At 30.1% G+C, this 288358-nt stretch overlaps 5 protein-coding genes across 7 annotated transcripts; 2 read left to right on the top strand and 3 right to left on the bottom strand.

Annotated features, from left to right (window-relative positions):
* Positions 1 to 96983: 96983 nt before the first annotated feature.
* Positions 96984 to 97337, bottom strand: LOC129985011 (uncharacterized). The gene has a single exon (XM_056094941.1). The coding sequence runs from the start codon at positions 97335 to 97337 to the stop codon at positions 96984 to 96986; it is 354 nt and encodes a 117-aa protein (XP_055950916.1).
* A 6115-nt stretch (positions 97338 to 103452) lies between these two features.
* LOC129984810 (KAT8 regulatory NSL complex subunit 3-like) lies at positions 103453 to 132272 on the top strand. Its single transcript, XM_056094773.1, has 12 exons — positions 103453 to 103852; positions 106450 to 106602; positions 112380 to 112554; positions 116342 to 116443; positions 116517 to 116639; positions 117670 to 117891; positions 119309 to 119380; positions 120121 to 120195; positions 120935 to 121156; positions 124093 to 124314; positions 126633 to 126726; positions 127719 to 132272. Exons 1-12 carry the CDS (start codon positions 103659 to 103661, stop codon positions 129029 to 129031), a joined length of 2967 nt encoding a protein of 988 aa, XP_055950748.1. The 5' UTR covers positions 103453 to 103658; the 3' UTR covers positions 129032 to 132272.
* Positions 132273 to 136203: 3931 nt separating this feature from the next.
* On the top strand, positions 136204 to 235839 carry LOC129984809 (uncharacterized). Of its 3 annotated transcripts, none has more exons than XM_056094772.1 (26): positions 136204 to 136360; positions 157569 to 157858; positions 162538 to 162664; positions 162774 to 162988; positions 164368 to 164538; positions 165642 to 166001; positions 168589 to 168743; positions 172039 to 172453; positions 187502 to 187685; positions 191870 to 192039; positions 199397 to 199508; positions 199625 to 199686; positions 201585 to 201692; positions 203097 to 203235; positions 210953 to 211138; positions 213201 to 213295; positions 216376 to 216549; positions 217779 to 217952; positions 218988 to 219194; positions 222422 to 222553; positions 222668 to 222958; positions 225090 to 225372; positions 227469 to 227638; positions 230525 to 230633; positions 233332 to 233494; positions 235365 to 235839. In XM_056094772.1, exons 2-26 carry the CDS (start codon positions 157810 to 157812, stop codon positions 235539 to 235541), a joined length of 4428 nt encoding a protein of 1475 aa, XP_055950747.1. In that variant the 5' UTR covers positions 136204 to 136360; positions 157569 to 157809; the 3' UTR covers positions 235542 to 235839. The 3 variants fall into 3 exon arrangements, with proteins under 3 accessions (XP_055950747.1, XP_055950746.1, XP_055950745.1); XM_056094771.1 differs by lacking the exon at positions 136204 to 136360 and adding an exon at positions 137236 to 137436; XM_056094770.1 differs by lacking the exon at positions 136204 to 136360 and adding an exon at positions 149626 to 149833.
* A 350-nt stretch (positions 235840 to 236189) lies between these two features.
* LOC129984812 (protein MAK16 homolog A-like) lies at positions 236190 to 247822 on the bottom strand. Its single transcript, XM_056094774.1, has 8 exons — positions 247697 to 247822; positions 244840 to 244886; positions 243553 to 243662; positions 240733 to 240949; positions 239490 to 239619; positions 238582 to 238683; positions 237035 to 237097; positions 236190 to 236367 (listed from the first exon to the last, which is right to left on the bottom strand). Exons 1-8 carry the CDS (start codon positions 247712 to 247714, stop codon positions 236224 to 236226), a joined length of 831 nt encoding a protein of 276 aa, XP_055950749.1. The 5' UTR covers positions 247715 to 247822; the 3' UTR covers positions 236190 to 236223.
* A 5857-nt stretch (positions 247823 to 253679) lies between these two features.
* Positions 253680 to 285749, bottom strand: LOC129984392 (alcohol dehydrogenase [acceptor]-like). Its single transcript, XM_056094271.1, has 12 exons — positions 285605 to 285749; positions 281649 to 281759; positions 279336 to 279538; positions 275089 to 275284; positions 272756 to 272908; positions 271228 to 271331; positions 270209 to 270382; positions 262620 to 262773; positions 261132 to 261280; positions 258972 to 259155; positions 255839 to 256067; positions 253680 to 254050 (listed from the first exon to the last, which is right to left on the bottom strand). The coding sequence occupies exons 1-12, from the start codon at positions 285624 to 285626 to the stop codon at positions 253879 to 253881; spliced, it is 1851 nt and encodes a 616-aa protein (XP_055950246.1). The 5' UTR covers positions 285627 to 285749; the 3' UTR covers positions 253680 to 253878.
* Between the last annotated feature and the right edge of the window lie 2609 nt (positions 285750 to 288358).

The following is a 288358-nucleotide window of genomic DNA, read 5'->3' as shown; positions in this document are numbered from 1 at the left end:
ACAATCTGCTCTAAAATGCACAATGCTAAGAATAGGAATGAATTCTGCGCATGTGCGTGAAATTGACTCTCAAAATTTCGATTAAATATAGGAATATTTTGGAATTAAATTTTATTTTTGAAGTACATGATTTAGAATAATTCATAGTAACTGTAGGAATAATTTAGGAAAAACTTCTTAAAAAAATTAAAAAATAAAGAATAAAATATATAAATGTTAGTCGTTTTCAAGACTCGAACTGAAGACCTGCAAAAATCAGTGACACACCCTGCCGACCTAGCTACCAAGCACCGTACACGGAGAGCATCTGAATGGTCTAAAAATCTTATTACGACTACCTAATTCAATTTATAAACACGGTGACAATCTGGTCTAAAATGCACAATGCTAAGAATAGGAATGAATTCTGCGCATGTGCGTGAAATTGACTCTCAAAATTTCAATTAAATATAGGAATATCTTGGAATTAAATTTTATTTTTGAAGTACATGATTTAGAATAAATCATAGTAACTGTAGGAATAAATTAGGAAAAACTTCTTAAAAAAAATTAAAAAATAAAGAATAAAATATATAAATGTTAGTCGTTTTCAAGACTCGAACTGAAGACCTGCAAAAATCAGTGACACACCCTTCCGACCTCGCCACCAAGCACCGTACACGGAGAGCATCTGAATGGTCTAAAATTCTTATTACGACTACCTAATTCAATTTATAAACACGGTGACAATCTGGTCTAAAATGCACAATGCTAAGAATAGGAATGAATTCTGCGCATGTGCGTGAAATTGACTCTCAAAATTTCGATTAAATATAGGAATATTTTGGAATTAAATTTTATTTTTGAAGTACATGATTTAGAATAATTCATAGTAACTGTAGGGATTATTTAGTAAAAACTTCTTAAAAAAATTAAAAAATAAAGAATAAAATATATAAATGTTTTTCGTTTTCAAGACTCGAACTGAAGACCTGCAAAAATCAGTGACTCACCTTGCCGACCTAGCCACCAAGCACCGTACACGGAGAGCATCTGAATGGTCTAAAATTCTTATTACGACTACCTAATTCAATTTATAAACACGGTGACAATCTGGTCTAAAATGCACAATGCTAAGAATAGGAATGAATTCTGCGCATGTGCGTGAAATTGACTCTCAAAATTTCGATTAAATATAGGAATATTTTGGAATTAAATTTTATTTTTGAAGTACATGATTTATAATAATTCATAGTAACTGTAGGAATATTTTAGGAAAACTTCTTAAAAAAAATTAAAAAATAAAGAATAAAATATATAAATGTTAGTCGTTTTCAAGACTCGAACTGAAGACCTGCAAAAATCAGTAACACACCCTGCCGACCTAGCCACCAAGCACCGTACACGGAGAGCATCTGAATGGTCTAAAAATCTTATTACGACTACCTAATTCAATTTATAAACACGGTGACAATCTGGTCTAAAATGCACAATGCTAAGAATAGGAATGAATTCTGCGCATGTGCGTGAAATTGACTCTCAAAATTTCGATTAAATATAGGAATATTTTGGAATTAAATTTTATTTTTGAAGTACATGATTTAGAATAATTCATAGTAACTGTAGGAATAATTTAGGAAAACCTTCTTAAAAAAAATTTAAAAAAAAAGAATAAAATATATAAATGTTAGTCGTTTTCAAGACTCGAACTGAAGACCTGCAAAAATCAGTGACACACCCTGCCGACCTAGCCACCAAGCACCGCACACGGAGAGCATCTGAATGGTCTAAAATTCTTATTACGACTACCTAATTCAATTTATAAACACGGTGACAATCTGGTCTAAAATGCACAATGCTAAGAATAGGAATGAATTCTGCGCATGTGCGTGAAATTGACTCTCAAAATTTCGATTAAATATAGGAATATTTGGAATTAAATTTTATTTTTGAAGTACATGATTTAGAATAATTCATAGTAACTATAGGAATAATTTAGAAATCTTCTTAAATAAAATTAAAAAATAAAGAATAAAATGTATAAATGTTAGTCGTTTTCCAGACTCGAACTGAAGACCTGCAAAAATCAGTGACACACCCTGCGGACCTAGCCACCAAGCACCGCACACGGAGAGCATCTGAATGGTCTAAAATTCTTATTACGACTACCTAATTCAATTTATAAACACGGTGACAATCTGGTCTAAAATGCACAATGCAAAGAATATTAATGAATTCTGCGCATGTGCGTAAATTTGACTCTCAAAATTTCGATTAAATATAGGAATATTTTGGAATTAAATTTTATTTTTGAAGTACATGATTTAGAATAATTCATAGTAACTATAGGAATAACTTAGAAAAAACTTCTTAAATAAAATTAAAAAATAAAGAATAAAATGTATAAATGTTAGTCGTTTTCCAGACTCGAACTGAAGACCTGCAAAAATCAGGGACACACCCTGCCGACCTAGCCACCAAGCACCGTACACGGAGAGCATCTGAATGGTCTAAAATTCTTATTACGACTACCTAATTCAATTTATAAACACGGTGACAATCTGGTCTAAAATGGACAATGCTAAGAATAGGAATGAATTCTGCGCATGTGCGTGAAATTGACTCTCAAAATTTCGATTAAATATAGGAATATTATGAATTAAATTTTATTTTTGAAGTACAAGATTTAGAACAATTCATAGTAACTATAGGAATAATTTAGAATAACAGCTTAGTAAAACTAAAAAAAAATAATAATAAATATAAATATTTGTCGTTTTTCAGACTCGAACTGAAGACCTGCAAAAATCAGTGACACACCATGCCGACCTAGCCACCAAGCACCGCACACTGAGAGCATCTGAATGGCCTAAAATTCTTATTACGACTGTCTAATTGAATTTTTAAACACGGTGACAATCTGGTCTAAAATGCACAATGCTAAGAATAGGAATGAATTCTGCGCATGTGCGTGAAATTGACTCTCAAAATTTCGATTAAATATAGGAATATTATGAATTAAATTTTATTTTTGAAGTACAAGATTTAGAAAAATTCATAGTAACTATAGGAATAATTTAGAATAACAGCTTAGTAAAACTAAAAAATAATAATAATAAGTATAAATATTTGTCGTTTTCCAGACTCGAACTGAAGACCTGCAAAAATCAGTGACACACCATGCCGACCTAGCCACCAAGCACCGTACACGGATAGCATCTGAATGGTCTAAAATTCTTATTACCACTACCTAATTCAATTTATAAACACGGTGAAAATCTGGTCTAAAATGCACAATGCTAAGAATAGGAATGAATTCTGCGCATGTGCGTGAAATTGACTCTCAAAATTTCAATTAAATATAGGAATATTTGGAATTAAATTTTATTTTTGAAGTACATGATTTAGAATAATTCATAGTAACTATAGGAATAATTTAGAAATCTTCTTAAATAAAATTAAAAAATAAAGAATAAAATGTATAAATGTTAGTCGTTTTCCAGACTCGAACTGAAGACCTGCAAAAATCAGTGACACACCCTGCCGACCTAGCCACCAAGCACCGCACACGGAGAGCATCTGAATGGTCTAAAATTCTTATTACGACTACCTAATTCAATTTATAAACACGGTGACAATCTGGTCTAAAATGCACAATGCAAAGAATATTAATGAATTCTGCGCATGTGCGTAAATTTGACTCTCAAAATTTCGATTAAATATAGGAATATTTTGGAATTAAATTTTATTTTTGAAGTACATGATTTAGAATAATTCATAGTAACTATAGGAATAACTTAGAAAAAACTTCTTAAATAAAATTAAAAAATAAAGAATAAAATGTATAAATGTTAGTCGTTTTCCAGACTCGAACTGAAGACCTGCAAAAATCAGGGACACACCCTGCCGACCTAGCCACCAAGCACCGTACACGGAGAGCATCTGAATGGTCTAAAATTCTTATTACGACTACCTAATTCAATTTATAAACACGGTGACAATCTGGTCTAAAATGGACAATGCTAAGAATAGGAATGAATTCTGCGCATGTGCGTGAAATTGACTCTCAAAATTTCGATTAAATATAGGAATATTATGAATTAAATTTTATTTTTGAAGTACAAGATTTAGAACAATTCATAGTAACTATAGGAATAATTTAGAATAACAGCTTAGTAAAACTAAAAAAAAATAATAATAAATATAAATATTTGTCGTTTTTCAGACTCGAACTGAAGACCTGCAAAAATCAGTGACACACCATGCCGACCTAGCCACCAAGCACCGCACACTGAGAGCATCTGAATGGCCTAAAATTCTTATTACGACTGTCTAATTGAATTTTTAAACACGGTGACAATCTGGTCTAAAATGCACAATGCTAAGAATAGGAATGAATTCTGCGCATGTGCGTGAAATTGACTCTCAAAATTTCGATTAAATATAGGAATATTATGAATTAAATTTTATTTTTGAAGTACAAGATTTAGAAAAATTCATAGTAACTATAGGAATAATTTAGAATAACAGCTTAGTAAAACTAAAAAATAATAATAATAAGTATAAATATTTGTCGTTTTCCAGACTCGAACTGAAGACCTGCAAAAATCAGTGACACACCATGCCGACCTAGCCACCAAGCACCGTACACGGATAGCATCTGAATGGTCTAAAATTCTTATTACCACTACCTAATTCAATTTATAAACACGGTGAAAATCTGGTCTAAAATGCACAATGCTAAGAATAGGAATGAATTCTGCGCATGTGCGTGAAATTGACTCTCAAAATTTCAATTAAATATAGGAATATTTTGGAATTAAATTTTATTTTTGAAGTACTTGATTTTGAATAATTCATAGTAACTGTAGGAATAATTTAGGAAAATTTTCTTTAAAAAAATTAAAAAATAAAGAATAAAATATATAAATGTTAGTCGTTTTCAAGACTCGAACTGAAGACCTGCAAAAATCAGTGACACACCTTGCCGACCTAGCCACCAAGCACAGTACAAGGAGAGCATCTGAATGGTCTAAAATTCTTATTACGACTACCTAATTCAATTTATAAACACGGTGACAATCTGGTCTAAAATGCCCAATGCTAAGAATAGGAATGAATTCTGCGCATGTGCGAGAAATTGACTCTCAAAATTTCGATTAAATATAGGAATATTTTGGAATTAAAGTTTATTTTTGAAGTACATGATTTAGAATAATTCATAGTAACTGTAGGAATAATTTAGGAAAATCTTCTTAAAAAAAATTAAAAAATATAGAATAAAATATATAATTGTTAGTCGTTTTCAAGACTCGAACTGAAGACCTGCAAAAATCAGTGACACACCCTGCCGACCTAGCCACCAAGCACCGTGCACGGAGAGCATCTGAATGGTCTAAAATTCTTATTACAACTACCTAATTCAATTTATAAACACGGTGACAATCTGGTCTAAAATGCACAATGCTAAGAATAGGAATGATTTCTGCGCATGTGCGTGAAATTGACTCTCAAAATTTCGATTAAATATAGGAATATTTTGGAATTAAATTTTATTTTTGAAGTACATGATTTTGAATAATTCATAGTAACTGTAGGAATAATTTAGGAAAATTTTCTTAAAAAAAATTAAAAAATAAAGAATAAAATATATAAATGTTAGTCGTTTTCAAGACTCGAACTGAAGACCTGCAAAAATCAGTGACACACCTTGCCGACCTAGCCACCAAGCACCGTACACGGAGAGCATCTGAATGGTCTAAAATTCTTATTACGACTACCTAATTCAATTTATAAACACGGTGACAATCTGGTCTAAAATGCACAATGCTAAGAATAGGAATGAATTCTGCGCATGTGCGAGAAATTGACTCTCAAAATTTCGATTAAATATAGGAATATTTTAGAATTAAAGTTTATTTTTGAAGTACATGATTTAGAATAATTCATAGTAACTGTAGGAATAATTTAGGAAAAACTTCTTAAAAAAAATTAAAAAATATAGAATAAAATATATAAATGTTAGTCGTTTTCAAGACTCGAACTGAAGACCTGCAAAAATCAGTGACACACCCTGCCGACCTAGCCACCAAGCACCGTACACGGAGAGCATCTGAATGGTCTAAAATTCTTCTTACGACTACCTAATTCAATTTATAAACACGGTGACAATCTGGTCTAAAATGCACAATGCTAAGAATAGGAATGAATTCTGCGCATGTGCGTGAAATTGACTCTCAAAATTTCGATTAAATATAGGAATATTTTGGAATTAAATTTTATTTTTGAAGTACATGATTTAGAATAATTCATAGTAACTGTAGGAATAATTTAGGAAAAACTTCTTTAAAAAATTTTAAAAAAAAGGCTAAAATATATAAATGTTAGTCGTTTTCAAGACTCGAACTGAAGACCTGCAAAAATCAGTGACACACCATGCCGATATAGCCACCAAGCACCGTGCACGGAGAGCATCTGAATGGTTTAAAATTCTTATTACGTCTGTCTAATTGAATTTTTAAATACCGTGTCAATCTGGTCAATAAAGCACAATGCTAAGAATATAAATGAATTCTGCGCATGTGCATGAACTTGACTCTCCAAATTTCGACTAAATATAGGAATATTTTGGAATTAAATTTTATTTTTGAAGTACATGATTTTGAATAATTCATAGTAACTGTAGGAATAATTTAGGAAAATTTTCTTTAAAAAAATTAAAAAATAAAGAATAAAATATATAAATGTTAGTCGTTTTCAAGACTCGAACTGAAGACCTGCAAAAATCAGTGACACACCTTGCCGACCTAGCCACCAAGCACCGTACACGGAGAGCATCAGAATGGTCTAAAATTCTTATTACGACTACCTAATTCAATTTATAAACACGGTGACAATCTGGTCTAAAATGCACAATGCTAAGAATAGGAATGAATTCTGCGCATGTGCGAGAAATTGACAATCAAAACTTCGATTAAATATAGGAATATTTTGGAATTAAAGTTTATTTTTGAAGTACATGATTTAGAATAATTCATAGTAACTGTAGGAATAATTTAGGAAAAACTTCTTAAAAAAAATTAAAAAATATAGAATAAAATATATAAATGTTAGTCGTTTTCAAGACTCGAACTGAAGACCTGCAAAAATCAGTGACACACCCTGCCGACCTAGCCACCAAGCACCGTACACGGAGAGCATCTGAATGGTCTAAAATTCTTCTTACGACTACCTAATTCAATTTATAAACACGGTGACAATCTGGTCTAAAATGCACAATGCTAAGAATAGGAATGAATTCTGCGCATGTGCGTGAAATTGACTCTCAAAATTTCGATTAAATATAGGAATATTTTGGAATTAAATTTTATTTTTGAAGTACATGATTTTGAATAATTCATAGTAACTGTAGGAATAATTTAGGAAAATTTTCTTTAAAAAAATTAAAAAATAAAGAATAAAATATATAAATGTCAGTCGTTTTCAAGACTCGAACTGAAGACCTGCAAAAATCAGTGACACACCTTGCCGACCTAGCCACCAAGCACCGTACACGGAGAGCATCTGAATGGTCTAAAATTCTTATTACGACTACCTAATTCAATTTATAAACACGGTGACAATCTGGTCTAAAATGCACAATGCTAAGAATAGGAATGAATTCTGCGCATGTGCGAGAAATTGACAATCAAAATTTCGATTAAATATAGGAATATTTTGGAATTAAAGTTTATTTTTGAAGTACATGATTTAGAATAATTCATAGTAACTGTAGGAATAATTTAGGAAAAACTTCTTAAAAAAAATTAAAAAATATAGAATAAAATATATAAATGTTAGTCGTTTTCAAGACTCGAACTGAAGACCTGCAAAAATCAGTGACACACCCTGCCGACCTAGCCACCAAGCACCGTACACGGAGAGCATCTGAATGGTCTAAAATTCTTCTTACGACTACCTAATTCAATTTATAAACACGGTGACAATCTGGTCTAAAATGCACAATGCTAAGAATAGGAATGAATTCTGCGCATGTGCGTGAAATTGACTCTCAAAATTTCGATTAAATATAGGAATATTTTGGAATTAAATTTTATTTTTGAAGTACATGATTTAGAATAATTCATAGTAACTGTAGGAATAATTTAGGAAAAACTTCTTTAAAAAATTTAAAAAAAAAGGCTAAAATATATAAATGTTAGTCGTTTTCAAGACTCGAACTGAAGACCTGCAAAAATCAGTGACACACCATGCCGATATAGCCACCAAGCACCGTGCACGGAGAGCATCTGAATGGTTTAAAATTCTTATTACGTCTGTCTAATTGAATTTTTAAATACCGTGTCAATCTGGTCAATAAAGCACAATGCTAAGAATATAAATGAATTCTGCGCATGTGCATGAACTTGACTATCCAAATTTCGACTAAATATAGGAATATTTTGGAATTAAATTTTATTTTTGAAGTGCATGATTTAGAATAATTCATAGTAACTGTAGGAATAATTTAGGAAAATTTTCTTTAAAAAAATTAAAAAATAAAGAATAAAATATATAAATGTTAGTCGTTTTCAAGACTCGAACCGAAGACCTGCAAAAATCAGTGACACACCTTGCCGACCTAGCCACCAAGCACAGTACAAGGAGAGCATCTGAATGGTCTAAAATTCTTATTACGACTACTTAATTCAATTTATAAACACGGTGACAATCTGGTCTAAAATGCCCAATGCTAAGAATAGGAATGAATTCTGCGCATGTGCGAGAAATTGACTCTCAAAATTTCGATTAAATATAGGAATATTTTGGAATTAAAGTTTATTTTTGAAGTACATGATTTAGAATAATTCATAGTAACTGTAGGAATAATTTAGGAAAAACTTCTTAAAAAAAATTAAAAAATATAGAATAAAATATATAATTGTTAGTCGTTTTCAAGACTCGAACTGAAGACCTGCAAAAATCAGTGACACACCCTGCCGACCTAGCCACCAAGCACCGTGCACGGAGAGCATCTGAATGGTCTAAAATTCTTATTACGACTACCTAATTCAATTTATAAACACGGTGACAATCTGGTCTAAAATGCACAATGCTAAGAATAGGAATGAATTCTGCGCATGTGCGTGAAATTGACTCTCAAAATTTCGATTAAATATAGGAATATTTTGGAATTAAATTTTATTTTTGAAGTACATGATTTTGAATAATTCATAGTAACTGTAGGAATAATTTAGGAAAATTTTCTTTAAAAAAATTAAAAAATAAAGAATAAAATATATAAATGTTAGTCGTTTTCAAGACTCGAACTGAAGACCTGCAAAAATCAGTGACACACCTTGCCGACCTAGCCACCAAGCACCGTACACGGAGAGCATCAGAATGGTCTAAAATTCTTATTACGACTACCTAATTCAATTTATAAACACGGTGACAATCTGGTCTAAAATGCACAATGCTAAGAATAGGAATGAATTCTGCGCATGTGCGAGAAATTGACAATCAAAACTTCGATTAAATAAAGGAATATTTTGGAATTAAAGTTTATTTTTGAAGTACATGATTTAGAATAATTCATAGTAACTGTAGGAATAATTTAGGAAAAACTTCTTAAAAAAAATTAAAAAATATAGAATAAAATATATAAATGTTAGTCGTTTTCAAGACTCGAACTGAAGACCTGCAAAAATCAGTGACACACCCTGCCGACCTAGCCACCAAGCACCGTACACGGAGAGCATCTGAATGGTCTAAAATTCTTCTTACGACTACCTAATTCAATTTATAAACACGGTGACAATCTGGTCTAAAATGCACAATGCTAAGAATAGGAATGAATTCTGCGCATGTGCGTGAAATTGACTCTCAAAATTTCGATTAAATATAGGAATATTTTGGAATTAAATTTTATTTTTGAAGTACATGATTTTGAATAATTCATAGTAACTGTAGGAATAATTTAGGAAAATTTTCTTTAAAAAAATTAAAAAATAAAGAATAAAATATATAAATGTCAGTCGTTTTCAAGACTCGAACTGAAGACCTGCAAAAATCAGTGACACACCTTGCCGACCTAGCCACCAAGCACCGTACACGGAGAGCATCTGAATGGTCTAAAATTCTTATTACGACTACCTAATTCAATTTATAAACACGGTGACAATCTGGTCTAAAATGCACAATGCTAAGAATAGGAATGAATTCTGCGCATGTGCGAGAAATTGACAATCAAAATTTCGATTAAATATAGGAATATTTTGGAATTAAAGTTTATTTTTGAAGTACATGATTTAGAATAATTCATAGTAACTGTAGGAATAATTTAGGAAAAACTTCTTAAAAAAAATTAAAAAATATAGAATAAAATATATAAATGTTAGTCGTTTTCAAGACTCGAACTGAAGACCTGCAAAAATCAGTGACACACCCTGCCGACCTAGCCACCAAGCACCGTACACGGAGAGCATCTGAATGGTCTAAAATTCTTCTTACGACTACCTAATTCAATTTATAAACACGGTGACAATCTGGTCTAAAATGCACAATGCTAAGAATAGGAATGAATTCTGCGCATGTGCGTGAAATTGACTCTCAAAATTTCGATTAAATATAGGAATATTTTGGAATTAAATTTTATTTTTGAAGTACATGATTTAGAATAATTCATAGTAACTGTAGGAATAATTTAGGAAAAACTTCTTTAAAAAATTAAAAAAAAAAAAGAATAAAATATATAAATGTTAGTCGTTTTCAAGACTCGAACTGAAGACCTGCAAAAATCAGTGACACACCATGCCGATATAGCCACCAAGCACCGTGCACGGAGAGCATCTGAATGGTTTAAAATTCTTATTACGTCTGTCTAATTGAATTTTTAAATACCGTGTCAATCTGGTCAATAAAGCACAATGCTAAGAATATAAATGAATTCTGCGCATGTGCGTGAACTTGACTCTCCAAATTTCGACTAAATATAGGAATATTTTGGAATTAAATTTTATTTTTGAAGTGCATGATTTAGAATAATTCATAGTAACTGTAGGAATAATTTAGGAAAATTTTCTTTAAAAAAATTAAAAAATAAAGGATAAAATATATAAATGTTAGTCGTTTTCAAGACTCGAACTAAAGACCTGCAAAAATCAGTGACACACCTTGCCGACCTAGCCACCAAGCACAGTACAAGGAGAGCATCTGAATGGTCTAAAATTCTTATTACGACTACCTAATTCAATTTATAAACACGGTGACAATCTGGTCTAAAATGCCCAATGCTAAGAATAGGAATGAATTCTGCGCATGTGCGAGAAATTGACTCTCAAAATTTCGATTAAATATAGGAATATTTTGGAATTAAAGTTTATTTTTGAAGTACATGATTTAGAATAATTCATAGTAACTGTAGGAATAATTTAGGAAAAACTTCTTAAAAAAAATTAAAAAATATAGAATAAAATATATAATTGTTAGTCGTTTTCAAGACTCGAACTGAAGACCTGCAAAAATCAGTGACACACCCTGCCGACCTAGCCACCAAGCACCGTGCACGGAGAGCATCTGAATGGTCTAAAATTCTTATTACGACTACCTAATTCAATTTATAAACACGGTGACAATCTGGTCTAAAATGCACAATGCTAAGAATAGGAATGAATTCTGCGCATGTGCGTGAAATTGACTCTCAAAATTTCGATTAAATATAGGAATATTTTGGAATTAAATTTTATTTTTGAAGTACATGATTTTGAATAATTCATAGTAACTGTAGGAATAATTTAGGAAAATTTTCTTAAAAAAATTAAAAAATAAAGAATAAAATATATAAATGTTAGTCGTTTTCAAGACTCGAACTGAAGACCTGCAAAAATCAGTGACACACCTTGCCGACCTAGCCACCAAGCACCGTACACGGAGAGCATCTGAATGGTCTAAAATTCTTATTACGACTACCTAATTCAATTTATAAACACGGTGACAATCTGGTCTAAAATGCACAATGCTAAGAATAGGAATGAATTCTGCGCATGTGCGAGAAATTGACTCTCCAAATTTCGATTAAATATAGGAATATTTTGGAATTAAAGTTTATTTTTGATGTACATGATTTAGAATAATTCATAGTAACTGTAGGAATAATTTAGGAAAAACTTCTTAAAAAAAATTAAAAAATATAGAATAAAATATATAAATGTTAGTCGTTTTCAAGACTCGAACTGAAGACCTGCAAAAATCAGTGACACACCCTGCCGATCTAGCCACCAAGCACCGTACACGGAGAGCATCTGAATGGTCTAAAATTCTTCTTACGACTACCTAATTCAATTTATAAACACGTTGACAATCTGGTCTAAAATGCACAATGCTAAGAATAGGAATGAATTCTGCGCATGTGCGTGAAATTGACTCTCAAAATTTCGATTAAATATAGGAATATTTTGGAATTAAATTTTATTTTTGAAGTACATGATTTAGAATAATTCATAGTAACTGTAGGAATAATTTAGGAAAAACTTCTTTAAAAAATTTTAAAAAAAAAGAATAAAATATATAAATGTTAGTCGTTTTCAAGACTCGAACTGAAGACCTGCAAAAATCAGTGACACACCATGCCGATATAGCCACCAAGCACCGTGCACGGAGAGCATCTGAATGGTTTAAAATTCTTATTACGTCTGTCTAATTGAATTTTTAAATACCGTGTCAATCTGGTCAATAAAGCACAATGCTAAGAATATAAATGAATTCTGCGCATGTGCGTGAACTTGACTCTCCAAAATTCGACTAAATATAGGAATATTTTGGAATTAAATTTTATTTTTGAAGTGCATGATTTAGAATAATTCATAGTAACTGTAGGAATAATTTAGGAAAAACTTCTTAAAAAAATTAAAAAATAAAGAATAAAATATATAAATGTTAGTCGTTTTCAAGACTCGAACTGAAGACCTGCAAAAATCAGTGACGCACCCTGCCGACCTAGCCACCAAGCACCGTACACGGAGAGCATCTGAATGGCTTAAAATTCTTATTACGACTGTCTAATTGAATTTTTAAATACGGTGTCAATCTGGTAAAAAAGCGCAATGCTAAGAATAGGAATGAATTCTGGGCATGTGCGTGAAATTGACTCTCAAAAATTTGATTAAATATAGGAATATTTTGGAATTAAATTTTATTTTTTAAGTACAAGATTTAGAACAATTTATAGTAACTATAGGAATAATTTAGAAAAACAGCTTAGTAAAACTAAAAAAAATAATAATGAATATAAATATTTGTCGTTTTCCAGACTCGAACTGAAGACCTGCAAAAATCAGTGACACACCCTGCCGACCTAGCCACCAAGCACCGTACACGGAGAGCATCTGAATGGTCTAAAATTCTTATTACGACTACCTAATTCAATTTATAAACACGGTGACAATCTGGTCTAAAATGCACAATGCTAAGAATAGGAATGAATTCTGCGCATGTGCGTGAAATTGACTCTCAAAATTTCGATTAAATATAGGAATATTTTGGAATTAAATTTTATTTTTGAAGTACATGATTTAGAATAATTCATAGTAACTGTAGGAATAATTTAGGAAAAACTTCTTAAAAAAATTAAAAAAAAAAGAATAAAATATATAAATGTTAGTCGTTTTCAAGACTCGAACTGAAGACCTGCAAAAATCAGTGACACACCATGCCGATACAGCCACCAAGCACCGTGCACGGAGAGCATCTGAATGGTTTAAAATTCTTATTACGTCTGTCTAATTGAATTTTTAAATACCGTGTCAATCTGGTCAATAAAGCACAATGCTAAGAATATAAATGAATTCTGCGCATGTGCGTGAAATTGACTCTCAAAAATTCAATTAAATATAGGAATATTTTGGAATTAAATTTTATTTTTTAAGTACAAGATTTAGAACAATTTATAGTAACTATAGGAATAATTTAGAAAAACAGCTTAGTAAAACTAAAAAAAAATTATAATAAATATAAATATTTGTCGTTTTCCAGACTCGAACTGAAGACCTGCAAAAATCAGTGACACACCATGCCGACCTAGCCACCAAGCACCGTACACGGATAGCATCTGAATGGTCTAAAATTCTTATTACCACTACCTAATTCAATTTATAAACACGGTGACAATCTGGTCTAAAATGCACAATGCTAAGAATAGGAATGAATTCTGCGCATGTGCGTGAAATTGACTCTCAAAATTTCGATTAAATATAGGAATATTTTGGAATTAAATTTTATTTTTGAAGTACATGATTTAGAATAATTCATAGTAACTGTAGGAATAATTTAGGAAAATTTTCTTAAAAAAAATTAAAAAATAAAGAATAAAATATATAAATGTTAGTCGTTTTCAAGACTCGAACTGAAGACCTGCAAAAATCAGTGACACACCTTGCCGACCTAGCCACCAAACACCGTACACGGAGAGCATCTGAATGGTCTAAAATTCTTATTACGACTACCTAATTCAATTTATAAACACGGTGACAATCTGGTCTAAAATGCACAATGCTAAGAATAGGAATGAATTCTGCGCATGTGCGAGAAATTGACTCTCAAAATTTCGATTAAATATAGGAATATTTTGGAATTAAATTTTATTTTTGAAGTACATGATTTAGAATAATTCATAGTAACTGTAGGAATAATTTAGGAAAAACTTCTTAAAAAAAATTAAAAAATAAAGAATAAAATATATAAATGTTAGTCGTTTTCAAGACTCGAACTGAAGACCTGCAAAAATCAGTGACACACCCTGCCGACCTAGCCACCAAGCACCGTACACGGAGAGCATCTGAATGGTCTAAAATTCTTATTACGACTACCTAATTCAATTTATAAACACGGTGACAATCTGGTCTAAAATGCACAATGCTAAGAATAGGAATGAATTCTGCGCATGTGCGTGAAATTGACTCTCAAAATTTCGATTAAATATAGGAATATTTTGGAATTAAATTTTATTTTTGAAGTACATGATTTAGAATAATTCATAGTAACTGTAGGAATAATTTAGGAAAAACTTCTTAAAAAAATTAAAAAAAAAGAATAAAATATATAAATGTTAGTCGTTTTCAAGACTCGAACTGAAGACCTGCAAAAATCAGTGACACACCATGCCGATATAGCCACCAAGCACCGTGCACGGAGAGCATCTGAATGGTTTAAAATTCTTATTACGTCTGTCTAATTGAATTTTTAAATACCGTGTCAATCTGGTCAATAAAGCACAATGCTAAGAATATAAATGAATTCTGCGCATGTGCGTGAAATTGACTCTCAAAAATTCAATTAAATATAGGAATATTTTGGAATTAAATTTTATTTTTTAAGTACAAGATTTAGAACAATTTATAGTAACTATAGGAATAATTTAGAAAAACAGCTTAGTAAAACTAAAAAAAAATTATAATAAATATAAATATTTGTCGTTTTCCAGACTCGAACTGAAGACCTGCAAAAATCAGTGACACACCATGCCGACCTAGCCACCAAGCACCGTACACGGATAGCATCTGAATGGTCTAAAATTCTTATTACCACTACCTAATTCAATTTATAAACACGGTGACAATCTGGTCTAAAATGCACAATGCTAAGAATAGGAATGAATTCTGCGCATGTGCGTGAAATTGACTCTCAAAATTTCGATTAAATATACGAATATTTTGGAATTAAATTTTATTTTTGAAGTACATGATTTAGAATAATTCATAGTAACTGTAGGAATAATTTAGGAAAATTTTCTTAAAAAAAATTAAAAAATAAAGAATAAAATATATAAATGTTAGTCGTTTTCAAGACTCGAACTGAAGACCTGCAAAAATCAGTGACACACCTTGCCGACCTAGCCACCAAGCACCGTACACGGAGAGCATCTGAATGGCCTAAAATTCTTATTACGACTGTCTAATTGAATTTTTAAATACGGTGTCAATCTGGTCAAAAAAGCGCAATGCTAAGAATAGGAATGAATTCTGGGCATGTGCGTGAAATTGACTCTCAAAAATTCGATTAAATATAGGAATATTTTGGAATTAAATTTTATTTTTTAAGTACAAGATTTAGAACAATTTATAGTAACTATAGGAATAATTTAGAAAAACCGCTTAGTAAAACTAAAAAAAAATTATAATAAATATAAATATTTGTCGTTTTCCAGACTCGAACTGAAGACCTGCAAAAATCAGTGACACACCATGCCGACCTAGCCACCAAGCACCGTACACGGATAGCATCGGAATGGTCTAAAATTCTTATTACCACTACCTAATTCAATTTACAAACACGGTGACAATCTGGTCTAAAATGCACAATGCTAAGAATAGGAATGAATTCTGCGCATGTGCGTGAAATTGACTCTCAAAATTTCGATTAAATATAGGAATATTTTGGAATTAAATTTTATTTTTGAAGTACATGATTTAGAATAATTCATAGTAACTGTAGGAATAATTTAGGAAAATTTTCTTAAAAAAAATTAAAAAATAAAGAATGAAATATATAAATGTTAGTCGTTTTCAAGACTCGATCTGAAGACCTGCAAAAATCAGTGACACACCTTGCCGACCTAGCCACCAAGCACCGTGCACGGAGAGCATCTGAATGGTCTAAAATTCTTATTACGACTACCTAATTCAATTTATAAACACGGTGACAATCTGGTCTAAAATGCACAATGCTAAGAATAGGAATGAATTCTGCGCATGTGCGTGAAATTGACTCTCCAAATTTCGACTAAATATAGGAATATTTTGGAATTAAATTTTATTTTTGAAGTGCATGATTTAGAATAATTCATAGTAACTGTAGGAATAATTTAGGAAAAACTTCTTAAAAAAATTAAAAAATAAAGAATAAAATATATAAATTTTAGTCGTTTTCAAGACTCGATCTGAAGACCTGCAAAAATCAGTGACACACCTTGCCGACCTAGCCACCAAACACCGTACACGGAGAGCATCTGAATGGTCTAAAATTCTTATTACGACTACCTAATTCAATTTATAAACACGGTGACAATCTGGTCTAAAATGCACAATGCTAAGAATAGGAATGAATTCTGCGCATGTGCGAGAAATTGACTCTCAAAATTTCGATTAAATATAGGAATATTTTGGAATTAAATTTTATTTTTGAAGTACATGATTTAGAATAATTCATAGTAACTGTAGGAATAATTTAGGAAAAACTTCTTAAAAAAAATTAAAAAATAAAGAATAAAATATATAAATGTTAGTCGTTTTCAAGACTCAAACTGAAGACCTGCAAAAATCAGTGACACACCCTGCCGACCTAGCCACCAAGCACCGTACACGGAGAGCATCTGAATGGTCTAAAATTCTTATTACGACTACCTAATTCAATTTATAAACACGGTGACAATCTGGTCTAAAATGCACAATGCTAAGAATAGGAATGAATTCTGCGCATGTGCGTGAAATTGACTCTCAAAATTTCGATTAAATATAGGAATATTTTGGAATTAAATTTTATTTTTGAAGTACATGATTTAGAATAATTCATAGTAACTGTAGGAATAATTTAGGAAAAACTTCTTAAAAAAATTTAAAAAAAAGAATAAAATATATAAATGTTAGTCGTTTTCAAGACTCGAACTGAAGACCTGCAAAAATCAGTGACACACCCTGCCGAACTAGCCACCAAGCACCGTACACGAAGAGCATCTGAATGGCCTAAAATTCTTATTACGACTGTCTAATTGAATTTTTAAATACGGTGTCAATCTGGTCAAAAAAGCGCAATGCTAAGAATAGGAATGAATTCTGCGCATGTGCGTGAAATTGACTCTAAAAATTCGATTAAATATAGGAATATTTTGGAATTAAATTTTATTTTTGAAGTACATGATTTAGAATAATTCATAGTAACTCTAGGAATAATTTAGGAAAAACTTCTTAAAAAAATTAAAAAAAAAAAGAATAAAATATATAAATGTTAGTCGTTTTCAAGACTCGAACTGAAGACCTGCAAAAATCAGTGACACACCATGCCGATATAGCCACCAAGCACCGTGCACGGAGAGCATCTGAATGGTTTAAAATTCTTATTACGTCTGTCTAATTGAATTTTTAAATACCGTGTCAATCTGGTCAATAAAGCACAATGCTAAGAATATAAATGAATTCTGCGCATGTGCGTGAAATTGACTCTCAAAAATTCAATTAAATATAGGAATATTTTGGAATTAAATTTTATTTTTTAAGTACAAGATTTAGAACAATTTATAGTAACTATAGGAATAATTTAGAAAAACAGCTTAGTAAAACTAAAAAAAAATTATAATAAATATAAATATTTGTCGTTTTCCAGACTCGAACTGAAGACCTGCAAAAATCAGTGACACACCATGCCGACCTAGCCACCAAGCACCGTACACGGATAGCATCTGAATGGTCTAAAATTCTTATTACCACTACCTAATTCAATTTATAAACACGGTGACAATCTGGTCTAAAATGCACAATGCTAAGAATAGGAATGAATTCTGCGCATGTGCGTGAAATTGACTCTCAAAATTTCGATTAAATATAGGAATATTTTGGAATTAAATTTTATTTTTGAAGTACATGATTTAGAATAATTCATAGTAACTGTAGGAATAATTTAGGAAAATTTTCTTAAAAAAAATTAAAAAATAAAGAATAAAATATATAAATGTTAGTCGTTTTCAAGACTCGAACTGAAGACCTGCAAAAATCAGTGACACACCTTGCCGACCTAGCCACCAAACACCGTACACGGAGAGCATCTGAATGGTCTAAAATTCTTATTACGACTACCTAATTCAATTTATAAACACGGTGACAATCTGGTCTAAAATGCACAATGCTAAGAATAGGAATGAATTCTGCGCATGTGCGAGAAATTGACTCTCAAAATTTCGATTAAATATAGGAATATTTTGGAATTAAATTTTATTTTTGAAGTACATGATTTAGAATAATTCATAGTAACTGTAGGAATAATTTAGGAAAAACTTCTTAAAAAAAATTAAAAAATAAAGAATAAAATATATAAATGTTAGTCGTTTTCAAGACTCGAACTGAAGACCTGCAAAAATCAGTGACACACCCTGCCGACCTATCCACCAAGCACCGTACACGGAGAGCATCTGAATGGTCTAAAATTCTTATTACGACTACCTAATTCAATTTATAAACACGGTGACAATCTGGTCTAAAATGCACAATGCTAAGAATAGGAATGAATTCTGCGCATGTGCGTGAAATTGACTCTCAAAAATTCGATTAAATATAGGAATATTTTGGAATTAAATTTTATTTTTGAAGTACATGATTTAGAATAATTCATAGTAACTGTAGGAATAATTTAGGAAAATTTTCTTAAAAAAAATTAAAAAATAAAGAATAAAATATATAAATGTTAGTCGTTTTCAAGACTCGATCTGAAGACCTGCAAAAATCAGTGACACACCTTGCCGACCTAGCCACCAAGCACCGTGCACGGAGAGCATCTGAATGGTCTAAAATTCTTATTGCGACTACCTAATTCAATTTATAAACACGGTGACAATCTGGTCTAAAATGCACAATGCTAAGAATAGGAATGAATTCTGCGCATGTGCGTGAAATTGACTCTCCAAATTTCGACTAAATATAGGAATATTTTGGAATTAAATTTTATTTTTGAAGTGCATGATTTAGAATAATTCATAGTAACTGTAGGAATAATTTAGGAAAAACTTCTTAAAAAAATTAAAAAATAAAGAATAAAATATATAAATTTTAGTCGTTTTCAAGACTCGAACTGAAGACCTGCAAAAATCAGTGACACACCTTGCCGACCTAGCCACCAAACACCGTACACGGAGAGCATCTGAATGGTCTAAAATTCTTATTACGACTACCTAATTCAATTTATAAACACGGTGACAATCTGGTCTAAAATGCACAATGCTAAGAATAGGAATGAATTCTGCGCATGTGCGAGAAATTGACTCTCAAAATTTCGATTAAATATAGGAATATTTTGGAATTAAATTTTATTTTTGAAGTACATGATTTAGAATAATTCATAGTAACTGTAGGAATAATTTAGGAAAAACTTCTTAAAAAAAATTAAAAAATAAAGAATAAAATATATAAATGTTAGTCGTTTTCAAGACTCAAACTGAAGACCTGCAAAAATCAGTGACACACCCTGCCGACCTAGCCACCAAGCACCGTACACGGAGAGCATCTGAATGGTCTAAAATTCTTATTACGACTACCTAATTCAATTTATAAACACGGTGACAATCTGGTCTAAAATGCACAATGCTAAGAATAGGAATGAATTCTGCGCATGTGCGTGAAATTGACTCTCAAAATTTCGATTAAATATAGGAATATTTTGGAATTAAATTTTATTTTTGAAGTACATGATTTAGAATAATTCATAGTAACTGTAGGAATAATTTAGGAAAATTTTCTTAAAAAAAATTAAAAAATAAAGAATAAAATATATAAATGTTAGTCGTTTTCAAGACTCGAACTGAAGACCTGCAAAAATCAGTGACACACCATGCCGATACAGCCACCAAGCACCGTGCACGGAGAGCATCTGAATGGTTTAAAATTCTTATTACGTCTGTCTAATTGAATTTTTAAATACCGTGTCAATCTGGTCAATAAAGCACAATGCTAAGAATATAAATGAATTCTGCGCATGTGCGTGAACTTGACTCTCCAAATTTCGACTAAATATAGGAATATTTTGGAATTAAATTTTATTTTTGAAGTGCATGATTTAGAATAATTCATAGTAACTGTAGGAATAATTTAGGAAAAACTTCTTAAAAAAATTAAAAAATAAAGAATAAAATATATAAATGTTAGTCGTTTTCAAGACTCGAACTGAAGACCTGCAAAAATCAGTGACGCACCCTGCCGACCTAGCCACCAAGCACCGTACACGGAGAGCATCTGAATGGCCTAAAATTCTTATTACGACTGTCTAATTGAATTTTTAAATACGGTGTCAATCTGGTCAAAAAAGCGCAATGCTAAGAATAGGAATGAATTCTGCGCATGTGCGTGAAATTGACTCTAAAAATTCGATTAAATATAGGAATATTTTGGAATTAAATTTTATTTTTGAAGTACATGATTTAGAATAATTCATAGTAACTCTAGGAATAATTTAGGAAAAACTTCTTAAAAAAATTAAAAAAAAAAAAGAATAAAATATATAAATGTTAGTCGTTTTCAAGACTCGAACTGAAGACCTGCAAAAATCAGTGACACACCATGCCGATATAGCCACCAAGCACCGTGCACGGAGAGCATCTGAATGGTTTAAAATTCTTATTACGTCTGTCTAATTGAATTTTTAAATACCGTGTCAATCTGGTCAATAAAGCACAATGCTAAGAATATAAATGAATTCTGCGCATGTGCGTGAAATTGACTCTCAAAAATTCAATTAAATATAGGAATATTTTGGAATTAAATTTTATTTTTTAAGTACAAGATTTAGAACAATTTATAGTAACTATAGGAATAATTTAGAAAAACAGCTTAGTAAAACTAAAAAAAAATTATAATAAATATAAATATTTGTCGTTTTCCAGACTCGAACTGAAGACCTGCAAAAATCAGTGACACACCATGCCGACCTAGCCACCAAGCACCGTACACGGATAGCATCTGAATGGTCTAAAATTCTTATTACCACTACCTAATTCAATTTATAAACACGGTGACAATCTGGTCTAAAATGCACAATGCTAAGAATAGGAATGAATTCTGCGCATGTGCGTGAAATTGACTCTCAAAATTTCGATTAAATATAGGAATATTTTGGAATTAAATTTTATTTTTGAAGTACATGATTTAGAATAATTCATAGTAACTGTAGGAATAATTTAGGAAAATTTTCTTAAAAAAAATTAAAAAATAAAGAATAAAATATATAAATGTTAGTCGTTTTCAAGACTCGAACTGAAGACCTGCAAAAATCAGTGACACACCTTGCCGACCTAGCCACCAAGCACCGTACACGGAGAGCATCTGAATGGCCTAAAATTCTTATTACGACTGTCTAATTGAATTTTTAAATACGGTGTCAATCTGGTCAAAAAAGCGCAATGCTAAGAATAGGAATGAATTCTGCGCATGTGCGAGAAATTGACTCTCAAAATTTCGATTAAATATAGGAATATTTTGGAATTAAATTTTATTTTTGAAGTACATGATTTAGAATAATTCATAGTAACTGTAGGAATAATTTAGGAAAAACTTCTTAAAAAAAATTAAAAAATAAAGAATAAAATATATAAATGTTAGTCGTTTTCAAGACTCGAACTGAAGACCTGCAAAAATCAGTGACACACCCTGCCGACCTAGCCACCAAGCACCGTACACGGAGAGCATCTGAATGGTCTAAAATTCTTATTACGACTACCTAATTCAATTTATAAACACGGTGACAATCTGGTCTAAAATGCACAATGCTAAGAATAGGAATGAATTCTGCGCATGTGCGAGAAATTGACTCTCAAAATTTCGATTAAATATAGGAATATTTTGGAATTAAATTTTATTTTTGAAGTACATGATTTAGAACAATTCATAGTAACTATAGGAATAATTTAGAAAAACAGCTTAGTAAAACTAAAAAATAATAATAATAAATATAAATATTTGTCGTTTTCCAGACTCGAACTGAAGACCTGCAAAAATCAGTGACACACCATGCCGACCTAGCCTCCAAGCACCGTACACGGAGAGCATCTGAATGGTCTAAAATTCTTATTACGACTACCTAATTCAATTTATAAACACGGTGACAATCTGGTCTAAAATGCACAATGCTAAGAATAGGAATGAATTCTGCGCATGTGCGTGAAATTGACTCTCAAAATTTCGATTAAATATAGGAATATTTTGGAATTAAATTTTATTTTTGAAGTACATGATTTAGAATAATTCATACTAACTGTAGGAATAATTTAGGAAAATTTTCTTAAAAAAAATTAAAAAATAAAGAATAAAATATATAAATGTTAGTCGTTTTCAAGACTCGAACTGAAGACCTGCAAAAATCAGTGACACACCCTGCCGACCTAGCCACCAAGCACCGTACACGGAGAGCATCTGAATGGTCTAAAAATCTTATTACGACTACCTAATTCAATTTATAAACACGGTGACAATCTGGTCTAAAATGCACAATGCTAAAAGTAGGAATGAATTCTGCGCATGTGCGTGAAATTGACTCTCAAAATTTCGATTAAATATAGGAATATTTTGGAATTAAATTTTATTTTTGAAGTATATGATTTAGAATAATTCATAGTAACTGTAGGGATTATTTAGTAAAAACTTCTTAAAAAAATTAAAAAATAAAGAATAAAATATATAAATGTTTTTCGTTTTCAAGAGTCGAACTGAAGACCTGCAAAAATCAGTGACACACCTTGCCGACCTAGCCACCAAGCACCGTACACGGAGAGCATCTGAATGGTCTAAAATTCTTATTACGACTACCTAATTCAATTTATAAACACGGTGACAATCTGGTCTAAAATGCACAATGCTAAGAATAGGAATGAATTCTGCGCATGTGCGTGAAATTGACTCTCAAAATTTCGATTAAATATAGGAATATTTTGGAATTAAATTTTATTTTTGAAATACACGATTTATAATAATTCATAGTAACTGTAGGAATAATTTAGGAAAACTTCTTAAAAAAAATTAAAAAATAAAGAATAAAATATATAAATGTTAGTCGTTTTCAAGACTCGAACTGAAGACCTGCAAAAATCAGTGACACACCCTGCCGACCTAGCCACCAAGCACCGTACACGGAGAGCATCTGAATGGTCTAAAAATCTTATTACGACTACCTAATTCAATTTATAAACACGGTGACAATCTGGTCTAAAATGCACAATGCTAAGAATAGGAATGAATTCTGCGCATGTGCGTGAAATTGACTCTCAAAATTTCGATTAAATATAGGAATATTTTGGAATTAAATTTTATTTTTGAAGTACATGATTTAGAATAATTCATAGTAACTCTAGGAATAATTTAGGAAAAACTTCTTAAAAAAATTTAAAAAAAAAGAATAAAATATATAAATGTTAGTCGTTTTCAAGACTCGAACTGAAGACCTGCAAAAATCAGTGACACACCCTGCCGACCTAGCCACCAAGCACCGTACATGGAGAGCATCTGAATGGTCTAAAATTCTTATTACGACTACCTAATTCAATTTATAAACACGGTGACAATCTGGTCTAAAATGCACAATGCTAAGAATAGGAATGAATTCTGCGCATGTGCGTGAAATTGACTCTCAAAATTTCGATTAAATATAGGAATATTTGGAATTAAATTTTATTTTTGAAGTACATGATTTAGAATAATTCATAGTAACTATAGGAATAATTTAGAAATCTTCTTAAATAAAATTAAAAAATAAAGAATAAAATGTATAAATGTTAGTCGTTTTCCAGACTCGAACTGAAGACCTGCAAAAATCAGTGACACACCCTGCCGACCTAGCCTCCAAGCACCGCACACGGAGAGCATCTGAATGGTCTAAAATTCTTATTACGACTACCTAATTCAATTTATAAACACGGTGACAATCTGGTCTAAAATGCACAATGCAAAGAATATTAATGAATTCTGCGCATGTGCGTGAACTTGACTCTCAAAATTTCGATTAAATATAGGAATATTTTGGAATTAAATTTTATTTTTGAAGTACATGATTTAGAATAATTCATAGTAACTATAGGAATAACTTAGAAAAAATTTCTTAAATAAAATTAAAAAATAAAGAATAAAATGTATAAATGTTAGTCGTTTTCCAGACTCGAACTGAAGACCTGCAAAAATCAGGGACACACCCTGCCAACCTAGCCACCAAGCACCGTACACGGAGAGCATCTGAATGGTCTAAAATTCTTATTACGACTACCTAATTCAATTTATAAACACGGTGACAATCTGGTCTAAAATGGACAATGCTAAGAATAGGAATGAATTCTGCGCATGTGCGTGAAATTGACTCTCAAAATTTCGATTAAATATAGGAATATTATGAATTAAATTTTATTTTTGAAGTACAAGATTTAGAACAATTCATAGTAACTATAGGAATAATTTAGAAAAACAGCTTAGTAAAACTAAAAAATAATAATAATAAATATAAATATTTGTCGTTTTCCAGACTCGAACTGAAGACCTGCAAAAATCAGTGACACACCATGCCGACCTAGCCTCCAAGCACCGTACACGGAGAGCATCTGAATGGTCTAAAATTCTTATTACGACTACCTAATTCAATTTATAAACACGGTGACAATCTGGTCTAAAATGCACAATGCTAAGAATAGGAATGAATTCTGCGCATGTGCGTGAAATTGACTCTCAAAATTTCGATTAAATATAGGAATATTTTGGAATTAAATTTTATTTTTGAAGTACATGATTTAGAATAATTCATACTAACTGTAGGAATAATTTAGGAAAATTTTCTTAAAAAAAATTAAAAAATAAAGAATAAAATATATAAATGTTAGTCGTTTTCAAGACTCGAACTGAAGACCTGCAAAAATCAGTGACACACCTTGCCGACCTAGCCACCAAGCACCGTACACGGAGAGCATCTGAATGGTCTAAAATTCTTATTACGACTACCTAATTCAATTTATAAACACGGTGACAATCTGGTCTAAAATGCACAATGCTAAGAATAGGAATGAATTCTGCGCATGTGCGTGAAATTGACTCTCAAAATTTCGATTAAATATAGGAATATTTCGGAATTAAATTTTATTTTTGAAGTACATGATTTAGAATAATTCATAGTAACTGTAGGAATAATTTAGGAAAATTTTCTTAAAAAAATTAAAAAATAAAGAATAAAATATATAAATGTTAGTCGTTTTCAAGACTCGAACTGAAGACCTGCAAAAATCAGTGACACACCCTGCCGACCTAGCCACCAAGCACCGTACACGGAGAGCATCTGAATGGTCTAAAAATCTTATTACGACTACCTAATTCAATTTATAAACACGGTGACAATCTGGTCTAAAATGCACAATGCTAAGAATAGGAATGAATTCTGCGCATGTGCGTGAAATTGACTCTCAAAATTTCAATTAAATATAGGAATAATTTGGAATTAAATTTTATTTTTGAAGTACATGATTTAGAATAATTCATAGTAACTGTAGGAATAAATTAGGAAAAACTTCTTAAAAAAAATTAAAAAATAAAGAATAAAATATATAAATGTTAGTCGTTTTCAAGACTCGAACTGAAGACCTGCAAAAATCAGTGACACACCCTTCCGACCTCGCCACCAAGCACCGTACACGGAGAGCATCTGAATGGTCTAAAATTCTTATTACGACTACCTAATTCAATTTATAAACACGGTGACAATCTGGTCTAAAATGCACAATGCTAAGAATAGGAATGAATTCTGCGCATGTGCGTGAAATTGACTCTCAAAATTTCGATTAAATATAGGAATATTTTGGAATTAAATTTTATTTTTGAAGTACATGATTTAGAATAATTCATAGTAACTGTAGGGATTATTTAGTAAAAACTTCTTAAAAAAATTAAAAAATAAAGAATAAAATATATAAATGTTTTTCGTTTTCAAGACTCGAACTGAAGACCTGCAAAAATCAGTGACACACCTTGCCGACCTAGCCACCAAGCACCGTACACGGAGAGCATCTGAATGGTCTAAAATTCTTATTACGACTACCTAATTCAATTTATAAACACGGTGACAATCTGGTCTAAAATGCACAATGCTAAGAATAGGAATGAATTCTGCGCATGTGCGTGAAATTGACTCTCAAAATTTCGATTAAATATAGGAATATTTTGGAATTAAATTTTATTTTTTAAGTACACGATTTATAATAATTCATAGTAACTGTAGGAATAATTTAGGAAAACTTCTTAAAAAAAATTAAAAAATAAAGAATAAAATATATAAATGTTAGTCGTTTTCAAGACTCGAACTGAAGACCTGCAAAAATCAGTGACACACCCTGCCGACCTAGCCACCAAGCACCGTACACGGAGAGCATCTGAATGGTCTAAAAATCTTATTACGACTACCTAATTCAATTTATAAACACGGTGACAATCTGGTCTAAAATGCACAATGCTAAGAATAGGAATGAATTCTGCGCATGTGCGTGAAATTGACTCTCAAAATTTCGATTAAATATAGGAATATTTTGGAATTAAATTTTATTTTTGAAGTACATGATTTAGAATAATTCATAGTAACTGTAGGAATAATTTAGGAAAAACTTCTTAAAAAAAATTTAAAAAAAAAGAATAAAATATATAAATGTTAGTCGTTTTCAAGACTCGAACTGAAGACCTGCAAAAATCAGTGACACACCCTGCCGACCTAGCCACCAAGCACCGTACATGGAGAGCATCTGAATGGTCTAAAATTCTTATTACGACTACCTAATTCAATTTATAAACACGGTGACAATCTGGTCTAAAATGCACAATGCTAAGAATAGGAATGAATTCTGCGCATGTGCGTGAAATTGACTCTCAAAATTTCGATTAAATATAGGAATATTTGGAATTAAATTTTATTTTTGAAGTACATGATTTAGAATAATTCATAGTAACTATAGGAATAATTTAGAAATCTTCTTAAATAAAATTAAAAAATAAAGAATAAAATGTATAAATGTTAGTCGTTTTCCAGACTCGAACTGAAGACCTGCAAAAATCAGTGACACACCCTGCCGACCTAGCCTCCAAGCACCGCACACGGAGAGCATCTGAATGGTCTAAAATTCTTATTACGACTACCTAATTCAATTTATAAACACGGTGACAATCTGGTCTAAAATGCACAATGCAAAGAATATTAATGAATTCTGCGCATGTGCGTGAACTTGGCTCTCAAAATTTCGATTAAATATAGGAATATTTTGGAATTAAATTTTATTTTTGAAGTACATGATTTAGAATAATTCATAGTAACTATAGGAATAACTTAGAAAAAACTTCTTAAATAAAATTAAAAAATAAAGAATAAAATGTATAAATGTTAGTCGTTTTCCAGACTCGAACTGAAGACCTGCAAAAATCAGGGACACACCCTGCCAACCTAGCCACCAAGCACCGTACACGGAGAGCATCTGAATGGTCTAAAATTCTTATTACGACTACCTAATTCAATTTATAAACACGGTGACAATCTGGTCTAAAATGGACAATGCTAAGAATAGGAATGAATTCTGCGCATGTGCGTGAAATTGACTCTCAAAATTTCGATTAAATATAGGAATATTATGAATTAAATTTTATTTTTGAAGTACAAGATTTAGAACAATTCATAGTAACTATAGGAATAATTTAGAATAACAGCTTAGTAAAACTAAAAAAAAATAATAATAAGTATAAATATTTGTCGTTTTCCAGACTCGAACTGAAGACCTGCAAAAATCAGTGACACACCCTGCCGACCTAGCCACCAAGCACAGTACAAGGAGAGCATCTGAATGGTCTAAAATTCTTATTACGACTACCTAATTCAATTTATAAACACGGTGACAATCTGGTCTAAAATGCCCAATGCTAAGAATAGGAATGAATTCTGCGCATGTGCGTGAAATTGACTCTCAAAATTTCGATTAAATATAGGAATATTTTGGAATTAAATTTTATTTTTGAAGTACATGATTTTGAATAATTCATAGTAACTGTAGGAATAATTTAGGAAAATTTTCTTAAAAAAAATTAAAAAATAAAGAATAAAATATATAAATGTTAGTCGTTTTCAAGACTCGAACTGAAGACCTGCAAAAATCAGTGACACACCTTGCCGACCTAGCCACCAAGCACCGTACACGGAGAGCATCTGAATGGTCTAAAATTCTTATTACGACTACCTAATTCAATTTATAAACACGGTGACAATCTGGTCTAAAATGCACAATGCTAAGAATAGGAATGAATTCTGCGCATGTGCGAGAAATTGACTCTCAAAATTTCGATTAAATATAGGAATATTTTGGAATTAAAGTTTATTTTTGAAGTACATGATTTAGAATAATTCATAGTAACTGTAGGAATAATTTAGGAAAAACTTCTTAAAAAAAATTAAAAAATATAGAATAAAATATATAAATGTTAGTCGTTTTCAAGACTCGAACTGAAGACCTGCAAAAATCAGTGACACACCCTGCCGACCTAGCCACCAAGCACCGTACACGGAGAGCATCTGAATGGTCTAAAATTCTTCTTACGACTACCTAATTCAATTTATAAACACGGTGACAATCTGGTCTAAAATGCACAATGCTAAGAATAGGAATGAATTCTGCGCATGTGCGTGAAATTGACTCTCAAAATTTCGATTAAATATAGGAATATTTTGGAATTAAATTTTATTTTTGAAGTACATGATTTAGAATAATTCATAGTAACTGTAGGAATAATTTAGGAAAAACTTCTTTAAAAAATTTTTTAAAAAAAGAATAAAATATATAAATGTGGTAAATTAACTCCACGAGAGGGCACTCTGAGTTCATCCGGTGATAGCCAGCAGTCGGAGGGCAGAGTTCAGAGTTCACTAGACGAGGGGAGAGAACGGACGTCCACCGAGAAGGGTGCGAACGGAAATCGAGAAGCCGTGATACTCTGAGAAAGGGCCGAAACTGGAATTCTTGCGTTGAAGGATTCCTCTGAAAATGCCAGTGAACCACCCGCAGGTGGGAAAGATCCTTTAAACAACATCAACTGTCCATCTTCATGTAATATAAATTCCTTCATCATTGAATTATCATTTGTAAAATTCATCAGAATCATCATTTGTTAATCAAGAATAAAAAGATTAAGCTAATTCAAGTGGACTGATGCATTAAAACCCATCACACCCACAACCATGGGGGCTCGGAGCCGGTGAACAACAAATTTTAAAAGGTACTGTGCTACTTCTGTTTTATATTTATTCTGCCATATTTCTGAAAATGAGTATCTTAAATAATTTAAAGAAGTGTGATTTAAAAATACTTGCCGAAGAACTCGGTGAAACTGTGTCAGAAAATGCTAAAATTTTGGAACTTAAGAAATTAATTGAGAATTCTGATGTTTTTAAAACGGATCAAGAATTTGTCCGTGGCGTCATCAAATCGATCGTTGAGGATCGTACGGCTAAGGCAGTTACTGAACAATCCAAGTTAGAGATTGAAAGAATAAAATTGGCCCGACTCGAGAAGGAGATTGAGCTAGAAAAACTGAAAAAACAAACATTGCCTGGTGAGCACACAAACGTGTCCTTTAGTGTTGAAAGTTTAATAAAAAGTGTTAAAACACTAACAATTTCTGTTCCTGAGAAAGCCGAGGCATTGCATTTGTTTTTTACTTCCTTAGAAAAGGCATTTATTACTAAAGAAGTTCCTAAAGACTTACAAGCTGAGATATTAATTAATTTGCTAGGGGTTAAAGCTAATAATGTATTAACGTATGCAACTGAGCAGGATTTGTCGGATTATGAAAAATTAAAAGAGTTATTTTTAGCTGAATTTCAGCCGACACCTCGAGAATGTCTTAGTAATTTTAAAAATGCTCAACGTTTACCAAGTGAATCGCATGTACAATTTGCATCGCGATTAACGGAAATATTTGATTACTATTGTCAGGTAAGAGAAGTAAAAAGCGATTTTAAAAAATTATTTGATCTAATTGTTGCTGATAAATTGTTCGAAACTTTGGATTTCCGAACTAAAGAATACATAGGTATTCGCGAAGGAAAAACATGCTTTCCGCCAACTCAGTTAGGTCGCGAATGTGATTTATTTTTTTCATCTCGGGGTAAATCGTTATCTGAAGTCAGTAATTCTAATGTACATAGTAGTGAAACGAAAGCATCAAGGTTTCAAAAACAGGCAATGGAAAGTGAATCGTTCCGTCGAAACAAATATCAAAATGTTAAACCGGAAAGGATTTGTTATGTATGCGGGGAAAAGGGGGAAAGCTTTCATTTCGCTCGTAACTGTCCAAAACGATTTGAAAAATCTACAAATGAAAGTGAGACAGAAAACAAATTTGTTATATCGGGAATTGGAACTAAGCCAAAAAATATGCTAGAATATATTGATATTTTTGTGGATGGGAAAAAAATAAAATTTCTAAAAGATTCAGGAAGTGAACTTATAATTGTGAACAAATCATTTTTTCCTATCAAAAAAATAACGGGAAATATAAAAATTAAAACTTGTTTCGGAAATGAAGTTTCTGCTCAAACTGCAACCTTTTCATTTGCTTTTAATGAGGAATGTAAACCCGTTGAGATTGAGGCAGTTATAAGTGATCAATTAGTAATGGAGAGAATTTTCCCGCCAAAATGTCTGAGTCTTATCCAGAATAATGAATTGGTAAGCACCGAAAATAAACAGGTAGATGCATTGAGCAGAAATGCAGTGTGCATGGTCACCCGTTCCCAAAGCAAACTTACATCTAAGATCGCAACTGCACAAGAAGCTGACGGACCTTTGCAATTGCTGAAAACTCTGGTCGAGAAAGAACTCAAAGATGATTACCATATAAAAGAAGATGTCTTGTACGTACAGGTGGATGGACGTGAACTCATCGTTGTACCGGAAACGATGGAACTAGAGGTCATTCGCGGGACAGGTGTGAAGATGCGAAACAAAACGGACCTAAGAATTAAAGAAATCCTAGATCAAGAATTCTTGCACTCCATGATTCAAGAAAAAGAAACAATTCGTGAGGAGGCCAAAGCAAATATCTTCAAAATTAAAGAAGAGAACCGACGGCAATATAACAAACATCGTAGAATTGCCCCACTCTATAAAATAAACGACTTGGTAGCAATTAAAAGAACCCAGCTAGGAGAAGGTCTGAAGCTAAGACCCAAGTTTCTTGGACCTTACAAAGTGGTCAAGATAAAGCCACATGATCGTTACGACGTAGCAAAAGTAGGATCTCATGAAGGGCCTGAGGCAACTTCCACTTCAGCTGATCACATGAAGCCCTGGACTGATGCAGTTGCAACTTGAGATCAATACATTTCTTTTTTCATCATCACTCTTTTTTGTTTTTTTATTTCTATCCTTTGTCTTCAATGTCCTCTCTCTTTTTTTTTCTCCTTCATTTGTGTGTTTCAGAGTTCGGAGGACCTCACATGTCGATGGCCGAGCGATGTGGTAAATTAACTCCACGAGAGGGCATTCTGAGTTCATCCGGTGATAGCCAGCAGTCGGAGGGCAGAGTTCAGAGTTCACTAGACGAGGGGAGAGAACGGACGTCCACCGAGAAGGGTGCGAACGGAAATCGAGAAGCCATGATACTCTGAGAAAGGGCCGAAACTGGAATTCTTGCGTTGAAGGATTCCTCTGAAAATGCCAGTGAACCACCCGCAGGTGGGAAAGATCCTTTAAACAACATCAACTGTCCATCTTCATGTAATATAAATTCCTTCATCATTGAATTATCATTTGTAAAATTCATCAGAATCATCATTTGTTAATCAAGAATAAAAAGATTAAGCTAATTCAAGTGGACTGATGCATTAAAACCCATCACACCCACATAAATGTTAGTCGTTTTCAAGACTCGAACTGAAGACCTGCAAAAATCAGTGACACACCATGCCGATATAGCCACCAAGCACCGTGCACGGAGAGCATCTGAATGGTTTAAAATTCTTATTACGTCTGTCTAATTGAATTTTTAAATACCGTGTCAATCTGGTCAATAAAGCACAATGCTAAGAATATAAATGAATTCTGCGCATGTGCGTGAACTTGACTCTCCAAATTTCGATTAAATATAGGAATATTTTGGAATTAAATTTTATTTTTGAAGTACATGATTTTGAATAATTCATAGTAACTGTAGGAATAATTTAGGAAAATTTTCTTAAAAAAAATTAAAAAATAAAGAATAAAATATATAAATGTTAGTCGTTTTCAAGACTCGAACTGAAGACCTGCAAAAATCAGTGACACACCTTGCCGACCTAGCCACCAAGCACCGTACACGGAGAGCATCTGAATGGTCTAAAATTCTTATTACGACTACCTAATTCAATTTATAAACACGGTGACAATCTGGTCTAAAATGCACAATGCTAAGAATAGGAATGAATTCTGCGCATGTGCGAGAAATTGACTCTCAAAATTTCGATTAAATATAGGAATATTTTGGAATTAAAGTTTATTTTTGAAGTACATGATTTAGAATAATTCATAGTAACTGTAGGAATAATTTAGGAAAAACTTCTTAAAAAAAATTAAAAAATATAGAATAAAATATATAAATGTTAGTCGTTTTCAAGACTCGAACTGAAGACCTGCAAAAATCAGTGACACACCCTGCCGACCTAGCCACCAAGCACCGTACACGGAGAGCATCTGAATGGTCTAAAATTCTTCTTACGACTACCTAATTCAATTTATAAACACGGTGACAATCTGGTCTAAAATGCACAATGCTAAGAATAGGAATGAATTCTGCGCATGTGCGTGAAATTGACTCTCAAAATTTCGATTAAATATAGGAATATTTTGGAATTAAATTTTATTTTTGAAGTACATGATTTAGAATAATTCATAGTAACTGTAGGAATAATTTAGGAAAAACTTCTTTAAAAAATTTTTTAAAAAAAGAATAAAATATATAAATGTGGTAAATTAACTCCACGAGAGGGCACTCTGAGTTCATCCGGTGATAGCCAGCAGTCGGAGGGCAGAGTTCAGAGTTCACTAGACGAGGGGAGAGAACGGACGTCCACCGAGAAGGGTGCGAACGGAAATCGAGAAGCCGTGATACTCTGAGAAAGGGCCGAAACTGGAATTCTTGCGTTGAAGGATTCCTCTGAAAATGCCAGTGAACCACCCGCAGGTGGGAAAGATCCTTTAAACAACATCAACTGTCCATCTTCATGTAATATAAATTCCTTCATCATTGAATTATCATTTGTAAAATTCATCAGAATCATCATTTGTTAATCAAGAATAAAAAGATTAAGCTAATTCAAGTGGACTGATGCATTAAAACCCATCACACCCACAACCATGGGGGCTCGGAGCCGGTGAACAACAAATTTTAAAAGGTACTGTGCTACTTCTGTTTTATATTTATTCTGCCATATTTCTGAAAATGAGTATCTTAAATAATTTAAAGAAGTGTGATTTAAAAATACTTGCCGAAGAACTCGGTGAAACTGTGTCAGAAAATGCTAAAATTTTGGAACTTAAGAAATTAATTGAGAATTCTGATGTTTTTAAAACGGATCAAGAATTTGTCCGTGGCGTCATCAAATCGATCGTTGAGGATCGTACGGCTAAGGCAGTTACTGAACAATCCAAGTTAGAGATTGAAAGAATAAAATTGGCCCGACTCGAGAAGGAGATTGAGCTAGAAAAACTGAAAAAACAAACATTGCCTGGTGAGCACACAAACGTGTCCTTTAGTGTTGAAAGTTTAATAAAAAGTGTTAAAACACTAACAATTTCTGTTCCTGAGAAAGCCGAGGCATTGCATTTGTTTTTTACTTCCTTAGAAAAGGCATTTATTACTAAAGAAGTTCCTAAAGACTTACAAGCTGAGATATTAATTAATTTGCTAGGGGTTAAAGCTAATAATGTATTAACGTATGCAACTGAGCAGGATTTGTCGGATTATGAAAAATTAAAAGAGTTATTTTTAGCTGAATTTCAGCCGACACCTCGAGAATGTCTTAGTAATTTTAAAAATGCTCAACGTTTACCAAGTGAATCGCATGTACAATTTGCATCGCGATTAACGGAAATATTTGATTACTATTGTCAGGTAAGAGAAGTAAAAAGCGATTTTAAAAAATTATTTGATCTAATTGTTGCTGATAAATTGTTCGAAACTTTGGATTTCCGAACTAAAGAATACATAGGTATTCGCGAAGGAAAAACATGCTTTCCGCCAACTCAGTTAGGTCGCGAATGTGATTTATTTTTTTCATCTCGGGGTAAATCGTTATCTGAAGTCAGTAATTCTAATGTACATAGTAGTGAAACGAAAGCATCAAGGTTTCAAAAACAGGCAATGGAAAGTGAATCGTTCCGTCGAAACAAATATCAAAATGTTAAACCGGAAAGGATTTGTTATGTATGCGGGGAAAAGGGGGAAAGCTTTCATTTCGCTCGTAACTGTCCAAAACGATTTGAAAAATCTACAAATGAAAGTGAGACAGAAAACAAATTTGTTATATCGGGAATTGGAACTAAGCCAAAAAATATGCTAGAATATATTGATATTTTTGTGGATGGGAAAAAAATAAAATTTCTAAAAGATTCAGGAAGTGAACTTATAATTGTGAACAAATCATTTTTTCCTATCAAAAAAATAACGGGAAATATAAAAATTAAAACTTGTTTCGGAAATGAAGTTTCTGCTCAAACTGCAACCTTTTCATTTGCTTTTAATGAGGAATGTAAACCCGTTGAGATTGAGGCAGTTATAAGTGATCAATTAGTAATGGAGAGAATTTTCCCGCCAAAATGTCTGAGTCTTATCCAGAATAATGAATTGGTAAGCACCGAAAATAAACAGGTAGATGCATTGAGCAGAAATGCAGTGTGCATGGTCACCCGTTCCCAAAGCAAACTTACATCTAAGATCGCAACTGCACAAGAAGCTGACGGACCTTTGCAATTGCTGAAAACTCTGGTCGAGAAAGAACTCAAAGATGATTACCATATAAAAGAAGATGTCTTGTACGTACAGGTGGATGGACGTGAACTCATCGTTGTACCGGAAACGATGGAACTAGAGGTCATTCGCGGGACAGGTGTGAAGATGCGAAACAAAACGGACCTAAGAATTAAAGAAATCCTAGATCAAGAATTCTTGCACTCCATGATTCAAGAAAAAGAAACAATTCGTGAGGAGGCCAAAGCAAATATCTTCAAAATTAAAGAAGAGAACCGACGGCAATATAACAAACATCGTAGAATTGCCCCACTCTATAAAATAAACGACTTGGTAGCAATTAAAAGAACCCAGCTAGGAGAAGGTCTGAAGCTAAGACCCAAGTTTCTTGGACCTTACAAAGTGGTCAAGATAAAGCCACATGATCGTTACGACGTAGCAAAAGTAGGATCTCATGAAGGGCCTGAGGCAACTTCCACTTCAGCTGATCACATGAAGCCCTGGACTGATGCAGTTGCAACTTGAGATCAATACATTTCTTTTTTCATCATCACTCTTTTTTGTTTTTTTATTTCTATCCTTTGTCTTCAATGTCCTCTCTCTTTTTTTTTCTCCTTCATTTGTGTGTTTCAGAGTTCGGAGGACCTCACATGTCGATGGCCGAGCGATGTGGTAAATTAACTCCACGAGAGGGCATTCTGAGTTCATCCGGTGATAGCCAGCAGTCGGAGGGCAGAGTTCAGAGTTCACTAGACGAGGGGAGAGAACGGACGTCCACCGAGAAGGGTGCGAACGGAAATCGAGAAGCCATGATACTCTGAGAAAGGGCCGAAACTGGAATTCTTGCGTTGAAGGATTCCTCTGAAAATGCCAGTGAACCACCCGCAGGTGGGAAAGATCCTTTAAACAACATCAACTGTCCATCTTCATGTAATATAAATTCCTTCATCATTGAATTATCATTTGTAAAATTCATCAGAATCATCATTTGTTAATCAAGAATAAAAAGATTAAGCTAATTCAAGTGGACTGATGCATTAAAACCCATCACACCCACATAAATGTTAGTCGTTTTCAAGACTCGAACTGAAGACCTGCAAAAATCAGTGACACACCATGCCGATATAGCCACCAAGCACCGTGCACGGAGAGCATCTGAATGGTTTAAAATTCTTATTACGTCTGTCTAATTGAATTTTTAAATACCGTGTCAATCTGGTCAATAAAGCACAATGCTAAGAATATAAATGAATTCTGCGCATGTGCGTGAACTTGACTCTCCAAATTTCGACTAAATATAGGAATATTTTGGAATTAAATTTTATTTTTGAAGTGCATGATTTAGAATAATTCATAGTAACTGTAGGAATAATTTAGGAAAAACTTCTTAAAAAAATTAAAAAATAAAGAATAAAATATATAAATGTTAGTCGTTTTCAAGACTCGAACTGAAGACCTGCAAAAATCAGTGACGCACCCTGCCGACCTAACCACCAAGCACCGTACACGGAGAGCATCTGAATGGCCTAAAATTCTTATTACGACTGTCTAATTGAATTTTTAAATACGGTGTCAATCTGGTAAAAAAGCGCAATGCTAAGAATAGGAATGAATTCTGCGCATGTGCGAGAAATTGACTCTCAAAATTTCGATTAAATATAGGAATATTTTGGAATTAAATTTTATTTTTGAAGTACATGATTTAGAATAATTCATAGTAACTGTAGGAATAATTTAGGAAAAACTTCTTAAAAAAAATTAAAAAATAAAGAATAAAATATATAAATGTTAGTCGTTTTCAAGACTCGAACTGAAGACCTGCAAAAATCAGTGACACACCCTGCCGACCTAGCCACCAAGCACCGTACACGGAGAGCATCTGAATGGTCTAAAATTCTTATTACGACTACCTAATTCAATTTATAAACACGGTGACAATCTGGTCTAAAATGCACAATGCTAAGAATAGGAATGAATTCTGCGCATGTGCGAGAAATTGACTCTCAAAATTTCGATTAAATATAGGAATATTTTGGAATTAAATTTTATTTTTGAAGTACATGATTTAGAATAATTCATAGTAACTGTAGGAATAATTTAGGAAAAACTTCTTAAAAAAAATTAAAAAATAAAGAATAAAATATATAAATGTTAGTCGTTTTCAAGACTCGAACTGAAGACCTGCAAAAATCAGTGACACACCCTGCCGACCTAGCCACCAAGCACCGTACACGGAGAGCATCTGAATGGTCTAAAATTCTTATTACGACTACCTAATTCAATTTATAAACACGGTGACAATCTGGTCTAAAATGCACAATGCTAAGAATAGGAATGAATTCTGCGCATGTGCGTGAAATTGACTCTCAAAATTTCGATTAAATATAGGAATATTTTGGAATTAAATTTTATTTTTGAAGTACATGATTTAGAATAATTCATAGTAACTGTAGGAATAATTTAGGAAAAACTTCTTAAAAAAAATTAAAAAATAAAGAATAAAATATAAAATGTTACTCGTTTTCAAGACTCGAACTGAAGACCTGCAAAAGTCAGTGACACACCCTGCCGACCTAGCCACCAAGACCCGTACACGGAGAGCATCTGAATGGTCTAAAATTCTTATTACGACTACCTAATTCAATTTATAAACACGGTGACAATCTGGTCTAAAATGGACAATGCTAAGAATAGGAATGAATTCTGCGCATGTGCGTGAAATTGACTCTCAAAATTTCGATTAAATATAGGAATATTTTGGAATTAAATTTTATTTTTGAAGTACATGATTTAGAATAATTCATAGTAACTGTAGGAATAATTTAGTAAAAACATCTTAAAAAAATTTAAAAAAAAAGAATAAAATATATAAATGTTTGTCGTTTTCAAGACTCGAACTGAAGACCTGCAAAAATCAGTGACACACCCTGCCGACCTAGCCACCAAGCACCGTACACGGAGAGCATCTGAATGGTCTAAAATTCTTATTACGACTACCTAATTCAATTTATAAACACGGTGACAATCTGGTCTAAAATGCACAATGCTAAGAATAGGAATGAATTCTGCGCATGTGCGTGAAATTGACTCTCAAAATTTCGATTAAATATAGGAATATTTTGGAATTAAATTTTATTTTTGAAGCACAAGATTTAGAACAATTCATAGTAACTATAGGAATAATTTAGAAAAACAGCTTAGTAAAACTAAAAAAAAATAATAATAAATATAAATATTTGTCGTTTTCCAGACTCGAACTGAAGACCTGCAAAAATCAGTGACACACCATGCCGACCTAGCCACCAAGCACCGCACACTGAGAGCATCTGAATGGCCTAAAATTCTTATTACGACTGTCTAATTGAATTTTTAAACACGGTGACAATCTGGTCTAAAATGCACAATGCTAAGAATAGGAATGAATTCTGCGCATGTGCGTGAAATTGACTCTCAAAATTTCGATTAAATATAGGAATATTATGAATTAAATTTCATTTTTGAAGTACAAGATTTAGAACAATTCATAGTAACTATAGGAATAATTTAGAATAACAGCTTAGTAAAACTAAAAAAAAATAATAATAAATATAAATATTTGTCGTTTTCCAGACTCGAACTGAAGACCTGCAAAAATCAGTGACACACCCTGCCGACCTAGCCACCAAGCACCGTACACGGAGAGCATCTGAATGGTCTAAAATTCTTATTACGACTGTCTAATTGAATTTTTAAATACGGTGTCAATCTGGTCAAAAAAGCGCAATGCTAAGAATAGGAATGAATTCTGCGCATGTGCGTGAAATTGACTCTCAAAAATTCGATTAAATATAGGAATATTTTGGAATTAAATTTTATTTTTTAAGTACAAGATTTAGAACAATTTATAGTAACTATAGGAATAATTTAGAAAAACAGCTTAGTAAAACTAAAAAAAAAATAATAATAAATATAAATATTTGTCGTTTTCCAGACTCGAACTGAAGACCTGCAAAAATCAGTGACACACCATGCCGACCTAGCCACCAAGCACCGTACACGGAGAGCATCTGAATGGTCTAAAATTCTTATTACGACTGTCTAATTGAATTTTTAAATACGGTGTCAATCTGGTCAAAAAAGCGCAATGCTAAGAATAGGAATGAATTCTGCGCATGTGCGTGAAATTGACTCTCAAAAATTCGATTAAATATAGGAATATTTTGGAATTAAATTTTATTTTTTAAGTACAAGATTTAGAACAATTTATAGTAACTATAGGAATAATTTAGAAAAACAGCTTAGTAAAACTAAAAAAAAAAATAATAATAAATATAAATATTTGTCGTTTTCCAGACTCGAACTGAAGACCTGCAAAAATCAGTGACACACCATGCCGACCTAGCCACCAAGCACCGTACACGGATAGCATCTGAATGGTCTAAAATTCTTATTACCACTACCTAATTCAATTTATAAACACGGTGACAATCTGGTCTAAAATGCACAATGCTAAGAATAGGAATGAATTCTGCGCATGTGCGTGAAATTGACTCTCAAAATTTCGATTAAATATAGGAATATTTTGGAATTAAATTTTATTTTTGAAGTACATGATTTTGAATAATTCATAGTAACTGTAGGAATAATTTAGGAAAATTTTCTTTAAAAAAATTAAAAAATAAAGAATAAAATATATAAATGTTAGTCGTTTTCAAGACTCGAACTGAAGACCTGCAAAAATCAGTGACACACCTTGCCGACCTAGCCACCAAGCACCGTACACGGAGAGCATCTGAATGGTCTAAAATTCTTATTACGACTACCTAATTCAATTTATAAACACGGTGACAATCTGGTCTAAAATGCACAATGCTAAGAATAGGAATGAATTCTGCGCATGTGCGAGAAATTGACTCTCAAAATTTCGATTAAATATAGGAATATTTTGGAATTAAATTTTATTTTTGAAGTACATGATTTAGAATAATTCATAGTAACTGTAGGAATAATTTAGGAAAAACTTCTTAAAAAAAATTAAAAAATAAAGAATAAAATATATAAATGTTAGTCGTTTTCAAGACTCGAACTGAAGACCTGCAAAAATCAGTGACACACCCTGCCGACCTAGCCACCAAGCACCGTACACGGAGAGCATCTGAATGGTCTAAAATTCTTATTACGACTACCTAATTCAATTTATAAACACGGTGACAATCTGGTCTAAAATGCACAATGCTAAGAATAGGAATGAATTCTGCGCATGTGCGTGAAATTGACTCTCAAAATTTCGATTAAATATAGGAATATTTTGGAATTAAATTTTATTTTTGAAGTACATGATTTAGAATAATTCATAGTAACTGTAGGAATAATTTAGGAAAAACTTCTTAAAAAAATTAAAAAAAAAAGAATAAAATATATAAATGTTAGTCGTTTTCAAGACCCGAACTGAAGACCTGCAAAAATCAGTGACACACCATGCCGACTTAGCCACCAAGCACCGTGCACGGAGAGCATCTGAATGGCCTGAAATTCTTATTACGACTGTCTAATTGAATTTTTAAATACGGTGTCAATCTGGTCAAAAAAGCGCAATGCTAAGAATATAAATGAATTCTGCGCATGTGCGTGAAATTGACTCTAAAAATTACGATTAAATATAGGAATATTTGGAATTAAATTTTATTTTTGAAGTACATGATTTAGAATAATTCATAGTAACTATAGGAATAATTTAGAAAAACTTCTTAAATAAAATTAAAAAATAAAGAATAAAATGTATAAATGTTAGTCGTTTTCCAGACTCGAACTGAAGACCTGCAAAAATCAGTGACACACCATGCCGACCTAGCCACCAAGCACCGTACACGGAGAGCATCTGAATGGCCTGAAATTCTTATTACGACTGTCTAATTGAATTTTTAAATACGGTGTCAATCTGGTCAAAAAAGCGCAATGCTAAGAATATAAATGAATTCTGCGCATGTGCGTGAACTTGACTCTAAAAATTACGATTAAATATAGGAATATTTGGAATTAAATTTTATTTTTGAAGTACATGATTTAGAATAATTCATAGTAACTATAGGAATAATTTAGAAAAACTTCTTAAATAAAATTAAAAAATAAAGAATAAAATGTATAAATGTTAGTCGTTTTCCAGACTCGAACTGAAGACCTGCAAAAATCAGTGACACACCCTGCCGACCTAGCCACCAAGCACCGTACACGGAGAGCATCTGAATGGTCTAAAATTCTTATTACGACTGTCTAATTGAATTTTTAAATACGGTGTCAATCTGGTCAAAAAAGCGCAATGCTAAGTATAGGAATGAATTCTGCGCATGTGCGTGAAATTGACTCTCAAAAATTCGATTAAATATAGGAATATTTTGGAATTAAATTTTATTTTTTAAGTACAAGATTTAGAACAATTTATAGTAACTATAGGAATAATTTAGAAAAACAGCTTAGTAAAACTAAAAAAAAAATAATAATAAATATAAATATTTGTCGTTTTCCAGACTCGAACTGAAGACCTGCAAAAATCAGTGACACACCATGCCGACCTAGCCACCAAGCACCGTACACGGAGAGCATCTGAATGGTCTAAAATTCTTATTACGACTGTCTAATTGAATTTTTAAATACGGTGTCAATCTGGTCAAAAAAGCGCAATGCTAAGAATAGGAATGAATTCTGCGCATGTGCGTGAAATTGACTCTCAAAAATTCGATTAAATATAGGAATATTTTGGAATTAAATTTTATTTTTTAAGTACAAGATTTAGAACAATTTATAGTAACTATAGGAATAATTTAGAAAAACAGCTTAGTAAAACTAAAAAAAAAAATAATAATAAATATAAATATTTGTCGTTTTCCAGACTCGAACTGAAGACCTGCAAAAATCAGTGACACACCATGCCGACCTAGCCACCAAGCACCGTACACGGATAGCATCTGAATGGTCTAAAATTCTTATTACCACTACCTAATTCAATTTATAAACACGGTGACAATCTGGTCTAAAATGCACAATGCTAAGAATAGGAATGAATTCTGCGCATGTGCGTGAAATTGACTCTCAAAATTTCGATTAAATATAGGAATATTTTGGAATTAAATTTTATTTTTGAAGTACATGATTTTGAATAATTCATAGTAACTGTAGGAATAATTTAGGAAAATTTTCTTAAAAAAAATTAAAAAATAAAGAATAAAATATATAAATGTTAGTCGTTTTCAAGACTCGAACTGAAGACCTGCAAAAATCAGTGACACACCTTGCCGACCTAGCCACCAAGCACCGTACACGGAGAGCATCTGAATTGTCTAAAATTCTTATTACGACTACCTAATTCAATTTATAAACACGGTGACAATCTGGTCTAAAATGCACAATGCTAAGAATAGGAATGAATTCTGCGCATGTGCGAGAAATTGACTCTCAAAATTTCGATTAAATATAGGAATATTTTGGAATTAAAGTTTATTTTTGAAGTACATGATTTAGAATAATTCATAGTAACTGTAGGAATAATTTAGGAAAAACTTCTTAAAAAAAATTAAAAAATATAGAATAAAATATATAAATGTTAGTCGTTTTCAAGACTCGAACTGAAGACCTGCAAAAATCAGTGACACACCATGCCGATATAGCCACCAAGCACCGTGCACGGAGAGCATCTGAATGGTTTAAAATTCTTATTACGTCTGTCTAATTCAATTTTTAAATACCGTGTCAATCTGGTCAATAAAGCACAATGCTAAGAATATAAATGAATTCTGCGCATGTGCGTGAATTTGACTCTCCAAATTTCGACTAAATATAGGAATATTTTGGAATTAAATTTTATTTTTGAAGTGCATGATTTAGAATAATTCATAGTAACTGTAGGAATAATTTAGGAAAAACTTCTTAAAAAAATTAAAAAATAAAGAATAAAATATATAAATGTTAGTCGTTTTCAAGACTCGAACTGAAGACCTGCAAAAATCAGTGACGCACTCTGCCGACCTAGCCACCAAGCACCGTACACGGAGAGCATCTGAATGGCCTAAAATTCTTATTACGACTGTCTAATTGAATTTTTAAATACGGTGTCAATCTGGTAAAAAAGCGCAATGCTAAGAATAGGAATGAATTCTGGGCATGTGCGTGAAATTGACTCTCAAAAATTCGATTAAATATAGGAATATTTTGGAATTAAATTTTATTTTTTAAGTACAAGATTTAGAACAATTTATAGTAACTATAGGAATAATTTAGAAAAACAGCTTAGTAAAACTAAAAAAAAATAATAATAAATATAAATATTTGTCGTTTTCCAGACTCGAACTGAAGACCTGCAAAAATCAGTGACACACCCTGCCGACCTAGCCACCAAGCACCGTACACGGAGAGCATCTGAATGGTCTAAAATTCTTATTACGACTACCTAATTCAATTTATAAACACGGTGACAATCTGGTCTAAAATGCACAATGCTAAGAATAGGAATGAATTCTGCGCATGTGCGAGAAATTGACTCTCAAAATTTCGATTAAATATAGGAATATTTTGGAATTAAATTTTATTTTTGAAGTACATGATTTAGAATAATTCATAGTAACTGTAGGAATAAATTAGGAAAAACTTCTTAAAAAAATTTTAAAAAAAAGAATAAAATATATAAATGTTAGTCGTTTTCAAGACTCGAACTGAAGACCTGCAAAAATCAGTGACACACCATGCCGATATAGCCACCAAACACCGTGCACGGAGAGCATCTGAATGGTTTAAAATTCTTATTACGTCTGTCTAATTGAGTTTTTAAATACCGTGTCAATCTGGTCAATAAAGCACAATGCTAAGAATATAAATGAATTCTGCGCATGTGCGAGAAATTGACTCTCAAAATTTCGATTAAATATAGGAATATTTTGGAATTAAATTTTATTTTTGAAGTACATGATTTAGAATAATTCATAGTAACTGTAGGAATAATTTAGGAAAAACTTCTTAAAAAAAATTAAAAAATAAAGAATAAAATATATAAATGTTAGTCGTTTTCAAGACTCGAACTGAAGACCTGCAAAAATCAGTGACACACCCTGCCGACCTAGCCACCAAGCACCGTACACGGAGAGCATCTGAATGGTCTAAAATTCTTATTACGACTACCTAATTCAATTTATAAACACGGTGACAATCTGGTCTAAAATGCACAATGCTAAGAATAGGAATGAATTCTGCGCATGTGCGAGAAATTGACTCTCAAAATTTCGATTAAATATAGGAATATTTTGGAATTAAATTTTATTTTTGAAGTACATGATTTAGAATAATTCATAGTAACTGTAGGAATAATTTAGGAAAAACTTCTTAAAAAAAATTAAAAAATAAAGAATAAAATATATAAATGTTAGTCGTTTTCAAGACTCGAACTGAAGACCTGCAAAAATCAGTGACACACCCTGCCGACCTAGCCACCAAGCACCGTACACGGAGAGCATCTGAATGGTCTAAAATTCTTATTACGACTACCTAATTCAATTTATAAACACGGTGACAATCTGGTCTAAAATGCACAATGCTAAGAATAGGAATGAATTCTGCGCATGTGCGTGAAATTGACTCTCAAATTTTCGATTAAATATAGGAATATTTTGGAATTAAATTTTATTTTTGAAGTACATGATTTAGAATAATTCATAGTAACTGTAGGAATAATTTAGGAAAAACTTCTTAAAAAAATTAAAAAAAAAAAGAATAAAATATATAAATGTTAGTCGTTTTCAAGACCCGAACTGAAGACCTGCAAAAATCAGTGACACACCATGCCGACCTAGCCACCAAGCACCGTGCACGGAGAGCATCTGAATGGCCTGAAATTCTTATTACGACTGTCTAATTGAATTTTTAAATACGGTGTCAATCTGGTCAAAAAAGCGCAATGCTAAGAATATAAATGAATTCTGCGCATGTGCGTGAAATTGACTCTAAAAATTACGATTAAATATAGGAATATTTGGAATTAAATTTTATTTTTGAAGTACATGATTTAGAATAATTCATAGTAACTATAGGAATAATTTAGAAAAACTTCTTAAATAAAATTAAAAAATAAAGAATAAAATGTATAAATGTTAGTCGTTTTCCAGACTCGAACTGAAGACCTGCAAAAATCAGTGACACACCATGCCGACCTAGCCACCAAGCACCGTACACGGAGAGCATCTGAATGGCCTGAAATTCTTATTACGACTGTCTAATTGAATTTTTAAATACGGTGTCAATCTGGTCAAAAAAGCGCAATGCTAAGAATATAAATGAATTCTGCGCATGTGCGTGAACTTGACTCTAAAAATTACGATTAAATATAGGAATATTTGGAATTAAATTTTATTTTTGAAGTACATGATTTAGAATAATTCATAGTAACTATAGGAATAATTTAGAAAAACTTCTTAAATAAAATTAAAAAATAAAGAATAAAATGTATAAATGTTAGTCGTTTTCCAGACTCGAACTGAAGACCTGCAAAAATCAGTGACACACCCTGCCGACCTAGCCACCAAGACCCGTACACGGAGAGCATCTGAATGGTCTAAAATTCTTATTACGACTACCTAATTCAATTTATAAACACGGTGACAATCTGGTTTAAAATGCACAATGCTAAGAATAGGAATGAATTCTGCGCATGTGCGAGAAATTGACTCTCAAAATTTCGATTAAATATAGGAATATTTTGGAATTAAATTTTATTTTTGAAGTACATGATTTAGAATAATTCATAGTAACTGTAGGAATAATTTAGGAAAAACTTCTTAAATAAAATTAAAAAATAAAGAATAAAATATATAAATGTTTGTCGTTTTCAAGACTCGAACTGAAAACCTGCAAAAATCAGTGACACACCCTGCCGACCTAGCCACCAAGCACCGTACACGGAGAGCATCTGAATGGTCTAAAATTCTTATTACGACTACCTAATTCAATTTATAAACACGGTGACAATCTGGTCTAAAATGCACAATGCTAAGAATAGGAATGAATTCTGCGCATGTGCGTGAAATTGACTCTCAAAATTTCGATTAAATATAGGAATATTTTGGAATTAAATTTTATTTTTGAAGTACAAAATTTAGAACAATTCATAGTAACTATAGGAATAATTTAGAAAAACAGCTTAGTAAAACTAAAAAAAAATAATAATAAATATAAATATTTGTCGTTTTCCAGACTCGAACTGAAGACCTGCAAAAATCAGTGACACACCATGCCGACCTAGCCACCAAGCACCGTACACGGAGAGCATCTGAATGGTCTAAAATTCTTATTACGACTACCTAATTCAATTTATAAACACGGTGACAATCTGGTCTAAAATGCACAATGCTAAGAATAGGAATGAATTCTGCGCATGTGCATGAAATTGACTCTCAAAATTTCGATTAAATATAGAAATATTTTGGAATTAAATTTTATTTTTGATGTACATGATTTAGAATAATTCATATTAACTGTAGGAATAATTTAGGGAAAACTTCTTAAAAAAATTAAAAAATAAAGAATAAAATATATAAATGTTAGTCGTTATCAAGACTCGAACTGAAGACCTGCAAAAATCAGTGAAACACCCTGCCGACCTAGCCACCAAGCACCGTACACGGAGAGCATCTGAATGGTCTAAAATTCTTATTACGACTACCTAATTCAATTTATAAACACGGTGACAATCTGGTCTAAAATGCACAATGCTAAGAATAGGAATGAATTCTGCGCATGTGCATGAAATTGACTCTCAAAATTTCGATTAAATATAGGAATATTTTGGAATTAAATTTTATTTTTGAAGTACATGATTTAGAATAATTCATAGTAACTGTAGGAATAATTTAGGAAAAACTTCTTAAAAAAATTAAAAAATAAAGAATAAAATATATAAATGTTAGTCGTTTTCAAGACTCGAACTGAAGACCTGCAAAAATCAGTGACACACCCTGCCGACCTAGCCACCAAGCACCGTACACGGAGAGCATCTGAATGGTCTAAAATTCTTATTACGACTACCTAATTCAATTTATAAACACGGTGACAATCTGGTCTAAAATGCACAATGCTAAGAATAGGAATGAATTCTGCGCATGTGCATGAAATTGACTCTCAAAATTTCGATTAAATATAGAAATATTTTGGAATTAAATTTTATTTTTGATGTACATGATTTAGAATAATTCATATTAACTGTAGGAATAATTTAGGGAAAACTTCTTAAAAAAATTAAAAAATAAAGAATAAAATATATAAATGTTAGTCGTTATCAAGACTCGAACTGAAGACCTGCAAAAATCAGTGAAACACCCTGCCGACCTAGCCACCAAGCACCGTACACGGAGAGCATCTGAATGGTCTAAAATTCTTATTACGACTACCTAATTCAATTTATAAACACGGTGACAATCTGGTCTAAAATGCACAATGCTAAGAATAGGAATGAATTCTGCGCATGTGCATGAAATTGACTCTCAAAATTTCGATTAAATATAGGAATATTTTGGAATTAAATTTTATTTTTGAAGTACATGATTTAGAATAATTCATAGTAACTGTAGGAATAATTTAGGAAAAACTTCTTAAAAAAAATTAAAAAATAAAGAATAAAATATATAAATGTTAGTCGTTTTCAAGACTCGAACTGAAGACCTGCAAAAATCAGTGACACACCCTGCCGACCTAGCCACCAAGCACCGTACACGGAGAGCATCTGAATGCTCTAAAATTCTTATTACGACTACCTAATTCAATTTATAAACACGGTGACAATCTGGTCTAAAATGCACAATGCTAAGAATAGGAATGAATTCTGCGCATGTGCATGAAATTGACTCTCAAAATTTCGATTAAATATAGGAATATTTTGGAATTAAATTTTATTTTTGAAGTACATGATTTAGAATAATTCATAGTAACTGTAGGAATAATTTAGGAAAAACTTCTTAAAAAAAATTAAAAAATAAAGAATAAAATATATAAATGTTAGTCGTTTTCAAGACTCGAACTGAAGACCTGCAAAAATCAGTGACACACCCTGCCGACCTAGCCACCAAGCACCGTACACGGAGAGCATTTGAATGGTCTAAAATTCTTATTACGACTACCTAATTCAATTTATAAACACGGTGACAATCTGGTCTAAAATGCACAATGCTAAGAATAGGAATGAATTCTGCGCATGTGCATGAAATTGACTCTCAAAAATTCGATTAAATATAGGAATATTTTGGAATTAAATTTTATTTTTGAATTACAAGATTTAGAACAATTCATAGTAACTATAGGAATAATTTAGAAAAACAGCTTAGTAAAACTAAAAAAAAATAATAATAAATATAAATATTTGTCGTTTTCCAGACTCGAACTGAAGACCTGCAAAAATCAGTGACACCCCATGCCGACCTAGCCACCAAGCACAGTGCACGGAGAGCATCTGAATGGCCTAAAATTCTTATTACGACTGTCTAATTGAATTTTTAAATACGGTGTCAATCTGGTCAAAAAAGCGCAATGCTAAGAATATAAATGAATTCTGCGCATGTGCGTGAAATTGACTCTCAAAAATTCGATTAAATATAGCAATATTTTGGAATTAAATTTTATTTTTTAAGTACAAGATTTAGAACAATTCATAGTAACTATAGGAATAATTTAGGAAAAACTTCTTAAAAAAAATTAAAAAATAAAGAATAAAATATATAAATGTTAGTCTTTTTCAAGACTCGAACTGAAGACCTGCAAAAAATCAGTGACACACAATGCCGACCTAGCCACCAAGCACCGTACGCGGAGAGCATCTGAATGGTCTAAAATTCTTATTAGGACTACCTAATTCAATTTATAAACACGGTGACAATCTGGTCTAAAATGCACAATGCTAAGAATAGGAATGAATTCTGCGCATGTGCATGAAATTGACTCTCAAAATTTCGATTAAATATAGGAATATTTTGGAATTAAATTTTATTTTTGATGTACATGATTTAGAATAATTCATAGTAACTGTAGGAATAATTTAGGGAAAACTTCTTAAAAAAATTAAAAAATAAAGAATAAAATATATAAATGTTAGTCGTTTTCAAGACTCGAACTGAAGACCTGCAAAAATCAGTGAAACACCCTGCCGACCTAGCCACCAAGCACAGTACACGGAGAGCATCTGAATGGTCTAAAATTCTTATTACGACTACCTAATTCAATTTATAAACACGGTGACAATCTGGTCTAAAATGTACAAGGCTAAGAATAGGAATGAATTCTGCGCATGTGCATGAAATTGACTCTCAAAATTTCGATTAAATATAGGAATATTTTGGAATTAAATTTTATTTTTGAAGTACATGATTTAGAATAATTCATAGTAACTGTAGGAATAATTTAGGAAAAACTTCTTGAAAAAAATTAAAAAATAAAGAATAAAATATATAAATGTTAGTCGTTTTCAAGACTCGAACTGAAGACCTGCAAAAATCAGTGACACACCTTGCCGACCTAGCCACCAAGCACTATACACGTAGAGCATCTGAATGGTCTAAAATTCTTATTACGACTACCTAATTCAATTTATAAACACTATGACAATCTGGTCTAAAATGCACAATGCTAAGAATAGGAATGAATTCTGCGCATGTGCATGAAATTGACTCTCAAAATTTCGATTAAATATAGGAATATTTTGGAATTAAATTTTATTTTTGAAGTACATGATTTAGAATAATTCATAGTAACTGTAGGAATAATTTAGGAAAAACTTCTTAAAAAAAATTAAAAAATAAAGAATAAAATATATAAATGTTAGTCGTTTTCAAGACTCGAACTGAAGACCTGCAAAAATCAGTGACACACCCTGCCGACCTAGCCACCAAGCACCGTACACGGAGAGCATCTGAATGGTCTAAAATTCTTATTACGACTACCTAATTCAATTTATAAACACGGTGACAATCTGGTCTAAAATGCACAATGCTAAGAATAGGAATGAATTCTGCGCATGTGCATGAAATTGACTCTCAAAATTTCGATTAAATATAGGAATATTTTGGAATTAAATTTTATTTTTGAAGTACATGATTTAGAATAATTCATAGTAACTGTAGGAATAATTTAGGAAAAACTTCTTAAAAAAAATTAAAAAATAAAGAATAAAATATATAAATGTTAGTCGTTTTCAAGACTCGAACTGAAGACCTGCAAAAATCAGTGACACACCCTGCCGACCTAGCCACCAAGCACCGTACACGGAGAGCATCTGAATGCTCTAAAATTCTTATTACGACTACCTAATTCAATTTATAAACACGGTGACAATCTGGTCTAAAATGCACAATGCGAAGAATAGGAATGAATTCTGCGCATGTGCATGAAATTGACTCTCAAAATTTCGATTAAATATAGGAATATTTTGGAATTAAATTTTATTTTTGAAGTACATGATTTAGAATAATTCATAGTAACTGTAGGAATAATTTAGGGAAAACTTCTTAAAAAAATTAAAAAATAAAGAATAAAATATATAAATGCTAGTCGTTTTCAAGACTCGAAATGAAGACCTGCAAAAATCAGTGACACACCCTGCCGACCTAGCCACCAAGCACCGTACACGGAGAGCATCTGAATGGTCTAAAATTCTTATTACGACTACCTAATTCAATTTATAAACACGGTGACAATCTGGTCTAAAATGCACAATGCTAAGAATAGGAATGAATTCTGCGCATGTGCATGAAATTGACTCTCAAAATTTCGATTAAATATAGGAATATTTTGGAATTAAATTTTATTTTTGAAGTACATGATTTAGAATAATTCATAGTAACTGTAGGAATAATTTAGGAAAAACTTCTTAAAAAAAATTAAAAAATAAAGAATAAAATATATAAATGTTAGTCGTTTTCAAGACTCGAACTGAAGACCTGCAAAAATCAGTGACACACCCTGCCGACCTAGCCACCAAGCACCGTACACGGAGAGCATCTAAATGCTCTAAAATTCTTATTACGACTACCTAATTCAATTTATAAACACGGTGACAATCTGGTCTAAAATGCACAATGCTAAGAATAGGAATGAATTCTGCGCATGTGCATGAAATTGACTCTCAAAATTTCGATTAAATATAGGAATATTTTGGAATTAAATTTTATTTTTGAAGTACATGATTTAGAATAATTCATAGTAACTGTAGGAATAAATTAGGAAAAACTTCTTAAAAAAAATTAAAAAATAAAGAATAAAATATATAAATGTTAGTCGTTTTCAAGACTCGAACTGAAGACCTGCAAAAATCAGTGACACACCCTGCCGACCTAGCCACCAAGCACCGTACACGGAGAGCATCTGAATGGTCTAAAATTCTTATTACGACTACCTAATTCAATTTATAAACACGGTGACAATCTGGTCTAAAATGCACAATGCTAAGAATAGGAATGAATTCTGCGCATGTGCATGAAATTGACTCTCAAAATTTCGATTAAATATAGGAATATTTTGGAATTAAATTTTATTTTTGAAGTACATGATTTAGAATAATTCATAGTAACTGTAGGAATAATTTAGGAAAAACTTCTTAAAAAAAATTAAAAAATAAAGAATAAAATATATAAATGTTAGTCGTTTTCAAGACTCGAACTGAAGACCTGCAAAAATCAGTGACACACCCTGCCGACCTAGCCACCAAGCACCGTACACGGAGAGCATCTGAATGGTCTAAAATTCTTATTACGACTACCTAATTCAATTTATAAACACGGTGACAATCTGGTCTAAAATGCACAATGCTAAGAATAGGAATGAATTCTGCGCATGTGCATGAAATTGACTCTCAAAATTTCGATTAAATATAGGAATATTTTGGAATTAAATTTTATTTTTGAAGTACATGATTTAGAATAATTCATAGTAACTGTAGGAATAATTTACTGAAAACTTCTTAAAAAAAATTAAAAAATAAAGAATAAAATATATAAATGTTAGTCGTTTTCAAGACTCGAACTGAAGACCTGCAAAAATCAGTGACACACCCTGCCGAAATAGCCACCAAGCACCGTACACGGCGAGCATCTGAATGGTCTAAAATTCTTATTACGACTACCTAATTCAATTTATAAACACGGTGACAATCTGGTCTAAAATGCACAATGCTAAGAATAGGAATGAATTCTGCGCATGTGCATGAAATTGACTCTCAAAATTTCGATTAAATATAGGAATATTTTGGAATTAAATTTTATTTTTGAAGTACATGATTTAGAATAATTCATAGTAACTGTAGGAATAATTTAGGAAAAACTTCTTAAAAAAAATTAAAAAATAAAGAATAAAATATATAAATGTTAGTCGTTTTCAAGACTCGAACTGAAGACCTGCAAAAATCAGTGACACACCCTGCCGACCTAGCCACCAAGCACCGTACACGGGGAGCATCTGAATGGTCTAAAATTCTTATTACGACTACCTAATTCAATTTATAAACACGGTGACAATCTGGTCTAAAATGCACAATGCTAAAAAAAGGAATGAATTCTGCGCATGTGCATGAAATTGACTCTCAAAATTTCGATTAAATATAGGAATATTTTGGAATTAAATTTTATTTTTGAAGTACATGATTTAGAATAATTCATAGTAACTGTAGGAATAATTTAGGAAAAACTTCTTAAAAAAAATTAAAAAATAAAGAATAAAATATATAAATGTTAGTCGTTTTCAAGACTCGAACTGAAGACCTGCAAAAATCAGTGACACACCCTGCCGACCTAGCCACCAAGCACCGTACACGGAGAGCATCTGAATGGTCTAAAATTCTTATTACGACTACCTAATTCAATTTATAAACACGGTGACAATCTGGTCTAAAATGCACAATGCTAAGAATAGGAATGAATTCTGCGCATGTGCATGAAATTGACTCTCAAAATTTCGATTAAATATAGGAATATTTTGGAATTAAATTTTATTTTTGAAGTACATGATTTAGAATAATTCATAGTAACTGTAGGAATAATTTAGGAAAAACTTCTTAAAAAAAATTAAAAAATAAAGAATAAAATATATAAATGTTAGTCGTTTTCAAGACTCGAACTGAAGACCTGCAAAAATCAGTGACACACCCTGCCGACCTAGCCACCAAGCACCGTACACGGAGAGCATCTGAATGGTCTAAAATTCTTATTACGACTACCTAATTCAATTTATAAACACGGTGACAATCTGGTCTAAAATGCACAATGCTAAGAATAGGAATGAATTCTGCGCATGTGCATGAAATTGACTCTCAAAATTTCGATTAAATATAGGAATATTTTGGAATTAAATTTTATTTTTGAAGTACATGATTTAGAATAATTCATAGTAACTGTAGGAATAATTTAGGAAAAACTTCTTAAAAAAATTAAAAAATAAAGAATAAAATATATAAATGTTAGTCGTTTTCAAGACTCGAACTGAAGACCTGCAAAAATCAGTGACACACCCTGCCGACCTAGCCACCAAGCACCGTACACGGAGAGCATCTGAATGGTCTAAAATTCTTATTACGACTACCTAATTCAATTTATAAACACGGTGACAATCTGGTCTAAAATGCACAATGCTAAGAATAGGAATGAATTCTGCGCATGTGCATGAAATTGACTCTCAAAATTTCGATTAAATATAGGAATATTTTGGAATTAAATTTTATTTTTGAAGTACATGATTTAGAATAATTCATAGTAACTGTAGGAATAATTTAGGAAAAACTTCTTAAAAAAAATTAAAAAATAAAGAATAAAATATATAAATGTTAGTCGTTTTCAAGACTCGAACTGAAGACCTGCAAAAATCAGTGACACACCCTGCCGACCTAGCCACCAAACACCGTACACGGAGAGCATCTGAATGGTCTAAAATTCTTATTACGACTACCTAATTCAATTTATAAACACGGTGACAATCTGGTCTTAAATGCACAATGCTAAGAATAGGAATGAATTCTGCGCATGTGCATGAAATTGACTCTCAAAATTTCGATTAAATATAGGAATATTTTGGAATTAAATTTTATTTTTGAAGTACATGATTTAGAATAATTCATAGTAACTGTAGGAATAATTTAGGAAAAACTTCTTAAAAAAAATTAAAAAATAAAGAATAAAATATATAAATGTTAGTCGTTTTCAAGACTCGAACTGAAGACCTGCAAAAATCAGTGACACACCCTGCCGACCTAGCCACCAAGCACCGTACACGGAGAGCATCTGAATGGTCTAAAATTCTTATTACGACTACCTAATTCAATTTATAAACACGGTGACAATCTGGTCTAAAATGCACAATGCTAAGAATAGGAATGAATTCTGCGCATGTGCATGAAATTGACTCTCAAAATTTCGATTAAATATAGGAATATTTTGGAATTAAATTTTATTTTTGAAGTACATGATTTAGAATAATTCATAGTAACTGTAGGAATAATTTAGGAAAAACTTCTTAAAAAAAATTAAAAAATAAAGAATAAAATATATAAATGTTAGTCGTTTTCAATACTCGAACTGAAGACCTGCAAAAATCAGTGACACACCCTGCCGACCTAGCCACCAAGCACCGTACACGGAGAGCATCTGAATGGTCTAAAATTCTTATTACGACTACCTAATTCGATTTATAAACACGGTGACAATCTGGTCTAAAATGCACAATGCTAAGAATAGGAATGAATTCTGCGCATGTGCATGAAATTGACTCTCAAAATTTCGATTAAATATAGGAATATTTTGGAATTAAATTTTATTTTTGAAGTACATGATTTAGAATAATTCATAGTAACTGTAGGAATAATTTAGGGAAAACTTCTTAAAAAAAATTAAAAAATAAAGAATAAAATATATAAATGTTAGTCGTTTTCAAGACTCGAACTGAAGACCTGCAAAAATCAGTGACACACCCTGCCGACCTAGCCACCAAGCACCGTACACGGAGAGCATCTGAATGGTCTAAAATTCTTATTACGACTACCTAATTCAATTTATAAACACGGTGACTATCTGGTCTAAAATGCACAATGCTAAGAATAGGAAAGAATTCTGCGCATGTGCATGAAATTGACTCTCAAAATTTCGATTAAATATAGGAATATTTTGGAATTAAATTTTATTTTTGAAGTACATGATTTAGAATAATTCATAGTAACTGTAGGAATAATTTAGGAAAAACTTCTTAAAAAAAATTAAAAAATAAAGAATAAAATATATAAATGTTAGTCGTTTTCAAGACTCGAAATGAAGACCTGCAAAAATCAGTGACACACCCTGCCGACCTAGCCACCAAGCACCGTACACGGAGAGCATCTGAATGGTCTAAAATTCTTATTACGACTACCTAATTCAATTTATAAACACGGTGACAATCTGGTCTAAAATGCACAATGCTAAGAATAGGAATGAATTCTGCGCATGTGCATGAAATTGACTCTCAAAATTTCGATTAAATATAGGAATATTTTGGAATAAAATTTTATTTTTGAAGTACATGATTTAGAATAATTCATAGTAACTGTAGGAATAATTTAGGAAAAACTTCTTAAAAAAATTAAAAAATAAAGAATAAAATATATAAATGTTAGTCGTTTTCAAGACTCGAACTGAAGACCTGCAAATATCAGTGACACACCCTGCCGACCTAGCCACCAAGCACCGTACACGGAGAGCATCTGAATGGTCTAAAATTCTTATTACGACTACCTAATTCAATTTATAAACACGGTGACTATCTCGTCTAAAATGCACAATGCTAAGAACAGGAATGAATTCTGCGCATGTGCATGAAATTGACTCTCAAAATTTCGATTAAATATAGGAATATTTTGGAATTAAATTTTATTTTTGAAGTACATGATTTAGAATAATTCATAGTAACTGTAGGAATAATTTAGGGAAAACTTCTTAAAAAAATTAAAAAATAAAGAATAAAATATAAAATGTTAGTCGTTTTCAAGACTCGAACTGAAGACCTGCAAAAATCAGTGACGCACCCTGCCGACCTAGCCACCAAGCACCGTACACGGAGAGCATCTGAATGGTCTAAAATTCTTATTACGACTGTCTAATTGAATTTTTAAACACGGTGACAATCTGGTCTAAAATGCACAATGCTAAGAATAGGAATGAATTTTGCGCATGTGCGTGAAATTGACTCTCAAAATTTCGATTAAATATAGGAATATTTTGGAATTAAATTTTATTTTTGAAGTACAAGATTTAGAACAATTCATAGTAACTATAGGAATAATTTAGAAAAACAGCTTAGTAAAACTAAAAAAAAATAATAATAAATATAAATATTTGTCGTTTAACAGACTCGAACTGAAGACCTGCAAAAATCAGTGACACACCATGCCGACCTAGCCACCAAGCACCGCACACTGAGAGCATCTGAATGGCCTAAAATTCTTATTACGACTGTCTAATATAATTTTTAAACACGGTGACAATCTGGTCTAAAATGCACAATGCTAAGAATAGGAATGAATTCTGCGCATGTGCGTGAAATTGACTCTCAAAATTTCGATTAAATATAGGAATATCATGAATTAAATTTTATTTTTGAAGTACAAGATTTAGAACAATTCATAGTAACTATAGGAATAATTTAGAATAACAGCTTAGTAAAACTAAAAAAAAATAATAATAAATATAAATATTTGTCGTTTTCCAGACTCGAACTGAAGACCTGCAAAAATCAGTGACACACCCTGCCGACCTAGCCACCAAGCACCGTACACGGAGAGCATCTGAATGGCCTAAAAATTCTTATTACGACTGTCTGATTGAATTTTTAAATACGGTGTAAATCTGGTCAAAAAAGCACAATGCTAAGAATATAAATGAATTCTGCGCATGTGCGTGAACTTGACTCTCAAAATTTCGATTAAATATAGGAATATTTGGAATTAAATTTTATTTTTGAAGTACATGATTTAGAATAATTCATAGTAACTATAGGAATAATTTAGAAAAACTTCCTAAATAAAATTAAAAAATAAAGAATAAAATGTATAAATGTTAGTCGTTTTCCAGACTCGAACTGAAGACCTGGAAAACTCAGTGACACACCCTCCGACATAGCCACCACGCACCACAGACGGAGAGCATCTGAATGGTCTAAAATTCTTATTACGACTACCTAATTCAATTTATAAACACGGTGACAATCTGGTCTAAAATGCACAATGCTAAGAATATGAATGAATTCTGCGCATGTGCGTGAAATTGACTCTCAAAATTTCGATTAAATATAGGAATATTTTGGAATTAAATTTCATTTTTGAAGTACATGGTTTAGAATAATTCATAGTAACTGTAGGAATAATTTAGGAAAAACTTCTTAAAAAAAATTAAAAAATAAAGAATAAAATATATAAATGTTAGTCGTTTTCAAGACTCGAACTGAAGACCTGCAAAAAGCAGTGACACACCCTGCCGACATAGCCACCAAGCACCTTACACGGAGAGCATCTGAATGGTCTAAAATTCTTATTACGACTACCTAATTCAATTTATAAACACGGTGACAATCTGGTCTAAAATGCACAATGCTAAGAATAGGAATGAATTCTGCGCATGTGCATGAAATTGACTCTCAAAATTTCGATTAAATATAGGAATATTTTGGAATTAAATTTTATTTTTGAAGTACATGATTTAGAATAATTCATAGTAACTGTAGGAATAATTTAGGGAAAACTTCTTAAAAAAATTAAAAAATAAAGAATAAAATATAAAATGTTAGTCGTTTTCAAGACTCGAACTGAAGACCTGCAAAAGTCAGTGACGCACCCTTCCGACCTAGCCACCAAGCACCGTACACGGAGAGCATCTGAATGGTCTAAAATTCTTATTACGACTGTCTAATTGAATTTTTAAACACGGTGACAATCTGGTCTAAAATGCACAATGCTAAGAATAGGAATGAATTTTGCGCATGTGCGTGAAATTGACTCTCAAAATTTCGATTAAATATAGGAATATTTGGAATTAAATTTCATTTTTGAAGTACAAGATTTAGATCAATTCATAGTAACTATAGGAATAATTTAGAAAAACAGCTTAGTAAAACTAAAAAAAAATAATAATAAATATAAATATTTGTCATTTTCCAGACTCGAACTGAAGACCTGCAAAAATCAGTGACACACCCTGCCGACCTAGCCACCATGCACCGTACACGGAGAGCATCTGAATGGTCTAAAATTCTTATTACGACTACCTAATTGAATTTATAAACACTGTGACAATCTGGTCTAAAATGCACAATGCTAAGAATAGGAATGAATTCTGCGCATGTGCATGAAATTGACTCTCAAAATTTCGATTAAATATAGGAATATTTTGGAATTAAATTTTATTTTTGAAGTACATGATTTAGAATAATTCATAGTAACTGTAGGAATAATTTAGGAAAAACTTCTTAAAAAAAATTAAAAAATAAAGAATAAAATATATAAATGTTAGTCGTTTTCAAGACTCGAACTGAAGACCTGCAAAAATCAGTGACACACCCTGCCGACCTAGCCACCAAGCACCGTACACGGAGAGCATCTGAATGGTCTAAAATTCTTATTACGACTACCTAATTCAATTTATAAACACGGTGACAATCTGGTCTAAAATGCACAATGCTAAGAATAGGAATGAATTCTGCGCATGTGCATGAAATTGTCTCTCAAAATTTCGATTAAATATAGGAATATTTTGGAATTAAATTTTATTTTTGAAGTACATGATTTAGAATAATTCATAGTAACTGTAGGAATAATTTAGGAAAAACTTCTTAAAAAAAATTAAAAAATAAAGAATAAAATATATAAATGTTAGTCGTTTTCAAGACTCGAACTGAAGACCTGCAAAAATCAGTGACACACCCTGCCGACCTAGCCACCAAGCACCGCACACGGAGAGCATCTGAATGGTCTAAAATTCTTATTACGACTACCTAATTCAATTTATAAACACGGTGACAATCTGGTCTAAAATGCACAATGCTAAGAATAGGAATGAATTCTGCGCATGTGCATGAAATTGACTCTCAAAATTTCGATTAAATATAGGAATATTTTGGAATTAAATTTTATTTTTGAAGTACAAGATTTAGAACAATTCATAGTAACTATAGGAATAATTTAGAAAAACAGCTTAGTAAAACTAAAAAAAATAATAATAAATATAAATATTTGTCGTTTAACAGACTCGAACTGAAGACCTGCAAAAATCAGTGACACACCATGCCGACCTAGCCACCAAGCACCGCACACTGAGAGCATCTGAATGGCCTAAAATTCTTATTACGACTGTCTAATTGAATTTTTAAACACGGTGACAATCTGGTCTAAAATGCACAATGCTAAGAATAGGAATGAATTCTGCGCATGTGCGTGAAATTGACTCTCAAAATTTCGATTAAATATAGGAATATTATGAATTAAATTTTATTTTTGAAGTACAAGATTTAGAACATTTCATAGTAACTATAGGAATAATTTAGAATAACAGCTTAGTAAAACTAAAAAAAAATAATAATAAATATAAATATTTGTCGTTTTCCAGACTCGAACTGAAGACCTGCAAAAATCAGTGACACACCCTGCCGACCTAGCCACCAAGCACCGCACACGGAGAGCATCTGAATGGTCTAAAATTCTTATTACGACTACGTAATTCAATTTATAAACACGGTGACAATCTGGTCTAAAATGCACAATGCTAAGAATAGGAATGAATTCTGCGCATGTGCGTGAAATTGACTCTCAAAATTTCGATTAAATATAGGAATATTTGGAATTAAATTTTATTTTTGAAGTGCATGATTTAGAATAATTCATAGTAACTATAGGAATAATTTAGAAAAACTTATTAAATAAATGAAAAAAATAAAGAATAAAATGTATAAATGTTAGTCGTTTTCCAGACTCGAACTGAAGACCTGGAAAAATCAGTGACACACCCTCCGACCTAGCCACCACGCACCGCAGACGGAGAGCATCTGAATGGTCTAAAATTCTTATTACGACTATCTAATTCAATTTATAAACACGGTGACAATCTGGTCTAAAATTCACAATGCTAAGAATATGAATGAATTCTGCGCATGTGCGTGAAATTGACTCTCAAAATTTCGATTAAATATAGGAATATTTTGGAATTAAATTTTATTTTTGAAGTACATGGTTTAGAATAATTCATAGTAACTGTAGGAATAATTTAGGAAAAACTTCTTTAAAAAAATTAAAAAATAAAGAATAAAATTTATAAATGTTTGTCGTTTTCAAGACTCGAACTGAAGACCTGCAAAAGGCAGTGACACACCCTGCCGACCTAGCCACCAAGCACCGCTCACGGAGAGCATCTGAATGGTCTAAAATTCTTATTACGACTACCTAATTCAATTTATAAACAGGGTGACAATCTGGTCTAAAATGAACAATGCTAAGAATAGGAATGAATTCTGCGCATGTGCGTGAAATTGACTCTCAAAATTTCGATTAAATATAGGAATATTTTGGAATTAAATTTTATTTTTGAAGTACATGATTTAGAATAATTCATAGTAACTGTAGGAATAATTTAGGAAAAACTTCTTAAAAAAAATTAAAAAATAAAGAATAAAATATATAAATGTTAGTCGTTTTCCAGACTTGAACTGAAGACCTGCAAAAATCAGGGACACACCCTGCCGACCTAGCCACCAAGCACCGTGCACGGAGAGCATCTGAATGGCCTAAAATTCTTATTACGACTGTCTAATTGAATTTTTAAATACGGTGTCAATCTGGTCAAAAATGCGCAATGCTAAGAATATAAATGAATTCTGCGCATGTGCGTGAACTTGACTCTCCAAATTTCGATTAAATATAGGAATATTTGGAATTAAATTTTATTTTTGAAGTACATGATTTAGAATAATTCATAGTATTTATAGGAATAATTTAGAAAAACTTCTTAAATAAAATTAAAAAATAAAGAATAAAATGTATAAATGTTAGTCGTTTTCCAGACTCGAACTGAAGACCTGGAAAAATCAGTGACACACCCTGCCGACCTAGCCACCAAGCACCGCAGACGGAGAGCATCTGAATGGTCTAAAATTCTTATTACGACTACCTAATTCAATTTATAAACAAGGTGACAATCTGGTCTAAAATGCACAATGCTAAGAATATTAATGAATTCTGCGCATGCGCGTGAACTTGACTCTCAAAACTTCGATTAAATATAGGAATATTTTGGAATTAAATTTTATTTTTGAAGTACCTGATTTAGAATAATTCATAGTAACTGTAGGAATAATTTAGGAAAAACTTCTTAAAAAAAATTAAAAAATAAAGAATAAAATATATAAATGTTAGTCGTTTTCAAGACTCGAACTGAAGACCTGCAAAAATCAGTGACACACCCTGACGACCTAGCCACCACGCACCGCAGACGGAGAGCATCTGAATGGTCTAAAATTCTTATTACGACTATCTAATTCAATTTATAAACACGGTGACAATCTGGTCTAAAATTCACAATGCTAAGAATATGAATGAATTCTGCGCATGTGCGTGAAATTGACTCTCAAAATTTCGATTAAATATAGGAATATTTTGGAATTAAATTTTATTTTTGAAGTACATGGTTTAGAATAATTCATAGTAACTGTAGGAATAATTTAGGAAAAACTTCTTTCAAAAAAATAAAAAATAAAGAATAAAATATATAAATGTTAGTCGTTTTCAAGACTCGAACTGAAGACCTGCAAAAGGCAGTGACACACCCTGCCGACATAGCCACCAAGCACCGCTCACGGAGAGCATCTGAATGGTCTAAAATTCTTATTACGACTACCTAATTCAATTTATAAACAGGGTGACAATCTGGTCTAAAATGAACAATGCTAAGAATATAAATGAATTCTGCGCATGTGCGTGAACTTGACTCTCAAAATTTCGATTAAATATAGGAATATTTTGGAATTAAATTTTATTTTTGAAGTACATGATTTAGAATAATTCATAGTAACTATAGGAATAACTTAGAAAAAACTTCTTAAATAAAATTAAAAAATAAAGAATAAAATGTATAAATGTTAGTCGTTTTCCAGACTCGAACTGAAGACCTTCAAAAATCAGTGACACACCATGCCGACCTAGCCACCAAGCACCGTACACGGAGAGCATCTGAATGGCCTAAAATTCTTATTACGACTGTCTAATTGAATTTTTAAATACGGTGTCAATCTGGTCAAAAAAGTGCAATGCTAAGAATAGGAATGAATTCTGCGCATGTGCGTGAAATTGACTCTTAAAATTTCGATTAAATATAGGAATATTTTGGAATTAAATTTTATTTTTGAAGTACATGATTTAGAATAATTCATAGTAACTATAGGAATAATTTAGAAAAACAGCTTAAACAAAACTAAAAAAAAGAAAGAATAATAAATATAAATATTTGTCGTTTTCCAGACTAGAACTGAAGACCTGCAAAAATCTGTGACACACCCTGCCGACCTAGCCACCAAGCACCGTACACGGAGAGCATCTGAATGGTCTAAAATTCTTATTACGACTACCTAATTCAATTTATAAACACGGTGACAATCTGGTCTAAAATGCACAATGCTAAGAATAGGAATGAATTCTGCGCATGAGCGTGAAATTGACTCTCAAAATTTCGATTAAATATAGGAATATTATGAATTAAATTTTATTTTTGAAGTACAAGATTTAAAACATTTCATAGTAACTATAGGAATAATTTAGAATAACAGCTTAGTAAAACTAAAAAAAAATAATAATAAATATAAATATTTGTCGTTTTCCAGACTCGAACTGAAGACCTGCAAAAATCAGTGACACACCCTGCCGACCTAGCCACCAAGCACCGCACACGGAGAGCATCTGAATGGTCTAAAATTCTTATTACGACTACCTAATTCAATTTATAAACACGGTGACAATCTGGTCTAAAATGCACAATGCTAAGAACAGGAATGAATTCTGCGCATGTGCGTGAAATTGACTCTCAAAATTTCGATTAAATATAGGAATATTTGGAATTAAATTTTATTTTTGAAGTACATGATTTAGAATAATTCATAGTAACTATAGGAATAATTTAGAAAAACTTATTAAATAAATAAAAAAAATAAAGAATAAAATGTATAAATGTTAGTCGTTTTCCAGACTCGAACTGAAGACCTGGAAAAATCAGTGACACACCCTCCGACCTAGCCACCACGCACCGCAGACGGAGAGCATCTGAATGGTCTAAAATTCTTATTACGACTATCTAATTCAATTTATAAACACGGTGACAATCTGGTCTAAAATTCACAATGCTAAGAATATGAATGAATTCTGCGCATGTGCGTGAAATTGACTCTCAAAATTTCGATTAAATATAGCAATATTTTGGAATTAAATTTTATTTTTGAAGTACATGATTTAGAATAATTCATAGTAACTGTAGGAATAATTTAGGAAAAACTTCTTTCAAAAAAATTAAAAAATAAAGAATAAAATATATAAATGTTTGTCGTTTTCAAGACTCGAACTGAAGACCTGCAAAAGGCAGTGACACACCCTGCCGACCTAGCCACCAAGCACCGCTCACGGAGAGCATCTGAATGGTCTAAAATTCTTATTACGACTACCTAATTCAATTTATAAACAGGGTGACAATCTGGTCTAAAATGAACAATGCTAAGAATAGGAATGAATTCTGCGCATGTGCGTGAAATTGACTCTCAAAATTTCGATTAAATATAGGAATATTTTGGAATTAAATTTTATTTTTGAAGTACATGTTTTAGAATAATTCATAGTAACTGTAGGAATAATTTAGGAAAAACTTCTTAAAAAAAATTAAAAAATAAAGAATAAAATATATAAATGTTAGTCGTTTTCCAGACTTGAACTGAAGACCTGCAAAAATCAGGGACACACCCTGCCGACCTAGCCACCAAGCACCGTGCACGGAGAGCATCTGAATGGCCTAAAATTCTTATTACGACTGTCTAATTGAATTTTTAAATACGGTGTCAATCTGGTCAAAAATGCGCAATGCTAAGAATATAAATGAATTCTGCGCATGTGCGTGAACTTGACTCTCCAAATTTCGATTAAATATAGGAATATTTGGAATTAAATTTTATTTTTGAAGTACATGATTTAGAATAATTCATAGTATTTATAGGAATAATTTAGAAAAACTTCTTAAATAAAATTAAAAAATAAAGAATAAAATGTATAAATGTTAGTCGTTTTCCAGACTCGAACTGAAGACCTGGAAAAATCAGTGACACACCCTGCCGACCTAGCCACCAAGCACCGCAGACGGAGAGCATCTGAATGGTCTAAAATTCTTATTACGACTACCTAATTCAATTTATAAACAAGGTGACAATCTGGTCTAAAATGCACAATGCTAAGAATATTAATGAATTCTGCGCATGCGCGTGAACTTGACTCTCAAAACTTCGATTAAATATAGGAATATTTTGGAATTAAATTTTATTTTTGAAGTACCTGATTTAGAATAATTCATAGTAACTGTAGGAATAATTTAGGAAAAACTTCTTAAAAAAAATTAAAAAATAAAGAATAAAATATATAAATGTTAGTCGTTTTCAAGACTCGAACTGAAGACCTACAAAAATCAGTGACACACCCTGACGACCTAGCCACCACGCACCGCAGACGGAGAGCATCTGAATGGTCTAAAATTCTTATTACGACTATCTAATTCAATTTATAAACACGGTGACAATCTGGTCTAAAATTCACAATGCTAAGAATATGAATGAATTCTGCGCATGTGCGTGAAATTGACTCTCAAAATTTCGATTAAATATAGGAATATTTTGGAATTAAATTTTATTTTTGAAGTACATGGTTTAGAATAATTCATAGTAACTGTAGGAATAATTTAGGAAAAACTTCTTTCAAAAAAATAAAAAATAAAGAATAAAATATATAAATGTTAGACGTTTTCAAGACTCGAACTGAAGACCTGCAAAAGGCAGTGACACACCCTGCCGACCTAGCCACCAAGCACCGTACACGGAGAGCATCTGAATGGCCTAAAATTCTTATTACGACTGTCTAATTGAATTTTTAAATACGGTGTCAATCTGGTCAAAAAAGTGCAATGCTAAGAATAGGAATGAATTCTGCGCATGTGCGTGAAATTGACTCTTAAAATTTCGATTAAATATAGGAATATTTTGGAATTAAATTTTATTTTTGAAGTACATGATTTAGAATAATTCATAGTAACTATAGGAATAATTTAGAAAAACAGCTTAAACAAAACTAAAAAAAAGAAAGAATAATAAATATAAATATTTGTCGTTTTCCAGACTAGAACTGAAGACCTGCAAAAATCAGTGACACACCCTGCCGACCTAGCCACCAAGCACCGTACACGGAGAGCATCTGAATGGTCTAAAATTCTTATTACGACTACCTAATTCAATTTATAAACACGGTGACAATCTGGTCTAAAATGCACAATGCTAAGAATAGGAATGAATTCTGCGCATGTGCATGAAATTGACTCTCAAAATTTCGATTAAATATAGGAATATTTTGGAATTAAATTTTATTTTTGAAGTACAAGATTTAGAACAATTCATAGTAACTATAGGAATAATTTAGAAAAACAGCTTAGTAAAACTAAAAAAAAATAATAATAAATATAAATATTTGTCGTTTAACAGACTCGAACTGAAGACCTGCAAAAATCAGTTACACACCATGCCGACCTAGCCACCAAGCACCGCACACTGAGAGCATCTGAATGGCCTAAAATTATTATTACGACTGTCTAATTGAATTTTTAAACACGGTGACAATCTGGTCTAAAATGCACAATGCTAAGAATAGGAATGAATTCTGCGCATGTGCGTGAAATTGACTCTCAAAATTTCGATTAAATATAGGAATATTATGAATTAAATTTTATTTTTGAAGTACAAGATTTAAAACATTTCATAGTAACTATAGGAATAATTCAGAATAACAGCTTAGTAAAACTTAAAAAAAATAATAATAAATATAAATATTTGTCGTTTTCCAGACTCGAACTGAAGACCTGCAAAAATCAGTGACACACCCTGCCGACCTAGCCACCAAGCACCGCACACGGAGAGCATCTGAATGGTCTAAAATTCTTATTACGACTACCTAATTCAATTTATAAACACGGTGACAATCTGGTCTAAAATGCACAATGCTAAGAACAGGAATGAATTCTGCGCATGTGCGTGAAATTGACTCTCAAAATTTCGATTAAATATAGGAATATTTGGAATTAAATTTTATTTTTGAAGTACATGATTTAGAATAATTCATAGTAACTATAGGAATAATTTAGAAAAACTTATTAAATAAATAAAAAAAATAAAGAATAAAATGTATAAATGTTAGTCGTTTTCCAGACTCGAACTGAAGACCTGGAAAAATCAGTGACACACCCTCCGACCTAGCCACCACGCACCGCAGACGGAGAGCATCTGAATGGTCTAAAATTCTTATTACGACTATCTAATTCAATTTATAAACACGGTGACAATCTGGTCTAAAATTCACAATGCTAAGAATATGAATGAATTCTGCGCATGTGCGTGAAATTGACTCTCAAAATTTCGATTAAATATAGGAATATTTTGGAATTAAATTTTATTTTTGAAGTACATGATTTAGAATAATTCATAGTAACTGTAGGAATAATTTAGGAAAAACTTCTTAAAAAAAATTAAAAAATAAAGAATAAAATATATAAATGTTAGTCGTTTTCAAGACTCGAACTGAAGACCTGCAAAAATCAGTGACACACCCTGCCGACCTAGCCACCAAGCACCGTACACGGAGAGCATCTGAATGGCCTAAAATTCTTATTACGACTGTCTAATTGAATTTTTAAATACGGTGTCAATCTGGTCTAAAATGAACAATGCTAAGAATAGGAATGAATTCTGCGCATGTGCGTGAAATTGACTCTCAAAATTTCGATTAAATATAGGAATATTTTGGAATTAAATTTTATTTTTGAAGTACATGATTTAGAATAATTCATAGTAACTGTAGGAATAATTTAGGAAAAAGTTCTTAAAAAAATTAAAAAATAAAGAATAAAATATATAAATGTTAGTCGTTTTCCAGACTCGAACTGAAGACCTGCAAAAATCAGGGACACACCCTGCCGACCTAGCCACCAAGCACCGTGCACGGAGAGCATCTGAATGGCCTAAAATTCTTATTACGACTGTCTAATTGAATTTTTATATACGGTGTCAATCTGGTCAAAAATGCGCAATGCTAAGAATATAAATGAATTCTGCGCATGTGCGTGAACTTGACTCTCCAAATTTCGATTAAATATAGGAATATTTGGAATTAAATTTTATTTTTGAAGTACATGATTTAGAATAATTCATAGTATTTATAGGAATAATTTAGAAAAACTTCTTAAATAAAATTAAAAAATAAAGAATAAAATGTATAAATGTTAGTCGTTTTCCAGACTCGAACTGAAGACCTGGAAAAATCAGTGACACACCCTCCGACCTAGCCACCACGCACCGCAGACGGAGAGCATCTGAATGGTCTAAAATTCTTATTACGACTATCTAATTCAATTTATAAACACGGTGACAATCTGGTCTAAAATTCACAATGCTAAGAATATGAATGAATTCTGCGCATGTGCGTGAAATTGACTCTCAAAATTTCGATTAAATATAGCAATATTTTGGAATTAAATTTTATTTTTGAAGTACATGGTTTAGAATAATTCATAGTAACTGTAGGAATAATTTAGGAAAAACTTCTTTAAAAAAATTAAAAAATAAAGAATAAAATATATAAATGTTAGTCGTTTTCAAGACTCGAACTGAAGACCTGCAAAAGGCAGTGACACACCCTGCCGACCTAGCCACCAAGCACCGCTGACGGAGAGCATCTGAATGGTCTAAAATTCTTATTACGACTACCTAATTCAATTTATAAACACGGTGACAATCTGGTCTAAAATGCACAATGCTAAGAATAGGAATGAATTCTGCGCATGTGCATGAAATTGACTCTCAAAATTTCGATTAAATATAGGAATATTTTGGAATTAAATTTTATTTTTGAAGTACAAGATTTAGAACAATTCATAGTAACTATAGGAATAATTTAGAAAAACAGCTTAGTAAAACTAAAAAAAATAATAATAAATATAAATATTTGTCGTTTAACAGACTCGAACTGAAGACCTGCAAAAATCAGTGACACACCATGCCGACCTAGCCACCAAGCACCGCACACTGAGAGCATCTGAATGGCCTAAAATTCTTATTACGACTGTCTAATTGAATTTTTAAACACGGTGACAATCTGGTCTAAAATGCACAATGCTAAGAATAGGAATGAATTCTGCGCATGTGCGTGAAATTGACTCTCAAAATTTCGATTAAATATAGGAATATTATGAATTAAATTTTATTTTTGAAGTACAAGATTTAGAACATTTCATAGTAACTATAGGAATAATTTAGAATAACAGCTTAGTAAAACTAAAAAAAAATAATAATAAATATAAATATTTGTCGTTTTCCAGACTCGAACTGAAGACCTGCAAAAATCAGTGACACACCCTGCCGACCTAGCCACCAAGCACCGCACACGGAGAGCATCTGAATGGTCTAAAATTCTTATTACGACTACGTAATTCAATTTATAAACACGGTGACAATCTGGTCTAAAATGCACAATGCTAAGAATAGGAATGAATTCTGCGCATGTGCGTGAAATTGACTCTCAAAATTTCGATTAAATATAGGAATATTTGGAATTAAATTTTATTTTTGAAGTGCATGATTTAGAATAATTCATAGTAACTATAGGAATAATTTAGAAAAACTTATTAAATAAATGAAAAAAATAAAGAATAAAATGTATAAATGTTAGTCGTTTTCCAGACTCGAACTGAAGACCTGGAAAAATCAGTGACACACCCTCCGACCTAGCCACCACGCACCGCAGACGGAGAGCATCTGAATGGTCTAAAATTCTTATTACGACTATCTAATTCAATTTATAAACACGGTGACAATCTGGTCTAAAATTCACAATGCTAAGAATATGAATGAATTCTGCGCATGTGCGTGAAATTGACTCTCAAAATTTCGATTAAATATAGGAATATTTTGGAATTAAATTTTATTTTTGAAGTACATGGTTTAGAATAATTCATAGTAACTGTAGGAATAATTTAGGAAAAACTTCTTTAAAAAAATTAAAAAATAAAGAATAAAATTTATAAATGTTTGTCGTTTTCAAGACTCGAACTGAAGACCTGCAAAAGGCAGTGACACACCCTGCCGACCTAGCCACCAAGCACCGCTCACGGAGAGCATCTGAATGGTCTAAAATTCTTATTACGACTACCTAATTCAATTTATAAACAGGGTGACAATCTGGTCTAAAATGAACAATGCTAAGAATAGGAATGAATTCTGCGCATGTGCGTGAAATTGACTCTCAAAATTTCGATTAAATATAGGAATATTTTGGAATTAAATTTTATTTTTGAAGTACATGATTTAGAATAATTCATAGTAACTGTAGGAATAATTTAGGAAAAACTTCTTAAAAAAAATTAAAAAATAAAGAATAAAATATATAAATGTTAGTCGTTTTCCAGACTTGAACTGAAGACCTGCAAAAATCAGGGACACACCCTGCCGACCTAGCCACCAAGCACCGTGCACGGAGAGCATCTGAATGGCCTAAAATTCTTATTACGACTGTCTAATTGAATTTTTAAATACGGTGTCAATCTGGTCAAAAATGCGCAATGCTAAGAATATAAATGAATTCTGCGCATGTGCGTGAACTTGACTCTCCAAATTTCGATTAAATATAGGAATATTTGGAATTAAATTTTATTTTTGAAGTACATGATTTAGAATAATTCATAGTATTTATAGGAATAATTTAGAAAAACTTCTTAAATAAAATTAAAAAATAAAGAATAAAATGTATAAATGTTAGTCGTTTTCCAGACTCGAACTGAAGACCTGGAAAAATCAGTGACACACCCTGCCGACCTAGCCACCAAGCACCGCAGACGGAGAGCATCTGAATGGTCTAAAATTCTTATTACGACTACCTAATTCAATTTATAAACAAGGTGACAATCTGGTCTAAAATGCACAATGCTAAGAATATTAATGAATTCTGCGCATGCGCGTGAACTTGACTCTCAAAACTTCGATTAAATATAGGAATATTTTGGAATTAAATTTTATTTTTGAAGTACCTGATTTAGAATAATTCATAGTAACTGTAGGAATAATTTAGGAAAAACTTCTTAAAAAAAATTAAAAAATAAAGAATAAAATATATAAATGTTAGTCGTTTTCAAGACTCGAACTGAAGACCTGCAAAAATCAGTGACACACCCTGACGACCTAGCCACCACGCACCGCAGACGGAGAGCATCTGAATGGTCTAAAATTCTTATTACGACTATCTAATTCAATTTATAAACACGGTGACAATCTGGTCTAAAATTCACAATGCTAAGAATATGAATGAATTCTGCGCATGTGCGTGAAATTGACTCTCAAAATTTCGATTAAATATAGGAATATTTTGGAATTAAATTTTATTTTTGAAGTACATGGTTTAGAATAATTCATAGTAACTGTAGGAATAATTTAGGAAAAACTTCTTTCAAAAAAATAAAAAATAAAGAATAAAATATATAAATGTTAGTCGTTTTCAAGACTCGAACTGAAGACCTGCAAAAGGCAGTGACACACCCTGCCGACCTAGCCACCAAGCACCGCTCACGGAGAGCATCTGAATGGTCTAAAATTCTTATTACGACTACCTAATTCAATTTATAAACAGGGTGACAATCTGGTCTAAAATGAACAATGCTAAGAATATAAATGAATTCTGCGCATGTGCGTGAACTTGACTCTCAAAATTTCGATTAAATATAGGAATATTTTGGAATTAAATTTTATTTTTGAAGTACATGATTTAGAATAATTCATAGTAACTATAGGAATAACTTAGAAAAAACTTCTTAAATAAAATTAAAAAATAAAGAATAAAATGTATAAATGTTAGTCGTTTTCCAGACTCGAACTGAAGACCTTCAAAAATCAGTGACACACCATGCCGACCTAGCCACCAAGCACCGTACACGGAGAGCATCTGAATGGCCTAAAATTCTTATTACGACTGTCTAATTGAATTTTTAAATACGGTGTCAATCTGGTCAAAAAAGTGCAATGCTAAGAATAGGAATGAATTCTGCGCATGTGCGTGAAATTGACTCTTAAAATTTCGATTAAATATAGGAATATTTTGGAATTAAATTTTATTTTTGAAGTACATGATTTAGAATAATTCATAGTAACTATAGGAATAATTTAGAAAAACAGCTTAAACAAAACTAAAAAAAAGAAAGAATAATAAATATAAATATTTGTCGTTTTCCAGACTAGAACTGAAGACCTGCAAAAATCAGTGACACACCCTGCCGACCTAGCCACCAAGCACCGTACACGGAGAGCATCTGAATGGTCTAAAATTCTTATTACGACTACCTAATTCAATTTATAAACACGGTGACAATCTGGTCTAAAATGCACAATGCTAAGAATAGGAATGAATTCTGCGCATGTGCATGAAATTGACTCTCAAAATTTCGATAAAATATAGGAATATTTTGGAATTAAATTTTATATTTGAAGTACAAGATTTAGAACAATTCATAGTAACTATAGGAATAATTTAGAAAAACAGCTTAGTAAAACTAAAAAAAAATAATAATAAATATAAATATTTGTCGTTTAACAGACTCGAACTGAAGACCTGCAAAAATCAGTGACACACCATGCCGACCTAGCCACCAAGCACCGCACACTGAGAGCATCTGAATGGCCTAAAATTATTATTACGACTGTCTAATTGAATTTTTAAACACGGTGACAATCTGGTCTAAAATGCACAATGCTAAGAATAGGAATGAATTCTGCGCATGTGCGTGAAATTGACTCTCAAAATTTCGATTAAATATAGGAATATTATGAATTAAATTTTATTTTTGAAGTACAAGATTTAAAACATTTCATAGTAACTATAGGAATAATTTAGAATAACAGCTTAGTAAAACTAAAAAAAAATAATAATAAATATAAATATTTGTCGTTTTCCAGACTCGAACTGAAGACCTGCAAAAATCAGTGACACACCCTGCCGACCTAGCCACCAAGCACCGCACACGGAGAGCATCTGAATGGTCTAAAATTCTTATTACGACTACCTAATTCAATTTATAAACACGGTGACAATCTGGTCTAAAATGCACAATGCTAAGAACAGGAATGAATTCTGCGCATGTGCGTGAAATTGACTCTCAAAATTTCGATTAAATATAGGAATATTTGGAATTAAATTTTATTTTTGAAGTACATGATTTAGAATAATTCATAGTAACTATAGGAATAATTTAGAAAAACTTATTAAATAAATAAAAAAAATAAAGAATAAAATGTATAAATGTTAGTCGTTTTCCAGACTCGAACTGAAGACCTGGAAAAATCAGTGACACACCCTCCGACCTAGCCACCACGCACCGCAGACGGAGAGCATCTGAATGGTCTAAAATTCTTATTACGACTATCTAATTCAATTTATAAACACGGTGACAATCTGGTCTAAAATTCACAATGCTAAGAATATGAATGAATTCTGCGCATGTGCGTGAAATTGACTCTCAAAATTTCGATTAAATATAGCAATATTTTGGAATTAAATTTTATTTTTGAAGTACATGATTTAGAATAATTCATAGTAACTGTAGGAATAATTTAGGAAAAACTTCTTTCAAAAAAATTAAAAAATAAAGAATAAAATATATAAATGTTTGTCGTTTTCAAGACTCGAACTGAAGACCTGCAAAAGGCAGTGACACACCCTGCCGACCTAGCCACCAAGCACCGCTCACGGAGAGCATCTGAATGGTCTAAAATTCTTATTACGACTACCTAATTCAATTTATAAACAGGGTGACAATCTGGTCTAAAATGAACAATGCTAAGAATAGGAATGAATTCTGCGCATGTGCGTGAAATTGACTCTCAAAATTTCGATTAAATATAGGAATATTTTGGAATTAAATTTTATTTTTGAAGTACATGTTTTAGAATAATTCATAGTAACTGTAGGAATAATTTAGGAAAAACTTCTTAAAAAAAATTAAAAAATAAAGAATAAAATATATAAATGTTAGTCGTTTTCCAGACTTGAACTGAAGACCTGCAAAAATCAGGGACACACCCTGCCGACCTAGCCACCAAGCACCGTGCACGGAGAGCATCTGAATGGCCTAAAATTCTTATTACGACTGTCTAATTGAATTTTTAAATACGGTGTCAATCTGGTCAAAAATGCGCAATGCTAAGAATATAAATGAATTCTGCGCATGTGCGTGAACTTGACTCTCCAAATTTCGATTAAATATAGGAATATTTGGAATTAAATTTTATTTTTGAAGTACATGATTTAGAATAATTCATAGTATTTATAGGAATAATTTAGAAAAACTTCTTAAATAAAATTAAAAAATAAAGAATAAAATGTATAAATGTTAGTCGTTTTCCAGACTCGAACTGAAGACCTGGAAAAATCAGTGACACACCCTGCCGACCTAGCCACCAAGCACCGCAGACGGAGAGCATCTGAATGGTCTAAAATTCTTATTACGACTACCTAATTCAATTTATAAACAAGGTGACAATCTGGTCTAAAATGCACAATGCTAAGAATATTAATGAATTCTGCGCATGCGCGTGAACTTGACTCTCAAAACTTCGATTAAATATAGGAATATTTTGGAATTAAATTTTATTTTTGAAGTACCTGATTTAGAATAATTCATAGTAACTGTAGGAATAATTTAGGAAAAACTTCTTAAAAAAAATTAAAAAATAAAGAATAAAATATATAAATGTTAGTCGTTTTCAAGACTCGAACTGAAGACCTACAAAAATCAGTGACACACCCTGACGACCTAGCCACCACGCACCGCAGACGGAGAGCATCTGAATGGTCTAAAATTCTTATTACGACTATCTAATTCAATTTATAAACACGGTGACAATCTGGTCTAAAATTCACAATGCTAAGAATATGAATGAATTCTGCGCATGTGCGTGAAATTGACTCTCAAAATTTCGATTAAATATAGGAATATTTTGGAATTAAATTTTATTTTTGAAGTACATGGTTTAGAATAATTCATAGTAACTGTAGGAATAATTTAGGAAAAACTTCTTTCAAAAAAATAAAAAATAAAGAATAAAATATATAAATGTTAGACGTTTTCAAGACTCGAACTGAAGACCTGCAAAAGGCAGTGACACACCCTGCCGACCTAGCCACCAAGCACCGTACACGGAGAGCATCTGAATGGCCTAAAATTCTTATTACGACTGTCTAATTGAATTTTTAAATACGGTGTCAATCTGGTCAAAAAAGTGCAATGCTAAGAATAGGAATGAATTCTGCGCATGTGCGTGAAATTGACTCTTAAAATTTCGATTAAATATAGGAATATTTTGGAATTAAATTTTATTTTTGAAGTACATGATTTAGAATAATTCATAGTAACTATAGGAATAATTTAGAAAAACAGCTTAAACAAAACTAAAAAAAAGAAAGAATAATAAATATAAATATTTGTCGTTTTCCAGACTAGAACTGAAGACCTGCAAAAATCAGTGACACACCCTGCCGACCTAGCCACCAAGCACCGTACACGGAGAGCATCTGAATGGTCTAAAATTCTTATTACGACTACCTAATTCAATTTATAAACACGGTGACAATCTGGTCTAAAATGCACAATGCTAAGAATAGGAATGAATTCTGCGCATGTGCATGAAATTGACTCTCAAAATTTCGATTAAATATAGGAATATTTTGGAATTAAATTTTATTTTTGAAGTACAAGATTTAGAACAATTCATAGTAACTATAGGAATAATTTAGAAAAACAGCTTAGTAAAACTAAAAAAAAATAATAATAAATATAAATATTTGTCGTTTAACAGACTCGAACTGAAGACCTGCAAAAATCAGTGACACACCATGCCGACCTAGCCACCAAGCACCGCACACTGAGAGCATCTGAATGGCCTAAAATTATTATTACGACTGTCTAATTGAATTTTTAAACACGGTGACAATCTGGTCTAAAATGCACAATGCTAAGAATAGGAATGAATTCTGCGCATGTGCGTGAAATTGACTCTCAAAATTTCGATTAAATATAGGAATATTATGAATTAAATTTTATTTTTGAAGTACAAGATTTAAAACATTTCATAGTAACTATAGGAATAATTCAGAATAACAGCTTAGTAAAACTTAAAAAAAATAATAATAAATATAAATATTTGTCGTTTTCCAGACTCGAACTGAAGACCTGCAAAAATCAGTGACACACCCTGCCGACCTAGCCACCAAGCACCGCACACGGAGAGCATCTGAATGGTCTAAAATTCTTATTACGACTACCTAATTCAATTTATAAACACGGTGACAATCTGGTCTAAAATGCACAATGCTAAGAACAGGAATGAATTCTGCGCATGTGCGTGAAATTGACTCTCAAAATTTCGATTAAATATAGGAATATTTGGAATTAAATTTTATTTTTGAAGTACATGATTTAGAATAATTCATAGTAACTATAGGAATAATTTAGAAAAACTTATTAAATAAATAAAAAAAATAAAGAATAAAATGTATAAATGTTAGTCGTTTTCCAGACTCGAACTGAAGACCTGGAAAAATCAGTGACACACCCTCCGACCTAGCCACCACGCACCGCAGACGGAGAGCATCTGAATGGTCTAAAATTCTTATTACGACTATCTAATTCAATTTATAAACACGGTGACAATCTGGTCTAAAATTCACAATGCTAAGAATATGAATGAATTCTGCGCATGTGCGTGAAATTGACTCTCAAAATTTCGATTAAATATAGCAATATTTTGGAATTAAATTTTATTTTTGAAGTACATGGTTTAGAATAATTCATAGTAACTGTAGGAATAATTTAGGAAAAACTTCTTTAAAAAAATTAAAAAATAAAGAATAAAATATATAAATGTTAGTCGTTTTCAAGACTCGAACTGAAGACCTGCAAAAGGCAGTGACACACCCTGCCGACCTAGCCACCAAGCACCGCTCACGGAGAGCATCTGAATGGTCTAAAATTCTTATTACGACTACCTAATTCAATTTATAAACAGGGTGACAATCTGGTCTAAAATGAACAATGCTAAGAATAGGAATGAATTCTGCGCATGTGCGTGAAATTGACTCTCAAAATTTCGATTAAATATAGGAATATTTTGGAATTAAATTTTATTTTTGAAGTACATGATTTAGAATAATTCATAGTAACTGTAGGAATAATTTAGGAAAAACTTCTTAAAAAAAATTAAAAAATAAAGAATAAAATATATAAATGTTAGTCGTTTTCAAGACTCGAACTGAAGACCTGCAAAAATCAGTGACACACCCTGCCGACCTAGCCACCAAGCACCGTACACGGAGAGCATCTGAATGGCCTAAAATTCTTATTACGACTGTCTAATTGAATTTTTAAATACGGTGTCAATCTGGTCTAAAATGAACAATGCTAAGAATAGGAATGAATTCTGCGCATGTGCGTGAAATTGACTCTCAAAATTTCGATTAAATATAGGAATATTTTGGAATTAAATTTTATTTTTGAAGTACATGATTTAGAATAATTCATAGTAACTGTAGGAATAATTTAGGAAAAAGTTCTTAAAAAAATTAAAAAATAAAGAATAAAATATATAAATGTTAGTCGTTTTCCAGACTCGAACTGAAGACCTGCAAAAATCAGGGACACACCCTGCCGACCTAGCCACCAAGCACCGTGCACGGAGAGCATCTGAATGGCCTAAAATTCTTATTACGACTGTCTAATTGAATTTTTATATACGGTGTCAATCTGGTCAAAAATGCGCAATGCTAAGAATATAAATGAATTCTGCGCATGTGCGTGAACTTGACTCTCCAAATTTCGATTAAATATAGGAATATTTGGAATTAAATTTTATTTTTGAAGTACATGATTTAGAATAATTCATAGTATTTATAGGAATAATTTAGAAAAACTTCTTAAATAAAATTAAAAAATAAAGAATAAAATGTATAAATGTTAGTCGTTTTCCAGACTCGAACTGAAGACCTGGAAAAATCAGTGACACACCCTCCGACCTAGCCACCACGCACCGCAGACGGAGAGCATCTGAATGGTCTAAAATTCTTATTACGACTATCTAATTCAATTTATAAACACGGTGACAATCTGGTCTAAAATTCACAATGCTAAGAATATGAATGAATTCTGCGCATGTGCGTGAAATTGACTCTCAAAATTTCGATTAAATATAGCAATATTTTGGAATTAAATTTTATTTTTGAAGTACATGGTTTAGAATAATTCATAGTAACTGTAGGAATAATTTAGGAAAAACTTCTTTAAAAAAATTAAAAAATAAAGAATAAAATATATAAATGTTAGTCGTTTTCAAGACTCGAACTGAAGACCTGCAAAAGGCAGTGACACACCCTGCCGACCTAGCCACCAAGCACCGCTGACGGAGAGCATCTGAATGGTCTAAAATTCTTATTACGACTACCTAATTCAATTTATAAACAGGGTGACAATCTGGTCTAAAATGAACAATGCTAAGAATAGGAATGAATTCTGCGCATGTGCGTGAAATTGACTCTCAAAATTTCGATTAAATATAGGAATATTTTGGAATTAAATTTTATTTTTGAAGTACATGATTTAGAATAATTCATAGTAACTGTAGGAATAATTTAGGAAAAACTTCTTAAAAAAAATTAAAAAATAAAGAATAAAATATATAAATGTTAGTCGTTTTCAAGACTCGAACTGAAGACCTGCAAAAATCAGTGACACACCCTGCCGACCTAGCCACCAAGCACCGTACACGGAGAGCATCTGAATGGCCTAAAATTCTTATTACGACTGTCTAATTGAATTTTTAAATACGGTGTCAATCTGGTCTAAAATGAACAATGCTAAGAATAGGAATGAATTCTGCGCATGTGCGTGAAATTGACTCTCAAAATTTCGATTAAATATAGGAATATTTTGGAATTAAATTTTATTTTTGAAGTACATGATTTAGAATAATTCATAGTAACTGTAGGAATAATTTAGGAAAAAGTTCTTAAAAAAATTAAAAAATAAAGAATAAAATATATAAATGTTAGTCGTTTTCCAGACTCGAACTGAAGACCTGCAAAAATCAGGGACACACCCTGCCGACCTAGCCACCAAGCACCGTGCACGGAGAGCATCTGAATGGCCTAAAATTCTTATTACGACTGTCTAATTGAATTTTTATATACGGTGTCAATCTGGTCAAAAATGCGCAATGCTAAGAATATAAATGAATTCTGCGCATGTGCGTGAACTTGACTCTCCAAATTTCGATTAAATATAGGAATATTTGGAATTAAATTTTATTTTTGAAGTACATGATTTAGAATAATTCATAGTATTTATAGGAATAATTTAGAAAAACTTCTTAAATAAAATTAAAAAATAAAGAATAAAATGTATAAATGTTAGTCGTTTTCCAGACTCGAACTGAAGACCTGGAAAAATCAGTGACACACCCTGCCGACCTAGCCACCAAGCACCGCAGACGGAGAGCATCTGAATGGTCTAAAATTCTTATTACGACTACCTAATTCAATTTATAAACAAGGTGACAATCTGGTCTAAAATGCACAATGCTAAGAATATTAATGAATTCTGCGCATGCGCGTGAACTTGACTCTCAAAACTTCGATTAAATATAGGAATATTTTGGAATTAAATTTTATTTTTGAAGTACATGATTTAGAATAATTCATAGTAACTGTAGGAATAATTTAGGAAAAACTTCTTAAAAAAAATTAAAAAATAAAGAATAAAATATATAAATGTTAGTCGTTTTCAAGACTCGAACTGAAGACCTGCAAAAATCAGTGACACACCCTGCCGACCTAGCCACCAAGCACCGTACAAGGAGAGCATCTGAATGGCCTAAAATTCTTATTACGACTGTCTAATTGAATTTTTAAATACGGTGTCAATCTGGTCAAAAAAAGCACAATGCTAAGAATATAAATGAATTCTGCGCATGTGCGTGAACTTGACTCTCAAAATTTCGATTAAATATAGGAATATTTTGGAATTAAATTTTATTTTTGAAGTACATGATTTAGAATAATTCATAGTAACTATAGGAATAACTTAGAAAAAACTTCTTAAATAAAATTAAAAAATAAAGAATAAAATGTATAAATGTTAGTCGTTTTCCAGACTCGAACTGAAGACCTGCAAAAATCAGTGACACACCATGCCGACCTAGCCACCAAGCACCGTACACGGAGAGCATCTGAATGGCCTAAAATTCTTATTACGACTGTCTAATTGAATTTTTAAATACGGTGTCAATCTGGTCAAAAAAGTGCAATGCTAAGAATAGGAATGAATTCTGCGCATGTGCGTGAAATTGACTCTTAAAATTTCGATTAAATATAGGAATATTTTGGAATTAAATTTTATTTTTGAAGTACATGATTTAGAATAATTCATAGTAACTATAGGAATAATTTAGAAAAACAGCTTAAACAAAACTAAAAAAAAGAAAGAATAATAAATATAAATATTTGTCGTTTTCCAGACTAGAACTGAAGACCTGCAAAAATCAGTGACACACCATGCCGACCTAGCCACCAAGCACCGTACACGGAAAGCATCTGAATGGCCTAAAATTCTTATTACGACTGTCTAATTGAATTTTTAAATACGGTGTCAATCTGGTATAAAATGCACAATGCTAAGAATAGAAATGAATTCTGCGCATGTGCGTGAACTTGACTCTCAAAATTTATATTAAATATAGGAATATTTTGGAATTAAATTTTATTTTTGAAGTACATGATTTAGAATAATTCATAGTAACTATAGGAATAATTGAGAAAAAAAGCTTAAATAAAACTAAAAAAAAAAAAAGAATAATAAATATAAATATTTGTCGTTTTAAAGACTCGAACTGAAGACCTGCAAAAATCAGTGACACACCCTGCCGACCTAACCACCAAGCACCGTACACGGAGAGCATCTGAATGGTCTAAAATTCTTATTACGACTACCTAATTCAATTTATAAATACGGTGACAATCTGGTCTAAAATGCACAATGCTAAGAATAGAAATGAATTCTGCGCATGTGCGTGAACTTGACTCTCAAAATTTATATTAAATATAGGAATATTTTGGAATTAAATTTTATTTTTGAAGTACATGATTTAGAATAATTCATAGTAACTATAGGAATAATTTATAAAAAACTTCTTAAAAAAATTAAAAAATAAAGAATAAAATATATAAATGTTAGTCGATTTCCAGACTCGAACTGAAAACGTGCAAAAATCAGTGACGCACCCTGCTGACCTAGCCACCAAGCACCGTACACGGTGAGCATCTGAATGGCCTAAAATTCTTATTACGACTGTCTAATTGAATGTTTAAATACGGTGTCAATCTGGTCAAAAAAGCACAATGCTAAGAATATAAATGAATTCTGCGCATGTGCGTGAACTTGACTTTCAAAATTTGGATTAAATATAGGAATATTTTGGAATTAAATATTGCAATGAATTCAATCCTGAAACGAGTGCACATGAAATTGATATTTTGTGCTGAACAATGAAGCTTATTTTCATTTTGCTCACTCTGGAAGAAATACATCATTTGTAGGAAATGCGTAGCGGGAAGATAATATATCGTTGTGAGAAGCTATCATTCCATTTCTATAAAAAGCATAAGCACTGGAAAATTGAAGGAAAAATTTTAAACCTACACTATATTGTGTTCTTTTAGGCTTAAAGGTTTTTCCTACATGCTTGATAAAAATGTCATGATTAAAATATGAAATTTCTTATTTCATAGAATGTGATTAGTTACTTCGTGAAATTACGAAAAATAAAACTACTTATAAATATAACTACTTATTCTATGAAATAACTGAATTATATATATATGTGTGTGTGTGTAATGATATCTCTTAATTTAATTTAAATCTTAATTAATTTTCTAATTTTTATCTTAAATTAACCCATGTTAACTTCATTCTAAAATATTCTTTTATACTATGACTGAAATCCCGCTTATTTAGTTAATTATTTCTAATATGTTCCATAAAAATATTGCCGACTCCGTTGTTTCTCATGCCGTAATCCAAGGAATCCTTAAAACCCACGCATTTAATTCAAAGATACCTAAGATTTTCTTTTCTAATCCGACAATTATCAAAAAAATTGCTATCAGAATCTCAAAGTAAAATCACTGAAGGGAAAAATTTCTGTCATTTTGCTCTTGTGCTCTGGTGCGAACATCAGCGTTCCGCCTTTATATCCTATTCACAAGTCATGAATCACTTGGGAAATTAAATTTCAAATGTATCTTCTTTTTGATCTTGTTACTATCAAAGTTTTGCTATATCTATACTTATAATAAAGCTCAATGTGTGTGTGTGTGTGTTGGCGCTCTACAGGCCAGGTCATTTGACATATAGCTATCAAATTTGGTACATGTATACCTTAGAGGTCGGGAATGTGCACCTGGGGTCCCTTTTTTTGAAATTTTAATTAGAATTTTAATTATTAATTAAAAACTAACTTTCCCGCCAAAAAAATCTTCCATTTTCCCCACCGCCAACTTTTCAGCCAAAAAATCTTCCATTTTCCCCACCGCCAAATGATAAAGGCTTTAGTTTTTTTTTTTCTCCCAACAGTAATAAGGCTAGGGTTAACATTTTTAATAACACAGAATTAAAATAACACAGAATAAAGGAAATTAAAAATGTATAATCTGCATATCGTTACCCCAAATGGCGTAGAAAAATTCACGCATTTGCGTTAACGTAACTGGCGAAGGAAATTCACGCATGCGCACTGTGTTCTGATTGTTGACATGACAACCAACGGATGGTTTGAATTATTTTTAGGTTAGTTGCATGCTTTTGTAAGTAAATTGTATTTATGATAGTTATATATTTTTTGTATATGCTTATAGTTTTAAGTACATCGTTTTATAAGTAGTTTTTTTTAACCTGTTTTCAATGATTTAAATTATTTTTAGGCTAATTGCATGCTTTTGTAATTAAATTGTATTTATGTTAGTTACATATTATTTTGTATATGCTTATAGTTTTAAGTACATCGTTTTTTAAGTAGTTTTTTTAAACCTGTTTTCGACCGATTATTTTAAACGATTCATTTTATTTTCTTAGTGTTTGATGCATTTAAAATTAAACATTGTTAATGAATCGATCTGTTCATGATGAATCTGAGAAATTTTTGTTGACAAATTCTTGAGATATACATAAATTAAGAAAGATATTCTTTAGTGCCCATAAAGTTTAAACGCTCAGTGACTCTATTATCAATAATCATATTATTAAAAAAAATGCTTTGTTTCAGTAAAAAATATTATTATATTAATTGCAGATTAACATTTACACTTTAATTTAAAGCATAATTTCCAAGAGGGGTAACAGAAAATTAGAGAGATACATATCACGCTATGACTGAAGGCCTTTATAATATTATGAGTGATTTATATGACTATCAAAATTTGAAGTTTTAAAATATTTTGCTGAAGAATCTATTAAAGTTGGAATTGCGTAAAATATTTAATGGTACAACCGGAGTCTAACCCCCTGCTTGGCGAAATTTTTAAAAATCGCCAACAATGGCCTTGCGAAATGTTCAAAAGCAAAGGAGCAGATGTTCAATTATAGTGCATAGTAAAGATTGCCTGCTCTGGCACGTTATCGCAACTTGGCGAAGAAGGGGGTTAAACTCCGGTTCAACCTATTTAATTATTAAAATTTAAATGAACATTAAGATTGTCGAACCAGCTGGTCGCCAAAGGCGGCTAGTAATATAATATAATTTTGGCAGTTGCGTGACCGAGAGGAAGAGACTTTTTGAATGAACTACAATTTATTTTACCATGAGAAGGATAATTTTTACACAGGAACAAAGACTCGAAAGCTTGGCTCACCAGAAGACAACAGCGAAAGTGACAGAATTTTTCCCTTAAGTGGTCTTAGTACGAGTTTCCGAAAGGGATTTATTTGAAACGTGTCCATTTAAGAAAGGGAATCTCATATATCTTTGAAACATATGTGTAAGCGTCGGGGACTTTTTTTTCTTTGCTCGTGGCGTGAGAAACAAAGAAAGAGGAATTTCTTTTAAAGCTCGTGTTACAATAATTAAATAAGAAAAGTGAGATTTGGAGCAGAAAATAAGAGAAAAATTTCAGAACAAAGTAGCCTGGAATAATTAAAGATTTAAAAAAAAAAGAAAATTAAATAGGATTTAAATTAATTAAGAAATTACATATAAATATATAAATGGGTGTCCCAAAATTAATGCAAGATTTGAATTTGCCACCCTTCGTGCGGTAAAGTGTTGGGAACCCTATTAAAAGAATCATTTCAAAGCTGATAGTTTAGGGGTAGTAAAAATAAAGCATTAAATGAAGCGATAGAACAAAGTGCTTTTATTGTTCCAAAATATTTCAAAAATAATGAAAGCCTGACGGCTATAGTTCAAAAATTGAGATTTGTCCTCCTAGATCGCGTGATTTAACACCATTAGATTTCTTTTTATAGGGTTACTTGAAATCAAAGGTTCATGCCAACAAGTCCACGGGTGCATTGAAGGAGGAAATTCAACACCGCACCAACGAAATTCAATCACATTTATGCAAAATGTTCACGGAAAATTTCGACAAAAGAGTGCGTATGAGCCAGAAAAGCCGTGGGGGTCATTTGCCTAATGTGTTATTTCATACACAACCCTATCCTGTATTATTTACTATTCAATAAAAATATAATAATTTAAAGAAAAAAATGTTTTTTTTTTATTTATTTATTTAATTTAAATCTTGCATTAACACGTTGCTCTATCGTGTAACGCTCAATCTTTAATAACCTTAAACTGACAAATGATTGTTTATGAATTTTTATTATTTTCTATGTATACGATTCTATTTATTTATTTCTAATCTCCAAACAAAATATTTTAATCTACTATATGTAAAACTAAAAAGTAATAAGAATTGAAAAAAAAAAAAAATACACGCAGTTTAGGTTATACTTATTCTAATAAGATTGAAATACAGAATAATTATACTGCAATTACAAAACTATATTATATAAACCAAACAAAGGTTGTGTATCTATTAAAAAATGAGAAAATATTAAAAAATTTAAAACAGGGTAAAAAAACAATTATTTGAGATCAAACAAAAAAAAAATTGCTCATAATTTCTTGTAATACAATGCGCGATAGATTACAGATTTGGAATGATAATGCAATTTCAACGCGCTTTCACAGTTGTAAGTAGGGTTTGACGGTTTTTTAAACCCAGTTTTTAAAATAAATTTATCACATTCGAAAACCGGTTTTTAAAGGAAGAAAACCGGTTTTCCAAAACGCCTAGATATTCCAATTCTTAAAAAAAAAAAAAAAAAAAAAAAAAAAATGAATTTTATCGGTTGGGACTGATTTGTCTAGCAGCTGAAGGCTTAAGATGCGAATTTATTAACAAATGAAGGTATATTTGAATTTCTGTTAAATGAACTAAGAAATTTGAACACTGAAATAAGTTTGAAATTATTATATTCTTTTAAAGAACGAATTCAAAAAGGATGACAAGTAGAGTTAGCAACTATTTTGCTGTATTTGCAAAATCCACAAAACATTTCTAGTTCAGCGAAGAAATCTAGTGTACTTTCTTTAGCTCCAAAAACCAAAATTATTAAGTTATCTGGAAAGATATTGTCTAGAATATTTTTCCAAATTCTTATATGGAAACCGATTTTGATGAAGAGCAAATAGAAGAAACTTATCAACAGAGTATTGCTTTTTTAAAAGAAGCCATGGAAAAATCAGTTCATAAGTTTCTTGAAGACCCTGAAGAAAAACTTACAAATCCAAAGACACTGAAAGCTAACTTTCCATTATTTGAGTCAACGAATAAAACGAAAATCTTAGATTTGTTCTTTGATGCCATGAAAACTATAAAATCAAGCTCAGAAGCTGGTGAGCGAGTATTTTCAATTTCAGGCAATATTGTATATATATATATATACACATACACATTGATATTGATTTTTTTTTTTTTTTTTTTTTTTTTGTTATTTTATATAACTTAGAGAAAATATTTTTCCCTATTCTATTTTTTGACAAAAATTCGAAAACCGTCTAAAACCGGTTTTTAAAAGAGTCGGGTTTTGTATAAACCCTAGTTGTAAATGCTTCCGGAATCAACACTATGGTTCATATTGTTATAGTTCCTTTTTCAATTTTATTAATAGATTTTTTTAAGTAATAAAAGTTTTTTTCATAGAAAATTGTTATAAACTCTCATTTTCACTTTCTTCTATAAGAAGTACAGAGGAAGTATTGCAATCTTCAAAAATTTCGAACTCGAGATTTTGACGAATCTCTACGTTTTAAAAATTTCCTGAATTCGGAAAACGCATTTTTGGCATTAAGTCTGTCTGTAAGTACAATAATTCAACAATGCTTTGAGTTAGACGGTTGAAATATGATACTTGGACTTCCTACCCAATTTTTAGATTTCTGTCTAATTTTGAACGAAATTCATTCGCATGTTTTTCTATATAGTTGTTCTAATAAAATAAACTTGATAACTACAAAGGCAAAGAACTAGATAGGCAAAATTCAGTGTAGAGGTTTAGTATCTAAAATATAGATACTTATAAATTTTTGAATTAAATTTGTCAAAACGGTTCAGTGAACTGTACTTTCGCATGTAAATGAAATAATGAAATTAAATGCAATGAATTGACTAAAAATAATGAAATTCGGTATGTTCTCTTATGACTACAGTTGCAGTTAAATTTTGGTGTCAATCGGCGAGTAAAAAGGCAACTAAAATATATATTATCACGATAGATTCAGTAAAAATAATAGATTCACGTCAAAGATCTTATTTTGCAACTATTAACAGTGCTATCCATGCAAGGCGTTTATGAAAGGGAAAACGGAAAAGATGTTTGTTGCAGAGATGCGAGAAAGTTTCGGAGAGACCACTCCCACTGGTTTTAGTTAAAATTGTCTTTGCCGGGCAATCTCCCATAGTTTCACTAAAGCATAAAGTTCATTCAATATTTGACACTCCTGTCATGGTTGTCATGATTTTGGCGAATGTTTTTGTTGCCAGAAAAAACAGATCACACTTCCACAGCCCTGAAGAGAAGCCACTAATCTTAATTTTCTCGAAAATGCCAAGAGTCCAAATAGGTGTTAAAAATTTCTTCAACAATTTTACAATGATTAGAAATTGGTACTAATTATTCCTATGATTTCAAAATTTTACCAAGCCAGATCAGGAATTGTTGTTGTTATTTATGGCACTTGTCATAGACAAGCCCTCTGACGAAGTCAGCGATTTAAGCCGAGTTTGTGCAGTAGCTTCTGAAGATAAAGGCCCCTGAGCACCAGAGGGTAAAGATCTGAATTTATGCTCATATGAAGATGACACTCGCTCTCACAAACAGTTTTACAGGAGGGCTCTTGCACACATCTCACAGATAGAACACTAGAGAAAGAACAACTATGCCCGAACCAGAACTCGTACCCGAGACGCCCAGATCACGGAGATGACGCCCTACATCTACGCCAGGACGCCGGCTTAGGATTTGTTGTGCCTAGTTGCCATAACAAAAGCAAAGGCAAACACTTCTGAGCTCATACAAACCGTAATTCAATGATAAACAATGAAATTTGAGCAAAAGTACAAAACTGAAAGAAATTTGAATACAACTTATGATGTGTTGTTACCTTAATTAATACAGCTTTGAATTTGTTTTCAGTGATTAGTCGGATATTTATGGTAAGGACTAAGATTAATCCCTTTATATGGTAGAGGGGGATTGTAATATTATAAATTTACATTGCTCATAAAACAATTGCAATTTTATTAATTTACCAATTAATTTATAAAATTAAGGGTGACAGTTTTCTTATCAGAGTTCATACTAACCGAAATGGTAGGCCTTTTCCCTGAATATTAACCTTTTATATATGTACCGTGATATTTTTAAATCGCCCAAAGGGATAAATAAGTAAGAGGGGGATATATTGAAGTGCTTGCCCCAATAGTTTTCTGTGGTTACATTCATATGTTAGTGCAATTTTTTTCCATATTCACTGTATTTTTATATGGTCAACTTAATCCTAATGGGACAAGTGTCCCATTTAAAAAGATAACTGAGACACACATGTCACACCTCCAAAATTGCACTTATAGTTAATTTTTGCTTTTATTTGGCAGAATATAACTATTTATACTTTATTTGACCCATTAGAACCCTAAATTGTCTTAATTTTGTAAAAGAAATAACTGGTATTGAAAGGGTCAAGGATAACCAGAGGGAGCTAGCTATCTTTATCGTTTGCTCTCAAACGAAAAAGCCAGTCCAATCTTTGAAATGTGATCAATACACAAGTACAAAGCCGCATGTTGCGTTGGAAACCTTTTTTTCTCGACTGATTGACACCAAAATTTGACATAGAACTGCAATTATAGTTGCTAGATTACATACCAAATTTCATTTATTTAAATACTTGCAATTTCGAATTATCGAATTTGCATGTCAAAATACAGACTGAAAGATGGTTAAAGATTTGATGTATTTATTTCAAAATATGATATATGTCTGCTCATTAGATGTTGAATCTGTGTATCAAATTTTTTATACCTAGCTCTCTTCGTTTTATAGTTATCGTAGTAACTTACATTCAAACATCTAGACATGTATACTTCTTCTACATGCATTTCGTTCAAAATTTGATAGAAATTTACAAATCTAGAATGGAGACCATATACCAAATTTCATGTGTTTAATTGAACGCGATTTGAAGTTATAGAGTTCAAAAACAATCAGACATAGTTCCAAAAAAGTGTTTTTTCGGACTCCAGAAGGTTTGAAACATTGAGATTCGTCAAATATAGAGTTCGAATTTTTGAAGACTACATTATTTTCTCTTGAAGAGATTTAAATATTACTTACCAACTTGTATCAATGCACAAAGAAGGATTCCAAACAAAGATTCAGATGTGTCAAAAAAAAGTTCCGTTATTTCTAAGTGGACTCCTTCGCTTCCTTATATACAATAAATAATCTCTGGTTTATGATGCAACGCCTTCCTCTTAAAATACGAACTGAAACTAACTAACACACTTCTTAACTTTAGCTAACCATTGACGTCATTCGTAAAGAAAAAGGGAGACATCCTTCGTATCGTTGTTTGAGTTATCTTAATTTTCTTCTCCTATCGAATTTCTTGTATACTTCCGCCTAAGAAAGTTATTTATAAACCTGTGGTCAAAACTCACTGTTCCTAGAAATCCGGCAACCAAGCTCTTCAGTCTAGACCGTTTGATCTATAATTACAAAATTTCGCTCAAATATTCCTTGGAAGGTGGAATTGTGCAGATCGGAGTGATTTGGGGGGGGGGATTTTAATAATAATTTTAATTAAAAATTAACGAAATTTTGGCGTTTCCCCACAATAACTTCTATAAATATTATTGCACAAAAATAAGTTTTACACCATTTATAATTTTTTTTTCAATTATAGTTATTTAAAAGTCTTAGAGATTTTTTTTCCTGAATTTTGGCTTTTTGTAATTGTTGTTTCAGAAAAGATTACATTGTTGCCCTGAAATTCAGAGCGTTTTTGTTTCATCGGCAAATATTTAATCGCGACATTTTCTTTTATTGTCGAACAGCTGAAGAAGGATTTTGTTTAATATCGTTTAAAACATGAATAAAAAAAATGTTACAATATCGTGAAATTTCAAAAACTAATTTTGAATAACGATATTATTCGACAGGTCTCACTTGAGAGGCTCACGTAAACAATGAACAGAATATATGTAAAACAGTTGATATAAACACGCCTGACAGTTTTGGCGTGTTATGTTGGCAAATGATATATGGTGCCTGACAGTCTTGGCGGAATCAAGAAAGTAAAGTTATATCTAAATGAATTAAATATAATATAATAAATAATTAATCTCCGGAGAACAGGCTAGTCGCCAAAGACGACTAAATATACATAAAATTGTATCGAATTGCATTGTATAAATAGCACAGAGGCTTACAGAGTTTAAAATTTGTAACAGACCTGCAATTTTTTTGTAGAGACCAGAAAATTTCATACACTAAGTAATAATAATAAACCCCCCAGGGGGCACCCCGAAATGAGGATGAGATGCTTCCGGCATGCTGGTTGGATCTCGCCACCCTGGAGGTTACACTAATAGGTGGGGGATCTGACTCCTCCCATCGATGACGGGGCGTACTTCCTTCGGGGAGGGTTGTACCGTGGCCGGTGTTGGCCCTTAGGATTCAACCACAGTTATTGCCAGTGTTGCTGTTGCGGCGGCCTTATGGTTTAAATTCGTGTGCCTTCGTGTCGGGTCGGAGAGTTAGATGGCTGACTTACACTAAGTAATAGTGGTCATGTGTACACACAAGTATAATTCCTAAATGTCTTTTTTTTCTGACGTATGCTGATATGTAGAATAGCAGAATGTCTAGGTGGAACTATTTGATGTTTATAAAAACACTTTACATATTTCGCATTTGTATATGTTAAATAAAGTGGAATAGTAGAGACTTTAAATTAATATAAGATTCTACGATTCAGTAAAGAGTTCGAATACAAAATCCTATGCAGTAATGATCGGATTCTAATAAAATAATGAAACAAATATAAATATAAAGTAATATGTTGACGCAAAAAAAAAAAATTAATCCATAAATATTAATTAAAGACTTTATTTTCTGTTATTGGCTTGTATGCCACAATTCGAATGCTTCGTTTCTTTAAACATTTATTAGTAAATTAAAATATAAATAGAACCGGCTAATCATAGAAGTAACTGAGTAGATGTCCCAAGACATGGAAATGATTTTTGCGATATTCTTCACGCTAATCTAATTTTATGCTTTCACTTTATTTACAAGGCCCAAATACTTGAACATATTCAAATCAAAATTATTTATAGGATAACCTTCAAAACATTACTCTTAGGATTTTTATCTGAATTTTCAAATTAGTCTAGAGATAAAGATATTTTTTTCTCCCAATTAGCTGATTGGTTCAGAAGTCACAGACCTGGCACACTTTTTATTTGAGTATTCAGAATTCATTAAATAATTTTTGTTGAATGTATAAGATTAAAGTAATATGTGTCTCCCACACCAGATGGCGCAATTTTTTATTACAGTTGTTTTCTTTTTTTGTATCTATAGTAAAAAGGAAATAAATAGTATCTCTCCTGCTTTATAAGGGTGCGGTAGTGTCCATTTCTTTCTCTTCTTTATGTAGCATTACTTCCCTTGAATCAGGGGTCGGGCCATTTAGAAAGTCAGTCTGTGTATATAGTACTCTGTTCTCCCACTTTGCTATGTACATTTAAATTTAAATAAAAGCAAAAAAAAAAAAAATTATATTAATATTCCTGTATGCAAACCACAGTTAAATGTTTTGTGATTTTAGTTTGTCAAAATATTTTTTTACTTTAAAAAACTGTTTATATAGTCATCAACAAAAAATATTTAATTCTTCGAATTTGAAAAGGAAAAGAGACCTCCAAGCTAACAAGTCTAGGAATTTCCAGAGTGCTTAATCTAACCTTAAATGTAATATGTCATTGATTTCAGTTTCCTGATTGTGTTTCTATAGGCACATCACGCTCCATTTCAGATGCTAGTAGGTTATAATTGTTATGTTTCAGGTGAGGATTATCACTTTCAATATCACTACAATAAAAAGCTTGTTTTTCCTATTTCACTTATTTATCGTTAATTAAAGTACTTTCAATTTATATAGTTTGATTGTTGATTATTTTATGTTTTCTCTTCGATTTAAAAATAAAAATATAAGAATTTACAAAAATATAAGAGCTCAGAGCAATTTTGTTCCACAAATTTACGCATTCATATAAGCTTCCCCATTTATATTTCAATCCGCATTCAAGCAAGCTACGGATTTCGGAGGAAATTTGAATGTTATATACCATAATAAGATTTCGAAGATGTCCAGATGGTTAAAACCGAGCATTTCCGCAGTTGGCTGAAGGTCGTTAATTCGAATTATATTTTATTTATTTATTTTCCAGTGTTAATTTAGTCGTCTCCTCTGAGGTATCTTTAACCAATTTTGATTCAATAGTATAGCACTATTCAATAGTATTAGAATATACTATTGAATATAAAAAATCTTATTAAGAAATGAAATATCGCAATTCTTCAGGATTATGAAAATAGGCGAAAGTTTATTGCTTACTAAAATTAAAACACGTTTGAGAATCGATAATATTCAAATTTGATTCTACAGTCGAAAAAATAAGCCCCACTATTAGAACTGATGAAATCAAAATTGTTGTTGTTACTTATAGCGTTTATCATAGACAAGCCTGCTGACAAAGTCAGCGATTTTAAGCAGAATTTTAGCGTCTCTTGTTTCAGTAGTGCCATCTAGGGTCAAAAGTACGTATTAGTTACTCATGCGTCACAACTCTTTTTACGGGTGGACTTCATTCATACATTTCATTCACTCAACCACAGATCATAATTTAGACCTGAATCCGAGAACAATCACCTCTGAACCAGTACCTTCAGTGATATTGTCTCGACTAGGAGGATTTTGTGGCTAGGACCGATTTATACGCACACCAGCCACCATGTACACGGAGAGTCTTCGGCCGGCGGGGTTCACAACCCAAGGGATGCGAATCCAACGAACTATCAACAAGGCTATTCCAACCTAAGTCAAAAATTTTTTACATTGCTGTCATTACATAAAAAAACATTTTTTAAAAATAAAATATACCAAAACGAATTCTTTGTTGGAAAGTTATATAGCTCAGACTCGCAGATCGATTGCTTTCGAAGATTTCTTTAATCTTTACTTTCGGATGATTTCTCTCCTGCACCATTCTAAATGGCGCATCATTTTGATATTACAATAGGAGGTGAAAAAAACAAAAGACTAGAGTTTGCATAGACATTGCAGTTTAATTTACCAGTCAGCATCTTTAAGTTATAAAATAAGTTAAATGCAAGTTTAAATATATATATAAATTTAAACTTACATTTAATTTATTTGCAAGTTAATTCATTGGATTATAAATAAATTATTAATCCAATTTATTTATCGTACAGATTAAATTTATTGGCATGACATACACGGAATTTCGTTTCAGAATGTACCTGCCGAACAAGAACTCGTCTTGCTGGACAAAACTCCTTTGCACCGCGCTGGGTTTCGGCTGGCACAGTAAACTTTTTGCAGGAAGATGGAAAATCAATATCGGTGCGTCAGACATTTGAAACACGTGGCCTTCCCCACGAGGCACAGTCTATAGTCCAAAGGAAAACAGTTGTTTTACAATGAGCATATTGTCCAGTTTAAAACTTCTCCTTTTGTCAGAATTTTTCTTTCGTGGGTCGTGGGGTCTCTCGTGGGCTCAGTTTCAGCTTCCTGGCCACGCGAGACCATTTGACATTGGGGTAAAAAAAAAATTCACGCGCTTGCACTCCATAACAGTCCTCTTGAAGTTGTCCACGTGCAACGAATTTAAAATCCAATCCTTGACCTGATGATGGAATATTTGGTGGGTCGAATATTCCATAAACGAAATGAAGGCAATTATCCTGCCTTGTAACATGAGGGCTTCAAACGGTCCCCATTTTCAGGGTGCGACACTGCCACAAGACTATCAGATCTTTTCTTTGGAAAGGCATCCATTCTTTGCAAAAATAGTTGAGAGCACACAGGGAGAGTTGAGAGAGGTCTTGACAGTCGAGCTACTGAAACTCAAAATTGTTTCATAAACAATTTTGCGGTATCTGGAAAGACACAGTTGGAGGTTGATGCTAATCGTAGGAGGTAAGAAACAGATCAATATTATATTTAAAAAAAGCTATGTATTTTATCCAGAAAATATCGCTCGAATCGTAATAAAGAGATACACAAAATGAACATTCGATTTTCATACCTAATAATGTTCAGGCCTGAGTCTGAACTTCTTACTCTTTTAGAATATTAAGATACAAAAACAATTAGATAATTCGCTCGTTTGATAAATGTCTCACCCCAAATCAACCCTTAAAAGGAGTAAAGGTTTGTTGAGTAGTACCAAGAATATTTATGCTTGTTTCAATTTTTAATACATACAATAAAATAATGGAGAAAGAGGGAGGTTTATTTACGAGAATTATGTTTATAAATTTTATCGAAGATAGGCATTCTATTTTTATCCAACATCCTGAATAAAATCTTGTCACACCTTAACTGTAGATTTCCTATTCTAAGAAGTGATTCACAGATAGGAACATCGAAATAAAGGTTTTGTTTTTGTTTTTTATCAATAGGGAATTTATAGTATTGTTTAAATTACTTAAACTTATCCTTCCTTGAAAGTAATAGTTTGGTGAATATTATCTTCATAATTTTAGGGTCGATTAATTTTACCATGTTTTTAGTTTGTAAAGTGGGAATTAAATTAAATGTCATTCAATCTAATTTTTATATGTATCTAAATGGTTTATTTTAGCCAGAAATAGACAGGTGCAATAATTCCTCCTAATAAAGTTTTTAGTTGGCCATGAAGGACAACATTTATGGCAAATTTCATGAAAATAGCTCCCAACTTTTTGGGTATGAAGCTAAAGCAAATATATGTGCATGAAACACAAATTTATTTTTGCAGGATATTTAGCAATATATATTGCACCTGACATCTTTCCTGTAATAACATAAGGCCATCAAACTCAGCTCAACAAATGAAATGCTACGAATTTCATAATAATTTAATATATTTCACATGTTGAAGTTTCAACATATCTTCAAATTTTGCTAAATAACAACATTCTGAAATTGTTAAATTCAACATTCTGAAATCTCAATTTCCTATCAATCTTCATACTAGATTGTTTTGTAAAAAAAAAAAAAAAAAAAAAAATGGATTATTTTTCTTTTGAAAATGAATTGTGGTCTTTTTTATTCTTTAAAAAAAAGGGGGGGAATTAAATATTAGTATGAATTTTTAACATAATATTTTCTATTTTTATCATTCATACTTTATAATATTTAATACAATTTTTTTTTTTTTTTTTTTTTTGCTTTATGATTTAAGGAATAACATATAGAAAATATTTAATATTTATTTAATAATGAAACCTAAAGTAATTTTACTAAAATGCCAATTATATTTTTATGCCACATCTATAAATATAACTACAGTTTTACATATTGCTAGAACCTATAAATTTTTCAACTTCCTTGAATTAGTAAATTTACAAACTCATTGCAGGTATTTCAAAATATTTTGAGAAATTCGCCAAATTCAATATCAATTTGACAAATATTGTGAAATAAATTGTAATCTTAACAAAAGATTTTAGGTTAGAAATTGGGGGGTGGGGGGCACTTTTAAATAAAGTGAGTTCCAGACATTTTATAAAACTTTGGCTTTTTCACCCCTCCCACCTTCTTTCATTTTTCAGTGAATATATTCTAATACACGACTTTAGATATATGACAATATTAATTTTTGTTTATTTTTTGCAGCTTAAAACTTTAAAAAAAATGTTACATAAATATAATATAGTTGCTACAGTGACAGAGGAAGTAAATGAGGTATAATTTGATTGCACCCTCCCCCCATCTTCCAGGAACTTGGCAAATATAAATGCCACAGCAAATATAGTTTCTGTTCTTTCTACCTTCTTATCCTATTTGACATTTTAAAATGATATAAGTACCCTAATGATCAGTTTCCATAACATTCCTCAAGACAGGCATTCAAGGCTTTTATTTCATTTTCTCCCCGTCATTACTAAATTGCTACTTTATAAATTTTCAAAGTGTTTCACATTGTTTACATAAAATGGAATTTGATATTGGTGCAAAAGAGAGGTAAATATTCAATGCATTAATTTGATGAAATTTATTAACTAAACTAATAAAGAATATATTCCAGTTTCCTTTTTCATTTCTATTATTTCAAATTATAAGTTTGAGAATAACTAGATATTTAAATTTTGGACTAATTGATAAAACAGTTATAAAAAGTTCTTAAATTTCAGTATGTAAAACATTAACTCAATTTTTTATATTTTTATAAAGATTAAATATAACTAGCTCAACAATATCATATCTAAAACAGTAAACTAAAAAAAAAATTATGTCAAATGATTTTAAAATCTTATCCTTAAAATAAATATTATATGGTCATGATACTTTAAATCTGATTTTGTAATCCTTTGTGTAAAATTTTAAAAAATTAGATGGAAATATAACAACATTGTTATTTAACAATCAATCATTGACAGTCACAAATTTTTTAAAAAAATCAGAAAGAGGAAAATAAAGCAACATTCCTGTTGTATAATATTTTCAATTGCTTTTTTTAATTTATTTATTCTGAAATGATTTGTGAATATATCTGGAACAACTTTGGCTTTCATGGTTCATTAGAGGCATTTCTACCATTTAACATCTGATCAATTCTTACTACAGAATTCATATATTAATCAAATATTTTTGAGTTAACTAAATGTTATTGGCTAACTTTAACTACAACTGCATGCCATTGTAAAGATAGTGAACTTTTAGCTACAATTAACATGAATCTTTAGCAATTAATTGCTGGCTCAATTTCATCATTGTTGATTAATCATTAGCATGTAATTAATACAGAAGTACCCCTAAGGATTATGATGAAATAGTTAAGATACATATAAAAGAAGCAAATAAGAACAATAAAAATAAAAAATTCATAATTGTGCTGCTTACTTTTTTTTAAAAACTAATATTGTATTGAAAACAGTATAATAAAAACCAAATTTACGTGCAAAATAATTAAAGTTTCTAGTATGCAGAAGTAGGCTGTTACAAAGAAGACTTCCAAATTTGATTATAGCCATGAAAAATGAAAGAAAATAATGATATTTATTTCAATAAGAACCGCTAATATATTGTCAGTTCACGATCAATTTTACTTGAAACTACATGGAGGGATGGTAGCACATGGTGTCCACAATGACACTTGAATCCACTCACAAAGTCAAATGATCCGATTCGACTAGAACAAGTAGGGCAGAATAATTTTCCTCGCATCCAGTCCCCAGTCTCCACTTGTTCTTTCATCCAAGGAAGAAATTCATCTTCTTTGATATAACACACTTCTGCACTTTGTTTACAAGTTTCTAAAAACTTTGCTTCATTTGGTTGCACAGAAAACGATATTCCGTGAGCATTACAGGCCTCTTTCTCGGAGAAGAGAATATGACGACATTTACGACACTTGTAATTAGTTTTCATGTTAAATTTTCGTAATATAGTTTTCAGCAACTTTTAAGTAAATCAAAACAATCTCGCTCTTATTTTGATTTTCACTAGCTACGTTACAATACTATTATGTATAGAAACAAAGGCTGTTATCCTGTTTTTGAAATGCAAACACAATAAGTACTAAGTTTTAACGAATTTGAAGTGCAATGTTTATTACTGTGGTGATTTAACCCACATCATTGTTTCCAAAATTTTAAAATAAAAACAGAGGTTTGAAGAGGAAATTGGAGCCGCTCCAATTAGATTTCCATCCACATGGCTTGAGGATAAATTGATTGATTGATTCAACGAAATGTAGTGATATTTTTGTAAGAACCAATAAAGAGTTTTTCTATATTAGCTAGTTTCGAAACTTTTACTTTAGACAAATTTTATACAAGAATCTGTTAAAACAGCGACTGTCCGAGTATGACTGAAATGTAATGATTTCCATATAAGTGCTTTAAATTTTTACTATGTGTCGTGGCAATGGATTTATTCCACCTCATGTTGCGCAATTAGATGGCAAAGAAAAATGGCAACACTGTAATGATTTGTTTGTATTTACTGCGACAGCGCGCCCTTCATAAAATTATTTATCGGTTTACATTTGTTGAGATTCGAGGGAAGGAAGGTAGAAGGTTGTGTTTTTCCGGCTCTACTTTCTGTATTAATTTTTGGTGCGTGGAAGGAAGGCAGCTAGAAGTGAAGGCTGTTCTTGTTTCGAGTGTTTGTTTTTGCCATTGGTTTGTTCGCAGCTTTTGATTTTTGTTTTCTCTAAACAAATCCATTATGGTGTTTCTGTTGGGGGTGGTTCCCTAGCTTGCTTTTCAGTTTTTGCGTTGACTTCAGCTGAAGTTTTTCTCTTTATTTTTGGGGTGCCAAGGTGGCTGGCACTGGATTCTGGAAAATAAAGGTAGGATTTTTCTAGTTTTTCCTTTTAATTGTTTCGTTTTCTACTAGTTTTGATTCTGGCTGCATCGTATTAGATTCTTCGTCAGTAATGACGAAGAGGAAACCAGAAGACTTTGAGTCAGAGGGGAAATATAAGGATAGGAAACTAAATTATATTCTTACAAATGAGTTCTCGGAGAGGGACAAAGCAAACATTGCAATTCAAAGGGGTTGCCCCAAAATAAAATTGTGCATTGATAGTAATAATGGCCCGTCGCCATGGATTAAACCCAAATCAATCAATGCCACGTTCGGACCACTGACCCACAAAGAAGACACTTTTTCCCTAAACAAATACAAAAAATTGGTTCTAGTTACTCGGCACTTAAGCTCAGTGGAGAAAGTAACTGATTTTGTAAAGAGTGTTCCGGAAGCAAGGATTCGTATCATTGATACGAATATTGTAACAAAATACATCATCCGTGATGTTGACACGGATTACAGCATAGTGGAAATTAATGAAGAACTATCTTCACAGGATATCATCGCAACAAAAATAGTTAGATTTAAAAAGAAAGGGACGGCAGAACCTATCCCAATTGTTCTTATTGAAGAAATTGGGAAAACTAATCGATCCGAAATAAAGATCGGCAGACTTATCTTTAAAGTGTCCAAATTTATTGAAAACCCTAAAGTTTGTTATAAATGCTTAAGATTTGGTCATACACAACTCCGGTGTCAACAAGATAAGAGGTGTAAAAATTGTGGGGGCTCACATGCCGAGGATTGTAAGGTACCCACTAAATGTTTTAGATGCGAAGAGACTCACGACGCTCTCGACAAAAAATGTAGGTTTTACAATCTAGAAAAAGAGATTATAAACCTGGTTAGAGAAAAAGACATATCATTTCAGGAAGCAAGGAGGATAGCGAAATCGCAATCTTTTGCACAAAAGGTTAAGGGCGATCAGCCGGTCCAGTGTACCGAAATCCCCAAAAAACAAATAACGGACCTCTACTCGGCTTTACAAGACTTAACAAAACTAATTTCTGCTCTAATACCCCAAGGGAATGAACTCGTAAAACTCCAAGAAGTCAACAGACAGTGCATTGCACGTATTGGGGAGACTCAAGGAAATTTAGAGAAACAAGTAGAAGAGAATAGTACTCTCCGGAAACAAATCGAGACTCAAAGGGCAACGATTGACTCGCTACAATCTAAAATTGCCCTTCTGGAATCCAATCTTGAATATAGTCACGTTCTGAGCCCAGGCGTTGTGCACGATCAACGGTCCCTCGCTGAAATAAATCATTTCAGTGTTGCGGAGGATTTCTCGGGTATCGGATAATTAAAAAAAAAAAAAAGGGAAAAATTAAAAGTTTTTACTTTTTTTTATAATTTTTTTAATTTTATTTTTTTTTTTATTTTTTTTCCATGAGGTTTATTCAGTGGAATGTTAGGGGGATCAAAAATAAGATCCCTTGGCTGCAGGCCCCCCCTTTTTCGGCGGCCCAGTGTTTAATTTTGCAGGAAACATGGCTCAATGAGTCTGCATCCTTTTCTCTTAAAAACAAAAAAATCTTTCGAGCTGAAAGACAAAATTCTACTAGAGGTGGATTGTTAATTGCAGTAGAACAGAATATTCCTGCCCAGATTTTGTCACACTCACTTCCTCCGTCAACAGTGGAGGTCTTAGCGGTTAAAATATGGATTGGACCAAATTCAGAATTCCCACTAACGGTTATCAATCTTTACTCTCCTGGAGGTAAATTTGATGACAACTGGTTGGAATCCTTGTACTCGCAAATCTCTTCTCCTTTCGTTTTACTGGGGGATTTTAATATACACCATCCAGCACTTGGGAGCGATCATTTATCTTCCGATGCAAACCGGGTCCTGGATTGGATTAGCACAAAACATATGTGCTTGCTTAACACGAAACAATATACCAGATACCAGGGGACTCAAGCCCCTTCGTTATTAGATTTGTCCATCTGCTCCGCAGATATTATTAATAAGATTAATATTGAGATCTCGCATGATATGTATGACAGCGATCACTGTCCCATTTTTATTTCCTTTTGCAATTTAGATGCAAAGTCTATCTATACTCGAAAATACATCAATTGGGGCCAATTCTCAAAGAAGGTCAATGCTCTTCTTCAAGGTAATGGGGATGTCTCTTCCCTTGATAGACTTACCAATATCTTCCAGGTAAGCGCAAACTCATCATCGTACTCGTTTTCTAAATCAACACACTCGCACTGTCCTTGGTGGGACGCTAGATGTAACTACCTTAAGGCCCTCAAAAGGAAATTGTTAAGAAAGGCGAAATCATATCCCTCCATCTTAAACTGGACTGCATACAAAGAAATGGCGGCAGCTCTCAGAAAATATGTTAAGTATAAAAAACGCAGTTTTTGGGAGAAAACTTGTCAGGAGGTAGCTTCTTCCCATCAGGCTTTTAGCATCGTTAAAGCCCTACTAAACAAAGATGAGTCTCCCTGTAAATCCAATCTTGTTCTCTCTTCGGGTACTACTCTGATAGCGCCGACTGCTCAAGCAAATGCAATTGCAGCTAACTTAATTAAGAGAGCACCAAATGTGCGTATTCCTTTAGATTTCTCAGTAGATGATCCAGAAAATTATGATGAAATGAGTTTGAACCGTCCGTTTTCCTTTAGGGAATTCCAAAACGCATTAAAAAAAACAAAAAACAAATCCCCTGGCATGGACAAGATAAATAAGAAAATGTTGTCTTGTCTTTCCGATGAAAATAAATTTAAAATTCTCGATTTATTCAATAACTTATGGGCGAACACGATTGTTCCAGAAAGCTGGAGAATAGCGAAGATTATTCCTATTTTAAAACCCAAGAAAAATGCAGCAGAGATCACATCCTACAGACCCATCGCGTTAACATCAGTATTGGGAAAGATTTTTGAACGGATTATTCTGGACAGGCTTTTGCGGTATTATTTGGAAAAAAGATTTTTCTCTCCTTTTCATGCTGGTTTCCTCCCGTACAAAGGCTGTGACAGCCTCTCTGCAGCCCTGTTCAATAAAATTTTAACAGCCAGAGCTAATAAGAAACTTGTGTATGGTATGTCTTTTGATCTAAAGTCTGCGTATGACAACGTATGGCATGACGGCTTGATGCTAAAAATTTTACAATCGGGGATTAAGGGTAAGATTGCCCTGTGGATCTCACAGTTCTTACATGAAAGGAAAGCATTTGTTTCATGGAGAGGAGTGTCTTCCTCACTTTTTAAGCATGAAAGGGGCGTTCCGCAAGGAAGTGTTCTTTCTCCGTTGCTCTTCACAATTTTTATGAATGACATATATAGCATTTTACCCAATGATGTTTTTTGCTTTATATATGCAGATGACGTTTTTATATTAGTTGAAGAAAACAATATCGAAGCGATCAAAAATAAGATGCGGTTCTGTGTTACTAAACTGGAAAGCTGGTGCGACGAATGGCATATGGATATTGCTCCCCAGAAAAGTAATATTATAAACCTCTCATCTCGTAAATCGCCAGTGGGGTTTGGAGTCCTTTTTCACGGCTGTAGTATCCCTTGGTCTAATAACGTTCGCTATCTAGGCATTCAGTTTGCTTCAACCTTGTCTTTCCGTTCGCATATCGACCAGATCAGAACTAAAGCCTTTAAAAAGTTAAATGTGATCAAAAGTTTGGCTGCTCCCAGATGGGGTGCAAACGCATCTAATTTGATAAACATTTGCAATGCGTGCATTACACAATCCATGGAATTTGGAGCACATACGGTTGGCATGATGAATAAAGCTGGTTTTGCAGCTTTACAAACGATTCAAAACAACATCCTTCGTTTTGCTCTTGGACTCCCACGATGGACACCTATCCCAATTTTATTTAAAATATCAAATGAAATAAATATGAGACTTAGGTTTGAAAAGAAAAACGTGTTATTCTTTGTTAATCAGTTCTCAGCCCGCGAATACACTGAAGTTTCGAGATCAATTTCCGAGGTGAAGTCTGTAATCTCTAACCGCATTTTCCAAAGACTTCCCTGCGCAGGCACTTTAGAAGAATATTGCCATCAAAAAAACCTGTCCCTGGACCAAATAATCCCGATTATGGTCCCGGTTAGTTGGGATGATTGTGAACATTTTACCATTAAAACCCATGACTTCGGCTTCCAACAAAAGAGCTTGGATTCGACTACAATTAAACGTTTGTTCGCCGAGTTCAAATCACAGCTATCCCCAAATCAAATTATACTGGCCACAGACGCATCCAAGAATGAGAATTCTACTGCGGTGGCGGCTATAAACTGCTCCTCGAAGGAAGTCATTAAGGGAACGGTTCACAACATTAACTCTGTGTTTTCAGGGGAGGGTTTTGCCATAGCTCTGGCTGTAATGAACTTTGTCAAAGAACATAAAGATTATATTTTATTGACTGACAGTTTATCTAATTTGACAGCCCTGAGATGCCTAAATTTCCATTCTCCCAAAAGTGCCCTTTTTGTGGCCCGCGTTATATTTGATGCCTTAAAGACATGTTCCTCGTTAGAACTGATATACACTCCTGCCCACGTTGGAATTGCAGAAAATGAACGGGCTGATGATTTAGCTAAGCAAGCGTTAACTTCTTCAAATATTTGTGACTGGATCTCGCCCGAAGACACTTGTTCAGTTTATACTAAAATCGTACGACATAAACAAGATTTAGAATGGGAAAATTCTAAATACTATGAAAAATACAAATGGCTTGTTTCTTTCAATCTTAAAAAACTTAAGTTATCTAGACGTAATGAGGTTTTAATATTACGATTAATATCTAGGACTCTTCCAGTAAATGCAGTTCTTCATAAATGTAGGCTCATTGAATCACCAAATTGTGCCCATTGCCAGATTCCAGAAACTTGTGAACATTTTGTTCTTTCTTGCAGTAGATACGAGTCAGCGAGAAATTCTCTCCGTGCTAAGTTGGGTTGTGTTCCACTCTCTTTTGACTGGATTTGTGATTTCTCCGTACAGGGTCGTGATAAAGTGAAGGCTATGTTGGCTTTCTTTGTGGCTTCTGACAGATTTTAAAAAAAAATTTTGTGATATTCGAGTTTTGATTTTTGTGAACCCGGCACAAGCTAAGAATCCGTTCAGGAGCATACGCCGGAAAACAAACCTCATTCCTTCCTTCCTTCCTTCCTTCATAAAATTATGAATTTGACTTATTCTAATTTGTTTCGTTCGAATCTGTTTTCTATAAATTTAAAATTCACCCACTTTTTGCCGTTTTCTGGCTGAGTAAATAAGATATGATGCTTATAATCATATTTGTTGAAAGAAAATTTGAAAGTGTTCGACGCTTTGGCTTTAAATCTGTATGTTAAGCTGTTTCTGAAGATTTTATTCTATTTATAAATATTGATCATGTTATTTGAAAATAAATTCATGACGGTGGAACAGTATCTACGGAAATTGTCTGGATTAGACAAAGAAGTCGTTCTTGTGGATCATAATTATGTTAAAGCATGGAATGCACATCCTGATTCCAATCGAGCAAAACCCGCACGTTTGCTTTTTATGAAAGGATTACAGCGATATCCTCTACTTTCCGATGCCAGGTATTTGGTTGATTTGTACGGTGAAATTTGTAATATTTTTGTTAAGATATTTTAATTTAAAATACTACAAATACTTTTGTTTGCTTTGATATTTAGTGGTTGTTATATGTTTTGAGATTTTTATTATTCGCGAATTGTTCAATGCGCATTTAATATATTTCTATCAATTCTTTTGAATTGCCCTGCGTATACCACTTATATAAACGATCTATTTTAAAAAATACTAGTTATATTTTGTAATGATGTTCTGGAGAAATGTTCAAAATCAGTTATTTTTAAAGACATGATTTATAAACTTTCAAACTTTTTTTATAAACTTTTTTACTCTTTAGTTATTTTTTATATGCTAAATTTTCGGTTCAGGAAGAGAAAAAAAATATATTTCCATAAGCTTGACAGCATTGCCTGTAATATAGCGGCTAGACTGTCTTCAGGAAGTTCCAAGACATCGCCACTTTAAATTTTTTTTTTTATATTGACTGTTATGTATCTGTTCTATGATTCAGAGGACTATTGTTTCAAAGCATTGGTTCGCACCAATATAATCATTTTCAAAATTATAAATTCCGTGCTTATCTAATTTGTTTAAAGGCGGAAAGGGAATCATTTATTTACAGTCAATCATTCAATTGTTTGTATTTTGCCAAAAAGTATTTAGCATTTTAAGCTCCATTATCAATCAACAATTTTCCTTCTTAGATGCTACCAATTGTCATTTTAAAGCAATACTGTATTCTTTCTGGTTTCATGTCTTATCATGATTCTACTAATTGCCCTTATAATCAATAGTCATTCTTATATATTTAGCCATATATTTTTAGCATATAAAAAGTATGCTAAAAATGCCTTTTTAATAATCTATATATGTTATTATATGTATGTCAAATGCTATTCTGACTTTTTTAGTTCTTAGATAGTATATATATATATGCTGGTTAAATTATCATTATCAGAATCATACATATTGATAAAGGGCTCGTTTTTTCTACTATATATGTATTATTAATATATTTATGCTGAAGCAATACTTGCAAATTAATCTTATGCCAACAGTCATTTGAAAAAAAAAAAAAAAAAAGATTTCTTACTAATAGGTTTTTTTGTAATTAAAAAGTGATTATGTTTATTAAAAGATTGTTATAAATACCAAACTTTGCCAATGATATATGGCTTATATTACTGAAGCTTCTAGTTCTATATATTTGCTTTTAGTTTTACAACTATTCCTTTAAGATCTGTTTCTAAGATTGAAAGTTATTTTTGGGTTTTATTATATTTTAATTACATTTTTTTTTTTTTTCATAGACACATATGAAATGTGTGTTTGTAATCCTAGTTAATGCCTCTTATTAATTATCATATTTCTTAATGACGGTATTTTCTTTTTAAATTAGCATTCATTATTTAAATTGCTTCTAAATTTTAGGGTTTTTTTTAAAATCAAAAATTGTTTTGCAATGTAATATTAATTTTTTGGCAGTATCATCTAAACAAATTGTGGTACTTATTATTAATTGCATGACATTAGTGAATATATTCAATCAAATTTTAATTGTTTTAACAGGACATCTTTCACAGCTTTTTTTCATGGTTATTTATTGCTGTCTGTGATAAATCTTGCATATTTATTGATTTTTTTAGACGATTAATTGCTAGCATGCAATTAATAGATCAAATTTGCTTCTATCACCCACAAAATACTATATATTTTTATAACTGAGTTATCAGGATTATATTTAAAATTAATTCTTGCCAAAATTTAAAAATCCAGATATCATTATTAAATTTTAGAATTAATTTGAATTTTTAATGTATATAAGAAAGAATATATTATCATTTGCTGATGCTGTAATACTAATAATTTTGGTTTGTAAAACTATACTAGGATAATGCCTTCATTATAATGTGCCTGACTTTCGAAAAAAGTTTTTAGTTGTCTGTAAAGACAACTACTTAGCTTATTTAGCATTCTATATTAGTTTTGAATGCAGTTACCAAATTCTCAAAGATATAGTTTCTTATTCCTTTAGGTTAACAATTTTTATTTTTCTTCATAAAAGGAAAAAATAGTTTTTCCTGTTTTCATTTAGAACATGTAAAGTAAAATATTTTCAGCGGTATACTATACTTCTGCTCTTTTAGAAGCCAGAGAAAAACAATTGCCCTTTAACGTTTTCTCATGATCTTCAATTTTCTATTTATGCTGTGTTTAATGTTTTAAAGTATAGAATTCCTAAGATCACATTAATTTCTGCAGCCCTATGAAATGAAAATGGTCATGCGTATAAGCTCATTAGAATCAGTGACGAAATTTTAATATTTATGTTTTTCAACTTTGTTTATGTTAAATTTGCAGAATTTGTCACTTTTTGTTTGTTGTTATACTAGCAGAAAAGGACCTAAAGAAACATATTTTTTGAAATTTAAATTTGTGATATTAAATCACATTGATATGATACTGTTGTGCCCTACTAATATATTTCATTTTAAGCATTACTAATATAATAATTTATTTGCATTGTGCAATTTTTAATTAAAATTAAATATTTGTTTCAATTTTATATTAGCTTATTGCATTTTTGATATAATTTTTGCAGCAATATTTATGATGTTGATATTGAAGTGTGTGACGAACCTTTGGCATCGCCATTCGATAATTCAAAAATAAAAGCTTTAACAAATGAATGTGAACGAAGCTTGAAGAATAACCATTTGTTTAAAGACAGAGAACATGATGAAGAAATCGATTTGTGAGTATTTCTAGAATTTTTGTGTAAACTTATATCAAATTTAAACTATATTTCTTTCAAAATTATTATTTGTAGATTTCATTGTAAAATTATTCCTGTATCAAGCATCATTATGCTCATTATCACTTGTAAGTTTCTCGTCTTAAATATCCTTTAAGATGAGTTAAAATATCTGAATATTTCTGATTTCTTTCTCAACTTTATATTAAAAATTTTATTATTTACTGCTTTAATATTTATAGAATGCATAAATTATTAAACTATAATGGGAAAAAAAATTTGAATCTCCTAATCATAAAGAATATTGAGTATTTTAAAGAGATATGTATATACAAACATATTGAAAAAAGTTTTCCCTTTAAAAATTTAATTTAAAAGGAGCAGAATTAAAAGAAGGTTTGTGGTGCAAAGGCTGAAGGACAACAACAACTTGTATAAAAGTGGACTGTAAAATTCATTGAAATGCTGGATAAACTAACTTAAAATCATATAAAATCTAATTATAAAAAGATAAATAGTTCCTTACAGTAATAAAAACTGTTTTATTGTATCCTGGTAAATCAGTTAAGATATATGAGTAAAAACTAATATACTTCGAAATTGAATTTAGATGGATAAATCACAAATAGTGCCAACATTTTGTTAAACACAACATTAAAAAAGGGTATCAACTATTTAATTTTTCAAAAAAACTCATTTTTATTGCCATGTTTAAAGTTTATCAGAACAGTTTAGATATAAGAATAAAGACTATACATCTTAAATACACAATTAAATATGGGTATGGAATGTTGTGATGAGTGACTGCCGGAGAGATGGAAGACATCTGAAAATGATTGTCTGTGCACAGTAAGAACATTCTTCAAGATATTGTTTGAAAAAATTCTGCACTTCCATGTAGAGTAGGAAAAAAGCAGCTTTCATCATCAATAGAAAGTGGTTGATTTGAAAATCCAGTCTGACAGCAACCTTTTGTGTTTCTTTTGTATGAATAGGGAAAGGTCTAAAGTCTATATCCTAGACTTATAAAATTGCTTATTTTTCTGGCTTATTGATAATTACATTTTGACGATGTTTAACTAATAATGCATGTCTTTGCTTTCATTTGAAATAAATTTTTACTGGTGGAAAAATTTTCTTTTTGTCATAAACTGTGTTATGAAAATTTTATTGAGTCAATTACTAAAATTATAAGAAATCCTTTATTTCATAGAATAAAGTTCCCATGATCCTTCAAAATTTCTTGGAATTTTATTTTGCTGCACTTAAAGAGTCCTTAAAAATTCGTTTTCTTTTTCATGGGCCTGTTAAAAAAATTTTGAAAAATAAATGAAATGTGCAGCCATTACTTTTTAAGAGGGAAAAGAAAGCTACTTTGTGGCCTGGTTTTGTTGTAATAGTTTTCCTAGAAGAAAAAGATATGATATGGGAACATTTTCAATCACTGGTTTTCTTTCTAAATATAATTTAGAAGAAAGAGAACAGGCAGAATTACCATCATAAATATAAAGGACTCTACAACAGATAAATTACTTTATGTGGTCCTTTAGTACCTCTTAAAAATGCAATATTTTTCTTCTTTATTGTGTTTTCACAGTGTTTAGGTGCAAAATTGAAATGTTCATTGAAATATGTGGATAGTTATTGCTTTTCAAGTATATGGAAAGTTCATATAACTCCTGAAGAGATTGCATACTTATTTCAAGAAATATTTTTTTTGCTAAAAAGTTCACTTGTGGGCTGACAAAAATGCATTGTGCATTGCCCTATTATTTCTAGTGTGTTTGGTTGATTTTAATGTATATATTCCAATATTTGGCAAATCTTGGTACAAATTTTTTGCAAAGAACTTAATTACACATCTGTGCTTTTAAAATGAAGATGGAGGAGCAGAAACTGAAGTGAAAATTAAATACATGGATTCAACCTTTATGACTGCTACACACAGGTTTCCAGAGCCATAAATAATTTATGAGAATTTTATGTTTCTTTGGAAGAATTGGGTTTGAAAAAAGTTTTATCAATGTCAGTGGTTAGTCAGTTAGTATTTTTTTAATTCTTTTTTTAATGAAAGATGAAATGCAAAATTGAATGTTCAATATTGTTAATGAAAATGGCAATTGTAGCCTACAGGTTGTCAATGAATTATTTAAGTATGACAATAATACTTTCTTATGAAATATTGACCTCTTTTTGTCTTATATGTATTATTTATCAACAAGAAGGAAAAACAATTAGAATAGAGAAATAATTTTTAGAGAGTAGGAGACTTTCCAAACATTTCTTGCAGAATTAAATGAATAGAAAATTTGCTGCTCCTGAATGAGCATTCGAAATGTTGATTTATTTGATATGCCCCACATTGAGATATATTCGTGTATATTCCATATTGAGTAAAAACTAGACTGAGTATTCCAGCAGTAACTATTCTGTCAGTTTTGACAATTTTTATTTCCAATGGAAGTGTATGATTCTTAATTGTATTACCAATGGCGGTCTGCTTTTTCACACACTCACTCGTCTCCATTTTTAAAAATGTCACAAAAGCATCAATAACTGAACCTATTTTGTTGTGAACTAATTCCCTACTTAAGATAATTGATTGCATTGCTTTCTCTTTATTTTGTTGGTGTAATAACAAATAAAGCCTTTGTTACAATAAAATCCAATTCATCAAAGTTAACTCAGTTATGTATTTGCAAGGTATTTGTGTTGATTAGATTCAAGATGAATGCAATTTTGAAAGAAATGATGAAAATAATACTAAAAAAGAAATACATTTCAGATTAGTAGAATAACTTAAAGCAAAAAGTGAGAAACTGAAGTGCCTGCATAGCGTAATGAAATAGTTTTAAAAATTGACTCTTCAAGATAATAGTTTAAAATGCAAATTCAAAATATTGAAATTTAAAACATTTATACAGTGGTGTTTGTGCTCCGGGGAAACCCCGGAATTCCGGGGATTTTGAACTTTGATTCCCGGAAATTCCGGGGATCGTTGTTCAAAAGGAAGTAGGAATAATAATGAATTATTTATTTTGATCTGGGTAATTTTGTTTGCTTTGAAAGCAGAAAATGCAAGGTCAGTGTGTGTGGTGAAAACTTTTCCTTTCTTTCTCCAAAGGCAGTGATAATGCGTGAAAAGGGGGAAAAAACTTCTTTTTTGTTCTTTCCTTATTGCGAGTTATGACTCATTCACCCGGTTCTCGGACATTCTCTTCTGGATTCTTTTCGGCAAGTAGACGCGGCAGAAAAAAAAGGGAGAGACTTCGTTCGACCAGATGTGCGATCACGTGACCTGGGTTCAAAGGTCTTAATTTTGCAAAAAAAGTAATTCATTGAACTTTTATAATTAGGTCATTCAATACTTCATAATTGTAATTTTTCATTTCCCCCCCCCCCTTCTCGAAACTCCAAAATGTCGGTAGTAAGTCCGTAAAAGTCTCAGGGGATTTTTTGGGGTCCCACAAACACCCCTGATTTATATAAGTAATGGCACTGTCATCAGTTTGTATATAAAAAGGTTTATTAATTTATAATTGTCATGATAATTTTATCTTTCATTTTGCTAAGCTCTGTTTAGAAATTAAATTAAAAATTCTTAGAGAATAATATTATTTTGCTTATTTTTAGAAAATTTAAAATGTGAATTTATTTATGAATTTAATATCTAGTAGTAGCCATGTACTAGTTAATAGTAAGGGTGTTTATGATCTCAAAACTGCAAGTTTTATTCTATTAACTGATAGAAGAAAATAAATTTATCATCATAACATGTATTCTTCGTCTACAAATAATGAACAAGAAAGAATGTAATGGTGTATTTGAATGCTTATGATGAAAATATTTGATTTAAATTTAATATTTGTAATTTTATCTTTAAAATATATAATTACATGTTCCTTATTTATTTATTTTTTTTTATTTTTTTTTTTTAAATCTTGAGGTTTTTATTTGCAATGTATGGAAAGTACAAAAAAATGCTCTTGACTAAATTAATTTTCATACTGCAAAATTTCAAGCATTGTATTGTATTAAACTTATATATTCTAAATTTAAGGCAATACAGTTAATATAAATGTTTTATTATTCCAAAAATATGAATATTTTCTTTTTTAAATTTAATATCAACATTAAAAATGTTTTTATTGCTAATTTATTAACTCAAAAGGATTTTTAGAAGTAACTTTGAATCAAATTTTTAGTATTAATATATATATATATATATATATATATATATATATATATATATATATATTTGTTTAAAACTATATAAAAAAATGTACAAAGTTTTGTGATTATTTGAATAATGCAATTAGAAAGTATTTGTAAATGTAATTAAATAACCACATTCAGCAGACATTTATTTCAGTAAATATTTGAATATTTGAGTTGAGGTCTGTAACAAATTCAAAGAATGTATAGTTAAAATGTGCAAAGATGTTGCTCAAAATTTTCTGTAATTAAAAAGGCATTTAAATTCATATTTGAATTCATGTCTATGTGAAATTCAAATAACGTGTAATTAAAATGTACAAAGATGTTGCTCAAATATTTTGTGAGCTGTGATGTAATGTGTGTTCATGAAACTTGAAGCCAGAATTGTGACCGAAAAGATCCTATCTAAAATTGACTGAAGGCAAAATTCCCTGCTTGTGAATTAAAATTACTTGTAAACATGGTTGAATTTGGTTGCAATAAGTGAATGAAGGACCATTCCAATATGTTTGAGAGAGACCATTAAAAAAAAAAAAAAACAGTGATGAATCTAAGGGATCAAAATCCTTTTAACCATCTTTCTTGGTGTTTTGTTTTTACCTTTTTGTTCTTATTTTCCTTTAAAAAAATGTAGCAATATTACTTTCTGATTTGACCGGATCAAAATTTGTTCTGCTTTTGAAATCATTCCACTCATATTTACAGCAATGAAATTATCAAGCATTTTTTTAGCCAATGCATTGCATTTTTATTAGACTATCAGTAATATTCTAGCATTCTTTGTGATTTTTATTATCAGGTGAGGTAAAATCTGAATTCAGTCTTGGTTTGTGAAACAAATGGTGCTGCAACTATCAAGAAAAAACAATTCTGTCTTGGGTATTTTTAACCAAAAGCAGGCAAAAATTATTTAACATTTTTGTGTGTATATGCTTTATGTCTCTTGTTTTTACAATAGTACAAAATATTTCAATCAATTATAAAAACTTGAAAGATCTGGCTCTGGAATAAAATATCTTGAGCCCCCCCCCCCCCTGCAAGATGACAGCAACAAAATTTGCAAAGCTGGATATATATATATATATATATATATATATATATATATATATATATATATATATATATATATATATATATATATATATATATATATATATATATATATATATGGCTGGTTTGATAAATACTCACACACCTTGACTGGCCTGCAAAATCACCTAAATTCAGCCTTATAGAAAAGCCTTTTAGAACAACATGCAAAATACTGAAATCAGCATTTCTTACAATTAGGTGAATTAGCGTGAAATATATCATCAATCGGTGGCCTAAATTTAATGAAACTTTTGCACTCCCTTCTCAATCAATTTCAAATGGTGGTCAAAGACCAAATTATATGGTATTAACATGATTTGTTGAAGGACGTCTAATTTTTTGTCCAGTGAATTGAATACAGTCTGGCAAGCAAGCTCCCGAAGATAACTAGTATCTAACAATGTGTATGGTACTTCAGTATCTTGTAAAAGTATGTGGCAATCTTAGTAATTTATTTTTGGTTTCAGATCTAGTTTGTCTCCTTCTCAAAGAAAATTGTATCAGCAAGTTTTGAATGTGCTCCGTGAGGATGAGCTATCAAAGCTATGCTACAATGGGAGTCCCAATGAGCCTTTGAAGAGGAGACTTTCTCTTGATAAGGCTGCAAGGCAGATTAGACAGATATTTGGTTTAATATTTTGGGTGGGTTTCCGAATTTATTGTTCATTAATTTTGGCATTCCTTGATTAATGTGTTTAGTAATCCATGCATGGGAAAAATTGTAATGAATCTCACAGAACAGGCCTTCTTAAACTTTTTCAACTAGCAACCCCTTTTTGAGTAAATGTTATTATACTCTTTAAATGATTTTTTAAAAATATTTTCTCCTTATAATTATTGAATTAGAATGCATAGTTATGAAAATCTTCATGATCTAAATATTATTATTTTACATAACCTGACTTGGAGTTGCTACCAACAGTTTAAGAATCCCTGTTGTAAAATTTATTACAATGTGCATAGCTTTTTTTTAATAAAAAATATGTATATGATTCTCGTTTCTATTCAATTTACATATTATCATGCTAATGAGTTCTAAAAATGTAATCAATTTGATAGTGATTGTGGAAGATAATAGAGGTTGGTTTTAAATAATATGTTGAAACACTTAGCATGTGATTGTTTGCATTTGCTATCTGTGAACTGATGTTGCTGGTGACTTATCTTGGAATATATCTCATAACACATCTTTTAGGTTTAATTTGATTTCTTATCATTATTTTTTCAAAATTTTTTTAATTTTCTCCTGCATGTCTGGTATGATGCTCTAGCAAGCTTATGGACAAAACTGTGTTAGTTTAAATTGTGTATATAAACTAATTTTATCAATCTACTACTGTCTGTATCTGTCTACATGCGAAGACAAATTTTTGAAAAAACTGTTCAATTTTCATTTTTAGTTTATTTTTTTAGGTCATTGCAATTCAAAACAATGAATAATACCATTTAAAAAGTTTTATGTAATTTGCAACTCAGTCAAATGGGGAAATTTTGGTAAAAAACTGTGAAAATTGGTGTAAAATGCAAAACATCCTAACAAGAATTATAATCTAAATTTTAAATTCTTTTTCTACAAAATATAATTACAGCTTTAGTGAAGGCAATGAACTAGGACCTAAGAAATATTTGCATTTATAAGAAAGTTATAGCAGTTCGAGTATTTCCTAACTGAAAATTTATCAAAATTCTTATGCATAAACAACATTAAGAAGCTCTAAATAAAAAACTATTCATCTCAGAACTATAATCCTAGTTCATTGCCTTTAGGATAGTATAAATAACATACATACAAAATTTCATTAAAAAATATTCATAATATTTTGAGACATCATGTTTTGCGTATCAAAATTTTTACAAAATTAAAGTTCCTCAAAAAATGCATTTAAAGTTTTTAATTGTGTTTTATAAAAAATATCTCTCTATATATTTTTTTAGTGTTTAGCCACATTTGTATGATACACCTTCTTTGTTAACAATTTTATCTGTTTTCTTCTTTTTAATAGCTCTTAATTTTTTCCTGGCAACTTTTGTTGTACTTAATGACTGCCTTTTTGACGTGGTGATTCTTTCTTTATCGAGAGAAAGGAAGTGTCTCAGGGTATAATCCCCAGGAGTTATTCCCAGTTCAAAAAAAAAAAAAAAAAAAAAAAATCCCAAGAGACCATAAAATCCATCATTAAAAATTATTGCAGTTATTGATGCTCCCAAACGTAAAGTCTGTAGCTCCACAAATGTGTTTTTGGGAATTATTGTCCACAAACGATTATTAAAGCTTACATTGGCATTTTGAGTCTTACTGTGTAAGCATTTTTTCAATAAGTTTTGATCGCATAGCTGCATGTATGTTGGTTTAATGATTTTAATAATGTTCTTTGGAAGACCTGCATTTGTTTCTTTGAATTTTTTTCCACAGGAAATTGTACGTTTATATTTACACCAACTGTCCTTTCCTGTTGGGCACTGTCCATGCATGGGATGTTTATTACTAGAACATGTGTAAGCAAATGCAGCAATGGTTGCACTCTGCATTTGCAATAAATCCCCTGCATTAGCTCTAATTGCTATCCCATAGTAATTTTGCAACTTATTTATGAAGGAGTCTGTTAATTTCCTTTTGCCACCAAGAGATTTATTCGATGATTTTAATTTTCTCAAATGAGTGCCTACTCGCTTCTGAATATGGCCAATGCATTCCAATTTTGAAACAGAATCTTTCCCATAAATGTCTTTAACTGTATCATAGCCCTTAGAGTCACCATCTCCATAGTATTGTGAATAAATGAGTTTACGACAACTCTTGGAAGGCTCAAATATTCTGTAAGCACCAAGCACTTCCATACTTCCAGATGAACCCTTATGATTTGCACACTGATGTTTTGATGCACATGATAAATTCAACTTTTTCGTGTGACACCATTGGCAAAACTGGGACATCACTTCAATATCCAGCACTTTACCACATGTCACAGAGATTGCACTCACTACTCCATTCAGTGATGAAAACCCTCTCCTTTGCCATGTTCCATCAACTGATACACCACATTAAGTAATAGCTACAGGGTTTTTATTTTCTTTTATCTCAGTAGTAGCAATATTCATTGAATTTTCTGCAACAGAACGAGCAGCTAGAAGAAGCTTCAGTTCCTGCATTCTGAATGCTTGTTTGGAAAGAAAAGATGAAAAATTGAGGGTAGCAAAAAATTTCTTGCCAGCCGTATAACCCTTTCCAATGATTCTAAGTGCACACACAAGCCAACTGTTTATTTCTTTGCGTGTGTTTTGCTTTTTAGATGAAGAAAAACCTTTGTAAAAGGAGCAATTCTTGCATTTGAGGCAGAAATTCGAACACAATCCAAAGGTAGAATCGGCTATCAAACACAAGTTGCTTTTGAAGCATAAAGGACAACATAAAAGAGTAAAAACACTTATTAATACCTTGATATCCATAATTCGAAATCCAGAAAGGTTATTCGTTTTCAAATCAGGAACATTATCTTCACATAACTGCGAATGCAGCAGTTTCTTTTCGCTGCAAGTCTTTTGTTTTGAATCTGATGCACCAACAGAGGCTGCAGCTTGCATGGAAGAAGAATGCCTAGTCCCATGAAACTTTCGTTTCTTACTTCTGTTAATGCTTTTTCCACCCATTTAAAACACTTTTTAAACAAAAAGCAATAAATATTCAAGTCAAACTAAGCTGTATTCACTCGAAAAAGCAAAGTAAATAAACATATAACACAAGGCGAGCACATGTTTTCAAACGTAAACAATGTTCGAGAAGCAGCTGTTGCCAATCTTTTCAGTATATAAAGAGCTGAAAATTAATTCAAATTTAGGTGGCTTGCAAATAGTTTTGTATAAATTTAAAAAATTAATTAATTTAGGGTTTTAGGAGCGTATATTTGATGAAACGACGAAAAACATTCAACTTCAGGTTTCGTTTTCGACTCGTTTGAATTACATAAATCTTCATATCTCCATTTCTATCAATCGTAGGAGAAAAATAAACACAGATTTAGGAAGCTAAATAAATGTACTTTAAAGTAAAAAAAAATGTGAATTTTGACCAAAAGTGGCCTTTTAGACGTAGACAAAGTTTTCATGACAATCCAGAATTTGTAATATGTCGCAGGTATTGAAAAATTCATTTTAACTTTTTATATCTATTTATTTTGTTGTAAAAAGTTTTAAATGATTGTTCAGTTTTAAATAAACTGCAAAAAATTTTATATGGTTCTTTTGTAGCAATTTTTCTCTGCATATGCAATATATTATGGAAGCTATTAATTCAATTTAAAATCTTTCATTATATGTGAAAGTAGAATTATATGTATCATGCACTTTTTCCCACTGCAATAGCATAATTTGTGAAATGAAATCCATTATATGCTTTTTCCTATTTATTGTTAATTTTTCTGATATTTTATAGGATATGAAAGAAATTTCATGGATTCATAGAACTATAGTTAATTACTGTGATATTTCAACAGTTTCATCATACATTGATGTGTTGCAAACTTTGAAAGTGAAGGTAAACAATTTCCTTAATTTTATTAAATTTTAAATTAAATATATATATATAATTAACAATTCATTTATTTCAGATACCCACTCTGATTGAAAGAGTGCTCCAGTCATATGCAGGGACACCGATTGGAGATGCTATAATTCAATTAATAAAAAAGCCATGGGACCCTATTCAACCTGTTTTGAACCAAAATAAGCCTGTTAGTTTTCTTTAAGTTTTAAACATTTTAACATATGAGTTCTAACAATTTTAACTTATATTTGATAATAATTATTAAAGCTTTATAAATAATCTAATAATTTAATCATCTATTGATGCTATTAATAGATGTGAAATTGTATTCTTTTCGTATACTTCATATTTTGAAAATAATTTTTTTCTTATAGATTTTTATATATATAGATTTCTATAGATGTCTGTTGAATTATTAATTTCTGATATGCATTTTATGTATATTTTGCCAAAGATATGTAATTTGTCCCTAAATCCTCTAATGTGGTTAATCCCATTTATATGTTTTTTTTTTTTTTTTTTTTGAATTTTTAATTGAGGCAGATTTATTGTTTGGCTTTTGTTGAGCGAGGGCCAATTTCACCTAATTCTTGTTTTCAAATTTTCACCAATGAAATGGTTTATATGTTTTGAATTTCTTCAATTTAGCATACTTACAGATTATTTTGTTAAAATAATCATTATAAATCAAGATGTGTGAAGCAAGAAATCAAGACCTGTGTAGTGTTTTATTTGAAATTTATGAATAACTTTAAATCCTTTTTGTATTGGAAATTTAAATTGCTGAAATAAAATGAGAATTGTAGAGAACTTTCAGTTATGAATATCATCTTTTGATATACTTCAGATTTTGTATGTGTATTTTTTGATTAATTAGCTACAAAATAATAAGCTAAATAGTTTAAAATCTTGAATATCTATCATCTAAGCAGTTTTGTAAAGCATGTGTGTGTGTGTGTTAAGCAATGCAATACTTTAAAGAAACAAGGAAAAAATTGAGATATTATATTAATGCTTCGTAATACTGTATCTCTTTTAATTCAGCAGATCATCATCATATTTCCTTTTATTGACATGAATTGGTATGTTTTAAAGTTGACAAATTTTTGAATCAATCATTATATATATATATACAAATGATCTTAACTTTCATTTTGCTTTATTTCAATAATAAACATACTAGTGAAGCTATTTCTTATGTTCTTTTATGTTTTCAGAAAAGGCTTCCAGGGAATCCTATCATATTAATATGTCCCAGTGCCCCAAATCAGAATGTGATGAATACTCATTCTCCTAGATTGCGATTTTGGCATAATAACCTATGTTCAATGTGTAAGGTTTTGAATGTTCCTATGTACTCGGAAGAGAGAAAAGACACTTCCACCATAGAAGAATGCCTAGACCAAATTATATTGAGCATAAGGAACAAAGTGACTGAAGTAATGAAAACATTTTCTTGAACTTATTCAACTGAAAATTTTATTTAAATAAATGAATAATTTAAATTGACTTCATCAGCTGTTCATTTATACTGTTATCTTGAGATAAAGAATTCATGAAATATTTAAATAGAATAAAAAAATGTTTATATTGAATATGATGGAGCTGTAAGCTGTATATATTGTTTAATTTATTTAAATAACATTAAATATGAAAATTAATAAATATTTTTACGGCCTTTTTGATTGATATTGTCATAATTGCAAGCTGTCACTAGTTTGGTTCTTAGTGATTTGCAACTTGGCTTTCGCTATTTGAAAATTACCAAATATACTTGAAAATGCAATTATTTTGACATCTTATGAATAATGAGGCATAGTAATCTTTTAAACAATAATTTAAAAATTTTCTAGTAAACCCATTTTTTTTGGTGTAATCTGAAAATCTTTCATGCTCTGAGGCATATATTAAAAAATGTTTTTTTTTTCCCTCTTTTATCAGGGTCAAATCAAATTTCATTGCACTTAATCTTTAACAATGGGGATGGGAGAACTCTTTGAAATGAGACATCTTTATTATAGAGAATGTAAATTATATATATTTCAAATAAGATTATTTTTAAATGGATCTGCTACTTTCAGAGTTTCAATAAGATCATTTCAGGACTATTTTATTAAGCAGAATGTGTAGTCTTTTCAATATTACCAAGTTAATGTATCTTGGGATATAGAAAAATTTTATGAAGTTATAATAATATTTTTTTAAATCAATTAATTTCTAATGTGATGACATTCTTTAGATTTTTTCCCCCTCTCAAGACTTTATCTAGTATGTAAGAATAAGTTCAAATTAATTATAATTTAAAAAAAAAGAATTTTTTAAGAGAACTTTTTTTATTATTATTATTATTAGAATAACTTACTATATACTTAGACTATACTTACCATTAGTTGCAACAAAAATAATTTCCTGCTTCACCTTTATATTATATATAAAACCATATAATTTTGGAATAACATCAGAAGAAACTTGGCCTTTCATATTTTAAAAATAATTTAGTTCAGATTTACTTTTAATTTACAGAATAGGATGTTTTCAATTAGACAGGAAAAGTTTTTGAACTCTGTTCCCAATCCATGAAAAATATGCGAAATTCCCAATTCATTTTTCTATGTGCTGCAAGCATCTACATTTCATGTAAAAACATCTACTTGAAGTAGATGCTAAAACCTCCTTGAGCTCTAGTATGTTGAAAATATTTTTCAACTTTTATTGCACTTTTTTTTTAGATATGAAACACATTCTAGAAAAATTTCTATATTTTCTTAATGGTATATTAACTTATTTGCTTGGAAAATTTTACCTTCATTATGCAATAATCTTAATATTTAAAGTAAGAACATTTTATTTTTTCAGTTGAAAAACCATTATCCTAACAGGCCTTTAATATTACTGGGGTGGACAATTGGTGCTCTGATTGCTTGTCATGTAAGTTTATCATTTTATAAATTTTCGTAGATAATTTGTTGTTAAATTTTAACTGAATCTATACAGATCATTGCTTACATGTTCTAAACCTCCTAAAAACAACATTTTAAGAGTTAACGTCTTCGAATATGAAATTTTTAATTTTCTTCTTATTGTATAAAATATATACATCTATATATTTAATCTAGATCAATAATTTTCTAATACTGAAATTATTTTATAAATGAATTTATTGATTCTTTAAAATAAATTTCTTATTTATATTTGATGATTAATTTGGATTGATTTTGGCAAATGCTGAATTTTATTCTAAATAATAAAATATTCTAATGCAATTATTTGATAAACAAAACCTTTGTAATACTGAATGCAAATTGTGCAAATAATCCATTTCATTTTAATTATGATAGCATGATTCTTGCCATAAATTCTGTATCATTTCATTTTTTTAGTATATTTTACTCCCATAACATCATAGTGACTGTTTAAAAGCAGTTTATCAGTTAAAAAAATCATCTTGTACCTGGAGAAAAGAAATTAGACAACATTAATAATATATGGTTTTGTTATAGAATTTCAACTTAATTTTTATTAATGTATTTTTACTTAAATTTATTTTGTTTCTGGTGCTTTTAACTCCCTAAAAACCTTTTCCTCTTTTTTTTTTTTTTTTTGTCATGAAAGCATAAATGTATTGTTATAAGAAGTTATATATGAGTTTCAATTTTTCATGTCTTTAGATTGCTCTTCAAGAACCAGTTGATGGGATTATTTGCATAGGTTTTCCTCTTACTGGTGTAAATGGATCAAGAGGTGTAAGAATACTTTTATTAATTTATATTATTGAACACATTTAATGAAGTAAATAACATGAAGAAAGCCACTGACAAATTTCTTTTCAGTTACCTAAGTATTGTTTGTTTTAAGGTATTTTAAATCTTGATTTATTTCTTTTTTTAGTGTGGGTGGATTAAATTTCAAAACGAGAGTTCTGTTGAAGAAATAAGCCAGCACTTTTTTACAATTTAAATTAATGGAAATGAAAGATATATGGTTTATTTAGAACAGTTGTGGGATTGTGTATTTTAAACGTATTGACTATTGATTCAAGAATAACTTTAGGTGTTATAAATTAAGAAGAGGATGTAACATTTTCTGTCAAAATTAGAAAACATCCAAATTATTCTTACAGAGGTAATATAATAGCAGAACTAAATTCATATGTTGTCAGCTGGACTAAGTAGCATATTTAGACTTTAAAAAGAAATTTTTAAATTTATTTGGGTGAAAAAAAGTTTAAAAAAATTTATGTTATGTGTGAATTATAGGTGACTGATTTTTAAAATTTTATTTTATAATATTGCTATTGTAATTGATAATTTTTTTTTAATTATTACTGAACTTTTTAAAGCTTTGTTTTTATTAATTATTATCATCAATATATAATTATTGTTGTATACTATATGAAAGAAATTTCTTTTCTTGAATATGGAAAAATATAATATTGCTTCTGTATTGGTGCACATCAACACTAAACAATTAAATATTTTGCAGGATTTAAATGATCCATTGTTGGAAAACAAAGTTCCGACATTGTTTATTGTAGGCCAGAATGCTCGAATGTGTTCAACTGATGATGTTGAAGACTTCAGATCCCGAATGAGAGCTGAAACTGGGTTAGTTATTGTTGGAGGTTGTGATGATTTGCTAAGGATGTGTCCTTCAAAAATGAAGCTTGAAAATGCTACTCAAGCAATAGTTGATCGCTGTCTTATAGTAAGTTTCATTTAAGTAATATTTTAAAACTTACTTATTGTTGAACTAAACTTTACTAATAATTATCAAAGAAAAAGTTAAATTCTACATTGATACTTTTTCCTTTACTGAATCTTAGCAGGAGGGAGAAATTCCTCCCTAATGATTGTCAGACCTTAGGTATGATATTCTTAGTGATAAATTTTGGTGCAAAAGCAGATTAACAACTTGATAAAGACTCCTTAAATAGAAAAATACTTGAACTGATGTTGTGACACTAGCCTAAAAACAGACAGTTGCAGTTCAAAGCCCTATTCCATTAAAAAAAAATATGTGGTTCTGATGAATTTTGAATCTAACATTAAGGGTGAAACATCCTTCTGTAATTATGGTTTGAAAATTTGGAAAAAAAGATGATGTTCTGGCCAAAATTATGAGATCTCTCTCAAAACAGCCCTCATTCTACTTTAACATGGAGTGATAATGTAATTAAGTGAAATCATTCTTGTTTCATACAAGTTCAACATTGTTTTAAATATTAGAAAAGGGAATGGATATTGTTATCAATTCTAAAAGTGTTTGAGTGCCAAAGTTTGTATTTGATTTTGTTAAGTAGAGGAAATGTAAAATACATTACTAAATAAACTCTTAAAATAAATACACATTTATATTATTTTAAAACTTAATTTAACTGTAAGGTTTTTTTTTTTTTTTTTTTTTTTTTTTTTTTTTTTTTGCTTTATTGTTGTTATTATTAGAAGCTAAATTTGAATTTTGACTTCATTCTATTCTGAACTGTTTACAAATTACCTTGAATATATGCAAAAATAACGCATTTCTACAGGAACATGGATTTCACCATTTTCTGAGTTTAATTTTACATTCTTTAGATTGAGTAATTTTTCTTATGTGTTATAATTCTACAATTTTTTTTAATAACTCATTTTATTGTATAAATTTATTCATTTAATTGTTATATTATGTACACGCATTTTACTTCTCAGGGTTTATGTTTAATACAATCCATTATTTTATGAAATTCAGCTTTTTTGTTCCAAGTCTTTGTCAATTCTGTATATGGTTATTAAATTTAGCCCTTATATCATTTCTAAATTAAACAAAAAGATTATTTCTGTGCCCTTTTCAGTTTATAAAAAAAAAAATTCAACATTAAAGAGATTTTTAAAAAAGAAAATAGAATCTATAAATGTTATTTCAAATACAACATTTATAGATGTTGTATTTGAAATAGACCAGATGGTTGTGTTAGATAACTGAAAGTTTATTTTTTTTAAATGTATTTTAATATTAAGACTTATATTTATTATATAAAATAAAAGAATTTTATATAATAAATATAAAATTTATAATAAAAATTTGATGATAACAATTTGTAATAAATATTACAAAATTAGATGTAGCCATCTAGATGGACTGTTATCATTTTGATACTCTCTGAGATCTGATTAGATGTTTCTTGACTTTGGCTTACTCTCCAATGTGTAATTATCTCTTACTAATCTTTATTTCCTTGATTTGACTAAAATTTGATAGAAATAAATAACCATCCACTTATGGGGAATTGTAAAATTAAAAATATATATTCAAAGGAAATATTAATATTAGCTTCCAGCTGGATCGTGAAATAAGAAAGTAATGAATCAGCATGAATATAAAATAATAAAAGTTGCAGATTTCAGACCTTTGCTACAATCCAGCATTAAAACCTGTAAATAAAATATAAAGTTTACAATCCAATAATTAATTTTCATTTCATTAATGAAAATTAGTTATAGATGTTCCCACAAGTTTTATGGGAACATCAGTAAATCTGTGAGTTTAAATATCTATATAAAATGCTGAGATGCATGTCATACAAATCATTTTTATTATTCATTGTTGAATGGTAAATGTAAGGCAGTTTTACAAGCTGTTGTACTAATGTTTCAAATTGCTGCATTGAACATCTTTACAACTGTATATAATTAATATGGCTGCAAAGTCTTATTAAAAACCAACTGATCATTTGCAAAACAGATTGTAAATTGATGTAGATTGTCAATCATTAACTATTCATCAAACATTTAAACTATCTGTTAATAAAATCTCCTGTAATTTCCTAATTGCAAAATTGAAAATTTTTTATTAGAAAGATATTTTTGTAGTTACATATCATAGATTTTTTTTTCTACTTTCTCATAAGCATATATAAATTATAGAAATCAAAATCATCAAAAAAAATCGAGTACGAGATTTTTTCATATTTTAGACTTCCTTGAGTTCGAAAAACTTATTGTTGGAAGATATCTATCTGTGACAAAGATAATTAAAAAATGCTTTGATGGATGAAATGTAGTACATGATCTTTAGACCAAATTTGTAGATTTTATCAGATTTTGAGAAAACTGTTCAGAGGAAAGAAGTCTGTTTGATTATTTATATAAGTTGTGTTAATTACAAAATGAGGAGAGATGGATGGATAAAATTTGACACACAGATTTAACATCTATAGTGTAGATACTTGAGCCAAAGCCAACTACAGGTTGACTGGTCTATTGAACATTTCAGAAATATGGAGATGTCATTATTCAAAAAAGTAAAGACATAAATGTATCAAATTTGATATGTGGTTTTGTCGTTATAAATGTAATTCTGTGTCAATTTTTTTTTGTTTTAATCAATTGAGAAAAACACTTCTGAAACATAAATTCGATTTTCATATGCTATCAACCAATAACCAGGGATTAATCGTCAAAGATCACGTGGTAGTAATACTTCTCTGATGCTTTGCTGAAAATTATGGGAAAATTATATTAATAAAAGCCTATTCTAATACAAATGATATGTGTGATTATTTATAGAATAATTTTGCAAATAATAGTATAATTTATAAAAATTATTTTTATTCCTGAATTTTATTTTATTCTTAAATTATTATATCTGTATTTACATTTCAGGATGAAATTGCTGATTTTTTGATGACCGTTGTTATTAAAGTACCTTCTGCAAATGCTTTAGCTAATGCTAAAGCTTGCACTCCAATTAAAGAAGAATCTGAAGTGCCTGCGGAAACTTGGAAGCCCGAAGAAGAAGGGAAGCGGAGACGAAGAAAACCGAGAGAATATTCACCAGAGCTCTCTCCAGTTCGAAAACGTGCCAGACATCACATTCAAAGACAGGTTTGCTTGGACTTAATAACACATCAAATATTGTCATTTGAATAAGTTATTCAACAGTCAGTTTGATTTATATTTATCATGTTATTTATTTAAAGTTTTAATAAAGGCTATTTGTTTTTTCATTGTTATCTTTTCTAATAGTGCTTTTTATTTAATTTTTGTACTTTCTGTTGTTGTTTTTAAAATTTTTAAATTAGCAATGTGCTGAAACTATTATACATTCTTTATATAAAAAAAATGTTAACTTCAACTGCATACTTATGCCAAATAGGCTAACTGTGTAGAATATATATCATTTGGTATAATCTAGACCTCATAATTAAATATTTTGATAGATTCTTAAAAAACCAAATATTTAAACTTTCTTTTGTGCTTGCTTGAAACAATATATTTTCTGAGATAATTTTCAGATTCATGTTGTGATATTTAAATTATTCTTCAATTTCAACGACAATCATTAAAAACTGTATGGTTCACATTATTAAAATGCAGCTGTAAGAAATACTTTTATAGAATTATCTTCTTGGCTAATCTGAAGTTTGGGTTTCTAAAGAAGACTTATGAATTAGCTTTTATTGGAATAATATCATAAGTAGGATGAATTATTTTGCTTTTAACTGTGTTTAAAACTCTTAAAACATTTTTTTGTATTGAATTAGTTTCTCCCTCATAGAAATTAATTTTTTTTAAATATGATCACTTTACTTAGTAAAATCATTTCTAAATAAATCATTATCATGAACACTTACTTCAAAGAAGTATAAATTGCTGTGAAATATTCATTTCAAACAAAATCGACTTCTTTATCATTAAGCAGATTTTTTAAAGTGATATTCAGAAACTTTCGAATAATTGTATTTACTTTCAGTAAATGTGAAATGTCTTTATGAGGAATCATATATGACATATTTGATAAAGACAGTTCTTCATAATGAAGTTGATTGATCAACTGTACTTAAAGTTAATTTGTCCTAACTTTTTTCCTCCCCCCCCCCCCCCTGAATACATAAAATTGCTTGATGATTGCATTAAAACCTAAATTAATATGCCATCTTTTCATATTTTCAATACAAAACATTTAATTTTAAATTTATAATAAAATTTTGTACTGAATCATCCTTTGCAATTAGTAATAGGAATGTAAAGTTTTATTTTTACATATAGAGTAAGAAAGAATTTGAAGTCATGTGAATCTGTTAGATTAGCTAATTTTCAGTACTCCTGAATGACTGTGTACCAGCAATATTGATTACATTTTTCAATTATGACTTAATTACAAATTCTATGTGGAAGATTAGTTGTATCCTGCATCTGACTTACAATAATTTTTTTTTTTTTTTTTGACTTAAAGAAACCTACATATATATATATATTGATGGTTGATCTTTATAATTTCAACATTTGACATAGTTTGCAATATTCATCAACCAATTTCTAGAAGCTTTCAGTCTAATTTTAGGAACTGAAAAGTTGCAACAATTCATTATATATTGAGATTTTTTTTTTTTTTTTTGCTTGAATACTTTTATTTAAATTTTTAATTGGAGAAATATGTTTGCAACTTTATATATTTCTTATACATATAGGACAAATTTTTTGCCAATTTTCTTAAAATTGAATATAGAATGATAGAAATTGTAGTGTGTTTAAAACAGAGTATAAATATAAAGTAGTAGACCTTCTTATCATTTGCTACTTTTGCATTATTAAATGTTCTGAAATGTTAAAAGAAATTTAATCTTACATATGCTAAATTAGCATATTGAATTTATGCTGTGAAAATGTAATGAGTTGTTGATTTAAGTTGTAATTCCTGTGGAAAAAAAAAATATTTAAAAGAATCAAATTGTTTAAAATATGTTATATAAATATATATTTATTTAATTTTATATAAAATTAAAAATAATTTTGATAATAAAGTAATAGTGAACATGTTGAGGGGTATTAGAGCAAATGGATGTATTTCAATAATGCATTATTGATATAGTAAGAAAAATGGAATTAAGTGTAACATTAGCTTTATCATATACACTTCATTTTCTGTCCCCCCCCCCCACCTTTAATATGAACCAAGTGCTTTTTTGACTCTTTTATGTTAAAATATTAAAAAAAATTTGTAGAATACCCTATGTTGAAAAAAAAAAATACCTATTTAATATTGAGTTCTTACAAGGCTTCAGTTATTATTATTATTTTTTAAAGAAGCATATAAATTTTAAACTTATATGATAACAATTAACAGTGAAAGAATTTTTAATGAGTTTCAGAATTTAAATTTTGTATTTAAGCTAGAAATATTGACAAAATTTATTTTCTAGTCTTCCAGTTCAAAGGCCAGGCTATCCCCTTCCAGCTCAGAAACTTCTAGTTCAGGCTCACTTGTTAATGAGGCAACAGCTGTCTCTAAATCAGGTAAAATTATTATTTTATTATACAGTTTTATTTTCATCTCTAATTATGCCTAATTTAAATTTTAATTTCAGTATGTAAAACCTTTTTTTAAATAATTTTAGATACTACATACATAAAATATTATATTTTTACTTCTAAGCATTAAAACTGATGAACAGTTTGCCTAAAACACTAAAACTGTTCAATTTTTCTATAAAGTAAATTTAACCTATAATGAAAATATGTATGGTTGTGAAAATATTTGATGGTTGCAAATTTTTAAAATATTTATTTGTTTATTTTTTCTTTTTGTAAGATTTGCAATAAATGCTACTTTTAAAAAATTAGATATACTGAAAGAAAAGTGAAATATACAATTAAAAAAAAAGCAAAGCTTAGTAAAATATTTATTAACTTTATGTCTACAAAATCATTAACTGTAAATCTTTATTATTTTTTTTCCTCCTAAATTATTTTAAGTCTGTAACGAAATATTCAAAAGTATACTTATAAATATATTCATCACTTACAGCAAGCATGATTAACATGTTGATTGTCAATTCTGTTTTGAAGGAATCCATCAATCAGATGCCATCTTATTGTTAGTAGTCATCATGTTAAAATGGAAGACAAATTTCGTTGCCTCTAAAATAGTAGGTTTCAGAATCAGATTAAGACAATAACTACTGCAGATTCCTCTAATAAAAGAGTATCTACTGCCGAGATATTTGTTCCTCTAATAACAGACGTGTCTAAGCTATCTTTAAATGATTTAACAGCAACTCTGTTAACATTATTACTTTGAGTTCACAAGAATGTATTATTTGAAAATTCAGATCTAGGAGGTTTAGATTAGGATCAATAATTTTTTGTTTAAATATATTTTTGAATAAAATAAAGAACTTATAATTTATTTTGTAGAAATCTATCTCTCCTGGCGATAAATTTAGTTTCTTTAAATTGTTTAATCTCTACAAATGGGTATATTTAGATTGTATTTTTTTACATTTCAGTTAAGAAACATCCTGAGAAAAGAATTGGGAGACCCACTGCTGGAACCTGGCGTAAAAGAACTCCTTCAAAGTCTATGGAAACTCAGTCGCCTGAAATTTCTCCAAAGAAGATTCTTAGAATGGAGGAAATGTCTTCACCACCTAAAACTTCTATGCCAACTGAACCGAAATTACCTTTCTCCAAAAATATACTTCCAAAGAAAAATGATCCTGTTGATGTTGAAAAAGCTTTTGGAAAAGACAGTAGTTTCCTTCCCCGTCCTTTGACACCCCCTGAACCAGAAGATACTGTTTCTGCGGAAGAGACAGAAAAAGCATTGGCAGAATTGGAGGCTATGTCAAATGCAACACCTGATTCACAATTAAATAAGAATACAAGTGCAACTACTACAAGTTTATTGGGTGATATACTTAGTAGTGACAGGGCATTTTTACCTATATCAGATCTTGAGAGTGAAACAAAAAAATTGGATACTGCCCCAGCATCTCATATTGAAACTGTTCCAACAGCAGTGCCATCAACTGAAAATAAAACAACTGTATCTGTGTCTTTAGCTTTATCTCCTAGCTTACAAAGTATGCTTTCGCAAGGTAAGCAAATATCACCAGGCTCTTTACAAGCATTAAAGACAAGTGGCATTAGTTTACTTGCAAACAGTTCTGTAAATTCATCTAGTCCAAAGTCCACTATCATTACAGTACCGTCTGCTAGTGCGGCCACTATTTTGGTTTCAAGTCCTGCACTGAGATCCCAACCAGGCAAAATGATCCAGTTACTTGCTAAAAGTAATTCATCATTGACTGTCAAAAGTCCTGGAAGCTCTGGTAAAGAATCTTCCGAGCAGCAATCTTGTAATCTCTCTCTTCTTTCGGATGTAGCTGGCATGACTGAGCATATGAGCAATTCCTCTAAAATGGCCGATGTCTCCTCACAACCTGCAGCAACCTTAGTGAAGCTTGCTGCTTCAGATAACAAGGGACCTTTTCAAACTATGAAGTGCTTGAAAGTTATCAAGACTGTAAAACCGCCATCTCCTCCAACCAGGATTGAAACTGCTGAAGAACTGGTAGAGAAGCAGTTGGCAATCCAGTCTCTCAATAAGAGCATTGGCATAGAATCCCAAAGTAATCTTGTGAAAGAATCTGGTTATTCAATTTGCTATGCTAAAGCAGATGGATCTATTGTATCGCGTTCTGTTACAAGACCAAATTTTACTGGTTATGTGACTGTACCGCCTATACAAGGTCAAAATAGAGGAAGGGGTAGAGCTCGTTCTGTATTTAATAAGCAGATAAGATTTGGAAATATGTAACAGAGGATTTTAAATGGCATGTGTAGTCAGTTTGAAAATGGTTTTAATGCCTTTTTAATATAAATACTGCTTTAAATTTTTATTTATAACAATTCAGTACTTTTTCGTAGGCTAACATAAGGATCAGGTTATTTAATAATATGCAATATGATATTTCTAAAATCCTTCATTTTTTTAACTAGGGCAGTTTCATATATGTAGTCAGCATATATTTTAAGGGATTCGGTTATTTTTTGCTTGATTGGAAACAAACTTAGTTAGCTTTCAAAGTAATATTGAATTTTCTTTGCATTATATATACCGTAATTTCGCAGTATAGTCCGCAGACGCGATTTTATATTTAAAAAAATTCAAAAATCGTCAGATAATCCGCACCACCGGGTAGTCCGCGGACTATACGTCCGAAATTACGTTATTTTAATACGGCAATATTAATGTATTTTAGAAACAAAGAACTAAGTATAAATAGAAAAAAAGTACTTACTTACTAATATACCTTCAGAAATAAAACGCTAAATACAAATAAAAAACATTGCTTATTAATTAATCATATATTAATTAATCACACATTCTACTACATTAACGAAAACCTTCAAAGTCCGATTCACCGGTATCAGAACAAAACAGTTCTAATATATTTTCGGGAAGAGTGTCCGAAAGTTCATTTTCAGCATCACTATCTTCACTAACAATCCCGGCTTTTATGAATCCCGATCGGATGGTTGACACTTTAACACTTTTCCAGGATTTATCGATCCATTCGGCAACTTCAGTGTATGAAGCGCGTCTCATATTTCCTCCTTTTGTGAAAGTATGTAAACTTTCCGACATCCAGTTCTCCCAGCAAGCACGTACGTGGGACTTGAAACTTTTGTTCACGCTAATATCCAGAGGTTGCAGGATTTTTGTTAAACCTCCTGGAATAACGCTAAGTTCAGCACCGAAGTTGTTTTTTTTTTTTTTTTTTTTTTTTAGCTTCCGCCTTTACACTGTCTTTTATGTGTGCCCTCATGGAATCCATAATTAGTACTCCTTTGGAATTGAAAAAAGCACCTTCTCTTTTCTTCCAAGCCAAGAGAAACCAATCGAGCATAATGTCCTCGTTGCACCAATCCTTTTCATTGCACTGTATTACGACGCTTCGAGGAAAATTTTCCTTGGGAATTGTTTTTCTCTTAAAGATTAAGAGCGGCTTCAACTTTGTGCCGTCAGCACAGCAGGCGAGCATCACTGTGAAATGGGTCTTTTCTTGACCAGTTGTTGTTACTGATACTGTTTTCATTCCACAAGTATCGACGGTGCGATTCGGTGGGCAATCAAATGTTAATGGAACTTCGTCCATATTTATAATATTTTTCAGGGAATACTTCCCTTCTGCAATAACTTTCCTTGTAACCTGAAGGAAAGAAGCTTTTTTTTTTTTTTCATCTACGTCGTCCGGAACAGCCTGACACATTGTCGTTCTGCTGCGAATTCTCAAGTTTTTACGACGTATGAAGCGGTAAACCCAATTTATTTCTCCCTTGAAATCCGTTATCTGCATCTCGTCTGCCATGGACTTCGCTCGGAGACGGATTTTAACTGTTGAAATGGAGCGTCGGGCATTTCTTTGGTCGAGAACCCATCTCAGTAAATTTTCCTCTAAAGCTGGCCATTTTACTTTTCCGTGCCGATTGGATAGCTTTCTTCCCATGCTTTTTAACACATCCTTTTGTTTGCGCCAATTTCTCACCGCTTTCTCCTCCACTTCAAAATAACGGCCCGCTTCTCTATTTCCATCTTTTTCAGCTTTCTCAACTACTTTGAGTTTAAACTCAGCAGTAAAACTCCGGCGATGTTTCATCAACGTTATCGAAGATGAAAGACAAAATACGAAAACTAAATACTGTGCAACGTGCTATCCTCGTGATAAGTGGTAATGAAATGTGACCTTCGACCCCACTCACTCGGTGTTGCCAAACCACGCTATAAGTAAATGAATCACGCTTTCCTAAAAACCGAGCTGGACGCATCAACTACTTTCCCCCCTCTCGGCAGTTGCGCTAAAGCAGTGCGAAGGATACTGGGATACAAGACTCTGGTTGCGCTAAGTGAGTGCTCATATCCCGGCATCGCTTGATGCGCCAGCCTGGATTTTAGGAGCTCTACTTGCTACTACTCATTCGTTCTGCACTATGCTCTATGGTTTACTATCGATACGATACATACGAATGTTTTCTTGGAATCTCGCGCTTTTTTTATATTTGATCATCGGCAGTTCACGACAACGTGTTTTTTAAATTTCAACGATTTTAACCGTGAACAACCAGCGTATTATCCGCACTGGTTGATAGTCCGCAGCTTCAAAAATTCGTATTTTAAACACAGATAGTCCGCGGACTATACGCGCGAAATTGCGGTATATTATTCAAGCTCTTGTCTAAATTACATTTTGTAATGTTACTGCTAAAAAATAATTAGTAAACTCATTGATAATGTGTTCATTATTCTAATGACCAAAATGCTAGCTTGCTAAGTTGTAAGTTCGATCTCTGTTACAATTTATGCATCCCCCCCCTCTCATTCTCTTAAAATTGTAAAATATTTACTTAAATTGTAAAAACTCTTGTTTTAGGAAAGGTTGATTTAGCTGTAAATAAGCTAAAATATTTCTTGAATGAAATTAATTATCCCGAAGATAATTACTGATTTTCTGTCTTTATAAAGTACTGTTTGATTATTTTTTTTTTTTTTTTCGTCTGCTTATCATTGTCGCCCTATGCCAAACATAAATGCTTGTGTGAGATGTTGCTATTCTATTAGCTTTGTCAAGTATAGTCATCTAATGCTGTATGAAAATGTATGTTTTATACATCAACTTTGCGGCAAAAGATTATTATGCCCGATTTTTATTTATTTATGCTGTGTTTTCTTAATTAACAGTCTTCCTAGATATTAGTTAGTTATATTGATCTTCATGTGGTACAGAATATTATTTTTTCATTTAATGACATATTTTTAACCTTCCTTTGTTTTTGACTTTGGGATTGTATATATGTATATACAAAAACAAATAATACTTATAGTTTTTAAAATTTAAATACTAATTGGTGGTATTTAGTGCTTCCGTTATGAAAATATTAAGCTCAAACAAAATATTAACAAATCTGTAAAATCTTTTGTTAATAAATATTTTTTATTAAAAAATAAAAACAAAGTTTTTAGATTATAAACCTCTTGTAAAATATATATTCCTTTGTGATAATGGCTATAAAAGTTTCTGAAAGTGTTTTGGACACTGTAAATGACATACCTGTCTAATGCTTTCAATAAAAACTTTTTTTATATATATTTTGTTTTCTTAGTTTACTATTCAATTAAATTCTGTATCTAAATCTTAGAACTCAGAATATGATAACGTTTTCACTATTCAGTAAGAAAAAAAGTGCCTTTTAATCAGTTATTGGTTATGAACTTTTTCTCATTAGGTGATAAAGATACCATATTTGCAGAAATTTTAGCTTTGATCAAGAGCTGATGCACCTGCTGTAGCGGTAAATGGTTCAGACTTTGAATTTTTTTTTAATTAACTAATTTATCTCTGCTTTAATCATTTGAATGGTAATTGTTTTTCTTATTTTGTTCAATCAGTCAATGTGAAACAATTAATTGTTAATATTGGAACGCATGAATAGTAGCAATAAGTGTTGAAGGAAAATGATCAATGTTATCTTCCAGTTACTTTACACTTTCAACGCTACCGACGAGATATCTCGTCTTTCAGATACTTCCAATTATAGGTTTCTGTGGGCTAAAATTTGTCTCTTATGCCAGTTTAGATAGGAGAAAGTTCTTCTTATCTAAACTGACATAAGAGAAAAATTTTAGCCCACAGAAACCTATAATTAGATGTATCTGAAAGACGAGATATCTCGCCGGTAGCGTCAAAAGTGTTAGAAAAAGAGAAACACTTCTGTTTCTTCTTTAATATCTTGATTGCAAGACAATATTTGATATTATTTAACAGCTGTTAATTTAAAGATTATTGCACGGAAATAGGCTTTTATTTTTGTTGTGATATAAATGCAGTATATTAAAAAAAATGAAGAAGGAATGCTTTGAAATTTACCCAGCATATAATATATATTACTGATTTTGCAAGGAGAGTAACTAAATGTATGCAGATATTATATAGAAAAGTAAGAACTTCAATTTTATAATTAATATAGAAATAAAGATTATTCCAGAATTAGGAAATAGAGTATTGATCTGTACTTATAAAGTTTAAAAAATCAAGAATGAAAGAAATATTACTAATGCAAATAATCATGTTTTATTATTATACGATATTACTTTCAATATAATGTTTTCTTCCCTTTTTTTAAACAGAAATAATTATGTGGGGAAGAACTTTTCCTGTTAAAAATTTCTTTATGCTGAAAAAAATTGTGTTTTCTAAGCATAGGACTTGAGTGAAATATTCAAAACATTATTTAACTCCAAATCTTTTTATCAGCTTTAAAATATATTTTTCACTTAATATTTTCATGAAGGTGATATTTTAAAATCTGCTTTCATAAAAATTTTAAATTATGTTCAAATTCTCTACAGGAAAAGTTCTTTCATTATTATTATTAATTGATTACTGATTAAACTATATTAACTGATTAAAAATCAATTTGTTTTGCACTTGCCAAAAAACATAGTTCAATAATAGGTTTTTTTCTGAAGTAAAATTAATTAAAATATCTATTCCGTTCTAGTATCTTAAATTAGAAATCAAGCTTTAAATAAATTGCCAGTGGAACAGAAATTTTGAATGAAAAATCTTCAAGAGATTAAACCTTGGTATTTTAACGATACTCCTCATCCAACTCTTTCTGGACCCGAAAAACAAATTTTTGAAATTATATGTGATATGATGACTTAAAAACACTTTGAGCTAGATGGGCAATATTCTGCAGGTTCTCTTTACATTAAATTTATAGATTTCTGTCAAATTTTTAGTGAAATCCTTAAGCAGGAAGTTTGTCTAGAGCAAGTCAACTCGATAGCTATGAAATACAAAGGATTACATGTATAAAATTTAGTGCACAGTTTTGGCATCTAAAAATGTAGATTCGTATCAAAGTTTGAAGCCAATTCGCCAAATTGTCAAACGTTTCTGGATCTGTACGTTCTATGATAATAACACAAAAAAGAAACAATTTAAACAGATAAATTTTAGTTAGTGATCTTTTTACTAAAATTGCAGTTCTTTACCGAATTTAAATCAATAGGTCGAAAAGCATACTCGATTCCCCCCCCCCCTCTATTCTATGAATATATATAAATGTTTATGCTCTGAATCCTGAAAGCAAAATTCTAAGCACTCGTCCCATTTTCTGCCTTGTCTGAGATTTAGAATTTCAAGCAGGGGAGGGGGACCTTTATTAGAAAATAAATAAGAATTGGTTTTTAGCTGCTTAATTTTTCAAATGTGTTTTGTTGGTTGTAAAACAAAATATACCAATATTATATTTATTTACATTGCTTTCAAAACGTCAAAAATTTGTTTGTATTTCTTATTGATTGAAATGAGCGCAGCAACAGGAAAAATAGACAATTGTTAATATCCAAAAAGTAGAAAGAAAACGTTTGTATACAAAAGAATATTAGTCTGCCAGAATGAGAGGTACCACCCCCTCTACAAGGCAGCTGCGTTCGTAATTCCGCGGTATAGCGGAAGTAGGACCATCAGTGTTGTAACAGATGCTAAAACACAATACAACGAATAAATGTAAAAGCTTTGAAGCATTTCTTTGTTATGGAATATAGTCAAAGATTAATTCTTTTCCGTTACTTGCGATATATACAAATAAAAAAAAAAATAGGAACTGTGAACTTTTTATAATTTAAGACTACAGATTATGCTTTTCCTTTTCTTTGCAATGAATTAGATTTTAATATTTATTTCTTCATTTCATATTTTTGCTTCCTAATAATCATTAGTTTAAAATCGATAGTTACAGTTAAAAACATTTCTTGTTTTCTTTACTTAAAAAAAGAAATTTAAAAATTACTGAAGAGGGTTGTAGCTGGTATGTCTACTTTTTTGGAAGCATCATGTATAGAACTTGAGTTCTTCTTTTTGTTAAGAATTGTATTAGCATACAGAAAATTAAAGATTCAAATGGAATTTAGGAGCACATTATTGCTGAAGCTTCATTAGATTAATTTCATTCATATATAATATTACCGAATTGAGGAAAGGGTCGCGAAGTTCGTGAATACGAAGTTTCTACCTCTGGACTTAGAAAAGGAATAAAGTAGCAACCTGAAAATGATCATATACAATACGGCTTGTGCGTCGAATTTCAGAATTTTGTTATTTATATCTGGAATTAAGTTAATTCCAGATATAAGTTAATTTAATATAAAAGGAAGAAATTCACTTGGAACACACCTTCGGATTTTTAGAGTACTTCGAGTTCTTATATGGATTGAAATAACTAAACATCTAAAATATGAATCGTCATCTAAAAGGATTAATAGATTCAATGGTACAATCTTTGGAGATGCATAACGCGATTCTGAACTGTAGTCAGATAATTAGAATGGTTTAGTTATATTAATGCCACAGTTTAAAGCACCATAAAGACTATTTCAGAATGCATCTCATACTTTCGAATTGGTCAAACTTTGCAACTTTTTGCAGCATCAACTCCACTTACACGACGGTTTTTGGTTGAAGCGGGTTCAAACACGAAACCCTCCAAACCTAGACCATAAAACAAGGGCAGCGCAGCGCTAGATTGGCATTATCTTTTCAAACATCCACTCTACACTAAAGATAGGAAGTCTGAACCCAACGGGTTTAATTAACAGGACATAGTGGTTTATTACAATATTAAAAATTTCTCAACCAATGATTTCCGAGCTAAGCAAATAACGATTCAGATTCTTTTGAGTAATATTTTCATTTTCTGTAATTTGAATGGATTTATTAATTAAATAAAACGCATTATTCTAAAAAAGTGCGATTAATTTCAAATACATACACAGACTACATGTCTGTCATGTTTATCATTATTATAAATTAGAGTTTCCATATCTATTTGTATATTTTCCGTCACCTCACGTTCGTGAAGATGAAAGGCTGCGGTGGCAAAGCATAGGATCCTCAAGTTCGAAATCCATTTACACCGAAAAGCTGCAGGATTCGTGGTTCTAGCGAACGTTAAATATGACGTCGTAAAAATCTTCCAACGAAAACTGAAATGAATGGAGTACTTGATATTTTGAAATCTGGAGTGCAACATCATTAAACAACTTTTTGAGCTTTTGGAGAAAAATTTAGATATCCCTGAGGTAAGTATAGTTTCACATTTTTTTATGTGAAAAAAACAGTTGATGTAACCCAGTTTGGTAAATATTATTAAGATTCTTAAATCTCAAAATGATCGCATTAAAAGACAGCTATTGTAAAATGTTCTGTTTTTAAGGTTACACATAGATATTCGGTTGAAACAAATTAAATAGTATTTTTCGGATGCATCAAATTCCGTTTTATTTATATGTCAACGAGTTAAAAATGTTTTTTATTCACTTTATTTCAGATTTTTTTTTTTTATGCGAGAGATTTTAAAGTTAAACTATGCTGAAGATGACTGCAAATAAAATCATTTCTTATTCAATTTATCTTAATATTTGTTGGTTAAGAATTGCTGATAAAAAGATCAAATTAATATAAATAATAAAAATATATCTGATTTTTAAAATTTGGAAGAAAAAAAAGTTAAGGAACTTGAATTGTCTAAAGGCATCTGCTGAACTTAATCCTGCCTTCTATATGAAATGCAATTAAATATCTATAAAATAATCGAATTTTTTGTTAAATTTTTTTCTAACACACATCTGCCACTCTGTTTTATAATCGCAATTTATGTGAGGAGTTTTCTCACAATTGTTTCACCTAATTAAAGCCAAAGTCTCTTTTCTTTCATACCTTAAAAAACATTTATTTGACTTTAAAATCGGATATCAATCAAGGTCGAATTAAAACAAACGGCGAGCACCCTTTCCTTTCAAATAAGCCAGTAATATTTCATTCACTCCGGACTTACGATTCTGTGAGTGGGTAATTCGTCACGACCCGCATAAACCAATGTCCATCCTCAGTTAGTTCGAAGTCACGATTCTCGAAGTTCTCGGCGACCCAACAATAGATTTGTTTCTCGACTTCCGACACTTGAATTGGGGACAAGAGCGATTCGAACACGATGCGCTGCGCGATTAAAAGACAGGCATGTAGTTAGAACCTAATTGTATGTATATTCTTAGCCTTCTTTGCTTAAACGAAATGGACACGATGTGCTCTAAAATTCGCACATTTGGTGCGAAGTGCTGTTGTGCTGGCTTTGGGAGACGGAAATGGACTGGAACTGGTAAGTAAATATGTAGAGAAATTTTGCAGACGATTTCTTTTTACGATTCGTCGGTTTATTATCGAAAGTCGAAAGAAAAAAAAAATGGATCAATATGCTCTTGTTGTTTTAAAATGTCACCTCTTTAAATGAAAGTTTTGCAATCAATGGAGGTTTTTTTTGCATATGTGTTTGAGGCAATCGCCTCGTGCCTTGAGATCTAAGGGGGCCTCATAACCTAAATAAATTGAGACACCTTAAAGTGATTTTTGCGAAAATTTTAATTTTCTACATTGCAAGTAGCTTTATTCATTGAAAATTTTCATTCCTTACTTTTTTTTAAAAGAAAAGACAGAAAAAGAATGAAACGAACAAAATGATACGTAGGAGGAAATAAGCATTAAAAATTAAATTAATAAATAATTTCAAAAGAATGGTATTCGGAAACTCTTTAGGAAATAAAAATGATTAAAAAATTCGATTTTTGCATCAATGTCTTTTAAGCTAAACTAATCAGAAGAATTTTTATTAGTCTCTTATTTATTCAATGAAAGGAATAGTTAAAAGCAAGAAAAATATTTTAGTATTTTGATACCTCTCAATACTTGTTTCTATATTTGCAAAATCTTTCTTCCATTTTCTGATTTTTATTTCTTTTATTACCATTTCTAAAGGATCATTTTAATACTAATTTTATACACTTATGCCGCATCTAAGATTTAATCTATTTTCGCTATTTTTTTTTTTTTTTTTTTTTTTTTTAGCTTTTTAAATTCTATCATTGTTGCTCAAAAATGCCTTTTCCTTTTTTAATTTCATTTTCTTCATCAGAAAATATGTCAATGGACTGAATTTATGATACCAATACACTTTATGATGTATTTCTGTTTAAACATATTAGAAGAAAATGAATGACTCACTGTTAAACCATATAATTTATACTAGCCGCCTTTGGCGGCCAGCTTGTTCGCTCAGATTATTGATTTTTTTAGCTGTTTAATGATTAATACGTAATGAATTTTTAAAAAATTCATCTTAGTATTTCAGATTGATTCATTAGATGATTAATGCGGAATGAACTTTTAAAAAATTCATCTTAGTATTTCAGATTGATTCATTAGATGATTAATGCGGAATGAACTTTTAAAAAATTCATCTTGGTATTTTACATGACTGAAAAACGTAAAATCATTTTAATGCAAAGGAGAAAGATTAAGAAATTAATAATAGTATAAATTAAGAAATGAAAGTCCTACTATGGAGATATTAATTGACAAAAGCACGCGATTAAATATTTTAATGGATGAGTGTGAATTCCCTCATATAATACCATACACGGTGAAGCATAATCAAGAATGGTTTTTGCTCCACAAAACTCCACTAAATCAAATCGAATTCCATCATAATTTTTAAAAATATTGTGTATTAAATAAATTAAAAATATTAAAACATTGTACGGAAATTGAATGGATACCATTAAAAAAGTAATTCTTTAAATATTATGATAATACTATGATTATTTTTGTAAAAAGTGTTTTGGGATATATAAATATCAATATTCATAAGTAAATCGTAGCGACTACCCATCTGGCCACTGTTGAATCTATTTTCATGCTCTATTCAATTTTTTTGTTTGAAATTCATTTCTTGATTTCTTCTATATCTTCTTCCCTATGATTGAATGGATTTTTTGGTGATAGGCGAACCATTAACCGAACATTTGTAATCATATTTTGCATCTCAATTAATTAGCTAAGCAACGCATTGAATATAGAAACGTTAAAGAAACAATCTAAAATTCTTACGCTGGTTTGTTTACATTTAACTGTTGCCGTTCTACGATAAGTAATAAGAATGATTTCTGTTCCGCGTTAGTTACCATTATATATAAATGGAGATAGATTATGTAATCACTTTATTTTATACTATTAGTAGGTATCTATTAGTATTTGAGTGATTGGAAGACACAACAAACTTGGCCTTTTAATGGTTGTTTAACTTGTTTCTTTAATCGGGAGTTTGATTAATCGTAAATTAAATCTAAATTCCTAGCTATTATTTATTTTGTAATAAATTCTGAGAAAAGCAACTGCGATTCAAAATAGTGTCGAATTTCCAACCAGATAGCTATCTAAGGAAGATGGTTTGAGTGAGAGGGGTGTGGGAAGAACGATTTATAAATGCTGTTAACCTAATTATGTAATAAATTTGTAAAAAATACAAATACTACTAATTATAAACTATTTATTTTTTATAAAGTGTTTTTCGTTCCGGTTCCTATATACTTCATTATCTATGCTTTGTTATCACAATTTTTACAGGCACAAAGCGTCTGCTTAGATAAAATTGTGTACAGACATAAATGCCGCAAAGCCGTGATATATAAAAGCGTATATATTTCTAGAAATTTACTAAAATAATAAAAATTATTATAAAATAAACATTTACACATAAATGAAGTTATATATGAGTCGTAATCATTAAATAAATTGACCAATTAACACTTTCTAGGGCCGTGGGAAGTATGCTTCCCACCAAATTTATCAATCTTTGTATGAAATTATGTAGGTTGGCATCAGTTTTGACAATTTTTTTTTACAAAGACAGAAACTTAGATGCTTCAGTTCTTTATCTTACACAAAATGATGTGTCTTGATTTGTTACTTAATTATTAATTAACCAAATTAATTAATTTAAATTTATCTAATAAGCAAAATGAATCCCTTTTCTTATTCTAATTTCAAGCCTAAAAATATTTTAACATAATATGACTAGAAAAAAATGGCCCTTTAAAGGGTTAAGAAAAGAAGGGCCATATGTACAACGCCTAGAACCTAAATCCAAAATTTATGTAAAAATAATAGGGGTGGTTCAAAACAAAATTCATTTTACTGCTTAGTGTTTATTAGAATTTCCCTTCAAGGACGTCAATCACTATTTTAACCACAAAGTATGCTTGGTCATTATTGAGAGCTTCGAATTTCTAACACATAAATTATATATATAAAAAAATCAGCATCTTTTAATACATTGAGTGACATGACACCCATATTTAGCTGACAGCAAGTTGTTATTCAGTATAGAATTTAGTGAGACTAGCGCACGTTATGTTTAGTTCATATCTCCTTGTTTTATCCCATTGTTCACCGTGTGAATTCCCTGTGATTCAGCACCTAATATCTAATTAGATATTCTCTACTACAATTAAGAAATAGTGAAGAAGTAAGCATCTTATTAGATAGTGGCCCGAATTACAGGCAGGATTCATGGCAATCAATGAATCAACAAGTTATGTCAAGTTTCTAAGAAGTTCTGCACCGAGTATCATTACTTTCTCGTATGCATAAAGGAATGGAATGTAATCATCTACGAATTGTACTTCGAGATTTTATGTTTCAGATCATCCCCTGTTAGAAAAAAAAAAAATGTGAGTTCAAGGCTGTATTTCTAACAAATTATAAACCAAATTGCTTGTAATATCAGTGTATCATCTTTATTCAATATATATTGCTCTAATATTAGTATGCGCAATTTTTTGTTATTGAGATGATATTTTAAAATAAAAATAACACGTTAATTCGTTTGTCTTTCTTTTACTGGTCACTTTCAGCAGTATACCGATGAAATATCAGTTTCACATAAAGTAAAAATAATTATTATCCAGGTGCAGTCCAAATTCTGGATTTCTTACTCTCTGAATCGATAAATATAAATCTAATTCCCAAATTCCACTTTAGAAAAAAAAAATTCATTCAGAAATTAATTATATCGGCGATATTATAGCAGATAGTAGAGCATTGTCGAACATTTATAATGGGATTATGTATTATTAGTAAAAACCAATGGGAGTGGTTTCTACAAAACTTTCTCGCCTACTCTAAGGTACGGTAATAAAGTTGTTATCCAGAAAAACGATTTGCATGGCATTTACGTACAATAATTAGGAAATATTAACCTTTAGTTGGATGTAAGCATTTTTACTGAATCTATCTTGTGAACCTGGGTGAGCATTTTAGGCAATTAAACCCTGGCATGAGTAGCCGAAATGCCCACAGTATCTGAAAGTGTTAAATCAAATCTCAAAATTTGATAGGTGCCTGCACTATAAATGTTAAATATGTGTACCGAATTTTATCCATCTAGCTCTCTTCGTTTTGTAGTTATCGTGTAATTTAGATTCAAAGGGACGGACAGACAGATTTCCTCAGAATAGATTTTGCTCAAAATTTGATAGAAATCTACACATTTAGTGCAAAGACCGTATACCAAATTTCATCCGTTTAGATCAAAACGTTTTTGAGTTATCTTGATAGACGGACGAATAAATAGGCAGGCGTAGTAACAAAAATAGGGTTTTCGAATTCAGAGAGATCTAAAACGTGGAGATTCGTTAACATTTTCAAGTTCGAATTTTTTGATGACTGCAATATTTTCTCTATACTTCATATACGAGAGTAAAATTATTGAAATTTTTGGATAAGAATAATTCTCGTAAGACAGCATCGGTAAAATTGTTGAACAGAATTTATTGAATAGATGCACAACTTGTAGAAATTCTTTATATTCCATACGCAATTCTCTTACTAAAATTATTCATTACCTATTTATAAATAGAATTTTTGTTCTAATCTTTTAACAAAAGAATGACTTTCGAGAAAATTTATTATATTTGTACATTGTTTTTATTGATCAAGCTGAACTTTCAGTTCTTATGAATACGAATATTTTTAATTCGTAGAGAATAAAGCCTTTAAAAAAATTTACGCACTTTTGTTTCATTTGACTTCTTTTATCGATATAAAAATAAAATTTCTTATTCGATTTTTATTCATTTCCTGATGTGTTAGAAATGTTTTCTATTTGTACTTTTTTTTAAGACAATAAATTATTTTGATATTTTCAGGATTTAATTATCAATAATATATTAAATTTATTTTTGGTTCCTCACGATTGGCGTCATCTGTTAGTGAATTTGAGAACTTCATTTCAAGATTCCATGATTTACTATAATGAATTAAAATTGAAAGATGAAAATGTAGAAGATAATTGTAAAAATTACTATTTCTTGCTAATTATAAAATTAATAATAAAAATGTATTTTAAAAATCAGTTTTATTTAAAAATTGAATTTAGCTTGCTTAGAGGACATCGTGCTTTATGAATTGCAATGTTTCTATTTGCCTGTTGTGAACGGAAACAAATAATTTTGTGGACTCCTGTAGTGAAACCATAAATTCCTTTTTAGCAGATTTTTGAGAAGTTATATATATATATATTTGCCTTGTTAATGCTACTATTTCAAAATCTGAATACGCTCTCGTGCATAAATGTGTGTTAATATTCTTAATTATTTGGAATTATGTCAGATTTTTTTCCACTTTATTTTCAAGAATTTTCAAATGAAATAGAAATTACTTTTAAAAACTGGTGTTATTAATATAACATATGAGAAAATCGGAACTTAGCAAGTTCAATGTTTATATTAATTTCAAAAAATTTCTTTCGGAAACCGGAAGCTATTCTCAGTTTTAATTATTTTAATTTCAAAATTCAATTAAATTTAAACCTGATTGTTTGAATCCAAGAAATTGTCATTTTATATTTATATTAGCGCTTTAGGTTTTTTTCCTATTTATAATTAGAAAGGAGTTTCTATTCCCTTAGTGGCAATGATTGTTTCTTATATAGGTTACGTACATATAAAGAAATCTTTGGAATTCTATTTTAGTTTAATATTTTTTTACATACGTTTCTATTTATCATACTTTGACTGTAAATAAAATGCTACTATTTTTGCTTATCTTAAGTTAAAATGTTTTTGTTTCCTAAAGATTTATTTATGATTACAAACAAGTTAAGTTTTTAAAGTTTTTTTTTTTTTATATTATTATTTTAAGGTTTTTATTTACTTACATTAGGTTATTTTTTTTTTTTCGAATTGTAGACATAGACAATTATATGATTTTAGTAAAACTGCAGTAACTATACAATAATATGTTTATACTTACAAATAATAAATGACCCAACTGCCAATGACGACCAACTAATTCACCGGAAATTTTGGCTGTGTTAATTTTACTTAAAATTCTAATGCATAACTCGATGTTCACGATTCCCTCAACAAAATATTTTTTAGCACTTTTTGTGACAAATTTGGGCAGTGCCATTTTAATAGCCTTAAAATTGCTTCCATTTAACGTATTAACTTCCTAACGGATTCAAGCTCTATGACATCATAATACCATTAAAAACGCAGCTATTCTATTTTCATCTAGCATTTAGATGAAAATAGATAGCATTTTAAATAGCATCTAGATAGCATTTTATCTTGTGACTTTCTTATTCGTAATGCAAATTGTATAAGTAATAAATAGAATCATTCTTTCTTTCTTCCACCAATGGGAAAAATCATGGAATTAAATATTTGCCGAGCCAATGGAAACGATTTGTTTTCACTGTTCATTTGAAGCTCATTTCATTTCCACTTGAATTCCATTGCGAAAATGGAACGCATTATTGAAATTATGCAAAATTTAGTGAACAGATGAAAATTGCTGGCTCAGGTGTCGTTCTAGTCATCTGACTGTGTTTCAACATTACGAAGTCCATCCCAAAATAACCTTAGTGTTGCTTTAAACGGGACGTTAATATAGCTAAACTAAACTTGAAATATTCAATAAAAAATTATTATTACGTCGTAGTAAGTATTTATATTGCACTTGATAGTGAAATAGTGACAAAAAAAAAAGGAAAAGTAAGGTTTTAATTAGTACCAAATGATTTTAAACACTATTATTTGTTAATTCTAAGCTTAGACAAACCGTTTATGGCAACACTAATGAATAGTGCCGGCGTCCTAGCATAGGGGCAGCGCGTCTTCGCCGTGTTCTGGGCGTCCTGGGTTCGAGTCCCGGTACGAGCATGGTTGTTCTTCCTCCGTTCTATCTGTGAGATGTGTGAATGTGCCCCCCTGTAAAAAGGGGTTGTGCAAGCGAATGAGATGTGTGAGTAGCTAAGACGTACTCTTGGCCCTAGTTGGCGCTACTAAAACAAGAGACGCTCCCTTGGCTTAAAATCGCTGACTTCGTCAGCGAGCTTGTGCATGGCAAGTGCCATTATAAACAACAACAACTAATGAGTAGTAGCGCGATTTGCTTGCTTTATATGAGTAACGGAAATTTTTCTGTCTGCTAGCAATCATCTGCATATTTAAGCAATACACATGTTAATACTGCATTGTTTTTAAAATGGTACTGGGATTTCCAGTCATATCAGATAAAGAAAGACTAAGCGAAAATCTGCCAATTTGAAAAGAAAAGCTACTGTCGGCTAAACGTGAAAAATTGACTCAATATTTAGATATTATAGATATGAACAAAGCATGTTCACATCGCGGGGATTTGAGTTTTGAATCGGAAGTAGGCTGATCGGTAACTGTATAATGAATTGAAATTAAAAAAGAAAACCCTTCAAAGTGCACGTTCTCATCCTTTAAAGCTTATTTAGACCAAATTCTATATTCAAGGACCAGTAGTTTGCTCTGCTATGCTCCAACACTTATATAATGGCATCCTCTTTTATCAGTAGTAGAGATATATCAAACAACGAATGTAAAAGCTGTCTGAGTTAATTTTTATTTCACAATAGTTATGCTATTATGATGTTAATCAAAGAAGATGCGCCAATCCGATTTTGTAATTCGTTAACATATCTTGAAGAGTAAAAAAAAAAGGATTCATGTCACAGAGCTTTAAGTTTTTTTTTTTTTTTTGAAAGAAATGCAAGCAATGAAGGAGATGTTATTTATCTTTCGACTACGATACTTCAACTATAAAAAAATGCCATTATTTTGTCGATAAAGTTTATATATAAAGTGTACACTTTACAATGGTATAGTAGCCAATTGCTTCAGAAATGTCTATTTATAGTACTTGTATTTAAAATAATTAAATTTGAATTTTAAGAATTTTTCTCCAATTAGTTTTAATTGGATACTCAGTATATTACCTTAGTTAATAGATAATTCAAGACAACTTACTAATTGTTCTTATTTTTTTCAAATTATTTAAATTTTATGCTAAATATTTTCCGGGTTTATGTATTTTGAGACTAAAGCGTCTTGCAATTAGATTTTTTTTCTTAAAATAGTTTAGCCTTAATGTATTCTAAAATAAAGCGCTTTTGTTAACTAGAGGGAAAATCGTCTGACAATTAACTTCCTTAAGAGGAAATGAAACATAAGAATGTTTTTATGATGCATTGAAGCAAGTTTCCTTTCGTAGAACTTTTAATTGGTTTGTTTTAAAGAACAATTTGTCCAAGTTTGGAGAATAGTGATATATTTACCAAATAAAATTGATCGTTTATAATTCTTACTGAAAAGAATTACCTAATAAGAAAGAAATTCGATTATTTGTTTAAAAATACGACAGGATAATAACGAGCTGGAAATACGAACAATTACTAAATAAAAATATCGTTTGGCCTGAACATTCACAGACAAAAATAATTTCTATAGAACAAAATAAACGAATTTTGCGATAATACGTGATCGCTTTAGTGTTCGAAGGTAAAAATAATTCGCATTTTGTTCCATTGTTTCAACGGGTTCTATTTTCATATGAGGACGATAACCCTGAAAGATTTTCTTGTACAGTTAAGAAAAAGTGTTCAGGCTGCCTGAGCTCATAAAACTTTTTTAACTGGGTGAAATGGAAATAACATTCTCGCATCAGTTCCCTTCTCCATCTTGTTATCTGAAGCTAACTGAAATGAATCTTCACTGATGTGTGAAGCAGTAAAATGAGATTTATAAAGTAAGGGTTATGTAAGAAAGTGGAGTCATCCTGTCAGAGAAAAAGAAATTTCATTTCATTCGTGACATACATTTAGGGACTTGCGGTTTGAAATGTGCGAGTCTTTCGTACGCTAACATTGCAAAAGCATTTTTATTTAATAGTAAACGCGTTGCTGCCGAAGAAGAAATAATTTTGGAAATATCGTTTGAAATTTGAAATAGTTATCTTTTTTAAGTAGCAATGATAGAAAGAATATTTATTTCCTTGCGACAGTGAACAAATTCATTAAAACTGAATAATATATAAAGGTGAAGTATAAACAATATTTATTCTATTTTTTTTAAACTTTAGATATAATAATTGTACAATTCCTATAACCATCGCGCAAGTGCAAGCAATAATTTGGCAAAGTCTAATTGTAATTGGATGAATAGTACGGCATTGCATAAAATACGAACAAACGAAAATTCATTTTTATATATTAGATTTGCATTTTTTGTACAAAATAATTACAGACATATTATCCTTCTCTGGATGAAACTGAATATACATTTTACCTTCAATATCTTGCATGAATTGAACTTTTTTATTTTCAATTTCAAGATTTTGATATTTCTCTGATCTGAAAAATAAATGCTATAATTGAATATAAAAATTACATATAAATACTACATAAAAACTGTTATCCTGATGATTCATAATTTCATCAAAAAGGCAGCATATATCTGAAACCGAAAGTGGCATCTAATAAGATCATTAAAAGGGGAAACATTTAAACGGGTAATATGTAATTTACATGACGAAGACTATTCCTTTCAAAATTAAGAAATCTATGAACTAAATTTAATTTACAAAAAATAGTAGAAATAAAAATTAGAAGGATATGAAAGTTTTCAAATCTTTGTACGCAGTGGAGTAAATTTACTTGACGTCACAGGCCATCATCTACATGTCCCTATGCGCAATGAGCTTTAGAATTCAATAAGTGGAGCGCAGTTTATGTGTATCATGTGATCAATGATTCTGTATTTACCTGTGCAAAAGAAAAGTTTTTCTTAGTTGTTTTATCATTTTTGATATTTACAAACAATGAAAAAAAGAAAAATAATTGTAATTATTTTTTAAAAACGCAAAGAAGTTGGGTGGAGAAATTTTTAGAACCTTTTTAGTACTAAAAAAAGTTTTTGTTCTATATTAATAATAAAACCAAGAAAATAAAGATAAGATAATAACCAGAGGGAGTGGTCTCTATAAAACTTTCTCGCATGCACTCTAATAAATTTATTACGTCATAGAATGCCTTGCATGGCATTGGTACACAATAGTTGAAAAATATTAACTTTAAGAAAAACTTTTTTTACTGAATCTATTGCGTCACCCTTGGCAAGTTATTTGGCGATTAACTCCTGGTTAATAGTATCCAAAAATCGAATTTTAGACACGCTTTTCTCAACAGATGGAAACTAAAATTTGACAAAACTGCATTTGTAGTCATAAAATCCCATACCAAATTTGATATATTTGAGTCACTCCGTTTTTGAGTTAACGTATTTACATGTTTCTAAAGGTACAGATGGCCAGACAGTCAACCTTTTGTTAAATTTTGCTCAACTGCTTTTTTTTTTTTTTTTTTTTTTTCCTTAGTTGAATTTTGCTTTTGGAATCATCGCATTTTCTTGTCGCTCAGATTACAAGCTGACAGACAGCCAACTCTTAATTGCATTTGGTTCAAAATTTGTCAGGTGTCTTCGCTATAAATATTAAATCTGTGTACCGAATTTTATCTACATAGCTCTCTTCGTTTTATAGTTACGGTGTTAACTTATATTCGAACAGCCGGGCAGATGGGACTTCCTCTGAGTAGATTTTACTTAAAATTTGATATAAATCTACAAATTTGGTGTGAAGATCGTATACCAAATTTCAACCATCTAGCTCAAAGCGTTTTTATCTTTGTCACTAACAGATGGATATTTTCCAAAAATGTGTCGCATTTTTTTTTTTTTTTTAATTCGAGGAGGTCTAATACGTGAAGTTTCGTCAAAATCTAAAGTTCGAATTTTTGATTATTATTTTTACTTTCTCTATATTACTTATACGAGAAAGTAAAAATAATTATCTTCCTTTGAAATAATTATATTCCCATTAATTTCCATGAGTTCTAAAAACAATTCTTAAGCCTCATCTATTTCAAACATTATTCTGCAATTTTTTTAAATAATTCAAAGATATTTTTCCCCATAAATATTTTTATTATCAAACTTTATCAACTGGTACAAATTTGCAATGCAAACTACATACGTGCAGTTTACAATCGTAATCTCAAAATTTATAAAGCTTTTGCAGATTCCAGTTGCACAACATAATTGCATCAAATTATTCTTTAAAGCTTCAGTAAATTTTCCTGTCGATTTAAATTAAATTAGTGTTTTTGGTGCACGTAGGGGAGTAAATTTACCTGATGTTATAGTTCAACATCTACAGGCATTTTTTCGCAATGAGTTTAAGAATTCAATAAGTGGAACACATTTAATGTGTATTTTATGATCAAGGATTCAATTTTTACTTGTGCAAAAGAAAAGACTAGATACTAAAAATATAACGGCGAAACATAAACCTTATAATCATTTACAGATATCTCCATAGTAGAAACAAAAGAATATTTTAGAATTTCTTTTTTTATATATATTTTATAAAATCGTAATAAAATAGAAAAATGCTTTATGATACTTGAGTTATTTTTAATCCCTACTGATACAGAAAATCCCTTTATATTTGAAAATTCTTCCATGAAAAATAAACAATATATGCTTGACTTCCATTGTCAGTGTCTTTTTCTGGGATATTGTATAAAAAAGACAATTTTTAACCTCGGACTTGCCCTTAGTTTGACATTGATTCGAATGCAACTGCTGCAGCATTTTTAACATTTTTTTCCTGCAAAATACGTGAAGTTTCCGCTCCAAATTCTTAACTGGAGACTGAAACAACTGACTTACAACAAGAATGATACGGCAAATCATGTGTCAGAGTCGCCAAATTCTCACTAGAAGCATTGTCTCAACAAGCCAAAGACAGCGCCTCATGCTATCCATATAATTTATAGCCCATAACTCCTTTCTAAAGCATTCAAATGCATTCGCTCAATCGACGTTGGCAAGTATTTTATTGTTTTCTCACGCGCTTTCGATGCAGGTCTTCCCCTTTCTTTTATAAACCGAGTCAACTGAGAAATTGAAATCTTCTTGTTTTGTGTCTGTTTTCTTTTAATAATATTTTCTACGCAACAATCGCTGGGTCAGTGGGTTACTGAACTTGTCTATTTACAGCAGCGCCCCCTAACGGGCCGGCTCTTTTTTTTCCCACATGGAAGATGCAAAACGGCGATTCCTCTGATAAGAATGATCTGTTGGGAAAGCATTCTTTTTTCTTTCCTGGGCACGTTCTTTAACCCTATTGACACGCGAGTGCGCTCTTTTTTTCCCGTTCAGGAGATGCTCTTGGTTTGGAGAGTGGACTGAGCTTTGATTAACTTGAATGAGATACTCGAAGTAGTCAATGCATTCAATTGGAAATTTTTGAGACATGCGGTGCGGGATTTTTAGTCACAAACAGATCAGGTGAGATGTTCTTTTTAAAAAAATGTTGTTCAAAACAGTAAATTTCAGATTTTTAGCTTTTATTATATACAAGATAAAGTTGTCTTTTTACAAATTTCGATTATTATTTTTGTTTTGTTTAATATTTCTAAATATTGATAACTTATTTTGTTTATAAAAAAATGTTCTGCATTTAAATAGAATTTAAGGCGAATATTAATATTGATATAACACAAGGCGAATATTAATATTAATTTAAATACAATACAAGGTGAATAGAAAATATTAATTTTTTTTTTTTAAATCTGAATAATTCAAAATTTACCGAATACGTTTTTTTCGAATTCAGATTCATTTATTTAATCGTTATCTACATTTAATAAAAAGTTAAAACTTCTCTGCTTATATGTCGCCTTTTTCCATGTTTTTACAAAACTGTTTATTTCATTCGAATTAAATTATTCCCAATATTTAGAAAAAGAAAAAAACATACTAATTACATAATTGATTTGATTCCGATATATTAATTTTATTTTGAATTTATTTTGTGCAATTTCTATATAGATTCTATAAATGAATATTTCAAAAAAGAACTTTGCTTAATTTTTTTTTATCTTAGATTATTTTGGATTTTTTTTTATTTACAAACGTAGCAATGTAACCGAGAGAAAAAAGAATAAGAATAAAAGTAAAGAAGAGTAAGAATAAGTATAAAAGTATAAGAACAAAAAAAAAAAATTGATTTTTAAGAAAATGAATAAAAATAAATCCTTATTTAAAAACTTTAAATATTCATTTGATAAACTAAAGTATATTTATAAACTGCATTTGATATAATTTCAATTTATCTCCTTAAATAAAAATAAGATAACACACTGAATTATAAATTATTTGAATGGAATAATTTTTTTAAAAAAATTGTCTATATAGTTCCGGCAATATGTTTTCGCTTCTTGCATTGTCATCAAACGATTTCTTTCGAAAATATATTTTCTGAATAATATTGGAATGCCAGTCCTTTAAAATATTTCCTTTATAATTCCTATAATTTATACTTCCTATGTAATTTCCTTTTAAATATTTGTATTTATTATTGTTTGTTATTTACTCTTTAATATCAATGGAGGAAAATTTGTTTTGAAATTAAAGAATAAAATAAATTAATGCATTTTATTCAGAATATCATAAAACTAATTAACTTTCATTTTCTTTTTCATGAATAGTACCATACTCTTAGTTATAATTAAAAAACTCGTATCTTTTGCAATTTCTTAACTGACGAAATGTTTAAAAATTATCTGGAAAAAAACTTAAGTATGCTTTGCAAGAATTAGAATAATTTTATCTTTGCAGTTTGACCTGAAATTCCAAAATGTCAGCGATTTCAAAAGATGGAAAATATTTAGTAGTTAAAAGGCAAATGCTACTTGAATTAAAAATTTCGAATTAAAAAAAATTGACTTTGAATTAACCACCCATGTCCTATTTTAAAATTTTTATTCATTTTTTAAAATTTATTTTTTAAGTTTCCTGCATCAGATTTCAAAGTGAAAATAACTCAATGGTAAATTAACTAATAACTGATGGTAATAACTTTCCAGCTCATTTTGTAACTGTTTTGAAATTTTTAATATTGACTGAAAAATAAGTCTTTACTTTTATAAAATGCTAACATAAAGCAAATTATTCAAGTTTTAAATTATTCCTTATTATAATGAAAATGAATATGGGTTTCACAGAATAGATTTTATCTCTAGGTTAATTTTTTTTCTTCATAATGGATAGGTTATAATAATGTAAAACACGAATTTTAAATTCCTTTCTTGTTTAATATTATAATTAAAATACAATAAGCGTTCAATAAAAACGAGATATTGCTTAAAACTGATGTATATACAAAAAAGCCAAAATGGCACGAGAAGTATCAAATAAATTTTGATTCACTTTAAGAATTGTAAAAGTTTTAGTTATTGACCATAAGAAATTTGTCAACACTTTTATTTTTGATTTTAAATTTTATTTTCTTCATTTCATTTTTGTCATAATATTTCACTTCGAATTCATGTATAAAATTGAATAAAATAATAAGTAATCTATTCTCCACAGAATTTCTGTATTCAAAGGATACTGATATTTCATAAAATTTTATAAAAAATATTAGAAATATTTTAATTAAGTGATTGAAAATATTTTATCTCAATCACTAAACTAGCCCGATGGCGTTCAAACAGCTAATGAAGATCAAACATCAATTTCGGTTGATTTTTCAAGAATTTTACTGTAAATATTTGAGACAAAATCTACCCTGGAAATCTACCCCAATAACGAATCTTAATTTTTAAATTATACTAGCTGCCTTTGGTGACCAGCTGGTTCATCGGGAATATTTGTCTTGTTTTCTTCAATTAATATCATATGTTTAACTTGAAGTTCAGGATTTCTTCAACAACGATCTTCTAACCATCAAATTGTTATATATATTAAAGCTAAAACTATAAAGATTCTAATAGCCTTATCCCTGTTTTATTTATTTGAGCGTAGGAACTATCTAAATGGAGTCAAATCTCATGACATCGTATACTATTGAAAACATAACTATTATATTCTATTGTCTTCTAACATTCGTGATACGTTATTTTTACTTCCCTGTTTTTTATGAAACTACACTGATATTTACAGAATATGTACCTCTACTTTTAACAAAAGAGCCAAACGATTAAATATTACATAAAACAATGAAAAGAATTTGAGTTTCAGCACAACGCTCAAAACTATTGTTGAAAAATATGCAAAAAATATTCAAAAAATTCCCAAAATTTATAAAAAGTTGCATGGCAATTAATTTAGTATAACTAAACATATTTTTTTATTGAGATTTTAAAATGACATAAGTCATTTTTGTGCTGTAACATTTTCCGAAATTCTCTCGGAAATCAGTCAAGATCTCGAATAATATCCAATTAATTAAAATTCTAATTTTTTTTTTTGAAAAGATGACTTTATGGGGAATATTTTTACTCTTAAAAGTGTATATGTGCTAAATATTGTAAATAAAGCCCTGGACAGTTAGGTCTAAGCAGATAGTCATTCATAGACAAGCATTCTCTTCTATTATTAGTGGAGACTGTGATTCCATAATATCTAGAAATTCTATATTAACAAATTCTATATATCTAGAAATATCTAAATTCTATAATAATAAATTCTTGACAAACAGTATCAATGCCTTGTTAACTTATATTAAATCGCCATTTTGATATAGCTTAGAATGTTCTTTATTATATTTTCTTGTACATTATTTGGAATTTAAATTTATCACAGTTTCAAACATTTTAGTTGCTGCAATTACAAAATTACTTCAAAAACGTTCATTTTTTTAAAGTTGGATAATAATTATAAAAATTAACACAATTTTGGAAAATATTTTTATTTTTGAAATAAATTTTATAAAAGAGTTAGCTCGTGACTGTGATGTCATAGTCATCTGACAAATGTAATTATGCATTCTATCTAACACCTAATTACACATTGCCTGTCATTATATTCATACTTATTTGACTCTTGCGAGATAGGCAATGGATTTCCAAATTAAATTATCGAGATCAACTTGATATATAGTATATGATCAAGAATTATCTTTAATATTTGCATTCAAATAAAAATGAATTAAAAAAATTTTAAAATGATTTTTTTTACCAATATCTTTGTTCTCGATTTTTTCTTTTTTGTTGATTATGTTTGAGAATATATAAATAAATAAAAGCGCTCTTACTTTCAGTTTGTACGAAACAGTAGGATTTTAGCTTTAGCATAGCCCATGAAAAAAAAAAAAAAGATAAAAATTTACATACCCTTTTGTCAAACTTTTTAAATATATAATGTTAAAGTGATCTCTTTATAATATAAGATGTTTTAATTAATTTTGCAAGAATATTGGCATCGAAAATTTTAATAATTTGAAATTATAATTAGCAGCACAATAGCTTTCATAAAGTAGAAATTTCTTTTTATAAACTAAATAATTACTCAAAAATGTGTTTCACAAAAATTGATTAAATTATATGAAGTCTATTTTACTCCTCTTCTTTTCAGCATGAAGTCTTCTTACTTCTTTTTTAATTAAAATTCTACTTTTATTCGAATCTTGCGTGTCATTATAAATTATCCCGCCTTTTCATTAAATGAAAGCATTTTAGGAAAGAAATATGAAAAATCTTTAACCGCATGCATACATAGCAGATTGTGAGGAAATATCGTGTGCGTTTTCAGGTCAACTACTTTAAATTAATTTTATCGTCTGTCATTAAGGATAATTACTAGATATATGTCATCATAAAGAATAATGAGCTTAATTTGCTTTATAAGACTCCGTTGTATTCAAAAAGGAAATTAATTGTTTGTCAAATAAGTTGGTTTAATTATTTAATGTGTGCATCATTTATGTCGTATTACAAAATTGAAAATGGGTTTCAGTCTAGGATATGTAGTGCAGAACTCTCGAATATAATTTATTTAAATTTGTCGAAAGTTAAATAATTCTTGCTTAGAAATCATAAGTCCTGTCGAAAAGGTCACAATGTTGGTGAACGAAATCTGAATGATCTGAATATGATTAAAACTAATGTAAATAAAATTGAAAATTCTCAACAGTTTTATTTTAATTCTCAGATTTTAGCTCACCTTCTTTTTACTTTTTTGTATACCTAACATAAAGAAAATACAGTAATCGTCAAAAAATTATATTCTTCATACAACGAAATATCACATGGGGTGAGATCAGGGAAAGTGGATTATTGTGGGAAATCTGATGTTTTGACTGGTAATATGAACTGTGAACAGGCGTACTCTAATCATAGAATAACCAATACTTAGCCTTCTAAAGATTGATCCCTTCGGCGAATTTTGCAAACATATAAGAGTTTCAACTTTTTCTTCTTTAATGATTATACGAAATTGTTGAAAAAATTCGTTACGAGCAATTGAATGAAATCTGACATCTTTTCCTTCATAGAGGAAATTTTTAATGCCTGTGCCAAAATGACTATCTAGGTAATGCATATTTATGAATTCATTCTCAAAAAATTGGAAGTTGTACAGTTTTATTTATTTGTAATTAGTCAGCAAAACGATTTTGGAAAAAAAAAATACCTAATTGAAAATTTTATTGAACACTGAAGAGTTTTACAATTCTATTTAATGCATTTAATAATGTTTTTAATTTATAATCAAAACGCTTTAAAGATTTTATAATTTTTTTATTTTAAACTAAATTTTTAACAAAATTATGATTTTGTTATTAAAATGACATTTTTTATTCTCAATTTTTTTAAAACGATTATTTCGCTTTCGTCATTCGAAAGATATTTTCTCTTTTTGGATTTTTAAAAGGACCATTTTTATTCATTACTGTAATATTTCTTTTTTTTTTTTCAATGATTCCTTTACTTTTTAAGAAATTGTTTCTTCCTAAACTTTTCCATTTAAATGAAAAACTAAGAAATTTTTAAAAAATGGTTTATAATGTACGAAAAAATCATACTTGGGGAACAAAAAAAAAATTCTTATGCAGAAATTCTGATGTTGAAATTCTTCAAAGGAAATTGCAATTAAATCTTTGCAAAATACAAGTTGCGGTGCATAAAATCATCATCTAAATTCAAGTAAGTGAGTAGACAAACTGATATGAACTAAATGATAAAACACAGCTTCATTTGATGAAGGTAAAAACGTAAAATGATCCCTGTCAATCGAAATTTGAAGAATATTGTTTACCGTGTAATGAGTGATCAACGCATTATAATTAATTTCATTTCTGTTTATAACTATTGCTTATTTACTGTATAAAAGTTTCTTTGTTAATTTAATTTTTCTCTTGCATTAGAAATTTATTTTATATATTTTTATTAAATTCATAATTTCTTTTCTATTTTGTTGAATATCGTTTTCTTTTCCAATAAAATTATTTGAATTCGTTAGAATTAATAAAAGATTAGAGTAAGTCAAAGTTAAGTTGTGCTGAAATGTTTTTGAATTTCTAGTCTTTTTATTAGTTTTATTTTATTTATTAAATTATTTTCGATTTTTAGAAGATAGTTAAGGTGGGTTTTTTGAAAAATTATGATTTTTTTTTGTTTACTATTCTTAATGTTTGAATAAGTTTCTTTATAAATCAGTTAGAATTTTGTTTCTAAGATTATTGATTGGGAAGTTACACTGATTTTTTTATTTCCATTTATATGTATTTTAAGGCTATTTTACATTTTTAAATGTTATTTTCTTATTCTAATCTTTGACAGAATTTTCTTTCGAAAAATCTCTTTAAATTAAAATCGAATGCAGATTTTTTGATGAAATTGGGCATTATAATTTCTCAATATATTCTTCAATTTCTGAATTTTGGAATAAATAATCTATTCATTTAGAAATATTTTGGAGTTGTTTTAGTGCTTGACAATGTGAAAAAAAATGAAAATTTTGTGTTATTTATCAATCGAACTCCGATATTTAAACAGTGGATAAGAATACATCTTAGTTTTTAGTTCAGCAACTACATAATATATTTCTTAAACTGTCTTCAAATTTTATGCTAATTATTTAATAAATCTCTAAACTAGAAGATTTTTGCTTCATACCACTTTTTAGCCAAAAAAAGTCCTTTTTTTTCCCAATTTTTTTAAAAAAAACTTTTGCCATTTAAATGGTATATTTTGGTTTCATAGATGTTTCTTCAGTCTTTTTTGTCCAAATATTCAAAAAATATAACTATTTTTGGGCATTTTTCAAAAACTTCATCCTAAACTTAGTAAAACACCTTAATAAATAAAATTAATTTTTTTACTGAAATTCTTTTGAGTTCGTAATGCTTTTAAATATTTCTATTTTATATTTATATAATTCTATATTTAAAATAATTAGAAAAAATAATGAACCAATCACCTAGTCTCAACCATTGGTCCGATTTCGACAATTTTGTTTAGTATGAAAGCTCATGACTTCTAAATCTATCATCAAAGGTCGTTTGCTCTCCTTCACTTTCAATTTCCAAAAGAAGTAAAACAAACTTTGTTGCGCATTTTCTATAGAGAAAAGCCGCAATTAAATTCCCTAGTCATGAGCTGATTTAGATAATTTTTATTTCATATGAAAACGCACGAGACATCGCAGAGGATTACTTGCTCTCTGCCACTTTTCATTTTCTCCATTTCGAGAAATATTGAAAAAAAAATCCTGCCAAAATAACAATTCTTAAAAATCGGACTAGTTCATCAATTTTCGGAACCAGTTAATTTTGCAACTTTGAAGTGTAACTGACAATCAGAATGCTGTATCATTACTGTGCAAATTCATTTTAAAATAATGCCTTTGTTACTTTTACTTATATTATTTTAATTATACTTTCATTATGTGTAATTCATCCAAATTGATTAATATGACTAAATTAGCAATTTCAATGACCTTATTAACTGTAATCTAGTCTATCAGTTTTGATGAACTTTGAAATAACGATTTGAGCGAAATGAAAGAGAGTCTATTTTAAATTGCAATAGCATAAAATTTATAGAGCATTCCAAATAGTTTTAAGTGTCGAACTTGGCTGGCACATCAAAAAAGGGAAATCCGTCCTTATTAAGGGATTAACTTATATGTTGACTTAAGTTTGCGAAAAAGAAACTCATTTTGAAATGTTTTAATATACTTTGATTATGATATTTTTACTTACTAAATAACAGTTAAATTGTTCATTATGTCTTTTCAGGTGGCATGCTTTTAATTTCATTTTAGTCATTATCATTATCGCAGCTGATCTAAGCTCTTCAAATAGAAACCTAACCAATGTTGGAAGATTTCAGCGTGGAAATCAGCCGAGACGCTACAGAAGGCAAGTCTTCTTCAATGGCATCGGGAACGGCAAACCAGTCACCCCATCGCACCGCATATCGAGGATACCTCGAATTTCATCAGCAGAACTGGAAAAATTCGTCAACAGATCGGTAGCGATGGTCGAAAGGAGATTGGGCTTGTTAGAACAAAGTATATATGCAAATGGTAAATATGATATACCTATAAAAATATATCTTATTGTGTTCTAGCAGCCTTTAATGACCAGCTGGTGCAGCTTGGTAATGGTTTATTTCAATCAAATCTCTTAGTATAGTTTTTATGATTGTCTCTTCAAAGGTTTTATTATGCATCAAATTAGATAGATATCAAGCCATGTTATTTTAACCTTCTTGACCCGACATTTGCATGATTAAAAATTTGAATTTTATGTAAAAATGGAATTTAAAATTTCTTTCTATGATAACCCATGTGAAAATGGGATTTATTTACCGAATAGGGAATGAAATATGGTTTCCAGGACATGCATTCCCATTAGGACAGAAAGGTTTACTTCTGGAACGAAGACATCCGATCGAAATAACTATTTGTAATGAATTCTTTTTTACTTGCAGAAGAACAAGAACAATTACTAAAAACAAGTTGAATTGTTATTTCAGTTTGAAAAGAAATAGTTTCTGTATAGGCGCCCGCAATTTTTAAGATTTTAAAATCAAATCTATTCATTGCTTTTGTATGTTTTTCTAATATTGTACAGCTGTTTAATGAATTTTTTTTTTTTTTTGAATAATATGTATCTCTGCTTTTATTTATGTTTTCAACATTCTCTCATATTTTTCAGTCCGGCATCAGAAATTAATAATTTAATTGTATAAAATTAGTGAACTGCGCATCTCAAGTTGAGAATCTCTCATGTACTTTCCCATTCCTCTTTCACATATTCTTAAAATTGCCGTTACTTATTGTATATCTGGAACTAATTTAAATTCTTCCCATTCCATTTCATTCAACAAAAAATGATATCACATTGTTTTACATTTATTTTTGGCAATATATTGATTCCTTTCTTCCGAATAAAATATTATATAATCTAAATGGAAATTGGGACCACAGTAACTTGGTGATGTTAAGATCTCAGTTTTGGAAACAGGGGAGATATCTACTTCAAAATTAGATTAAACTTATATTGTGTATACACGTTTAATGTGACTTTGAGAGTAAAAGTCCTCTTTATGTTGCTGCTTGGAAATTCGGAACGAAGAATGTCTGGTTGAAACATTTTTTTTTCATCTGATTAATGTTGGAAATTATAAGGTTCATTCCTTAATAGCCTCTTTTGTTACTTTAAAAGGGATTTTAATATAATTAAATCAAACAAACCAATCTAAAATTTAATTGTAAATATAAATGAAATCTGTTTTAAAAAACTGAGCCTCAATTCATTGACATCTACGCAAACATATGTAAGTGATATGATGAATTCAAAATTGTTTTCCTCATTTTCTACTTAAAAATATAAATTCAAAATATGTATAAAATACGCGTGAGGCTTTGACAAACATGCAGATTACAATACTGAAACATGTCTAGAAGAATTGGTATGTAGTATTTCTTCGAATAGAATTTTCATGTTTTTTACCAATGAAACATTTAAGCATTAATTAAATTTAATTAAAACCTTAGATCAAAATTTATAAGAAGTTTTAACACTGCATTACGTGCAAAATAAAGTAAGAACCTGTTTAACATTGACATTCAACGAAACCACTATGCCACTGTAAAAAAATAACTTAAAAAAAGTTAATATAAAAATGTTTTTTATATAAAATATTAGTGAGATAAAATCTTTTTATTGTCCACAGTTTTATTTTTAATACATAAACATTAGAAGTCTTTCAAAAACATTCCTAAAAAATAAATTATTTTTAAAAATAAAGAAACAAAGATTTAAAACTCTACCATTACTTAACAACAACGAACCAATAAATATATTTATTTCAAATCATCTGCATCTATTAAATTACCGAATAAATTTTATAAAGTTATAGAAATTGATGAGATGATGACATGGAAATGAAATTAGTATCATCTGAAAAGTAAAATATAGAATTTTTAAATGGCATTTAAATATTCCTTATGGAATAAATTGTACCGAAGTTACCGAAATAAAAGGACAAAATTACAATTAATTTTTTTTTACAAATTGAATGAATGAATTAGCTTTTATCAAGTTAAAAGTATTCTTTTTTCTTGTTCTTAAATAATAAGTTGTAAAGTTTGATTGAATTCGGCCCAGTGGTTTAGAATGAAATATGGAACATGTATATATAGATTCAAATTTACTAACTTACATATTACTGCATAGTCACAATTATTTTTAGTCATATATTAACATAAATTTATAATTTCTTTGATAAGCAATATATTTAAAAAAAAGCTCGAGTTAGAAAATTAGATTATTAAATTCGCACTTCATTTACATGATTCAAGGGAATTATAAAAAGGTGGGGTTTTTAAAGTGGCAGTTTCATTTTATTGAAGTGGTGAGTATATGAGTCTTGAGAAGTAAAACTAAACAATTTTCGGTTTTGCAGTGAATTAAATGAGCTGTAGATTATATGACAGTTTCGAAGATTTATGATGTGTTAGAAAAACAATGAATATGTGGGTTCTATTCATTCTAGCAGAGTGAATCAATCACAGAAAGACAAACTCAGTCGTCGTTATTTGAAAATAAAATCAGTAAAGATACATTCTATTATTTAGAAGGTAACTAAAGATTATTTTTAGCAGATTCATAATACCTAATTAGAGAAAATTCTTGCTTGATTATCCTATATGGAATTCTTGATTTGATTGTTAAAAAAGAAAAAGAAAAAGGTCAGGATTTCCATTTGCATCAAAAACTCTTCAAACGCTGCCATAAAAAGACAATAGAAGAAAAATGAGAACAACTTTAATCTATTTGTGATTGCTTCCGTCATTAACAAAAGCAGACTGCTTTCATTTTATTGAAAGTTCCATGGAATGTTAACTGATTAAGATGAGAGGAAGATACGGTTATGAAAGAACAAGAAGAATGGAGAGTAGGAATTCTTGTCAGACATGAAATGAACAATACAACAAGAAAATGGCAATGCTGTTCTCAATGTATCGTGTCTCTAAATCTTTTCCGTATTTAAAAAAAAAAAAATTCAAAGTTATTTTTACAAACAGGCTTTGGAAAACAAAGTAAACTTTTATAGTATTCATAATTAAGTAATAGATATCTTCCTTTTGATAGGAATTCTACTAAAAATAAATAGATATTAATCAAAAAATACTTTCAGTTATAAATAACGCATTAGATAATGAATATAACTAAAAATAACTAGATATTAATCAAAGGATACTGTATCTTTAGTTATAAATAACGCATAAGATGATGGATTTCTTTTTTTTTTTCACGAGAATCTGCATATGTTTTTTATCATATTTTACCACAGAAATATTTTTATAGAACATTTTTCCGCAAAAGATAATCTTTATTTTCAAAATTTCTTGCTTTATGCACAAATATTTTAATTCAATTACAATTTCAGTAGAAAAAACGATGAAATAAGTTGTGACAAAGAAAAATAATATCACAAAAAATCCTAACTATAAATATGATTATAAATTATAACTACCACAAGCATGATGTCATGATAAAAATTGAAAAATATAATTATTTAACAATTTTCTTAATCGATAAATCTGTGACAATTGATGTATAATTATTCAGCCTATTGAAGCATTCTTAAAAAATAATACATTTTAATTCATAGAATTTTTTTTAAATTCTCATCTGTATTAAAAAAATTTCCTTTCTGTAGGATGAAGATTACTAACTCAAATTTGTGTATATATTTAGGACTTTGTTTCGATTCGATTAAATACGAATCGAATTCATACTTATTACGTTCGTTTTCTTAACTTATTCGAACATTCAAAGATTACTTATTACGACACATTGCTCTTAGTAGGGAGACCAAACTTCGCTCGGCAGTTTTTGTAAAATTTTAGTTCTTTTTTCGGAATATTTAGATACGAATCGCATACTGATTACATATGAATATTTTTCAATCTTGCCTCATCTTACATCCATCAGCGCCATCTCACAAAATTTTGGGATACCAGTAAGTTATCATCCCATGGCAACAATGCAATCACCACAAAAATCTGAAATCGTGCTTTATGATATTGTCAGCATGAGACAGATAGAAAAAAGTTCTAATAGTTACAAAAAACTTTGTGTGTGTGTGTGTGTGTGTGTGTGTGTGTGTGTGTGTGTGTGTGTGTGTGTGTGTGTGTGTGTGTGTGTGTGTGTGTGTGTGTGTGTGTGTGTAAAATAACGGTATTCAGGAAAGACACCTGATATAGATAAACTTTAAAAGCAAAACCTATCTAAATATATAATTGTTTCAAATCCTTAGAATCGTTTCCGAAATACACGAAATAAATTTTTATATATACAAGAATTGTTCTTTCAAAGTTATAATATACTGCAGATTCTATTCTGTTGATTATCGTAGAATGCTGCCTTTCGCTTTTGATACGTCTAAATATCAGAGAGAATTCGCTAGCTTAAATTCGCCCTTGGTCCAATAAGTCGCCAATATCCCTATTGGCGATCTTAAGAAGTGAAATTTGTGATCTCTCTTCATTCTAATTGAATTGATTTTCAAGAAGGAATGCAGTGAATGACATTAGTTAGATTTTAGTGCTTGAGGATAGAAAAATCTCGATGTTATTTAGATTGTATGTGTAATTAGTTACATGAATTGTATGATTGTAACATTACACAGAATGTCACCAAGGAGAGATGGTGAAAAAAATTCTCATTAATAACATTCTTCTATCCTTAGGAATTGTTTTGGATCCCGGTAGCCCGTCTTGGTTTGCAGCTGCTTCTGCGAAAACTAAAGTCGTGGCAAAGAACATCTCAAAAATGGCTCTTGTTGCAGAAGAAACTACTAGATTGCTGGCCAATCAGTAAGTATTAAGTGCTCTTTATCTGTATTGAATTTTTCAGGCAATTTTATGCTATATTCTCATATGAAGCATCATAATTTCATTACTCAGAATTTACATTTCATTCCAGGTACAAATTTAATAAAGACCAGATTCTTCATGCCCTGCCCACTGTCGATGTTCGTGGGACTGTGTTGGAGAGGGATTGTCCGTTAACAGTGGACTTCCCATGCCGGCCTAAGAAATATAGAGCTTATAGTGGTTACTGCAACAACGTCCAGAATCCTAGATGGGGCAATGCAAATACCGCTTATGTGCGCTATCTAAGTCCAGATTATTCTAACCGTAAGTTTGGTTATTGTGATAGCTTTTTGATTTAAAAGATGTTTTAATATTTGGAAGGGAAATTCAAAATTATAAGAATCGGGTAAAAATGATGTGATATCGCATCAAAAGACTTATAGTGATTTAATTATATTAGTATAACATTTACATCCCATATTATTACCTTTTCTTGCTTTTAATACTTCTTTAAAACTTATAAACAAACCATTTGTAAATATACAATCTATTTACATTTGACAATTATTTCTCTTTTTTTCTTGGATAACATTTTCTCTAAAATATCCCCTAGAAGTTCAAAACTGTTAAAATTTGTATGCCTTTCTACAGGAAACCAGCTTTGAGTTTTTGTTTGATAAAGAAGCACGATATTATCATATATTTCCATGAACTTTATGTAGTGGAATCGTAAAACTTCTGTTTTTATCCAATGTTATTTCCCATGTTTTGAAAATATATATTTGCAACTTCGCATCTTCTAAGCACCCAACAAATATCGAAACAGAATGTAACAGTAACTGTTCATTAATATTTTCATTTAGCAATCTGCTGCTTATAGTACAATCCTACTGCGCTGTCTGCTGCTCTGCACGGAGTTAAAGATATCCCTTGCCTATTTAGTGCCCGAAGTATGAAACCCAACCTTTGTTCAGGTGCCAAGAGAATTGGTCAATTTTTTTATGTGTAAATTAACTGATTTGTTTATATAAGCATAAATCTAAGCATAGATAAATAAAAATAAATAATTGTGGACTCGTAAACTTCCCATTTTATTTGCATATTTTATGCTGACTTTTACAAAGGTTGATGAGCGGAGATCTACAGTTTTTATTATTTTATATTTATGCTGATTCATTATATTCTCCCTTCAAGGCCAATTAAAAATTATTTTTCAGGTTTTCTTTTTCGGCATTTTTTTTCACTTTGTATTTGGCAATCGTCTTTTTATGTTAGATTTATCATTATTTATATCATTTCAGTTTTAATGCTTAATATAGAGAAATATTCAAGCGTTTTAATAAATATTATGCATAGAGAAAACACCACGGCAAGGAAACAACAGATTAGCAAAAGGAATAAAAAAAATAAATGACGGAGATCGAGGCAATGCCAAGTGGCATTTATCAGATCTGATATATTTTTAATAGGATAATAGCCCGTTTAATGTCATCTGATATTTTTACCATAATTTTTTATCCATCTATGCGGTTTTTCTTATTCCTTTTCTAAAATCTTGTTATAAATTTTTTTCAGTGCAATCTACGATATTAATTATTTCTTTTCTTTGAATTACAAGCCTTCAACATTGCGCATTCATTCTCTGGAAACTTTCCGTAAATCACATTGAAATTTTTATATTATAATCTTTTTTTATTTCACAGATGTGAACAGTCCTCGACAATCGGCAGCCGGTGGACCATTACCAGGAGCACGACATGTCAGCGCCGTTGTCCATTCTGATTCCGAAAGACCGCATCCTCATTTAACTGTTTTCCTCGCCATTTTTGCAGAATTCGTTTTCCATGACATCTTCCATACTTCTCAAAGTGCAGGTATCTGTTTTGATATTATTACTTTAATTCTTATTATAATCCTTGTATTTTCTTTTTAAAATTAATTAGTAAATTGAAAAAGAAACAACTGGTCCTATTTAACATTGCATGTCATTGCTGAAAGAATTTATATCATTTGATATTTCAAAATTTTATTTTTCATTCGAAATATTTCTTAGGAGTAAAAGATTGAATATCTAGTCAGAGAAAATTTCAAATTTCATAATCTAAAAGCTTTTTCGGTATTTTCTAGAAAAATAATTTTTGGCCTTATCTGAATTTTTGCTTCATTCGAACATGCACTTGACCGAATTTAAAGTTAAATTCTATTTCATCGCATTTTATGGGTCTCTGCCAAATTATTTATAAAGAATGAATATTAGCAATTGTGCATTCCTAATTAAAACCGAGCTTTGTGGTTTTTCAATAATTTTAATACATTTAAAAGAAATTAAATATTTTTTAAATAAATGCAATTAAAAATCCAGTAAAATGTTGTTTATCATAAGTATGAAGTATTAATTGATTTCTGAAAATGTGCATAGATTGGTAAAATGCTTTTAGAAAATACATCATCTTTAGCTTAAATCATTCTTTTTTTAAAACCCATTCAAAACAATTATCCTTAAAAAAAATCTTTAAAAAAATTCATCAAAATTATTCTTTTTTTTGAATCCGATATTGCTGGATATTTTCGTGCGTGGTCTCAAATCAATTAATTCGTATCGAACTAGTATATATTTTAGTTATTTGCGGTTGGCAACATCAAAAATGTTAATAAAGTAGCATTTTTAAATTCAACCGCAGTGGGAAATTAAACACTTAATTTGAACTGGTTCTAGATCAGAATATAAAATGTATCTATAACTATTTTTTCATTTTTTTTAAATAAAAAGTTATTTTGTTATCAAATACACTTAGTGATGGCATATTAAAAAAATTCTCATTCAATTGATCCTACTTTTAGAATAAAGAATTTTTTCAAACATAATTCGTAATTCTAGTAAAAGCAAAAAAAAAAAAAAAACCTATTAAGTAATCTATACGAATAGAATGCTTTACGAATGATCTACAAAAATGTTTTTTATGTTTTCATTACTTAGGTTACAGAGGGCACAGAATCCGATGTTGTGGAGTACCAAAAAATTTCCTGCATCCCGAATGCTATCCAATAATTGACGATGACATTACAAGCAAACAAAGCTTTTGCGTGAATTATGTCAGGTCCTCTAATGTACCTAGGGCCGGATGCACCCTGGGCCCTCGAGAACAAATTAATCAAGTAACTTCCTTTCTGGACGGTTCCGCTGTATACGGTTCTTCCGAAGAAGAGGTGAAGCGTCTGAGAACGTACAAGAACGGTCTCATGAAAACTCAGGAGGGACTGGAACTTTTACCACCGGACATTTCAAATCCTCATGACTGTAGAGCATCTGCTTTGAATCATAAATGCTTTTTAGCCGGTTAGTGTCTGATATTTTATTTGTTTAACAAGAATAAAGTCGAGATAATTTTGTTCTTATTAATTTCTACTTAATGATTCAATATAATTTTTTAAGAGTTTGCATTTGAACATTCAAAGTGTGGTTAGAATTGATGCTATTTAATGTGAAAAATGCCAAGATTTATTAAAATCAGTTAGTAAGACAACTCATTCGAAGTCATTATCTTTCTCTTATATACAGTCGCTATAAGCCGAACTCGGACACCATAGGAAAAAAACTTGCTCTGCCAAAATATTTTAACTAAAACTAATTGGAAAAAACGCTAAAAGGCTCTTTTTTTTGTCAGTGAATTTATTGCATTACTAAAAATAAAACCAAATAATGCCAATTCATAAATTATAATTAAAAATTGAGTCATAAAAGTGAAATTTGTGAAAAGGAGATCATAAGCCACACTCGGTCATCTCACAATTTAGCACCAAATAATTGCAATCCAGGGAAAAATTACTGCCACCTTTATGGTTAACGTTATAATTGTTCAGGGGGATTTCCCATTTAAAATGCAGAGACCAAACGAGCATTGTGTTAAGAACACTGGTTATTAAGCATGCGGTAGATGGCAAGTAGTGCCAGAAATATCGAGATTGCCTACGGAAGTCATGCAACGTTTAATGACATCATAAAACTATTTAAAATCAATAATCAGGTGGGAAATACGCCTATGACAACCCACAATAAGATTTTCAAAGAAGTAGATGATCGATATTCAATCAGAAAATTAAAAAATCGTTCCTTAGTGCAACAAACTTATCTATTATAGCTGAAAAGGAATTAGGAAAAAAAAATTTAGCCAATCAACAATAAAAAAAAAATGTGTATCATAAGGCAAATCTCAATAGAAGAAAAACCAGACAAAAGCTTTTCATAAGTAAGAGAAATCAGACTAAGACTTAAATTCGCAAAATAAGGACTTAAATTCGCAAGGAAAGTGCAAACAAGGATTTTTCTTATTGGAAAAATGTCTTACTTACTGATGAGAACAAATTCTACATTTTTGGTTCCGATGGTAAGCTTTACATCTGGAGAATATCAAATGAGGAATTTCGCACAAAAAAAATTGAAAGCAACTGTGAGACATGGTGGTGGATCAGTAATGGTCTGGGGCTTATTTTCAGCTACTGGTCTAAGAACCTTGCATTTTATTGAAGGGAGAATGAATCAAAATGTATACTTCGAGATTTTAAAGAACAACTTGCAACAATGTGTGCTGAAACGTTCTCATGTCTACAATTGGTGATATTATCAGGATAATGATATGAAACATAAAGCTTTTCGAGTGCGTTCCTGGCTTCTATATAATTGTTTTCACGTCATAGACAGTCCACCCCAAAGCCCCGATATAAATTCCATCGAAAATTTATTGGAATACCTTTAAAAAAATGTCCGGGAACACACCATTTCCTGTAAAGTTGAATTGAAAAGAATATTGTTGCTGGAATAAGAAAATTCTGAATTTAATTTTTGTGAAAAATTTGTGCAATCTATGCCAAAAACATGACTTCCATCAACGCGTGTGTTATTAATGACTAGCGAAAGCAATTGTTGAATTTTAATGGCCACTCCTGACCCTGCTGCTGCCATTTCTGTCCCAGCATTTGGCATTCATAAGAATGCACTGAGAATATTATAGAAAACTAACTGCCTTTGGCGACCAGCTTGTTTGCCCAGATTATCGGCATTTTAGGCTGTTAAATACAAATGTGGAACCCATAATTTTTTTTACAAATTTCACTTTAAAAACATGAATTTAACTGTATAAGCGAAACAAATTGTAACACGTGTAAATTGAAAAGTGTATGAACTACGAAATAAAAGCGGTGGTAAAAGTCCAACTTCAGAGTTAATGTTGAAAGAAATTATTTCTTTATCTTAATTTTTACCAATGACGAAAGCACGCGATTGAATAGTTTAATGGATGAGTTTTATAACAATAATTAAGTATTGGAAATCGTACATTACAATAAAAAATAATAAAGACAATTTACAAAAATGAAATTGATATTATTGAATAAGTAATTTTTTTGAGTTTTTATATAATGCAAAAATATTTTTGTGAGATAATAGTTTTGAAAGATATGGTCTTCAATTTCCATTGGAAAGATATAGCGATTATTTGTCTGACAGCTTTTAAAAATTTTGAGCCTCGATGAAACTTTGAACTCATTCTTAGTTGCTTTTACATCTTCTTTCCTGTGAATGAATATCATTATTTGGCTAGCGTTATTCAGAATATTTCTAATAAAGCTTTGCACGTTCAATCAATAGCGAAGTGCTGAATTAAGCGCAGTTGTAAAAACATTCAGTAAATCAATCCGAAACGTTCGTATGGCGATTAGTTTACATTTGACTGTTGCCATTCGAAAATATATAATAAAAGTTGTTACTGTGCCACGCACGTTATTGTTTTATATAATAAACTATGCTTTATCAAGTTTGTTCTTCTGTGTTTAAAATAAAAAACAATTATCAGCAAATAAAGTTATTCATATTTGTTAATTATGTGCAGATATTTTTCAGATCATTTGACTGCTTTTTTTGTATGCAGGCGACGTTAGAGTGAATGAAAATGTTGGTTTAATGGTAATGCATACTTTATGGGTGAGAGAACATAACAGGATTGCTAGGGAATTGCTAAAGATCAATCCACATTGGACTGATGACCATTTATTTGAAGAAACCAGGAGGATTATAGGAGCTGAGGTAATCTATTATGATTTATTTTTAACTTTTTAAAGCACTTTCTTAATAATTTTCAACATACATTTTATTTTTGGATTTGTTTTTAAATTTTTGTCAATCCTACTATAAACAAAGAAACTAGCGGTGATTATGAAAAACACTAACTGAAATTTAAATTTGTATTTTTTTTTCTTGAGATTATTAATATTTATATAAATGTGATAATTGTTTAAGTTTGGCTGTCAATAATTTTCATGATAACATATATAATGCGACAAGTATTGCATGGTAGACCTTTAACTTAGAACAGTGGTCGGCAAACTCATTAATCAACAAAGACAATTATCAACCGTTCAAAGATTAAAATCTCTTTTGAGAACCACATTTTTTTTACTTAAATTATATAGGTAGGTATATTGTAATTCATTTAATTAGGGCACTCTTACTCTAGCTTTTACTAAACGCGTCCTCAATCTTATCAATTTACATTCTACATTCGATATTACCCGAGCCACGAGGATTTGTCGACCTCTGACTTAGAACTATCAATTCAGAAGGTAGCAATTTCTTGTAATAGGTACTCAGAAAGAAATGGGTTTTCGAATTTTTAATTAGAATTTTCATTGAAAAAAATTAAATGAAATTTTATAGGGTTTTATTCTCTCCTTGACTGCAAAGCATATTACGCAAAAACTATCTTTACATCATTTTAAAATTTATTAAAAAAAAAGAATTATTTTCAGTGATATCAGTTCCATTTCGTTACAATTTTTCTCTACTTTTAATAAATTAAAAAAAATTATTTTTAAGTATATTTTTATTGTTTTCAGTAACTAAATTCTTAGTCATTTGTGCAACGATATCAAATGCATTTTTTTATGAACATGTTATTGCAACAAATAATTAAAAGAAAATTTTAAAAGTGTAATAATTATGAAGGTGTCAAACCTAGAATATCAGTATCAATGTATTTCGCACAAAATAAAAATAAACTTTAATCTGCAAGAGCACGTCAATGGGAAAAAATTAGCTTTTATCAATCTGTTGCCATCACATTGACAGAAGTTCAAATTTAAAAAAAAATCAACTATTATTGTAAATTAAATATATAAAAGCGTAAATTTCAGCAAGTGTCTTTGTGAAGCGAAAAAATTTGAAATATATTTTCTAAAAAGTAAATGGAGGAAAAGATTTCTATGACCTTTTACAATATATATTGTATTAATTAAATCAAACAATTAAATTTAAGGCAAACATGATTTAATATATCTATTGAAAAATCAATGTAATCCGCGCCCATCAGTTAATTTTAATCAGGGGCACGCATCTATTAACAAAATGGTCTAAATGAACTAAACAATTACATTTTATGTTACTTGAGTCAATACCGATCAATTAAGAATTTTAAATTTTTACATAGGTTCTTTACTTTGCATTGGTTACATTTCTTTTACATAGGTTTTAAATTCTTACATAGGTTTTCCTTTGTAATCATTTTACATGTTTACCCTTTTACATTAACTTTTGAATCTTATTTAACAAATTTTTTTGAGACATCAATATTTTAACACTTAGCACTTCGATCTCTCCTCTCAGGAACCATTCAAGGCAGTGCATCATTATGGCGTTTTATTTAATTATTTTATTAAATTTTGACTGGTAAAAATACTTTAGAGTTGTAAAAATATGTAGATTAATTTTTTGGGAAAATTTATATATATTAATTTTTCGGAGCAATGAACAAGTTCTCTTATTCGGCAAATATTTATGCATCTAATTACTTTTCGGAGAGCTAAGGGTTAAATAAAAATCTTTGAACTTCAATTAACTAAATCATTCATTAAAACTAAATAATTTATGAAATTTGAATATCACTCTTCTATATTTTAGAACACTTCAGAATCCATTTCAAAGAAGATACCATTCTTTTACCAGGATTTCTGAACAGTGATTGGCTTATGATTATGAAAATATTGATTGTTCTAATATTGATATGTAAAAACTGACAGATTTGATCGCAGAAGAAAATTTATTAATTGAACTTGAGTTAATAGTTGAAGTGCCAAGAGTATTTCGCAGAATATGACTCCTTAGGACAAAAGGACTGTGTAAAATTTAAACTTCATAATTTTTTCATAAGAACATTTATTGACTGAAGTCAAATAAAATATTTTCATTTGCATCATTTAAATGTTTTGAAAGTAAAAATAATAACTGAATTTTACGATGAATTAGAGAAATTTTTGTTGAGTAATTCTTTAAGATATTGTATAAACTACAAAAATTATTCTGCATTGCATATACAACTTCAATGCAATCTACATTCAATTTTCATATTCAAAAAAAGATGTGTTTGGTTTCAGTAAAAAATGTTTTAATATTAATCGCAGTTTAACATGTCCACTCTAATTTAATGTGCAAATTTTATGAACTCTGGCAGAAATTAGTAAGTAATACAATGAACAGAACTGTTTAAGGCCTACATAATAGAATGGCTGAATTATATAATTATCAAAATCTGAAACTTTGATAGCTAAATATTTTGCAGAAAAAGCTATTAAGAGAAAATATAAATATAAATTATAAAGCTATAAGATTACATAAAATATATTTGAAAATTTTGGAGATCTTTTACACTGGCGAACTGCTGGTCACCAAAGGCGGCTAGTTTCTTAATAAAGATATTGCTAAGTGAACTATTGTAATATATATACATACACATACATTTCCCCCTTTTATGAGTATAGATAATAGCGATTTTCAAGAAAATTCATTCAGAAATATGAGGTTTAAATATTAGTAAATAAAACAGCTATAAATTCTCTTATATCTTACTTCTTTTTAAATGCATTTAATTCCACTATTTATTTTTCTGATAAAAACAGTCTTACTTTTCTATTAATAATAGAATTAATTATCATTTATTGCAAGATATATGAATAAGATAAATAAATGTATGTACAAGATCTCATAAATACAAGATCAAATAAAATTTTTACAAAAATTATCACTATTCCATTATCACCAATTAGCTCGACTGGAAATGCAGCTATGCAAAACTAAAAACCGTCACCCCTCTAGATACGCGCCAAGTTTTCTTGCCAAAGGTCCAAATCCCAGTAAACCTAAAATGCAACAGGGGTAGGGAATAATTTATTGAGCGCAAATGCCCCATTCCCGGCTGTACACAAGAAGAAATCTTCCATCAGTACATAGATAAGAAGAGAAATTTGCAATACTTATATTTAAGAAAAACTTTTTAAATTTTTAATTATTTTTTCCGCACCCTTTTAAATTATATTTATATTTTTAACAGCTCCAGCATGTGACTTATTCAGAGCTCCTTCCAGCTTTGCTTGGAAATCAGGTACTCCGGCAGTTTGATCTCCACCCTCAAGAAGACTCGTCCTTTTACCATGGTTACGACATCAATCTCAATCCGGGTACTTCAAATGCTTTCGCGGCCTCTGTCGGTGCCTCTTTTTACTCCATGATGCCATCCCACTTCTTTCTGTACTCACAATCTTCGGCTCTCAAGGACAGGACGGTGCCAAAACCCGACACGGTTGGATCCATGCAAATCAGCGAAACTCACTTCTATCCTGAACCGCTATACAAAGAAGGTACACTAGAGCAAGTTTTGTTAGGAATGACCAATCAAAATGCGCAGTCAATGGACGAGTTCATTACGAGGGAAATGAACAACAATTTGCTTGAGGATACGGAAGAAAGTAAGTGTCCTTTTAAAAATTTTAAACTGGCTATGCCCTAATTTGAATCGTTCCTCTGAAATATATTGGTTTAAACTTCATTGTCTATTTCACTTTTTCCTGCTTTGTAACAGAGTTCCTCAACCACTTAACTGTTTCGACCTCTTCGGAAAACACGTATCTAAATTGATTGTATCGCAAAAATTCAGCGATACTGGTCAAACACAGAGCATGTGTAATATGAAATTATGTTGTAATGAAATGTCTTTTAATTTTTTATTCACATAAATTAACATATATTTTTTGTGTCTGAACAAAAAGAAACAAAAAAAATTAATTCATCATTTTAATTTTCTGCTAGAGAATGATATTGAACAAAACATAATAATAGAATATGGCCAGATAATAAAATATATAAAAATGTACAGGGAAATGTATTGGTAAGTAGTCCACAGCTCATTTTGGAATAATCACGCACACGAGTCATATAAAAAATGCCGCCTCTTGAAAACATGCAAAAAGGATACAAATGGATTCTCATCTCGATTTTTATTACCAGGAGCGCACTTATTGAATAGTCTAAAACAATTTATGGTTGCCTAATTGCTTTTGGGATGACTAATACAACACAGCGATACATTAAAAAAAACAGTTTATATTACATGTGGGGTTTCTTTGATAATAATTATTAATAATCTTTCATTTGTTTCTTTGATTTAGACTTAGCCTCAAGATATTTTAAACATCTTGAAATTTACGAATATGTTTTGAGTTTTTACTAAAATGGTAATTGAAACTGGAAATTATCACTACTTATTACTCCTGATGAATAAACTCTAATACATATTATATATAATAGCGTTGTTTAATGGCTAATTATATTATATAATATAATTAGCCATTAAACAACGTTATTTGTCTAATAGTTCCTTCAACTATTAATTGTCTTAGCAAAATCGCAAAATGTTTTTTAATCGATCCTACAGAATCCACCCATAGAGATAATGCTAAAACTGAAACATTAAGTTGAGATGTCTAATTGGATATTATCAAGCATAAGCAAGAATGAAAAAAAAGAACATTTATAAACTGAAATATACAATCCTTTTTTGAAATTATTTAAGAACTTTCTCTCTTGATCTAACAATGAGTCATATTTTCCAAGCGTATTCAATGAAATCTGATTTTTAAAACAGATTCGGTTCATTCAGAATAATATTTGCCCTTCCAAAAGAAATGTAGAACTTTAAATCCAAAAATACTTTTTCGTCTAGTAAGATTTCGATTAGAATTGTTCTGATTCGTTTTTGTGTTTTTCTGGCGGAAGAGAAATTCTTGGCCAAACTACGCCAAACTTTCGTTCCAATTAGCAAGTATTGAGAAAAATCTGTGCCAAATTCACTTCAAGGGCTTCTTACTGTAAGATATGATCCACATTATCTAGTTTCATTATGATACCAATACACACTAAACGAAAATTTCGTTAAGATATGTTTAAACTTACAATAAATAGGCCATTTAGATTAAGGTCATGTCGATTCTGATTCATAAATTCCTTTCTGGTAGTAATCTTAATATATATAAATTACGTGTCACGTTGTTTGTCCGCGATGGACTCCTAAACTACGTAACCGATTTTAATCAAATTTGCACACCGTGTGCAGTTTGATCTAACTTAAAAGATAGGATAGCCCTTTTTTTGAATTTTTAATTAGAATTTTAATTATTAATAAAAAACTAACTTTCCCGCCAAAAAAATCTTCAAATCGCCAAATGAGTACGGCATCAATTTTTTTTCCCAACAGTCATGAGGCTAGGCTTAAGATTTTTCGGCTGATTATTTGAAACGATTCTATTTATTTTCTTAATGTTTGATGCATTTAAAATTAAACATTGTTAATGAATCGATCTTTCAGATTCATTCTTAAGTACTTTTGAAATAAAATAAAACAGAATAAAGGAAATTAAAAATTTCTAATCTGCATAGCGTTACCCCAACTGGCGTAGAAAAAATCACGCATTTGCGTTACGTTTCGAATCCGAATGTTCGAATTATTTATGATCCTATCCGAAACCGTTTCTCAGGAATAAGATATCATTTTCCACAATTATATTTAATGCATACAATAAATTTGATACGTTGCAACGGATAAAGTATCACGATCTTATGTTTGAATTTTGTATTACTGTGCACGGTGGCAATTCTCAGAAATAAGATATTCTATTGAAAATGATTAATTACAAACGTTTTAACGGATCACTGATTAATATAACATACTAAAATTCTGCTTTTTTTAATTATAAAGAAGTTTGGATAAATACTTGGAGGTGCACACGGATAATTATTACGTTTCGTTTTGAATGAATTCCGATTCTTTATCTGACTGTTTACTAAGAAAAATGTTGTTGTGTTGAAAATTCAATGAAGCAATAACATTTGTTACCTTCATTGAATTTTCAATTAAATGATTTTATTTCTTTTGTTAAGGATATCGTAAAAAAGGTAAGTGAACGAGTCAATAATAAGTTCCTCTAATCGGATAATAAAAAACTCATTTGTATGCTAAATGAAATTTAATCTTTTTTTATATAAATTATTGAAGATATGATAATAAAAAATGGTTACAATAATCGTTTCAGTTTTTCATTTCTTTATTAATAAACTGCATGTACGTATCAAGTTATGTCAGCTATTATTCACTTCAGCTACAATGCTTATCATTATTTAATAAATGTTTCTGAAACTGATTTCATTTTGTAAATGAATTTTGAATTATTGCAACAGACAAATGTATCAATGACGGAATAAATCTCATGGCAACTTCATGTGTGGAATATAGAACTTTTTAAAAAAAAATCTTTCCTTTAAGCTGAGGAAGCCAGAATCTGTATCACTGAAGTTAGAGGATTTATTATACATCATAAAGGGTATATACTAAGAAGGAAGGTATTAAGAAGAAACAAATTATCTGTTCATTATTTGACAGTCACAATTATCTGTTAGCTCCAAGTGATTCTAACAGATGACGGTACCTGTTGACTGGATTGAGAGTAAGTATTCTAACAGATGGGCTGTGTTAAAAGTACCAACGTTTCACATAAGCTACAATTTAATGGCATAACCACCACGTGTTGCTGAGGCTAAAGTATAAGTAGAATTTATTTCGTAGTAAACGCAATACAATGAAATTCAATTGTTCTTACTTTTTCAATTTTTGGTATTAGCATAGCCGACCACGTGTTATTTAGACTGAAGTATAAATTGAATTCATATTATAGTAAAAGTAATACAGTGAAATTCTTGCTTTTTAATTATTAGTGCTTCATTGTTCAACAATCTTTAATTAAAATGTATGTTTAAAACAATCATTCTTATGGCGAAGTGTTGAAACACTTCGATTGGCCATAAACATGCGCGTACAATTGCAAAAGGATCCATCAGCACAAATATTTTCTGAACAATTACTAGATATTGGGAACGGTAAAATAGAACTGCAACCAAATACGCAATGCATTAAACTGCCAGACAATTTCTGCACTGTTCTTCAGGGAAAAAATGAATTGATTTAGAGTATTTTTCCGGATATACAGAGTAATTACTTGAATCATAACTGGCTCAGTGATCGGGCTATTTTGGCAGCCAAAAATGTTGATGTTGACGAAATTAACTTCCAAATACAACAGTTGTTACCAGGCGATCTGATGTCTTTTAAATCAATCGATACTGTTGTTGATGAAAATGATAGTGTAAATTTTCCAATTGAATTTTTAAATTCACTAGATATACCTGGAATGCCACCACATAACCTTCGATTAAAGATTGGTTCACCTATTATTCTCCTGCGTAATTTGAATCCACCTCGATTATGCAACGGTACGCGTTTGGTCATCAAAAAGATCACCGGAAATATACTTGAAGCTACCATTTTAACTGGGAAGTTTAAAGAAGTGGTCCTGTTGCCACGTATTCCGATGATACCATCAGAATCTACGATACCCTTTAAAAGGTTACAGTTTCCAATTTGTTTAGCTTTTGCCATGTCTATAAATAAGTCTCAAGGCCAAACAATGTCCATTTGTGGTTTAGATTTGGAAAATCCATGTTTTTCTCATGGGCAACTATATGTTGCATGTTCACGTGTAGGAAAACCGTCAAATCTATTTGTGTTAGCTAAAGACAGGTTAACCAAAAATATTGTGCACCGATTAGTGCTAAATTAAATTGAAATTAAAAGTATTTATAATTCAAAATGATAAACATTATTGTCAAAGATTTAAAACTATCTGCCCTATATACCTCATTTATAAGTTTAAGTGTTACGTGTTTTTTACTAACAACTTTGTAACGTACTCATTTGTTACAAACTTGAATACAAAAAATTAAGAAATTAAAATTTTTTTTTGTATTAATTTTTGCTCAATATCAACGGTAGTAGAAAATCAATCATGGAGGTCCCCATGTTTTTTTACAAATGGCATCTGTGTAAAAAAGCATGGTGGTCCCCATGACTGGTGTTCTCCTACCGCTTTCCTTGAATAGTTTACTACTATGTAATATAACAAAAACCTTAGCCACAGCAACGAGTGGCCGGGTCTGCTAGTAAGATATAAAAATTAAAACAAGTAAAAAACAAAGCATGTGCAATGGTATACGCGATTTTCATCAATAAAAATTTGAAAAACTATAACCTAATTGTAATTTTTTGAGGTTAGCGTTCTTCTTATTTCGGTTTTGGGAAGTAGGTGAAATTTTATTTAAAAGGAAGCGCTTATGAACTTCATTGTAAATTATTGACCTTTCTACATTTAAAATTATGTATCTGAAACTAAGATCTTGTTGTTTATTTTAAATTTATCCTATTCGTATTTTTTTTTAAAATTCTTTTTTATATTTTAAGAGACATGAGAAATCTAAGAAACTAGAAATAATAAATTAACCCTTTAAAGGGCCATTTTTTTCTAGTCATATTATATTAAAATATTTTTAGGCTTGAAATTAGAATAAGAAAAGGGATTCATTTAGCTTATTAGATAAATTTAATTTGATTAATTAATAATTAAGTAACAAATCAAGACACATCATTTTGTCTGAGATAAAAAACTGAAGCATCTGAGTTTCTGACTTACTAAAAAAATTTGTCAGAACTTATGCCAACCTACATAATTTCATACAAAGATTGATAAATTTGGGAAACATACTTCTCACGGCCCTAGAAAGGGTTAATGAATGTTAAACGCCAAGTTCGTAAACGATTAGTCTTATAAAATATGACTTAACTATTATAAAATAACCAAGATTATACAATGAAATTATTTTAAAAATTATACCTTTTACTTCATTTAAAGTCATATATATATATATATATATATATATATATATATATATATATATATATATATATATATATATATATATATATATATACACAAAAGTATTAGAATCAAGTTAATAGGAAAAACAAAAAATCAAATAAAAATTAAACCAAAAAAATTGTTAAAAAAATATAAAAAAAGAATCCGGCCTGAAGACTTTTTCAAGGGTCACCCTCAGGCAGGGATTCAAAGAAAGGGATTTTTTCTGTGAGGACATACAGACATTGTCTAATAATGATTCCTCGTGACCCGAAAATCCCCTGTATGTATATATATATATATATATATATATATATATATATATATATATATACACATCTTGAATAATTTTCGATGTTTTTTAAAATATATTATTGATAATTGATAATAATATTTTGATAATAATTATTAATATTGATTAATAATATTTTTGATAATTTATTCAAAAATTTCTTTAAAATGTTCTTTTTTTAGATTCTCACTCTATACTATTTTCCTAATCGAATAAAAACTTCAAAAATAAAGTATCTTTAGTTATATATTATACTTGTATTCTCTATATTCCACAAAATTATTCATTCATTTTATTTCTAATACAATTTACTATTTAATTTCAAATATTGTAGTGAATCTCAAATGCATCGATCTTTTGAAAACCGCCCATTTCTGAAGTGAAAGTTGAAGTTTCTTATCCTTTATAGAAATTTTTTGCATTACTTAATTTTGATGGTTATTATGTCACAGAAAAATCATTCTATGCTCTTCAACAGCTTCAGTTTCAAGCAAAATTTGCGAGTAAAACCCCAAAATGTAAACATCTTATATATTGGCATCTTATGCATTCTAGAGCCAGGCGATTTTGGCGTAATCTAATAATTACCAATTAAACTCATTATCTTAGTGATCTTGGCGTAATCTGAAAGTCGCCAAGTAAACCAGAGGGCCATAAAAATTAAACGAGTATCAAAAAACATAAATTTTTATGTATATCAAGTGATTATAGATAAACATATTACCATTTATAATATGCAAACAACTTTTATTGAATATCTCTTAGAAATTCATTCTTATTCAAAACTATTGTCTTAATGCTTACGATCGGTTAACTAACATAACTTATTGTTCTTTTCTCACGTTTTACTTTTTTTTTCCCGCTGTGTTATATTCTGCGCACAGAAGTTTCATCTATTTTTTCTTCTTATTCCTTAAATCATGTTATTTTATTTGCAAACATCATGGGATTAATATTTATTTAAGCAATTTCAAGAATTCATCATCCTAGAAGGTATACAAGACGAACGAATCGAGTAATTTTCTTTAAATAGACCCAAAATGTATACCATATTGCTAAAACCATATAGCCAGAAAAGGCTTCTATAACAATAGATTGAGAATTTCTTAAAAATTTAGATACAAAACGCATAATGTAAATCAATTGTTCAAGAAGATCGTCTTGTTCCATCGGTGGCGTACTTGAAAATTGCTCTGTTACGCAAACAATATCACCTTTGAATGAAGTGATAGCATGGCATTTGATGAACATAGCAAAGTCTATTTTATCGTTGAGTAAATGTAAAGGTGTCCAAGATGCATTGGCACTGCATAAGTGGGAATTCACTAAAAACGCTGAAAAAAGGAAGAAAATTCATGTTATATAATGTGATGCCAACATATAATCAATGTATTTCGTTTTAATTCTATTTAGATAAATCTCTGAATTAAATTTTAGATTAAGGTTTCTTGAATTGTTCGTTACAGAAATTTTCATTAGATTCTACAACATTTTCAAACCAGAACAGTCATAAAATAATCTTGACTTGAAAGGTTCTTTTAAAATATACTAAAGACCATTTTTAATAGAATTTTGTCTGCCGCAGTGACCTGGTGGTAAGATCTCGTCTTCGGGGTCCCAATTCCTGGAAGGTTCGAGACCCAATTCCTTCGAAGAACCATCGTATAAGCGAGTCTGATGCATGTTAAATCTGTCGGGATCAAATGTCCTCCCGTTGGTGTTGTGTGGAAGTTTGGAAAGGGACTGCCAGCTCAGGTGTCTCCTCGTCATCTGGCTACGGTTCAAAATGACGAGGTCCGCCCCCAATTAGTCCTTGTGTTGCTTTAAAACTGAGTTTTATAACTATTTATAACTAATATAACTAGTTGCTTTATAACTAAACGAAACAAATAGAATTTTAAGTTATTTATAGTTAATTAATAATTCCTTCTCTTATTTATTTTCCAACTATGGAACAATGAAAAAATTATTCTGCGAAGACGAGGCTGTTAACCGAAAAATGTTAAGACATATTGAATCAGATGCATATGAATATTAAGTTGATACAAATGCTGTTCTAACATTTATCAGACTTGTGCAGGAGAAAATGACTTCTACAAATGCCAGTATACCGAATCAAAAAGAATCACTTCTCTCACCGAGGAAATCTAATGGACGGTGACTCTAATCACTACGCAGATAATTTCATTCCCTTATGCTATTGCATATTCTCAGTAAACTAAATAAAATTATTGTTAATATTGGTAAAAAGTAGTAAATTTCATTCATTACCTAAGAAATCATAGATTTTAAATTAGAATATCTTGAAAAGTACGATTTACTCATTGATTTAATGGGCCTCGCGGCACCAGATTGAACAAAAATGCACCAAATTAAGGAAATAAACAAACAAAACGCTTAAAAATTTAAGAATTAATTTAAAGTTACGATTTAAAATTCAAATATAAAATATATTGCATAAAAGCAAAAAATTAACTTGAAAAAATAGTTTTAAATAGTTATCATAACGTCAGAATAATTACCGAAACCAATATGGATAAGAAAGTAAAAAATAATCGTAAAATCAACGGTAGATATCATCGCGCTTCTTTGTACATTTCATGGGATTTATTTGGGAGTTAGTTTGATAGGCAGATTGCCTAAAATTTGATTCTAATTCATCTTTTTGAATTATATATTATGTAACCATCATCTGTGCTCGTAACAATATGCACTGAATGAGATTTAATGGCTTTGCATGGAACAATCTTTTACAACTCAAATTTTTGCCCCTAGTTTGTTCAAAGGGGGGGGGAGATCTTTCCTCCCTCCTTCAAATCCTCTATTTTGAAAGGATAGTTGGCAGTTCGATTAATTATAATCTAAAAAGCAATAGTATCCCAAGATTTTTCTATATGGTTGATCACTGATCATTTCATTGGCGAAAACTTATATGATTGGCTGTTGATCAATTCACAAACATTTAGATGATAAAGGGGAACTTTTTGTCATAAAACCATCAGTTTTTGTAATATATCTCTTCTTTTGTCATATATTTGTAAAAGTCCCAACAGTAAATGTAATTTATCTCTGAGCAAAAAAAAAATTATCTACATTTTAAAGCACAAGAGGGTTATATTTAAACTTCCCTGTTAAGAACATCCTACAGATGAGATCGGTCAGCAGATTGATATAAGAATTGGTATATGGTTATATTAATTAATAAAATGAGTATATAAAAAAATGCATACTATAAGTCACCATGCAGTGCATTAGAAGAAATCCAATATAGGGAATATAATAAAAATATTAATTTTAATGTTTACAAACACAATTGATGAGTTTAAATCTGAGAAAAATATGTGATGTTCATTGCTTCGGGAATTTTAAAAAATCACATGTTGGCATATATATATAAAAAAAGAAGGGGGGGGGGGTATTCCAAAACACTTTCCCCTATAAAACGTTAAAAAAATATCAGGATAAAACTTTAAAATGAGTAACAATTTCACTTGTTGCTTTCTTGTCTACCTTAGTTAATCTCTTTGTACAAACTCAGCTGTTTTGAGATTTAATTTCATGAAAACATGAAAATTGTTAAAAAAAATAAAAATAATCCTCAGATTGCGACGAATGTCCACATTTCAGACCTCCCAAACTCCGAAAAACATGTTTGGAATTGGGCCTGTATGTGAATATGATAACTCAAAATTTCTTAAAGCTGTACAGATGAAATTTGGTTGGTGACTCTTACACCCAATTCGTAGATTTCTTTCTAATTTTCAACGAAATCCATTTACAGGAACCTTGCAATCTGTATGTCTCTGTGTCCGAGTGCAGGAGAACATGATAATTGCAAAACTGTGTTTTTTTTAAACTAGATAAATCAAATTTGGTACGCAGTTTAGCATTAAAAAAAAAAGAATTGGGCTATCAAATTTGGATGGAAGTCTGTTCCCCTAGATGATCATCTATATGGGATCGTCCGTCGATTTTTAAATCCATACGCATCTAATCGTCCATTGATGCAGGTTGTTGCTTTAAAATGCGATGGCTTAGATAAATAAAATTTGAAAAAATAACTTCCCAAAATACGTACTCATTATTTTCATTATACAATGATGAATAAAATATTCTTGTGTGTGATTCGCAAACTGAAAATTTGAGTACTCATGGCGTTCAGGGCCCTAACCATGTCAACATTTTTTTGCCGACAAGGGAGTGGATATAACATCTTTCGTTTTCGTTCGTACGCAAAAAAAAATTCTGGAAAGTCACTCACCCTGACTTTTCCTGCAGTTATGAATCTACTGATATTGTCCTTTATAATGGAATAGGAAATAAAACCACCACCTGATCTTCATTTGTAATGGTCTGATTGTGAATTGAGCGAAAACTATCCAATAAATGTTGAAATTATTATTGTTATTTTATGCTCGTCATTTCCTATGCTGAATCTTCTCAATAGTACTGTGCATTGCTTTCTAATATACATTTCTAAATAATTTATTTATTTATTGACATTCTTTCAGCACAGCTGGTAAATAGTTCATTTATCAACTTTGTTGTGAATCTATTGACCGTTTGCAGCTTTAAGATGCATTAAATATGGCAAAAATAATTATTAATCAAGTTGAATATGCGTCTTTATTTCTCCTTTTTGGATAAGTCAGCCATCTGACTCTCCGACCCGCCACGAAGGCGCACGGATTTAAACCATAAAACTGAATAACCGGGCCGCCGCAACAGCAACACTGGCGGGAACTGTGGTTGTGTCCTAAGGGCCAACCTTCCCCGAAGGAAGTGCATCCCGTCATCGATGGGAGGAGTCAGATCCATCACCTATTTGTGTAACCTCCAGGGTGGCGAGATCCAACCACCATTCACCTCCTTTTTGGATAACAAGTTCGTGCCATTAACAATTCTCATGGTTAAGAAAGAAGATCCTCTAAATAGATGACTTTGAAAGTGAAACACAAAAATTCTGCCATTGAATGGATCATCTTTGAATACTTCGAGCTTTGGTACGAAAGATGGCATCTACTCTCTGTACACACACAAAAAAAATCAATAAATAACATCTGTTACTTTAACACTTAATTACTTTTCTAATATTTTAAAAATCTCGGTGGTTAGATTTTGAATAGAAAAAATTTGGAAGTGAAAAAGTATTTTGTTTTGGAAAAATATTCCTTGTAAAATTATGAAAGAACCATGCAGATTTACAATGAAGTCGATTCTGGTTCATCTGATCCACATCTTGTACATGTTGCCAATTATAGTTTTGAGTTCAGAGTCATCCGATGTACAATGAATATTATAAACATTACAATTTCGTTCATCATATGGCAGTGATTCCAAGTGAATTCACTTAATTGTTCTCAAGAATAATTAACTCTTTGCACTCAGATGGTGCCTCTCACTCACCATTCGAGACGTTGCATCATTTTAACAGTTTATTTGTTTATTTTCAATTTTTATTATTAAAAATGCCTACAGAATGATAAAACGATGTAGATTAATTTTTCAGGGAGATTCAACTGAAAATAATTATATATATTTATTTTTCGGAACAATAAACAAGCCCTTGTATTAGGCGAATAATTATGCATCAGATCACTTTTCCAAGTTCAGAGTTAATATACCCCAGGGTTAATTTTTTGCTGGTTTCGTTAACTATGGTGAATTTAGTCAGTACAGAATCGTCTATTAGGCATCTACTTTATTTACCAGTATTGTACAGATTACATCTTTATTTTTTACTTACTTGCATCCATTTCTGAGGTTGAGTTCTTCTGACTAATGACCATATAGTTCTTTAATAGTGGAAGCATCATAAACCAAGAAATAAATTTCATAGCAAACTAATTCTTACACGCGCAGAAGTGAGCAACTTGTAATATTTCATCGAAACACATTGTTAATGCAATAAAAGAAAAATATATCTATTTAAACTTTTGGAAAAATCCATACTACAATATGCTAAAAAGAAGAAAATTTTAAACAATAGAGATCCTTTTATCGTGTTGATTCAGTTTCCTTTTATTTAATTATTGTAAACTTTAAAGTGTTTTATTGTTTTTCTTTGTGATTGTTTCGAAAGATGAACAATGAGAGAAAATACCACACTACTGATATCAAGATAATGAGAAATGACTGTTCAAAAGCAATTGTAAATTTAATTGCTGTACTTCCAAACCAGACATTAATAAGTGTTTAAATGCACACTAGAACCAATACAAAATTGAATGATCTTATTTGTCATTTTACCTTTGGTATTACTATTTCCATCGCAATGGGAAAAAATATTTAATATTTTATTCGTTGTGAATTTCCATTAATCGGAAGATAGCCATATAGAACAGTCTGCCCTAGACTTTCTCGTATTTTACGAATAAAGGTGATCGTCCACCCCGCATGAGAGTTTTAGTGTATATGTGGTGAAAGCTGACAAGCCAGTTAACAGCTACGCTACCCGAGCAATTGCTTTTGTATTGTGGTCATGTTACTGGCCTGCGAAACACAAGGGTCCAGGTTCTATCCTCGCTCATAATAATCCGTTACATTGGTGACATCGGACGATGATCCTTCAACCTTCGTACAGCTGTTGTGGCGCCATTTACCCACAGCAAACCAAAGTCATCAGATTCATTTGACGCAGCAACACAAAATCGTCAGACTTACTTGGCGCAACAGCATCAGCAACTACTCACCCACACGCTCACCATAACGCTTGGCGCAACTCAAATGGGTACAGGCGCATTAAATTCAACAGCCACGATACATCACCACTCAATAGCCATATCGTTCGTCTCGCCTCCGACTCACTGGAGGTAGAGTCTGTGGTGAAAGCTTATAAGACAGTTAACAGCTACGTTACACGGGCAATTGCTTTTGTAATGTTGTCATGTTACTGAACTGCTAACCACAAGGGTCCAGGTTCGATCCTCGCTCGTAACAATCCGCCACATATATAAACACGTGTATTCACATTTTAATTTTCTCGTGTGCATAGTATTGAGAAAGTATATTAATCGTCAAAAAATTCGAACTCGAAATTTTGACGAATCTGCACATTTTAGTTCTCCCCGAGTTCGAAAAACACAATTTTGGAATATGTCCGTCTGTCTGTCTATGACAAAGACAATTGAAAAACGCTTGGAGATGGACGGGTGAAATTCGATATACGCTGTTTACACAAATTCAGAAATTTCTGTCAAACTTCGTGTAAAATTCGCTCTAAGGAAGTCTGCCAGGCTTTTCGACGAATATAATTTAACATGATGATTATAAAACGAAGAAAGCTAGAAAAATAAAATTCGGTACATAAAATGAACACCTATAGTCTAGACACCTGTCAGATTTCGAACCAAATCCAACACGGGATTGATCATCTATTGGTCTGTTTTTAAAAATATTTAAACGCAATAAATCAAAGACGCAATGACTTAAATATATCAAATACTAGCCGCCTTTGGCGACCAGCCGGTTCGCCAATCTTAATGTTCGTTAAAATTTTAATAATTAAATATTTTATGCAATTCCTACTTTAATAGCTTCTTCATCAAAATATTTTAGAACTTCAAATTTTGATAGTCATATAATTCTCTCATAATATTATAAACGCCTTCAGTCATAACGTAATATGTATCTCTCTAATTTTCTGTTGGTTCCCGTAGAATTCATACTATAAATTAACGTGGAAAGGATTAATCTGCAATTTACTGAAGCAAAGTATTTTTTTGTTATATGATTACTGAAAGCAGTCACTCAGCGTTTAAACTTTATGTGCACTAAAGAATATCTTTCCTAATTTATGTAATATTTCAAGAATTTGTCAACAAAATATTCTCGGATTCATTAACAATGTTTAATTTTAAATGCATCAAACACTAAGAAAATAAAACGAATCGTTTAAAATAATCGGTTGAAAACAGGTTAAAAGAAACTAAAAAAAACGATGTACTTAAAACTATAAGCGTATACAAAAAATATATAACTAACATAAATACAATTTAATTACAAAAACATGCAACTAACCTAAAAATAATTTAAATCATACGTTGATGATGGTTGTCATGTCAACAATCAGAACACAATGCGCATGCGTGCATTTTCAACGCCAGTTACGGTAACGCAAATGCATGAGTTTTTCTACGCCAGTTGGGGTAACGCTATGCAGATTAGACATTTTTAATTTCCTTTATTCTGTTTTATTTTAATTCAAAAGTACTTAAGAATGAATCTGAAAGATCGATTCATTAACAATGTTTAATTTTAAATGCATCAAACATTAAGAAAATAAATAGAATCGCTTCAAATAATCAGCCGAAAAATCTTAAGCCTAGCCTCATGACTGTTGGGAAAAAAAAAACTGAAGCCGTACTCATTTGGCGGTGGGGAAAATGAAAAGATTTTTTTTGGCGGGAAAGTTAGTTTTTAATTAATAATTAAAATTCTAATTAAAAATGCAAAAAAAGGGCTATCCTATCTTTTAAGTTAGATCAAACTGCACACGGTGTGCAAATTTGTTTAAAATCGATTAAGTAGTTTAGGAGTCCATCGCGGACAAACAACGTGACACGTAATTTATATATATTAAGATGGTATGTGATTTTGTGACTACAAGTGAGTTTTGTCAGTACAAAGTGATTTTGTGAATACTTATACCACTTGCCACTTGTCACTACAAGTGACAAGTAGTTTTGAGTCAAATGTTTGTTCAGTTGGTTAAGGAAAAAATGTCTAAAACACAAATGTAATTTTTGGATACTATTAATGAATACCAGGGATTAATCGTCAAATAATAGTGTATGCTAGAAAATGTTTGCGGAGCCACTAACGCTGGTTATGTATTGTCCAGGAAATCGGAAATCTCGACAATGCGAAAGGGTGACAACATAAGCGGAATACCCCTCCACCCCTTCCAGTCCTCAAGTAGTTATGTGATAGGGTGATGGTCAGAGAGGTCCAGGTTTGGTACCCTATTCCACTTAAGATTCGTAGTATATGCGAGTGATTCACATTAAATCGGACGTCGTGAGCAAACGGCTTTCCATTCGATCGTTGCGGAAGTTTAAAGAGGAGGTGCCAGCTGAGTTTTAGTCCTCGTCATCTGATGGTTCAAAATTACGAGAATTATCCGAAATAATTCTATCCGGGCGTGGATTTATAAGACTATGCATAGAATAGTAAACTAAACTAAGTGTAAGATTATGCTAAGCTGGTTGGCGATACTTTGTAATTTTTGGTGATTTATCGCACGGTCCGTAAAAATAAAAAATAGAATATTTCTCTTAACCTCTTTCGCATTTTCTCTTCCCTTCTCACTCTTTAACTTGTTTCTAACCCTCCTTTTCCCCTTGTCTTATGAGACCTTCACTCGTCTGCTTCTGAAACTGAACACTATTTGCTAGGTTATATTACAAATGTGATTCTCATAATAGGTCGCAGCGATGGCGGCGATATGGATTTAGCAGCTTGGATTATACAACAGGGTCGAGATCACGGAGTACCCGGGTACCTAGAGTGGAGGAAGGTGTGCAGGCTTTCGCCTACAGTACAAAATTTCACTCAACTTCGACAAATTATGACAAAAGGCGCAGCACAGAAAATCGCAACTGTTTACAAGTAAGCTTCTTCAAAAAGTATTAAAAAGAAAACAATTTACTTTTAGTCCCTTAAAGCTTTCTAATTGTAAATGCTTCAAAATTCCTTATAATTGAATTGAAAATTGATATAAAATAAATTCTAAATCATGCTTTTTTCGGTACTTTTCCGTTAGCCGGACGCAAGCGAAATATCGCCAAATAATGTTGAATTCCGCCACGTTTCTTTCGCCAACTTCGCGTTTAGTTCACAATTGGCGACATTTGCGCCCGGCTAACGAAAAAATACTCTATTTTCAATTATTCTTCTCCGTTGGTTTCAAAATATGGCTCGAAATTTACTTTTAGCTACCTAGAATAGAGACAGCAAATGCGAGTGAAAATTGTTAACATAGAATCATCAATCATCTTTTTTACATGTCTCTCAAAAGGATTAAATCTCTGATGTTAAAAGATAGATTATTTATTTGAATGAAACTTTAACTGCTATCTTTGAAGATTCTCTCTTATCCTTTTGTGCTGAATTGTGCATTTTTTAAAACAGCAGACGCCAGAGTTTTCTTCCAAAATGGAGAATTGAAAGAAAAGAGTACTTATTAATTATCAGTGAAAGAGCCAAGATTCGCCAATTATAGCACCAAAACCAGAATGGTATTGCAACTCTATGAGCACGCTTCAGCGAGCTTCTAAGTTATAAGATGAAAACAATCATCTTTCACGCTGTTTATATTAAAAGATGTCAAAATTATTGATGTTAAAAATAAAAAATGTCAAATTTATTGCCAACGAATTGCCAATCCTTCACCGTTAATGAATAAATACATTTCAAAATGCCATAGAAAATGACAAATTTTAAAATTTACAGAAAAGTGTTGGTTTAATAACGGCCAAAAAGCGCCAAGAAAAAAGTTCGTTAAATTATACAAATATACGCAAGTGCATTATTATTTAATATGAAAAATTTTGAACGTGTGAATCACATGCTATATAATTCGACGCCAAATCGGCGAACTAATTTTCGTGGCGGTTTTTGGTCGCCGTTACAATCGACAAGTACCAAAGTGCCAGTAGTTGAAGGATTTAGTATCTAAAGCCGTTGAAGGAAGTAATTATTTAGATACGTGAAATTCCGCCTATTATAGTAATAAGGTTAATATCAAGATTATGAACGATATTTAGTTGATGGATTTGTAAGAATTTCATTTAAAATTACTGAAAAACTCAAAATTTTCAGTCATTATTCAATTTTTAAAATTAAAAATGACTTTTAAGTAACTTAGTACCACTAATTTAATTATCTTAATACTTTCACTTCATTAATTTTATTAACATAACATTAAATCTTTAAAAAATATATAATTTTAGCTGAGATGCATATGAAAATAGTTTACTCTATTCCACAACTTAATTAAGAGTGGTAATGTAAGTTCTCTCTCTAGGATTAATCATATATTTTCAATGTATCTTTTGGTGAGTGAATTTTATTTAGATATGAATTTTATAACAGTACATATTAAATTTTAGAAAAATTAAAATTTGCAATTTTTATGAGGGAACTAAAAAAGTACTGTAAGACAAGAAATCGATTTCTTGTTCTTGAATTTTTGCCTCATAAAGTAGAGAACATTTAACCAATCCCGGAAAAGTATATTTTTGAAATACTGAAATTTTAAATTAAAATTGAATGTAAACAAATGCAGCAACTATGATTAAAAAAATACACCGTTTTTTCAAACTTTTTAAAAAAAATTTAGGTATATATATGTAAAATTCATATTCATTCAATCCGTAGATATAAAATTTTATAATACTTACTAGAATTAGTCTGTTAAATGAATAAATATATAATATGTTTTTCACGTGAAATACGTTTTACACATTTTCAACTTACATGGTATTCAAAATTTTTAGCTTTTGCTTTAAACGTATTAAGATGATAATCAGTTCACAGCAATTGTTAAATCTTTATTCATAAATGAGTCTGTGGTGGATTAGGATGAGCGAGAATAGAACCTGGGACCTTGTGGTTCGTAGCCCAGTAACATGACCACAATACAAAAGCAATTGCTCGGGTAGCGTAGCTGTTAACTGGCTTATAAGCTTTCACTACAAATCGAACAGAATTTAAATCGGTTAAATTCAAAGGACAAAAATTGACATTTTTAATAACATTAATAATTATTAATAATAATACATATTGATCAAAAAAATCGAAATAAGAAGTGAATTCTTTAATAAAAAGTATTATTTTTATTAAAATTTGCATAAAACAGAAGACAGTGAAAAATGGACTTGAGCGTTATTGGTTCTGATTGACTCATACTATGCTAATTTTTATGCTCTTTAATAAAATATATTCTACTAGCTCTTTATTTTATTTCCGTAAATTTTTGCTTGGAAATAATCCTCTTTATTTATAATTAGCTGGCTGTCGTGACCAGCCGTTTCACCAGGAATACTGATTGCATTTAATTTCAGTTAAACCTCTCACACCTCATTTCTTGTACATGATTCCGTTAACAAATTTTCGTATGTATTGAAATCGCGCCATAGTCTAACACATGTTTTGTTCATTTTGCACATGAATCTTTCTATTAAAAATCAGTCACATGATACCATAATGTTGTTGCAAATATACTTGTCTCTTTTATCTACTTTCTAACTTAACAATATTGTAACTTTACTTTTTTTAATTCTTTTTATTCAGATATTAAACCAAATTCTTCTTCTTTAGCTGTCAACAATAGAAGAAAATAAAATGATCAAATGTTTAATGAAACAATGAAAGCAGTTTGAATTTCAAGATAACAATGAAATAAATTGTTGGAAATTAGGTAAAATTAATTTTAGAAAAATACCAAAATTCAGAAAAAATCTGCAATATTTTAAAATTGATATCATTAAAAAAATAATTTATGCAATTTTGAAACGATATAAAATTTATTATTGGGCAATAACATTTTCAGAAGTTATCGCTAAAAAAATCTGTAAAATTCAACAATTTTAATTCATTTAAATTAAAATTTCAAAAAAAAATCGCTTTTAAGTGCACATTTGCTCTCTATGTATAGGCCAAATTTAGTCATCGTAGTTCAAATATTGTGGTCTTTAACGTGCAAACACATAGACATACACACATTCATTTTTATTATTAGTAGAGACAGAGAAAGATATATTTTTTTTATTAATAATAAGTCAATCCTTGTGCACCACAAAGTACAGCACAAGGCTTATACAGAAGTAAGTAGAAACAACTACATACATAGATAAAAAATATGTACATATAAAAATAAGGATAAAAACAACAGGAAAAAATAAACAACAAAGCTAATTAAAAATTGAAGCAGCAAAGGCAATAAATTTACAGAAGGAGAAGAAAGCCATTTTGTGGTCGACCAAAACATGAAGCGGAGGTGGAAACTTAATATTACAGGCATCGAGATCCACAATAAAATCACTTCTCCCTTCAGTAAGTTTGGAGCAATCAAAAAGCAAGTGTTCGACATTTTGAACTCCACCCACGCTGCAAGAGCACAGATCAGAGTTCGATAATCCAAATGTCTTGAGATAATAATTGAAGTTACCGTGTCCAGTAAGAAATTTTGTTAAGTGAAAATCACTGAAAAAATGCTTGTTATTCAACCTTTGAGAAATTGTGGGGAAAAATAATTTGGTTAAAGAGACAGTTGACGAATTTTGGTACAGCTCGTTCCATAAGAGAATGGTCTTTTTGTGATTCTCATTACGAATGTGAGATTTGGGGATACTCACAGGATCAATGATGTTTAGTTTTGTAGCTTGCTTTGCAAGCCAGTCGGCTCTTTCATTCCCTAAAATGCCAGAATGACCTCGGACGTGAGAAAAACAGACACTAATTCCCCTTGCTTTAAGCTGGTAAAGAGTGATTTGAAAATTCACTACAATTTTGTTGCAGGAAGAAATATTACTAAGCAAAAATAAGGATGAGAGAGAATCAGTAGATTAGAATTAGTATAAGTTAGATTTTTTGATATAATCAATTTTTTAACGATTTTTTGGTGTCCAGAATATCTCAGTTCTCCAAAATTAATATAATGTATCATGAAAACCTCATTAATATATAAAAACTTTAAAATTTTTGTAGACATTTTAACAGTTATGCTCTAGTAGCTATGAAAATGCCATGCTTCTTTTTGCAATATTTTGGATAGCTCTCATTTCTTTCAGAGACGTCAATGACATTGATCTCTTCACTGGAGGATTATCCGAGAAACCTGTCGTGGGGGGTGTCGTGGGTCCAACTTTCGCTTGCATCCTCAGTCGTCAGTTCCAGCATCTGAAGAAAGGAGATAGATTTTGGTATGAAAATGACGTGCCGCCCAATGCTTTCACAAAAGGTATGTCTGTACTTTGTAAATGCTCTAATATTACTAAACTTGTATCAAGTTTATGAAATTGGAAATTTTATAATCGATTTTTCACATATTTACTAGTGGTTTATAGATCTGAAATTTTTATGTTCTCAATGGTACGTGTGTGTTCTTGATGGCCTATACCATTTTAATATTTTCAGAACGAAATTATAAGTTGATTTCTAAACACGAATTTATTTTATTTTTTTTATTTTTTTTAATTTTTGCTTTCTCATAAGCGTAGAATAGAAAAAGCATAGTAATCGCCAAAAAATTCGAACTCGATCTTTTGGCGAATTTCCATCACCAAAGTTCGAAAAACACGTCTTTGGAAAATGCCCGTCTGTCTGTGACAATGATAACTCAAAAACACTTTGAGCTAGACTGATGAAATTTGATATACGATATACGGATGATATATTTTACATCAAATTTACAGATTTCTGTCAAATTTTGAATAAAATCTTTTTGTCTGTCCGCTGTTTGAATGTAAGTCAACATGATCATTACAAAACGAAGGCAGCTAGATAGATAAAATTTGGTATATAGAATTAACATCGTAGTGTAGACATCTATCAAATTTTAAGCCAGATCCAATTATGGGTTGATTGTCTGTCAGTCTGTACTTCCAGAAACATGTAAACGCAATAATACAAAAACGCAATGACTTAAATAATATCAAAATTTGCGGATTTGAGATTACAAGCGCAGTTTTGAGTCAAAATGTTGTTTCAATCGGTTGAAAAAAAATGTGCCTGAAACACAAATTCGATTTTAGGATACTGTTAACGCATGCCAAGGATTAATCGCCAAAAAACCCTCGCCAAGGATGACTCGGTAGATTCTGTCAAAATGTTAAATTGACGCCAAAAGTTAATATTTCATAATTATTGTACGCCAATGACATGTAAGGCGTTCTCTGGTATGACAATTTTATTAGATTATATGCGAAGAAGATTTGGGGACACTTCTATTTTATTAACATGTTTATTAATTTCTGTACTGCATCTGTATTCATGGGGCCATCTTGAAAATGATTTTAAGAACAGGGTTGGTTACAGATTACATCTCTTTGGTAACCAACTGGGTCCTGTTTAATTAGAATTAAATTTCTTATATAAATAACTTGATCATGATTCTTTGAATTAAGTTTTTTAAACATAAATTTGTAACAGACACCAAAGCCATGTTATTTTAATAACTCTCCACTTGTTCTATTAATTATGTATATGAACATTCCTATAGAATCATCAAATAACATAACAGTGCTATTCATCTAATACAATTACAAATTATATTTCAAGCTACTGAAACTAGCTTTTTGATTCCTCTAATTAATTGTATAAATAACAAACAGAACCTTTCGTCCTCTACTTTAAAAATGTGGAAGAAAATTAAGTATTTTATGAATAAATGAAAATCATCATAATTTTTCATTACAAAAATAAAATTCATTTTCATGTAAATAAAGAAAATTATAAGAATTGTCATAATTCAGAGGGGGGGGATGCCACGGTAACTTATTTCATATTCTCAAAGGAATAATTTTTAAAAGTTTAAAATAGCTTAAATATTATATTTATTTAATATTTTCGGAAAGCATTGTGACAAAGTCAAAACTTCGTGAAATTTGTTATAAAATGTCGGAGAACATCTCTCCGACCTTAATTTTTTTCTTAGAAAATCAAAATTTGGAGCTCTTGAAAAACTCATTATTATTTCAATAAATATTGAAAATAAAGTCAAAGTAATTATCTTCATATTTTCTTAATGGTTTCTTTCAAAGGCGAACTTTCATTGCTTTAAATTTTGTATTAAAAGTAAAAAAAAAAAAAAATAGACATTAGAAATTTTAACCACAATACATTCAAAATATAGTTTTCGAAAAAAAAACTTTTTTTTAAACAACATAATCGTAATTTTTATATTATAGCAACTAAGAATCAATTATATAATAATATGGTGGGTGTTTTTTAGCATAAAATCCAATTTAAGACAAGCTGAGACAAATTAAACAACTCAGAAAGGAACTGAAATTTCCCTTAAACGAACTCGTTAGAATGTTAAACTTAATTCCATATTGTTTCTATTAAAAAAGACCGAAATGAACCCTAGGAGACGGAAAAATAATTAATTTAATTAAAAACATCGCCTCTTAACATATGAGTAATCCAAAACATCTATTTTCTTGTGATTGCTATGAATAATGGGTGTCAACAGCATTATTGCAACAAAATAACGTCATAAACAAGTTTGACTGACCTTCGTCCTTTCACTGCATAGAAAAAGACATCGCACCAATTTTAAATACATTTCTATTCTTTGCCTAATTATTGCTAATCAAAACTTTCAAACACTCTTGACTCCCACGCGAATCCTGGTCATGCTGACCCAAATTCGTCTTCATAGGTAGAAGAAGCATCGTATAACAGACGCACACAAAAAAGGGCTGGTATATTGAAAAGAGGAACTATAAATATAGATGGATTTGACCTTTCTCACCAACTTTCTGGTCTCGCCCTTTGACCTCAAACAAAAAAAAGAAGGGAACTGCCCATATCATTAACTATACGGATCTAGTGCCTTTAAAGTTTAAATATCTGGAAGACCAAGCTTCACTCAGCAGTTGTTTCGCAAAGTCGTGTTTTTTGGGGAGAAAATATTTAGATACGAATCACTTACAGATTACATATGAATATTATTCAATCCTATGTACATAGGAACTGGTCATTTTAATAAAAAAAAATCATGAGTGCACTTAGTTTAACATGTTTTTCGTAACAATCTGCTTATATTACAATATTCATTTTACAATTTATCTATTACATATATTTTTGAACTTACGCTCAGTTTTACAGTGGTGAAATCGGGCCCGAAAGGGCATTTCATATGACATTGTTAAGAGCAGATAGAAAAGTGTTAATCTAATAGTTATTAAAAATGATCTAATGTTATCTAATGAATTATCTAAAGAAATAATCTAATGAATTATCTAATGAAATGATCATATGAATTATCTAATGAAAGGATCTAATGAATTATCTAATGAAAGGATCTAATGAATTATCTAATGAAAGGATCTAATGAATTATCTAATGAAAGGATCTAATGAATTATCTAATGAAAGGATCTAATGAATTATCTAATGAAAGGATCTAACGAATTATCTAATGAAAGGATCTAACGAATTATCTAAAGAAATGATCATATGAATTATCTAAAGAAATGATCATATGAATTATCTAAAGAAATGATCATATGAATTATCTAATGAAAGGATCTAATGAATTATCTAATGAAAGGATCTAATGAATTATCTAATGAAAGGATCTAATGAATTATCTAATGAAAGGATCTAATGAATTATCTAATGAAAGGATCATATGAATTATCTAATGAAAGGATCTAATGAATTATCTAATGAAAGGATCTAATGAATTATCTAATGAAAGGATCTAATGAATTATCTAATGAAAGGATCTAATGAATTATCTAATGAAAGGATCTGACGAATTATCTAATGAAAGGATCTGACGAATTATCTAATGAAAGGATCTGACGAATTATCTAATGAAAGGATCTAACGAATTATCTAATGCTAATCTCTAATAGTTAGTTATTAAAAAAATTGGATTTTTTTTTTGTGTGTAAAATCGCATTTTTTTTAAAGGAAAGACACCTACCCAGATAAACGTAAAAAGTAAAAATATAAAAGCCTTACTAAAAAAAAGAAAGTAAAAAGAGCGACTCGAACCGAGGGACCTTGAACACACGTATCATTCAAGTTGTTATGACCCCTATACTGCACTGTCCACACTTCGAAACGGATGTTTAATATACTTATTCTAATAGTTATAAAAAATGTGTGTGTGTGTGTAAAATCACATTTTTTCAGGAAGACATCTATACTTAAATAGCAAAACCTTATATAAATATAAAATTGGATCCAAATCGTTAGAGCCATTTCTGAAATACACGAAATTTATATATATATATATAATATAATACAAGAATTGCTCGTTTAAAATTATAAGATTTCAATACTGTTTTTGAAACTAATATGTTTCTTGCGTTAACAGTAAATGACTGTACCAACCAATATCGATGTACACATCAAACATGACAAGTTAATTCGACAAATCTATTTAAAATTTAATCAAAAGTATAACTCAAAACATAACGCGATTAATCTAAAAGAAAGTGAGAAGAGACAAAGTGTTTACTTCTCATGCCTAGAAGCGGCGCTTCAGGCATGCGCAGAGAGCAAAGGAAAACAGCAATAATGATTATTATATCAATCATTGTGCACCTAAATTTATTTAAACCATTGGAATTGTTCTTTCTCCTATTCATGCATGATTATTCTGTACAGTTTGTTTTGATTTTCATTCTGCAAAATCTTGAAGAGAATCAGATGCTCTTTCTGTAGATAGATAAGGTTCAAATTTTGATCATTACACATCAAATTTCATTAATTAATTTTGTTCTCTATTTTTCATTATCAGGTATACATTTAATTTAAAGATCACATATTAAAATTCGCCTATTTAGTTAGTTGCTCTTTTGAGCTATTGCATTCATAAACAAACGGATATAGTCAAACCTTTAATAGATGTAGTCCAAAAGCATGCAGATTTGCGGTTTAAGTAATAAATTTTATACTAAATTCCATCCAACTAGTTCCTTGAGTGTTTGTTTCATTTGCATACAAATGAAAAGATAAACTAATTTCCATTTAATAGATTTTCTCCAATATTTTTATCGATACTTAAAATTTTGGTGCAAGGCTTGATTCCAAAAATGATTTCATTTTTTTCTAGAAATTACGTAAATCTTAGAATTTTACTGAAATATCAAAATTGAATTTTTCTGACAATTGCAATATTTTTTTGTTCGAATTGCAATGGAAATATATTGGATTTGACAGAAAAAAATAAAAACGCATACAGTATTACACATCAAATTTTTAAAAATTTATCTGCATTTCATTTGTTTTAGAGACTTTTTCTTTAAATCATTTTAAAATGCTAAAGATTCCACTTTGAAATTTGAGAAAAAAATTTCCACTTATTACTGTCAATATTTTGAGTTACGATTTGTAGCATTATTTTATTATGTTCCAAATATCGTCTGCGTTTTCAACCATTTTTTTTACTAAGCATTTTGTTACTTTATACAAAATCTTCATCAAGTTTTTTATTTCTGTTAGAATTTTGTTTTTAGAAATTATAATAATCCATTTGGAATAATTACTAGCTTTCGAAAGTTCCACTCAGTTTTGTAATATATTGGGTTCTAAGTGCCTTTTTCTATTATTCGATGATTTTAAGACTATATTTTTTATGTAACGGTCTAAGATATTTCTGGTTATGATTGTTGTAAAATAAACATCCAAATGTTTGGAATTTTCATAAGGATTCCTTTCTTTTAACAGCAATTAAATCAAACCAATTTTTTCTGTGTCAGATAATGCGTTTGTCTTGCAACATAAATTTTTCGATATTTTAAATTATTGTAAGCATTATAAAAATCAAATGGCAATAAGCTTACTGCGGTTGAAAATTTACAGTGCCTTTAATTTAGTTTGACCTATTTATAACGCGATTTTATATCTACTTTCTTTTCAATGAATAAAACACAATCAATTCTTAATAGTCCAACAATATGGAATTGATTAATTTTTTTATATTTTCTATATCAAATACTGTGGTAAGAAAATTCAAATAAAAAGAAATCTAAAAGTTAAAGTGGGTCATCTAGTCAAGGTGTAAGTTTTTGCAACCTCCACTCCAATTTAATAAAAAAAAATGTAATTAAATTTTTGTATAGAAGCAGGTTTATTTCGAAATGCACAGTATAAAAGAGAAGGAATAATAGTAAAAATTAAAATCTTCTGATTGATACTTGGACCTGTTTTTATACTTTTCATTTCAGAGTAATTCTTTGCCTTGATTACTTTCAAAGCTGACCCAAAGTGAATATCAATAATTTTGAATTGTGCTTAAAATCAGACATATAAAAGAGAATACATGTAAATTGCAAACTTATCATATCCATAAATAATTTAAATATTGCGATTTCCATAAATATTTCATTATTTGCACCGAATATTTGAGTGTTACAAAATATGTGCAAATTTAAATTTTTCAATTTCACAAAAGTTTCTCTTCTCTTCTTTTTAATGGCCATATGTTTTATTAAGAAAAATATATGATGAGGAAGTTAAAGCAGATTAAACGGCCGTCAACAAATTTTAGAATTTTTCTCTAAGGAAGTAATAATCATCTGCCTCTTCTAGTTTCAAAACTGTTACAAATTTCATCGTATTAGTCTTAAGGACTTGTAGAATAGAATTTTGTTTTCTTTTGCTGCACTATTGTGTTGCAGTCATGAAATCTTGATTTATGATGTGCTCGTTGTTGTAATTATTTAAATTTTTCTTAAATTTCAAGATTCTCATGCAAGAATGAAAATTTGTGTTCAGTTCAAAATTCAAGAATGAATATTTGCGTTTAATGTAAAATTCAAGAATAAAGATTTGTGTTCAGTTCAAAGTTCGAGGATGAAAATTTGTTAGTTCAAAATTCAAGAATGAAGATTTGTGTTCTATTCAAAATTCAAGAATGAAGATTAGTGTTCTATTCAAGAATGAAGATTAGTGTTCTATTCAAAATTCAAGAATGGAGATTTGTGTTCTATTCAAAATTCAAGAATGGAAATTTGTGTTCTATTTAAAATTCAAGAATGGAAATTTGTGTTCTATTCAAAATTCAAGAATGGAGATTTGTGTTCTATTCAAAATTCAAGAATGGAGATTTGTGTTCTTTTCAAAATTCAAGAATGGAGATTTGTGTTCTTTTCAAAATTCAAGAATGAAGATTTGTGTTCTATTCAAAATTCAAGAATGGAGATTTGTGTTCTATTCAAAATTCAAGAATGGAGATTTGTGTTCTATTCAAAATTCAAGAATGGAGATTAGTGTTCTATTCAAAATTCAAGAATGGAGATTTGTGTTCTATTCAAAATTCAAGAATGGAGATTTGTTCCAGCTAAAAATTAATTATAAAAGGAAATATTATCGTCATTATAATTATTATTATAATTAGAGATTTTAAAAAGAAGAATATAAGTGCCGAAACTTCACTAAAACTTATCTTTCTTTCCATTTAAGATTGCGTCCCAACGATGCTCAATTATGGGTTGTGTTTTTCATATGTCCTTCATCCTTGATCATATATATCACAAAAGACTTTTTTTCTCTTCATTAATAAATGTTTCTATACTATTTTTCAATTCTGACATGAATTTCAATTAAAAGTGAATATAAAATGCTCTCTTTCAGATCAGTTGCAAGAAATTCGAAAGTCCAGTTTAACAAGAATACTATGCGATAATGGGGGAAAGTTAGTCCGACTGCTGCAGCCTTCACCCATGCTTATGCCAGATGAGTATTTGTACGTACTTTTGTTTTTAAAAAAATCAAATCGAAACTTAAATAAATATTCACCTCCCTTTTTCTTCATTTCTACCCATTTCACATTTCAAGTTCCCTTTTTTTCTTTTCATTTAGGAATGCCTTTCAAGAATGCGAAAAAGGAACTCAGCCGATGGATTTTTCTAAATGGAAAACAGGTAACAATGATATAATAAAACCAGCGAGAATATTGAATTCAAAACTTTCTCTTTAATAAAGGTATTGTCCATCTCTTTTTATTAAAAAACTGTAGATTCGGGTAAGGATATGAACTCTGTAAGTCCTGTCGTAAGGATTTAGTGCTTCTAGCATAATGAAGAAAACAAATACACATTTTAAATTTCTTTTTTCGACCAATCAAAAAAGATATTTGACACGTAACTACAAATGTATTTACAAAATCACATATAAGTTTAGTTCATTCAGGCTTAGGATGACAGAGAATTCACCTTGAAGTATTTAGTCCAACATTTGATACGTATATCTACTCACTCAAAGCTAAAACTATTTATTTATCTCGCCTTATTTACTCACAATCGGGCATATATACAGAAGAAGAAAATAAATGTTGTACAAAATTCTATAGGAATCGACACATTTGATGAAAGTATCATATATTGAATTTCGTCTGTCTAGCTCAAAGAATTTTTGAATTATCGTGTTTACAAATAAATATATAATTCCAAAAATGCGTTTTTTGAGCGAAGAGATATTTTGAGATCCATCAAAATATCGAATTCGAATTTTTTTTTTGACGATTAAATTATTTCTTTGTATATGTCATGTGACAGGAAGTATAAAGAACATAAATGAAATATTGAATAGACTTGATTTTTGAATTGCTCTTTCACAATCCATACATTTTTCGCAGTGTGCAGTAGCGTAAATTAGACAGATATGATTCCCTGATGAAAATAATCCTTTTAGTAAGCATTGTTTGTAATGTTCAGTATATTCAAATCACTAACATGGGGAATAACACACAGAACCAGAAAAGACAATTTAGATGAGTTAAGCAGCTTTCACATGAGGCCAACTATTACGTGGAACAAAAGGTCACGGCTACCTCAGGAAGATAACGTGCCTCCATTGGAACTATAGCAAATAGTTGTCTCACCTGCGTAATTATTTGCCATTGTCCCATTACGATCACGTGATCCTTCTGAGGTGGATGTAGTCTTCTACTGAGAGCAATAGTTGGCCTCGTGTGAACGCTGCTTTATGCATCCAATAAACCTGTGACAAAGTCCTACACCTGTGTTGGATCGAAAGTGGACAGAACATTTCACGGGGGGTTGTGACTGTAGAATTAAAGAACAGATTTCCCCGTTCCAGAAGATAGGGGAAGTGGAGATGTCAACAGAGTTTAGGTCGAATGTTGTTAGAATGAATAAATGTATTATTACTTTGATCTCGGTGTAAGGTTCAATTTCTCTATCTAATCCAGTGACATCATTAAATCTCAGCGCGATAATCGAGTTTTTGAGACGATTTAATCAAAATAAATATGTGTCGTTCCTTAACTTTGAAACTCCAATACGAAGAGAACTAAAGGCTGTGTATAGAGACAGGACATTATACAATCCATTTGTAGATACTTTTCAATAACCCAAGCGCAAGCGAAAGATCGCCAAATAAATTACAACTGCACCAATTTGAATACAAACTTAACTCTACAACTTTTTGGTGACTTTTTTTCCGGGGGGGGGGGAGCGCAGGTCTACATTATTTGGCGACTTTTCTTGCACTCGGCTTACCGAAAAGTACCTATCTGTATAATATATAATTGTCTTTCGCAGATAAACATGAGAATAGAAACAAGTGTATTCCAAAGATTAATTTCAACATTTAACTTGTATCTTAAGTCATATTTCATTATATTTTTCTAATTCCATTCTCATTTCTCTTCCTTGATATTTTTTTTTTTACTATTGGGTGAATAGTGTGATTATGTTATTTTTTTGTAAATAGAATATCTAAATTACAATTTAGTTTTTAAGCTTTGTAGTTTGAATTTCAACTACAACTTTGAAACTAACAGTAGTTTGAATTCCAGCCTCTCCGGTCTACGAGATACCCAAAGAAACGATTCTGACATCGTTAAGAGAAGCTATGAGACAAGCCAGAATTAGAATTGCTGCTGAACAAGAAATATTTAGCAACAGTAAGTTTATGAGTTAAAATTTATCATTGAAAATTTAAAAAAGATTGACATTTCAATTTAAAATTGAGATATAGATGATCAAAAGTATTTGTTTCCATTGCAATTGATATTTTATGGTGAAATGATATTTCCTTACTTCCCAGTAAACAGTTCGTGATGGAACACTCGTTTGCTTGAAATTCTTTCGAGATATAAACGCTGTTTCATCATTATCACTAGTTGCTTCATAAATTTAATGTATATAAAACAAAAATGTTTTCTTAGAAATGGAGAAACATACGCGGAATTCCTTGAATAATATTGTTACGAATATGTAATGTTGCTTACCAGCACAGTTGCTAATATCATAGGAAAGGTAGTTTTACGGTTAGTTCAATTGGATGCTGATCGGATGCAGGATCAAAAACCCTTGGGCTTGGCGACAATTTGGTGACTTTGGTGATAAAATGGATGATACTGGAATATTCAGGAATTTTGGAGATAGCATTAATAGGAGGCGAATTATTAGAGAACCTTATGTGCCATGCTCCGGAAGCTATAAAAGACCGCAGACCAAGCTAGGCTCAGTCGTATAGTATGAGTCGTACAACCATGTACGCCTTTGAACGCCCTGAATAATCTATTCACTCTATTTCATACAGCGTCTCCAGTACACACACGTGCAAAAATTCCGTGCTCCCACGAAAAAGTGGTATGTTCGTTCATACCTAACTCATCATTAAAATGTTTCAGGATTGTTTCGAATCGCCCTGTACTGCTTCTTCTTTAGAACGAAAAAAATTAAAAATTAGTCTTCAGTTCATTGATTACCTTAAAGGATTTTTGAAAAATTCTTTTTAACAAAAGATATTATTTCACAGATCTTAATGAAGTATTAAAAAACATTTCAAATCTAGATCATGGCATAGCAAGTTTATATGGCATCTTGGCATTTAGAATTAATTTTTTTTTTTGGTCCACTCCAATCTTTTCTACTTTTGAATTTTAAAATGGCAAAAAAAGTCTTCAGAATATTGTTTTTACAGGGCCCTTCAGGACATCTATACCAGTCTTTCTCACCTCTTCCCAGACTACCGAATTTAGAATCGTGCTTGTTTCTTATTGCAAAATGATTTGACAATTGTAAAGCTGAAAGTCTGAGCTGAATTTTGTTACGATTTTGATATTTATGGTGAACTTCGGTATCGAAAATCATTTTGGAATTTAAAATATAGTTCTCTTTTGATATAATATTTTTTATATGAAGTTTCAACTTTAAGGGACAATAGAATTTTTTTCTTTTGAGCTCTATTTTATAAATCCGATGTATAGTGGAAAATATCTAAATTGCATTTTTTTATCTTGCTGATTTATTCTTTGTAGGCTATACTTGCTTATAATCCTAAATGAACTCTTATATCTTAGACATTGGGGTGGCCCATTTTCGAAGTGCCGAAGCCGTGCATCACGTTTTCTTACGTCCGAAGCGGCAAGCTATGCTGATTGCCAACAAATCTCTGATCCTGGAGCTAGCTTCTCACCAATTCATGCAAGACGCCCAAATGTGAGAATTGAAATTAATTTACTCTTTGTTTTGCCTTAATTATCTTAAATATACATATATCGAATGGACTTATCGTTTATTACTGTAATAACATTTCCAACAGCACGGCTTGTCATTTCTAAAATTAGCTGTTCGACAAAAATATTTATCAAGAAACTGTATTTCTTAAATGTTAGTAAGCCCTAAATAGACTAAATTTTTCAACTTCAAAGCTAGATATAAATCAATATGTTATCAAATATAGCTGCATCTATTACATTTCTTAATGTTTTTCAGAATTTTAGTACTTTTCTTTATTTTTCCAAAAAGATAATGTAAGTTATTCACGCCATGTAGAGTCCATGCATCATCTTCACCATAAATTAAAAATGCAAAGTACAAATGAGTACAAAATGCAAAGTAATACATTCTTGTATTATACCCAACCATATTTACCATATATTTGACGGTGAAAATGTCCTGGGATTTCTTGTCTGGAGACATTTGAATGATGCTTCAAATACGGTATAGAATGACCTATAGTTTTAAATTGCATTTTTTGCTCTGTAAAACCTGTAACAATATAATTCGAAGATTTGCAACACCTGTCATTTTTTTAACATTAAATCTATACTAATAATAAACATGTCTGTGTTTTCCAATCAATTTTAATAAAACATCAAACTTTAATAAAAGAAAACTTTATTAAGCGTATCAATAGTGAAATCAAAGTTCGAAAAATGTTCAGCAAGTACTTGAAAACAAAATTATTATATTTCATCTTTCCAAAACAATAGTAAAAGCTTTAGAAAAATCACCCAACCGTGTTTGATTTAGTGAAAACTATACAACTCCCTTCAATAAAACACAATCCAAAGCTAGTAGAAAAACTCCAAAAATTGTTGCAATATCTCCAATCGTCATGCGGTATGTGAAGAGACATTTCAAGTATCTGCTTGTTAACCAGTTTGGTTTAAAGAGTCCGCTTCGATAGAAGACAAGCCAAGACTGGCAGTAACCGTATACATTTGTTGAAGTATCGTCAGTTGTCACGTTGGATGTGAAGAAACCTTTCAAATATCTTCTTGTCAACCAGTATGGCTTAAAGAGTTCGCTTCGATGAAGACAAGCCAAGACTGGAAGTAACATTCTATCGTTTCTTGCAATATCATCACTTGTCACGATGTATGGGAAGAAACATTTCAAATATCTTCTTGTCAACCAGTATGGCTTAAAGAGTTCGCTTCGACAGAAGACAAGCCAAGACTGGAAGTAACATTCTAGAATTTGTTGCAGTATCGTCAGTTGTCATGTTGGATATGAAGAAACCTTTCAAATATCTTCTTGTCAACCAGTATGGCTTAAAGAGTTCGCTTCGATAGAAGACAAGCCAAGACTGGAAGTAACATTATACATTTGTTGAAGTATCGTCAGTTGTCATGTTGGATGTGAAGAAACATTTCAAATATCTTCTTGTCAACCAGTATGGCTTAAAGAGTTCGCTTCGATAGAAGACAAGCCAAGACTAGAAGTAACCTTATACATTTATTGAAGTATCGTCACTTGTCACGATGTATGGGAAGAAACATTTCAAATATCTTCTTGTCAACCAGTATGGCTTAAAGAGTTCGCTTCGATAGAAGACAAGCCAAGACTAGAAGTAACCTTATACATTTGTTGAAGTATCGTCACTTGTCACGATGTATGGGAAGAAACATTTCAGATATCTTCTTGTCAACCAGTATGGCTTAAAGAGTTCGCTTCGATGAAGACAAGCCAAGACTGGAAGTAACATTCTATCGTTTCTTGCAATATCATCACTTGTCACGATGTATGGGAAGAAACATTTCAAATATCTTCTTGTCAACCAGTATGGCTTAAAGAGTTCGCTTCGACAGAAGACAAGCCAAGACTGGAAGTAACATTCTAGAATTTGTTGCAGTATCGTCAGTTGTCATGTTGGATATGAAGAAACCTTTCAAATATCTTCTTGTCAACCAGTATGGCTTAAAGAGTTCGCTTCGATAGAAGACAAGCCAAGACTGGAAGTAACATTATACATTTGTTGAAGTATCGTCAGTTGTCATGTTGGATGTGAAGAAACATTTCAAATATCTTCTTGTCAACCAGTATGGCTTGAAGAGTTCGCTTCGATAGAAGACAAGCCAAGACTAGAAGTAACCTTATACATTTATTGAAGTATCGTCACTTGTCACGATGTATGGGAAGAAACATTTCAAATATCTTCTTGTCAACCAGTATGGCTTAAAGAGTTCGCTTCGACAGAAGACAAGCCAAGACTGGAAGTAACATTCTAGAATTTGTTGCAGTATCGTCAGTTGTCATGTTGGATATGAAGAAACCTTTCAAATATCTTCTTGTCAACCAGTATGGCTTAAAGAGTTCGCTTCGATAGAAGACAAGCCAAGACTGGAAGTAACATTATACATTTGTTGAAGTATCGTCAGTTGTCATGTTGGATGTGAAGAAACATTTCAAATATCTTCTTGTCAACCAGTATGGCTTAAAGAGTTCGCTTCGATAGAAGACAAGCCAAGACTAGAAGTAACCTTATACATTTATTGAAGTATCGTCACTTGTCACGATGTATGGGAAGAAACATTTCAAATATCTTCTTGTCAACCAGTATGGCTTAAAGAGTTCGCTTCGATAGAAGACAAGCCAAGACTAGAAGTAACCTTATACATTTGTTGAAGTATCGTCACTTGTCACGATGTATGGGAAGAAACATTTCAGATATCTTCTTGTCAACCAGTATGGCTTAAAGAGTTCGCTTCGATGAAGACAAGCCAAGACTGGAAGTAACATTCTATCGTTTCTTGCAATATCATCACTTGTCACGATGTATGGGAAGAAACATTTCAAATATCTTCTTGTCAACCAGTATGGCTTAAAGAGTTCGCTTCGACAGAAGACAAGCCAAGACTGGAAGTAACATTCTAGAATTTGTTGCAGTATCGTCAGTTGTCATGTTGGATATGAAGAAACCTTTCAAATATCTTCTTGTCAACCAGTATGGCTTAAAGAGTTCGCTTCGATAGAAGACAAGCCAAGACTGGAAGTAACATTATACATTTGTTGAAGTATCGTCAGTTGTCATGTTGGATGTGAAGAAACATTTCAAATATCTTCTTGTCAAGCAGTATGGCTTAAAGAGTTCGCTTCGATAGAAGACAAGCCAAGACTAGAAGTAACCTTATACATTTATTGAAGTATCGTCACTTGTCACGATGTATGGGAAGAAACATTTCAAATATCTTCTTGTCAACCAGTATGGCTTAAAGAGTTCGCTTCGATAGAAGACAAGCCAAGACTGGAAGTAACATTCTAAAATTTGTTGCAGTATCGTCAGTTGTCATGTTGGATATGAAGAAACCTTTCAAATATCTTCTTGTCAACCAGTATGGCTTAAAGAGTTCGCTTCGATAGAAGACAAGCCAAGACTAGAAGTAACCTTATACATTTGTTGAAGTATCGTCAGTTGTCATGTTGGATGTGAAGAAACATTTCAAATATCTTCTTGTCAACCAGTATGGCTTGAAGAGTTCGCTTCGATAGAAGACAAGCCAAGACTAGAAGTAACCTTATACATTTATTGAAGTATCGTCACTTGTCACGATGTATGGGAAGAAACATTTCAAATATCTTCTTGTCAACCAGTATGGCTTAAAGAGTTCGCTTCGATAGAAGACAAGCCAAGACTGGAAGTAACATTCTAGAATTTGCTGCAGTATCGTCAGTTGTCATGTTGGATGTGAAGAAACATTTCAAATATCTTCTTGTCAACCAGTATGGCTTAAAGAGTTCGCTTCAATGGAAGACAAGCCTAAACTGGAAGTAACATTCTAGCATTCGTTGCAATATCAGCACTTGTCACAAGGAATATGAAGAAGCATTTCAAAAATTCTTGACACTTTATAGGAGTAGTGTCATTAGATGGGAGGATATGAAGTAATGTGTCGAACTTCATCTTGTCATCTAGTGCATTTTAAAATCTTTGTTTCGATAGAAGATATGTCGCATCTGCATCGCAAGTTTTATTTGAATATTGTCACTTTTTATGAAAGTTTTGAAGAAGTCTTTTCAATATTTTTATCTTCTACTGTTATCAATCTGTAGGCAAATGTCTTTAGAAAATCCATGATCGAAGAAATATTTGGTCATCGTCTCCTGGTTTTGTTTATTTTTATCATTTGATGGCATACGACGTTCAATGTTACGTTATTTCTTTATAGTTTTCAGAATAGTTTTTGATTGAGATTCATTAAAAAATGTTTAATACATTTTTTAGCCTGTGATAAAGTTGTGAATGGCCATGAAAAATTCCCAGGAAAAGTAATTATTATTCTCAACGATATGCTGAAAAGCATGGCATTTGGTGTCATCTTTTGAATCATTAGACTTTTCCAACCATAGGAGTAACTCTTTAAGAGGCCCATCAAGATTTTTACAAAACTTCAAGGTGTTCGAACCTTCAACATCATCAATCAGTTTTTTTAATTTCCTAGCAAGAGCGGCACGTCGTTCGGGTTTCATCGGAACGACTGGTTTAAACAGAAATCCAGGAGAAAGTGCTGTAGCACAAGCCATAGCAACAGTAAATCGCCAGAACACAGGCATGTCGAAATATTTCAATTAGAAACAATAAATAAGCAGTAATCAAAGCAGTTTAAAAAGTCACAAATCACCAACGCAGTAAAATACACAATTAATCTTTTCTCTTTGTTCATTTGTCTGTTGCTGATTCGATTATTGTTGCTTAAGGCATTTGTTGCATAATAGAAGGGCAACAATACTGCCAATATTCCATTTCTATTTATTATTTACTCGTTATTTGTATGTACAACAATGCTTGATTTCCAAACAATCTTTTTTTAACAATAATCTGTCCTGCCCATAGTTTTCTATAGATTCTGTTAAATATATGCATTTGCTTGTTAAAAAATTGTGATATCTGATACTTCAAAAGCTATTTTAATAAATTCGATATATACTCGTTGGCACAAACAAAGAAATTGTAAAAACTCAGTCAAATTCTTTAATGAATGAGTAAATAATATGTTACATTTCAAATATAAGGGAATATAAATTTAACAGATCGACTTGCATGAAACTTTGAGATTTTTTTTTTTTCTTTTCACCACAGAATATCCCCGAACTTGGAATCTCTAGGATTCCCTTTCAGTTGAATGGATATACGTAGAAAGATTTATTAAGAAGAAAACATTTTAAAGTTTACATACATTATACAAAATAATAACTACACACAATACAATAATGAAGAAGAGAGTGTTCGATAGGGAGTATGAGTTCAGGAATTTTGATACTACTAAAATTATTATTAATGCAACATTTTAAATCCAATTAATATTTTTCATATAAATCTTTTCCTAGTTGTATGCAACATATTGTTTGAATTTTGTAAAAGAAAAGAAAAGTGTGCAAAAAGTACAATAACAATACGATGAAAGTCAGCGGTTATTATAAATTTAATAACAATTCTAATCCTATTGGGTTTAGGATAAGTTTTGTAAAAAACGTTCAAAACTACGTGATAGTATTTGTCGTCGAATCTTTCGTTGTTCATAAAGTTTATTTCCTAATACTGTAGAATTTAAAAGCATCGATATTTACACTCTAAATAAAATAACACTTGTAGATTTATTAAATAGCATTACTAATAACATTGTTGCCTAATTTTCGATCAGATAACAGAATTTACCTAACCGAAAGTTAAGTAAGACCTTATCCAAACAGGTTTGATGCAGGTCTAAACTATTTGGCGACTTTTCACTTGTGCCAAACTAACTGAAAAATACAACAACATCTCTCGTTCTCCAGAATCGGTCATGTTTGGAAATTAAAAGCCTTTGAATTCAAGAACTTCAGCAGCTGGATGCACTTCGGCGATATTTAGATATGAACATCGGCTGTAGTGCCTTTTTTTCGAATATGTAATCATAATAATGTAATTGCACTGTATTGGTTCTCAAATAGTTAAAGAAACAACAAGAAATACATTTTTCAGTTTTATTTATATTATGAATTTTATTAACTTAAAAATTTAATTTAAGTCATAAATTTTTCTTTAGGTGTTATGTTTTAATTTTATATTAAATATTTTTTGTCAATGATTTTGATAATTAGATGATTAAAAAAATACTGCGTTGCTTGAAGTGCAAAATTTATTCAAAGCAACTACAAATAAATTAAAAACCAATAACCAATTTTGTTTGAATTTAATACTAGATTTTCAATAAAAAATATTTTTAGCTTGGCATTGGCGTCATTTAAAATATCGAACATCGTGGGAATATTGTACTGTATCTTGTGCTAATAAGGATTTCTCATCCACCATTATCTTCTGTTTCAAAAATTGAGCCATTTTTGATGTATTTAAAGAATAATTTATACGCGGAATGAGGCATTTTAAAGTTATCTTTACTTTTAATACAAGAATACCAAACGGCTATAGAATTCAAATCTTATAAAATGCTCTTAAATGATCTAATTCGATACTTCGAATCTCTCTACAATTTTACCTATGTAATATGTTGATTATTTGCAATCAGTACTTTAAATTTTGATTATTTTTTTTTTAAAGTTATGGATGGTTTGCAGATCTTACATGTGAAATTCACCCCATTTTATTTTTACAAACCATTTGTACTCTTGCAAATAATACACAAACTTTCTGTAAATTGCCCCTATCTTTTTCGCCGCTTAAAAATCGTTCAAACCTTTCTAGTAGTAAGAAAGAAACAAATGCTGAAAATGCACTTTTTCGTTCTCCGATTTTTTACTAACACCAAAAAAAAATATGAAAAAAATACCAACTTTTAGAAAATATTAAAGTATGTGACTACGTTTGGGATGAATGTTTTGAAAAACGTTCGAAAAAGTAGTAATATTTTTGAATATTTGCATTAAAAATAAATTGAAAAAACATCTATGAAATCAAAGTATACCAATTAAGTATCAATTTTTTTTAAAAAAATTAGAAGAAAAGGCGTCTTTTTTTATTATAAAAGAGAAATTTAAAAATCTTCTGTTTATCAAATGATTTGCTTCAAGTTCCTGGACTAAAAAATAACTTGTATTCCAATCATTCTTTAAATATTGGTGTTTCACTGATACATAATACGAAATTGTCATTTTTTTTCACATTGTGAAGCATTTCACTAAAACAATTATAAAATATTTCTAAATGAATAGATTACTCATTCTCTAGTTCAGGAACTGCAGAATTTATTGAGAAATTATATTATTTGAACAAAAAATACGTATTATATTTTAATGTATGAGGTTTTTCGTAACAAAATTCTATCAAAGGTTACAATTTGAGAAAATGAAAATTGAAAATGTATAATGGCATTTAAAACGTATGTAAATATTAAAAAAAAATCAATATAATTTTCTAACTGTTTTATAAAGAAACTTGCTTAAACATTAGAAATATTAAATAAAAAAATTCAAAATTTTGCAAAAAAAATCTTTTTATCTTAACCACCTACCTCAAATTGTTAAGGTTGATAGCAGCAGTTTAGTGTACGGACAGTGATTAGCGTAAGCTATCGGATATTGCTAACACATTATACACAATCCATTAGTAGTTTTTATAATTTAAAGAAAATATGTAGTGCAAAATGCGAACATATATATATTATAATTAAACAAAACTCACTAATATTGCACATTTTTATGATTATTTTGCCAGCAAGGATCACGAGAAGAAACCGAGTGATGCTGATATCTCCAGCATGATGGCTACTCTGTCAGCTCAAGACGTGGAGGATTACCTTCAGCAAGAAATGAAGGTGACTCTTCCTGATCACGTCGAAGGGAAGTGCAGACTGGAGGAGGAACAGTCGTCTCTTCCTTGCGATCATACCACTCCTTTCAGGTATTTTAATGATGTTACATCGTTATTTAAAATCACCGCAATGTTTTTAAATAAAGATCATGATGTAAAGACTTTTCATTGGCTTTGAATAGAATTATTTTGAATCTATTTTAATTTATTCTATGACTTTCATGATCTAAAGAGCTTTAATTGACTTTGAATAGAATCGTTTTGAAGTTATTTAATTTATTCTATGACGTTCATGATCTAAAGATCGTTAATTGGCTTTGAATAGAATTATTTTCAACTTATTTTTGTTTATTCTATGACGTTCATGATCTAAAAAGCTTTAATTGGCTTTGAATAGAATTATTTTCAACTTATTTTTGTTTATTCTATGACGTTCATGATCTAAAAAGCTTTAATTGGCTTTGAATAGTATGGTTTTGAACTTATTTTATTCTTAAGGTTTTATTTTAGATGCTTGTTATTTGAATTTTAAGGAAACAATTCAAAAAAATATACAAAAAATTTCTAATATCAAATTAATTGGGAGATCTCTTCGGATAGCTAATATTTCTTTAAATAATTTTTGAAATGAATTCATAAGAGATGAAAACGATTAATCGTTTTATGTTCTAATTTTATAGCCCAATCGCTGTCAAATATATCTCGAATAAATTAAAATACCTCTCACGCTGTAGTTTATTATGTATTTATATAAATTATAATTTTCCCAGGAATAAATAAGAAAAGAAGAATATAAGGATAATAAAAAAATAACACCAGTATTTAGAAAAAAAATTTAGAATACTTTAAAAAAAAACACCTAGCTTCGGGGTAATTTTTATAATCAAAATTAATATTGCAATTTTATTAAAGGACTTTTTAATGCAAATATCTTTATTTCCAAAAATTTGATACTCACTAGCAAACATCTATTTTCTTTGCAATCTTCTTATGCATCAAAGTTCTTGGGTATCCTCAAAAGTTTACAAATGTGTCATAATTTTTGTAAATAATCAGAACTAGGCAGTTATAAGCAATTCTATACTTTGAAACATGGAAGATTTTTATTGGAAACTGGAAGAAATCTAACGAAGAAATTTCATTCATGTAAAGCAGCTAGAAAAATTCCTAGTTCTGTACAACTTTGTTTACGTTCGAAAATGTTCACAGATTGTGTTAAAAAGGAGATTGTACGCTAATAAACATTACCTTTTGACTATAAATTTAACAAAATGCAAGTTTTATTTACTTTCATAAGTTTATAGGGATATATATTGAGATGAACTCGTGCTCCTAGCAGAACTACTAAAGTTCTCCCCACAATTGTGTGTTACAAATTAGTTAATTTTTTACCCTGCCCCTGTAAAATTACTCCCCTGCAGTTTCTTTCTACCCAGGTTTAGCAAATTTTATAAATAGCATTTGTAAAATATACTACATTTTTTTAATAAAAACTATGTCTTCTTAAAAACTAATATTTTAAAAAATGATATTAATAAAAACTAGTCTCAAATTAAATAAACTACTGCCAGTAAATACATAACAAGTTGTATATATTTTCTGAAAAAGTAAAATCAAATTTAGATGTTTAAGGCTACAACTGACTTTGCATAATATGTAATGAAGAAATTTCACACAAAGCTTTTTGGAATTCTTTTTATTATTATTTGTGCTGCAAAAGTAACAGTTTAACTCTTTTTTTTTTCTTCTTTTTTTATTTTCAATGACCATTTTTGAGCCTCTCCCTCTACTTTTTCCCTTTGAGAACAATTTCACCTCTCCCCCCCCCCAGTATGGCTCTGAAAATAAATATCAGGGGGGGGGGTAGGAATTTGTATAAATAAAGTATCATGAGAAGGAATCTTGCAGTTTGAAGTGATACTTAAAAGCTACACTTTCTGACTTTTCTTTACGAATTTTTATTCTTATCTGCCATTCACACAGCTGTTTTATCCATACAGTTGTTTTTTATATTAAATTCTTATCCATAATCTTAAGTGTTTGAAATAAACTAATGCAAAAAGTAGTAAAAGTATAAACATATGGCAGAAGATATCTGTGCCAATTTCTAAATAATTCATTCTTTTATTCTTTGGAACTCTGATTCTTTCAGGTCCGCTTCGGGATGGTGTAACAACATACAAAATCCACACTGGGGAAAATCTTTGGTGACATTTCAGAGACTGCTGCCGCCGCGGTATCACGATGGTTAGTACGAACAGAGCATTCTCATTATTTAGAAATGTCTATAGTAGACTAAGTACATTCTTCAATTTTTAGTAGCTATTTTCATGTAAATGCCATTTTTAAAGTTGTATTGTTTAGATATGCATTAGTTCTACTTACGCACTAGTCTAAAACTATTTGAACTATTTTAAATTTTACAAGGCTTGAAAAAAATATGGTAAATTTTTAAAATAGTTGTGACAATGGAAACCTTCACACTTCTTGTAAGTTATTCGTAAATTAAATAATTTTGTATATATTGTCAATGTAATCTTTATATGTAATATATTAAAATAATTTTAATTTACTATACTCTTTTTTAAATAAAAAAAAGTGCTATTTCGCACACAAAATTGTTAGACATTCTCTTTCAAGATATAACTGGAATTCTTTGCTTTAAACCATAGAAAATTTTAATAAATGTCGTTGGAGTATTTACATACGGCATGTTAACATGATTTTATTGATATGACATTGTTCTCTGATTATGAGATCCATGTTTCTCTCATTTCACACAGAAAACAATAACTAGGTAATTGGCATTCCAAACAGATTGCTTTTAAATGACATCGGAAACAGTTAAGCAAGTCAAATTTTTACATTACTCCATTTATATACTCTTTAAATGCAGCTGATTTGAAATTTAATCAATTTCTTCAATAATATCTTAATGAAATTGAGACATTAGCTTTTGTTCTCTGTTCACCAGTCTTTGACTATGCCGTCAGACTATTTCACCCAAAATAAAAATTGTAAAAAATTGGAAGCGAAATTTCTACATTTTCAGAAGTTTGAGAATTGTTTTCTTGAGCTATAAATCTTTAAAAAAAATTTTGATGAAAAATTTTACCTTAAAAATAGTTTTAAAGTGAAAAATTAATTTTCTATGCTAATATATAACTTAGAAATATTCTTCAGCCTGTTTTTCAATAAAAATTTATAATAATTGAAGAAAAAAATTTAATAAATTTAATAAATTGAATAAAATATTATACTTCGTAACTGAATATTATGATATAAGCATCCTTATTTATGTTATAATATTCATGTTATAATAATTAAGATAAATGTGTGTTGACGTTCTACAGGCAGGATTGTTTGATCTATAGCTACCAAATTTGACTCATATATATCTTGAAAATTTGAAACTTGAACTTCGAAGAAATTTTTTTTTGTTAAATTTTAATTAGAATTTTTATAAATTAAAAAATAAGGTGAATTTTGGCGCTTTACTGCGATAATTTCCCAAAACATTACCATGCAAAAATTATTTTTGTATCATCTTAAAATTTAAAAGATTATCTTTTTAATAATAGAATTTAGTGATAATAAGATAGCAATCCGAATCTATGCCATTGAAATAAAAAAAAAATGCAAAAATAGAGCCCTTATTCAGCAAAAGTATTAGCTGAAACTTCCGATTGCTCAAAATAAAACAAGATGAAATTGTAAGCTGAAAAACTAAATTGTATTATGATTAAATTATGCTGTAACCCTATTTTAGGAATGTTTACAAAGAAATACACGTGGAATAATATGTATAAATGAAGCTTAAATAAAACGGAAAACAACCCTAATCCATAGGTACTGTTGCAGAAAAAGTAACTATAGTTGTTTTCTTCGCATATAACTAGCTTTGTAGCCGACATTTTCTTTCCTATAAGATTTGGTCATCGCCTTTTTATGAAAAATAATCGCGATAGTTTCCCTTTATCATTTAATAATACAAAATATCTGAGAGACCAAGCTTCGCTCAGCAGTGTTTTTTTGTAAAATCGTGTTTTTTCTTGGAGAAAATATTTAGAAACAAATCACATACTGATAATATATAAATATTTTTCAATCCTGCCTACGTACGAAATGGTCACTTAAATAAAAAAAATCATGAATGCGTTTAGTTTAACATGTTATTCGAAACAATCTGCTATATTCATTTTACAGTTTATCTATCGTTACTTCTATTTTTGAACTTGCACTCAGTTTTACTATGATGAAATCGAGTCCGAGATGGCGCTATGTTACATTGTCAGCAGTAGAGCAGTTACAAAAAGGCTCTAAAAGGTATTAAATAAGGTGTCTAAAATCGCGTTTTTTTTTTTTAAGGGAAGACACCTGTGTAGATAAAAAACAAAAAATTAAATACATAGCAAAAAAAAAAAAAAAAAACGGACTCGAATCGAGCACCCGCGTTATTCATGTTGTTCTTAGCACTATACTGCACTGCACACACTTTGAAGCGGAAGTGGAATATACTTTTCTATTAGTTAGTAATAAAAATTGTGTGTGTCTGTAAAATCTTATTTTTTCAGGAAAGACACCTATATAAATAATACAAATGAACTTAAAAGACAAAACTTAATCTAAATATAAAATTTGACCCATATCCTTAGAGCCGTTTCCTAGATACACTATATATATATATATATATATATATATATATATATATATATATATATATATATATATATATATATATATATATATATATATATATATATATATATATATATATAAGGTATTTCGACTAAATAATATGCAATATATTTTTGTTGGTTGAAGCTAAGAAGTTGGAGAAGTTGTATTTTTAATTCTCTTTAATATCCATTTCGGAAAAACAATTTATTTACAAGCAGACGCAGCGCTCGGCACAAAAGCAGAAGTAAAGAGCAAAAAAGGGGCCGAAACAAATGATCACTAGTCTTATATAACATAGGATTTCCGACAACGCGCCATTGGAATACATGTTTTGACCTCTGATAAGGGCAAATAAAGTATCACTTTCATTTGATAGGCAGTACTTATGGCGCATTAGTTTTACAGAGGAATTAATTAAACCGAAAGTGGAATGGGATCACGAAATAAGGGAATATTTTTAGAATGAAGTTACAATGACCTAAATTAAGATAAAATCTTGGAAATTAATTAAATTGAAATTAGAATTGAAATATCATATATATATAAATACAAGAATTGTTCGTTTGAAGTTATGAAATAACCAAAGCCTTTTCTCGGGTTCTATTTCTATTCATTTCATTTAGCGATATTCATTTTCTTCTTTACAGGTGTGAGTGCAGCTCGAGCAGTGGGCCGTTCGGGTCGAGCTCTTCCCTCTCCTCGTCTCATCTCTTGGACAGTCCACTACGACACTGATGCACCCCATGCTAGATACAGCTTAGCTCTAATGCAGTGGGGACAATTTTTGGACCATGATCTTACTCTCACTCCTATGCATGAAGGTACAGGTGTAAATAATAATTTTTTAAAATTAACTTAAAATGCATAAGCTAATTTTATTTCTTATTAGAATACAATGTCTATTTAGACTGAAAATTAACCTTTAAAGCAAATCAACAATTCCTGAGAATACCTTTTTACAGCAAATTCCTTCTTTCAAAATATCTTTATCCTATGTTTGTACACAGCTTCTATAACTTCTTCCATGTAGAAATGGCTTTTTTCAGGTCACAGCTAATTTTTGGAGCTAATTTTTTTTTCTACTGTTTCAAATCTTTGATTTTTCAAAATTATAGCAAATAAAAATCTAAGAGAAAGTAATCTAAGGAGAAAAAGTCCACAGATTCGATCTAAAAAGGTTTGATCAGTTGTAACATGTCTTTGGTCCACACATTTGATTCATCCAGTTGTTCCAGACAAGTTGACATAATTCATGGGTTCACATGCTGATATTTAAGGCCTCTGTCATAAATCGCCAAAAAATTGAAAACAACGTCAATCTTATACAATTAGTATAACCTATCCACACACAAAAATTAGAAATGATGACCATAAATTAACATGTAAATCTGTTAACAAAAAAAATATCAGTTAGTCCAAAACAAATTTGATCCATTTTCATACCTTCATGTAATGCAATTTTTCCATTATAAGAAGTCATTGTTTTCAATGACGAAATCAAGGTAGATGATATAAAAAAAGAATGCATTTATTACTGATTTTGGAAATAGAATATCATCTTGTGATAACCATTTTATTTGATTTTTTTATTTATGGTACTACTATTGTGCTTTTCCATTGGAATTTTGATGTGAGTATTGTAAAATTCAAAGGGAATTCCATAAAAGCGTTTTATGTAACGAATTTCTGGCTATAAGTATTGTAAGACGGCAAAATGAAACTTTTTCTAATGTCTGCCCTACATGACACTCATACTTTAAAAAAAATTATAATTATTTTAGCTACATAAAGAATTATAATACTTTTCTACTTAATCTCCACCAAAACTTTGTAAATATAAATTACAACCCCCCCCCCCAAAAAAAAATATTTTGTTTTTCATTCCTTAAATTTACAAATCAGATCATGGGAATTAATGGGACATGAAATAGTAACTAATGCAAATTTTAAAATCTACTACCAGAAAATTAGGGCATCTTTTCTTTACTGATTATGATAAAATCATCAAGTATTAATCATATTAATCACACATTTTCTTTTGTTTTTTCAGCTCTTGGTCGAAAACCTTTGGACTGCAAAGCATGTGATTCTGCTACAACGGTCCACCCAGAATGCTTGCCGATTCCCATTCCTATAGGAGATCCATTCTTTCCAGCAGTGCATCAGAATGCATCGAAAAATTGCATCTCATTCGCCAGATCTTTGGCTGGCCAACTCACTCTGGGTAAAATAATTATTTTTAAATTAAAAAAATGAAAAAAAGCGAGCTATTTCAGTCCACTAAAATTGAAAATACTTATTTTCAATCAAAAATCTAGAATCAAATAACAAAAATTGTAAAAGTGAGATGCTAGCAAAAATGCTGTAATTTGGAACTTTAAATTCTTTTATGATATGAGTTTTTAACTCGCTTGTTTAACATTTTAAGTATTTATCAAAAACCAAATGTGTCGTCCATTTTTCAATCATTTCCTGATGTGCTACAATTTCTAAGTGTTATGCAATCGTGTTTTCACGATAAAATGTTTCAAAAAATTTGTAATATTGTTTTCCCAGAGCAGTAACGTTTTCTGATAAGGAAAATAGTTTTACAGATAACTCTGAAGGGATGTCAGCTCAATAATCCCTGGGTAGCCGGTCATTTAGTAACTTTGGCGAGAAAAGCGAAAGTTCTTTTAACTAATATTGGAATAGCGTTTGCTGGAGATGGATTCTGGGATGGAGTATTTACTGTTATATATAATGCTTACCGAAACAATCGAGGCAGGAAAAATGTTTTTAATACGAAAAATATGCTTCTTCTGATAGCCTAACAACTTGCCTAATCAACTCGTTCCCTCAGTTTTACACCACCTAATGCTTATTTGAAGGAAATTTCTTTAAAGTGTATTCAATTATAAAGATTGATTTGGAACTATTCCAGCTTGCCGAGTTCCTTTTGCATCTGTAACAATATTTAGTTCGATATGTTTTATAGCATCCACATGAAGGGTACGTACGCTGTCTACAACCAGGTAGTGAATAGTTCCTATCCTTAAAATACATAGTGGTAAACCAGCATTCAAATAATGTCTGTGTTATCTTTTAAGAGAAGTAAATTGGCAGAAAACAAGAAACTAATAAATATTTTATATATTTTTCAGCACTTTATTTTAAATAATACTGCATGTTATGATTGACACAAATTAGTTATTTTAATTAAAACATTTTTATTTAATAAGAAACAATGATAATATAAAGCTACTTTTTTCCGTTTCAGGTAGGCGAGAGCAGATGGATCAGTTAACTTCGTACATTGATGCTTCTAACATGTACGGTTCGGATACATGTGAGGCGAGAATGTTGAGATCTAATCACGGAGGCCGTCTGAATTCTACAAAGCACCCATTTGGAGGCAAAGATCTCTTGCCTGAAGATGTCACGAACGTGGAATGCCGAGCACCCACCGGGATATGTTTCGAATCAGGTAATCAGAAATTTTACTTCACAGGAAACCATTTTTTTTAATTCGGCAAAATAGAAATAATTACAAGAATTCTGTTTGTGAAGAACAAAAGGTCTTCTTGTTTTTTATTTTTTTTAAGTAAACAAGGTGAAAACATAGCAAATATGAACAAATTTGATCCCAAGATTTCGATGAATGGCTACACTGTCAATTGCCTTGAGTTCGTAAAAACCTTTTTTTAGAACGTCCAGATACATGGGTGAACGTAGTAACACAAACAAAATTGAACGAGAAAGATGAGGTAAAAAATTTCAGTTAAGGTCTTTATACCAATATCATATATTTCTATTAAATTTTGATCGACATTCACCTAATAGTAGTCTTTTCGTTCGTGCAATTTCGATTGCTATAATACAAAAATACAAGGAACCAGATGAATGAGCTATTGTATAAATTTATCCCCAGAATTGTGAATAGATGACAACGTTTCAGTTTACTTCATTAGATTCCTTTCGATCTGATGACTACTTGATATGATAAATTCAATATGCAGCAACTTGGAGAGTAGAATTTTAGTACATAATTATTAAACACGGCTATAATTCTGATACGAATATTTGACTAAATCCATCAAGTAGCTGACTTTCTGACGATCTGTGTACTTCCTAATGTGACCAACATTACAGTAGTTGGTGGAGGAATTGGAACTGTTTATCATTACTTAAAGGAATACACAGAAGTCTAGAAATTAAGAAAGAATATAAAAGTTGGAAATATTGACTTAAGTACAGTACTGTTGGCGCCAGAAAATCTCAACATAATGATAGGCATGATGTTAAAAATTCACGTTTTTTACCAACTACTTGAAAAATTTAGTCTTTCTTTGTGGAATAAGAATTTGGAGGGATATTGATAATTTTGTGTATCCTTTTTTAAAGTGTGGTCTGCTCTTCGTTTAACAAGATAAGTGTATGGGAAGATGAGGAAGAAGGTCAGAGATTGACCATTTTGTGGTTCGGTGCCAACCGCCTCGGAGAGGATGTCAGTTCGGTGAATCGGCCGATGTTATAGACGGGTTTTGATAAAGACAGTAGTCGGCCACAATAATTCTTGTCGATATTAGAGGTGGAGGGGTGGTCGGCTATGTATAACAAGAACAAATATATTAATTATTGGTCTTAGATGGCTTCAAAATGCTCGTTCGGTTCTCTTAACTATATGTTTAGCTAATGTTAACTTATAAGTTAAACACGACGCGCTGCATTATGAATTAAGAAGTCAAGGGATGGACATTCTTGCTGGTTATAATAGTCTGTCATTGAACAAAAAAGTTGTCAAATTGACTTGCCAGTTACAAGAGAATTCATAGCCATTTACTTATTAATGCAGATGAGGTAAGAGAAATTTTCTTATCTGTATCAGAAAATTTCATTTGCTGAATGTAGTGTTCCGATCCTCGATTTTCCTGCCTGCAACAACAGATGGTATTGGAATCTATGATCAATTGGGAGAAAGGGCGAATCATTGAAAAGCTTGGGAAACACCAATAAAAACGATACAATAAGATATTCAGTGCACAAATGCAATCAGGTAAAATAGACCTGGACAAGAATACCGAGGTGCAAGATCAAAAATTGCGGGTTTAGGTTCTTGTGGTCCTAAGCAAGGTACATTATGAGGCCTTTTTTTTATACTCAATTTAATTTCCCATTTTAGTACATTTTTAACTTGCCAATGCTTTATTTTAGATTAATATTATTTATTCTATTTTTAGAACATTTATTCCTGTTTGTTTACTTATTATGGCTTCCAGCTGCCTAGCATTCGCGTTTGTGCATAATATTTAATGCATACTAATAATTTATACATACTGATGTTATGCTTCATAAATATTAAGTGAACATAATGAAACTAATTGGAACCTTATCATTTATGCTTGATAAAATATCTATTAACTTTATTTTTTTTATCATTCAAAGAAATTCTATTCGTTACAAACTTATAAGGCAAATAAAGTATTATAATTGACCTGATTGCAACACTCTTTAGCTGCAGCTATTTTAATCTTAAGTTTAGTTGGAAATCAGTCACTGGAAGTTGGTAAGGTCTCTGTGGAATTGTGTCATTTGATTGCAGGCAATTGTTTGATTGTTGGCTGCAACATTGCAATACATCTTAGGTCACTACAGCATCTATTCGTGCTTTTATTCTACATATTCTTCTATACTTTCATCTGCATTTTCAATGCTTACAATAAACTTATGTATAATGGCGTGTTTAATGGAAATCATTTACTGAACACAAGTACTAGGACATCAGTACTATACAGAACTTTTTCCTATAAATTTAGATCATGTGATTTTTTAAATTATTGCGTACAAAATAAATTGAATGAAGGAATGATTCTTTTATTCCATAATTGTAAATCGTATTAAAGGAAATCATCGCAAAATAAAAAGTATAATTTCAATTATGCTTTAAAAAGCACTAAAGAAAACGAACGGCCAAATCTTGCAACTGTATATTCAATCCATCATTTAAAGTATTTGGAATCAAATGCTATTTGTTTAAAATATACAACTCATTGCAAGTCTGCAGTAATTCAGTATCACTCATTTCCTGAAGATGAGTTTCAATTCAATGCTAAAATTTTAAAAAAAAAGCAAATTTAATTAATTTTGTCTGTTTGTAAGTATTCTAATTCACTTTTGGGATAGAATTTATTAATTTTTTTATTTAATTATTCTTCTTAAATCGTTGTAGAAAATTATTCTTTTCAACTTGCTAAAAATATTTGCTTTATTTTAGTAATAAATCATGAATTCATTTTCTCCTTCTTTAATATATAGAAATGTGGAGAATAACCCTTGTTTTGGAATTTTGATTATTTTTTTATTAAATCTTTATACATTATATGAGTTTTAATAATGTAATTATTTCTTATCAACTGCGAAAATAATTTAAAATAACAAACATTTCACTAATGTCTTTTATAGGAAAGGATAAATGTTTAAAAGGAAATGAAGTAATAAATTGTCATTAATACGCATCATTAATGAAATTGTATTTGTTTTGAATGAATTATGGCATTGTATTTGTTTTGATACTCATATCTGAAATGTGTATTAATATTAACAATGGAATGACACGTTCAAAGTGATAATCATATACTAATGGCAAAATAATTTCAAAAAATTATTTGATTTTCTTTCCTTTTACAAGCAAAACTTATTATTCTAAAATTTCAGGTGATATCCGGGCCAGCGAACAACCAGGTCTCACATGCATGCACACAATCTGGATGCGGGAACACAATCGAATTGCGGGCATCTTGGAATCTTTAAATCCCCACTGGGACGACGAAACCATTTACCAACAAGGTAAAATGAAGTCAATTCACCACAATGCACGAACCTCTTCATATCACTCAGTTGAATTCATTAACTCTTATACTACATAAAATCAAAAACTAATAAACCAAGTTTGCATTTCAGTGCGTCGCATTGTTTCCGCCATGTTGCAGCACATCACCTACACGGAATTCCTGCCTCGAGTTTTGGGAGAAAAACTCATGAAGGAACTGGACCTCATGTCCAACACCTACGAATATGATCCTACGTGTGATGCTACCATTTACAACGAGTTCGCAAGCGCAGCCTATAGGTTTGGGCACACACTTCTCAAACCTATGTTTCAGAGGTTGAGTGCTGGATACAAATCGAAAACTTCTAAGCAGTCTATCAGGCTTCGAACTGCGTTTTTTAATCCTGAAGCTCTCTATGAAAGTAAGAATCTGTCACTTTTAAGATGATCTTATCTATATCCTATCTTTCTGAAGTACATTAAGCCACTTTTGTCAAACTTTATAGTATAGTAATTTGAGCTCTCCTGTACTAAAAAGAAAGATACAGAAGAATTTTTGAATTTAGAATAAAAAAGTGCACGTGCTTTTTTTGTTTTTGTTTTTTTAAATATTGTTACGAATCTGTAATGCTGCTTCCCAGCATAGTTGGTTCCACCATCGGAAAGAATGTTTTACAGTCATCTGTATTGGACGGAGTCCGTGTGTCGCGCCGGAGGTCCCGGAGCTTGGTGACAAACTTGGTGACCATTTTGCGACTTGGCGAGGAATTTGGCGCCAAAATAGATTATACCCGAAACAGCGAGAATTTTCCCGATCCGTCCAGTAGGAACCGAGTTACGCCTCGAACGTTCCTGATTGGTTGAGAGGCTTCTAGCCCCGCCTCCTGAGACCTATAAAAGGAAGCAGCCGCAGCTGCCGGGCAGTCGTGGACCAGTGGAGTCGAAGAGTATTCGGAATCGACTATAAAGAACTGGCCTTCCAGGAATTAGCAGAGCAGCGACGGAGTCAAGCTAGTGCTGAACTAAGCTGTGCGCTACTGTCTGCAGTAGAGTCTTGTTGTATGCTGCTGTTGTATGCTCTCGGCTGAAGATAATCGTCTCCTGTGCTGTATATAGTTGTCGTCCTTGTGCTGTCCTGTGTGTCTTCGTGTAAATAAACGTCGTTGTTTTATTTTCTACTGCCGCCTGGTGATTGAGCGTTCTTCACACCATATAACTTCCACTACCGAAACGAACCACGAAAAATTTCGTAACAATATGTAATTTCATAAACTTGTGATGTAAAATCTAGCATTCTCTACCAATGAATAACTTTTTTAAAAGTACGTTTAAATATATAGTTATTCTATATCGGTAAAAAATGGACATTATTCTATCCTTAGATTTATTTATGTACATATTATATGAAACTCTGGATGTATATGAATGCGTACATGTTTGTATGTATATTATATCTTTTCTGAACCACTGAAGTAGGTTTGATTTAAGCTTGCTATATTTGTTTCGTATTGATTTCTAAAATTATTTAAGAGAAAATCAAATATTATAAATTTAGACTTTAATAGCAGTAAAATATCAAACATAATTTGAATTTTTAAAGTCTTTGTCAGTTATTCATAAAAAGAGATTATAGTTATAGGAAAAAACAAATTCCAGAATCCAAACACCCAACGGGTTCGTTATAGCGACTGTACGTTGAAACGGTCCAACAGGCTCAATAACAAAGAACAGCATTTAGTCAACAGAAAAACACGAACACGCAAACAATAAAACACAACCGAAGCGTACATAGGAACAGCACTTGCAGTAAAAGCAGAAAATTGGTTATAAACGCAAAACTCTCAGTGAGAACTCCACAGAAGAGAGATTTCGCAAGAATATTCATACTTCTCCAACATCTATTATGCTTCTCTGTCTACTCATTTGGGCTGAACTCAACAGCCGACTTACTGTTCGCCTGAATGAGGGATCAATACCAACTGGCTACTCAGCACACGACTTGAATGACTTCAGTTCAGTCTTTCGACTTTTTATAGTTTGCGTGACAGAACAAAGAAGATTCTACAAAAATCTATATAACTCACGCTCTCATGGACTTACCGCCACAAGATTCTAGAATCTCTGATTTTGTCACCAAATTTGTCGTCAAGTCGCCAAGAATATCATAAATCTGACATCCGTTTAGCATCATCAGAGTAATCTGTAAAATTGTCTTTCTTTATCATGAGACTTATAAATTCGTACCATTATGTATAAAAAATTTCAAAGAAATGAAATGCAAAATTACTTTTGAAAAACAAGTTGTAAACGAAGATCGATAGTAAGATAAAGACGAATAATGTATTTTAACGAATTATCCAATCAAATAGCACAAATTCCTTTACAGTATTACTAGGATATCTTCACATAATGTGAAAATATCCTAGTAATACTGTAAAGGAACAGCCTTCAGAATATCGACTAATACGTTTACTAATATGAAAAAGGGATGCTGCATTTTAAATCTCATCATCAGTCTAATAAAGCTGATAGATTTTTTTCTTCTTTCTACAGGACATGCAATCGACGAAGTACTCCGTGGATTGCTAAGCACTAGTGTTGAAGTGTTTGACCATTCCATCACTTCTGAGGTAACCAATCACCTTTTCGAAGACAGCAAAGTTCCATTTTCCGGTATGGATTTGGTCGCATTGAACTTACAGAGGGGAAGGGACCACGGACTTCAACCATATAACGAATACAGGGCCTTGTGTAACAGAACAAGAGCGAAGAGTTTCGATGACTTGAAAGATGATATTCCAGAACATATCGTGCAAAGGTTGAAGAGTGTGTATGAGTGAGTATACGATCCACGGTTTGGTTTGATTTATATTCGTTTAATCGCCGTTTTATCAAAAAATATTTTATTTAAAAATTTGACATGTTTTTATGTGCATGGTTGATAACTCGGTATATAACATATTTTTCAATCACTCTCCCAACAAGGATTATTTTTGAGTGCAATTCGAATTTCTGGGAATACTGAAATACAGCATTATTTTTAGAATGGCCCGATAGTTGAAATTTTTTGTATTGTAATGACACATATAAGTGAATTGGAAAATCATGTGTAATAGACTGCACAATGTTTTTCATTAATATTTATTTCATTCATATCTATTAACTTGAACGCCTTTTGAAAATATTTTATTATATACTTAGATTAACATGATGGATTTTCAAATCAGAAAGATGAAATTCACCAATAAAAAGTGTGAAAATAAGAATACTTTTCTTCCTTTAAAATTGGAGAGTATGTTACGGACAAATTATTCCATTAAAACAGTCGGGTTTCTTGTGGTGGATATATAATGACACAGTCAACAGCTCTCAATAACAAATAACGGCGTTTATTAACACGGCAACACAGACGATAAAATATAGCCGAGACGTACACAAGCCATACACAGCAGCACGTTTAGAACAAACAGCAGCCTACAAGTAGTAATCGGTAGTAAACAACAAGCACAGCACACAAAGCGGCCAGTCAGAACAGATCAGGAGGAGGGAATCTATGTAGCTATTCACTAAAGTTTCTCCAACTGCCTGCTATTCTCTACTGTCTTCTGGATTAAGCTATACCCAACTGCCGACTCAATATAAGACTGGCTACACCACACACGACTCGATGCTGCTTCTTGTCTTCAAAACTCGGCCAACGATATCAATTCTCAATTCACTAATTGCTTGAGTTCCACTCGCTCTTCTATGGATTGATCCAACTAATTCAATGTTAACTCACAATACAACTAACTTCGGCTTGATAAATGGTATTTTATAGCTTCAGGAGCAGGGAAAAGAAGGTTCTTGAAAAATAAATCTTAACTTGCCTCCTATTGGTCCTATAGCCAAAATTCTCGACCATTCTATTATCCATTTTGTCGCCATGCTTGGGGATCATGATCCGGTATCCGATTAGCATCCAATAGAACTGACCGTAAAACTATCTTTTCTACGATGGAATTAACTGTGCTGGGAAGCAACGTTACAAATTCGTAACAGTATTATTTCAAAAAAAGATAAATGTTATCATTAATAAAAAAGATAATTCTTATCATTAATTGATAAGAATTTTGTTCGTGTCAAGTCTTTCTCGCAAAGGCCCATGATATTATATTTACTACATATCATCCTTTTTCATATAATTTTTTAATGTCACAAGGAGCAATAAAAAGAGCTTTTTTAAATGTTTCTCCAACATTCAATTTGCCATTTTTCGTTTCTTTTCTGTTTATTATAACATCGTGCATGAAGAAAAGTGCATTTATATGGTAGCAAATATATGAGAATATGGTTTAGAATTTTACAGTAGAAAATAAATTTTCAGTTTTATCTTCCATGATAAAATATCGACAAGATATCGGTTTTGAAACAGGAAAAGCACAGATTCAAGACGTTATTGCATAGAAATTCCGATATGCACAACCAGTACTGGTTAAAATTGTTTCTATTAAATGCCCTACCCCATATACACACTAAGCAGACACGACAGTTTGCAGAAAATGCTGCTTGTCCAACTGCCATCTTCATTTTTAAAACTGCTGGGTCCATTCCAAAACAGACTTTGTGTAACTTTAAAGTGACACATTAACCTCACTGAGTATAATCTTGACAAGAAATCTAACGGAAATGTGCCAAATTTTGTTTATATCGTCATCAAGCATTTCTTAGAAAACGATTTCTTTTGAAATTAAACACTGAAATCTATCCCACTTGTTTTCCTGCAAATTTTGTCTATTGCAAGAAAGTAATTTAACTTCGAAATCATGAATTAAAAAAAAAACATTTATCAGCTGCTGAAAAGAAAATAATCAATTCGAAAGAACGCATACTTTTAGAAATATTTACAAAGTATATTTCACTGAAATATCATATCTTTATATTATTTTTCAGGCACGTAGATGATATCGATCTTTTCACTGGAGGAGTAGCAGAGAAATCCATGTATGGGGCCCTGGTAGGACCTACATTCGGATGTATCCTATCCAAACAGTTCACGAATCTGAGAAAGTGTGATCGTTTCTGGTATGAAACACAAGATCCTTTCTTAAGGTTTACTCAGGGTACGTTTTCATTTGAGTGGATTGCTGTGAAATAGCATCTTTCAGTTTTAAGAATAATCCGTATACATTTGGAGAAATTCATATTAAGCTCTCCCGCTGTCCATTCGGTTCATCAAGGAATATTTGTTCAGTTTAATTTCAATTATGCATAATTTTATGGGCCAACAAAATATTACTATGGTATAACATAGTAATAGAGATTAAAATGGTGTTATTAAAGATTACAACTGTTAAGCGTATAATGTACAAAAACCAAGTCAGAGGAATAACTACATTAAAAATGTAACTATCCTTATAACCCAGCTTCTAGTTGCACTTTGTCTTTCGTGGCACAGAAACTTCACTTTCTGATTTCGCAGGCAAACAGCGTAAATAATAAATAGAACCCTTCGTCTGCAGATTTTCAACTATGGAAAAAAGTTACTTTAAATAAATACTTGATGATACAGAGAAAGCGGTTTGGATTTCATTGCAGGAAATGTATTCATTGTATTGTTGAAAATTGTCTTAAATTATCTTGTAGTTTTTTTTTTTCCTTGAATTTTGATACATTATTACTAGATAATATATTTTTTAAATTGTTTTAATTTGAAAATGATGCAAAAATTATTTTAAGCAATGATGTTTATGGACGTTTTTATGATAATAAATCTCGTTTAATTTTTAATTAGTTAAAAATTACTCTGAAGTGCATGTACTCTGTGTCTGAAATTACCCTTCAGAGTATATTTGCGCCAGCCTTCTGGCCTGGAGATCAGTGTCTGATACTACATACACATTAACACTTATCATAAATAGTCACCTTCAGTTACTAATTGGTTCGCCACATGTATATCTAATCGATTTATAAGAAATTAAACACAATCAATATTCCAAGAGACCTAGTTGGTTACCTAAAGGCGATAACTGTAACCATAAAATCGAGATTTGTTTTGTTGAACTCTCTATAAAACATTAATTGTCCAATTACAATTGCACTATTTTTTATTTGCTGGAAACAATGCATAACAGCAATTTTATTGGTTTAAATTATTGACCTGGCTATTCAAAAGAAGCCTGCACCTGAATATGTTACAGGATAGAGAGGTGAAAAGGCGAGTTCGCAAATTGTACAGACTAAGTCTATGGCAAAGGATACCGACATGCTCTGATTGGTTTATGCTTTGGCAATGTTTTGCACTCATAATAGTGTAGTTTTCGCTTACTTGGCTCAAACTTTGTACCTTTCATTAGTTTAATGGAAGATACGAGTGAATATCAACACGATCCAATTTGTATTAATATAATTGTTTTCTCTAAATAATACTAGTAATACTAATTATTATTAATAATAATAAATATTACTAATAATACTAGTAATACAAGTTACTAATGTTGTTTATGTACAGAAGTATAAAAAATAAATGAAAGTAATTACTCAACATATGATGCAGCAATTAAATAATTCTTATTTTTCTATGATTTTCGTGCCTTTATTATATAATTTATGCAGTTATTGAAACTTGTTGCTGAGCGTCTGTTACTTTCCCATCAAATACATATGGGGAGATGATTACTTAATGCCCAAAACGTATAAATATGTAAGCTTTAACGGAATATGTGATTTCGTAGTTAATTTTTTTTAGTTGTATCAAAATAACATTAAGAAGAAACACACACAAAAAATATTTTTAATAAATTGTAATTTTTATATTTCCTGAATTTAGGTTTCAGGATTTGATCTTTTCTGCTGTATATGTGTTACAGATTAATATTACATGTAAACCGTAAAAAAATGAGGGGGGGGGGTAAATTCACAAATTTTATTTATTTTTATAAAAATATATTTCGGTATGGTATTTATTATGAGTGCAAAACATTGCCAAATAGATGCCAAGCCTTAAACCAATCAGAGCACGTCGGTATCCTTTGCCATAGACTTAGTCTGTACAATTTGCGAACTCGCGGTGAAAAGTGGACTGAAAGTTCCAAAATCGTTTTTTTTTTTTTTTAGTTGAAATAAAAAGTTATTAATTTTAGAGGGAAAACTTTAAATCAAGTTGTTCCAGATATTAAACAGACCTATAAAATAAGCAATCGAACTTAATGATAGTTTAGTTGGATCAGAAGTTTAAATTCAGTGCAAATTTGGGGGAAAAAATTTGTGGCATTCTACTTTCTTATTTGTTATCTAGAAAGAAATAATTTGTAAAAATTTCAAATGAATTTTTTTTTTAATTCGACTTTACTGGGGAAAAAAAAAAAGAGTATTGAAAAGTTCGTATATACTTTTATATGAGTCAGAATTCGTGAAATGAAAAAAAAGGGTCATTCTACAATTTCAAAAAGTATCATATTAGCGGAATTAAAAAAACAAAAAGCAGTGAAAAAATTTTTTTAATTTAATTTAAAAATTTTGTGGCGACCGAAAAAGTATGAGCATAATGATGAGCCGATGAAATGATTTCCGATGACGTGAGCATGACAGTCATCGGAAAATTATTTCAGGCTTAAGAATTAAGACAATCTGTTGACTTCAAATTTCAGCCAATAAAAATTATTGCAATAAACCCAACAAAATTATGTAATTTTTCCATATTTTGTTAATTTTCATGTTAATTGGACTGGATTATAAAACCTCTACCAACTATTTCAGAAAAATGAATAAGCTTCTTAGTTTGATGTTTGCATGGAAAAAAAATATCTTCTTATATGATGCTTGAATAAGGGATTAAACTCTTTTATTTTAAAGAAAAAGAAATTAAGAATAGTTATTACTTTACTCAGATGCATTTATATGTGATTAAATATATCCAAATTAATTTCTAGTTAATTAATAAAAAACTGTAATGTATGTTGCAAGTTACAACCTAAATATTTGCTTTAAATGTTTTATTTACTTTTCAGACCAGCTGACTGAAATTCGGCGGACGAGGCTTTCTAAAATCTTCTGTGATAACTCGGACACTATTGACACAGTTCAAATGAAAGCATTTGACCTACCTGATGACTTCCTGTAAGTTATTATACATTGTAATGATTTATAAAAATTCATTTATTTTTAGTGTACATGAAATGCTAAGTCATCAAATTGTAGTGGTAACATTATAAGCCAGATAACAACTTCCGGAGAAGAGAGTACTCTTTTGTCTAGTGGTTATGTTACTCGGCTATGAACCCTAACGTTGCGAGTTCGAACCTCAACCCGCACAAAATGATATCAATTGCATAAATATGTAAGTAAACAAAAATGAATTTTAAATATTTCTCGCATATCCAAATAAGCACACTCAGCAATTAACTATTTCATTGTAAGGCAAAAAATACTAAATAACATCCTGTGCTTTTAATTTTTCTCTTATAATTGAGAATACTTTTAAGCTTTTAATAGCTAAATATCAATTAAAAATCAGCAAAGTGGTCTCTCAGAAACATCCTCGCATACATTCCACTAAAGGAATTATTCCTCTATCCCCCGCATAAAATTGTAAACAGCTGTCAATGCCATACAAGACACTGGTGAACATTAGTTACGAAAATATCGATTTTTGAAGTGAATATAGCATTTTATACTTTTTTCCGACCGAATGAATTCTAAAATTCAATCAAAAGTTGTAATCATTAGATTCTATACCGAATTCCACTAATTTGTCATTGCAATTATATGCATGTGAAAGTACAGATAATCAATCTTTGACAGATTTGATTAAAAAATTGATAAGAAACTATATTTTAAATGCTAAAGTTTCATGCCAAATTTTATCTAACGTTTTTAGATTTTGTAATTAACGAGTTTACTTGTATTCGATAATAAGCAAAACTTCTTTCCTTTGAATGAATTTCGTTCAAATTTAATAAAAACTCTTTACTTTCGGTCTAAAGTCTATATACCAGATTTCAGCCATCTGGGATTTTTGAGTAATCATATTCACGCAGAAGGACAGGCAGAAACAATGCCAAAAATTTGTATTTCAAACATGGAGAGAGATGAACTGTGGAGATTCGTCAAAATCTCGTTTTCGAATATTAAAGTACTTTCTCTATACTTCATGTACAAGAAAGTAATAAGTTGGAATTCGCAGATGCAAAGTCAAGGAATGTCACAATGAATTTTGGCAATCACTTGATAAGAATTAGAATTTGATTAGCAAACTGCACCGTTTAGAATTGCCTAATTGAAAACATTCAATTCGAAGGCAACTGTCTATTTAGAGATATATTTAAATTTATCCTTGCAAAAATTTATGAAAAGCTGGCAAAAAAAATCTTTTTTTTTCCCTCGGTTATTTTATTTTCTATCTATAAATATATCTAATTATTGAAGAGGAAAGAAGTTTCATATTTTTTTCTTTCATGTATGTGATTTTTTGTATATGATATTATTAAAAAATGCAATAGATACGAAACTTTCAGACTAATTCAAAAAGATATATCAAATTTCTCATAATATACATCACTATTTATGCTCAAAATCTTTCAGTCAGTAAGTTTGCATGCATATGAACAAAATAACTCATACACACTGCAAATAAGACGGGTGAAATTCGATGCAAAGCCATAAAACCAAAAGTGCTAATCAGCATCAAAATTTAAAACCCAATACTTTGAAAAGTTGATTACATTTTAATCTACCTATTCAAGCAGGGGTGTTTGTGGGACCCCAAAAAATCCCCTGAAACTTTTACGGACTTACTACCGACATTTTGGAGTTTCGCGAAGGGGGGGGGGGGAGAAATGAAAAATTACAATTATGAAGTATTGAATGACCTAATTATAAAAGTTCAATGAATTACTTTTTTTGCAAAATTAATAACCATTAATTTTGCAAAATTAAGACCTTTGAACCCAGGTCACGTGATCGCACATCTGGTCGAACGAAGTCTCTCCCTTTTTTTTCTGCCGTGCCTACTTGTCGAAAAGAATCCAGAAGAGAATGTCCGAGAACCGGGGGAATGAGTCATAACTCGCAATAAGGAAAGAACAAAAAAGAAGTTTTTTCCCCCTTTTCAAGCATTATCACTGCCTTTGGATAAAGAAAGGAAAAGTTTTCACCACACACACTGACCTTGTGTTTTCTGCTTTCAAAGCAAACAAAATTACCCAGATCAAAATAAATAATTCATTATTATTCCTACTTCCTTTTGAACGACGATCCCCGGAATTTCCGGGTATCAAAGTTCAAAATCCCCGGAGCACAAACACCCCTGTTCAAGCCTATGTCAACACTGAAACTCAGAATGGAAATGACTTAAATAAATGAAATTTAGTCCAAAATAGAAAGTATATATTAAATTTTGAATTCATTCAATCCAAAGAAAGAATTCCAAATTATATATCCATTCTTCTTTATATTACAAATACGAAATGCATCAAATTTTGTATGAGATGTAAGAATATCAAATAACTCTATTGTTTCTCTCCGAAATTTAAAAAAAATATATATATACCTCCTATTGTAATCATTGCTTCTTTTCCTTCACATATTGCATACAAAGGAAAAAGATTAAAGAAAAATAAATAGTGAAAGTTGAGGAAAGGAAGGTAATTACTTCCTTTTAATTCTCCATTTAGGAGGCAGATCAATATGTCGATCCCACTGACCACTAACTAACCCAAATATTATTTTGGCAGATGATGAAATAATCAGATGGACAATTACTACTTGAATTACTCAATAAATAATTTAAAATTTATTATTATACGTCTTTTTTCAGAAATCCCAGAATGCCATGTAAAAACATCCCTTCTCCAGACCTGAGTATGTGGAAGGAAAAAACATCCTGTGATCATCAAATGGAAGGAGGAAGGATAAACATTCCCATGGGACATTCACACAGAATTTCACCATGTGTTACATGTTCCTGCACAAAAGAAGGGGTAAAAACATTTTTTAATACACATATTTTTCTTTCATAAAATTTAAATACATATGTTACGTATGATCCAACAAAGAGAATTAAAATAATTTTAAAAATAAATAATGGAATAACGAATTTATTTTTTATGAATATAGTCCTGTTCTTAAAAAATGGATGTAAATAGATCAATACTACCTCTACAACATTAATTTATAATCAATTAATAAAATTTAAGTATGTTTTTATTTAAAAAAAAAAAAAAAAAAAAAAAAAGCTAGACTATAAAATCTTCTGAAAAACAATACTTCATTTACAAATAATTTACTATTGTAGAATATATCACTTTATTATTCTGTTTAAATTGTAATATATATCATTATTTCAAGAACGCTTATCAAATTTATAATTTTACGTAATTAACGCTACTTATACAGTCTGATTGAGATACCCAGCAAAAATGTTGGATATTGATTAAATCAGATTTTGATATTATTTAAAATAGATTTCAAGCAAATTATTTTGATAAGATTTTATAAATAATCTGTATTGATCTATTGATGTTCTATATCAATATATTTAAGATTGATTGATTATGATACTATGATTGATTAAGCAGATTTATTTGAAAAATATAGCAAACATTTAATTTTCTCCAGTAGATGCTAACATGCTGAAAGTTTAACTTTTTTTGGGGGTTGAGGGGGATTATTAAGATAATTACAAAGGTAAAATTAAATTCTTCATCAAAATAAAAATAATAAAAGTCTCTTAATAATTAAGCACTACAATTCTAAAAATAAAGAGTAAAACAAATATGAAAAATTCGATTACAGCCAAGTCATTAATTTCTGCAAAATGAATCATTGAACAAAATTATCGCATGCATTAAGATAAAACTTTAATCATTTTAGACTGTTACATTGATCCCTAATAATGAATTAATGTCCTAATTTCAAAAGATGAGAAACAAGAACTTCTAATCTTAGCTAGTAATTAATTGCATGTGGTGATTGTAAATTTTTATTGTTAATGATATGAAATAATTAATAGCGTTATACACTAAAACTATTGTTAATAATATAAAAGAAGCAATATTTGTACTTTTAATCTTTATTCATTTGATATTAATAGTAAAATCATTAAAATTCTCACTAAATTAATAAAAATTGTCAATCTTAATTTTCAACAGTATAAAATCTAAGATATTGTTTTTAATGAAAGAAATTCATCGGGAAAACTAATTTTCCAAAAGTATTGTCATGAATTTGTAATATTATTTCCCTGTGCAATCATTTTCATGGTAAGTTTTACAAATAGGTTAGGTCTATGGATGTTGCAAATATGCTAAGTCATTGACCCACAGAATCATGCCATCAGCATTCTTCTCAAAGTCCTATAAAATTACTTTCTTACTAAAAGACTAATATGGAAGAAAGGCTGTATTGCAAATTCATAATTGTAATAGTCTACTTAATTTTTTTTAGCAATCTACTAACAATTAATAACCCCCCCCCCCCCCCAGTTTTATTTGTCATAGTTAATAAAATATTCTTGACACATATTTTAAACAAGAAAAAGTTTCATTTTTCTGCTTCAAAACTGACCATATTATGAAACTTTGAATCTTATTATTTAAAATAATAATCACAAAACGGAAACGTAATACATTAATTGAGGGATTTTTCTAGATCTGAATATATACACTTATCTATAAAGTTTTAAATAATTACTGAAGAGTTTGATTAGAATGAACAAATGTGTGCTATAAAACTGCCCATGTATATCAATTTTAATACTTTTGTATATTTTCCAACACTAACATTTAAGAAAATTCTGTAACCATTGTTGTTATTTTCATTTATTCCTAAAGATAACTTATTTTTTTCCAGATGGTTTGCCAATCTTTAAAAATTTCAAACTGTTTCCAGCTTGCATCTACTTACACAAGAGAGACGATACTGGACGACGATGTGTGCAAAGTACAGTGTGCTTTTGCTTTTAGAGCCTATCCACAGTTTGAAACTAATTTGGATAATATCTTAGGATTTACAGTGAATGAAAAATAATCATTTAAATTATCTACACAAAGACGTCATCATTTTTATACAGAGTATGTCATGCAAGTCACCAATTTTATGAAGTATAACATAATAAATCTATTAATTTTATTTATTTATTTTTATTTCTCTTATTCAGTCTACAAAAGTTCTAAAAAATAAGACTAGACTCTTTCCCCCACCTTCAAATTCATATAGAAGTATACAACATTTCATTTTATCGAAGAACTTAACTAAAATTCTTTTCAGCATTAAGTATAGGATTATTACTATCACAAAACAATTTTAAAATTATTTGAAGTTTAAATATTTTTTAAAATACAGACCTTTTGTGGTTCATATTCGTTCTATTGCCTAAGAAAAAGACTGAGAAGTGCAGGAAGTACATTCTAATTTCTGCTGGAATAATTTTATCTTAAGATGCTTTAATTGTTTAAAAAAATTTGAATAGTCTGGAAATAGCAAAAAAGAAAAAAGCTTGTATAAATCAAGTTTATGATATTAAAATACCAAACTGTACGATTTTTTAAAAAAATTTTGTTTTCATTGTCTGCATTTGAGGAATGACTGGGATTTAATCTCATTACTAAGCCTGAATTTTATGAGAGATAAAATACTCTTCTGAGATTATTGCAAAAAAAAAAAAAAAATCGATAATTTATGATTAAATATAAAACAAATTTTATTAACATTATGAGACAATTTTTTCTTTTGCAGTATCTTTCTCATATTCAATTTCAACATAAGGTCTTCGTTTAACTCCTTTGCGTTTCTTCTTTGGTTCTTCCTCTTCTTCGGAGCTAGATTCATCATTTGGAAACCCTTTCACAACATCCTATAAATAAATTATTTTTTAAATCGCAAGTAAATAAAAAATCAATATTGTGTGTTTGTATTCCACGTGTCAGACTGCTTAACCAAGAACTAAAATACTCCACATATATATATTTAAGGTAAAGGATCTACAGTTAATTAAAAGTTTTAATTAAAAATTTACAGAAGTACTGATGTTTTTACACCATCCTAAAATTTTAAAAACTATTTTTCAATATTTACTAATTTTATGAATCCTGCCAATTCTTTATATACTATTGTCTGATTTTCAACAAAAGATTACATTGTAGCCCTTGAAATTCAAACTGTTCTCATTGTGTTACCAAACATTGAAAACTAAAGGAGATCTAATATCCATGCTGTTCACAAAAAAAAAAAAAAAAAAAAAAGTTAAAAGAACCAGACATTTATTCATGGAATAGATCTCCATTAGAAATCGGATAATTAATATATGATAATTTAATTGAAATTAGCTATTAATATTCCAGTTTAGCAGGTGGCCACCAAAGCCAATTAGTACGGTTTAAGAATTTTCTTTATAACATCGATTTTTATCTACTAATCTAATTTGTAGAACAGAAAAAAAAAAAACCATTAAAATAGCTAATTTTTTTCTAAATAAGAAAGATAATTGATTCATTATAAGTTTTATTTCTTAATATGGTTACCTCGATATCTGACACATCACTTTCTTCAAAATCCACATCAGCAACATATTCTCTTTCCTCTTCCTGAAAAACAAGTTGTTCAAAATATTAAGCACAAAATATGATTTGAATAATAGTTATGAAAGAACCTATTAAAGTGCAATGTTTGCTTTGTCCCCTCAATTAATACACTGCAAAAGGCTGAATGCATATTTTGGGTGCCTTTTTCTAATCATTAAAATGAAAATTTGGCACAAAACTACAATTGTATATCAGATTTCATATATTTAAGTCTCCCTTTGAGTCATTGCATTTACATAATTGTGAAAATATTGACAGATTTGGATCTACATTTCATACTCATTTACACTTTAAATGCTAAATTTAGATAGTTGAACAGATATACTTTCTCTATACAAATTTGGTTCAAATATATGATCGGAATCTGATAATTTTATGAAAAGTCTATACAGCAAACTTCATCTATCTAGCCGAGCACATTTTTGTGCTATTGTGTTCACAGAGAGACAGACATAATTATAAAAATATACTTCTTGGATTCGAGATCTGAAACATGGAGATTCATCAAAATCCTTTGACAATTTCAATACTTTCTCTTTAAAAACAAGAAAGTTAAAAGGGGTGGCACTATTCCATATAAAAAAAAATAGCAATAATAATTTTTCAAAGATGGTTTATCGAAATATCTTAAGCAAATTTCTTTTTTAAAATCAGTTTTAATTTTTAACTTTTTAGATAAAATTCATTTAATTAATTAAACAACTCAAGACATTATCATGGTTTGTGAATTTTTAAACAGCTGACACAAACTGAGACTGCTCTAATTCTACTGAGCAGCACTTCCATTAGTGCAGTCTCTGAATAGCTTTTTTTTTTTTAAAGTCAAATGTTGATGTATAAGTATCTCAAAAAAATTACAGCAATTTCATTCTACTCAGAGATGGCAATCAATATACTAATCACAAAATAAAAAAATGTTAAAGCACATACATCTAGAGAAAAATATAGTCTTTTAATGCAAAATTAACACTTTGCAACCTTGATTCAATTAAAATTGATATTCTATATAAATAAGAAATTATGATATTAAGAAATTTTTAAATACAAAACATTGTTCCTTTCATATTAAACAATTTCTGAATTCAATGGCTGATTAAGTGTGTATATATGCTCGACTGAATAAAATAGCATTTGGCACAGACCTACTTTGGTGGGTGGGAATTTTAAAATTAATTAAAATTAATAATTAATTATTAAAAATTAATTAAAATTTAGATCTTTCATTATTTGTTACTATTATTCCAATCTAACATTGTTGATAATGAAGTTATGATGATACAACATACTTTCCTATGCAATTTAAAAATTTAAAGTATTTAAAATATACTTTAAATTTTTAAATTGATAGCTATCATTAATCCCTATGAACCAAATGGTTGCTAAAAGTAGAAAATTTTATATATGAGAAATCTTATTATTTTGATTCATAAACTATATAGAACGCCAAAATGTATTTTCAAAATGCTACAGTTAGGGTTAAAACTTACCTCTTCCAATTCATCCTCCTCTTCATCAACTTCACTTTCTATTTCTTCATCTTCTAGAGCTTTAGTAAATGCTTTTTGTGGGAAGTTGTAGATATCACCATACTGAGGGAAAAAAAATCACAGAAAGAATTAGCAATATAAAAGAGACAAACACAACATAAAAAATAGACAGGACAATCTAGGAATTTAGCTAATATATATATCAAAATCTTTTTTGAAGAATGGGATAAGAGGTTCACTTAATCAAAATTTATCACTAATAAGAAAGCATTGCTAATGTAAGAATATATAAAAATAAAAGAAAGTATTTCATTTCATAAGTAATAATAAATTTGAAATAAAAATTTTTTAATGTATAAAAAGAAGTTAATTATGCATTACAATGTATAAAGTATATGAAAACTGTGCAGAAGTTTAATAATTGTAATATGTACAAAATATTTTATATTTCTGTAAAATTAAGATTTTCTTCAAAAAGGTAAAATACTATAAACAAAATATTCAAAATTATTGCATTTTAAAAAATAATTTTAATACTTGAAATATATAATCTGATTAAATAAAATTTTAAAATATCTGCTAAGAAATTAAATTTATGACATTTTTCTTAAATAATATTCAAGAAATTTTTATTTAAAAATCTTTTAGCATTAGAATATTTAGTTCATGAAAAAGTCAGAGTTTAACCACTTTTAATTACATGGTAGATGGAAAAAATTTAATTATCCATCAAAAAGTTTTAATATTTTACTATCAAATTTGTTTAATCAAAATTCTAATTGTTCTAAACAAAACAAAAAAAATACCAACCCGCAAAATGTTACAAAATGCCATTTTATTATAAAAATAAAATTATTTGTGTTTAAAAAACAATTAATAATAAAATTAATTCAAACATAATAACTCACCAAGCCACTCTTCAATCTTTCAACAAGCTGCTTTTCAATTTCATTATCAAGTTGTGCAGCAACAAGAGCTTTCTCTTCTCTTCGCCTTTCTCTCCTTTCAATCTTTCTTTGCTTTGGAACCAATTCCTTCCTACAATAAAAATCATTAATAAAAATAATGATAATAAAATTTGAAAAAAGTGCAACATTACAAAGAATAATGGTAATTTTTATTATATGCTCATTTTACATATTACAAATAGTATTATTAAAAGTAGAAAAATAAATATGTATAACATATATTACATATCACTAATTTAACAACTAATTATCCCATCTTATTATAATATCTGCCATATAAACCATCGATTATTATTAATCATATTCTATAAATAAACTACTTTAATACAATTACAAATCATTAAATTTTACTTTTTAAAAAAATCTTAATGTAAAAAGCATGAAATCTTTTGGTTATTATTCTTAAATAAAATATAAAATACAAAAAGGAGGAAATAAGACATTTTTTTTTTTTTTATAATAAAGCTTTTATTATGAAAATGGAATACAGAATATGTTACAATTAAATGCAATAGTAACTTTTTTAAAAAAAATCTTTTTTGATAAATTATTCATATCTAAAATTATTGGCAGCAATTAAACCTGTATTTGAAGCAATCTTTCAAAAGTGCATCTTCATCCCCCCCCCCCTTTCCAACTTTGCTTTTACACAAAATAAGATGAGAAATAAATGTCTGTAAATCAGAGTATTTGCAAACAATTCTTCCTTAAAAATAATAAAAATGTAGCAAATTTAAAGTTTTTATATAAATTAATAGAAATTTGAAGGAGAAAAAATAATAACTCCAAATTTAATTTCATATATCATTAAACACAAAGTCTGTAAAAATTTCCTATTGGTGTATGCAATAAAAACCTCTTCAAATTAGAAAAATTATTTAGGCAGAAACAAAAAGTACACACAGAAAAATAAAATTTGAAAAAACAGCATATAAAAAAAAGACAGGTAATTCTGTTCAGACTGAAAGCAGTGACTAAGTATATTTTCTGATATAAAATATTACTCAAATAAGAAAAACACTATATTAATACTAAAACTTGAGAATAAAATTGTATACTTCACTTAATAACATTTGCTATATTTCAGGGCTCATTTTAGTAGCATTCTAATGTAAGAGTATAAGTTAACATAAAGAAGAAATAAAGCTGGTAATACATTTCCAAAATTTTTAATCATACTTACGTTCTTCCGACCTTAAGCTTCCTCATACGAATGAGATATTGTGTCACCTTAGTAAATCTTTGTTTACATTTGTGGCGAATAAAGTGAGGCCAGTAGAGTAAATTTTCATCAATTTGTTCCAAAGCTTTTTCATAGTTTTTGGATAACTTTATTTTCTCCCATAAGCGAGCTGGATAGGCAGCTCTTTCTGCAGTTTTTATATATAAAAAACATCGACCTACAAAATAATAATTATTTTGATATAAAACAACTTATCTATGCTTATTGAAGTAGCAAGAGAATGTGGATAAACTAATTTAAAGAAACAATAATGCTTATTTGTACAAAAAATATTTTCTATTTTAATTTAAATTTTATATGTTCTCATTATTTTATATATCTATTGCAAATAAAAAGTGGTCGCAGCTCAAGGCATCTAAATTAATTGCTTTTAAGAGAACACTAAGTTTATTTAAAATCAATTCAAAACTAAACATTTTTGTTAAAAAAATAATTTTTTTCAAGGAAATAAAGACTATCATACATTTTTCAATAAAAGCCATTCCCAGTATAAGACAGGTGAGTTTTGCCTTTTAAAACTTATCCAGCACTCAAATATAAACTTATTTTTCTTTTAAATCCTTCAACATTTATGTAGGTTGTCATGAAGTACAAAATATTGCCAAGTAAATAAAATGGGTGGAATATTTCCTGATCAAATTTATGCAAATTAAAATGTCAGATGCTGAAATGATAATTTTAATTCTTGTAACAATATCCGAAGCTAGAAACATTTTTTTTCTCAATTCATTTGCTGTCTTGCACACAATCTGCTGTACCTGCACAAATCTTATTTTCTACACCATTCTATTTTATGCTTGAAACATGAGTAGAAAGAAAAATTCTAATATGGCAATCTTCAAATAGACAATTATATATATGCAAAAACTCAGTGATTATACACAATTTTGAGAATAAAACCTATTTTCATAAAGAAAATGACTAATTTCATTTAAAATTAATTTTTTCTTAAGAAGTATATGGAAATATTGGAGATTTATTACTATTATTATTATTGGTGCACATGTTTAATAGAAAAGTCTCTAAATTTTTGTGGAATTAGAGAATGTATATTTATAAATAAAAATATACAGTGATTTACTTTTCCAAAATATTTGACATATTAAAAAATTCAGCACTAACAGACTTAATCTTTTATCTTGCATCTCTTTTTTAGATTACATAACTATTTGTCAATGTACAATAAAAAATTTTAAAATAATTTGTGTAAGATTTTGCAGCAGATTTTTTGTGCAGATTTATTTTAAAAAATAAATATTTTCATACCAAATGTTATGTTTGATAGTGTAGATGTTAAATTTCTTACAATTAAATTAGGTAATAAAAACAGTTTAAAATATATATAATGTTTTTATTCTTACACACATCTTTTCTGCAAGAAATTTCTAAAATGCATAGCATAGACCATAATAAACATTATTACTTATATAAATGTATCTGAAAATATTAGTAAGAGCTGTATTTTATATTAAAAAAGAATTTAAAATTGATTTAATAGGATATGAAATCAACAATTACAAAACTTTAGACTATGCATGGTTTTTTTTTTTTTTTTTTGTTAACTGGCCACCCCTTCCACTACAATAGACTTGATAGCTAGTAATTCTACTTATTTAAAAAAATTGCTTCTTTTATAGGTTGATAAATTTCATTGTAAGAATCTTCGTGACTTTGTAGATGGCAAAATGACAATTCATCTCAAGTACTAAGCTACACTTGCAATTATTAAATCTGTTGCAAAGATATGCATTTTTACATTATCCAAAATGCAAATCTTTTTGTAACATTTACACAATCATAAACATGAAGCTCAAAGAGGACATATTTTCCAATAGGTTACGTTTAACTTCTGAGAGTGTTCACTTGTTAACTACCAATAGGCATGTGATTATGTCAAATGAAGATCCAAAACAACAGTGAATAACAAGTATTCCAACAGGTTATGTTCAGGTTCTAAGAATATTTACATGCTAACTGCCAGCCAGCATGTTACCATGGCAAACAATAATCCAAAGCAACAATGAGAATAGGTATAGGTGAGAGTTTAGATAACAGTTTTAGACATAAAAAAATGCAAATCAATATTTGCAGCATGAATGAAATATATTCTTATCAATATTAATTACTCCTTAGAGTGTATTAAGAATATATTTAATATTATAAATTTTTATAGCTATAATCTATAAGCACACATATCATGCAAATTCAAAATAAAAATTATTGTGAACAATAAAAATTTTAATAACTCATGCTTTTATATTACATTAATATTTGACAAATAAGCGTGTTAAATAAAAAATTTTGTTTTTGTGTGTCATTAACTAATGCTTAATTATTAAATGTGGCGAGTCTGCCTTTCTGTGCTAGGGAGAGATTCTAAGGAGGCAATGAAAAAAAATATATGATACGGGGAAAAAATATATATTATATGCTAAGAAAATCTGTGAGTATAAAGAATATAAAAGGCAATCTTATATCAATGGAATATAATATCACTGATTTATCAATGAAATATAATAGTTCAAAACAAAGAGAAACAACAATATAAAGACTTTTCAGTACTTAAGTAATAACATATCCCATTTAAATAACTGCATTAAACTTGTATTTAATCGTATAAAAGAAATTTGAAATTTCGTGAAAATTTTTTATTACTTTCAAAGAAATTTTATTTAATAAACATTTAAATATTATTTGCTTTTAAGTACATTATTCTTAAAAGAAACTAATACATACAATAAATGAAAAAAAATAATTTACCCTCTTCTTCTCTGATTGTAGCATAGTTACTATTAGACAAAGGACATGAACTTCTACTGCAAAGACCAGTCAAGTTATATTCATTCCGGCAGAACTGCTGTGTTTTTGTACTGTATAAAGTATATTAAAATAATTAATATACAAATTAATTAATTAATATACAGAAATCATATGTCATAAAAAATATACCAACATGAAAAAGAGATCAAGAAATTGTAGGATAAAAAAAATTGCATTACAACAAAATTAAATTTATTAATTTAAATTTTCTTCAAGTTTTCATTCAAATTTCATTACAAAATAGATAAAACTATCACAAAATAGATAAAACAATCACATTTTAAAGCAATCATTTGTAATTTGCTCTTGTAATCTGAATTTAATTCCTTTAAATCTCAGACATCAATTATAATTGTACAAAATACTTCCATTTAGCTATAAATCTACGTTTTCTTCTGTATTTATACCATTAAAAAATTACAATTTTCACAAATGAATTATTTCATATTTTTTTTCCTTTAGCTCTCAAAAACTTGAAATTAGTCTTTAGGTAAGAAAAAAAAAAGTTAGCCTAATACAAACTTTATGGTTTATCAAAATTTAATGTATTCATCTCTCGGATCTTTACTGAAAAAGAAATATCCAATAACAAATAACTTTTTAAAAATTTCTTTGATTTCACTATAGAAATGCTATAATTTCAGAAATTTGCAATAAATAAAAAGAATCTTCTGCATTCAATACAGTTTGACCTTCTCCAGATTCCACTCTATACTGTACTATTTTCCAAGAAAATATATATTTTCATATCAGAGTCATATTTCAGAACTTTTTCGATGAATCTACATCAACTAAGCCTTGACCATCCCTTTTGTGCGTTCGTATTGGTTTAAACAAAAACAAACAAAAAAAAGTTTATTGGTGGCTTCATTGTTAACAGTTCGTATTATTTCACCACATTTTATCGCTGAATCATAAAAAATGTAACAATATCTGAATCTTTATACTCTTTATATATACTTCAGTTTATATATATATATATAATATTTGCATGGAGTATTATTAAAATATAAATGGCTAACAAAAAATATTTTAAACTTTAATATCATAAATAAGGTTCACTTTTACTATGCTAAAAATATGTTGTTAAACTGATGACTTATCATATTGGAGGTCAATGTAAAAACATGTTTTGTAGAGAAAAAAAAGCATATTTTGAATAATAATAATAATATAGCAATATACTGATAGGCACAATGATGAAAATAAGAAAAATTTCACACTCACTTCACTTTAAATGAACAAAATGATTTTTTGAGAAGACTCCAAACAATCTAAATAAAGAGAGAAAATCAGTAAATAAATATTCTCCGTTAAAAAAAAAAGCTATATTCATAAAAAAAAATATTATTACATATATATTTTTTTTAAATAAGTGAAAATATATAATATACAGTAGTAATCTAAACCCCACACATATTTGCAAATATCCAAAAATTGGATTTAATTTTCACAATGTCGTATATTTACGTAAAATTACAAAAATGCAACAAATATAATTGGTCAAGCTACCTAAACTGTAAAGAAGTAAGTTAGAAGAATGATACATGTCAATGTTAATTTGACATGTTAATATTTGATAAAAATTTCAATTAAAAATTTTCTGTAATTTGTTTTTAATGGCTTCTTCCACAATGTGTGTGTGTTTTAATTATGATATGTATGTAACTCATTCTATTTTAGAAGTCTTACATTGTTCAAATAAACCAAATTCAAAATTTATCACACTAAGTATTTTTATTAACTTTATTTCATCTGACCTAAAAGTAGAAATTTAGTTTGAAATGGAAGTGATTAAATTTGAACTAGTATAATAACTTTATTGTCTAACTGAACATGTTCATTAAAAATACAAAGATAGAAAACAAAATTATTTAGCAGAGAAGTTTTAACAGTACTGTAAAATTTGTGTCTTGAAATTAATCAAATATTCCAGAGGATTATTCAATAAAAAAGTTTAGTGTACTAAAATAAGAAAATAATTTTCAAGCTAAGAAAACATTCACTATTTTTATATATCGAATTATACTGGAAGAAAGAACAGCAGTGTTTAAAAATAAATGCACTTATATAAAATTTTGCTAATGTTTACTAGTGAATCTTAATTTAATATATATATATACACACACAAATTTTATCATAAGCATCTTTTAAACAGAAATCTACTCAACATGAAAGAATATGTCCTGCTTTTATATCATCATCATTAACAATGGGAAAACAAGCAAGGATGAAGTACATTGTACAATTAATAGTAACAATAAAAATAATACAAATGTGACCACAATAATCAAAATAATACAAAATACCTAATATATCTAAATCTAAACAAAAATACATCTATATTTAATTGTGATTAGCTATATTTAGCAGATACTTTAGTAATAGCAGCAGATACTTTAGCAGATACAACAGTAATTGAAAAAAAAAAAAAAAAATTGAATCTTAAGAATGGATAAAATTTATTTTTGTGCCTTAACATTTTTAGAAGTTATGAGGAAAAATTTAAAGCTTTTTTAATTTTAAATTAGTTAAAATTCTAATGATAATTTTTAAAAAAAATCCTTTTGAAGTATACGTTTCCCCCTTCCGAATTACATCTATACCAAATTTGATAACTCCTGTTGAAACATTAGCAAACACACAATGTTTTTTTTTTCTTTATCAAATATTAAATTAATCAGAATAATTCCTTCAGAGAAATAAAAAATCAACATGATATAGTAAAGGAATGATTGAAATCCTTAATACGCAAACATCCGTAAGAAACAAAGTTTATAAATAAAATTATGTATGCTCTCAAATATTAGTAAATTATATTTCACAGACTAGTTGCTCGTTATTAGTTAATTTAAATAATAATAAGTAAATGTATAGCTTTATAGATTTATTAAATTTTAACTGACTTAATACAGATATGAATACTTTTTTTATTATATGGATAATTCATTCACTTTTAAAATAACACAGTCAAATTTTTACATTACTTGACATGAAAACTGAATTTAATTTGATTAATATGACATACTTTCAAAATAAATTAGCATCTTCCTCTATTATAAGAATTATTATTATTAACATCAGGGAAGCATGTCTCCCACTAAATCAAATATAAATTAAAAAACTAATTAAAATAAAAATCTCTACACTCAAGGAACTGGCACAATTAATGCTATTAATAGCAGCTATCATTTTTTATTATTCAATTCAATTTTTATTTAAAGACCTAACTGGGAAATAATAATTTTATTCAAAACAATTCCATTAACAGGGCAGACTTAAGGTTGAAAGCCAGTGTTAATGGAAAATTGTCAAGAATCAAACCTGATGACAATTAGAGTCTGGCAAATATGATTTTTCTCATAAATTAAATACTTGCAAAAAAAAAAAAAAATATTGATAGCAAAAGTATAAAATATTCTTAGGGTGCATTTCTGTCACTATCAATTTAGGGAATACTTCCTTAGTAATGGATGGTCAATAAATAGCTAATTATTCACCTTTCGTATTGCTACCTACTACTATTCACCCCATTGCTTTCTCTGGTAAAATCTGACTTCGGTAGTATTCCCCCTCCCTCATTTCAATTTTGACATGCAGACAACATTCCTTTGCAAATATTGCTATAAATTTATTTCTGCCAATGCAAACAATCATTACAAATCAAACTACAGTAAAAAAAAGTACTACAGTACATCTATGAATATGACTCTTTAAAAATCAATTTTTATTCATAAGACGATAAATAAAAAATATTTACGCAGAAGTTATGAATGGTTAGTATGAAGAACACAAATTTACATAGCAAACGAGATCCAACTATTGTGGCAAAATTGAACCTTTAAACAGAAAAGTTTTTTTTAAATAATTCAAATTCATCAAAGTTGATACTACCGTCATGAAATTCATTCTTCTAAATAGTATTTAATTACATTAACTAAGTATATGCGGTAATATTGATAAAAAAAATATAGTATATACACAAAAAAAAATCAACAAACGTCAAAGAAAGAAGTCATTACAGAAAACATTACACAAAGAACATTCCAATCAGTTTTAAAAATATAGAATACGTTCAACTTACGTCATCCTCATTTTGCATTTTTTATAATTATTAATTATTTACAATTATAATTTATGTTTCAAATCTTATGCAGCACAGCTTTCAGTTTTCTACCATGTGTTGTTTTGCTTAGAAAGGAAAGTTGTTTGGAACCTGCTTGAAACTACTATTTTTCATAATTATTCTTCGTATTTCCAAAATATATTTCTTAAAAATAATTTTAAATAATGGGCCTCATACTTCAGAATTTGTTTTTGCCATCTAGTAAAATTCTTATTTTAATTTCTAAATGTAAAGATAAGAGATTCATTTAGTAGGTGTACTGGAAAAGATGCAAAGACATTAGAGCATTTATATCTGTGGCTCCGATTTAGTTCACTATATTTAGATTTATACCCTTTTTCTTAAAATTACTATTACTAATGGGGTAGCCAAATAACAAGGACATGAGCTGGTACTTCTCTAAACTTCCATGAGACAATAACTAGAAAAATCATGTAGCGAAAAAATTAAAATGATCTGGGCATTGGTATCGTATTGGTCTTAACTAATCTGAAATAAATAGTTATTTCAACTCAAAATTTTCTTTGTAATGATTTCGATAAAAAAATAATAATTCTCCTAAAAATCCATGTTAATATAGCATCTGTACTTGGGACTGAGCTGATCATGAATATAATATACGTCCATTTTGTGTGAATTTTATGACCTTGATGATGATCGTATGAAAATCATCTCATGAATACACTTGTAAACAAAGCGATTATCCATCTGTCGCATTGTATTTATTCTGTAATAAATATGTCGTTGGTGTTTATATGAATATTTCAATACAATGATGATTTTATAAATGATGCTCAATTTTATAGAAGATAAGGTTAAATAAAAACAGAAAAAGTTGATTAATTTGTAGACTTCTAAAAATAATACTTTTTAAAAGAAGTTTATTTCTAGAAGATAATAGTGGTATAAATTTCATTTTCCCCCCTTTGAAACTCTTATTGTTTGACTGTTGCCGAACATACAAGAAACTGATACGTGTAATGATGAATGTGACAAAATATACATTTAGAAAATTAAATTAGTTAGGTTCTCATAGAGAAGATGATCTATGTTGAGGAAAGAAGAGGGTCTAGGTTGTCTCATAGAGAATAGAGGTTAGAGGTAGAGGGGTCAAATGTTGTGATATGTGTAATAAAATATTTAGAAAAATCTGAAAATAAATTGAATTTATTCATCGATACGAAGAGGAAAAACTATACTTCTGTTACATGCAACAAACAGTTTTCTCGGAAGTTCAACTTAACGTAGCACTTTTTGACTCATATTAATGAAAAAAAGCTTATAAAAATGATATGCATCAATACATTTTCTCATAGTCTCGACATCCTTAAGGCATCATTTGTTGACGCATATTAAAGAAAAACCTTAAATAAGCGATACATCAAAATTTTTATTCCTCCTCGAAAGCATGCATGGATCAATACAAATAATAATCAGTACAAAATACGTAAATATAATTCAAATAGATTCATAATAAATTCAAATAGATAATATATACAAGTATGTAATAGTATGTCGCTCAATATACCCGTGCAAACAAAATATCCATAGTTTCGCAAATAAGCATAAATGGTTTAGTTATTGTTATTGAAAAATTAATTCAATATCAAAAGCTTAGAATAAAGTATTTTAATTTCCGATGCCTTTTTTTACATCAAATTCTTCTTTTATATGTATTTTTTTTCTTCTAATAATAATTCTCAATGAAGCTAACCTGCTTAAAGGGTCGACAGCGTTCCTGCTGTGTCTGCTTGTGCCAAAGTGTCAGGTTTACCACAGAATTATTGATGACCTATCTTCCCTAAGGACTTTGTTTCTCTATGAAGAACAGTCGAAGGAAATATTAGTTCAAACTGGAGCTAGTTCTTTTTTTTAGAGAGAGAGAGAAAATTTGCTCTTTAAGAAATATACACTAAAATTTTAAATTCAAACGAAACATATATGGTTATCTATGGTATATCCCACAGGTCTCCACACCAGCATTCCTCTTTTTGGGTTTGACGTAAAGAAGGAATGCATAATTACTTCTAAAAGATCTTACATATCCCAATCGTGTTGCATTTTGAAATTTTGCTTTAACAATTTTTAATCAATCGAGAGATAATCTTAAAGTTCCATTACAGATTATTATTAGTGATGCAATGTAAAGTTTATTTTTGTATCTGCATTAGTCTTCTTTTCATATATACACTATCTTTATATAAAATAAAGAATAAGTTTTTCAGTGGCTCTGAGGTATAATTCTTTTAAAATTTCCAATCTGATTTCTCAAGTTGCATAACTATTTCTGGATATCTTATTTCTCACCTTAATAACTTTAATAAAATCCAGATATTGCGTCCAATACAGCTTAAACTCTATAATCAGACCAATATATTTTATCTCCATAACTTATTTAATGTTCTTACCCAGTAACATAATTGGTAATTTTCTTGAAACCTTCTTCAGAAAGGCAGTATATACCGATACCGATTGAGGTGAGTAAATTTGAATCTAATCCATATCTAACTGCCCAGTCAACGTCTGATCAAGAACATTCTAAGGAGATTCAGTAAATCTATTAGTCGTAGATTCAACCTTCAATATAGTAATATATGATAAATGCAACAGAGTTTTTTTTTTTTTTTTTTTTTTTCGAAAGTCCAACTTGAGTACACTTGCTCACACAGAAGAGAAAGCATACCTATGTAATATAAGCAACAAAAGGTTTTCTCACAAGACAGGCTTAAATTATTAGTTCATACAAAAGAAAAATCTTTTTCATGTGATATATGTAACAAAGGTTTTCCTAGAAAGGGACCTTGAAAAAAATATTTATTGACTCATACAAAAGAAAAACCTCATGCGTGTGAATTACGCAACAAAGAATTTTCTCAAAAGGGTAATTTGAATAAGCATTTATTGTGTCATAGAAAAGGAAAATTATATGTATGTAATATTTGTAACAAGGGGTTTTCTTTGAAAGGCAGTTTGAGGAAGCATTTATGCAGGAAGTGATATTGACTCTAAACGAGTTTCAGGAATGGTGATTAATTAAAATATTTAATTGGTTTCAATTGTAAGAGATGGCGACACCAATCATGTCATGTGATGCGTGTGATGTCAGAGCGCTGGTAGGCGCTTAAAGGAGTAAGAATCGATTGTTCTTTCAGGCGCGATGGACGAGTGAGGTCGGACACGGTTTACATGCTCCCTTTAGGTAGCCTTTTTAGGCTTAGCCATGTTTGGCGTCCCCATACAGGTGAATCTTGCTCCAAATTTAATCTTGTCCCCTTTCTGTAAATAGTGTAAATATTAGTTTTAATTATGTGTAGTCTTAATAAATTAATTGTTTGTTAATTCGGATATTATTATTTTCCTTTTCCCAAAAAATTCGCTTTACCCCTAGACGCCGTCCTATATTTATCTCTATCTCTACTAATAATAAAGATGTACGTGTGCTTGTGTATGTAGGCGGTCTACAGGTCAGACTGTTTAACCTAACGTTACCGAATTCGGCACATATACAGCTTGGAGAGTGAGAATGTGCAACTTAGAACAGTTTTAAATTTTTTAATAAGAATTTTAATTAATTAAAAATTAAGCTGAATTTTCTAGTTTTCCTTCAAAAACTTCCGATTATTGTCACTAAAATGAACTTTACAATGTTTCAAAATTGTCTTTTTAAGGAAATTGATTTAATATTTGTGCAAATTTTTGCTGAATTTCTGCATTTTTTTTTTTTTTTTTTTTTGTCTAATCTCAGCGAAATATATTTACGTTGTTGCACTGAAATACTAATTGTTTTCATGTTGTTGTTGTTTCTAATAGCTCTTGTCTAGACAAGTCACTGACTTTAAGAAGTCATTTGTGGTTTTAAGCCAATGGTACGTCTCTTGTTTTTTCAGTAGTGCCATCTAGGGCCAAGGGAACGATTTAGCTACACACATGTCAAACCCTTTTTATGGGGCGGACTTCATTCACTCATCCACAGATCGCAATTTAGACCTGAATCAGAGAACGATCACCCCTGATTCAGTACCCTCAGTGGTATTACTCTCGACATGGAGGATTTTGTGACCACGACAGATTTATACGCGCGTCAGCCACCACACACACACGGAGAGTCTTAGGCCGGCGGGGTTCAAACTCGCAACCAAAGGGACGCGAATCCAACGCCCTACCAACCAAGCTATAACGGCCAGTTTTCATTGCTTTATCAACTGATTTTTTTTTCCATAATTGAAGGTTAAAGATGTACTTTGTTTATATCTGTTTTGTTTATGAGATGCATAAAGAGTGAAACTATAATACTGTGAAATTTTTAGCATAGAGGAATTACATTTTAACTACAGACATGATAATTTAAAGAAAAACGCTTAAAATAAAAGGTTAACTTTTGAAGTAAGACATTTTTAGTGTTTGACAGTTTCACAGTATGCTGGATATAAAATGATGTTTAAGCGATTTAATTGATATTAATGACAACTGATATTCCGATGAATAAATTGGTCGCCAAATTTGACTAGTTGGTTCATATAAAAGAAAGCCTCATATGTCTGATAAATGAAATTGTTTTCTCAAGTTACTGACATGTATCAAAAGTCATACATTCAATCGAATGAACAATGCTAATGTGTTATGAGGGAGGGGACAGGCTTGGTGGTTTCATAAGGTCCAGAAAATGTTCAAAATTCAATTTAATGAATCAAAAAGTTAATTTTTTTTAAATAAAGAAATTTATTAAATCCTTTTCATGTCCGATCTTAGAATATCATGTGATATGGTAAATGCTCGAATATTTCCTATAACTTTAAAGAAAGTATTTGCTAATATATAAGGTTTTGAAACATCATATATACATGAAGTAATTTAACTGTACATTAAAAAAAAGGTAATCTAAAATTACATATACCTATTAAAAATTCCTTCATAATTATACTAAGGATGTGAATGAAAAATCCATTACAAAATTCTTTCTTTACAAACAAGAACACGCTAAGATAATTAAAAGAGTGTAAAAAAGTCAAAACTAACTAAATTTTGAAATTTTCCACTGAATCTCATAAAATATTTTAGAAGTCACACAAATTAGAATTTGTGATTTGTATGAAAGAATATATTTCTGGTAATTGTTTAGTTTAGTGTAGTTATATCAACGTCCCTTTGTAAAGCTACACTAGGGCTATTTTGAGACGGACCTCGTAATTTTGAACAGCGGGCAGATGACGGGGACGATACCTGAGCTGGCACACCCCTCTCCACGCCACACCACACCAGCGGGAGGACGTTTGGCATGACGGATTTAACGTGCAACAGACCCCTTACACGACGGTTTTCGGTGAAATCGGGTCTCGAACCTGAAATCTTACGGCTCATAAGCCGAGACTTTACCACCAGGCCACCGCGGCCCTTCTGATAATGGTGACTCACTCGGGGGAAATTTCTCTCTCTCTCTCTCTCTCTCTATGTGTGTGTGTGCGCGCGCGTGTGCGTGTGTGTGTGGGAAATATAAACATTGTAAATCCTTTTTCTTCAAAGTAATTAGTTATTTTATAATTTTTTCCCCTCATTTTAGATATATTGCATTCTCAGATCCTGAGCATTTGCTTAACCTTTTTTGTTTTTGAATATAAACTGCCTCTCCCCGGACTAAAATAATTGAGTGTCAAACTGCTTAAAGATGCTGTAACGATTGTTATTAATTGTTCATATGGTTCAAATGTGTACTAACAAATAACAATAAGCAAATAATAACAATAAAACAAATAAGCATAATTGTTGAAATTATATTTGTAAAAAATTCACCATTTTTGGCCAAAATTAAACGAAAAGTAGGTATTACAAAAGTAATGTAGAATAAGTCATGATATAGAATGAATCATCGCATAATCAGAACACCACTGAAAGAGAAAATAACAAATCCTTCCTTTTATATATGATTTTTTATTGATATCTTGGAATACAAAGTAAAAAAAAAACATCTGAGTTTTGCTCTTTTGGCATACAAATGATAATAGATCGGCATGGGAATGATAATTTTGTATACTTTCAATAAAGATGCAGCAATATTTCATTGAGTAAAAGAGGGAATGTCACGAAAAGGATATTGTAGAAAAATTAAAATCCTTTTTGGTGAGAGTGTGGAATGGATGAATCAATCAATGACTTTCATGTTGAATTTTTTTTTTCGCATTCTCTTTTTTTATGTCTTCCAGGATGAAATCGGCGGCGCGTTCGGCGATCATCAAGACGACGGCATGTGGATTTCCTGAAGTCAGATGAGGAAATGAAGAACTATCCGCTACTCTTAAGTTCTTTATACCACGTACCCTGAAAACGAGAAATAAGATGGTTAGAGTTATAATTTTGAAAGAAGTTTTAAGTTAAATTAGCTGATATACTCGGCATTGCCCAGGATTAAATTATTTTCATGTCAGGTATTTTTAATGTAAAAACTAGTTTTGCATAAAAAGTAATACGCAAAGTATTACTTTATAGCTCATTTAAAGTGAGTATATCATTTGAACCAAACGATTTTTGAAACAATACATAGTTGATTTTTGTCTATGAATTATTAATATTTGTTTTGTACTTCAAATCTTGCTCATACATACGAATATAGTATTAGAAAGGTTCTAATAAACAGTTTGAAATACAGTTTATACAAATTATAAATTATATTGTTACGAAAAAATTAAATTATTGAGCTATTTAATCTTTCCTATTAATATGATTAAAATTATCAACTAGAATAGAACAATTATTAATAATTGTACAGTTAATGAAGAACATCAAAATAAACTAAATGAATTAATTAACCCTTTTATAAATATTTAATCGTCTGCTTTTAAATTTCTTTTAGCGTTCTTCCACAATTGTTAATGTATTATGGTAGCATTCCTTCATACGTATTATTGTTTTTCAACAGTAAAAATACTGTTACAAATTGTATATAAAATTATTTTTTAAAAAATTATTAAAATAAGGGAAACAAATCATGAAGAAATGAAATTATATTGCTGAAAAATTAATTATTTGCTTCTAAATATGTTGTAAAAATAGTTTGTGTGGGATAATATTTTCGGAAATTATCGCGATATAATGCCAAACTTTTTCTGAATTTTTAAGATAGTCTGAATCTATTTAATTATACATTAAATTTTGAAGAAATATTAAAAATTGAAAGGTAACCTGTCCGGAAATTAAAGTGATATCACTGAAAATGCAAAAATTTTAATTTTAAGAAGCTATAAAAATATTTATTTTGAAATAATATATTCTATAATTACTGGGAAATATGGCAAAATTTCGATTAATTTCTAATTAATAGACGAATACTTAATTAATCTTTGCACTTTTCAAAATTGACAATATTCTTTCTCTTGTCTTAATTTATAAGTATGCAAGATTTGTTTAAATTCGAAGCAGCTACTTGGGAAAATATGTAGAACATACACAGCTACAGTGGCTTTTATTTGTATTTAAAAAAAGTTATTTTTCTTGAAGGTTGGCTTCATATTTAAAAAAGGGTTTAAAATATTACAAATAACGAATTTTTTAATTGTTATAAAGATTCCTAGATAAAATTAAACTTTTCTTATTATATATAAATCTCAACTATGTTAGGACAGTTTTTTTCCCATGCCAGATGGGATCACAAAATTCTGACATAAGAATATGAAGTTCGTGATTAGATGGAATCTTTATTACCCGGAGAATATACCTTGTGTTTCGACCTCTAAAATCCAAAAATACTGGTAACAGCATTACCATTTACAATTTATGTTTTTAAATTAAGTTTTAAACGTAAGTTAAAATAAATGTCAAGATGGGTTCTTTCACTAGCACCAAAACAATGAAACAGACTTATTTTTTATTTTTTTTGTTATAAAAGATTCAATATATAATTCAGTTAATGTTTGAAAATAGTTCTAATTTTTTTTTCATGAATCACTTTGCAAAATAAATCATTCTATTTTTAAATCGTCTAGTTAATTAAGTAGTCTTTACAAATAATCTCAGTTTGGGAAAATCTTATCTCATATTTCTTAAATATATAAGAATATTAAATAAAAACATTCTGAACTTTGAAAAACAATCCACACCAAGCCAAATTACTTAAGTTTCAAGTCAAGGACAGCCATAGGATCGTCATCGGGCCCCATAGCACAAGTTCCGACGGGGTGGTAGGCAGTGATAGCCGACGTCCGCAGCCAGCATTCGAGGAATTTGTCATTCTCCAGACTTTGGCTGTAATTAGAGCAGTGTCCATATCCAGGTAGGTGAAGGCGAGCTCCAAGTTTTCTCATGGGTTTTGTTGAACCCAGCCGGGCTGCAGTCTTCAATGCTGATTGTATGGTGGGTTATGAAAAGTTCATTATTTATAATGCAGAACTGATTTAAATACAATTTGTTATACAGAAATGCTTTTTATCCTCATTATTTAAAAATTAACCATTGAATGTCGAATGTTACATTTATGTCAGCATACCTAATTTTTTCTTCTAAAATAAGTTGTAACTTATGGCACTTGACATTAGACAAACCCGCTGACGAAATCAGCGATTCAAGCCGAGTTTTTTTGTGCAGTAGCTTCTGAGGCTAAAGGCCCCTGAGCAAACAAGGACAGAAATCTGAATTCTAGTTCATACGAAGATACACTAGCACACTCGCTTGCTCAAGCCCTTTATACAGGAGGGCTCTTTCACAACCTCACAGATTGAATACAAGGTAAAGAACAATTATGCCAGAACCAGGACTCGAACCCGGAACGCCCAGATCACGGAGAAGACGCACTACCCCTAGGCCAGGGACGCAGGCCTTCTAAAATATGACGATGATAATAAGATTGAAGAAAAGATGAAGATGAGCAATTCTTATAGTTGGAAATATGATACATACTGAAAATGTTATTAAATCAATTTACAATATGTACATGGTAGCAAAAGAGCTTATGAGCAATAACAACAACAAAAAAAGATTATGTTTCTCACTTATGAATGTATAGTCTTTTTGTGTTTTTCGTACGACTGAGAATACTATATTTTATTCTGCATTGTAAAATTAAAAGTTACTATTTGAAAAATAAAATATTGAAGATCTGATTTGTCACTATTAACACATTTTTTTTCGAAAATGAATCTAGTGTTGTAGTTTGACGATATTGGGTTCCAGGCGATGAACTTCTGATCGTTCGGCAACACTGATCTACTTCTTAGTCACAAATAATACTTAACAGAAGATATGATTTTTCTCCTACGATTTATTCAAGAAATAAAAGTTAAAAAAAAAACTTTTTTAAACGTTTTTTCTTTTCTTTTTAAATCAGACTTTTAAGAGCTAAAAGGATTACGGAAGAAAAAAAAGATGATTGGACAAATAAGTGCCTTGTCTTGTAGTTAACTCGAAAACGAGCAATGCCGCGAAAGATATTTGAAGAATTCTCTTTTATTCTTTCATTGCACGATTTTTTAAGAATTTCAAAATGAAAACTGTTTTTGTCATGAAAAATTCACATTTAACAATAAAAAATGGACCCCCCCCAAAAAAAAAACATTTAAATAAATTTTTACTAAAACATTTCCTTTTTATTCTAAAATGTATTCTAAATTTCTTAGCGCACTTTGATCAGTAGGGTCTTTTTGCTATAAAAAGACAATCCATTAAAATTTTTGTTTAAAAAAAATCTAAAAATCTTTAATTTGAAAAAAAATTTGTCTTTTTCATATACACATGAAAATAAAAATTATGCATCAAATTTGATAGAGTATGCAGTAAGGGATTAAACACTATTATAAAAAAATGATTACATTCAAAATCAAATTTTATGATTTTTGCTTCTTTGCATTTTGGCAATATTAAATGGACGGGTTTAATGCATGCTTAATTGATCTCGGTCTAAGTAAGACAGATGTGTTGATTTAAAAATGAATTCAGTTTTCTTTTCGGTTACGAGAACAATTTTCTTTGAAGAACTAAAATAACAATCCATAAAAAAAATGTATCTAAATATTGTATAGTAAGTATTTGCTAATTTCTGAATTCCTCTATATTTAAGAATAGGCTGGCTAGCTTAGCAGTCTAAACCCAATTTTCCACCATGTTTCCCTTTTCACAAATCCCCTTTCATTCTCCCCTCTTCTAATTATCTGAATTTTCGAGCGATTCTTAGCTACAGAGAGGAGAAGAGGGGGACAGACCGATCGATATCCCTACGATTTGAGATTTCACCTGAGGGTTAATAAGTTTTCGTATCTGTATTGCGCTTGTAAAACATTTAAAAAAATAATGCTTAAATCCATGTGATTAACGAAGATCCAGTATCGAAGTTTGGGCGATATATATTGTAAAAAAAAATAATACATTTTTGATATAATTGCATGAAGTGCTGCTACGTTAATGGAGAAGCAGCTCTATGTATGCCAAGGTATTTCTATTTCCAGCTTTCACCTTTCGGATAAATAGTTAAATTTGTGCAGTATCCATTTTGCTGATTGATTTTACAGTAACATATTTCATGTTTTATTTTCATTTCAAGGATCTGTGAGCAAGATGCAACGCTAGAAAAAAAAGATTAAACATGCAAAAATTTTGAAATTTTATTTCAAAGCTTCATTTCAAACAAGTCACATTCAGAGGTTAACACAATGACGAAATAAACAAGATCTAAATTATGTATGCAGAAAAACTCATGTATGGGAATCTGAAAATAAAAATCTGAGGCACTTGTGGTTTTCATTGCCTTGCCTAAAGTTCAACATTTTTATGTGTGGTAGAGGAAAGATAACATTTTTAGGGAGGGGGAATACAAGATAACTTCCGGGTAGACCATTCAAGCTGTTTTTTTTTTTCTGAATGAGTTCGATATATATCGATCGAAATATTGAATATAACAGTCGTACTTTACAGTCGTAAGTCTCTTCATTGTATTCAAGCATGCTTTAAGTTTGAATTATTATAGAGAAAACAGTACCAGCTCAAGTTTGAGAATCTTGGATAGAGAATATTGGGGAAACTAATATTGTTTAACCGATTTAATTTTATTTGTAATGTATTGTCAGATTCACCTGGGGAATATTTGCAAAATGAATGCAGTCTATTTTTAACGAGTGGTTTCCGGTTGGGCTTTCCTATATGAATATAAGTCTGCATTGATATTCCCTATCTTTTATGCACAGAATTATAATTTGTATCAACACATTTCTATGCAACAACGACTTTCTAAAAAAAATTCAGAAATATTTTTCAGTACCTTTGATGAGGCATTTCACATCTTCTTCTCTACTCAAGTAATTGGGGTCAATGATGGGTGCCTTCATGGGATTCGCCGAAGCCAAGAGAACCTCTCCTTTGCTGAGGGGTTGTGTGCAAGATGCCAAGATGATGAAGCCTTCTTTGGAGTCGTTTGTAGAACCGGGAAAGGTTTCTTGAAATGTCTGCGGAAAATTCGATGTTATTCATAAAATAGGAATATACATGGATTCATTTCAAACATGACCCAGCAGCCAATTTTTCAAAGTCAATAAATGCATTGTAGGAAGAAAACTTTGAAACCAAAATTTTTTATAAAATCCCACCCCCCGGTCTAATTAGTTATGTTTAGCAAAATAATCTTGACACAATAATATTTTAAAGGAAAAAAAAACTTTTGGCTTCGAAACTAAAATTAACCGAGTCATGAAACTTTGAATTTGATTATTTTAAGCGACGTCTAACTGCGGCATCAAACAAGAACTACTTGATGATTGGTTGATTTGGATTACATTATCAACATTATTAAAGAACCATAAGCCTTATCTTTTAGTGAATTATCAAGAAAGAATTTTCTTTTCTGTTTTTCCAAAAGGATATTTGTAGAATTTCTTCACAGTTAACTGAAATTTAATACAGTTGGTATACAAAATGAAATTTTAATGTCAGAATTAAATGGAAAAATAAAAAAGTGTTTTTAATAGCCATAATTATGTTGCTGATATAAAAGAAACATTCTATTGATTATTAATTCTATCCTTCATATATGTTTTATGTTTGTTTGTTTTATTCTTAGGTATTAAATTTCATGTTTGGGTAAATCAAAGCCTTCTTTTTTGTAACTTGACTAGTACAAGACAGGTGTTGATGTATTCGATTTTCTGAATGCCAGGCAATATCTTAAAGATATTCTAAAAGTACTGTTGGATGTATTGTGCTAAGTGGAACTACCAAGGGAATGAAAAGGGGTAAATAAAGGAGCATTTTGACTGTCCCTATTTACTAAAAATTGTCTCTTCAATTTGAAATTAGTTGGTAATCCCTGCAGAAATCCTGAATTGTCATTAAAGTAATTGGACAAAGCGGGATGACTAGAGTGAATCAAGATAATGATACAAGATTTGAGACCTACGCACCCGATGTACGCGTCCAATTTAGGTAGGATAAATCATTAATGACAAAATGGGGAGAAGCGATTTGCACTATGTACATTGATAGCAATTGGGTACTGCACTCATAACTTCGATTTCTCTCCGACTTTTAGAAAAATTATGCAAATTATTTCCGAATACATTGGCTCGAATTGGGAATACTCGCCAACTACTTCACTGTACATTATGTTGCCAGTTACTTATATGATATTTTATCACGACTTATAGGAAAAAAATGGATGCGTCAATCTTAAGAATGCCTTATGCGTGGAACTCTTAAATAAATTCCACCATTGGGCGTGGAACTATATCCATTTCATTTCATTTCATTTATATATTGCTAAAGAAATTAGAAGCTCGCTTCTTTATGCAATTACTCCCCATCCTCGTATTCGAGATATCCACCTCCTATGTGTTAAATCATCAATAAGTTACGAAAGATATATTCCTTACAGAATTACTCCAACTCTACAGGGCTCTCGGTAAAAAGAAAATAGCCTCCATTATGAGTAAGTAATCCGCCTACCCCTCTTACAGATGTCTGGGATATGCTTAAATAGCACCTAAGATTCCTCTCAGATATGAAGATAAAAAGCTTCTGATATGGTGGTTGATTCTTGCTTTACTCAGTGGGTACATTAAGGCTGCTGGGATCATTTAACTCCACTTTCATGGAGGGAATACCTCCAGCCGGTGGAATTGCGCTATAGCCGATGATGGTCAATGACTCAACTTTAGTTCTCACTTCCGAGCTGTCTAAACGTCGATTATCCAATAATTCTGCAGGCCATTTGGTAGGAGAATTATGATCCCTAATAAAGAGGAACGATCCGTCATCGGAAAGGATCCAAAGAGCAGCACTGCCATTATCGTACCCAAAAAGGAGGTGAGAACTTGCTTACTATTTATAAATTGAAAAAACTTGGTGCAAACTGAATTTTCATAACCAGCTTCTAGAAAGCAAATTTAATTGTAAAAATTCCTAAAGAATCATCAGAGCAGATACTAACGTCATTCTTGAAATTAGCTATAGAGGAAAAGAGATCTCCATTAACACTTCCAAGATTGAAGAGCATGAAGTACATCTTCGAATGAGATGAATTATCTCCCGGCACTGGAAGTCTGACGACGACCTCAATTCCGCTATTAGCTAAATAACCTGCAAAGAAAAAGGATTACTTTAGATAAATGAAAAAAATAACGAATCTAATTTTAAATTTTCTTGATGCTAATAGTTTATCGTTTTTATAGGCGGAGAAAAAGGAAAATGGAATTTCAAGATCTTATTTTTTTAACGTTCCAGCTCGTGGTTTTTGATTCTTTTTTTCAAAAACTTTGAAAGGTATAATGACGAAAAAATTAATATATCGAAATTCCACCAATATTAAAATCTAATACCGAAAGATAGCACATAATATTTACTAGCCACGTTACGAGAACAGCCGTCACCATATTAATAGTATTAATTTAGTCATGGAAACCAACTTTAATGAGCTACATCTTACTGAATAAAAAGGAAAAGCAAATAATAATAAAATTATACTTGACAATAAACGTACAGCATTCTAGGTATGTTTACTGTCAAGCATATTGCAAAGCATAGAATTAAATAAAAAATAAAATTTTTGTCAAAGGTTTAGATTGTTATATTTCTTGAGAATAGATAATGGTAGAAGTAAACTAATATTAATGGCGTAACTAGAGATCAGGGGCTTTCGTATGAAATAAAAACTGATGAAATCGGACCAGTGACTAGAGCTGTAGGACTGTTTTTGGTTTTCCTAATTAGTTTTAATATATTGGAAAGATCGAGTCAGTTGTTGATGCTCAAGAATCTGTCTAAATTATTTTATTCCATCTCTCAAAAATGGATGTTGGAGTAACCGATGTCAGAAAACTCATGATCTCTTAAAGCATGTCAAAATGTCATAAACTTCTATGTGAAACAAAAATTGGCGAAGTTGGATTAATGGTTGAGATTGGATGACTGTTTTTCCCCTTATTATTTCAAATACAGAAAAGCATTAATCACAAGTTTTATTCTACATTCTTGCTTTTGGTGTTCTTTTTGCAAAGGCATTTCAAAGTGAACGGATGTTGCAAATATTTATCTTATTGAAGAAAATAGATCGAAATCTGATATTAAAATATAACTAATAATAACTAAACTAACAAAAAGAAAAAGATTCTAGCCACTTTTTACAAAATTACACTAATACACCAAAATTTTAGCACAGAGTCACCCTCAAAAAATCAACACTACTTCCAATAGTGAAGTCGTAACTCGGTTTCCTATCATTCTGGCGATGATTAAATTTTGAGAAATTCCTAATACTGTACGTAGCTGCTTTTAATTTCTGCCAATATGTTTCTCAGGTACCTAATATATAATATGTTATATCCGCTCTTGGAGGCTACTGCCACCTGTATAATTGATAGAAAAATTTACTCATCACAATTGCTTATTAAAATTTATGCGTTTTTCATATTTCCCTCACCTTTTCCTTTCGTTCCATATTTCCAGATCTCCGAAGGGGTCCGGACTTTGGCGGTCGTGGTACTCACAGGAGCGTCCAGGTGAAAATAAAGGGGTACATTAAGGTGATCTCTCAAATTTTGACCGACGCCTGGAATATCTGCTACCACAGGGATCTGAAAAAAAATCATTCAATCATTTTGTTCTCTTCAGGTGCATTCTTTAATAATTTCATGAATGGAGACGTTTCATGTTGACCTGTAAATTATTTCACTATGAGGTAATTTTGGTATCAAGTAATCAAGTACATATTTTAAAGATATGTACTTAATCCCAAACAACAGATAGTTAAATGATAGACATAATTATATTCATTTGATGATTTTAAGGTAACTTGATGCCATTGTTTGAATATATTAATTGGTACTTTTAAATTTCTTCAACTTTTAATTTTGTAAATTAATTAATTAATTAATTATTTGATAATTTTTTTGAATTTATTTTTTTGAATAATTCTATTAAGTTTAGTTCCTTAAAAATTATTCTTAAGATTACAAAATAATTTTAATTTTATTATTTCGGCTATTTGAAGAAAATTTAAATTTGTAAGTATTGCTTCATATCGGAAAAAAAAAGAAATGATGCCAACAACAACAGCAACAACAAAAAAATAGGTAAAACATTAGTATGACATTCTCAATAGTAGTTCTCGAGTCCCTTTTACTCCAAGAGTACTTAAAAGTCTCGTTTTAATAATGCTGATATCTTCGTAATACGAGCGTTTTCCTGATGGTATTCGTAAGAACTTTAACAATGTAATTTAGAAAGCAAATAGTAGATGATAGATAAAAGCAAAAATTAATAATTAAATAAACGAATTTAGTTGTTTTAATTAGTTACAAATTTTCTGAGAAATCGGCTTTTCTGAGGTTATTCTGCTCCAAAACTTATCTAATGATATAAAAATAGTAATTAAATTGAAGAATTAATTTCTTCTAATCCTATAAAGATTCCTAATTTCATACAGACTGCTTGAACATTTGTGATTTTGAGTTTTAAAAATTCACAATCATAAATTTTCAGGATCATCTGCTTGAGACTATGAAACTGCATGGGGCTAGGAAAAAGATATTTTTATTTTTTTAGACAGTTTTACAAATGTGGTATATTTATTTTTTTATTTAAATGAATATTTTTTGCCTTTTAATCTTATATGTGCGAAACTACAAACCATTTTAAATTAATTTTAGGATGAGCTAAGACTTGGAATTGAGTTATCTGATGGTAGGGAAGGTTTTTATTCATTTGCAAAATTTGTACCGAACAGACAAACAAACAGATAGACAAGAAAGGGAATTAATATTGCATTATCATCCAGTTCTGAATTATATTTAAAGTTTCAAATCTCTAGATCATCGGGAAGTTAGTTTAAAATTGATTACACAATTAGTATCTAACAGAACAGATAGAAAGTGGGTTAATAAAATAAATATTTTTAAAGTATTAATAAAGCATTAGAGTAATTTTAGCAAGAGGAATGTCGGATTCCAAAATTAAAATGAGGCAGCATGTTTGACGTAAAACATGCAAACGACATCATTTTGTTTGCAATCTCATACATTTAAAGGATTTGTATGTTTATGACTTAGTAAGTACAGCTTTCTAGTGTTTTAGATTTTTACTTCAGTTTAATAGAACAAACATACTAGGCATTTCTGATAAACAAGCTTTGAAATTTCAATTAATTTCGGTTTGCTAACCATTTTATACTCTCAGAAATATTTGATTATGAAAGTAATAAATATACAAGAAATCCTTTCAATTTAGAAAAATAATATACAAGAAATTAAATATATAGAATTTTATTTCATTACAAAATAAACAGAGTGTAAAACTTTACAGAAATCATCTGAAAGTACTTTATTACAAAGCAAATTTATTTATTTTCTTTTGGGAAGAATACTATTAAAGAGAAATGAATTCAAATCTTTAATCGATTAAAGGAGTAACAGTGAAACATTTTTCATTTATGTAGAAGCTCATGTATTCTTACATTAAAACTTTAATATATTGTTTTTTTTTACCACAAATGTTACGAATTATCTTTGTTCAGGTATTAAATGATTTTACGAAAGACTTTAAGATTTATTCCCAATTTCATATTGCAATAATCCAATTGACTTATCAATTGGATTAGTGTTCAGCTTTGAAAGCTGCATTAAGTCTATTTAAAAATAGACGTCTCAATATTTTAAATATAGACAGATAAGACGGGAGACATCAGAGCCGATAATCCTTTAACACTTTACTGAAAGGAAAATCGTGATAACCTTTTTTAACACTTTGCTGGAAGGAAAATGGTCCTCACGAATTTAACGTACTTACATATCAGTGGACAGATAGATCGTTAGTGGGATCGGTACACGAACTTATGATTCACAAATGGACTCCTCTTCTATGGCATCGTATCATGTAAATAATATGGTAGAATCTGAATCATGTGACATAAACGAGGATAACTGATGCATAAATGGTGGATAAAAAAGCGCCAAAAGGATAACACTTTTTATGTAAAACGATCGGAACCCCTACTTACGATCCACAAATAGACTCTGCTTCTATGGCATTGTGTCTTATAAATAATAAGTAGAATCTCAGTTATGCGACATAAATGGCATAACTGATGCGAAAATGGCAGATAAAAAAAGAGGCCAAAAGAATAACATTTTTTATTTAAAATACCTCTATCGAAAACTTATCATCCATAATATTGTAAGGAATCTGCAATATTGCTTTTCTGCAGGACTAGTATTATTACTGAAAAGAAAGTTTCACAGATAATCTTAATGGATGCCAGCTTCTAAACATACAAGAATTATGGTGGTATCTCTATTAGAAAATTGAGATCTGAAAATCATTCTAGAAATGCGGATTCCTTATGAGGTACAATATGCGTACTCTATGCGGAGCCTATAAAAAGCGAAACGCTCACACGAGGATTAACTTTCTCTTTACAGTGTTTATCTGTTATAACTGCTATTAATGCTGTTATTTGATTAGCGATTCTCTAACTGCTTGTATTGTTAGTTTTTACTAATATTTTTCTTTTTGCATGCCACGGCTATGTTTTTCCTACTTACATTTCGTATTTTCTCATGGAATAAAGCATCATTTTCCATTATTAAATATGTTGGATTTCTTTCACAGTATGCTCACGAAATATTTCCATAACAATATATTATCTTTCAATATGAAGAATAACTTTTCTGAACTATCTTGATCACAAATAAGAAAACAGAACATAATTGCAAAAATGATTTTATTCTGCTTGGAGAACAAACATCGAAAATATGAAGAATCATCAAAAGCTGCCGATCGATCTTTTTGAGGATTATAATTTTCATTAATAAAGAGTTTCAATTTTTTTCTAAGTCTAGTATGTATTATATATTAAATGACATTGATACATACTTTATTAAAATAATCCTTCATGGAAATAAAAAGCTGCTGATAATAGGGTGATTTCTTTTTTTTATTTTTATTTCCTTTTTTATCCCCCTCTCCCTTATTTTTTTTGACCAGAAAAAAACACGATTTACATTCGATTTTTCTGAAAAACAGTTTTTTGTCAGTTTACGGCGAACCTCCCCCACTACACTCTCCACCTCCATCACCGCTTCACGGTTCCACTCTTTCTTTTCCATCGATCGCTGTATAATTTTCCAGTTCTGAAAAATTTCTTTCGAAATCCTAACTCACTTTTCCAGTAAAAGATTGTTTTTCCCGGAATCCTCTCCCACATTTACTTTCGCGTGACACGTGTGGGAAGCCTTCTCCTGAAGATTAACAGATCACCGGATACAAATCGATCGGGGGAGCAAAATAAGTACGCGGACATTTCTTTCGGTGTTTTCGAGTGTGACTGATGACAATTCTTCGATAACCGACTCTTCGAGGGATTTTCTGAATGGTCCAATCAAGTGGTTAAAAACGGCACCCGGAACGCTCGGCGTGTATTGATTTTTGATGTTTGTTGGCCTTGACTAAATCATCAGAAAAAGCAGAAAAATATTTTTTTTAAAATAAAAATGGAGCTGAATTGAAGTGGGAAAATTATGCTTTGAATAAATGTGACAGAAAAATCCTACAAAAGCAATTCAATTGATAATGAAACAAAATAAAATAATTCAATTACACTGATATTGTATTGATGATTAGAATTATAGCGCTATTTTTTTTAAAATGACTTCATTGAAAAGTTAGTTTTTGATATTGACACTTGAAATTATAATATTATTTTTTTTAACCATCGTCATCGTTCTTATAATCGTCACCATTTTAAGAAAAAAAGGCAATTTTTAGTGAAAATACCAAATATTTATTTTCTTTAATATTCTTATTTCTAAACATTTTATTAAAAATACCGTTTGATTTTGTTCTAAGTTTATTCCATGACATTGATTACATTGATTGTTATAGCTGCATAATTAACGTTTTAATCCTATTTTACATCTTTAAATGCTAATTTCTGTATTATTTTGGAAAAATATTCTTGCGAGAAATCTCATATATTAAAATCAAAAGTAAACGTTTTGTGCAAATCTGATATAATAATTTCTTAATATGTTCTGTAGTGTCTTAATTATAGAATAATTAATTAATTTGTTCATTGAGAAAGATTTCGCAATAACTTTAATGCTTTGCAATGTGAAAAAATTGGGAATTGTTTATTAGTTGAGCCTCAATATTTAAATATTGGATAGAAATGCAGTTGTTTCTTATTTTAGGAACTATGTAATATACTTCTTATCGAAAAATTTTGAACAAATTGACTGATAAACTTTCAAGCCGGAAGATATTTATTTTATATCTCTTTTTAGCCTCCTAAAAATTTCTTTCACTGTTTAAATAAATTTTTGAATTCAAACCGGTATATTTTTTCAGGTATTCTTTTTCTGATATATATACCGGTATATTTTTTCAGAGTGTTTTCAATCTATTTTATCTAACAATTTAAAAATAAATAAGTATTTTATACATTTTTCAAAAAGTTCATCTTGAATGCTGTCAGATACTTTAATACACCGTCTTTATGACACACAACCTATCCAACACAATACGATCTCTTTTTAAGAAACAACTAGTAGACAGGTTCTATATGATACTTTTCTGGTTTATTGAATACACGCTTATAGAAGTTATCTGTTCAAGTTTTGTGATCCCATTGGTAGAAACTGCAGCATACGAAATCAGCTGGTCTTGTTTTCCGATTTTTTTTTTACCACAATTAAACAATTATTATCGAAAATAGTGCAAATTATTTGAAATCAAAACCCATACGAGCATCATATTTTAATTCATAAAAGCAATAATTAGATGACATTAACCATTACTAAACATGCTAACACATAACAGTTAGCACGTTTCTCAGGACGATTATATATAATTTCGAATATCTACATTCTTACAAGATAGAAAATTAACTTTTAACTATTCCTAAGCCTAAAAATATCATACGTTGATATAGATAACCATTGTTCTGCAAATTTTATAAAAATCATGTGCCTGCATTTTATAGATAACATTCTTTGTCTGTATATTATCTTGAAATTCACCCATTTCTTTCTTCATCTTTAATTGCCTGAATTCAATCATACCTGCATCCATTCTTCACTAATCTGAAACGTATTTTTACACCATAAGTCTAAATTTCGAATTTTAACATATACCTTCTAAAGCGTCATTAATTTGATATCGTCCGTCGGTTAATTAATTGAGTGTTGGTTATGGAAGATTTTATATCATTCGATTCTCGACTTTTTTTTAAAAAAATCTATGTTTATATTACAATACCTCATACATAAAATAAAACATTGAAGCTTATTCTTATAAGTTCAACCAATTTTCTGTTTGAAAAACCTCTTACCCTTTTGTAGAAATCTAACAAATTATTCTTAACTCTGCAAATTAAATTATCCAAAATTGAAGAAACTCTCGCATTCCAAATGAATGTGATGATTATTTCCATCTTGAGTCATCCGAGTATGAAAATAGATAAAACGGGCAGCCCATCCTTTTTCAAAAAACAAAGAAAAGATGCGATAAAAGGGGGGAGGGGGAATTACATGGCTTTTCTGATAAATTCAACGTTTTGTTTCTGGCATTTAATTTTTTGCAAGGCTATATATTTTCCTAACTCTAATACCCTGTGATTTCGAATGAATCACGCAATCAATGAATATTATTGTCACTTAGTGAAAGAAAGTAGAACTCTCTATGGAATATATACTGAGCTAGTACAATGAATCCACTTCCAGTAAACTATGAAACAAAAGGCTCTTTCCATTTAGAAGAGACTTTTTTCATTCCTACTGCCGTTCAATAGAATATTGTAAAGCAATGCACATGCTCAAAATAAAATACCCATTCAGTCATTCATTTAATTCTTTTCCGTATTAACCATGACAGAACGCTGCATCTTATTTGATAGACTGAATAATCGATGCAAATTTCCAACATTTCTTTGATATTGTGATTGAGTTTGTGAAAACTGCCATTTAAGAAGAAAATTGATTTCAGTTTCTGAAAGGCGGTTTTAATCTGTCTCGTATATATAAATGAAAATCAGTGAAATGAAATTTAAGCAAATATAAATTAAATAATGTAACTGAAAGTATTTTTAATTTTTTTAGTCATAATACTCTTTTAGTTTAGTTTAGTTAAATAAACATCTTGTTTTGAAGGTGGACTAGAGCTATTTATAGATATACATCATAGATACGAATGAAATGAAGATGGCGATAGATGCGTAGGCTGAACCCGCCCCCCCCTTCCTGCGCACATTCCTAATATCCTCAACATAATTTGAGGATATGCCTCAGGGTAAGAACTGATTTTTTTTTAGTGGATAGGGGTTCCAAATATCAAGTTTCAAGATAAAATACTAACAAAAAAAAAAGCGAGAGGAAGCCATGATAAATCAGTTTACTTTGAGATAGAATGAAAAAAATAAGGTACAGCATAAAAAAAAATATATTGACTGTTTTCCATGTCCAATATGTGATTCGCAGAACATTACTCCCATGCAATTTTAAAACGCAACCACAGAATTTTATTTTTTATAAAAACCTAATTATATTTTAATCAATTAAAAAAATTGCACTTTTTTCCATCTAAATGAACTGTTTCAGACCAAATACGAATATTTACATTAAAATAAAAAAAATAATGCATATCGTCATTAATAAGAAAATTAAATTATGATAAAAGTAAATGTGATCTTAAAACAAACAATGTAAGTACATTATAAATGGATGCAGTTATGCAATGGGCAATCATCTTCAAAACACAGACATGGATGCTATTTTCGCAAAAAAAATATAGAACAAATTTTAATTCCATTGTTACAAAATTAATTGTTATATGTCAAGTAATCTGAGGTAAGTCTGTTCAAAATTGGTTCAGTTTTGAATAGCAGACTTCACACACTTGACAGTTAGCTTTAGTTCATTTGACATTTATAAAGCTGTAACTAATCCCAATTTGCTAAAATGATCCCAATGCTATTAAGATATAAGTGAAAAAATATTACCCAGAAAATAAATAACTTACTCCAAATCGTTCAAGTTGCTCTTTCGGTCCGATGCCAGATAACATTAGAAGATGAGGAGTTTCTACGACTCCTGCGCTAAGAATCACCTCGTACTTTGCTTCGATATGATAGGTAGTTCCAGAATAAAGATTTACGGCAAGAACGCCAGTCGCTCTGTTGTTTTCCATGATAATCTGAAATCACAAAGGATAAAAAGTGGGAGATGCGATTAGGTTTTTTGGGGAAACATATATCTTGATGAGCATTAAATATAAGAAGCATATCTGGTAATTAAAAAAAACATCATAAAGTAATATTCATGAATGGGAGATAATAATCGAATGAAAATATAAACTGCATCATTTATAAATCAGCGTAAACTAGCGAGAGAGGTGTTTCCGAAACTTTCTTGCATACTATCAAATAAATATATTTCTATATTATTAATTGCATGGCCTTTGGCGAACAGAATAGAGAAGAGTTATGAAAGAATGTACGACCTTTAACGATTCATTGCTGGGATACAGTTAAATACACAAGAAACTTAGATGCCATTTTTCCCGATCAATTGAAATGACAATTTAACACAGAACTGAATTGCGCTTACAAAATCACACAACAGTGTTATTTGGTCTTTTAGATTTTACGTATTGAAGGTTAAGTAATGTTGATAATTAGAATTCAAAAAGCCTTATTACTTTAAAAATGAAATACATATACAATCAAACCTTCATATGTTGCTACGTTTTTATTTTATTTTATTCATTTATTTATTTATTGTCTTATGTTATCTAAAATTCCATTTATTAATGACCGAAATGAATACATTGATAAATACAATTTAAAAATAAAATACACACAGTCGAATTTCTATATATTGAACTTGAAGAAATGTGGAAAAAATTCATTGCATAGAAATTTCCACGTGTAGCACACATATAGCAATATTTCCATCATTTTCATACTAAGAACAATCATGTATAATTAATATTTAGGATTCAAAGTATCAAGAAGCTTAAAGTATTAAATGATACGGTACCTGTATAGCTTGGGTACTTGTCAGCAAATGGATATTTGCATTGTCCAAAATCGAATCTAAATATGCATCTACAACAGATACTCGCCATCCGTTCCAAATGTTACCTAAGCAAATAAAAATTCGAATTAATTATTCTTTTTCTCTTTGGTTACATGATTGGTTTTTCTATACAAACCAAAACATAACTTGTTTTGTATGGAAACGTGGTCAAATGTTTCTTCATAGCTTTATTTACCCACAATACCCGCTATTTGTAGAATTATTTACCCACAAATTGAAGCCCCCGGAATTCCAATATCTATGTACAATTTTTAAACTGTAATCTAATCACCTCTGGGAAGCAGATAGTATTAATGATAGACGCAGTTTTGATCCCTTATTTGCAAACATTGTTGTAAAGATTTTTTTCACAGCAATTCTATGTTAAAAAATTTAACTTTTAGTTCACATTTATTTCTTGTATTGGACTTCTTTGCATTATTTGTGTCCATTCATTCCTATACAAACCGACAGAACTCTTAGAAATCCTTTCTTCATATGATGCTTTCTGGGTTTCATAGTAAGAAGAGAATCAATTATGTATTTGGAACAATACCTTTTCCAATAGGACTGTTTCCCATAGAAATGTAGATACAAAGATTGTTATCTACAATTTAAATATGCCGATAAATTTATTTTAATATCCAAATTTCACTCGCTGAGTTAGTTTCTTTTTTGATTAGGCGATCCCATATACAAATATAAACAATCTACTTTTTGATGTGTATGGTCCAAAATTTCGATAAAAATATGTTATATATATATATGTTAGTGAGAGTAAAATTGTGCTGATGCGAGTTCGCACACAAGGAAAATAAGTATATATTCACAAAAATTTTGATACTGAATTGCTCTTATTCCCTTTAATAAGGAAATTAGTAATTATATTAGACATTGTTGGACTATAAAAGTTTTAAAAGAGAATTCTTTAGAAGACTGTTTTAATCATACTCAATATATATATATATATTAAATTTTTAATTATGAAATATATGTCTGTAAATGGAAAACAAATATCCAAGTCATTTGTTCAGTTCAGGACAAATTAAAGACTTTTCCGGTGAAATCGAGACTTATTGTAAGGAAAAAGAGGGTGAAATATAAAATGAGAAATTTTTTATGCGCATTTTGTGGAGGATATAATAATTAAAGGCATATATGTATGTCTTCAATTTTTAATAGCACAAAATGCTCTATAATACTGTTATGTTTATGATAATGTAAGGTATTCATAATATAGAAAAGCGTCGTGGCAATATCGTACAATATATTGTGCTAATAAGAAATTTAATGCTCTTTTTCTTTGATTTGAAGCAATTTTCATAACATAGATACTAAAATAAAATCGAGTCTTTCTAAGTATTTATCACCAAAACTTTCTCTTTCTTTATCTGAAAAAAAAAAAAAAGATTTCCATTTTTGTCTGAAAATGTTCGTTAAATAATCTTCCCCAAGGGAAACAAGGACAATTAAGAAATTACGCACTTACTTTGTGAAGGCATGGCTCCGTTTTCAATTTCACCATTCAAATCGCCAATTTTAATGCCAAGAGAGGACAATCCTTCCAAAAATGCCGAGGCCAGTGGTGACGATGAAGCATTGAATTCTTTGACAGGCATGGGTCCAAAATCCCCTCTCATTCCTAAAAGAATGAAATCAAACAAAAGTTGGTAGATTGATCGGTATGAATAAAGCATTTCGGCACCATTTATATAAGTAATTTACTGATGAACCTGCTTAGTGTTGGTGAGAACGTAAAATATACGTGCGATGTAGTTTTCTTACTGATTTCAGTACTGAATAAAATCCTTCCCTTCCAGCATACACACACCTTTGGAATTATTTCTCACTTAATCGTACTGATGAAACTGAAGGAAATAAAAAGTAGCTAATTATCGAACTAATCAATGCAAATTTTAACTTCCTTAAAAAAAGCAGAAGTACGATTATTTTTAATCTCTTACTGGAAAGGATATCAGATGGCATTCAAAATTCCATATCTCGTTACATACATTGTCATTGGATTGCCTCAGGAGTTACTACGAGTTAGAGCGCAAAAGTGACCATGGCTATGCTGCTCAAAACTCATTATATTAAAAAAATTTTATCAAAGGAGTTACTACGAATACCTTAATGAAGAATCAACTATTCATTGAAAGCGCACAATTTTGGTTAATGTTCTACCTCATGATATATCTAACATCCTTAACAAGGATCAGTAGAATAAGGATCCAAGTTAGGGGATAATTTTGCAATTCCGCTTATGATAAGCTCACGTACAGTTTTTTTTTTTTGAATATATATAGTAATAATAAGGATAAATGTGCTTGCACGCGCGCGCGTGTGTGTGTGTGATAATTTAAAAAATATTACAGCATAAAAAGTTTCTTTAATTATCTTAAAATTCGAAATATTTTTTTCTTAATTATACGAATTTTTTGTCCTGTATTTTTTTTCCTTACTTTTAATTAATATTTTTAAAATTCTGTATCTTATGTATTTTATAAAAATGTGCATTTTAAAACATTGTAGTTTAATGTTGAAGTGAAACTCAAATCGTTTTCTTGTTGCCACTAGACTTTTATTCTGGTTTTTTTTCTATTGTTGATGATAAAGACATGAAGATGCGGCATATTTTCTCATGATTTTCTCATGAGATTTCTCTATAAGGCGTGCTTTTAATAAAATTTTAAAATTTCTTTTATATACATTTAAGTTTTAAATTCATAATCAAGCAACAGACCAATGCTTGCGTCCATTTTTAAGCACAGTTGTAATTTTCTGTGATGTAAGTGAATCTATAAAGATATAGACATAAATTTTATGGAACTGCATATAGCACAATGAACAGAATGGTGTAACGCTTCTAAAGTAGTGTATACATATTAAAATTTGAAATATAAAAATATTGTGCTGAAGATGCCATTATAACCAAGCTACACAAAATAGTTGATTCAGTTTTTAACAACTATTAATCATGGAGAACGAACTGATAACCAAAGCTGAGTAGTGATGAATATGAGAATAAATCTTTGATTGAGGTAAAATTTAAAAAAAAAAATCCTTTTGGAAAAGTTTTGAAGTACATTTTAGTGAAATGGACATCAAGCTTTTCCAAAATGCTTAAATGTATTTATGTGTCTGAAAAAATGAATTCTACAAGTGTACATGTATTTGTATTTGTAAATGTATTTGCCAATGCAATTGATGCTATTGGTGGGAAATAGAAAGCATTTTCTTTAGAAAAATGATTGTATGAAAATAAAACTGATATGAATAAAAAAGTGGTCTTTTGAGTTTTAAGAGGATTTAAAAAGCATTTTTGTGAAATAATGTTTTCAGAAGATATAGCTGAACAACACCAAATACTTCGCTTCATTTTTAATTAATTTACACATTTATTAACTTTTTGGACAACAAAAAGTTGATAGTGACTTTTCCCTTGTTCTGAAGTGCACTTGTGAAAAATTTCAAGATAAAAAATAAGTACATTTGTATAAAAGACATTCAAACAAACATTCAGTTTTATATAAATCGATAAAACAATTTGAAATTGTATAATTCTTAATATAAATTTTTGAAAAACACATGAAGCAAATGATTTCGCACATCAAACAGAACATCTAGAATTTAAATTGAACTTTGTACTCACAAGTAATCGTTAACAAATCGTCAAATGATTAGAAAATACAGATAAAAACAATACAAAGACACAAGGGAAAATAGAAGGAAGGAGAAAGAAGAGAGTGAGGTAGAGAAGGAAAAGAGAAAGAGTCCACCACTGATTTACAACATACGATGAGGAATTCGACGATGCCTAACCAGTCTTGGAAGCTCCTGAGACGCGCTGGAAGCTCTCTGATTTCTTGAAGTAGTGTCGGACGGATTCGAAGTCCCACCCTGTTTCACCAGAATCGTTCCACAGATTGTCGAAGTCTGACTTAGCTCCCCACATGTGCAGCAGATAGTTGAGCACGCTGCTTCCACCCAAGACTTTGCCTCTAGGCCAAGATGATTGCTGAAAAATTGAAATATTAGTAATTGTTGTTTTGAAGAGAAACGTTTCAACTAAAATTTTGGTTCTGACATATTATTCCTTTACGGACAAAATACTAATTACAGGTTGACCATAAAATATAGTATCTAGGAGACCGAGCTTCACACGGTAGGATTTTTTTAAAATTGTAAATAAAATCCTATTTTATGGCTCGTTTAAAATGAAATCTAATTGAATTGCAAACGTGGGATTGAATATGAGAAAAATGCGTGGGAGTTTTAAGCCCTAACCACTACTCTATCTCTGGCACGTTTATGTAGATCATGTATAGCCACATGTCAATATGTAGTTATAAAAAATGTTTTTTTATGTAAAATCGGGTTTTTTTTACGAAATACACCTATATAAATGAACATAAAAAGCAAAACCTTATTTAAATATAAAATTTGATTCAAATCGTTAGAGCCGTTTCCAAGATACACGAAATAAATTTGTATACATATAAGAATTGTTCATTTAAAGTTTCCATATTTGGTAATGTTTCCCTATTTCTCTAAAATTAATGAACAGAATGGAATTAGATTTCATATGAAGACTGTAAAAGGTACGGGGAAACGAATTCCTCAAAAAAAAGTGGGGGGGGGGGGGAAGAGAAAGCTTCCAATTTCTTGTACACGAAGGAAAGATCATAATGTAGAAAATGCAACTCTAATATCGATTAATTCTATATTTGTCACGGTTTCCAGAAGTAACATAAATTTTTCTTAGCGTTTAAGGAAGATATGCAACTTCATATGCTTTACATGTAATCCTGTACAACTTAAGCATGCCTTCATGTACATATTTATATATTAAAATAAATTAAAATAAAAATTTTAAGAATTAATGAAATTATAAATAATTACTTAAAATGATTTCTATAGATATTTTTTGAGTCTCTAGGTATAACTCCTTGTGTGGCAACAAGTATATCACAAGGCTGATAAACGTAAGTCAGCACTTATTTGATAGTAGAAGAAATTTCAAATATAAAGGGCACAGGCACAAATGCAAAAGAAAAAAAATGGAGAAACAAGAAAATATACAAACACAAACAAAAAATAAAACACAATTGTATACTAATGGAAATATAAATAAATAAGATTACAATTGCATGATCAAATAAAAATAAAATATTCAAAATGCAAATATATAAAGCATAAAAATATATATGAAACACATAGAAATATAGTCTAAATGATATAGGAAAAAGCCCTATTAATATACGTACAATAGGAAATGAAAAATTTGTTCTATACAATAGCAGATAAATGAGGAGGCCAAGCTATATTGTTCCTTAGCAGGCAATTCCTGAGTTTACGTCTTTCAGGAATAAATTTTGTGCATTCAAATATTAAATGTTTGGAATCCTGAACTGCATCACAATAGCACGAGCTCATATCAGTCGGCGACAAATCGAAGCATTTCAAAAAAGCTTTCCATGCCTCTATGACATAATAAATATATTACTCATATCCTACTTAGTAGGTGCCACCAAAATAATTTTTATTACAAATTTTTCATTATTTGCTAATTCAAGGGTTAGTAAAAAAATATTTTCTGTTAGTTTCGTTCTGCATGTCAATCATTTCTGCATGTGCATTTTTTTCATCATTCGAACATTGATGACATTCTGTATAATCTATTTTTCGTGCATTTGTAGTAAACATCGATTTCATTATTTTCGTTGTAATAGCCTCGAAATCTCTTTCATCGGTAGCTTTTGTTATTACATTGTTGTTGTTGTTTTGATTGTGTGTGTGTGTGTGTTTTTTTTTTCTTTTTTGCAGAAAGGGGAGGGGGACGAGATTGTTTATTGGGAATTCATCTTCCATGCATTCGACAGTGTACATATAAAAATTGGCTTCATTTCGCTCATTATCTTTAGCTGCAGGTGCTTCTAAACAGGGAAAAGCTGTTTTATGGCTGCCTTGTAGATGAGTCATAATCAATACGTAGATTCAAGAGTCTCTTGTTTTGTAGTCTACTTTTTTTCTCTGCTGAATTTCGTGATAAATACGATTTTTTAAAGGAGGTTCTTATACCATCGATTTGCTTGGATTTACTGTAATCTATAAATTAAGGATTCCTGACAAAGAAGATTTTTTTTTGTTTATCAAAGCAACAACACTGGAGCTCCTTAATAGCTTTTGAGACAAAGGTATGACTTTAACCTCTATATATAGTATACCTGTATATAGTACCACTGTATATTCCATTTCAAGAAGATTTTTACACATCCTTATTGCAGGGAGAAAAACTTTCAATAGCTTATGCATCGCTAATTTTAGTGGAGCAAGTATAAATCCGTCATTATTTGAATGATCAAATTGACAGCAAATCATAAAAGAGAATCCGCAATCTATTTACAATTTTTTGTAACTTAATCTATAATTATGTCCCTAGTATGCACACCTTTCCGTGAATTATATGATCGATTATACTGCATTTGTTTATATAATGAAAAATTTCTTATACTTGTGCGAGGTATACATAGAATACAAAAGATTAGAATAAAAGCAAAATTTTCTACAAAAAATCAAATATAGATACGATAAGAATGATTAGTTTTGAACATAAATTTCATTAAAATAACAATGACGATCTAAAAGTCTAAAAAGCTAAAACTTTTATGAAAACCCTCTAAAGCAAAAGCCAAAAAATATTCAAGTATAGATTCCAATTTCAAATTATTTTAATCTATTGAATTAAGCTACTTGGATTATCTTCGATTATCTGTCTATTTTATAAATATAGATACCGTGTTACTCTCCGCTCTCTTTAGCAAAAGAGGAGAGTTACTTACACTTGTCCCAGAAGAAAACTGTTTGCAAATGTTGCATCCATAGATATAATATTTAATAGAGGTCGAATTGAATATATGTAACCAATCCAAATTGGAAAAAATGATCTTTTATTTTCATTTCTAAAGCTCGTAGACTTCTAAATACACATTTCTATTACAATCTACCCAATGGAAACAATCCTTCTATCTACAATACAAAGAACACATTTAAAAACTCACGTAAACATTTTTCTTTTAATAAACATCATATTCACTACATAGGATTGTGTCAGAACAATTGATTTTTTTTAATTGGTAGATAAAGTCAGTGACTACTACACATCAACAGTGAGTTCATGGAGATCACTTTTACTACACATAGCAAAAAAAACTACAAAATATATTTTTTACCTTTGAATTTTTTCATAGATATCATAACCTTATTACTACTACTGTATATAATGTTCACTGTTTTTTTTTTTTTTCATTGATAATTCATTGTTGCCCGTGATGAGATGATCAATGATCGTAAAATACCCCAATGAAAGGAAATATTTTATAATTAAGGTGACAAAATCAATTAACTCTCCCTACAAAACAGAACTTTGAATATATGTTTCGAGTTAGTGTCATGTGTATTCTTTCCTATGAAATGTTCTATAATTAGATTTTTCCTCATGGGTTGGTATAGATGTTGCACTATGAAGCTATTAAATGCTCATTCTTTTCGTGAATTAAATCAATCAATCTTTATTTATACCTTAGATCATTTAAAAAATCAACCCAATGGAAACAATCCTTCTATCTAACTCTATCAGATCGATTTGGTTTCGAGAGACGACAATCTGGTATCAACACATGTGTAATTCCGATACGGATAATGGATGCGGTTAGCCTGGAATAGAATACAGGTTAAATATCTTATCTTCTAATGTCTTGGAGAGAAAAGAACGTACTCTTCTGTTTTTAGACCAAAACGTCTATTTAAAAAGGAATATCAATCTAATCGTAATCTAAAGGCTACATGAAATCAATGCATGATTACCAGAAGTTCTTTTGTTACAGATATTTTGATATCAACAAATTTTTATAATATTAGAAATAAAATTTATATTTATTTGAAAATTTTTTGTGCTTTTTGCATAATTCTGGTTGATAACAAATAAATTTATAAGATACTTGATCACTTGTAAGTAATAGTTCAAACTGAAGTGAGTAGATTGTATTTTAAAAATGACTTCAACTTACTCGATTATTCGTTCCAAGATGTGTATGCGTCTGCGTGACTGTTTTGTAAGCCCAGTCCGCTGTGTAGCCCTGCAGTGCCGGGGCGAGCAAAGGGACGAGGCTGATCCACGGGGCTGTCGTTCCCGACTCTATCACCAAGATAGACATATTACTCTTTTCCCAAAGACGTCGAGCTAAGACGCATCCAGACGATCCTCCACCAACTAAGAAGAGAGAGATAAATTCAAAACATACAGGTCTTTTCCATTTGAAATACAATGGGGTTAATAAGCGTTTCTAATTTGGAACTGTTTTCCGGTTCTAAAATCAATTTCGCATCTCCTCATGATGTAAGATATAGATTAAACTGCAATATTTCATGAGTAATCAGATCTGATATGTAACCAACAGAAGTAGTTTCGCCAACACATCTGTTGGTTACATATCAGATCTATCTAATGTTGGTTCTTCATTATCATGTTAAACGTGATTGATCGGATTTATTTGTATTGTGATGAACATATCGTTTTACACTGTGGAAAACCATAATTTTTTCATAAAAAACTATAATGAACTTCCTTTTTTCAGTTTTCACCACTTTATAAGTTTTTAATAATTTATTCTAACCAGTTTTGTAAAGAAAATTATTATTAGATTTCCATGAACAGGGAATATTTCCAACTTAGTAGGGAATTTTTCAGGAAATGCTAAACTTATTTGCACTCTATTAAGCAATGCTAAAATTTTATTTCTTAGTTAAATAGAGATTTCCACTTTTCCAATCAAACCTTGTTCTTATTATTGTATTACAATATGCACTAATTATACGGAAGTCTACATGAATTCTTTAATTTCAAGTTCTATTCCAGCTTTTCTTTATCATTTGAGAACACAATGTTGTTTTGGTTAGGGGGTTTTGAAGCTCGAAATCGCTTAAGCAATGAATATTGAATCTCGAAATCGCGTAGGCAATGAATATTGAATCTCGAAATCGCGTAGGCAATGAATAAAGCATAAATGGCAATTTTCATCATTATCTTTTAATCATATATTTTTTACCTACTTTTACCAGTATTGTATTATTATAATGTATGCTTCTTTGAAAGCAGATGCGTTTTTAAAAAGTTAACCTGCTTTTACCAGCATTGCTTTATTATTACGCACGCTTCTTTGACAGCAGATGCGTTTTTAAAAGGTTGAGTAGAACTATGACATCATAGCTGTTATTTCATTTCAAAATCGGTCGAGCTCCAAAACTTTGTTTGCCAGCTAGAAAAATTGAAAATGAAAGTTAAAAAAATTATCATTATATATAGTATATATCTATATATATAGAGAGAGATAGAGACCGATAGATAAGTCTCGTGATTGTTTCAAACCGGTTTAAACTGGTTAATGACTTAAATTAATTAAGACAGATAATGACTTAAAAGGCAATGATGAATGATGATTACTGAACATGATAACCTGAAATTTGCAATCGTAGATTTCATTTTAATTTTTATCACTATTTTTTTCAGAATAATTATTGTTTCAAGCAAATTAATAGGGCTCGTTTTCGCCATATAGTTAAGTTTTACAGAATATAACTGTAGAAGAGCCTCAAATTTAGTTTCATTAGGTCTATAACATAGTTTTTTTTTCTCTAGTCACTATAGAAATTTTTAAAACATTGCACAATTATCAGCTTTTTTTTTTTTTTTTTTTTTGCTATCATTTACTACTTTTGTCTTTAAGGTCAGTTATCACTTTCTTGTCTACTAATACCAATTCTGTTTAAATAATTTTACTCTTCATTGAATCTGAAAATTTAAAAGCTACCAAAATGACATATGGTAAAAACTTTTTTAAAATTAGAATATTATCAATAATTTTGCTAATTACTAATTTACGATTTTAAGTTAAAGAAAGCACTATTTTCAAGATGAATGATTTTATGAAAATTATAATTAAATTTTTATATCATAATAATTATTACTTATATCACATCGTTATATTTTTATATTATATTTTAAATACTACCTATAATGAATTATAATAAATGAATTTTTGTGAATCTTAATTAAATTTTACATTATCATAATATTATTGTAAAATATCTCGAATGGATAATACATAGTTAACAACATTTTCTCATTATTTTAATGTAACACCAACGAAATCATATGTACGCATAATCGAAATTAGGTATGAATGATCTTCCATATATTTTGTATATAAATGTTGCTTCTAAAAATCAGCACTTTATGAAATATATTGTGATTACTTAATTTTTTACCTCATGTTTAAATATATTTACAAAAAATTATTTAAATATAAAAAAAGGAAACTTACCGATAATAATGTCATATTTCGGACGTGGTTCATTTATAATTCCATGACTTATCCATATTCTCTTCAGTATGGAATTAACGGCTATTGCCACCAAAACGACACACAACGACACTAAAAATTGAACACCAAATGCATAAAAAATTCCATTTAGAAAGTTAAAATAGTCTTATATTAATTAACGCATATTTAAATGAAAAAGATATTTTTCATCAACAGTTAATAATTGCAGACGATAATTATGCAACCGAGTAATTTAATACATCAAAATAGTCGAAAAAGATTGAAATACAATTTTTACTTGAAGAAGATAAATACGATCATTTAAATAAATATAATGTTTAATCAAAAGTATTAATTAGAAAAATAAAGCAAAGAAATAATTTTGAAAGCATAAAAAGAAAAAATAATAATTTTTACCGACTTTTGCAGAATCCGGATGAAAATTAAACTGTTTTATCTAATGATTTTAAATCTTCATTTTTAAAAATGAAGTCAAACTAATTCCTAAAAGTTTTTTTTAAATCTAGAATTAACTGTATGAAATAAAATTTTCTTTGAATAATTTTTGAATAAAAAAAATTCCAAGTATTTTTTTATTTTTGGAAAATCGTAGCTTGATATTGTTTTAGACTTGATTCCCTTATTTTTATTTCATTTTTAAGATAATTAACTACAAAAATGTATTTAATAAGTTTACAGAGAGCTTGAGCTAAAATTCAATAGTTAAAAAAATTTAAAATATTGTAGTAAATATCAGCAATACATTAGTATGTATACAATGTACATTAGTATGTTCTGAAATTTATTAAAAGTAGAAAAGAATGTACGAAAGTAAAAAGGTTATAATTTAAAAGCTTATTTTTTTATTTTAAAATGACGTAAAAGTTATGTTTATGTGATAATATATTCAATAGCCGTTGAAGAAAATATAATCATATCTCAACTAATTTTAAATTGAAAATCTTATTAAAATATTGAAAAACATTTTCTTATTGAACACTTGCTGTCCTAAAAATTATTAAATGCCAAAGTAATAGTTCAAGGCGCAACAATCTGCCCCGCAGTGCATTTTGAAAGATTTTTTTTATCAAGCAAGTTGTATGGCACAAATGACAGATAATATATCAATCTATGAACATTATCTGTTAAAAAATATAACATTATTTTGAAAATATAAATAAAACGCATTTTTATTCATAAGAAATTTTTTTTTTAATGTTAAGGAATCTTTAGTTATAAATTCTTCCTTTACTTTAACACTTTTAATATACTATCATTGCATTTGATAATTTAATTTGGAAAAGAAACTACAAAAGGCAATAAAAAGATTTTTAAAGGATATCATATGCGAAAAGTTAGTCTTCATGTTATATGGGATTATATATCAATATGCTAAGACGCTGAATAATTTATTACTTAAATGTTAAATGAACCAGTATTTAAACCAGAAATATAAATAAAATTTAAAGGAGTATAATCAATGTTTAGTTATTAAAAATTACTTAGTAATTTAAAATAAATATCAATGTATTCTTGATTTAAAGAAAAATCTTTCTTGGCTATATTGACGCAAACAACATTGTAACTAGAAATTATTTATTAATAAAAGCTCCATTCCCAAATGAACGATTTAAACTAAAACTTATTCTATATTAATATGAATTGTAAAAAGAATTCGAAAGCCTTTCTGATTGTCTTTACAACATATATGAATCATTCTTTATCATGTGATTATTTATGGTGCAGGAAAATTGAAATTTATTTTTATGTTAAAACAAAAGGATATAACTCAATACAATAGATTAATGACCTATCTTTTTTGATTGAGTACAAATTTACATACTTGACATTTAAAAGTAATTTATTTTAATGATAGCTTTTTTTTACATTAAATTGAGAATAAAATAAGTCATCTTTAATAAGTCTTTGGTAATAATGATAGGAAACTAAATCAGAAATAAAGAAACGAGAAGTTGTATATATATATATATATATATATATATATATATATATATATATATATATATATATATATATATATATATATATATATATATATATATATATATATATATATATATATATATATATATATATATATACATATATATATATATATATATATATATATATATATATATATATATATTTATGTATATCGTGTATTTACCAAATATATATTATATATATAGTAGAGTATAGAGAAACAAATGTATAAGACATTGATGAAAATAGGATAATTAAGTATTCAAATAAAAATAGTAAAAAATATTCTACAAAAATGTTTCGTATTAATCGCATTTCTTAATATTAGTGTTTCAAAACTGAAAGAATTCTAATTCTGTAATTCGCATATTTTATGTGTAAAATTATAATTTACATATTTTTTCTGTAAAATTGTAATTTACATATTTTATCTGCAATGACTATTTTAATTCAAAATGGATACCGTATTCTTCAGTGATTTAGAAATATCAAAAAGTTAAGCTAATTTCATTGAGAAATAAATCTATAAAATACATATATCAAATTTTAATTTATATAGTAAAGCGTAGCTGAAATTTCAAAATTTAAATTATGGTAATTAAGATTAGAATAGTTCAATTATACTTTCTAAAATTAAGAAAAGAATAGAATGCAAAAATTAAATTGAATAAGTTTTTTAAAGCAATCGTTGGCTTATTTTTTATTTTATAAAATTTTAAAATAATTTATAATTGAAAGGAGATGAAAAGAAATTGAAATAATTTTTTATAGTTTCTTATTGTCGGTAATTCTTTTTATTGCGATAGAACACTGGTTTAAATTTAGGGGGATTTTTTTTCAAATCATACGTATCTACAATTAACTTGAAAAGAAATTATGGGTGTAAAATTGCATATTTAAACAATAAAATCAAATTTAAAACACAAATATCATTGTAAAATTTAAATAACAAATATCATTGTAAAATCTAAAATTTAAATTTAAATCATAAATATCATTGTGAAGTCTAAAATTTTGAATTTAAATCACAAATATGATTGTAAATTCCTGATTCACAAGGTTTACTTTGAAATAAGATACTCTTCATTTATTTTTTTCTTTATCTTCGTTTGTTTTAATAAATGATTTTAATCAATCACACAGAACCAACCTTTTGATTATTTTCTAATAAGATACATTCTAATTAGTTGTAATACATTTTTATCTAACCATAAGTTATATCAATTTCTCGTATAAAAATATTTTATAATATATAATAATACTTTAGCCGAATTTTTTTAATTTCCAGAAGCTATTCTAAAATTCAAATTTAGATTTAAAAAATAAAACTCCCCCCCCCCCATTTTTTTTTTAAATCTAAAATCCTTTACCCAGAACAAATTTTAAATTTGTGTTCGAAAATTTCTACTTAATACTAATAATATTTTGCTCACAAAAAATTTGAAAGAAAAAGGAAAAAAATTCGAAAATTACATTAATAAAAATATTTGTAAAACGCAGTTTTGTAAAATTATACGAAATAACTTTCCCAAATGCATCGCCATTGAAGCGAACCGAATTGAACTTCTTTCCAAAAATAGAAAATCCGAATATCAACATCATTCTAATCTTCTAAAATGCGCGACAACTCGAGTTCACGAACTTCGGTACATAGAATTACATGAATAACAAATATTCACTTCCCAATCCCATTTTCGACCAAAATGGAAAACAATATTTTAAACACAAAATAATTCTCCCTCACCTGAACATTTAAATTTTAAAAACTCTCATTACATTTCATTAAGAATCATTTTTCTAAAATAAAAGAACAAAAATTGCAATAAGAAAGCTTCTTTACGAACATAAAATCGTCTGCAGGAAAAGAGAATGAAAAGAATACGTGCTTTTCATTCTTAAGAAGACGAAATCGAAATGAATACAGTAAAAGGGCAGACGAAAACGGGTAAAACAGGTGGAATACGAATTACCTTTCAGCAGAATCTTCAACATGGCCGGCTGGACTGCTTACTACCGGTGGGATGATGCATTTGATGGAAGAGATTGGTATTAACTGTTGTCATGGCAACCGGGAACCCGAAGTCGAACAACTGCTGAGGAAACAACACGCAGGGTAAGAGAGGCGCAACACGTGTCAGTACGTCACACTGCCCGGGATTTCTTTTCCTCAGGAGAAAGAAAAAGGTAAATAGAAAACTAAAACTCGAGATGTTTCAGTTTCTGAGAAGAGAAGAGGACACTTTAATACGAAGAAATAATTGCGCCATTTTGCAGGAGGGGTAATGGTCGATGTGCCACCATTTTAGAAAAGATAAGTAAGGAGCGGGATAGAAATGTCAAGGCATTTCATATTCTCTCGTCGTTGTTCTGGTTTCTAAATATTTCTTCAGTCAGAAATATATGCTGCTAGAGCTTCTAGATTTCGTTGTTAATGTAAATCGGCGAAAAGAAATTAAAACAATTAAAATGTTAAATTTATAAAATATTTTAATTTTCTGTTATTTTAACATAATTTGTTTTTAAGGTAGTTTATACGGAACTTTATGATTTAGAGGACACATTGCATCTGGATTCTTTAGAATGTTTTACCAATCTACTATTCTTGTTATTGATTTTAGTTGTATTTCTTCTTCTCAAATAGTAATTCTTTTTTCTATAGCAATGTAATTTCTTCATTAATGCTCATCTGCGCGATGAAGTGTTGAAACCAGAGTAACACGACTTTTATTGGTCAAAATTGTTATTCCAACTTCTACCATCTTCATTCTTCTTTTTGATTTATCTTAAGGTTTAATAATAGAAAGATGTCGCGAAAGATTCATGGTAGATGCTAATTCAAATTATGCAGATGATTGCGCAGATTCAGAAAGATCGCGCTTGTTTGTCGCCATTTTAAAACAGCAATTTCTTTTTCTATTAATAACATAGATGAATATGTCTGTGTGGAGCTTGGTTCTCTATAGACCAAACCGTTTCATCTAGAGCTACCAATCTTGATATATTTAAACTTTAGAAAGTGGGAATATGCAGTTTAGTGCTAATTTTCTGAAATTTTAATTGATTAAAAATTAAGCAAAATTTTGGGTTCTACAATAGTTTTCCAAAATCTTAGAGTACAAAAATAATTTTTGCATCATATTAAAATAAAAAAAAATTTTATCTTTTCGTTTATACCAATCTTTGCTGCATACTTTTTTTTTTATTTTTAATCAATTTAAAAAATATTTTATGCAAATTTTACGGTAATATATTTTATTACTGAAATAAATCTCAAAACGCTTTCATTTTCTTCCAATATTTTATCTTGTTTTTTTTCCCACTGCTGATGATTAAAATATTAAGATTCAACTTATCTTTCCATGATAAGTAAGCTTCAGTGTTAGACTTGCTTTTAATAAAATTTTTGAAATTTTATTTTACTTACATTTAACAGTTATATTTAACGTTTAAGCGCCCACTTTTAAACGCTGTTGCTCTTTCTTTTTATATAAATGATGCATAGGAATAGAGACAGAAAATTGAGAAATGCATAACACAAATAACAGAGAAGCGTATTGCTTCCAAAATAGCATGCATTATATGTCTATCAAAAATTGAAGCATAAAAATATTTTACAAAGGAAATCAGTAAGTTGTGCAAAATATTTAATTGGAGTTTTTAACATCTAAATAAAAAGAACAAATTCAAGGTCGCCTTTAGAGATTGAAATTCATTCCAAAGATAAAAAACGCAAAGAAAGAGGAATCTAAAAGAACTCCAGATAAAATGAAATGAGATAATTCATAAAAAAAATTGTTTTACTTACTACAAAAGATGTACTTTTTCTTATATATTAACTTCACATTTCCAAAAAGAATTCTTAACAGGACTATGATTTTTTCAGAATGCATTTATTTACATTTTTTTTTAAATAATCGTTTGCATTCTGATAAGAACAAATGTTTTCTTTTTTAGATTCGAGATGCAAAACATGAAAAATGATTCGATTAAATGATAAAAACAAATTAAATAATTTTACAATAAGAAATAACAACCAGTAATTCCGATGAATTACTGGTTGTTATTTTAAAATATACCATGAATATTCTGCGAAAGTATTCCTGAAAATATTAAACGTATATCTCAGATCTTTAGTAAGGTTGGGACATAGCGTTACTTTATTTTCGAATATAAATTTCTCAAGTGCATTATAAGAAGAAAAAAAGAACATTCTTAAGAAGTTTTGTTTTATCACAAAGAATAAAATCTTAATAATTCAAGTCATATGTATTAAATGATATCGGGCGCATGAGTGTTTTATGCTTTGCAGAATAATAAAGCAAATGTATGGAAACTTTCTTTTCAATTAGTTGGAACAAAAATTTGGCGCAGAACTACAGTTATAGTAATAAGATCATATAAAAGTTGCATTTATCTAAAATACGGCATTTTTGAGTTATTGCATTTGAATACATAAGGAAGCATAGTGCAATAGTCAGACAATACTTTATCAGATTTGGTCCCAAATCTAATAAAAATCTTCACTTTAGATAACAAAACTGTAAATTTAATTTTTTTAGCTATCTGATTACGTATGTTAGCTTCCTCTTTCACAGAATAGATACAGGGTAGAAATACAAACTTCCTTTCAACGGACTGCATTTAAAATGTGATAGAAATCGAAAAATTTTATTCTAGGGCCCTACATGAAATTTCATTACTTTAAGTCAAAGCGTTTTTGAATT

Source organism: Argiope bruennichi, chromosome 9 (assembly GCF_947563725.1).
Source record: "Argiope bruennichi chromosome 9, qqArgBrue1.1, whole genome shotgun sequence".
NCBI lineage: Eukaryota > Metazoa > Arthropoda > Arachnida > Araneae > Araneidae > Argiope > Argiope bruennichi.
The sequence above is the reverse complement of the archived record's forward strand: the minus strand, read 5'-3'. Positions and strand labels throughout refer to the sequence as shown.

What these genes read in the sequence shown, in the direction of transcription:
- LOC129985011 (XM_056094941.1), bottom strand. Translation starts at nt 97,337, where the DNA reads ATGAAAACTAATTACAAGTGTCGTAAATGTCGTCATATTCTCTTCTCC.
- LOC129984809 (XM_056094770.1), top strand. Translation starts at nt 149,799, where the DNA reads ATGCGGTGCGGGATTTTTAGTCACAAACAGATCAG. An exon ending in AAGTCCAGATTATTCTAACC is followed by an intron (nt 162,989 to 164,367) that starts GTAAGTTTGGTT and finishes TTTATTTCACAG; the next exon opens with ATGTGAACAGTCCTCGACAA. An exon ending in CGAAACCATTTACCAACAAG is followed by an intron (nt 222,554 to 222,667) that starts GTAAAATGAAGT and finishes TTTGCATTTCAG; the next exon opens with TGCGTCGCATTGTTTCCGCC.
- LOC129984392 (XM_056094271.1), bottom strand. Translation starts at nt 285,626, where the DNA reads ATGTTGAAGATTCTGCTGAAAG. An exon ending in GAAATATGACATTATTATCG is followed by an intron (nt 279,539 to 281,648) that starts GTAAGTTTCCTT and finishes CTCTCTTCTTAG; the next exon opens with TTGGTGGAGGATCGTCTGGA. An exon ending in GTCCTTGACTTGAAACTTAA is followed by an intron (nt 254,051 to 255,838) that starts GTAATTTGGCTT and finishes TCTCGTTTTCAG; the next exon opens with GGTACGTGGTATAAAGAACT.
- LOC129984812 (XM_056094774.1), bottom strand. An exon ending in TACAATCAGAGAAGAAGAGG is followed by an intron (nt 240,950 to 243,552) that starts GTAAATTATTTT and finishes ATTATTTTGTAG; the next exon opens with GTCGATGTTTTTTATATATA. An exon ending in AAGCTTAAGGTCGGAAGAAC is followed by an intron (nt 239,620 to 240,732) that starts GTAAGTATGATT and finishes TTTTTATTGTAG; the next exon opens with GAAGGAATTGGTTCCAAAGC.
- LOC129984810 (XM_056094773.1), top strand. Translation starts at nt 103,659, where the DNA reads ATGTTATTTGAAAATAAATTCATGACGGTGGAACAGTATCTACGGAAA. An exon ending in TTTTGAACCAAAATAAGCCT is followed by an intron (nt 116,640 to 117,669) that starts GTTAGTTTTCTT and finishes TTATGTTTTCAG; the next exon opens with AAAAGGCTTCCAGGGAATCC. An exon ending in GTGCTCTGATTGCTTGTCAT is followed by an intron (nt 119,381 to 120,120) that starts GTAAGTTTATCA and finishes TCATGTCTTTAG; the next exon opens with ATTGCTCTTCAAGAACCAGT.